Raw genomic sequence first — 288,358 nt, 5'->3', positions numbered from 1 at the left:
ATGAGAGAGGTAGTGACATGTGTAAGGATTAACCCTCAGAGCTCAGAAAGCTCAGAGAATTAGAATTAGAAAGAACCATAGAGGTCACAGTAGAACTTCCCCAGGCATCACATTTAAAAAGGACAATGATAAGCTACAGCATGTCCAAAGGAGAAGACCAGAATTGGGACTTAAAACTATGTCATATAAGAATAAGTTGAAGGAAACAGATGTATTAATTGCCAGGAAAGAGGCCATCCTCTGATCTTCTAATATTTGAAGGGAATGATATGAAAGAGATATTAGATTTATTCTGCTTGGGAAGACTAGAACCATTAGGGAGGAGCCACAAAGAAAAGGATTTGAAATCGATAAAAAGAAAACCATCCAAATAACACTGAAATGGGCTGCCTGAGGAAGTAGTGAGTTCCCCAAAACCAGGAATTTTTAAGTAAAGGCTTAAAGATAATTTGTCAGGGATACTAAAGAGACAGCAAAGAAGTAGAGGATAATGTCTTAGACTTAGGGTCATTGGTTCAAATCTTTCCTCTAACTTTTGATGGCTATGTGACCATGGGCAAGTTATTTAACCTCTCTGAAGCTGTTTCCTTATTTGTAAAATAGGGATAGTAATCACCATAGTTTTTGCCTTTCTTTGTATCCCCAAAACTTAGCAATATTCCCTGGTAAAAAGTGCCTAATGAATGCTGGTTGACTGAATGATTAACTATTACCCTGGAACCCCAGTCACCAACCTTGTAACTTTCAGAACCCAAAGTCTCTTCCATGTGTATTGGTGGAGTTGTCTTTACCATGTGTCAAAGGCAACAAGAACCAACATTTCTTGGGGCCATCTCATGCTGCTCATGATAAATGTTTATAGAAAAGACTACCATGAAAATAATCATATCTTTTGTGCCAATATCTTTGCAGAGAATAAAGTACAGAATTCTATGAAGAACTCAATAAGATACTCCAAATTAAATTAAGATACAATTTGCTCTTCAATGACTTCAATACAAAGATGAGACTAGGCAAGGTCAACCAAAATATTTTGAAAAAATATTCAGGTATAATATAAAAGAAGCCAGTGACTTTAAACTACTCAGAAGCTTTGCATGTAGTAAATGTTTTCTTTGAGGAAAGAATCTGAAGGCCCCAGACATGATAGCCACCAATTTCACAGAAAATGAAATGATTATACTTTATATATATGTTACTGATGGGAAAGTCATTCCCGAATGAACTGAGGAATCAAACCACTGACTTCTTAGAGTAAAGAGCAGAATTATAACAAATCTGAGGAGAAAGGAATAAAAATTTTAAAAAGGATATGACATAAAATTGAAACGACTCAATCACAACCTATTCAAACAAATTATTGATAGGGAAAATGGGCAATGAATTGAAAAATCGCCATCAGCATAGACGATAATACAGAATGTAGAAGTTTAATCAATGTAAATTAATTGTTCTAACAAAGAGATCAAAAGAACTTTAAAAAAAAACACTTTCATGTAACCCTTGACTTACTTCCCAAGTAAAGAGAAATGACTACCAAAAGCAACAGTAGTGTATGATATAAATGGATTTGTAAAGTCTCACAGAGGTAGACTAAGGACAATTATATACAGTATCACCACATTAAGTAGAGAGAAGCACTGGAAGACAAAGGCACTTCAAGGAAAGTTCAGTGAGACACCCATCTGAGCAAAGTCATTCCAAGGATATGTAAGGAAGAAGTTGAAAAGAAGACAAGTAGAAGAAAATGAAATAGATCGGCAAATATTTTTATAACAAACTCTTTTCAGCATCAAATTGATGTTTGTCCTTCATTTTTTTAAACTGACCAATGACATCACAGGATGATCCATACATGCTGGATCTAAGTGAGGCAGAGTTGCACAAAGTCATCAGCCTCACTCTCTCTTCCTGAGTCATCGAAGTTCAGTGGCAAGACAAAAGTCAAAACTAACAGTGATGGCCTGGGACATTGGTGTCTTTGATTTCTGACCAAGCTCTAAGTACTCCACAGCACCTGCTTCAGTCACCTTCATAGCCAAATGAAACAAATTGTTCTCATCCACCCATTAATCCAGGCATAGTATTTACCTGCTTGGGGTAGACACTCCCCAACTCATAAATGGGTTTGAAGTCAACCTGATCTTAGATATATATATATTTTTTTCTTTGGAATTCTGTATATTTTCTTTTTAAATTTTTTATATTTTATTATTTAATATTTTTAGTTTTCAACATTGATTTCCACAAGATTTTGAGTTACAAATTTTCTCCACATTTCTACCCTCCCCCCACTCCAAGATGGCATATATTCTTATTGCCCTGTTCCCCATTCAGCCCTCCCTTCTGTCACCCCACTCCCCCCCCATCTCCTTTCCCCTTACTTTCTTGTAGGGCAAGATAGATTTCTATACCCCATTGCCTGTATATCTTATTTCCCATTTGCATGCAAAAACAACTTTTTTTGAGCATCTGATTTTAGAACTTTCAGTTCCAAATTCTCTCCCTGCTTCCCTCCCCACCCACTCTCCCTAAGAAGTTAAGCAATTCAACCTAGGCCACACATGTGTCATCATGCAAAACACTTCCCCAATAATCATGTGTGAAAGGCTAACTATATTTCCCTCCATCCTATCCTGTCCCCCTTTATTCAATTTTCTCCTTTGACCCTGTCCCTTTTTAAAAGTGTTTGCTTTTGATTACCTCCTGCCCTGATCTGCCTTCCCTGCTATCATCCCCCCTTTTCTTATCCCCCTTCAACCTACTTTCCTGTGGGGTAAGATACTCAATTGAGTGTGTATGTTATTCCCTCCTCAAGTCAAATCCAATGAGAGCAAGATTCACTCATTCTCCCTCATCTGCCCCCTCTTCCCTTCCAACAGAGCTGCTTTTTCTTGCCACTTTTATGTGAGATAATTTACCCCATTCTGTCTCTCCTTTTCTCCCTCTCTCAATATTTTCCTCTCTCACCCCTTACTTTTATTTTTTGAGATATCATCCCTTCATATTCAACTCACCATGCCCTGTGTCTATCTATCTATCTATCTATCTATCTATCTATGTATATATATACATATACATATATGTATATTCCCTTCAACTACCCTAATACTGAGAAAGGTCTCATTAATTACAAACATCATCTTTCCATGAAGGAATGTAAACAAAACAGTTCAACTTTAGTAAGTCCCTTATGATTTCTCTTTCTTGTTTACCTTTTCATACTTCTCTTGATTCTTGTATTTGAAAGTCAAATTTTCTATTCAGCTCTCATCTTTTCACTGAGAAAGCTTGAAAGTCCTCTATTTTATTGAAAATCCATATTTTGCCTTGGAGCATTATACTCAGTTTTGCTGGATAGGTGATTCTTGGTTTTAATCCTAGCTCCTTTGACCTCCAGAATATCATATGCCAAGCCCTTCAATCCCTTAAGGTAGAAGCTGCTAGATCTTGTGTTATCCTAATTGTGTTTTTGCAATACTCAAATTGTTTCTTTCTGACTGCTTACAGTATTTTCTCCTTGATCTGGGAACTCTGGAACTTGGCAACAATATTCCTAGGAGTTTCCTTTTGGGGATCTTTCTCAAGAGGTGATCGATGGATTCTTTCAATTTCTATTTTACTCTCTGGTTCTAAAATATCAGGACAGTTTTCCCTGATAATTTCTTGAAAGATGATGTCTAGGCTCTCTTTTTGATCATGGCTTTCAGGTAGTCCAATAATTTTTAAATTCTCTCTCCTGGATCTATTCTCCAAATCAGTGGTTTTTCCAATGAGATATTTCACGTTGTCTTCCGTTTTTTCATTTCTTTGGTTCTATTTTATAATATCTAGATTTCTTATAAAGTCACTAGCTTCCACTTGCTCCAATGTAATTTTAAGGCAGTATTTTCTTCAGTGGTCTTTTGGACCTCCTTTTCCATTTGGCTAATTCTGCCTTTCAAGGCATTCTTCTCTTCATTGGCTTTTTGGAGCTTTTTTACCATTTGGGTTAGTCTATTTTTAAGGTGTTATTTTCTTCAGTATTTTTTGGGTCTCCTTTAGCAAGCCATTGACTTGTTTTTCATGGTTTTCTTGCATCACTCTCATTTCTCTTCCCAATTTTTCCTCTACTTCTCTTACTTGATTTTCCAAATCCTTTTCGAGCTCTTCCATGGCCTGAGCCCAATTCATACTTTTCTTGGAGGCTTTTGATGTAGGCTCTTTGACTTTGTTGACTTCTTCTGGCTGTATGTATTGATCTTCTTTGTCACCCAAAAACGATTCTATAGTCTGAGTCCATTTTTGCTTCCTGTTCATGTTCCCAGCCAACTACTTGACCCTTGAGCTTTTTTTCAGGGTATGACTGCTTGTAGAGTAGGAGTACTTTGCCCCAAGCTTTAGGGGCTGTGCTGCTGTTTTCAGAGCTACTTCTACTCCACCATCACTGCAAGCTGTGCCACAGCAGTGCTCCTCCACCTCCAAGAACTGCCAACCAGGACCATGACCCAGATCCAAGCAGGGCAAAGCAAGAGAACCCTGCCTCTGCAACAGCAAAGCTCTCCCTGCACTCCCACTCTGGTGCACCACTTGATTCCTCCCACGGGGTGGGCCTGGGGTAGGAAGCAACTGCAGCTGGAGCTCTGGAAGCAGCTGTAGGAGCTTCCTGGCGTAGCCACACCACCTCTGCCTCCCCCAGGGCTGGGGCCAGACTGCTCACTTCTGATCCAGCAGTTTTCCCACTAACCTGGTCTGTTATCTTTGGCTTTTGTGGGTTGAGAAGTCTGGTAACTGCCACAACTCAGTGATTCATGGCCCTATGGCCTGCTCCGCCGGCCCAGCTCCTGGTCTGGTTGGTCCTGGTATGGCCCACACTGGGCTGCACTCTGCTCTGGCACCATGTAATAGACCCTTCCCAGGGACTATCCAGGCTGTCCTGGACTGGAGCCCTGCTTCCTTCTGCTATTTCATGGGTTCCACAGCTCTAGAATTTGTTCAGTCATTTTTACAGGTGTTTGGAGGGATTTGGGGGACAGCTTAAGCGAGTCCCTGCTTTCCAGCCACCATCTTGGCTCCACTCCCCCCCCAGATATATTTTTAAAGTGAAAAAATAGTAAGATTGGACCAACCATACATAGAGAAGATCTGTCAGGAGACACAATTATGAGGGCATTGTATCAATTCATATAGTATTTGAAGGAAGTGAAGAGACTAAATAAATTGAAAAACATCTCAGACAATAAAAATTGGAAAAGCTAACTGAGAAAATATCAACAGCTACCAGCCTATATGCCTATTTCCCCATCTATATAAATTTTTTATGAGATTCATCGAAGACTTACATATCAAGAGCATCTTCAATGATGATATTAGTAGGGAACAGACTAGATAGGCTTTTGCAATCAATATTTCACAGTAGACTGAATATTTATCATCATACAGTTGACTAAAAGGTGCAGAAAAATATAAGATCCCACTGTGATTATTGTTGGCTTATTATCAGAAAGCATTTGATTTGGTAAAGCAAAATATTATCTTAAAAGCTGTCTTCCAATAAGATATCTCCCATATTAAATCAGAATTATTCAAGATTGTCTGGAAGATAGAAAAACAGAAATAACCTTACCTGGTTATAAATATCACATGAGGCATGAAACATGTTCTAATTTAAGTGTCCATGGGAGAAGTGAGAAGGACATGGCAGAAAACATCTAGGTGATACAGAGGACAGACTGCTGAACTGAGAATCAGGAAGACCTGAATTTAAAACCTACCTCAGAGACTTCCTAGCTGCCTGGCCCTGGGCAAGTCACATAATATCATAGCACGTTTCCTCATCTGTAAAATTGAGATAATAATAGCACCTACAGTACAGGGTTGTTGTGAAGATTAAATGAGATAATGCTTTTAAGGCACTTCATAAGCCTCAAAAGTTCTATAAATGCTAGCTATTATTGTGCTTTGTGATCTTATCAGCTCCCATGGATTCAATTATCATCTCTATGATGATGTTTCTAAGGTCTATTTAGCTAATCCTAACCTTTCTCCTGCCCTCTGGCCACATAGCTCTATTTCCAACTGCCTATTGGACATCTTGAACTTGATGCCCCAAATTCAACACACCCAAAATTGAACTCCTTATCTTTTCCCCCAAACTCCCCCCTCTTCCTAGCTTCTCTATTACCATCAAGAGCACTACCATCTTCCTGGTCCCTCAGACTCCCATCCTAGGTGTCACCCTTGGCTCTTCACTTTCTCTCATGCTCCATATATGATCTGTTGCCAAATCCTGTCAATTCTGCTTTTGTAACATCTCTTATGTATGTCTCTTCCTCCCCCACCACCCTGTTTGCATGCCCTCCTTAGCTCATGACTAGTCTATCACAATAGCTTGTTGGTTGGTCTTCCTACCTCAAGTCTCTCCCCATTCCAGTTCATACTGTACTCAACTATCAAAGTGATCTTCCTAAAGTGCAGATCTGGCCATGTCATGTTTCCCCACCCTCATTCTATAAACTCCAGTAGCTTCCTATCACTTCCAAAATTAAATATAAATCCTCTGGATTTTAAAGTCCTTCAATAATCTGACCCCTTCCTATCATTCCATTCTTACTCCTTTCCACGTATTCTGCAATCCAGTGACACTGGCCTCCTTCCTGTTCCTTATACAAGACACATTATCCCCTAACTCCATGAATTTTCATTGGATGTCTCCCAAGACTAGAATTCTCCTCATCATCATCTCCATCAGTTGGATTCCCTGGCTTCCTTAAGGTACATGTACTCTTATCTGCTACATTTGAATATAAACTCTTCCCAAACAGGAATTGTTTCATTCTTTGTACTTGTATCCCCCTCATGCTTTGCCGGTGCCAGGTACGTAGTGAGTACTTAATAAATAATAGTGATTGACTGAATGAATTATTTTCATGGTGGTCTTTTCTGCAAGTAGTTTTCGTGAACACTATAATATGAGATGATCACATGCCAAGTGAAATGTTTCCTGATGCCTTCAGACATATGATAAAACCAACTCCAACTTCTGTTTCTTTTGGGGAGGAGGTTGGAAGGGAGAAGGCAGGGCAATTGAGATTAAATGACTTGCCCAAGGTCACACAGCTAGTAAGTGTGTCAAGTGTCTGAGACCAGATTTGAACTTAGGTCCTCCTGACTCCAGAGCCGGTGCTCTACTCACTGCACCACCTAGCTGCCCCCCACCAGCTTCTCTTTCTTTGCTTCTCCAAGAGATACTAGCGAGCCATCCTTCCATTTAGCTGCAACTTCTTTTTGTCTTCATCTTGGTTTAAAATGAGAATGATAAGATTAATATGATTTAGTTCTTCCAGTAGCATGTACATTCCTTGGTCATTGGACAAGGATCTCACATTTAGAATACCAACAGCTAAGTTCATGTTTGTGGATGGTCTAAAAACCGAGTCTTAACACCTACTATTCCCTTTTCTGCCAGTCTTTGACCATCACTGCATAAGTAGAGGAGGGTCATGCAGGACTAAGGGTCATTCTGAATTTTTCTTTGTTTCATGGGTTCATTACCAAGTGATCAGTCAATATTGGTAATAAGTTTCTTCATACTTAATTTGGCTGGTCCTTAGAAAGCAGATATGGTCTATTGCTGAGATCATACAGGAAATGTTTCTAAAATGCTGGAACCTGCCAGATCTTATATTCTATTGACATAAGCTTCACGACTCCTGGGTACCTCCATCAGAGGCATCAGAGTTGAACTTTGTGGAGGCAAAGAATGATAAAGGTTCAGAATAGTCCTTGTAGAAGGGGCTGTAGAAAGACAGGCACAGTAAAACATGGTTATTGTACTTGTGGATTGTTTCTAATATTCAGGAAAATAATCTGGAATTTGGGGTTACTAAACAGTTTGTACCTTTTGGTCTAGTGATTCCATAATTTGATTTATAGTCAAAGGAGATGAATGACAAAAAGTTCCCATGTGTACCCAAATATTCACAGCAACACTATTTATTATAATAAAAAGCTGAAATCTAATTATATGTCCATTATTTGAGGGATTGCTAAAAAAATGAGCCATATAAATATAATAATTTACAATTGTACCACATGGACTGATTAATATGAAGAATTCAGAGAAATATGGGAAAACTAATACAAACTTATTCAAAGCCAGGAAAGCAGAACTAAAAGAAGACTATACGAACTAGTTCAATTATGTAAGTAACACTAAAAGACAAAATAAAAAAACAATGGCTATCCTTGATTTTAGGGAAGCAGCATAGTCCATTGGAAAGAAAACTAAGTCTGGAGTCAGTGGACCTAGGTTTAAATGTCTTCTGTCAGGAAGAATGTAAATGACCTTGGGCAGGTCACTTAACCTCCATAGGCCTATGTTTCCTCACCTATAAAATAAGGGGGTAGAATTGAATGGTTCTGAGGACCTTCCAGTTCTCAATCTATGATCATATGAATATGATTGTCTGATTGAGGTTAAAACACACTTCTTTTTCATTAAGAAATATTAATGTATAAGAGCAGAGAATTACAGGTGCAATTACTCATAATTATTTTATTAAACAGTTTTGCTTAAGGTCATTTTTAAGGGGAAGGTACCATTGCAAGTGGGCGAGGAGAACATTGAGAAATGATCACTGTGTCCAAATAAATGTATCTATCTTTTAAAAAGAAAAATAAAATGGCATAAGGAATATTTTCTCAACCTGGACATGTGTTTTCAAAATTTGATTCCACAAAAGTCTTCTGAATGAGTCTATTGGCAGCTTCAAAATATCAGGGAGGAATAAGCCCATATTAGAGCAAAATCCTTAGTGGAAAGAGGAAGAGAGGAGGCTGCTTACTCTAAGAATTTAACTGATGAAAACTCTCCTTTAACATACTATGTCCGTTTAGCAGGGGCAATGGATAGAATTCTGGGTCTGGCGTCAGGAAGACTCATCTTCATGAGTTCAAATCTGGCCTCAAACACTTAAGAGCCACCTGTCCCTTAACCCTATTTTCCTCAGTTTCCTATTCCGTAAAAATGAACTGGAGAAGGAAATTACAAACCACTCCAGTATCTTTGCCAAGAAAACCCCAAGTAGGGTCAGACACAATCAAACAAAACCCTTTAGCAGAATATATGTCACCCTCCAACTGCTTAGATAAGAACCAATCAAGCAACAAGTCTACATTAAGTCCCTCCTATATTCCTGGACACTGAAGGTACAAAGCTTCAAAAATTTTACATTCTCCTTATTCTTGTCAGTTTCTGTCAGAACAAAATGTAGGTATCCATCAAGTTATCCAACAACTAGAGTTAGTGAGTCAAAAGAGCACAAGAGAAGAATGGGAAGGATAAGGCAAGAAGGGGCAATGATAAGCATGAGAAATAGGGGACTCAAACGTGTAGGGGATTCTTAGCCAGTCAGTAAGTCAGTCAATAAACATTTATTATTTACCATGTGACAGGAACTATGCTAAGCACTGGGGATACAAAGAAAAGGAAAAATAGTGCTCTCCTCAGGAAGCTTGTGATTTAATGGGGATGACAACATGTAAATAACTAGATATATATGAGATATATTCAAAGAACGTGGAAATCAGAGAAGGGAAGGCATTAGCAGCTATGTGGGGCAGAGAGGGGGCGGGGATGGCTGGGAGAAGGAAAGACCTCATACAGAAGGTAGGATTTTAGGTGACTCTTGTAGGGAGCTAGGAAAACTAGTAGGCAGAGGTGAAAGGCAGAGCATTCCAGGTCCAGAGAAGAGCCAGTGCAAAAGCACAAGACAAAGCGTCATATTCAGGGAACTACGAGCAACCCAGCAATGCTGGATCTTAAATTGGATGGAGGGGAGTAAAGGGCATGGAAGGTGATGATTTACAAAGAACTTGAAAAGCCCTGAGGGGTTGGAATAGTCATCCTCTGGGAATCCAGCCTGCCAGTGCCAGTGGAGGGCTGGGAAAGTAACTCCAGCCCGTGTGCTACACTAAAGAGGAAGGAAGGAGCCAAGCTATGAAGAGCTTTAAATGCCAGACAGAGGACTCTATAGTTGATCCTGGAGATAATAGGGAGCCAGTGGAGTTCACTGAGCAAGGTGGTGATGTGGCCGGATCTCTGCTTTCTAAAAACCACTGCGGCAGCTGAATGGAGGCTGGATTGGGATTGGTAGGGACTGGAGGCATGGAGACCAATCAGAAGGCTACTGTAATAGTACAGGCATGAAGTAATGAGAGCCTGAACCAGAGCATTGCCCATGAAAATGGAGCTGTTTCATGTAGAAGTGATATTGTGAAAGTAGAATTGATAAAGATTATGAATGAAAAACTGAGGATGATACTAAGGCTGCAAGACCAGTTGATGGCGAAGATGATGATACCCTCAATAATAATAGAAAAGGTGGGAAAAGGTGGGATTTGGAAGAAAAGATTTGGGCTTTGGGGCATGTTGAGTTTGAGGTGCCTACAAGACATCTCTTACCCACCAAAGTGATCAGGAGAAAACAGACTGAAAAGTTTAAGAACTACAGATCAAAAGTGGGAGCAAGGAGCATGAAGAGACAAAAGAGGAGCAAGACCCATCTCCACTAATGACCAGGGTCTCTCACCTTGGAAGCAACAGGCTAAAGAAATTAGAACCATCCGTTGCAGTGAAGGTACCTGCTGCCTGCTTCTCCCTGAGGAAGAAGGAGAAGGAATCCCCTTTGAGCTCCACATCACTGTTGGTGATGTTCCTTTGTTTGCAATTGTAATCTCAGTTGGCGCTCTAGTCAATAAACAAACAAGTGAAAAGATTCAGCGAGGTGTAAAAATAGATTTGCACAGGGCAGACAACGGGTGCATTCCATTTATTTACCTCTTCTAACAAACCGATACCTGGGGTGACATTTATTAATAAACGGTATTATCAGGTGTCTGATATGTAGCGCACAGAAATTAATTACCCAGCCCCTGGTAAAACCATAACAAGCCTGCAGTGCAGTAACATTTGTGCTAATTGAAAATGAGATAAGTGCTGTGGGTGCAATTTGCATTCAATGCAGTGTATTAATTATCTTCAGTTCTCCTCATGATAAATATACCTGACTGAATCACTCTCCTCATTTACTCTGTAATAGAGCCGTAAGTGGATTCCCTTAGGTAACCAACTGAAGGCATTGGGCTCCACTCAGCAAGAGCAAGGTCTTCAGCTTTTCCGGGCACTTCACCGAGTGAGCAAATGTTTCATGGATCGTCTTCCCAGGTTCTGAAGATGACACCAGCATGGCTCCCTTACGTCCACCCCAGAAGCATCCCCATAATCACCTTCCTGAGCCACAAGGAGAGAATGTGGCTTGTGGGGCACAGAGATTGGTTGGAAAACTTGGCCATTTCATAAAGTTAAATGAGATACATTTCAATCCAGCTAATGACGCTGCTCTCTCAAAACTGGATGTTATCTCGGCAAGGAAGGGCCTTTTGCTATTCATTTCCCTGCTGTATTATCTCGGGATTTAATTACATTTCATGCAGAATATAAATTAATTGAATCTTGTAATACCCATAACAATCAGGAAAATACAGATTTAAAGATACCATGTGGTGGTAGAAAATTAATGCTCTGGGACTCTGACTTATGTAAAAGGATCAGGTGACCAAAAAAAGAAAAAAAACCAATATAAGCTAGGAGGCAAAGTATCTTACCACCAGCAAAGAAGGAAGGGATACATTTTAAAAGGAAAAGAGAGAGAGCTTTACTTATGCTGTATGCAATAGCTTGGTTTTATCCAACCATTTAGAGTTGCCACATCCTACTGGATTGTAGTTTATATTTTTCATGGATAAAATCCTTCTGTTCCCTCCATCTGACAGTCCTATCACCAAAAATGGCTCTATCATAGTGATAGTAGTAGTAGTAATAACAATATCAATAATGGCAATTGACCTATATATAATGACAAGTAGTTCTGTCTCACTACACATAAATGTATTTTATGTGTGTATACATGAGTGCATATATCTATATGTGTATATATACATATACATATGTGGTATTACAAAAGTCAATACAGTTTTAAGCTGCTAAAGATATACATACATATGTGTGTGTATAGATATATGTATATATATAATGTATACATATCTACACATATGTGTGCATGTATAGTTATATATGTATAAACCTGAACATACATCTAGGCATATATACATATAGAGTTTTCCACCCTCAACTTCTCTTGACGTCCCGTGAATACCAACAGCACACTAATGCCGTCTATCACTTTTACATTTAACAGGCTCATCATTCTTGTCCAGTCATTTATTTCTCAGATCACACCCTTTATACTGAATCTCCATGTAATTATTTTTTTGATAATGTATCACAGTCCATCCACGTCTACCACGTCCCTTTCTATTTCCCTTTTTGGTGATCAACTTCAATTCTTCAGAAACTGTTACTGAACGCTTACAGTGTTACTAGAAGAACATTAGTGTTACAAAGATGACCCTTTGTGATAGGGCCCCCACTCACTGGGTAAACCTCATTTGCCAGATTTAAGAAAGGCTATTAGCAAGAGTCACTCACACAGGATGGCAGGCTTAGCCATCAATGGGTTTACAATCTACAACCCTGGAGAGAGTGCCCAAAATTACGATATCACAAAGCCACTGCGAGTTTTGTTTGAGTATGTTTTTATGTTGGCATGGTTGTTGTTTTTGTGTTGCCATCACTGTTGTTTTTAGAGTATTGTTTTCCAAAGCCCTTTACAAGCATTCTCGTAACTTCTTATCATCATTCAAGTAGGCACTCCAGGTTTTAGTATCTCCATTTTACAGATGAGAAAACTTAGACTAAGACAGGTGAAGAGACTTGCTTAGAGACCCACAGCTTTTAAGTGTCAGAGAGAGCATTCAGAATTGGTTCTTTCTTCACTCCAACTCTAGCACTCAATCCATTTTATTACATTGATTCTGTTTTGTTATAGATGAAATTACAGCTTCATTTCGTTCATCTATAACGAAATAGGGATACCAGGGACCTATCTTGTAGTGTTCTTGTGAGACTTACATGAAATAAGGCATGTTTAGAGCTTCACAAATCTTAAAGTACAATATAAATTTCACTTATTATTGTTATCTCTATCATCATTATTCATACAAGTGAGGGGTTGATTGAGAAAATACAGATATACCTCAAACACTGACACTTCACAATAATATTGATATTGCGATATAAACAGATCCCATACCACACAACTTAAGAACCCCTAAATCCTTCACTCTCTCAGGTTCACTGTGGATTGCTCTTGATATGCATGCATGAGATGTGGGAAGAGCAAGAGAAGAGGTAACTTAAAAATGTGGAGGAGATTTATCTAGGAATTTTAATTAGCCATAGGCAAGAATCAAGGTTGAATGATCCACATGTGGATAATTGAGAGTTGATTGCATGTGAATCTTTGACTATGGAAAAGAGCAACTGCTTCCAAGATTCTACCCCTTGGAAAATGGGCAAGGCAAATGTTAGTCAATGAATCAATTAATAATATTAAAATGAGGAATGACAGCTCCTTAGATATATTACGGAAACTGGAGTCCCTTTATCACTGAAAATTCTTACCTCAGTCCTTCTTACTTGCATCAAAGTATAATATTTATTCATTGGACTCTCATTTTTCTTCATTCCTTCCTTTCCTCATGCCAGAGTGCCCCTTCCTCCTATATTACTAACACATTGTTCTACTTTCTTATGGAGATAAGGTAAATCATTGCTCTCTCTGGCCTTTTTTTAAAAAGGTATTTCAGAGTTTACTTACACAAAATACAATACACAGATTCATTAATAATATACCATAGAAAGTTCATCATAAATACATGTAGAAGAAAGCTAACATATAATTAGCATATAAAAGAAAAGAAACTTGCCCCGGGATGGACAAAGACTAAGATTTCTAAGCTAATTTTTCATTAATTTTTTTTCCAGGCTTAGCTTAACCCATGATTCTCTCCAAACCAGGAACCCCAGAACCCCCTCCCGCCTCCCTACCCCCACCAAAAGAGTTGTTTCCTGTCCATCTCCCTCTAATAATTCTCCCCTTCCTACTCATCTTAATATTCTCACCTAGATTCTCTGGATCATTTATCGATCTATTCCAAACTCTGAAGCATACTCTCAATCGGGAAGTGTTCTGATTAGATGGTATGGTTAGGGGTGTCCAGACTATATTCAAAATTGAATCACTAACTTCTCTTTCTCAGACCAATAGAAAAATAAAGAAATACAAATTAGTGGCATAATCTCCCCAAATCAAACAATGCAGCATATCAAAGATAATGCCAAGATATGCCTGATGGCTTTCTAGGAGCTCCTAGACCACTTAATGCATTTTTTTTTAATTTTTAAAGTTGCTTTTACAAGCATGTATTATTTCACACCCCATCCCCTCCATAGAATAATTTTTAAATCCTTCACATTAAACACATACTCCAGCAAAAAACAAATCCTAACATTGACCATGTAAAATATGTTTCATTACGGATTTTAAGTCCATGAATTCTCTGGGTGGTGGTGAGTGATACTTTTCAGTACAAAAGACTTGTGGATTATCATTTAATTAATCAGGGTTTTAAAGTTGTTCTTTTCCCTATAATGTTGTTGTTACTATATAAATTATTCTACTCACTTCACTCTACATCTGTCCATAGGGGTCTTCCCAGTTTTCTCTGAGATTGTCCATTTTGCCATTTCTCATGGATATAAAATACGTTCATATACCCCATTTGTTCATACCCCAATAGATGGATAGCACCTTGGTTTCAATTTTTTTATTTCTATGAAAAGAGCCACTATGAATTTTATTTTACATATGTATATGTGTATATATGCACTTATATGCATACATATATATGTATGTATATATGTATGTCTTTTTCATCCTTTAATCTCTTTTGAATTTAGGCCTAGTACTGATATAGTTGGAGGTGAAAGGGGCATACAAAGTTTAATAACTTTGGGTACATAGTTTCGAATTAATTTCTGGAATGATTGGACCAATTTATAGCTTTTCCAACAATACATTAGTGTGTCTGTTTCCCCATAATCCCTCCAACATTCTTCATTTTCCTCTTTTGTCATCTTTTCTTGTCTGATGGGTATGAGGTAGAATCTCAGAGCTATTTTAACTTTGACTTCTCTAATTATTACTGGTTTGAGCATTTTTTCATATGGTTATTGATTGCTTAAATTTCTTCTTGCCTGTCTGTATCCTTTGTCAGCTATCTGCTGAGGGTTCTCAGGCTTATAAATTTGGATCAATTCTTTATATATCTTGGATATGAGATCTTTATCATAAAAACTTACTGCTGATATTTTCCCCAGTTATCTGTTCCCCTCCTGATTCTAACTACATTAGTTTTTTTATGCAAAAATTTTTCAGCTTGGGGCAGCTAGGTGGTGCAGTGAGTAGAGCACCAGCCTTGGAATCAGGAGGACCTGAGTTCAAATCTGACCTCAGACACTTGACACACTTACTAGCTATGTGACCTTGGGCAAGTCACTTAACCCCAACTGCCCTACCTTCCTCCCTTAAAAAAAACTTTTTAGCTTGATATAATTGAAATTGCCTATTTTGTGTGATCCTTTCTATAACTTGTTTAGTCATGAATTCTTCCTTTACCCATATATCAGAAAGGTAATTTTTTTCCTTGCTCATCTAATTTGTTTACAATGTTACATTTTATATCTGTCATGTATCCACTTGGAATTTGTCTTGGTATATGGTGGAAGATGTTTGTCTATACCCAATTTCTGCCAAATTGCTTTCTGGTTTTCTCAGAAGTTTTTGCCAAACAATGAGTCCTTACTCCAATAACTAGTGTCTTGGGATTTACTGAATACTAGCCACTCTGCTTTCTTGCTTCTATATGTGGTATACACAATCTGTTCTATTGATTAACTTTTATAGCTTTTAATCAGTAGCAAACTATCTTAATTCCTGTTTTGTAGTATAGCTTAATCTCTGGATTTTCCATATGGTCCTAACTCAACTCTCATTTCTAGGTCATTTTCCTTGTCACATGCCTCCCTCTGTATAGTATTTGGGCTAAACCCTGCAAGAAGGCAGTCTTAGAAATATGAGTAATCCTTTTCTGGAACATATAAAGAGGGTAATGACTCCAGAGATATTAAATTTCCTGGATTAAAGATTTCATGTTTCTTCATCCAAGTAGGACAACAACAACAAAAATAAATAAATAACCTACCTGGTGTTAGAAGTGTTGAAGACAGGAGATTTTCTATTTGAAAATCATCACCATTTTCCCTTAAACATAAGCAGAAAAATTAAGTTTTCCCCTGGATAGCTCACCATTCTATCACTCTATTCTAAATCATTATGATTGAAAGCAGAGAATAGAGCGTGTACTTACTGAATTCGCTCATTTTCCTGGTTGAATTACTGGGCTCTAACAGTAATTATACTTTGCCTGTTTTGAAGATATACCATTGTCCCCTTTCTCAATGGAAACATATACAGGCAGAGGTCAAGTGAGTCATCCCAGGGCAGAGGGGGGGGAATAGCCCCTCAGTTTCCTGTCCAGAGATGCAATTTTATCAGCAACTATATTCTCTTGTAAAAGGAGAGTGCCATTTAGAATGGAGTCTTTTGGAATCCTACCTATTCTATAGTGCCCACTCAGAGGCTATACATAGAAAATGAATAAGCCTCCATTCCATGCTATCCCACTTCTCTTAACTCAGAGCATTTCACAGGTCAGGAAATATCACTCATAAACCCAATACTTCCATTGCTCCTTCAATTGCCTCCTCAGAATCTGTTGTTCCCTTGAGGCTTTGTAGGGTGATATTAGGGTTCAATGCACTTAACACAATATTATGCACAAAGAAGAGCAACCAAAGAACTTCACCATTTAAGATACTGCAGAGCTTCTGGGAAGATCTATAATTTCTCAAGGGAGTTTGATCTGCCCATCCACCCCAGAAAAGAACAAATAGAAGAAGAGAGTCTGTTGCCCGAGTTCCATAATGAATCCTAACCAACACCCCATAAAGTTTGTCCAACATTACATATATCTGAGACAGACTATCTACAGGTAGACAATGTACTAAGTACAGGCAGTCAGTTGGACCCAGAGTTGAAAAGAAGGAGGAAAGAAGACTGGACTGCATGGGTCATAGGCAAGACTTGAACCCAGGTTTTCCTGACTTCAAGGTCAGCTCTCTATCCATTATGCTACAGTGCCTTAAATTAGAAAATGCACATAAAGTGCTTTGCAAATCCAAAAGTTTTACATTAGCATCATTTATTATTATTAATAGGGAGGATGAACCAGGCAGAGCTTAGCTAACTGAAACCTTCACTTTATCATCATTTGACACAGTAGTTTCCCTCTCTCCCACGTCCCTACCAAAATTTTTATCAGAGCAACCAATTAGAAAAATAGATTTCCTTCTATGACAACCAGGGCCAGACTGTGATTTGAGAGAAATAAAATTCTCTTTTATTCCAAAATATCTTCCATCATGTCATGATTCCTGAATTACCTCTTAGAAAGATTTCATCTTTTATATCTCTATGAATCCTCATCTAAATATAAAAACTCCTGGGAGGAGAAATGCATTAAGCCATTACTGGACATTAATAATTTAGCATAAAGTAGTTTATTTGAGGTTAGCAAATCAGTCCCCCCAAAAGGATCAGAAAAAAGGAGAGACTCTCATTAAGAGAAAAAAAATGGGATGCTAAGCCAAAAGTCATTCCCCAGGAATATTCCAGGGAAGGATAGAAGTAAATCGTAGACAGCTGAGAGTACTGGACTCTAGGTACCCAGAGTCAATCAGCCAATGAGCATTTATTAAGCACTTACTATGTGCACCGTACTGAGCCAAGTGCTGGCAATGCAAAGAAAAAGTGAAAAAAAAATCCCTGTCCTCAAGGAGTTCACATTCTAATGGGGAAAACCACACAAGTAACCATGTATGAACTATCTATCTATCTACCTATCTGTATATATGTGTGTGTATTATATGTTATATACACTTACATAGATATACATATGTACACACATACATACATATATAGGAAAGTGTGTGTGTGTGTATATATATATATATATATATATATATATATATATATATATAAAAAATTAATCTCAGAAGATCTCAAAGTCTCAAAGGGAGGAAAGGGGCACAGACAGGAGGGTGAAAGAGACTGAAGACAGACTCTCTGCTATCATTTTTCCAAAAGAGCATTGTCCTGGAATCCTTTACTCAGAGAGATGTGGCCAATACTTAAAGTTGAACAAAACAAAATGAATAATATACAAAGGCAACAACACTTACCTTTGAGAGTAAAATGGAGCAGATGGAAGAATCATGCAATTTCATTATGTTTCTGAAAGAGACAACATACAGACATCCCACTTTCTCTCCCTCTCCTCAGATATGGAATACTAAGAGGCAGTGATATGTCTATGAAAGTGAACCTCAAGAAGGAGAAAAGGAGGCTTTGAAGAGGGTTCAGACACTGATCTGCCCCATGACTGTACCTGAAGGCCTCTCAAGGATACACAATAATAATTTAACAAGTTTACACATCTTTTCCCTTCCAAAGTGTTTGGGTATTTTCCATATCAGCTTTTAACCCATTTGAAAAAAAATCTAAAAAACAAGTAAGCAAAGAATAAATGAATGGAGAGTCTTAAAGATCAAGAGAACTTCAGGATACCCAAAGCTTTTGAGGCTTTAAAACTAAAAAATGAAAACACATCTGAATAGTCAGTCAATAAAGCATTAAGATCCTACAAGGTGCCAGGCTTTGTGCTAAGCACCCAGGATTCAGAGAAATGTAAAAGACGGTCCCTGCCCTCAAAGAACTCATAATCTAATGGGGGGAAGCGACATTCAAATTACTATGTACAAACAAGCTACCTACAAGAGAAATTGGAAATAATCAACAGAAGGAAAGTACTAGAATTCAGAGGGTTCAGGTAAGGCTTCCTATAGAAGGTTGGATTTAGCTGAAACTTGAACAAGCCAAAGAAGCCAGGAGGCAGAGATGAACAAAATAAGACGTTTAAGACTTTTTTTATTTAAGAAATGTTTTGAGCATATTTTTCTGTACAAATACATTAATTATCGAGAGAGGTCAAGTTGTCATACAATTCCACAGTTAAAACTATGTCTGGAAATACCATTTAATCATTCCTCTTTCTGGGCTTCCAGTTTTTTTTCTTATCCCTTTTTTTTATTATTATCTGAACTATTTGAAAGGTAGCAGAGTCACAGGATCACCATGCAGTTCAACCCTTTCAGTGGATAGATGAGAAAACTAAGACCTAAAGAAGGTGAGTAATTTGCCCAAGGTCACACAGGTAATAAGGGACAGAGCAGGTATTTGAACCCAGGTCCTTGGCCGCCAAATCCCGAACTTTTTTCTTTATCTGCTAAATTTGAGGCCTCATTTAAGCTTGAAGCCCAAGCCAAATGTTCATCTGCCCTACCACCATCCTTACTGATTTTGCTAAAAAGTAACCACTATGGATCAAAGCCTTCTTTCACCAAACTTATTGGTTCAAAGACAAGCCCTAGATTAAGAAAAACATCTTTGAATCTCTAGAGTAAAAAATCTCCATTGCATAAAACAGGATCCAAAGTAGATAGGGGAGGGGGGAAGGGAAAGGGAGGCCAATCTACGTTTGGAAACCTTAACTTTTAGCATGAAATACATCTGTTAAATAGACCTACTAATGGTGTTATTGTAGCTAAAAACAGCGACTTGAAAATGTTGTATACATTATTACCGTCATTATCCACCAACTACAAGAATGCCGTGCTAAAACTAACTCAAAACACCTCGGGAAAGGTAATTGCTACTAATGGATCTGAAGTGTGCAAAATTGGACATTATTACCCTGTCCTCACATTGTGGGATTGGAAAAGCTGTGGGAGATTGTAGTTAGTGGGCTCACTCGTCTTTCAATCAGGACTGAGATTGGGGGAAAAGGCCAAGCTCTCTTTCATTCTATACCACATGAGAAATTCAACACTGCCACAATATTGTAGGCCTATGTTTGGGGGGAGGGGGAGTAGGGGCAAAGTAGAGGGCATACTGTAGAGTCTCAGCGACTGCTTTCAGAATTTTCTGAAGTCTGCTGTGTGGTGGATTAAGAGAGGCAGGTAGAAGCTTAGGGAGGACTGCATTTCATACCCAAGAATCCTCTCTCTACCCAGCTACAAACTTCTTAAATGAAACCCTATTTAGCAAAAGTTTACAAGGTACCTATTAGGAGTTAGACACTGTGCACAGTTAGAGGAGGTACAAAGATAATTAAGACATGATCCTCTATAGGGGAGACAAGACATACACAAATAATAATAATATGAAGCCGAATGTGATAGATGCACAGGAATGAAAGTGTCAAAAAGTACTTCATGGCTTTTAAGGAGAATTTATTTCTGCCTGGCACAGAGTAGGTCCTTTATAAGTGAATGTTAACTGACTGTCTGACTAGAAGGATCAAGGAAGGCTTCGTAAACAAGGTAGCATTTGAGCCGGGTCTGGAAGGATTTTAAGAGGCAGAGACCTTGGAAGAATATATTCCCTCCAAAAGCCATGGAGTTTGCAAAGGCAGAGCCAAGCAAAATGCTGTCTAATATTGGGAAAGGTGGCATAGTCTGCTTTGGTTATTGTGTGGAGCAGCCATGCAGCCCACAACACTCCAGAGTGCCCCCCAACCAGATTAAAATGTTATTGGGAGATACCTAATAAAATAAATAGAAATACAGTAAAGCATGGATAACATTATATTTTTAAACTAAGTCAATATGTGATCACAGTATATATGTGTGTATATACATATATACACACATATATACATACACATACACATATATACATACATACATGTGCGTGTGTATGTATATATGGCTCCCATTTCTATTTGAGCTTAACACCACTGGTGTAGGTGGATAGGCAAGAGGGGAACAGCTAAAGAACGGTTTGCAAAGGTAGGTTGAAGTCAAATTGTCAAGGGACTTGAAACTTAGTACCTCATTTGGTAGTCAAATATTTTTGAGTAGGGAATGTGACTGGCCAAATTAAATTGAAAGGAGAATAGAAGGGAAGTAGGTAAGGAAGCAGGCAAGAAGTGATAGCAAGTTTGGGCCAGATTAGTTGTTCACATTTGCCTTGTGCTCTAAAGTTTTCAAAGTCTTTATCACCTGAAAGGCAACCTGGTGTGGTGGATAGAGTGCTAAACTTGGAATCAGGTAACCTAGGTTTGTGTATACCATCTCACTTATTAGCTGTGTGAATGTGAGCAAGTCCCTTGACCTTCTGAACCTGTAAAATAAAGAGGTTGGACATGATGACCTTGAAAGTCCAATCCAGTTCAAAATCTACAATTCTATGATTCTATGGGGTTTATTTTGTTTTTTTTTTATTTTATTTTAGACTCAAGAGCTAGAACACAAATACAGAATAGAGAAAAACAAAACATACCATCAACTTAAATGATGAAACTTAAATACAAAGTAAGAAAGAATAAAAGCATGTCATATACATAGCAGAATGTTAGAGAAGACTCAAAATATGTAAAAATAAATTTTCATTTCAAGAAATCCTGTATGATAAATAATACACATCATGTTGAGAATTGTCCATCTTTGCTTTGCTTCCTTGGGAGTGTTCTTTTGTTCTTTGCAGTGCACTTTTACTTTGTTCTTTTTTCCCCTCTCCCTCCTCCCCCCAGAAGGTATATATATCTATAGATATATAGATATATATACATATATATAGACACATACTTTCCCAAACATACTCTACTCCTGATCTTTGTTTTTATGTTTGTGCATATCTCTTATTTCCTATCCCTCCTGACTCCTCTACTTTACTTCTACCCACTACTCTGCCCTCCTATTACATGCACAGGAATGAAAGTGTCAAAAAGTACTTCATGGCTTTTAAGGAGAATTTATTTCTGCCTGGCACAGAGTAGGTCCTTTATAAGTGAATGTTAACTGACTGTCTGACTAGAAGGATCAAGGAAGGCTTCGTAAACAAGGTAGCATTTGAGCCGGGTCTGGAAGGATTTTAAGAGGCAGAGACCTTGGAAGAATATATTCCCTCCAAAAGCCATGGAGTTTGCAAAGGCAGAGCCAAGCAAAATGCTGTCTAATATTGGGAAAGGTGGCATAGTCTGCTTTGGTTATTGTGTGGAGCAGCCATGCAGCCCACAACACTCCAGAGTGCCCCCCAACCAGATTAAAATGTTATTGGGAGATACCTAATAAAATAAATAGAAATACAGTAAAGCATGGATAACATTATATTTTTAAACTAAGTCAATATGTGATCACAGTATATATGTGTGTATATACATATATACACACATATATACATACACATACACATATATACATACATACATGTGCGTGTGTATGTATATATGGCTCCCATTTCTATTTGAGCTTAACACCACTGGTGTAGGTGGATAGGCAAGAGGGGAACAGCTAAAGAACGGTTTGCAAAGGTAGGTTGAAGTCAAATTGTCAAGGGACTTGAAACTTAGTACCTCATTTGGTAGTCAAATATTTTTGAGTAGGGAATGTGACTGGCCAAATTAAATTGAAAGGAGAATAGAAGGGAAGTAGGTAAGGAAGCAGGCAAGAAGTGATAGCAAGTTTGGGCCAGATTAGTTGTTCACATTTGCCTTGTGCTCTAAAGTTTTCAAAGTCTTTATCACCTGAAAGGCAACCTGGTGTGGTGGATAGAGTGCTAAACTTGGAATCAGGTAACCTAGGTTTGTGTATACCATCTCACTTATTAGCTGTGTGAATGTGAGCAAGTCCCTTGACCTTCTGAACCTGTAAAATAAAGAGGTTGGACATGATGACCTTGAAAGTCCAATCCAGTTCAAAATCTACAATTCTATGATTCTATGGGGTTTATTTTGTTTTTTTTTTATTTTATTTTAGACTCAAGAGCTAGAACACAAATACAGAATAGAGAAAAACAAAACATACCATCAACTTAAATGATGAAACTTAAATACAAAGTAAGAAAGAATAAAAGCATGTCATATACATAGCAGAATGTTAGAGAAGACTCAAAATATGTAAAAATAAATTTTCATTTCAAGAAATCCTGTATGATAAATAATACACATCATGTTGAGAATTGTCCATCTTTGCTTTGCTTCCTTGGGAGTGTTCTTTTGTTCTTTGCAGTGCACTTTTACTTTGTTCTTTTTTCCCCTCTCCCTCCTCCCCCCAGAAGGTATATATATCTATAGATATATAGATATATATACATATATATAGACACATACTTTCCCAAACATACTCTACTCCTGATCTTTGTTTTTATGTTTGTGCATATCTCTTATTTCCTATCCCTCCTGACTCCTCTACTTTACTTCTACCCACTACTCTGCCCTCCTATTACATGCCTACCCTACTCCAAGGATCCCTCCCCTATCCTCCCATTCCCATAAATCTAAACACTCTTCTATACCCTCCTTTTACCTATTCCTTCACTCTCTCCTCTAAAAATCCCTCCCTTGTTCTCTGCCCCCTCCCTATGCCCCTACCATTTTATTTCTTTTAAATTTAGAAGACTTTTATACTCTTCTAAATATATATGTATTGTTCCCTCTTAAACCCAATCCCGATGAAAGTAGGTTATCAGAACTACCAGCTCTCCTCCCTCATCTAATTCCTCTGTATCCATTCTTCCTCTTGTACCTCATTTGTATAAAATAATTACTCTTTTTAGCTGTTCCTAAATGGTTTTTTTTAATTCATATCATAAGTTTACCTCAATCTTTCTTATGATCTCACCAATTATTACTAAGAATATTAGACATACATTTTACACTTTATGTATATAAAAGGTAAACAGTCTGTCCTTATGAATCTCTTATAATCAGTCTTTGGTATGTACCTTATGTTTCTCTTGGTTTTTGTATGTCGAATCTTCTATTAAGTTCAGGATTTTTTTTAACAAAGTCTTGAAAGTCTGAGAGTTTATCAAATATCCATTTTTTTCGTTCAGGATAATACTTAAATTTGCAGGGTGTGATATTTTCAGCCAGAGCCACAGTACTTTTGCTCTTTGATATATTGTGTTCCAAGACTTGCTGTCCTTTAATGTCTCTGCTGCTAGGTCTTGTGTAATTAATTGTGGCACCATCATAATTAAATTGTTTTAATCTTGATGCTTTTAATATTTTATCCTTGAGTCAGGGGTTTTGGAATTTGACCATGATATTCCTTCGAGTTTTCCTCATAGGATCTCTTTTAAGTGGTGATGGATGGATTTTTTCTATTTCTACTTCCCTGCCTTGTTCTAATGCTTCAGGACAATTTTCTTTAATTATTTCTTGTATTGTTGTATCACAATTCTTTTTTTGATCATAACTTTCAGTTACTCTATTTTTATATTTTCTCTTCTTGATCTATTCTCCAAATCTGTTGTTTTTCTTATAAGATGTTTGACTTTCTCTTCTATTTTTTCATTATTCATATTTTGTTTAATTATTTCTTGATCTCATAATTTCCCTGGCTTCACTTTGCCCAATTCTAATTTTCAAGGTGTCATTTTCCTCCTTAAGATTCTGGATCTCTTTTTCTAATTGGTTGACTTTCCTTTCATAACCTTATTTTTCTTGGATTATTCTTTTTTTTATTTTTTAGTTTTTAGTTTTTCCTCCATCTCTGTTATTTGATTTTTAAGGTCTTTTTTAAGATCTTCTATAAATTCTTTTTGGGCAGGTGACCATTTGACTTTACTCTTTGGGGGCAATATCCTCCTCTGAAGATGAACCCCAGCCACTCTATTCCTGTAATAGCTTTCTATGGTTGGATTCTTTCTCCTTTGCCTGTGCATTTTTTGTGGTAATAGCTTGATTTTTGTAATCACCTCTAACCCTGGGGTATGGGAAATGGTGCCTCTTGCTCCAGATCTTCAGTTCTCCCCTCTAGCCTGGAACCAAAGCAAAACCTCCAATCTCCTGTAAGTGCCCACAGCCAGGGGCTTTCTGCCCCACTGCTTCTGCACTTACCATCATGTGCTGGTCCCTTCTCGCCCTCACTGCTCTTCACAGCATGGCTGGATCTGGTGTTCCTGGTCAGTAGAGGTTCCCTCAATCTTCCTGGGCTCAAACACCCAGCTCCTCTCACTATCCTGGGGTGAAAAGTTCCTGTGACTGGGGCCAAGGCAGCCTCTCAAACCAATTAACCCCAGGACTTGCTGCTTGTAGTTGAAACAGAACCTAGTGTGGAGGTATTTACTCTTCCCAGGGACCATGCCTCATCTTGGGATTTTTCTTTGGATCTTCTCAAATTGTCCCAGGAAGACCCCAGTTGTGCCCCTATTCTTCTTTGTCCCCACTCACACTTTGTTTGCCCTAAGGTGCTATTTTAACTCTTTTGTGGAGGAAAATCTTGAGAGCATGGAATTTTCTGACCTACTCCGCCATCTTCCCAGAATCCTCTCTGATCCTATATTCTTCAAGTCAAGATAGAAAGAATATTTGAACCCTGCAAGAAGAGCAAATGGAGTTGGGCCTAGAATTTAAGAGGAAGGAAAGTAAGTTGCATTGCCTTTGGGAAATTGCAATGCTCTTTTCATTTAATGATCCCAATCTCCTCAAAGAATCAAGGCCCATCTTTTTAAGACCAGTTTTCTACAAGTGTTGTGTAATAGTTACGTGCAGTGAGTTATGAATACTATGGTAAAAATTGAAAGTGAGTAACACTCTGAAGACAATGGAAAAGAACAGTATAAGGAGTGTGTAGGCTGCAACACATAAGAAAAATAAGGAACTATACAGAAGAACTCAAATACTGATGTCACCAAAGAAATGTATGATAGAAAAAGATTTAACAACCACTCATTCAATCGACAAACATTTATTGAGTACTTGTGGGCTGGTCATATGACAAGAGCAAAGGCTAACTGTGGGATGACTCGTGCTTCTCAGGTATCCTTCTGATAGGAAGCAAGGAAGGCCACTCCACGTTTTAGGCAGATCACCAACTTATAGGAAGAAGTGAACATGGGTCATGTAGAATAAGCAGGCATAGATGCGGCATAATCTTCATCTTTTCAGGGAACATTCACATTGATGAGATCATTTCAGGAAGGCCCCAGCCATGCTTGACTTCCCTCTCTACATCCCCTCACCAACCACATTGCTGCTGTTATCATATTCTTTCCATTCCACTCCCTCACTCCAATTCTGGAACCATCATTACACAGGTTCCTAGAAAAGGTAGGACAATCTACTCCCCTATGACTCTCCTCACCATCCTTATGGTCTCTCCCTGGCCACCAGTCTTCTATGTGTGTTGTCTCCCCATTAGAATATAAATTCTCTGATAGAAAGGAGTATTTTTGCTTTTGTATTTGTATCCCCAGTGGTGAGCATACTACTAGGCACATAGTAAGCACTAAATAAATGTTTTTCAATTATTCATCACAGATCCATTGGAGTATTGGAGAATCTTCCCCAGCAGCTACAGAATCATAATATTCTACACATAGTTTACAAACGTGACCCAGGTTTCAAGCCTGAAACATTTGCCTAATATTCTCCTCTTTGGTGGAAACAATGACTAACACTGCATACCTACATGAGGAGCAGAGTTGGCACAAGAGCTTTGGAGAAGAGAGATTATTCTTCATTCTTGCTTCAAGAAAGGACATACACAGTTCTAGACTCTCTTCAGTGAGAAACACCTGGAAAGAGAGAGAGAGAGAGAGAAAGAGAGAGAGAGAGAGAGAGAGAAACTTTGGAAGTCAAACATGTAAGGGAAAATCAGCTCCTCAAAATGTCCTTGATTTCCAGTATGCCATCCTAAAGACTTCATGGAATGTAACCTTGCTTGACCTAAGCCATCTCATTCCCTGTAGGAATGCTTCTTCACTCTATGTGTTTTTTCTGATATATTATAATCTGTCTACCTTCTCTGGTTTCTATTTTCTATTTTACAGATGAAACTGGAGGTACAGAAATACAATGTTCACACAGCCCAGGATCACACAGCTAGTATGTGTCTGAGGCTAGCTTTGAATTCATGTCTTCTGGACTCCAAATCCAGCATTATATCCACTGTGCCACCTAACTGCTTCTAGGCAGCTGAACTGGATTGAATTCCTTTGTAGAATTCCCTCCCTTGGCCCTAGCCAACTTGTTTCTAACCTTAGAAACCAAACTCTTTTTTTGTTGTTGGGGTTTTTTTGGAGGGGAAGGCAGGGCAATTGAGGTTAAGTGACTTGCCCAAGGTCACACAGCTAGTAAATGTGTCAAGTGTCTGAGGCCACATTTGAACTCAGGTCCTCCTGACTCCAGGGCCAGTACTCTACTCACTGTGCCACCTAGCTGCCCCAGAAACCAAACTCTTAAATTATTTGGAATGTTGTCCAAGTTCTCCAGACCCTATTTAAGTCATTGGGCCCACAAAAAGACAAAGCAATCTAGCACCACCACCAATTCAACAAACATCTAGTTAGATAAAATAAAGTCCCTGCCTTCATGTGGTGAATTGTAAATAACTCCAATCTAACATGGGGCCGGGATTGCGATGGACAAGGGGAGGAAATGGAAAAGGAGATAGATAGGAAGAATTGATGTGATTGAATCCATAAATCCCAAAAGGAAGAAAGTAATTTTGATCAAAAACATGAACTCTTTCCCCACATCCAGAGGGATCAATTGGTGGGAATTTCCCTTCTTTTCTTGACCTTGAGAAAAATGGTGAAAATATAAGGCAAGAAACAGAAGTTACAGTAACACAAAAACTGCATGAGCAACTGATGGTTAATAGAGAAGTGATTGTATTCCTTACTGGTATCAAAATCCAGTATAACAGGTTTTTTATCTATGGAAAAATGTCCTTACATGTGCCATGATTGCTGGATTTTAAGGAAGCCCAGAGTCAAAGTCCTTTCTTCACAGCCATGAATCCTGAAGACCAGGACAAATTATTTGCCTGAGGTCTTACCGATAAGATGTAGGAAAACTGGGAACTGAAACTCAGACTTTTTTTTTAAAATTTTATTTAGTATTTTATTTTTCCCCAGTTACATGTAAAAGCAATTTTTAACATTCGTTTTTAAAACTTTGAGTTTCAAATTCTATCGCTTCCTCCCTCTCCAATCCACCCCACCTTGAGAAGGAAAGCAATTTGATATAGGTTATACATATGTAGTCTTGTAAAACATTTCCATATTAGTCATGTTGTGAAAGAAAACATAGACTGAAAAAAACCCTCAAGAAAAATAAAGTTTAAAAGTATGTTTCAATTTGTATTCAAACACCATCAGTTCTTTCTTTGGGGATGGATAGCTTTTTTTGTCATAAGTCCTTCAGAGTTGTCTTGGTCACTGTATTGCTGGGAATAGCTAAGTCATTCACAGCTGATTATACACAGTACACAGTACATTTCACTTTGCATCAACTCATGCCAAGTCTTTCCAGGTTTTTCTGAGAGCATCCTGCTCACCATTTCTTATAGCACAATAGTATTCCATCATAATCACATATCACAGTTTGTTCAGCCATTCCCCAATTGATGGGCATCCCCTCAATTTCCAATTCTTTGCTACCAGAAAAGAGCTGCTATAAATATTTTTGTACGTATAGGTCCTTTTCCTTTTTGTTTTTTATCTCTTTTGGGATACAGACCTAGTAGTGGTATTGCTAGGTCAAAGAGTATGCATGGTGAAACTCAGACTCTGAAGTCCTTTTCTGTAAGTTTCTTCACACCAAGAAACCAAGAAGAATTTTCAGAGGAAATTGAAGGGAAATTGATCTCTGGGTAAAAATATGATGGTACTAAGATTCATACAGGAGACGACCTATAAAGATTAAGGGATGAGATTCCAGAACACCATAATAAGCCAAAGGAACTTGGTTCTGCCAAGTTCCTGTGAGTGTTTTCAGTATGCTATGAGAGGTATTGGAGATTAGTAGTTAAATAGCAAGAATAACCTTCCTCACAGAGTACTTCAGCAACCCTGAGAATGCAAATATTGCTGTCCCTATTCTACAAATGAGAAAATTGAGACTTAGGTTAAGTGATTTACCCAGGGTCATACAGCTAATATTTGGCAGAAAATCTCAGGTCTTTTCATTCCAAATCTGAGTCTTTCCACTATACTGCCTTTTCCTAAAGTGAAAGTACAAAAACCTGAATTTGAGTCTAAACTCCAGTCAATACCAACTAGTTCTGTGACTTGGACAACTCAGCCATTGAGTCATTAAACCATTGCAAATCACCTAATCTCTGGGGCTCAATTTCCCTATTTAAAAAAAAATAACTCTCAAGTCTCCTTTACTTCTGACATTGTATTTATGTCTATAACACTGTTGTGTTTTACCTACACAATGTGGGTGTTTTTAGACCAAGAATAATACAAAGTACCATGCTATACATGCCCAGACCACATGCCCATTTACTGACAAGGCAGATGAGCCTTGCTCAAGTGCAAATAATCAGATTCATTTAAAAAACTAACTACAGAGTTAACGTGTTTTATTATCATTACTACCAATGATAATAATAACCGGCTTACAAAGCACTTACTTTGGAAGAGGGTAGATACTAATGCAAGCTGACTAGAGCTAAGCAGAATAATTAAAATTATGATCCCATTGACAGGTACCTATGAGACAATCATCTAGAAGAACTTTATTTGGATGACCTAAAATTCACTTTTGTGCAATGCTCTGAGTATGTGCATGGAAATATTTCTGGCTTGTAAATGTACTGTTTTTCACATTGGGCCCCAGCCTCCATATTTGTATTAATAATAATTAATTATAATATATAATAATTAATAACAATAATAAATTTGTATTAATAGTAATAGTTAACATTTATTTAGCACTTGCACATGTTATATTATTTGGTTCACTATAATCTCGTGAGATATATACTAATATTATCCCCATTTTATAGCTAAGGACAGTCAGAGAAGTTAAGTGACTTCCCCAGGGTCACACAGCTAATAAGTGTGAGAAGGGAGGCAGGATTCAAACTCGGGTGCACCTGATTCCAAGTCCAAATCTCCCTCCAATACCGCATCTCATCTGATCAATTAATTAAAAAGATAATTACAAAAACTATAGTTGTGAAATCTTGAATGGATCCCAATAGTGCAAAGGCTTGTGAATGGCTGTCCCAAAACAGAATCTGAGAATCTCATAGTTGGAAGAAACCCAAAATATCATCTAATACAAACAATATCTTCTATGATGGAATCCTTCTATAATGACCTATCTTGATAAATGATCATTAGAATTATAGCACACTTAATTATAGTCAGAGACAGTGAAGAAGAGGAGGAAGGAGATGGAACAGTATTTTCTTCCTTTAGAAATACATTTCTTTCTTTCCTCTCTTTTTCAATTTGGCAACAATCCAAATAAACATCTCCGGTAGTGCTGAAGGTTAGCACAATCTTTGACTCGAGGCATTTTGCAGTGAGAAGATCCACTGCAAAACCCAGCAACAGAAGGAATATTATTTTGTCTTTAGCATTGTAACCTGAACATACATTAAAACAAGCCATCACAAAAAAGGATCTGCCAAGCACAGTACAACAGAGTTAAAGAAAGTCAGATTCTTGGACTTCCTTTACACTAAGGAATGCAAAGAGCAAGCAAAAAAGAAAAACTGATGAAAGCTGGTTGGAAAGAGAAAGGCAAGAAGTCAATGAGGTGAGTGGCATAAAATTAGCAGAAACAAAGGAAATGGAAGCTCTATTCACGGGCTAAAATTTCAATTCAGCCTCTCAGCACACAGTTCTTACAGTCACAATGGCCATATTTCCAAACCCAATCAGGATGCATGATTTGATGAACATGTTCCTTTTGCAAAGCTTTGCTAAAAGCGTATTTCAAGTTTCTTGAGATCAAGACTGTCCTGGATAATATAAGCAGCATGGTCCCAATTCAAAAGGAATAGACAGATAGATAGATAGATAGATAGAGATACAGACAGATAGATAGATAGATAGATAGATAGATAGATAGATAGATAGATAGATAGAGATACAGATACAGACAGACAGACAGATAGATAGATACAGATATAGATAGATAGATAGATAGATAGATAGATAGATAGATAGATAGATAGATAGACACCAGCATTCCTAATAGATAAAGAGGGAAATGTTTTACAAAGACTGGGAAACTCTCAAAAGCATAAGTTATGGTGATGCAGTCACAGTTTATTTTGATGAAGAAGAAGCAGGGAGGCATCTAAAAAGAACAATGTGTCTTCATAGGTAACTCACTGAGAATCTCAGATTTTGAAAGAACATATACAGGAGATGAAAGTAAGAACTAATGTAAAGGAAGAGCAAAATCCCTAAGATTATCATAAGGTCTCAAGCTCAGCATGAAGTGAGGCTTATGACAAATACTAAAGATGACAAAAAGAGCTTTCTTCTTTGTTTTAAATATGGAACAGCAGTTTGCTGTAAAGGAAAAAAAGCCACCACTTCTTCAGTCTAGGAGGCTTTGGGCAGCAGGTTTCTGTAACATATGTAATATATCCATTGTAACATATAATTACAACATGTCCAACAAATAACCGTCCAGACTCTGTTTGAAGACGGCAATGAGGGAGAATCCAGACACTCTTGGGTCAGGTCATTCCACTTTTAGACAGCCCTAATTGTGATGAAGATGAGTTTGTTTGCTTTGTTTTAGGTTTGGGAGTCTTGTTTTGTCTTGTTTTGGGTTTTTTCTGACACCAAGCCTAGATTTTCTTTGCAGCTTCCCCATTGTTCCTGGTTCTGCCTTATAGGGCCAAGCAGAGCAACTCTTCCACTTGATAGACAAAAGAAAGATTGAAGACAGAAATACTAACCCCTCATGTCTTAAACCAAGGCTGTCAAACTCAAAAACTGGGGCCACTTAACCAACATAAAGATCCCTGAGGATTTCATATTGACTTAGAAAATAAAACATTGACATTATCTATGTTCCACTATACAGTATTTATATTTATTTTGTTCAACATGTCCCAGTTACATTTTAATCTGGTTCATGCAGCTTTCATGAATTTGTCTTAAACCATGGAGCCCAGAATGAACCCAATATTCCACCCAAAAGAGTTATGACAGTATCACCCCCCTTTTCGAGGAAGGTAGAAGCTCCTTAATACAGCGTGAGATCACACTAGCTTTTTCAGCTGTCACACACTGCTGACTCATATTGAGCTTACCAGATCTTTTCCAGAACAACTATTATCTATCCTCGACACCCTCATCTTATATTGGTGAAGCTGATTTTTTGGTTAAGTGTAAGACCTTTCATTTATCTTTATTAAATTTCATGTTATTATATTCAGCATAAATATTTCAGCTTGGCCAGATTTTTTTGAATCCTGACTCTGACATTGTGTTTAGCTATCCCTCCCAGATAGCACAGGGCCAAGCACAGATTTTTGGGGTACCCCACTGGACACCTCCTGCCATGTTAGTATGGAACAATTGAACATGCTTTTTTAATCGAGGCATCCAAAGAGCTCTGAATCTATATCAGACCACATTATTATATAATCCATATCTTTTTATCTTCTCCACTAGAAGAGAATGAGGCACTTTGCCAAAATCTAGGAAGACTATATCCAGAGTAGTCCTCTTACCTACAAGTGTAGCAATGCTGTAAAAAAAAAAAAGGAAATGAAGTTAATCTGGCATGACTTGCTCTTGAAGGAACTGTTCTTTGTAATCATTGCTTCCCTTTCAACATGTCTGCCAACCATCTCTTTAACAATTTTTCTAGAATTTTCCCTTGAATTGAACCAACCTCACCGGCCTATAGTTTGCAGACTCTCTTCTCTTTTCTGAAAACTGAGTCATTCACCTCATTGTTCTTCTAGTGAACATGTGTTCTTAACTAGTTTGCACAACTAGCAAGTCCAAAGTTTCAGATCTCCACGCACTTCCTTACTCACAAGTTGAAGGGAATCCCTTTAGAGTTTATAAACCAGCACTCACCAAATATCTATTTTAGATCAGAAGAGGGCTAGTCAAAAATATAGCATAGACTTTTTCTACACAGTGGCAGAAGAGATCTATTTTATAAGCTTTTGTAAAGCATCAGTTGTAAAGTCTCATAAAACTCTTAAAATTGGGCTGTACCTATATTGCCCTTCGACTTATCATCAAAATATAACAAATCTCTAAGTTAGGAAGATGCAAATCACTAATTTGAACAGAAATGCTGATATAAAACAATGCTGCTTTCACCTCACACCCAACAAATTGGCAAAGATAACAAAAGATGGGTATAGTAAATACAGATGGTATTATGGAAAGGCAGGAACACTAATACACTATCAGAGGAGCTATGAGTTAGTCTAACCATTCTGAAAAGCAATAAGTTGTTCAGTCATTTTGGTTGTATCTGACTCTTCATGACCCAATTGGGGTTTTCTTGGCAAAGATAATGGAATGGTTTGCCATTTCCTTCTCCAGTTCATTTTACAACTGAGGAAACTGAAGCAAACAGGCTTACATGACTTGCCCAGGGTCATACAGCTAGTGTCTGAAGTTGGATTTGAACCAGGAAGAGGAGTTTTCACAAACTCTAGGCCTGGCACTCTATCCATTGCACCACCTAAAAAGTAATTTAGAATTAAGCTAAGAAAATAACAAAGTCGTTTTGAGGAAGACACAATAGGCATTGATATCTCCATTTTACAGATGGGAATGTGAAGTTTCCTGTTGCTCCATGGACTTCAAAGGAAGAAAGAAATGGATCATTTATCCCAAAATATTTATTACAAAAATTTTTATAGTAGCAAAAAAGTAGCAACAAATTAGATGCCTATCAATTAGGGAATAGCTGGACATGGTGCGGTATATGAATGTAATATCCTAAGAAAATAATACCCTCCAAGAAAAGATGAATATGAATCCTGAGAAGTACAGGAAGAGTCATATGAATTGATGCTCAGTAAAGCAAGCAGAACAAGGAAAATAAAGTACATAATAACTACAAGAAATAAATGGAAAAATTATAAAAATATAAACAATGATGTGTAATTACAACGACCAAGCTTGGTACCAAATGAGAGATAAGAGAACATATCCCTTTTCCTTCTTCGTAGAGACAGAGGACTACAAATGAAGACTATTTTTGGATTTGATTAATCAATCCATTGGTTAGTTTTGCTAACCTGATTTGTTTCTTCTTTCTTTTTTATTTTGTCACAAGAGATTACTCTCCATTTGAGGGCAGAAGGAAGAACATTTTGGGAAATGAAAATAGTCTAAAACATTAAAAAAATAGCCAGAATTGCAGTTGCTGTATGAGTGTAATGTCCTCCAGGAATTCAGGTCTAGCCACATGCTGGACTATTCAGCATTTAGAAGAAAATGGCAGAGATGTTTACAGATAATCCATTTACAACTCTATGGAAAGTGCTAGATCCTCCAGGGTTATAGCATATCTCATGCTTCCTTTTGACAAAGTCTGGGATATGGTTGTGAGAATAAAAGGACTCAGACCAGTCCTCAGCTGCAAACCTCCAAATATAACCAAAGAATATAAATGAATGAGCCAGGCTAGTGGGCAGAGCTATCAGAGGCAGCCATCAGATAAATGCTGGTGAACTCAGATCCACGAAGAAGAAGTTCACCACAGAAGTGGACCAAGACTTTTAAGAACATCTGGTTGGTATTTCCCAGAGCTTGGGTCGGGATCAAGGCCACTCCTTCAACTCAATCATAGGAGAGGTCATGGAAGGATGAGGGTTCTCTTGAGGGCAATAAGACATGGGCCTGGTACGGGGAGGGCAGAACCTGAAGCTTGACAGATTGGAAAGGTTATTGGTCTGATAGTGACAAAACCTGGAATCTAGCACTAAAGAGATAACATGAGTTTGAGCGTGTTACCATCTCTCGAGGCCTCAATTTTCCCATCTGTATATGGATTTCAACTTCCTTTCCACCTACCTTACTGGACTGTTAGAATGAAATAGAATAATTAATGTCTGTGTGATCTGAAATATTATAAAAGCATAATGAAGGTAGACTTAGACTCAGGGTCAAGAGCCCTGAAAATATTTCCCATCTCTGACATTAATTGAGTGACCCTGAGTTAACCATTTATCATCTGTGTGTCTCAGTTGGATAGTGATACTTTACCTGCGAAGTATTCACAGGATTGTTAAGAGAAAAATGTTTTAAACTAAAGCAGTGTAAAAACTTGAACTATATCATTATGTAATATGCACATGTCATACTATACTCTGCTACATTATATTATTTAATTATTATACACATATTATAAGTGTCACGTTATATTATGTAGTCATGCTGCATACGCTTCATAATAATAATACTTCATGCTTATATAATATCCTACAAGAATGCTACAAATAATTACAATAAATTATAACAATAGTCATCATTATCATTTGATACAGTAAAGCAAAATGCTTCTAAAAGGCTCTTTCCCTATAAGGTGTCTCCCATATATGCTAAAATCATATGAGATTCCTTGAAAGATGTAGCACAGATAACTTTGTTTAATGACCTCTCACCATTACTACCAACAGAGACACAAAACAGAGAAACATACAAAAGTGTTTACTGCTCTCATGGAGAAACTGCTTAGAATTTAAGTGGAAGAAGTATTACTATAGATGGCAAGGTCCTTGAGATGCTCCTTTTTATGGATAACATTTTGCTTATTGAACCAAGTCTTGGGACACTGTAGATCCTCTTAAGTGACAGCTCCTTTCACTCCAAAACATTTGGTCTGACTATTCATAAAAGAATGGATGAAGAAGACCTGTTGTGTAGACCAGCAGTGTCAAACTTAAATAAAAATTGATCTTTCTAGGTTGCATGTTAACTTAGAAAACTACAAATTAACATAATCTATGTTGTATTATATTTTTATTTATTTTGTTAATTATTTCCCAATTACATTTTAATCTGGTTCTGGCTGTCCTCAAGAGAATGATTATCATGTGGTATGTGGGCTACATGTTGGACACCTCCAGAAGAGACAATTATATGCAGTTGAAAATACAACCTTTAGAGCTTATCCATCAGTATTTATATATGCGATTCAATTCAACTCAATTAACATTTATTAAGTACCTACTAAGTTCCAGGCATTGTACTAAGCATTAAGGATAAAAATATGTAAGAAAAAGAAAGACAGAACCTGCCCTGGAGGAGTCTACAATCTAGTGGGGCTAGAAAACACACAAAAGGAAGCTGGAGGGGTGGGATGGGCACCAGCCTGGGGGCATAATGTTCCAGTAATTCCGATCCAAGCACTCATGATGATGGAAAATGGAATTACCTGGAAAGTTCAGAAAGTTCAAAGCCCTCTATGAAGGAAGGCTTTGGGAGGAGTTTAGTGCTCTACCCTCCAGCCCTCCAATCAAAGGGGAGGCAACTGAGGAATGGAGAAGGTGTATCAAAAACTGAGTCAATCAGCATGAAGACGACATTATACAACGGACACTGTAAATGGATAACAAGCCGACCTAGAATTGAGGAGGGAAAAGAGAAAAGACTGGCTTATGTCTTGGGGTGGGGGGAGTAGAGGGAAGGGGAGAAAATTTGAAATTCAAAATCTTATGAAAGTGAATGCTGCAAACTAAAAATAAACAATTTTGTTTTAAAAGCCTGGCTTATCTTGGGGAAACTGCGTAGTTCTTTTACTGATCCCAAGCTTTTCCCTAAAACAAAGGACCATCTTTCTAACACTAATATCTGTGAACTGATAATGTGTAGCCACAAGTCATGGAATCCTACAGGGTTTGAAGGACTGAAGTTGAGGCTGGTCAGTCAATAAATATTTATTAAGCACCTACTGTGCCAGGCACAATGATAAGTGCTGGGGATACAAAGAAAGATGAAAGGCAACCCCCAATCTCAAGGGTTCTGGCAGGTTAGAAGCAGTACCAGCTATCCCTCATGTATGGAATGGCCTCCTTCCTCACCTCTGTCTCCTGATCTCCTTAAGGATTCAGCTATAATCTTGTCTTCCTCATGAGGCATTTCTTGTTCTGCACCCCCTGTCCTCACTGCTAGTGTTTTCTCTCTGACGTTACCTTCCATTTACTATGTTATTGTTATTGAGTTGTTTTTAGTAGTGTCTGACTCTTTTGGGGCTTTCTTGGCAAAGATACTGTAGTGGTTTGCTATTTCCTTCTCCAGCTCATTTTACAGATGAGGATACTGAGGCAAACAGGGTTAAATGACTTGCCCAGGGTCACACCGCTACTACGTGTGTGAGGCCAAATTCGAACTCAGGAAGATGAGTCTTTCTGACTCCAGGCCTAGCACTATCCACTGTGCCACCTAGCTGGCTACACACACACACACACACACACACACACACACACACACACACACACACACAGAGATACATATATATATACACACATAGATATGTACATATATACACATATATACATATACATGTATACACATACATACACATATGTGTGAGTGCATAATGTACATATATGTACACATGCGTGAAGCTATTTATTTGTGTGTACATGCATGTGTATGCCTACATATATGCATTATATGTATGTGTTTGCATGTATATGTATCTATATGTATGTTTATATATATAAATATACAATCTATGCAGTAAATGGAGAGCATATGTATGTGGCATATATGTAAATGATATATATGGTATAATGATATAAATGATATAATGGTATAAATATATAATTTTATACTATATGTAGTATTACTATATATATTTATGTATATTAAATGGAAAGTAATGGCAAAGGAAAGGCACTATTTTTATACTACATATAGTATTAAGTATAAATATTTTTATATATTTATATACAGTAAGTGGAAGGGAATAAGGCATATTTTATATTATATAGCACATAATATATACTGTCTATACATGCTAGTTTTTAATGTGGCAAATAGAAGGTAATATCAGAAGGAAGGCACTATTTTTACACTAGTTATGGTATAAACTGTAAATATTTTTATATATTTATATATAGTAAATAGAAGGGAATGCCAGGGGGAAGGCATATTTTTATACTATATAGTATATATAATATACACTGTCTATATTTATATATGCTATATTTTAATATAGTAAATATAAGATTATATATTATAAATATATATGACATACATTTATAATATATCATATGTATTTATAATATATTTTATATGATATATACTCATATACTCTGTGTGCGTGTTTGTGTATGCATGTGTTGTAAATAGAAGGTAATACCAAAGGGAAGCAGTCATGGGAAAGGCTTCATGAGGAAGGCAAGATTAGAACTGAATCTTTAAGGAAGTCAGGAAGCAGAGATGAGAAGGGGAACCTCCCCACACATGAGGGACAGCCAGCACTGCTTCCATCCCGCCCATGAAGCTATCACCCAGGGAACTAACCCTTATAAAGGTGCAGCCTTGCAATTTCCTCTTCTCTAGGTTGCCATCTCAGCAGCAACAGTTATTGAAGATTTGGAAAATAAAGTTCTTGGCACCAGTCTTGGTTCTGTCAAAGGATTCAACTTGAGAAACTTCTAAGATTTCCTCAATGAAAATGGCATTCAAGATACTGTATTACTATCTCTAGTCAGGTTCAATGTGCTCCCAACGCATTGTATCAGTAAGGCAAGATTCACAATATTGATGGTGACCATGAATATGCCTGTATAGTTCTGTATGGCAGAATATAAGAGACTCTCCATATAGAAGGCAGAAGAAGTAAAATATTTATTCAGACACCAAAGGATCAAATCCCAAAACCAATAACTCCAATTCAACATTGCAACGATTGTATCTCAAAACCAGCAAGTCTAGTTCATTATAACAGCAAGGAAATTAAAACACAATATCTCAGCAGGGGGCCAAGCCATCCTTCCCCTCTACTGGGGCGTTCCATAAAACACTCACTCACAAATCCTAACTGTCTGCTTGTCTGCATCCTCTCCTCTAGAAGTTCTGAGAGTCCTGGCAGTTCTTAGAGTTTAACCACTACCCTCAGGGTATATACCCTTTTAGGGCCTGAGGGCTTTCCACCTCTTGTGACCTAATTAGCAAAAGCATGTCAGCCTTCCTACAAACAAGCCTCCCCTTATAAAGCTTCCCTTAACTAGCTCCACCTGAGGGCTATTAATGGAATTAATGAGCAGGGAAAGATCTTTAATCACATTAACAATATATTCATCTATAACATTTCTTTAGGATACATCCACAAGAGAGGATAGTGTAGCAAAAAGAATGTTGGATTTGACATCAGGTACTTTAGTACTAATCCTAGCTCTGCTCCTTAATACCTACATGACCTTAGGCAAGTAAGTCCTTTGCCCTCTCTAAACCTCAGTTTCTTCACCTGTAAATTTAGTGTTGAACTAGGTGATCCACAAGGTTCCTTCCAGCTCTAAATCTTCTAAAATGTCTTTCATTATTTCCTGAAAATTTTCCTAAAAAATTTTTTTCCTAAAAATTTCCTAAAAAATTCAATGTGGGGGGGGGGGGGCGGAGCCAAGATGGCGGCTGGAAAGCAGGGACCAGCCTGAGCTCCCTGCCAAGCCCCTCCAAAAACCTATAAAAAATGGCTATGAACCAATTCTAGAACGGCAGAACCCACAGAACAGCAGAGGGAAGCAGGGCTCCAGCCCAGGACAGCCTGGATGGTCTCTGGGGGAGGTCTATCCCACATGGAGCTGGGAGCTGGGAAGGAAGTGGAGCTGAGCCCAGCCTGAGCGACTTGGACCATCCAGACCAGAAGCCGGGCGGAGGGGGCCCTAGCGCCCTGATTCAGTGAGCAGCAGCAGTTACGAGACTTCTCAACCCACAAACACCAAAGACTGCTGAGAAGGTTAGTGGGAAAAGCTGCGGGAGTAGAAGGAGTTCTCCGCTTCCAGCCCCGGGGGCAGCGGAGGTGGGGCAGCTACTGCTGCTGCTGCTTCCGGCTCCAGGCCCACCTGGTGGGAGGAATTAAGTGGCGGATCAGAGCAGGGGTGCACAGCCTGCCGAAGATCTGAGCCCAGTTCGGGTTGGGGGTCCTTGGGGAAGGAGCAGTGCTGGTGCGGCAGAGCTGGCACCTCCCCCCCAAACCTGGAACATAGAACTCTGTAGTCTACAAGCAGTCATACCCCACTGAAAAACTCAAAGGTCAAGTTAGTTGGCTGGGATTATGGCCAGGCAGCGAAAACGCACCGAGATTCAGTCTCAGACTCTGCATTCTTTCTTTGCTGACAAAGAAGACCAAAACATACAGACAGAAGAAGTTAACAAAGTCAAAGAGCCTACAACAGAAGCCTCCAAGAAAAACATGAACTGGTCCCAGGCCATGGAAGAGCTCAAAAAGGATTTGGAAAAGCAAGTTAGAGAAGTAGAGGAAAAACTGGGAAGAGAAATGAGAAGGATGCGAGAAAATCATGAAAAACAAGTCAATGACTTGCTAAAGGAGACCCAAAAAAATACTGAAAAATACACTGAAGAAAACAACACCTTAAAAAATAGACTAACTCAAATGGCAAAAGAGCTCCAAAAAGCCAATGAGGAGAAGAATGCCTTGAAAGGCAGAATTAGCCAAATGGAAAAGGAGGTCCAAAAGACCACTGAAGAAAATACTACTTTAAAAATTAGATTGGAGCAAGTGGAAGCTAGTGACTTTATGAGAAACCAGGATATTATAAAACAGAACCAAAGGAATGAAAAAATGGAAGACAATGTGAAATATCTCGTTGGAAAAACCACTGACCTGGAAAATAGATCCAGGAGAGATAATTTAAAAATAATTGGACTACCTGAAAGCCATGATCAAAAAAAGAGCCTAGATATCATCTTTCAAGAAATTCTGAAGGAGAACTGCCCTGATATTCTAGAGCCACAGGGCAAAATAGAAATTGAAAGAATCCATCGATCGCCTCCTCAAATAGATCCAAAAAAGAAATCTCCTAGAAATATTGTCGCCAAATTCCAGAGCTCCCAGATCAAGGAGAAAATACTGCTAGCAGCCACAAAGAAACAATTTGAGTACTGTGGAAACCCAATCAGAATAACCCAGGATCTGGCAGCTTCTACATTAAGAGATCGAAGGGCTTGGAATGCGATATTCCGGAGGTCAACGGAGCTAGGATTAAAACCTAGAATCACCTACCCAGCAAAACTGAGTATCATGCTCCAAGGCAAAATATGACTTTTCAATAAAATAGAGGACTTTCAAGCTTTCTCAGTGAAAAGACCAGAACTGAATAGAAAATTTGACTTTCAAACATAAGAATCAAGAGAAGCATGAAAAGGTAATCAAGAAACAGAAATTGCAAGGGACTTACTAAAGTTGAACTGTTTTGTTTACATTCCTACATGGAAAGAGGACATGGATGATTCATGAGACCTCAGTATTAGGGTAGCTGAAGGGAATATGCATATATATATATATGTATATATATATATATATGTTTATGTATATATATAAGTGAATGTGTATGTATGTATATATCTATGTGTATATAAATGTGTGACACAGGGTGAGTTGAAGATGAAGGGAAGATATCTAAAAGAAATAAAATGAAATTAAGGGATGAGAGAGCATCATACTGAGAGAGGGAGATAGGGAGAGATAGAATGGGATGGATTATCTCACATAAAGGTGGCAAGAGGAAGCAGTTCTGTGGGAGGAGGGGAGAGGGCAGGTGAGGGGGGAATGAGTGAACCTTGCGCTCATCAGATTTGGCTTGAGGAGGGAATACCATACATACTCAGTTGGGTATCTTACCCCACAGGAAAGAAGAGGGAGGAAGAAAAAAAAATAAAAGGGGGGGGATGATGGAGGGGAGGGCAGATGGGGGTGAAGGTAATCAAAAACAAACACTTTGGAAAGGGGACAGGGTCAAGGGAGAAAATTCAATAAAGCGGGATGGGTTGGGAAGGAGCAAAATGTAGTTAGTCTTTCACAACATGAGTATTATGGAAGGGTTATACATAATGATACACATGTGGCCTAGGTTGAATTGCTCGACTTCTTAGGGAGGGTGGGTGGGAAGGGAAGAGGGGAGAGAATTTGGAACTCAAAGTTTTAAAATCAGATGTTCAAAAACAAACAAAAAAAGTTTTTGCATGCAATTAAAAAATAAGATACACAGGCAATGGGGCGTAGAAATTTATCTTGCCCTACAAGAAAGGAAGGGAAAAGGAGATGAGAGGGGAGGGGGGTGATAGAGGGGAGGGCTGCCTGGGGAACAGGGCAACCAGAATATACGCCATCTTGGAGTGGGGGGGAGGGTAGAAATGGGGAGAAAATTTGTAATTCAAACTATTGTGAAAATCAATGCTGAAAACTAAAAAAAAAAAAATGTGAACTTAAAAAAATATGTTGATAACTGTAAAAAAAAAAAAAATTCAATGTCTGTGCTCTTTGCATTACACCAAAATCTAAAAGGACAAAACCCAATTAATGAGACCCATTTCATTCGTCCATCCCAGTAATCAAACTGGAAATCGATTTATTATTATTGTGTAAGTGCTTTGCTCTATACATGAACACATCTCTGGAACCCTCATTGTTAGTAAAAGTCTACGAGTTTCAAATTGTTTTTCTGGTGTGGAGGAAGCAGGAGAAGGGTGTCTTTACTGAGCTATCCACATGTTCTCATTCCATCACCTTTATGACCAAGGTCATACATTTATAAAATGGTGAAGCCAAGAAGTACAGGCTATGGCCATGGAAGAGAACAAAATTATTTGTCTTCCATGATTGGGTTGAACTTGTGACATCATTAGTGTGCTTCTCTAGCCATCTGAGCTAACCTTCCCAAACTGATAAAAAAAACTGCTTGTTTTGTCTATAGATTTACTTAAATAAATGAATGAAAAAGTAAAGGAGAGATTTTTTTCCCCTGGGTTAAAGCCAATATTAGGTGAATGAAATTCTTACAAATTTTATTTTCTGCTTAAAAATGCATTGCCTATGCTTCATAAAGGCACTTGAATATTCATCCTTTAGAGAAATGACCAGCATCTCAGGAAGTTTTGATTTTCTGCCACCTACTTTTTTTTCCCAAAAGCCAAATTGATGGCACCTGATTGCAACAAAACGAAGCTTTTATAGCTTAAAAAAAAAAAAACACTTTTCCACTGGGTAGAGTAATGGGGGCTGGGGGTAAGCAGGGGTATTTTTTCCCCAATATGTTTGTCATTATTATAGGTTATATATACAGAAAGAAAGTTAATTAAGCTTTAAAAAAAAACCATCACACATCAATGGCTGCATTTTAATGAGTACAAAAAGTTGAGGTGTTTACTACCAATTAAAGTGGTTTTTAAATAAGCATTAATTAACACAGAGATTCAGAAGAAAGTTATACCTTGTCAAAGAAAGGCCAGTGCAGGCTGTGCCCACTTCTGCTCCCATTCATATTCAGATAGTAATTACCACCAACCCTATATTTTCCATAATAATGAGGAGATGCTGTCATGTCTATCAAACAACACCACATACAAAAGTAGTAGGATTTGAAATTCTCAACCTGAAGTAAACTTTTCAAAACGTATCCCTTCTGGGTTTTTCCAGATCGGGGGAGTGCGTTGGTTTGGTTTGATGGAAATGTTTCTTCCTCTCCACCACTATCCTTCTTATCAGGGGCACAGTTGACAGGCCTACACAAATGAATATGAACAACTATCCGAACTGGATATGCGAGGTCTCCCTCTCTTTGCCCCACCGCCACAATTACCACGTTTATTTCAATAACTCCTCCTCCCAGCCTCCTCATTCCTTTTCCCTCCAAGTGCCCATCTGCCACACACACACACACACACACACACACACACACACAGAGTGAGGCAACTGTAGAGCAAAGGATAAAACACAAGGTTTAGAGGCAGAATTTTGACTTTCTGCTTTGGCATTTACTGGTCTTGTGACCTTGGGAAAGCAACTATCTGAGGCTCAGTTTCCTTATTTTTAAAACAGGGACAATAATATTTGTGCTTGCTGCCTCTCTTGCTTTTTATAAGAATCAGATGGGAAGTATATTCATAAAGAACTTTGAGAATTGTAAAGCACTTTGTTAGGCACAAAGCACTATAGATATGTGGGCCATTCATTTTGGAAGATATTCTAGTACTTAAAAGTAGGAATTTATGAAGAAGGGAGGGAAGGAGGAAAGGAGAGATGTAAACCTTTAAAAAAAAAAGCACTGGGCACCTAGACTATTGCCCAGTTACAGCTGTTCTCATATTTTCATGAAGAACTAGGTAAGATGTTTCGCTGATGGCAGCATCAAATGTGTTCGGTTTGAGGAGTCTACATCAGCCTTAAAAACAACCAACCAATAAAAGCATCTCAACAGGTCCCTGTGGAGTCAACTGATAGAAAAATTAACAGCGTCTCTGCTCCAGAGAAGCGAGCCTCTGAAATATTACACTAAGAAAAAAAAGAAAGGGGAATGTTAATGGCATTGAGTGAGAATCAAGGAAGTGAAATTTTCTCACAGGTATTATCCTTTAAAATAATATTAATGCCTAACGCTCATATTGTACTTTAAGGTTTATAAAGCGCTTTTACACGTATTATCTCACTTGACAACAAGCCAGCTTCAGAAAGGGGAAGATGTTTTCCCAGGGTCACATAATTACTAAATATCTAAGGCAGAATTCAAAGTCTTCCTGACTCCAGCTCTAGTGCTTTGTGAAAAAGTCAGTCAATTAATCACCCAACACCTATTTATTGACTTCCTTCTATGTGCCAGGCACCGTGGAAGTTTCTGGGGATACAAAGGGAAAATTGTATTTGGCCTCAAGGACCTTACATTTTATCAACCACTACCATTGGGCAGCAGAATGGTTTCAAACCCTCCCACAAAGAAGCAGAGTAGTTTCCAGACACTTCCATTCTCACTTCAAGACCAGTGTATTTGGCCATGTTTGAACATATTTGATAATAGTGGATGGAGCTATGATTTAATCACTGGAACTTTTCATGGTCATTGGGCATTTCTAGTCTGCAAACTGGTTAGCTTGGCTGATTAGAATACCATACTCATGACGGCAGGGTCATGAGTTTGCTCTACAGAAGCCCCACTTAGCCCGATTTGGTTTCAGGATGACAGGCTGTACCCTTACTTTTTGGCACACTGTCTTGACAGTGTCTGCTCTTAATCAGAATGGATCCCTGCAGGAGACTATGGAAGGATCAGGGTAATCCATCCTCTTCTTGGGGAGAAAACAACCCATAGCATATGCCCTAAATTACAAGGGCCAAAAGCATCAACTTCATATATACGGTCAGTATGATTATCCTTTTACTACTACCTTTCTGAAAGGACAATTACAGAGAATGGATCACTGATTCATTGGCGTATTGAAGTAATCTCTACAAGGAGAAAGGCTACATATGTCAGTATTCTTGACAGATCTGTAATTTCACTGATGCAGGGCCTCTCTCCAAAATGTAGATCAAAATGTATCCATGACGACTTATCCTACGTGACTCTCATTCATTTGCTGTCATAAATCCATCATAGGGGTCTACCAACATGCTGGGGAGCTTCCTTACATTCTCTTGATATTGTATGAATGCCAATGGAACACAAGAGATGTCCATCAGGAGGTCAAATATCAAAGACTTTAAATTTGACCTCCAGATGCCAAAAGAGGACACTGATACAGTTATTGGGTAGGATGGAAAACATCCTTACCACCATAGTTTCTGAAAAATCATTTGTATTAAAGTATAAAATTTTAAATTGGGTCCCACTAATTTGGAATGAAAGAGTGGCAATGTGTCATCCAAGGACAACCCCACTTAAGTTCAGAGAGGTTCTAAGGACTAAGTTGGTCCCAAGGTGATGGATTTTTCAGCTAAAGTAACTCTTGAAGATTATTTACAAAATTATAACAAGGTTACAATCTGCATGAGTAAAGGGAATCCTTTCAAAGTACTCTCAGGTAAATAATTTCATTTGACGCTCATAACAGCGCTTTGGGAGTAGATAAGAAATATTCCCATCTTATAGATGATGAAATAAGCTTGGAGACTTATTCAAGGTCATAACAAAGTTAGAACCTGAACCAGACCTCTTGTCTGAGCTTCAACGATGAACTTTCCACTATATTATACTGCACTTATTTGCATGAAAATAAATAAGATGCTAAGAAAAAAGAATTGTTCTCTTTTGTGAAAAGAAATCCAGCAGGATATTTTTTTACCTTTTGGTTGATCTTTATTTATTCAGTATGGTCATATTAAAACGATACTTCTTTTAAAACAATACTCTCTACAAAAGATAAGTTGGCAGAATAGTTGGGGTAGGTTTCAGTCCTATTTCTGACCCTAATTTGTTGATCATTGACAAGTCATTGAACATCTTTGAGCCTCCAGTAACTCTCTAAAACAACAAATTCTGACATAGGGAGTATGAGTAAGATGAAAAAAAGAAGAAAAGAACAAATTATGAATGGGTTGTTATCTGCTTCAGTGGAGGGAGACCCACGAAATCACGAGTCCTTGATGTACTCTCTATTCTCATATATTAAGGCCAATTTAAGTTTTACCGTATCTGTAATAAAATTTAAACCACATGTACTCTTGGTCCTGTCTCTTCCAGAAAAATTGTTTCAAGATCATTATTCCTCCCTGTCAACTTGATATAGTGGCTGAGGGTACTGGTCTGAGTCAGAAAGATTTGAGTTAGAATCCCAACTCAGATACTTACTTGCATTGTGGCTCTGGGCAAATGACTTAATTTCTCCAAACTTCCATTTCCTCATCAATAAAATAATGGTGCTAGTAATTCTAGTACCTACCTCCTAGAAGAGTTAATGTGAGAATTAAATGAGATAATGAATAGAAAGAGGAGTAGCATAAAGTGGTACGTAGAAAGTCAGCCTTGGGGTTAGGAAGACCTGATTTAAACCCCACCTCTGATTCATACTGACTGTATGGCTCTGGGCAAGTCACTTAACTTTTCAGTGTCCCCCAGGCAACTTTCCTTTAAGACTTTACCGTTTCTGCATTGGTGGATGGAGTTTCCCCACTCCCCACTGGGAGTTCTCTATGCTAGACTTTGCCTACATACCATAATAGACCTATGAAACTCCGAGTGAGATTAAAATATAATTGAAAAATGTTTAAAAATAAATAAAAACAGAATATAACAATGTTTATTTACAGGTTTCTAAATCAATGTGCAGCCCCCAAGGGATCTATTTCTATTTGTGTTTGACACCACTGCTCTACACCAATGAAATCATAGGTCCAGCCACAATGGATGTCAAGTGTTTTGGATACTTTAAAGAACTATATAAATATGTACTACCCCTACGATAATAATTATTTTACTATTATTATCCAATTTATAGAAAATCTCCTTCTGAAGATCATCAGTGACTTATGAATTGCCAGACTGATAGTCATTCTAAATCATTCTTCTTGAATTGTTGAGCATTCCCTATTTTTAATTATTCTCTCCTCCTAGAGCTTCTATAACACTTCTTACTCTTATTTCTCTCAGATATTTAAGGTTCTTTACAATCCAGTTGGAACCTACTTTCCAAATCTTACCTCATTCTTACTACTCCCAACATCCATCATTTCCTATTTCTGTCGAGGTCATTACCATTCCTCCAATCAGCCAGCTTTGCAACCTCAGAGTCCTCCTGACTCTTCATTTTCCTCTCCTATATTAATCGTCTGACAAATCTTTTTTTTTATTCTTCCACAGCATCTCTCATATTAATCCCCTTCTTCTGAATCCAGCAGCCACCATCCTAGTTTAGGCCCTTATCACTTCTAGCCAGGACTATTGCAAGAGCCTTCTCATTCTCCCTTCCTCTGGTTTCTCCCACTCTAACCCATCCTCCATACAAGTACCATATTGGTTTTCCCCAAAGCAGAAGCATGTCACTCTCTTGCTTAGGAGGCTTCATTGGCTCCCACTTGCCTCTAAAATAAACCACAACTGCCTTGGTTTGGTATGTATTCACTACCTATCTCAACCTATATTTCTATCAATTTCACATTACTCTCTTTCCTGTGCCCTACCTTCCCAATCAAACTAATGAGGAAATTGAGAGGATTAGGACAGTATGTCAGCAAGGCAATAATTATAACATTGACAATCATTGTGAATATGCCTGTGTGGTTCTGTATCACAAAAAAAACAGACTCTCCATATAGAAAGTAGAAGTAAAACATTTATTTAGACGCAAGAGAACCAAATCCCAAAACCGGTAAGTCCAATCCATCATAGCAGCAAAGACGTTAGCACACACTATCATAGCATGGAGCCGCGCCATCCCATTGGGCCTGAATGAGCCACAATGACTCTGTCAGTTTCCTTTCTATTCAATGATGGGTCTGGTCCAAATTCTGTCCTGTAAGAAAACTTTATTCAATTGTGGGAATTGGGAGAAAACCTTATTGCATTCTTTGAATGCTTGGGAAGCTGGACTACTTCTGCCTCCTGTTTAGAGACCCTTAACTAAGGACCTAGGTTATGCTGACCAGAAACTCAGTCAAGATCCAAAGACTGATGCAAGGAGTTTTTCCACAATTGTATATCTCAAGCAACCCATATGTCTTCTCTGAAAACTGTCCCCATACCGATCAAGCAGTTATTGTTTCCATGTTCCTTTGATTGTTTACAGACTCTTTGCGGAGTGGGATACCTCCTTTTCTGATTTCAGGGGATTATACCTGTTCATTCTCTCTCTCCCAACTTTTATCCAATTGGGAATCAGATCACCTAATGTTGTATTGTTTCCTTTTAATTGTCTTTATTTGATTAATTGTGTTTAATGTATAAAAAGTCTGTCTCCCCCTATATTGGGTCCAGGCCTAAGCTGAAAAGATCTGGTTCCACTTTGTTAGGCCTTTGACATACATTGCTCTTTATAAGATAAGAAAAGTCTCAACCATCAAAGATGTGAACTGGGTATGAACAGGGCCTGGACATTGGACCAATCAATCAATTACTCAATATACATTTATTAAGTGCTCCCCCTTCCATACTAGAAATTGTCACCTTTTGCATTTCCCCTTGTTGAAATTCTCATCCTTCAAACCCCATACTACACGTCACCTCTTCCCTTAAGCCCCTGGCAACAAGTGATCCCTGACTCAAGTTTTCCTGGAGCACTATGTCTAGCTCTCTCCTTTGCCTCTATCACTCTCTACTTTGTAGAATACTTATTTCTGTATATATCAAAACCCCTATACCATTAGGCTATAAGCTTCTTTTGGCCAGGGACTCTCTTTTTTTCCATTTCTGTAACCCCAGTACCTTGCACAAAGTGGAATCTCGAACACTTTAACTTGCTCTAGGAGGAGTAGGGATAGGTACTGGCCCTGTGACTTCATTAGTATAGGGAATTCCCAGGGGAGAAAACTCCTTCTGCCAATGCAGGCCAGTGCTTTCCCTGCAGCTTATAGGCTTAGAGTTGCCTAGAGCACAGAAAGGTTAAACAGCTTGCCCAGTGTCACACAGCCAATATGTATCAGAGGCAAGACTTAAATTCTGGTTCCAAGACTGGCTATCTATCCACTACACTGCCTCGCCATCTCACGTGAAAGTAGCACGGCCATATTACTGAGACCAAGAATGGTTTCTGAAACAATCAAAACATTCCATGCAGAGTTAAGAAATGGTAACGAGATTCCTGAGGGAGGGCAGACCTTCATTTCATGGACAAATTGAGGATGCCATGCCAAGGAAATTGATGCTATGGTAGAAAGTTCCCTTTGTGAAGTACATTCAAAACTTGGGACCAAAATAGGAAGAGAAAATCTTTGTGGCTGACCTATGACATCAGGCGACAAATTCAGCCTAGACGTCCATAATTTTGTAGTGGATACAGTTGTTCCACAAAATCAATTTCTAATCCTTTCACGTTCCTGCAAACACCACCTCTTAATGTCTGAGAAACCTTAGTCACATAGACTTCTAACATTACCAAATGAGCTCTGGCAACCAATGAACATTGAAGGTATGGGAATCAACAGACAAATCATAAATCTTCAAGAAAGGCCATTCAAGGTCCCAAAAGGGGTGAGGGAGGATATGTGTAAAGATAATTAAGACTATAAATAAGATTGGAAGATAATGTTTAACCTAGTAAGAACCAAGTCTTTATAAGAATATCTAGAAAATAAAAATACTTCATTTACATTGCACCTTAGTACTTTTCAAAGCATTTTCATATGTAATTCCATGATTGGTGGACTAGCTGTCACCCCCATTTCAAAGATGAGGAAAATCTGAGACTTAGTAGGGAAATCAGATAGATTAAATATAAAAGAGGAAGAGAGATTGGGTCAGAAGAGGACAAAGAAGCCATTGCTTCACTAAAGTACCACATGATACAAATATCCTATTGTTTGAAGTTTTTGGAATTGCCTATCATTCCTCCAAACCCAGAAGGAAATAGAACTATACCTCCTGAGCTCTTCCTCCCTAAATTAACAAGGTGTGAAATTCTGTTAAGTAGATTAACCTCCTGACAAGGTGAAAACTTGTCCTAGATGACACTACATTGATGGAAATGGATAATAGCAATATTATTCCCACTCTAATGACGTTCAGAGGCACTTGTGGCCCTTATTGGCCTCATACTGATGATGACTGATTGAATGATGATTTATGGATCATTCATTTACGGATCATATGGACCTAAAAATTCCCTGGGGATCTGTATATACTGGAGGACTATGTATGCTGGACTCAAGGTTAGAAGTTAGAGAGCTGAGGCTACAGAAATGCAACCAAGAGTGGTCTTGGCTCCCTAAAGTAGTAATCTCCAAATGTTTTTAATCATGTACCTCTAACAGAAAAAAAATTGAGTACAGATCCTTAATATATACAGATTAACTTTTTCTAAATTACATACAAGTACTACTCACTAATAATTGTGCTTTTTGCAAAACTTAAACAAAAATGGACATTTTATAAAATAATAATGAAATAATATTTGATTCTAGAAGTAATAGGAAGCCAATGGAGTTTGTTGAGTGAGGTGATGACATGGTAAGATCTGGTTTGTTTGTTTGTTTTTTTAGAAAAATCACTTTGGCAGCTATGAAGAGGATGGACTAAAGAGGATAGAGATTTAAATCAGTGAGACCAATTAGAAGGCTCATGTAGTGGTCTAAAATGAGAAGCGAAGGTCTGAACTAAGATGATGGCTCTGTGAGTGCTGAGGAGACAGATTTAAAATTGGCAATTGATTGGATAGGTGGGATGAGGGAAAGTGAGGAGATAGAATAATACTGAAAATGACAACCTGGGTGACAGGAAGGATGACGATTATGTCCTCAACAGAAATAAGGATATTCAGAAAAGGGGTAAGTTTGCAGGGAAATATGATAGGATAAAGTCTGTAAGGTATATGGTAACTCATCCATATCTGTTCATCCTATGTGACTTATTCTGTTCCATGAAGCAAGAAAAGAGAAAGGCAAGACTCAATCACGGGTCATTGACCCTGAACCCAAGCCTACTCACTAAGGTGACTGCCAAAATCACAAGGTGATCTGGGGAACATGGTTAAGTATGCTGGCAGAGGGGGTTGGGAATAATCTTCCCAGTGGCACCTGCATAGCTACTACTCTGAATGGCCACCTAGTAGTTCAAACAAAAATACTTCAAACAAAAAAAACCTTTCCTCCACTCCCCATAACAACCTTGAGGGAATGAGTCCAAGTACAAAAGGGGAAAGTTTGAGAACTTCTATAGTGGAGAGAAAATATAGAATGCAGAAGCACAGGAAGATTATGGTAGATATGGGTTGATTGGGGTTTTGTTGTTGTTGTTGTGCTGTTGTTTTTGATACAAGCCTTACATGGGAAGAATGTGACCCATTTTCCCATCTTTTGAGTAGCTCAGGGCTGTCTTTGAGTTGCCCTTTTGGGACAAACTTTGCTCCCACTTTGAAGATCACTGCCCTAGAGGCAGTTTGGGCAAGTGTGTACAGGAGAAACTTCATCTTCACCAGATGAAGAGAATCAAGCAGAAAACATACAAGACCATGTGGAAGCCAGAGCCAAAGAACAATAAGGAAGTGAGGCAGAATGTGGAAGAGCCTTGCCTTTCCCTGATAGTGTGGGTATGGAAACTGTGCAGGTAAGGTTTGGGGGTAGGAGGCAGACCCTGTCTTGGCATTGAATACTCTCCTCTTGTGGAGGTGGCCACAACCAGGATAGTATTACACATTTAGATGATTGTACAGGTCCTTAAGAAGATGAGACTTAAGAGAAGGACATTACCTAATTCTCTAGAAATACCAATTTTCTTCCCCTTTCAGAGGAACTCCAACTAAAGAAGTACTCTAAGTATGGAAAACTGTACTATAGGTCTCTGGAGAAGGTGGAAACCCACCAGAGAGGGGAAGAGAGTTCTTTTAGTGTTTACAGGTTCAGGTAGGGAGTCTTTTGCAATAATGCCTGTCCTATATTTGATATATTGTTAGCCTAAGTGCTTACATGGAAGCTTTTCTCTTTTCTATTTATTTACTTATTTATTTGGTAGGGACCTAAGCATGAGTCTAATGTTGACATTTCAAGGTTAAATCCTGGGTGGGAACATGAACAGAAAGAAAACTTTTGTGGGAACTGTGCTCCTTCCTTCATCCCTCCCCACTAAACTGAACCCAGTCAATGTAAACACAAAGCTTCAGCTCTAGGACACAAATTATGCCTATAACCACAGCAATGGGAAAGTTATAAGAAACGTAGTTCAGCAGTATGTAGCAATGCACTATCCAACAATGACTAGTAACTGGCTGGCATCTGCCCAAGTCAAAACTGTTTTAGAAGGGATTACCTAAGGCTGTTGACACCTTGGCACTGGCTCCTTAGTCCACTCCTTTCTCTACGCTACAGGTACTTCCGTTCCTTGTTACATTTGAAAAATGCTCTTTACTATAGCGTCTTTTTAAATCTGCAGTGTCCACTGCATTTCTCTACAAAAAAAAAAAACCCTGCTTTTTCCTCTGTTGTATAGATAAGGGCGCCATGTTTTTATGGTCAAGTCTAGCAATGAAAAGGACCTTTTTCTTGAAATATCATGCTTACGTTGCCTTATTAAAATGGAAAGATTCTTCCCTTACCTGTTTTCCATCCCACCATTTATCAGAATTGGGACAGATTGTGCTGTTTCACTCAGGTTGGACAATGAAATGAGTTTCATTTTTATTTATGGGCTTTATAAATCCGTTTCACTTGCTGTTCTTCATGCCCCAGTACCATGCTGTTGTGTTAGGATTTCCCACCCTGGCAGGCAATTAAAAAAAATCTTGAAAAACATCCGTTTGCAAAATCATTTTAAATTCAAAATATATACAATCACCTAAACTTTGAACTCTGAATATTTGAGAGGGGCCTCTTAAATTTCCTTCTTGAATGTGTCATTTGCCAGACTAATTCCCTTCCTGTCATCATCCACCTACCCTATTCTTCCCTCTGAGTTCCAAAAGGTTAGTTCAAAATTCCATAACGGAAAGAATTATTTAATTTTAGTTACTGCATTTCCAGAACTCGTGCCAGTCATGTGAGCAGATAATCCAGTGGCTGTGTGGTTGGTATGATTGTGGAACAGCAGGGAGTTCACAAAGCCATCACCTGAGCTCCAGGGCAGGATACAGCCCAGAAACTCTAAGCTGAAACAGTTTGAGATCTCTGTACCCTGCCAGACACACACACACACACACACACACACACACACACACACACATATACACACACACAACACAACACAAACGTTCATCCTAAATGAAGGAGGTGGGGCAGCTAACGGGGCAATGGAGTCCCAACCCTCCTGGTAACTTATCACTCACACAGACAGCAATGCCCGACTGCCAAAACCCCAAGGCCGAGCCAGGTCTCTATACTGACAAGCAGATTCTGTCATGGCTCTAATAAAAATGGAAAGTACATTTTAGGAGAAGCTTAGCCCATGCATCCAAAGAGCTAAAAAGAGAAGCCCAGCAAATCAAGTTCCATTAAGTAGAAATTTGTAGTAGTTTTGATAAAAGATGAGCTGAAATTTACTTTTAATGCTACTATGAAAAAATCCAGTTGTGCCCCAAACCAATTAGTAGTCTTAAGTTGGGGTGGAGGAGAAGCAAATTAATGCAAACTGCCTAAGAGCTCGAAGTGCTTTTCAAGAGGTTAGAAATATTACTGTATGTGTAATACACTAATTATAATTATCATGGTATAGCGGATAGAGAGCTTCATAGTCAGGAAGACCTAGATTCAAGTCTTACCTCTGACATATCTTCGTTGTGTTACCCTGGGGAAGTCATTTAACTATCCATTGCCCTCAGGCAACTATTTAAGACTACACATTACAGAGAAGTTTTAGTATTAAACTGTTGCTTGTGAGGGATTCCCTAGATCAGTGATATCATAGAGACAGAAAGAGAGGAAGAAAGGAAAGGAAAGGAAAGGAAAGGAAGGAAGGAAGGAAGGAAGGAAGGAAGAAAAGAAGGAAGGAAGGAAGAAAGGAAGGAAAGGGTTTTAAAAGCCAAACAGAAGAATTTGTATTTTAGCCTAGAGGCAAGAAGGAGCCACTGGCATATTTTGAGCAAGGCACAAAATAATAATTTGTCAGTTACCTGGAGGATGGGGAAAGAGCCTGGAGGCAATGAGTCTGATTAGAATGTTATTAAACTAGTCCAGGCCAGAAGTGACAAGGCCCTAACCTATGGTGGTGGTTGTGTGAGGTGTTGTTGTTGTTGCTATTAATCCTTCATTTCTGAGGGTGATGTCTTGACTTACCCGTGAATTGGATTTGAGTGAGGCAGAGCTATGCAAAGTTATCAGAAAGAGGGCACAGATGTAAGATATATCCTGGAGGGAGAGCCAACAAGACTTGGCAAAGGACTGGATAGAGTGAAGAGTCAAGGATGCCTGTGAGCTCTCCAACCTTGTGGGCCTCAAAGGTTCATGGTGCCCTCAACAGAACTTTTTTTTCTGAAGAAAAATGCAATGGACACTGCAGACTTGAACAGCCCCCACAGTAATGAGCATTTTTCCATTGTAACAAGCTATGGAAATACCTGCAGTGTAGAGAAAAGAATGGACTAAGGAGCTAACGCCCATGTACCAACAGCCTTCGGTAGTACCTTCTAAAATAGTTTTGACTCAGACAGATGCTGGAGAATTACCAGTCACAATTATCAACATGGTGCTGGATGGGGTTGGAGGGGTATGGCAGAGTGGGAAGGCTTTAGGGAGAAAAAATAATGAATCATTTCTGTTTTAAATGCATTGAGTTTGAAGTCATTTCTTAAAATTAATAAAACTATTACTTTTTAAATATTCTTTAGTTCACCATATTCAAATTGACTTCCTGAAGTGGTGCGATTTTACTATACACTTTCTAAGGCACCAAATCTTAGAAGGGCCTTCTTTTCCAACAGAATTTATTTTCCAAGAGAAAGAAAAACTCATATACCAAAGGGCTGAGAAATACAGCATTAGTCTACCAATAGCATGTTATACTTCTATAATGCTATTTATTATTACACATGCAAGCCTGATTTTCCATAAATACCTTTGACAGGAAAATGCTTAATTCAATCTCAAGATTGGTGCACATCTGCAACATACCTACTCTACGGTAGAATGTGCTAAACAGCTGGCTAGTGTACCGCACCCCCCTTGGAACACAGCAGGAACCCTCCATTCTCCTGCTTCTCTCAGAAAACTTGATTGGGGGTGGTAGGGTAGCAAGCATCGCCCTTGCTACCAATCATGGTCTTTGATAATGCCCAACAGCATACTCTTGGGAGACTAGGTGGAGGTGCTAAAAAGAACAGTAAGTGAAGCATCTCACAGGGAAAAGAGATTGCCAGCCTCCTCTACAGACTCTTTAAAATGAAGTTAAAGCAAGCTCAACCTTTCTCCCATTGCCGTCTTCCATTTTAATAGCACAGACTCAGCATTCAGTGTGCACAGTCTCATGGTGTGTATGTGTGCACATTTATCATACACACACATGCGCGTACACACACACACACACACACACACACACACACACACACACACACGCTAGGATGAAGATGATAAAAGATACAAAGGAAATGGAAGATACACGCTGTCCATAAGGATTTCACAATGACTTCAGCAGAGACATAGAGAACATGTGCCTTGCACAAAGTGGGTGCTCAAAAAAATTTTTGTTGCATTTGAATGTGTGAATATCTCATCTAGAGTGATTACAGAATGAAAAATGCACATTTATTCGTAGATTTAAAGCTAGGAATGACTTTGGAGGTCACTGATCCAAACCCTCAATTTTGTAGAAGAGGAAATTAAGACCCAGAGAGGTTTCTCAACTAGCCCAAGTTCACACAGGTAGTGAATGAAAGGTAGGGCTCTCTATTTTGGGGGTTTTTTCCATCTGAACAATGGGGATGATACCACCTGCCCTCCACTTCTTCCAAATGTTGCTGTGAGGATTAAATGAGATAATGGATATGAATGCGCTCTGAGGGGAAAAAAAGTCGTATTACAAATATAAGGGATTTGTAAAGAATTACACGCTTAAGAGATAAAACTGCCAATGCTTCAGTCTCATCAGTGTCAAAGAGGGTTAATAGGCCCACAGATCAAGGTGGGGGGATATGTGTGGGCTCAACAAAGGGGCCCCTCAAAATGCGGAAATGGCCTCCACTCTGCGCATCGACTATCAGAAGACACTGAAGAGCTGGGTTTTGAAAATGCATTTTTTATTATTCAGCCTTCAGCAGAAATGTCACCTTTCTAAAAGCAAGCTGTTATCATGCGTTCCCTATGCCAAACACGCTGCCTCTGAGGAGATGGATTTTATCTCAACATTTTTACTGATTTGTGTTCTCTTTCAAGGAGTTCCATGCCTTAAGGCACCTGCAACACTGACGGCACAAGAAGGTAAGGTTATGGTGGAGCCGTCGTGGACGACATGAAACGGTTATTTTTGAAAAACAGGTCCGGAACTGCCATCAAAGCAGCAGCGCACAGCCACCCTGCCCAATAATTCATGTCCTCTCAGTATGTTTCATTGTCTTCTGTTGGGCTCCCTGGTTGGGACCATATTCTCAAAGAAACTCAATTCTGTGACAGGGCACCCATCAGCAGGCTGGGCCGCATGACAGGCCCAGAAGCAGCCAGCACAACTGCCTTCGATGCTTGCCAATAAGCCAGATGCTGCCACATATTGGCATCTGGGTCCTGGAATAGCTACCATGCTCTCAGTCTGGCTATGGATTTTGACCCCAGCTAGTGGAGGAGACAAAAGGAGGAAAAAGAGACAGAGAACAAGGGGCGGGAGAGAAAGAGGGAGAGAGGACAGTCTTTTGGTAATTTCTCTGCTAAAGATCTAAGAGTTTAGGCAACAAAAGCCTCATCTGGAAGCTGCCGAGGATTTTGTAATGGGAGGGTGAGGTGGAGGCAGGGAATATTCTCCAGACCTAGGGAGTTAGCTGAGCACTAGGGGAGGGAAGGGGGGCTGATTTGAAAGGAGCCAGCTGCAGCAGGCAGCAACTGCCCAACAACACCCCCTACTACACACAACACACACACACACACACACACACACACACACACACACACACACACACCATGCCCACCCATGAAAACCCATAGTGAGGAAAAGATACAAAGATACTGAATCTGGCTTAAATTTACAGCAAAGGAGCAGAGGGTGGCAACAGAAGGAAGTCTGACTCTTTAAGCTATAACCTGACATGGAATTGGCCTGACTAGTGGGGAGGTGGTAGGGAGTGGAGGGAGTGAGTGCAGAGTCCAGATGGAGCAATGAAGTAATGAAAGATCCTTGGGAAGAGGAAGGTGGAACCCTGAGCTTTATGGTGGGTCTCCATTGGCTTTGTGCGCTGACGAACTGTTCCAACATGTCAAGTTTAGAAGGACCCTGAACTGGCCTGATTCAGTGGGGCAGGGTGGGCAACATTGACTGAGTAGAGGATTTGCTAGTACTGCAGGTAGGAGATGTAGGAAGTGGGAGGGGGAAGCACAGAGAATTCCTCTCCCCATCTTCCATGATGAGAGACAATGTAATGCTAGCAGATAAGATAGAGGACCCTGAGCCCTAAACCCTGTGTTCAGGTCCTAGCTCCAACACTTACTACCTGTGTAACTTCATCAAGTTGTTTATCTCTTTGGGTCTCAGTTTCCTCAACTTACACAAAATGCAGATAAAAATACATGCACTACCTGCCTATGATTCTACCTCATGCAGGGTTGGTGTGATGCTCAAATGAGATCATATATGTAAAGTGTGTGGTTTTATATATAGATAAAATGTCAATGTATATATCTATATCTATATATACACATATGTATTTATCAGTCAATAAACATTTATTAAGCACCAATGTGCCAGGCACTGTGCTAAGTGCTGGGGATACGCAGATAGATAGTCCTTGTCCTCAAGGAACTCACAGTCTAATGGGAGAGACAATACACAAACAGCTATGTTCGAACAAGCAATACACCAGAAATAATGAAAGATTCAAAAATAATGAAAATAAAAACCAGAAATAATGAAATAATCCACAAAAAGAAGGCACTCAAATTAAGAAAGATTGAGAAAAGGTTTTCTGAAGGTGGGATTTTAGCTGGGATCTGAGGATGCTGAGGAAATCAGGAGGTCGAGATGAGGAGGACAAGCATTCCAGGCATGGGGAAACAGCCAGTGAAAACATTCAGAGTTGGGAGATGGAGTGTCTCATTCGAGGAACAGCAAGGATATCAATGTCACTGGAATGAAGAAAACATGGGGTTTGTAAAAGGTAAGAAGGTTGAAAAGGTGGAGGGGCTTTGAATGCCAAACAAGATTTTTATACTTGATCCTAGAGGTGATAGGGAGCCACTGGAGTTCATTAAGTATGGTAGGGAAATGGTTGAGCCTGTGCTTTAGGAAAATCACTTTGGTAGCAGAAGGGAGGAAAGACTGGAGTGGGGAGAGACTTGAGGCAGCCAGATCAAACAGCAGGCTATTGCAATAGTCCAGCCATAAAAGATGAAGGCCAGTATCAGGGTGGTGCCAGTATCAGAAGAGATAAGGGAGTATATTAGAATGATGTTACAAAAGTGAAATCATAGAGAGTGACAGAGAGTGAAGAATTGAGGATGATACCTAAGTTGTATACCTATGTGCCTAATTAGATGGTGGCTCCTTTGATAGTAATATGGAAGTTCAGAAGTGGAGAGGGTTTGTGGGGAAAGACAAGTTCAGTTTGGGACATAATGAGTCTACAGGACACCCAATAGGAAATTGAAGATACTGGAGATCAGCAGACAGTTTAGGATTGGATAAGCATATTTAAGAATCATAAGCACAAAGATAAGAATTGGACTTATAGGAGCTAACAAAATCAGTAAGTGAAATAGTATAGAGAGGGAAAAGAGAAGAGGACCCAGGACAGGGCCCTGTGGCACAGTCACAGTTAGTGGAGCATGACCTTGATGAAAACTTAGCAGAAGGAGCAAGCAGATAGGTAGAAAGAGCATCAAGAGAGAGTAGCCAGTAGCATGTAGCCTTAGTATTTTAGGGCTCAAATTTATTTAGATTGGTTAGAGAACTTTGTTAATGTGATTGTGTATTCGATCCTTTTGTAGGGCCACTTAGCTTCTCTCTGCTCCCCAGACTATACCTCCAACCCAACCCATATGGCCCTCTATCTTACAAACATGTGTTACTGGTAACAAGGGGAAGTGGGAGAGAGTATTCATAAGGCTAAGTATAAATGTATCCACACTATGGAAAAAATAGCTTAAAACATCCTCCTAATAATAGTTTGGACAGAAACGTTGACTTTATAAATCAAAGCCAACATGTTTTTATTGAGACAGTTGGGTCATCGCGTGAGCAGAGAGGCAGATGGGAAAATTGCTGACAATGCAAATGACATGCTGAAATATATGAAGTTATCTAAACATATTGCAGAGGCTTGTTGGTAGGTCAATATATTTATCACTGGTCAAAATATACCTTATTAGCAATCCCATACAATAACTCAGTGCCTTACAAACCTCAGTCCCTCGGTTTAAGGCTAAAACGAGGCACTAAATTACTGCACTCATTATCCTTCAATACATGCTCACCCTTCCTGACCAATTTAAAATTATTGTCTCAGTGTTCATGTTATTAACCTCGAAGAGCTCAAAGATTTCCTCAAAAAGAGTTCTTCCCTCACTCACTATTCTTCAATAGCTACTCAAATTTCCTGACTAATTTAAGATCACTGTCTCAGTGTTAATGTTATTAATAATGTAATTCTACATTAATGTTATTAATGTATATATATAAAATAAAGTTTTAATAGATGTCTTCAAAGAGTTCTTCCCTCACTCCTAGAGTGATCTCATCAAACTGGAACCCCACAGTTTCTCAGGTCTCAACTGTTACCCTGGGGAGGGGCACCCCAGTGCCTTCTTCAAGACTACACCCAAGCACGTAGTATGTGGCTTTATTCCATAAGTTTAGCTAAGCTATAAAATCTCTGGGACACAAATCCTACCCCTCCATACCTCACAGGGATAGTGAAAGGACAAATAAGGTAAAAGAAGTAAAAGCGTTTGAAAGCTTCCAACAGATAAGAGGCCATGTAAATCCAGGGTACAGGTACTACAAGATTCACTCAAGCCTCATTTATAGAAAACCTACAAAATATGTGGCACATTTTTAAGGACATTAAGATAGGGCACAATGAATTCTCTATCCTCAGGACACTTGTTATCTAGTCTTTAAAATGCAGTTCCTCCTATGCAGAATGATGCCCATTTTCCAAATAGACAAACTGCAGTCTACCTGAAAGGACCTGATTAGGCCACCATCGCCCCATGAGTCAGGAGCAGGCGTATGCCCCTGAATCCCCCACCCCAGCTTGAAGCAGGCAACATAGCCCTGTTCCTTCCTAGCAACTTCAGCTTACCCATCTACATCCCCAGCAGCTCTTCACATCTATACCCAAAAAGGGCAGTTCTCTTTTCTTTCTTTAGCTCTGATTCTACAGATGATAGTGCATGCACACCACCTCTGCTTAGAAAACGACTGAACACCTGTCGAGTTTGGAAAGGCTAACCAAACCATAGGATCAAAGTATCACAGAACTGCGGAATCAGAAAGATTCCCAGGGGCAGGTCAACTTAGTCCAACATGTACCTAAGCAGGAATCTCCCATTCACCCGGACTAGTGGCAATAAGTCTCTACTTGAGGATCTCAGGTGTTCTTACTACCTCCCCAAGCAACATTCCACTTTAGACATGTCCCTCTAATTGTGAGGAGCTCTCTACTTTTCTCTTACTTCTCTGCTTAGATGTTAACATTCCTCAGTAGAATGTAAGTATCTGAAGGGAAAAAATGGGTTCTTTGGGTTGTTTCATATTTATTTCCCAAACATTTTGCACATAATGCAACAACTGCTTTTTGAATTGGAATTGAAGAGAGATAGTGGATCCCTGTCTCTTCTTGCCTCTCCTCCTCAATGTTGACATTTTATTGTGATACAGAAATGATTCTGGGCTCTCGAAGGCTATATTCCATGGGAGCAGAAACTCTGGCGGGTCCCTACATCATGCTGCAAAAGCTTCAAGTATGGGCCTAGCAATGGACTGTTATTCTCTGAGAACCAGTTTTGCTAAATGCAGAAAAACTCATCACCAGAAAATTGATCACTGGAAGATTTTTTTTTCTTTCAGCCATATTGACTCCTGGAATTCATTTATTAAGTTATGTAAGGGTTGCAATCTACATTGGTGGAAAAAGGCACCCATTCTGGAGCACTTACAACTTTTAAGTGATGTAAGATAGTTTTGATAAGATATGATAACATAGATTTGGTAGATATGTTGGTAAACATAGCTCTAAGGGATGACTAGAAGAAATAAAAGAAATGAGAAGCTATGGCTTTGGTTTTTGATTTGAATTGCTTGCTAGTACATGCAACTTTCTCCTACTCCTATTTCCTTCTAATTCCTTTATTTTTTCCTCTTTTAAAAGTCCTTCTCCTTCCATGTCTTAGGCCTATCATTAACCCCATGGACACTGCTTAGATCATTGGTAGCCCTGAAGTTACAGATGCTGATAACGAAAGATAAGCAATCATCTATTGTTTACAACTAAAAAGGAAGAAAAAAAAGGTTCCTGGGACACACTGCTTACAAATATCTCCACTCGTAATATATGTCAAAGGGGAAGATTGATTAATCTCCACTATAACATACCAGACAAGTAAGCAATCATCCACCTTTGCTTGAAGACCTTTATGGAGGTGACACTCAGCACCACCAAAGGCGGGTCATTCCACTTTGGGTAAGTGCTAATTGTTGGGAAGTTTTTCCAGACATCAAGCCAGAATAGTTTTAAGAGGAGATTTCGATTATATTAGCTGTCTGCTAGAAGGCCCTCTCTGCTTAAAACAGAGAAGCTAATAAAATGATGTTTTAACTAGATAATAATCTTATGTTCAGAAAGTGGAAGAAATAAATATTTTGTACCTGATTTTTACCAATAGTAAGAAGAAAAAAACCTCTACTACCTACTGCCCATGTGACTTTGGAGAAATTAATGTCTCTGGACCGCGATTTTCTCACCAGTAAAATGAGGTTGGATTTGGATGAATTCTAAGGTCTTCTCCAGCCCTAAATATTATGATCCCAAACTGAACTGTAGGAAGTGGTGACTATATCATTAGGATTTGTAATTGATAGAAAGGCATGTGCTGGACATGGTCTAATATATAACCTACTCTTTAATAGGACAAATTTCAAAAAGTTTAGAAAAAAGGATAGGTAGGATTCAATGGCCTAGGACTCTTAAAGGGAAGTAGTTTCAAGAGGGCTCAGAATGCTCTCAAGAATAAAATTCTAGTGACACAGTCACAGTTGGTTCCTTTGAAGAAGAAAAGGGATGGTATCTAGTAGGACTAATAATGTGGTTGACTGAGAAACCCATTAATTAACACAAATTTTAAGGGAGTATATACATGAAATGAAGGGTAATTGACAATGAATAGCAAATATTGATATTGTCTCATAAAAGCCATCAGAAAAACTAAAGAGCAGAATGAGAATATACTGATGATAAACACTGAAGATAACTTTTTTTTAAAATGTCTTTTTAGTTACATTGGGGAGGAAATTTGAAATTATTAACTCCTAAAAATCTACGTTTATCATGAATACAGCAAACTAAAAGATAGGGGCAATAACCTGAAACTGACAAAAATTAACTTAGGCCGGAAAAAGTCTTCAACAAGTGTGGAGTCCCCTTTAAAGAGTGGACTCCCCTTTAAAGCCAAGAGTGGGACACCCCATCAAAGGAGACTCTATTTTAAAAAAGCACCTAAACAAAACTTAAAGTAAAAGAATACAGTGGGGTGGTTTGTTACAAAATATAAGGGGAAAAGTGAGATTGGACTTATTTGTCTTTAACCCTAAGTCATGAGTTTCATTTTCAATAATTGGGGAAAACACAATTGTATGTTCTCTTCCAGTCTACTACTTGACACTTTGTGGCAGGGGAGAGGTTGTATATGTATACACACAAATATATGCATGCACATATACGTCCATACACACAAAACATAAGCTTACAGAATATTGATGGACATAAATGCATATCTACAAAACCATATGCATGTATATCACATTTATACATATGCACACACATATGTATATAGATATGATGTGCCCCATTGACATGGTACATACATGTTTACATAGATACATGTATACATGTACACACATTTGTGTGCACAGTATCGGTGTGCATACACGTATCTATTTACATATACATATGATTTAATATTGTATATATGCCTATGTGTATATCACATCAAATCAACACTTTTTTGGATTGAATTTGACTCCAAGAAGGAATCATTTAACCAATGAATGAAAAAGGGAGAAAGAAGAGATTTTTCTGAGTTCTTCAAATCTTTTTAGGGGTCCTTTTTTCCCCCTTTGGACAAAGTTAGGTCTCTCAAATACTTACCAAGGCCTTTTTCCTCTAAGTCAACCTTGAGGCTGGTGTGGCAACAAATAACTTTGATAAACAAATCTTCATAGATACCTTATGTTTTTAGTTGGCCCTAATCTATTTCTCAATAAAATTACTGAAATCCCTAGGGGATAAGAGACATAATCTGACAGTCTAAGGGAGATACCACATCAAATCAAATCTCTAGACAGCCAAAGAACTAAGTAAACTGAATTCCAAGAAAAGTGAAGACTGTATCTTATCTAAATTTTCTATCTCTTCTTGTGCCTAGCACATTGCTCTGTACTCACTAAAGTGCTTAGGAAATGTTTGTTGGATAAAGAGGTTAAATAACCTTCACTGTGTACTGACACTTGCCTCTTTAATTCTCATGCCTTCCTTCTGTTAACTATTTCCCATTTATCCTATATATAGTTGCTTTGTATATATTTGTTTGCATGTTGTCTCCCCCTTTTGTTCCTTGAGGGCAAGGACTGTCTTGCCTTTGTGTATGCCCAGCACTAAACACAGTACCTAGTACATAGTAGGCACTTAAATTTGTTTTAATTGAATTCCAGAGGGCCCTCGCATTTGATGACTCAACATCAGAAATAGCACTAAATTTGGAGTTGGAAGACCTGGGTTCTAGTTCTGACTTTTTAATTTAGTAGTTGTATGACTCTGAGTAAGCCACTTACTTTCCCTCTCTCTGAACCTCGGTTTCTTCATGTGTAAAATGAGACTGTGGGAACTAGAAAGTTTTAACCATTTCTTCAAGTTTTTATGATTCTCTGACCAACAAATGCCATTTTGGGAAGTGACTGTGCACTCTTGGTGACCAGTTTCTCCAGAACCTGAAATTTTCAAAACCAGATCCTGTACTTGATTGAAAGACACCTTGTTCTTCTTCTTCCCTTGTTGTCACACCCAATAAGGAGTGTTCCTGCCACAAAGGAAGCTAAAACAGTCCTTCAGAAGGATATTTTCTAAGCCTCTTCCTTTCCTCTCAGTTGTCTTCAGAAAGGAGATGTGGACTGAACTAGCTCTAGATGGCTGTGACGGCAAATCCTCTCCTAAAAGAGACTCAGATTCCAGGAACAAAGCAAAGGGCCATTCCTATTTCTGGGACAGTGACCTTTTCTTACTAACCATTATGGAGTTAAGGAGAAAGAATCTGCACCAGGATTCAGTTCAACAAAAAAAGTGATTGCCATGACAGAAACCTCAGCCTATCTGTTTAACCCTGTCGTGTTATGTGCCCTAACTTTCTTCCTAACTTCACTTCTCTCTTGTAGTTCCATGAATTTTACTCTACCTGTATTTCTCCCTGACGGGAGATACCTGTATCAAAGGCAAAAGTCATGAGAGAGAAACAGATTGAAATTCCAAAGAGCCCCGCAAATGCAAGCCTGCATCATTTGACTACTGGATGCCACTATCGTAAATCTCACGAAAGAGGAAGCTCATTCTCGAGTTTCCTATTTACTGTCCTTGGGAGAACAAGTGAATCCTGAGTCACAAAAAAACCTGTGGCACTTTGCTTCCTATTTCCCAATTGCTATTATGTTTAGTACTTTATTTAGAAAGAGCTGACTTCCTAGCCTTTGCCATTCAGGAGCCCTTCAACATAAAGGCTTAATATTAGATACTTAAAATGAGCTGAGTAGACATCAAATGCTCAAAAACCTAAATTAATTAGATGGTAGTTTCAAGTTCTGCAATGAGAAAAAAGCATCAGTTTTGAATCTTACTGTGCCTGCCATCAAAACACAAAGCTATACTGTAAGAGTTAAAAAAAATTAAGGTAGAATGTGGCACAAAGTTCTGAGCATGATAAATTTATTAGTAAAGTGAGATACCAATAAATGGGGTCTCAACTTCCCCAGCCAAACTAAGACCCAGTTATGGTGTTAACAGCACTTAAAGTTTTGGGGAATACTGAAAATAAGAAGGCTAGTATCATAAACACAAGAAAATAGGATTGGATGGAAATTGGGAATGAAGGCTAGCAACAACCCCCTCCTTCCCTCCTGTGACTAAGAAATGTTCATTGTTTGAGTCCTGCTGCATCTGCAAGAAGATAGCAAACCAGACTTCTCTGGATAATAAACCAGACATCCTTGAAGGACAGAGCATGGTGGTGTAAAGATACTAGATGAGACTCCCTGGTGTCCATCTGCATCCTTCTAGGGCAACAGATTTCCTTGACACAAGAATAGAACAACGATTAACAGAACTGGATTTCTAAACTGAATTTATTACGGGTCAGCTAAATTTCTGAATTAAGTTCAGAGACAAAGAATCACGACTTAGGCAGTTACAGGACAAAATCAATTAATTGTAAATAGGATTGATCAAAAAAGACACAGAATCAATCTGATTATTTTAGTATAAATATAGAATTTAAGGCAAGGTGAGGGGGGCGACAATATCAGCTTTGCATTTTTTGTCACTATCCTGGAAAGGTTAAGACTTTGAAGTAGAAAATTAGTAAGTATGGGTGGGTTCTCTAAACCTATTTTCATCTCAATGAACTTTAGTCCTGACTTTCATATTCTAATCTAGAGATAAATAGACCTAAACCCTGTATTATTCCATTCTATCAGCTATCCTTAGGGCAGAATAACCATAAAATTATGCAGCCTCCAGAAATGGGTAAAGATGTTGGGCAACAACACAAAGGTGGAAGGTAAAGGAGGAAAGCTATTTCTAAAAACCAGATTCTTTAGTGAACTCGGCACCTATCAACAAGTCCAGTATAGTGATGGGTTGAAGTTGAAAATTAGTTTTAATGTTAGAAAAAACTACCTCTATTACTGCAGGTCTTTGAGCAAAGGGTAGATCAAGTCTGCACAATCTGTGGGCCACATTTGTCATAGGCCACCTGTAATCCTTCGGCAGGCTGCAGTTTGCGCAGTTCTGGGCTAGATGGTCACTGGGATATATAACAGTGGGATGCCTTTGTATAGATTAGATTAAATGGTGTCTGAAGGCTTTTTAACTCTAAAATCACAAGATTCTGTGAACTGGGACAAGTGGGAAAGGCCATAACTTAATAACAAATTGACAAATTGACAAATAAGACTGTCATTAATATGGCCTTTTCCTTCAGAACTGGAAAGGGATAGGGACTCACCACTCCATCTTTGAATTTGTAAGGGAAGCTGGGATCTAGAATATTAAAACACACCCTAGATTTGGGGAGCATAGACTTCAATAGAGTCTGAGATAAATAGGCAGGATCCTGTAGTTTAAAATTCTACAAGCAAAGTCAGCTCAGGCAGGATGGGAAGTTCTCAAAACTTAAATTCAGAAGATGAGTAGAAAAAATAATTGCATTGAGAAAGAAAAAGATGTGTCATATATAAAGAAACTAATATGGATGCACAGGAAACCCATTAGCCAACTCATTTTAAAAAGATGAAAATAAGAACAGGTAACATAGAATGTATACAGGGTCATGTCCTATAAGAACAGTGACAGGGCAGGTAGGTGGAGCAGTGAGTAGAGCACCAGCCTTGGAGTCAGGAAGACCTGAAGCCTCAGACACTTGTCTCACTTACTAGCTGTGTGACCTTGGGCAAGTCACCTAACCCTCCCCCCCCAAAAAAAGTCCCATCTCAAAAAAAATTGTCAAGAATGCTAAAAGTTCAGAATGAATTAAACCTAGTGAGGAAAGCTAAGCACATAAAGACATTTTTAAAATCTATACTCCAAAAAAGAAGGAACAGGACTGCTGCTTGGGTGGGTAAGATGAAGATAACAGAAAATGGAGAGAAAGTAGAATCACTCAAATCTTATTTTGCTTCAGTTTCTCTGCCAAGAAGAACGCTCACTGGACTGGTAAAGACAGAAGAAAAATGGTTAGCAGAGAACTGAAAACCAAGCTAAAGGGGAAGACAGTAATAGAGAACCTAGGTAAGCTTGAGAAATTCAAGTCATCAGGCACAAATTATATTATACCTCAGGTTACTGAAAGAACTAGCTGAGGTGACTGGTCAGCCACTCCAGTCATCTTGGAAGGACTAAACGGCAGAGGCACCATGGAACTGGAGAAGGACTAATGTGCTGAATAACCACCAAGATCTCCCCAAAAGCTCAACAGGCTATTAAAAGGTCAAGTCTAATCTAAGAAGATGAAATGTACTAGGGACAACTGTGCTATCTTATATGTGGGTTCAGATGTTCATTTGCACCTTTACAAGTACAAGACGGGGGAAACAGAGATGAACAGCCATTCATCTGGAAATTCTGGCCAATTACAAAGCTTATCATCAGTCAATAGTATGCTCTGTCGCGTCCCTCCCCCCAAAAGAAAAAATGCAATCCAAGCTGCATTAACACAGGCAGAGTGTCTTGAACTAGAAAAGTGATAGTCCTGTGCCGTATCTGGATCAGGGCACATCTGGAGTACTACTACATATAGCTCTGGGGATCACAAACGAGAAAAGACAATGATAAGCAAGACTACATGGGGGAGGAAGAGGAGACCACTAGGAGGCCGAAGGATCTGGAGCTCATGCCATATAAAGCTCAGTTGAAGGAACTGGGGATGTTTAGCTTAGGGATGGGTGTAGAGAAGAGGGTACATAATATCACAACATCAAATGAGAACAACCTAGTTTCAAATTCTACCTCAGACACCTATTAGCCATGTGACCCTGGACAAAAGCATTTAACCTCTCTGAACCTCGGTTTTCTCATGTGTAAGTGGATGCAGTGATAGCACCCACCTCATGAGAGTTGTGAGGATCAAACAAGATTAAGCATGTAAAGTATTTTGCAAACTTTAAAATACTGTAACTGTGAATTATTATTTGAAGCAAGAATTCTGCTTGTCCCCACAGGGGACAATGAGTGGAAGTTGAAGACTAACTTAGGCTTAATATAAAGAAAAACCTTATAACTACCCAAGCTATTATAAAATGTAAGGTACTACTAGGGAAATGTTAGAGGTTCCCCCTGACTGGGGATCTTCACACAAAAGATGGAAGATATTTGCCCAACGGGTTAGAGAAGGGCTTGTGTTCAGGTGTGAGTTGGACTGGGTGCCCTCTGAGGTCTTTTGCAACTTAGATTCCATGAAGGGTACTTTGAAAAGTAAAGCAAGAACCCGAAATCTCCCAGCTGACGTGAGGAAGGTGGATACGCCAAGGGTTAGATGAGACATGTGTCCCATCCAAAGGCTTCAGACAGATCCAAAGTAATACCCTACACAAGAGATACAGTGAAGCCTGTGGAAGGCTTTGGAGGGGATACTTAGTGGTAAGTAGAAAAGCCTTTCCATGTGCTTAGCCTGTCACTGTTTGACTTTTTTATATTGAGTCCACCATGGCTCCTAAGCAAAAATCTCTCAGATTGTGCTTTTTACAAGTCTATACCATTTTCCTTAAAATTCCCAATATAGCAGAGTGAGGAATTTGTTTGGTTCACAGTGATCTAGCCATGTATCCAAGGAATAGAAACACATAGAACTTAAGCCAATGGACAAATAATTTCATAGTGTACATTCTTATGAACAAAAAAGGGAAAAATAAGAAAGCCCAGGGGGAATGAAACACAAATGAGGTTGTAGGTAAAAGAATGAAAAGAATACAATAGGAATGTGTGCTTTCAATATTTCAGTTATTCTGCCTGATTCATTTAACACTCTCTACCTCATATCATATTTGAAATAAGTAGTTAAAATGTTTGTTTTCTCATTTACGCTTTTAGATCCTCAGATGAATGGCATGACAAATGAACTTCATCATGGTAGATGATTATTGCCAATAGTAACTCTGGAAGTAGACCCTTTGCAAAGAAGCTAGTAAACTAATTTATTCAAGTAATATTTTAAAAAATAGAATAACAAATCCAAGTTATATTCATTTGGTGTAAAGATATGCTGCCAAGTGGCTGTTTTCTTTTATGATGACTGTACCTAATTCCTCCCTCTCTCCTTCCACAAAAATATAGTATTAGCACTTAGAATAAATATTTGCAAGGGGATAAATCAAAAATGTCAAGGATCTTCTTTTCCCTCTCAAAAAAATTTATTCTACTACTCACTACTATAGAAAATCAGGTCAACCAGGTTTATTAAAAGCATATAAAGAGATATGTCTACATTAAACCCAACCGGTTCAAACCAGGTAATTAGTGAACCATTTTTCCTAGTTTGATTCCTATCTGCCTTTCTCTGATCCATAGACACACACGCACACACTTGTGAATTTTTATACGTATATATGAAGCCAAAACAATACTGACAAGTTGTTAGAGTGGAATAATCCTAACAGACTAACGTTACTCATCAGTTGATGTTACTATGATCTGAGCCCAGGGGACACAAACCAAGTGGTACAGCACGGTGTTTCACTGTGGTTACATAAAGTCACAATCAGGGCACTTCTGGAAGGAAGTTCTGCAAGTCCTAGTTCTGAGCACAGGCAGATTTCCTACCAGTCTGACACAGGAAGTCATTCCTGTTGCTCACCTGTGGGAGTTCCTGTTTTGAGACAAGGGGGTGGTGAGTTGAAATCCAATTCCAGAGAGTGATATCATCTTGGCCAATATGCTAGAGGGGATGATCTTGGTGACCTGCTCCCCAACCTCCAGTGTTGTTACAACCCCTCAGATGGCATTCAGGTCACAAGAAGGAGGGGGTGGAGGAGAGGAAAAAAAAAGTAGTGGAATAACTGAAAAAGACAAAAAATGCTTCCACATTTCCTTTGTTTCACTAAAGCATTTTCCTTTTCCATTTCAAATTTGGTGAGTGGACCTGGTCACTGGCAGATGGAAGCTGTGCAGATGCACTTAAGATGGGGGCAGGCTGTCAATAGAACTCAAAAATACAAGCAATTTTAAAGCATGCATGTAGAATACTGTGAAAATTTCTGGTGGCTGAAGGTTCTGCCTGTCCTTTGTGCTTTGGACAAAGCTCTTTGAACTTTGAAAGTCTGTAAGTATAAGATTTAGAAAATAACGCCACTGTACTCCATTTATCTTCACAAGAGGAAAACAGGTTGGTATGCTGAAGAGCAATTACATCTACATACAAACATAAAATATTACAAATATTTGGGGTATGTTAGTATCCATATTCTTCAAACAGATCAGCAGGGCAAGTCTGTTGGTAATAAAATAGCAACATTATTCAGTTCAACTTTGATTATATTTCTCAGGTTCTAAGTATACTAAACTATAAACTAAGATGCAGTAGGGCAATGGTGTCAAACTCTAATAGAAACTGAGGCCATTGAACCTAAACTAAAACTAATCCACTAAACCAGATCCCTGCAGGCCGCATATTGACTTAGAAAACCACAAATTAACATTACTTCTGTTCTTTGTATTTTTATTTATTTTGTTAAATATTCCCCAATTACATTTTAACCTGGTTCAGCAGCTCTGGGGACTACCACAGGCCACAATGCCGATGGGCCACTTGACACTTCTGCAGTAAAGTATAAGGAGAATGTGGAGAAAAATTGTAGGCTGCCCCTAAAGTGTGAACTCTATGAAAAGGAAAAAAATCAGTATACACCGAAAAATAATTGCACAAAAAGCCATATAAAAATCTTTACCGTGAAAGTCCATTTTATCCTTCTTTCTATTCAAATAGTAGCATGGTATTCGTTTTTGTCGTCACTACTCTCTTCATTTCTGTCACTTTTGTTACTCTTCAATACAGATATGAATATGTATCTATCAAATATCAGGCAGTGTATACTAAGACTGCCACTGAAGGCTGCACTGAAATTTTATACAAACTGTATGTTTTTGGGCAGGGATGGGGAGAGGAGCAGGGGGGAAATGGCTCAGTCTATACTTAGAACAACAGAGTAATCGATTTCAGAAAAACAATCTTTTGGCCGAAATTGATGAGGGTTATTTTTTTTAAGTTGAGGATAATAACATTCTCCCAAGGAGAAAGGGGTGGAAGCCTTATTAACATGGGAAAATAACTGTTAACAGAAAAACAAGATTTACATTTTTATCAATACATTTATTTAGCATGATTTCTTGGTCCTTATTAAGGTGATACAATTTGCGGAAATAAATTACTCTATTCCCTTTTTCGTAATCATGTCTCTTAACACAAATCACTAATAGTGGCTTTGGTGGTGGGTGGAGATGGCTGGAGGAAGACAGGGTATATGAATGTAAGTTGCAAATGGTCAATGTCAAACAGACAAAGCACAAAGCAAAATTGAGAGCATCATGGACTGTTGTTTGTTCCCTTATCTGGGTTTCCCAAGGTGTGAAACAATATGTAACCACATTCAAAATACATTCAAGCAGTGCTCAAAAAGTTCACGAGAATATACATTTCCTTTTTGTTCTTGCTTTTTAAACTTTGTATATGACATTATGCATAAAGCACTTCTGGTATCTTATTCAGCACATAACATTAAGTCATTTAATCATTTCCACCAGTTGTAGCTGAAAGAAAATGGTGTTAACTGACACTTCAAGGCTTTCCTTACACATGGCACTAAGTTCTGTGCTTCCAATAATGTATCAGAAGTACATTTTTAAGTGCATTCCTTTTTCTATTGAGTATATAATTTCTCTGCAACATGCACACTCACAAGTGTGCATGCACACATACAAACACGCACAGATTTAATAGAGACCACACCTTGGTCAAGGGTTTACATACAATAGTCCCTTGGTCCCTTGCTGTATAAATCAACTAATGTCCTATTAAATAATAGGTAATTCAGATTAAATTGTTCTCTTTTGGCCTTTTTCTTCCCCCATTTCCTTTACATGTCTTTGTCCAAATGATCTGGTGCTCTATAAATTACTGCAAGTCAGCATTGCCAGAGACACTTGTCACCGAGAGGACCAGAGATTGTTCAGATGACCCTTGGATTGTTTTCATCTCATTAGTTCTGCCCAATCCACAGGGGTGAAAAATGGATGAGACTTGATGTCTTCAACACCAGCAACTCCAGCACCAAGACGCTCTACAGGGTTGAACTGCAAGAGCTAGAAAAACAGGATTCAATTAATAAGAGAGTATAACTTGCAAAAAAAAAACCCAAACCTTAAGAAAGGTAAGAGTGACTGAGCCTACCCTTAGGAGAATCACACTTTAAGAACCAACTGACTACATTTACTTGTAAAACAGCAATACAGTGTAAAAACGTTTTCTGCCAAGCAGAGGTTTGGGGTTTATCCTGCTATAGTATCACTCTGCTTCTCTCAATTGCATTTAGTACAACAAGGTAAGATTGTTCGGAGGATTGGTTATTGAGATGAATCCTATTGGGGTAAACCAGTTACTCTCTATATACATGCATTAGGAAATTCTAGAGGTTTTCAGATCCCTAAAGCACAATTTGTTTTACTATGGCAGAAATGTATATATAATGGTTCCCCTGGGGCTAAAAATAGTTAAAGCACTTCCTGGGAATAGCTGACCGACTGAACAGAATCTCTTCTAATGAATGAAAATTGTTTTTTACTTCTTTGGAAGTAAATCATGAACCCTAAGTCCCTGGGGCAATTTACTTAATTTTGGAACTTCTGCCTGGGGCTGTCATGATGGTGAATGAGTGCAAAACCCCCCCAGTCCACTATATGACCAGACTATAATTCACATCCCATCTAGCTGTCTCTCTGGTAATTTTACCATCTGCCTTGCTGGCCCTACGGCTTTCTACCTGGAACCTTCTAGATCAGATCTCCAGAAATCATGCTTCTAGTCCCTAAGGAAACTGACCCATTCAGCTTTGGAATTCCAGCCCCGGGGCTGAGATGTCTCCACTGGGGAGCAAATAAGAGTGGTAATCCGACCAATCTCAGACAATGTATTTCACTTCCTATACAGCCATCCGCATAGGCCAATTTGCCTGGCTGCCATACTTGTAACCTACCACCCTCCCCCACCATTATTGCTTTCCGACTCCTGCTTTGGAAACAGTAATCAGACCTGGAGTACTATTGCTTCTGGTAAGGAAATGTCAACTGTCCATGTTATCAATCAACTCCCTGGGATTCCTCAGACCAAAATTCCCTTATATGGTGACCATTCTCCTTTATGTGTCATCTTCCTTTTTACAATGTAAGCTACTTAAGGGGGGGGGGGGGGGGGCATGGCAGAGTGGCATCATTTTTTTATTTGTATTCCTAGTGCTTGACACAGTACCTAGCACATAGTGGGTACATTTTTATTAATCCACTCAGAGACAGGCATTATTTATGACAAATTAATAATAATCATCAGGTTGTTTTGTGCAACCTAAGAAAAGTAAAAAAATATAAATGCAACATTTCAAGTTGGTATGTTCCGGAGTTGCTAAGTATCACTGGAAGAAGTCATGAAATCTTTCGGTGTATATTCACAGGATGGAAATAGGTTTAGCGTGACTTCATATATATATTGGGGATAATATTTCTTGCCTTCTCAATGACTGGGGAAGGAGTGAAGAGGGGAAAAGAATTTAGAACTAAAAATAAATGTTTTAAAAAATATTTCTAGGGTGATGGTAGATAAGAGCTGATTATATCTCAACAGGTCTTCTATACTATCAGTTCTGTCCCTGAAAATTAAAATGTCCAACAACCTAACGTGAAAATTTAATGTTCTACTAGACACTAGCAAAGAATATCTCACCTCTCTCCCAGTATTCTGCTCCCAATCTGCCAAACTTCAACCCTGAGTAATCATAAGATCATAGATTTAAAAGATAAGGCACCTCTAGGAGTCATCTAGTCCAATCTGTTCATTTTATAGATGGAGAAACTGAGACCCAAGAGAGTAAATGACTTGTCCTAGGCCATGAAGGCAGTGTGTGAAAGAGGCAAGACTCAAAGCCAGTCCTTCTAACCCCAAAGCTAGCATTCTTTTCATTGTATCACACAGCTTCCCTAGAGAAATCTTATAATTTCTCCATTGTGACTTCTAAGCTTCAGTGTCAATGGACAAAGTTACAAAATAATTGATAATACTCACTAGAAATTTATGAAAGTTTCTCCCTGTGGCTTTATTACGGCCTCTCTATCTCTCTCCTAAAATAACTTTTCAAACTCTTCTTTCCTCAAACCCCCAACCAGAACACTATCCCCTACATTTACTATACAGCAGGTGATCTAGCCTTCAATCTCCTCCTAATAAACTGAGGTTACTCAAAGGGAGTTCCTTCAACTCCCTTCCATTAAATCCTAAACATTTCCCAGCAACATAAACCACTCTCTCTCTTCCTTCTCTATGGTCACATTGGAAAAGGAATTCATTCTTTATAAAGGCTAATCTCTCTACTGTGTGTTTGATCCCATCTCCTCTTGCCTTCTTCAGGACCTTGTTACAGCAATCATTCTCTTAGGCATCTTTCTGCCTTTGTCTGTCTACTTGCTTCTTCCTACCTGCCTACAAACATGCTCAGATAGCCCCCAAACTATCAAAAACAATCTCCTTTTGATCCTTTTACCGTAGTTTGATACCACCCCATCTCTCTCCATTAAACTGGAAGAAAGCTCCCTACAACAAGTGGTTCCACCTTCTCCAATTTTGCTTAAGCCCTTGCAAATTAACTTTAGTCTCATTACGCCATTAAAACAATTCTTTCAAAGGTCACCAATATTCTACTCATCTCCAAATCCAATGGCCTTTTTTCAGTCTTCATCCTGTGTAGCATCCTTACTGTAGCATTTGAAACTGCTGATCATCCACTCCCTTCTGGATAATGCTTTCTTTCTTGGCATGAAACTGGCACCTTCCCAGTTCTTTTCACCTTCTTTAATTATTTTTTTCTCTCTCCTTCACTGACCTCTTGTCTGCTTCTTGACCCCTTAAGGTATGTGTTCTTCAAGGTCTCATTTTTGTCCTCTTCTTCTCTTTCTATGCTCTATTCCTTTATAATCACTCATTTGTGGCTTCAATTACAACTTCTGCTCAAATGACTCCAAAAGCTATACCATCAGTCTTGAACACTCTTCTTTGTTCCAGGCCCACATTTCCAATTGACTAGAGAACAGAATCTAAATCTAGACATCACATCAGGACCTCAAAATCTCGCACATCCAAAATCACGTTTATTCTTTCTTATCCTAAACCTGCTCCTTAACCTAACTTCATTATTTCTCTCAGTGGTACCATCATTAACTGGTCCCACATGTTTGAAAACGTGGGGTTATTTTTGATTCCTCTCTCCTTCACTTCTTAAATCAAATCACTTTCCAAGTTCTATTAATTCTACCTCCACAATCTCTCACATACATTTTCTTCTCATTTCTCACTCCTTCACTTCTCTCCTGTCTTTGCTCCTGATTCCCCAGAAGTTTCCAAGCTCTAGCAGCCTTATCACCTTGGAAGATCCCTATGTCCTTACATTCATGACTTCCTGTTGGGGAGCTCCTCATAGAACTTCCATTTTGAGGAAATGCCCAGGTCAGTCCCATACTCATTCCTTCACTCTTCTCCCAGCTCTACTCCTGACTCTCCAGACTTGTCCTCCATTTCCCCATCCGAGTACCTTCCTCCACCCATTCCCTCACTTTTCATCTCCCTGTATATGTTATCCTCTCCCATGAGGATATAAGCTACTTGGTCAAATGAGATTATTTGTAAAAAGCACTTAGCACAGTGCCTGGAACACAGTAGGCAGCACCATATAAAATTCCTTCCCTTCTTCCCTCCTTCTTTGAAGGCAGGGACTATCTTTCTTTTTCCTTTTATTTGTATCCCCAGAACTTAGCCAAGTGCCTGGCACACAGGAAACCCTTCTTAATGTTGACATAACTATTCCTACTGCCACCAAACTAGTACATGTCCTAATTATTCTCCTTGTTTGACTACCTCATTAACCCCCTAATAGGTCTTCCCATCTCCACACTTTCCATCCTCTAATCTGTTCTTTATACCATTGCCAGACTAATATTCCTTACATATAGGGCTAGTCAGGGTACTCCTCTGCTCAGAAATATTGAAGGCCTCCCTACTGAGCAAAGTTTGATGTCCTTTGCTTGGCATTCAAGGCCTCACAACCTGCTGTCATCCTACCTGTCTCAGCTTACCTCACTCCTCTCTGTCTACGTCATGCCCCCTGCCTTCCTGTCCACGTGCCTTTGCTCAGGCTATTTCCTATGCTTGTCTGCTCTCCTTCCCGTCATTAGCTCTCCAACTGTAACCCACACTTAAGCACAATTCAAACACCACCTCTTCTGAAAAGCCTTCCCTTATCTCTGGAGTTAGTAAAGACCTGCCCCTGGTTAGGTTTCTTTTTGTACTTTGTTCTGCACGTCTCTAATGAGCTTAAGTGTTCTAGTTATCTATACATTCATCACAGCTCACTAGAAAGCTATGGGCTCCGTGAGGGCAGGAAACACATCTTATCTAAACACTCTCTCCCCTAGAACTGAGAATGGTGCTATAGACACAGTAGGCTTATAAGTATCTAATGAACTAAAGCAAATACTCCATAGTCACAATCAGCTAGAGTGAAGCTAATTTTTCTCCAAGAATTTCTATAAGAAAGGACAACAAAAATTGTTTCAACAAATTCTGAATTTCATCCAGATTTGGGAGAAAGCTGCTGAAGAAGTGCTAAAAACCTTTCAAAATTATACTTTTCATACTGTAAGAACATCCAAAATATATCTCACTTATTTTCCAAATCAGACTACTCATTCTTACCGATTTCAAAATTACAGAAGGCATCAGGCATCTTAACACAAAGCTAACACTGCAAACACATTGATAAGGACTTGTTATACTGTTAAATTACATTTCTGACTATGAAAAGTCAACTTTCAAACAACAGAAAACTGAAAAATATAAATAGTTTATTTTATGAAGTGTTTCTATCACCTCTCTACAGGACTGTGTCTCCAAATATCACAATACAAATTAAGACTCACATTTGACTCTCACTAAATGAAGTCACTTTGGGGAGTGGGATGATTCTGCTATTTGTTGGTATAAACTGATACCGTCAAAGTAGAGTTATTTATACAGCACATCCAGCTTCTTCCAAGAGAGATCTTCTCAAGAGAGATCGTGTTAAGTTGCAAGTTCTAGGCGGAGCCAAGATGGTGGCTGGTAAGCAGGGACTGGAATGAGCTCCCTACCGAGCCCTTCCAAAAACCTATAAAAAATGGCTCTGAACCAATTCTAGAACGGCAGAACCCACAGAACAGCAGAGGGAAGCAGGGCTCCAGCCCAGGACAGCCTGGATGGTCTCTGGGGAAGGTCTATCCCACACGGAGCTGGGAGCTGGGAACGGAGTGGAGCAGAGCCCAGCCTGAGCGGCGTGGAACATCCAGACCAGAAGCCGGGCGGAGGGGGCCCTAGCACCCTGGATCAGTGAGCTGCGGCAGTTACCAGACCCCTCGACCCACAAACACCAAAGACTGCGGAGAAGGTTAGTGGGAAAAGCTGCGGGAGTAGAAGGAGTTCTCCGCTTCCAGCCCCGGGGGCAGTGAAGGTGGGGCAGCTACAGCTGTTGTTACTTCCGGCTCCAGGCCCACCTGGTGGGAGGAATTAAGTGGCGGATCAGAGCAGGGGTGCACAGCCTGCTGAAGATCTAAGCCCAGTTCAGGTTGGGGGTTGGGGAAGGAGCAGTGCTGGTGTGGCAGAGCTGGCACCTCCCTCCCAAACGTGGAACATAGAACTCTGTAGTCTACAAGCAGTCATACCCCACTGAAAAACTCAAAGGTCAAGTTAGTTGGCTGGGAATATGGCCAGGCAGCGAAAACGCACCGAGATTCAGTCTCAGACTTTGCATTCTTTCTTTGCTGACAAAGAAGACCAAAACATACAGCCTAAAGAAGTCAATAAAGTGCAAGAGCCTACACCAAAAGCCTCCAAGAAAAACATGAACTGGTCCCAGGCCATGGAAGAGCTCAAAAAGGATTTGGAAAAGCAAGTTAGAGAAGTAGAGGAAAAATTGGGAAGAGAAATGAGAAGGATGCGAGAAAACCATGAAAAACAAGTCAATGATTTGCTAAAGGAGACCCAAAAAATACTGAAAAATACACTGGAGAAAACAACACCTTAAAAAACAGACTAACTCAAATGGTAAAAGACCTCCAAAAAGCCAATGAGGAGAAGAATGCCTTGAAAGGCAGAATTAGCCAAATGGAAAAGGAGGTCCAAAAGACCACTGAAGAAAATACTACTTTAAAAATTAGATTGGAGCAAGTGGAAGCTAGTGACTTGATGAGAAATCAGGATATTATAAAGCAGACCCAAAGGAATGAAAAAATGGAAGACAATGTGAAATATCTCGTTGGAAAAACCACTGACCTGGAAAATAGATCCAGGAGAGATAATTTAAAAATTATTGGACTACCTGAAAGCCATGATCAAAAAAAGAGCCTAGATACCATCTTTCAGGAAATTATCAAGGCGAATTGCCCTGATATTCTAGAGCCACAGGGCAAAATAGAAATTGAAAGAATCCATCGATCGCCTCCTCAAATAGATCCCAAAAAGAAATCTCCTAGGAATATTGTCACCAAATTCCAGAGCTCCCAGATCAAGGAGAAAATACTTTAAGCAGCCAGAAAGAAACAATTTGAGTACTGTGGAAACCCAATCAGAATAACCCAAGATCTGGCAGCTTCTACATTAAGAGATCGAAGGGCTTGGAATGCGATATTCCGGAGGTCAATGGAGCTAGGATTAAAACCAAGAATCACCTACCCAGCAAAACTGAGTATCATGTTCCAAGGCAAAATATGGACTTTCAATAAAATAGAGGACTTTCAAGCTTTCTCAGTGAAAAGACCAGAACTGAATAGAAAATTTGACTTTCAAACACAAGAATCAAGAGAAGCATGAAAAGGTAATCAAGAAACAGAAATTGCAAGGGACTTACTAAAGTTGAACTGTTTTGTTTACATTCCTACATGGAAAGATGATGTGTATGATTCATGAGACCTCAGTATTAGGGTAGATGAAGGGAATATGCATATATATGTGTGTGTGTGTATACATATATATATATATATGTTTATGTATATATATATATAAGTGAATGTGTATGTATGTATATATCTATGTGTATATGTATGTGTGTGTGTATGTATATATACATATGTGTATATATATATATATATATATGTAAAAGAGAGAGAGTAGACACAGGGTGAGTTGAAGATGAAGAGAAGATATCTAAAAGAAATAAAATGAAATTAAGGGATGAGAGAGCAACATACTGAGAGAGGGAGATAGGGAAAGATAGAATGGGGTGGATTATCTCGCATAAAGGTGGCAAGAGGAAGCAGCTCTGTGGGAGGAGGGGAGAGGGCAGGTGAGGGGGGAATGAGTGAACCTTGCTCTCATCAGATTTGGCCTGAAGAGGGAATACCATACACACTCAGTTGGGTATCTTACCCCACAGGAAAGAAGAGGGAGGAGGATAAAAAAAAAATAAAAGGGGGGGGATGATGGAGGGGAGGGCAGATGGGGGTGGGGGTAATCAAAACAAACACTTTGGAAAGGGGACAGGGTCAAGGGAGAAAATTCAATAAAGCGGGATGGGTTGGGAAGGAGCAAAATGTAGTTAGCCTTTCACAACATGAGTATTGTGGAAGGGTTATACATAATGATACACGTGTGGTCTAGGTCGAATTGCTCGACTTCTTAAGGAGGGTGGGTGGGAAGGGAAGAGGGGAGAGAATTTGGAACTCAAAGTTTTAAAAACAGATGTTCAAAAAAAAGTTTTTGCATGCAACTAAAAAATAAGATACACAGGCAATGGGGCGTAGAAATTTATCTTGCCCTACAAGAAAGGAAGGGAAAAGGGGATGAGAGGGGAGGGGGGTGATAGAGGGGAGGGCTGACTGGGGAACAGGGCAACCAGAATATATGCCATCTTGGAGTGGGGGGGAGGGTAGAAATGGGGAGAAAATTTGTAATCCAAACTGTTGTGAAAATCAGTGTTGAAAACCAAATATGTTAAATAAATAAATTTAAATTAGAAAAAAAAAGTTGCAAGTTCTATATCTCAAGAATATTTTTCAGTTAGTGGCTGATGTGAGGCAGACTAAGCTGCCTTCTTTTGAAGTTTAGAGACAACAGCCAGTAAGGAATGAGGTATCCTTTACATACATCTTTTATCATCATCGCCATCACTAGCATTTGTATAGCATCTTACACATATCTTCTCATTTGAGCCTCATAAGAATCCTAGAAGGTGGGTGCCGTTATTATCCCCACTTTACAGATGAGGAAACTGAGGCAGAGAGAAGTGAAGTGACTTGCCCAGAAATCACACAGCTGAAAAGTTTTATGAGGCAGAATCTGAACCAAGGTCCTCCTAATGGCAAGTCCAATGTTGTATCCACTGGGTCACCTACTTGCCTCAAAAGTATAGCATAATTTAAATGAAATACAAACTTAAGCACACAATCCTAAATAATGGGATGAATATAAAAGGAGAATTCTGGGGTTTTTCTTAATTGGATGGAAAATGTGTTAACTATGCTCATATTAATGACATTTACTTTATTGACCAAACTTGATTGGTTATGGCACACCAGATATTCTCCAAGAAAACAAGCTCCAAGAAAATTATTGTTGCTGGAAGCTGGGTACCACAAGAATCAAATGGGTGCAATTTTCCTTAAAGCAGAATAATCATATCCCTATGAACTATTCTATGATGTTTTTTGTGAACTCTGCAGCCTATGAGAAAGCAGAAGAGGAAAATGACAAATTACCAATCATGCCAAGATACTCCTTTTCCTTTTACCAATAACGTTTCCTTGGGTAGGAAAATTAAAGAACTCTGGTTTACTAACTTAAAGATCTGATCTTCCAACCTTTTTGTTATGTGTATCTATATGTAGCAATATAATTACAAGCCCAATTACTGTTAAGGCAATCAGACTTTTCCCTGTTCTTCCCTTTTGGGATGCTAAGATTAACCTTTTGCTGTCTTTGTCTTGGAGTATTTCTTGGCTATTTCTCAGCACTAAGGCAATTAGGAGTCACTGACTTGTATATGGTGTGATACAGGGGATGGGGAACTTTCACACACCCAGACTGGGTAAGGTCAGAGCCCTCAGGGTTCTGAACAGGATATAATTGAGGGAAGCTTGGTGTTTGACTTTTCAGGGTACACTCACTTCAAGAATGTGGGTGACAGACTCTGGGCAAGCTGTTGAACCTACCCCCCGCCCCAGCTTTGCTAACCCAGACCCATTGGTTCTTCTCTGTGGTAACTATGTATTGTGATTTGATCAGACAAGGTCTGTGTGTTGATATTTGTAATTTCTGTTTGCATTTGCCTTGAAGTTCAGGGGGCTGATCTTTTCCTCCTGAACTAAGTGATTGATATATGACTGAGATTGTTAACCCCTTAAAGTTGCTTTCCTCAGAAAAGCAGATCAAAGAACCTGTGTTGGCAGCCCTCCATGTGCTGGTTGTTGTTGGTCTTACACAGCCACAGTAGCTGCTAGCAAGATTGTTGTTACAATCACCAATCCCTGCAGCACTCCACTGAAGCCTCCTTCCAAGCTGACATTAATCTATCAAAGATTATATTGTGGGTCCAGACATCCAACTAGCTCTGAATATGCCTCATGATACTATTGTCTAGAATATCTCTCTCATATCTTCCAAGATAGGAAGTAGCACAACAGATTCTGTCAAAGACTTCACTAAAAGATATCTTATTCTTTCACTATAGGGAATGTTTCAACTATTTTTTTAACTTACCACACAAGGAACTCGTGAAGAACTGTGGATAGTTTCATCTTAAATTTTCTAACCAGACTGTTTTTGTTTATTTCTCTCAAAGCTTGGGAGGGAATCCTCTTCCTTAAGCATTTCCTCCCAAAAAAAGTTTTTTTTTCTTTTTCAAGTGACCTCTCCTTTTCTATTTTTCATGTTAGCATAAGTCCCCAAGAATCGATAGAGTCTTCTGATTTGGTGGAACCACAGTACATGGGTTGTAGTGCAGAAAGTCCAACATAAAACACTACTAGCAACCCTCAATACTCCTCAGCAAGGACCACTAGTCAACTGAAGACAAGAGTATATATTGCAATTTAATTTTTTGCTCACTTCATGAAATCATTGAGAATTCCACAGTTACTAAGGTTCAGACAGTGATATCCAAATCTGCCTGTGAGGTACTGAACAGTAATGATCTACTTCATGCCATATGATACCAATTTCCAGGTGCAAACAGTGAGGGAGATCTAAAGGAGTTCTCTAACTAGGTGAAAGTCTCCATTTGTACTGAGAAGTTAGTATGGCACAGGGGAAATTATTCTGGACCAAATACCAAGAGGTGTAGGTTCAGCTCTTAGCTCTCCCAATCTCTGTAGGACCTGGGGCAAGTCACATGAGCTCTCTGAGCCTCAGTGGCTTCTTATGTAAAGGGGCTAGAAAAGAGGATCTCTAAGATCCCCTTCTAACTCTAATCCTACAGGTCATCTATGATCCCACAAATTGCCATTGTGCCCTAGAAAAGAATTAAAAGTCAAAAGCCAGTCACTGATAATACTTCTGCAAAATGTAATAGCTATAAGAAAGCAACCCCTGACATGCTGTGAACTAATAAACAATACCAAAAATATGTTCCCAAATGTTTATTAAATACCTCCAATGTACAAAAGACCATGCTAGATGCTGGGAATACAAAAATACAAAAGGGCTTAACCTCAAAGAACTTTTATTAACTTGAGGAATACTAGAATTAAAGACCTTTTAGGAAACATAACTCTAAGTTTTTGTATATATGCATAGGTATATGAAATATTTATTAACATAGTCACATATGTATGTATATATACACATGCATATAGTGTGTACACATACATGATGCATATGTGCATACACATGTGTACATATATGCATATATGCAATAAACATACACATCTGTCGTGCAGACATAAAAGAACATGCATGTGTATGCATATGCATGTATACACATATGAAAGGTGTCTCAAAATTGTACCAAAACTTTCACAACACTGTGTGCAGTGAGTGTTTGTGTGATGACAAGCAATTCTCAAGTTTTTACTGACTTTCTCCACTTTTACCAGCATCATGGTAACAGCAGGAACTTAAAGCAGAAGAGTACAAATGTGAGAGTTTGCATTTGAAGTTACTAATTTATTTTAGGTTCCAGGAGACTATGGTATTGTGCTAATTTGCATACTTGATATACGTGGTCATATAAGTCAATTAAATTACCTGTTGAATGAGTGAGCGAGCCTCTTCAGAGATACACTCTGGCAAGTTCAAAGCAGTGTGAGTATTTATCCCTGCAGGATGGCACTCAGCCAGAGTCTGAAACAACCAATCAGGGACATTTATCACACATCACATCATCGTCTACCATACCCTGGCACTCATGGACAGACAAGCACAGAAGGCATGGCAGGCACACTAAGTGAATGCACTATAATCTATATGGCATCACCTAAATAGTTCAGACATAGGAATATAGGTTAAGAGAATTTCTAACTTCGAAATTTGCTAAATGGAAAGGGAAGCACTCCTTTAGAATACGCAAACCCAGTGCTACTTTAACACATTCCTATTTAAAATTCTCCTAGAAATATTTTCTTGCCACTATATTAATTTATATTAGGTTTCCAAATCTCTCATGTTTTCTCTAACCATATCATCATGGATTAATAATAATAATAATGACATTAGCAATGATAATAGCTAACATTTATATAGCACTTACTATGTGCCAGGCATTGTGCCAAGAACTCTACGATTATTATCTAATTTGATCCTCGCAATGACCCTGGGAGGTACGTGCTATTATTATTCCCATTTTACAGATGAAGAAACTGAGGCAAATATAGGTTAAGTGACTTGCCCAGCGTCAAACAGCTAGGAAGTGTCTGAGGCTAGATTTGAACTCAGGTCTTCTTGGCTCCAAACCTGGTACACTATCCATGGCACCACCTTGTTGCCTATGTTCTGTCTTCTACACAAAAACTATATGGAACCTGCTTAAGAATGTATAATTTTTTATTTATAGCAGCTCTTTTTGTGGTGGCCAAAAACTGGAAGTTGAGGGGATGCCCCCCAATTGGGGAATGGCTGAACAAGTTGTGGTATATGAATGTAATGGAATACTATTGTGCTATAAGAAATGATGAGCAGGCAGGCTTCAGAAAAACCTGGAAAGACTTCCATGAACTGCCTCTGAGTGAAGTGAGTAAAAGCAGGAGAATACAGTACATTATGCAATGACTAATTTTGATAGACTTAGCTCCTGTCAGCAATGCAACAATCTAAGACGACCCCCAAAGACTCATGATGGAAATCGCTTCCACATCCACAGAAAGAACAATGAAGTCTGAATGAAGATGGAAGCGTATTATTTGCTCTTTTTTTGTTGTTGTTGCTTCTTCTTTCTCAAGGTTTCTCCCACTGGTTCTAATTCTTCTTTACAACATAACTAACATGAAAACATTTTTAATATGAACGGATATTTATAGCCTATATCAGATTAGAAATTTTAGAACTCAAAATCTTAAGGAAGTGAATGTTGAAAACTAAAAATAAATATATCATTGGGGGGAAAGAAAAATTTTTAAAATTTGATTTAATTGAATATCATAATCCTTTTTGCTTAGCAAGATGCACTAGTATTTGACAAAGGTAAGGTTGTTCATTTCCTCTGTCTTCTTTCCAGAAGGCATGTTTATATAGCATCTTTTAAAAATCTATTTATCTTAAGCATCATGCTTAAGTTATTGAGCTGAGAGAGTATAGACACCTACCTTAAACTAAAGGAGATGAAAAAATTTAAGAAAAATTAATCTTTACTTATAAAACATAAAAAATAAATCTTTACTTATAAATGTGATTATATAATAATTTCTTAAAGATGGGTATTTCCTGATTTTTAGGTCACAATATTTAAAATTCTAAAACACTATCATAATGTACTATATTAAGACTTACAAGTGAATTAGCAACTAAATAGTATAATTATATGCAATGGAAAATTCAGGGAATTTTGTTTTAATGTTTGTTAATAATTTTTAACACACATCACAGTATTTCATATCAGTTATTGTTATGACCAGGAGTTTACTATTACTGTATTACACATGATACAATTTTTTTTCAAATTTTGGATCTACAATACACTTGGGTGCCAAGAAAAATGTAATATTTCTCTATTTGCTCCTAATACAAAGTCTTTTTTAAGTGTACTCCAAATCTAAAAATTACTACCAAGGGCTAGAATTCTAGATCTTTTGAAATTAGGATTTTACCTGGGTAAAATATGTTAGATAGCCTGAGTCACTCATAGCTTACCTTGCCAGTGAGAAGTTCAAAGAGGACAGCACCCAAGCTCCACCAATCACAGGCTTCGGTTTCTTCCGTAATTGCTCCAACCTCTAAACACAAAAAAAGTTGGTATTAAAATTCCAAAGGTCAATTACACCTTCAAAATTAACATATATTTACAAGGTGACCTTCTAATGCTGAGAGAGCACATACTAAATACTACTAGGTTTTCAAAATTTCTGAAAGTTATTTATCCCTTTAGTCACCTACTGTGGCTGCATTATTTTTTGACGAGACATTTGTTCTTCAGTTGATGGAGGGACACCTTCAAGATGTTAGATTTAATGTAGTCACATAGACATATTAGACCAGAATTCTAGTTTATTTTCCAATTTGGGAAAACTATAGACAACTCTTAATCAGGGGCTATTATTCAGCAAGGTATTACTCATTAGCATTCTATCAGAGGCTAATGAAATCCAATGAGAAAATTCAAGGAACATTTGTTAAGCACCTACTGTGTATAGGCAGCTGTACTAGACACTGAGGTTAGATAAGACACAGGTTCTGTTCTCATGGAGCTTATAATATATTAGGGAACTGGGACACATACATAACTGATTACAGTAGAAAATAATACAGGAAAAGCACATGAGAAGGATGCAAGCAAAATGTTAAATGAAGTCTGAAGGATAAAAGGGTATTCGGTAAGGCTTTATAAAGAATGCTGAATTGGAGGTGGACTTCAAAAAGATGCGTAAGAATTCAACAGGTCAAGGAAAGTATGGAGAAGGGATATTCTAGGCATAGCAAATAACAGACGCAAGGAGATGGAGGAAGGAAAATAAAGGACATGTGTGACTGATAGGATACAGCCCGGTATAGTTGGAACATAAAGGGCTTACAAGGTAACAGTTTAAGGTAAGGATGGGAAGGTAAGGTAACGCCTAATTGTCGAAGCCTTTGAACGCCAGGCAAAAGCAGTGGGAAACCACAGAACAGTCTTGAACAGAAAAATTATAAAGAAGATAACTAGCAGGAGTAGGAAAGATAGTTTTAGAGTGAGAAGAGAGCAGAGACAGGAAGACCTGTTAGGATGCTACTGCCAATCAGTCAGAGCAGTAAAAAGGGCCTAGACTAGAGTGGCAAAAATGGGAATAAGAAGAAGGGATAAGAGAGATAACTATAGTGATAGAATGAAAAAGGACTTAGTAACTGGATTCAACAGACAGGAAGAATCAAAAACAAGTTTCAAAATTGAGGGAATGGGTAAAACGGTAGCGATATTGACAGGAACAGTGAAATGAGGAGAAAAGTTCTGAAGGAAAGATAATCTCAATTATTTATCACCATCATATGCACTACATATAGATTCATTATATGCATTATGTATAACAAGACTATTAGATGCATTACATATAAGATGATGATAAGGATGATGATGGACATAAAGAGTTTAAATTCCATCCATGCAGGTAGCAATGTCCTGTTGACAGCCTGAGATAACAGTTTGGAACTAGGAAGTCTAGTCAAGACCAAAGACTTAGACTCACTAGTCATCTGCATCAGAGCAATACCTGAAGCTTGGGGAGTAAATGAGACTCCAAGGAAGAAGGAGAAAAGAAAAACAGGACTCATGGCAGAATTTGGGTGAAAACATACTGTAAAGGTGCTGGAAAGAAGACTATGAGCCAATCAAAGACACAGAGAAGGAATTGTTAGAGAGGTAGGAAAACAACAAGGAGGGTGTGATATCTCTAGAGAAAACATGTGAGAATATCAACAAAGAGAGAATAGTGAGCAATGTCAAATACTATCAAGGTCTCCTTTGTGCTTAAACTTAGTTATGCTACATTAGGGACTTTCATAGACTCAATGAACTCACACACAATGATGGCTGCCTCTCCTTAATAATCAGACATTTCACGAAAATCCCTGGAAACTATGATCCAATCACCAGAGGCCTACGATTTTGTCAGAATCAAGAAAAGGGAGACTAGGATATTCTCTAATCCTACAGTACTTGAGATATCCCTCTTATTCTACATGACTTTTCAAAGATCACTGAAAGTTATGGAAGCTTATAATTTATGCTCATTTCCACAAATACTTCCACCAGTTATTTCCTACGGGACACCTGGACCTAATGACATGGACTTATCAAGGACAGCTAAATATTCTCTTAGCATCTTCCTACTTATTATAGGATCTTGATTCCCTATCAGCCACTTTTATTCATTTGTAGTCTAAAGTTCATTTTTGTTGGTAAAGAAAAGCAAAAGAGAAGAACTAAATAGCTCTCATTCCATTATCATCAACTCATTCTCCCCCAAAAAGTAATTTTTAATCCTACTCTTTTCTCCAATATAACAAAAAGAAAAAAATAAAGATTTTTATTGTTCTCAATTTTCGTCATCAGTCCCACCCATTCTTGGCTTTAGACTTTTGATACCATTCTTACAGGACCACACCACATATAAAAAATTCATCTTCTATAACTTGCCATTGCTTCAATCTTATCTGTTTTTAAACCTAAGTTGCTTAATTAATTCTCTATGCAGCCTTTAAAATCATTTTAAACAATACACCTAAGTTCCTCCTCAATGAAACCGTGTCTGTGTCTTTAGAATTTCATTCCTGAGAATTTCCTGTGCCTCCTTTGGCTGACTTCTCCAAGAAAACACTAGTCCATTGGATCTTCACATTTATCTGAATGCTTTTAAATCTTTTCTTCCCACATCAAGGATATACTAGACTATGCCCAGCTTTCCTCTCCTTCTCTAGCGCAAATCTAAGATGGAAAAGTCATTTGCCTTTGTGGTTCCCATTATTTCCACCCCAGCAACCAGTTCCTCCTTGTTGGTTAGAATGAAATCCAAAATAGCAGTTCCTCTCATTGCTTTCCTCCACTTTTTTAAAGGATGAAATCATCATTAAAGCAAGCCAAAAAACTATTAGCTGGCCTGCATTGGGCAGAGAGCTCTAATGGGTGTCTGGATAATGGAAGTACCCAATCATTACTCTATCGTGCCTTCAGTCCAGGTTTATGATTTATTTTCCACACTCCTCACCTAATTCCTCTTTCTGTCCAGGTGGTGTGTAGTATGCTCCAATAACAATGTCACTTCTGTTTCCCAAATATATTTCTGTCTGTTCTCTTCCTCTTACTCAATTCTGGACCCAGTTTACTATCCATCTGCCATGTCTCTCTGAGTTATATTATTGATAGACAAGCTCTTTAGTTTGTTCATCCAACTGCATATAATAGTCTGGACAAGAGATATTCTCCATAACAGTTGATTTTTCCAGTGTTTAGAGTTAGGCTGAATGAATTAATTGATCAAGAAGCATTTATTAAGTGTCAAGTGTTCTAAATGAGTGGGATAAAAAAAATGAAATAATCCTTGCCCCAAAAAAGCTTATATTCTATTGGAGGAGACATGTACATCTATAAGTATAAACAAAATAATACAAAATAATTTGTGAGGGAAGTCATTAGCAGCTTGGAGAATCAGAAAGGGCCTTGTATAGAAGATGATACTTGAACTGAACTATCCTGAGTAATTATAGATCTTGCTTAGGAGACTTTGAGATGTTCCAGGGCATCATGTAACTGTAATCCTTGTAAAGGCATCTGTAGGTGCCTTTATCTATAGGGAATCCTTATTCCGCTTGGATTCTCTGATAGACTTCATGACAGTGGCAAACAGCTTTGGCAAATGTACTTCTTTCTATTATGCTGAATAACATCACAAAAAAATTTTTTTAATGAAACTGCCTACATTTTAACAGAAGTCAAGTGGTTATCAATAAGGGAGCCATTTCGGAATCTACTGTCAGCATGTAATTCAACTACCAGTTAGAACAAAAGGTAAACAAGAAGAATGGGAAGATGGCATGTAGATAATTACCATACCTTCAACATGATCTAGTCAAATAAGTTTTTAGTGCTAGAAAATGGGGGAAGTGGGAAACAGATAAAGGAAAAGGCAGTGACACTCATTACTACCACTTCTTACAGAAGCTAAACTGATATAAGGTGTCACACCAAAGAGGACAAAAGAACCTTGACACTTTCTCGGACAGTAAACATATGATTTCTTTGCTATGAAACAGCCAAGTGCAAAACCAGTTTATAATACAAACTCATTTGCGAAATAGTATAGAGGACAGGAAAATAGCAGAGAAGAAAACTGGTTGTAAGAAGGCTTGATGTGAGACATAAGCCAGATTGTCTCAAAAACATTTATAATAAAATTTATAGAACAACACGTAGACTTTAAATAAAACAACTATGCCACCCATTTTCATCTATCACAGAGGAACCATAAATAGAGACTAACTCCATAAGCTTTGATACGGTCAAGAAAAAGTGCAAATAGTAACTAAGGAAAATGGAATTGGAAAAAGTAGTTAGATTGGACTAAGAACATGTAAAGAAGACTTTTATTGAAAAATAAATGCTTTTGAAAGCAATTAAGGATTTTCAGAATATTTGAAAGAGGGAAAGATATTAAATAGAGAAAATTACAGACATATTATCAAAAGGGCAATCAAGAAAACATCAATAACCACCAATCATATGCCAATTTTCTCAAGTAATATGCCTATCTTCAAAAACCCCTATGACAATGATAAACATGTACATTGAGGGTTTCCTTAAACAAACATGATAATGGAAAAGACAGGCTCTGCAAACAATTTTCTCCTGAAGACCACATCTTCAGTCATACAACTGATTAACAGGCATAAGGAATACAAGTTTCACTGTTGTTTAGTTTATTATTAAAATTATTTTATTCTATAGAATAAAAATTTAAAGGCTCTCCACCAATAGTTTTTCCCACACATATGTTAAGATCAAAAAGACAACTTGACATGGGTAGAGATAATTTTGTTCAGTGATCCCCTATCAATATTAAGGAAGGCATAAAACAAGAAGACGAATGCTTGCCAAAGGTGTTTTCCTTTGTCTCATGTAAGGTATGTCTTAAACAAAATCTGAATGAAAGGGAAATTCTCTATAGATGATGAAACCTTGCAGATCTTTTTGGGGGGGATTATATTGTGCTAACTGCATCAAGTCCCAGAATATTATAAGACTTCCTCAATGGAAGTCATGAGGTTAATTTAAACATAAACACAGAGATATCCAAATGGAGGAAGAATGTATAGTGCCCTGAATAGGACATGCAGTTCAATGAACATTTTGTTGAGTTAGATCAGTAAACCTATCTTGTACAGGCACTTCAGAAAGACAATGGGTAGAGCCCATTGTAGACAAAAAGGGCTGGATTGAATTTGGAAAGACATACAACACTGTCAATAAACCAGAGCTATCCCCCAACATGAATCCATCTTCTTAAAAACAATATTCTTCCAATGATGATAGATGGATAGCTATGGATCATGAAATGACAGTCTCCAAAAAATCAAAACTATTGGCGACCAAAAAAGAGAAACATGTCTTATGGGCATAAGGCTAAAACATATTACTAACAATGATTACAACACAAGAAGAGGAGTAAAAGCTATGATTGAAAAGGAGCTAGATCCATCATGTAGTAATTAGTTAGAGATTACAGATGAACAGTTCATGTTTTGCATTGGTAATCATTCCAGAACACTGAAAAGAGGCTTTCTGGAGGGTTTCTGGGAAGACTGGCAAGAAACACACAGCACAAGAAAGTGTAGAGGAGTTGACACCTCCATTACTTTAGGGAAAATACACATTAATAAGAGAGATCATAGATCTATTTAAGTACTATTGAAACCACTGGCTAAAATAAAGGCTTCAGGATTATCTATAAGATTAAAATTAACCATGACACTCCTATTCCTTGTCAACAAAGATAATTGGTAACTATCTGCTTATAACACTTCTCTTAAGTGTTTGAAAGACTATAAGATTATTTTGTTTGGCCGATTTTTGCCTATACATTATTTTGTAGCTATAAGATGAGCCTAACTCATCATTCTTCCCTCCTTCCTACTCTCCAAATCCCAAACCTCATGCTTTTTCTATATTGGTCATTGGCCTTAGTCACCTAGACTTAAAAGTAAAGTCATTTTTACACCAATATCCAATCAGTCAGTAACATGTTTCCTAGATAATGACTCTCTCATTATGCCCTTCCCTTACATTTCCATTACCACAATATTATTTCAGGCCTTCAACCTAGAAGTGACTTGCATTCTAGATGTTCATTTGTTGGGAACTTGAGTTGCATCTTTCCATAGAAACAAAATGATTAATGGTAGTTAAGATCCTAATCTATAACACAACCATCTGTCTAATCTATAACATCACTTAACTATAAAACTAATAGTATTAGCCTACAGTCAGAGTCCTGAGACAGGTCATTTGGTACAGGAAGGAAAATTAATAAGAACTTCTTCTCCCCTTTCTGGGCTCAGGGTAATTCTTAGACAAAATACTGAAATAGGTAAAGTTGGCTTTTAGTATCCTCTCACCTCACGTTCTGCAACCCTTTCTGCCTGCTTCCCTGTGTCTCCCACTACAATATGCCTCTCAGGCTTGTCTTACTCCTAAGTAATAGATATTCCAAAATTACTCCCCTCACTTCCTTTTTCTTTAATCAAATTCCCCTTACTTCAGTACAGATGATTTCAGCATGGTATTATAAGAAAAGAAATTTGAGAACAAGTACAAAATGGTGAAGTATGGCTAGATAGCAATTTGGCTAAGAAAAAAAGTTTTAGTGGCCTATAACTTTAATATGGGGGAGGGGTTAGGAGAAGGCAAAGGATAAGAAAGGAGAAAAAGGATTAGGGAGGAGGAGGAGAAAGAAGAAAAAAGAAGGAAGGAAGAGGAAGAGAGGAAGAGGAGGCAATCTAAGTCTATATTAAGAGAAACAATATCCAAAAGTGAGGAGATGCAGTACCTTTGTACTCTACCTTGGAATATCTGGAACACTGTGATGTTCCGAGCACCACATTTTAGGAAGTACACTGAAAAGTTGGAAAGTGTTCAAAGGAAGGCAACCATGATTGGGATGGGTCTAGAAGTTATGTCATATGAAGGTTATGTGAAAGAACTGAGAGTATTTAAACTGGATAAAAAGACTTAGAAAGGACAAATGCCCTTCAGGTATCTGAAAGACTGTCATGTGAAAGAGATGTTTCTGGTCCAACAGGGAGAACTAGGATCAATGAAGGTAAGCTATAAAAAGGTCAATTTAAACCTGTTATTAGAAAGGAAAAATGCCTCCCATACAGTTAAAGCTATCCACAAGAGGAATAGACCACCTGGAGAGGTAGTTTCGTTTCGTTTCACTGGTATTCTTGAAGAAAAGGACAGATGACCACCAGTCAGGCATAGTGTAGAAAAGATTCTTGTTAAAGGTCAGTTTGGACTAAATGGCCTCTGAGGTTCCTTCCAAGAGATTCTACGATGGAATAAATTCACACAAAGACAGCTTCATGATCCATCTAAAAATTCCTGTGTTTTTACAGAGATTTTGACAACCTCCTAATCCTTCACCTATATAATTGGGGTAGGAAGAATTGCAAGTGACCTGAAGGACAATGAAAAGTTATATGGTGGATACAAGAAGGTTATAGCATATTACCAATGTTGTCATAGCCAAAGACCTCATTGTCAAGGACAAGCATTAATAGAAAGTCCAAGTGTTGAACTAGTGAAACACTAAAGGAATTACACAGAGGGATCCAGCATATTGGATCAATCCTTTATGGAGGGATTTACATGAAGGTCTGGGCAAGACACACACTGGAGGCAAAGACATGAATGATTTGCAATCTGTACTAGCAGAAGGCATACCCACATTTATAAGATCACAGATCTAGCTCAGAAGTAAGTTGCACTGTCTACCACTAAACAATGCAATTTTTCTAATCAAAGTATTTTGTAAATCTTAAAGTATCATATAAACATAGTTATTAATATTACTGCTTTTAATCCAAATCAATTTCTAATTGATATAACAATGTACTATGAAAAAATCAGCAGTATGGAAAGTTTTGGGGAGCAAGACAGACAAGGAAGGCAGGCTAGTCTTACCTTAAGGGTCTGCTCCTGTACTAAACTACCATAAACTGTTCCTTATTCTTAATTATCTTTTCTGCATCTTAATGATCTCTTTTAGTTTTTCATTAAAGGCATCCCTAGACAGAACTCCCCACCCATCCCTACCTACTCCTAATGAGACCTCTTGTAACAAAGAAAACCAGCTAAGCAAAATCAACTCACAATGACCAGGTATTGCACTATACAACGTACCTCCCCTCACCTCAATACCAAAAAGACAGGAGTTTATGCTCTTCTCTCCTCTGGTGTCAAAAATGATCATTACAATTATTCAACATTCAGCTTCATTTTAGCATTCTTTTCAATTACACTATTATAGTCATGGTGAATACTGTTCTCCTGGTTTTGCTTAATTCACACTGTGTCAGTACATATAAATCTTTCTTTGTTTCTTAGAGCATAATAATATTCCATCACATTTATATGCTATTTTTTAAAATAATTTCCCAATCATGAGTATCCACTTTGTTCCCAGTGTTCAGCTCATAAAAAAGTGCTGCAATAAATACTTTTGAATAGAGTTGCCATTTCTCCACAAAAACACAAGTTTTTTTTAAGGTCAGCAGGAGCTCACACGGTCAGATATAGGGATGAGGACAGAGAAGGCAGAAGCAGTCATTTATTTGGATGGACTGTTTATACAGAAGGCTTTTGTAGGTCAGGCCCCATCCATACTGCAAAAACCTCATAACTATTCTCCCTGATTTCAAGTTCTCGGTGCTCCCAATCTATCCTATATTCTACTCCCTGAATAATCCTACAGAGCCCAGGTCCCTTCCAAGTCTGCCTTTTCCCAGGCGGAACATTCCCAGTTCCTTCAACTTCTCTTCATGCAACATGCCTTTAAGTCCTGACAGTCTTAGTTGCCTTCCTTTGCTTCAGGTAGTCCAAGTACTATAAAACTGAATTTGACAGACGTGAACTGAACAGGCCAAGAGTACAGGGTATCAACTCCATCGTTCTGGACACCATGTTTTTCTATTAACGCTGCCTAAGACCACATTATTAGCCTAATGTGCCTAATTTTGTTGTTGTTCAGTTGTTTTCAGTCATGTCCCACTCTTCATGACCCCATTTGGGATTTTCTTGGCAAAGACACTGCAGTGGTTTTGCAATTTGCTTCTCCAGTTTATTTTACAGATGAGGAAATTGAGGCAAACAGGGTTAAGTGACTTGTCCAGGGTCATGCAGCTAGTAAGTGTCTGAGACCACATTTGAACTCGGGTCTTCCTGACGCCAGGCCACCTACATGCTCTATGTGTCTAATTAGACTAGTTGAATTTGACTAATTCACTGAATGAAAAAACAAAAGAGGTAAACTAAGTGTGGAACAACAGCAGTAAGAATTTTAAAGAAAAGAGTTAAGCATAAAAGTAGGAGTACATTTTTAGTTTCATTTTTTATTTTCCCTGTCCACCCTCTGGTGAACTGAATAACAGTATTGGGAAATGGCAAACATGAAGTTTGTACTTCTAAGTTTCTACTCTATCTTTGGAGTAAATTGTCTCCCACAAAACTTTTAAAAAGAAAAAAAGCACCCAGCAGCCCCATCAATGGACCCTAGAATACGTCTGGCTATATGCTACGGTCTCAATTTCCACATTCTTAGAGGCAGCACCGTCCTACACATGTTATCTTGAAGTTGTCGTCTTTGTTCTGTGGATTTTGTGACCTTGATTTCTAAACGACGAATCTAAGACTCAGATGCCTCGGCAGTGTTCTACTATGGTCTTTACTGAGTAGGGCAATGACCATATGTAATGCTTCCAAGGTATGACCCAATACAATGCCTTGATGAGCTCCAATATGAAGAAAAGCTACAGACTGAAATGTTAACAGTTTCTTCAAGATCACAAAAGGAAGTCTGGGAGTTTCAATGGGAGATCTGGGACTAAGACTCATTCAATTCTTCATTTCTTATTTTGACCTTTACAATTTCATGTAATGAATGGCGCCACTGATGTGACCGTTATGGGAATTCTACCACCATACATCATGTAAAATTTCTCTTTCCTCGCTTCTACTTGTTTTTCCCTACTTCCCAGCTCTCTTCTCCTATCAGGTACTCTTAGCTTTTCCATTCTTTCCTTACTCTTTATTAGACCTTAAAGCAACAAACTCAGCTATTAATTAGTCCTCTTGTTACACCTAAAGTCTAGAACAGATGGTGAATAATACTAACAATAACATTAGTTATATAGCTTGTTAAGGTTTATAAAATATTTTCCAGAATCTAAGTCAAGCTGACTCAACAATAAGGAGGTTGGCTTTCTACATGATCTTTTAAATTCATCTTTAATTGTGCATCACTTATTATGAAAAGATTAATTTTAACAATATACCATAGATCCTGAAAAACAGGAATTGAATGAGCTTTAATGTCTCTTTTCCTAGGAGTACAGCTTAAAACTCTTGAAACACTTCTGAAAAATAAGAGATTTACTCTCACCAAGATGATTTTATAACAAACTGAAATCATTCACCGATGCCAATTAGAGATTGAAATGTAGTATAATAAAACTACAGATACAAGAAGGGCTATTCTACAAAGGATAGTAACCAGCTGTTCAACATCTTCAATGAAGAGAACAAGAACCCAAGTTGTAGCAGAAAGGACTTAGGTGAGATACACAGAAAAACGTTCCAACAGGGATGGTTATTAAATAGAATACGCGGGGGGTGGGGTGGAAAATGACTTGCCAAATCTCTTCTTCTCTGGCTTTTTTTTTATAACTTTGGAGACTCTGATATGTGTGTGGCCCTATATGAAAGTAAGGGGACAGACAAGATGGTCTTTAAACATCTCGTCAAGTCCTATAATTCTGATTTTTAAAAAAATCACAGAGACATACTCTAAGACTGCACATGAACACTGGTGGTAGGAAAGACATAAGGTTCTTGTGACTGTCAAAACTGCAATGGCTGCACTAAAAATGCTTCACTGGCAAAACACGTACAAAAGATTTCAGGCACAAGCCAAGAACACTGATTAATACATACCCACGTGGCAGTTGCTATGAAACAGACTATAACACCAGGTGAACAGTTGGGCATCCTTCTCTGGGATCAAAAGTGAGGAATGATAAAGAAATACCAAACAAGTAGTCAGGACTAAATTCTTTAAAAAAATGTTTTTTAAACCTTGAAAAAATAGCAATAATTTCAAATGAATTATTATTGAATTAATAACTAGAAATAGCAAATTCTGTCACTGCTCTTGTCCATTCCTAACAAAATCCATTTTATTGAACCTAGATTTCTGTTCACATCCCCAAACTCTAGGGTTTATATCTGAAGTTTTCTAAAAAGAAACATCTCTAAGAGTTAGCAGTAATGGTAAACAAAGTGATTTCTAAATAAATAACTCACAAAGAAAAGGAAATCATTCTCTCAAAACAGAAAAAAAAATTGTAATGTCAAAAAAGTTTGGGGGTTTTTAATCACCTTTAATTCAAAAAGTCTCACTTTCAACCAACTAGCTGACCAAAAAAGACATTGCTGTCTCACATCCCCTGCTGCTGCCCTAATGAAGAGTGCTTGAATGGTGTGATTATATAACCAACACCATTAGTTGTCATTCCTTTACCTTTTATTCCTCCTTCACTTTTCTATACCCTACCAGTTTCTTCCCACTTCCCTTGAGAGACTCATCACCTGATGACAATGAATCAATGTCACAAATTCTAACTGGTATCATCATTTAATATACTGCAAAGAAAGAACCAGTCAGCTCCAGCACCAGATTTTGAGTCATCCAAATTCTTTTAAGGACACCAACTGTGCAGTAACATATGAGTCAAATTCTAGAACTTTCATTTTTAACATTGCCCAAAAAGAATTTCCAATGGGGTAAATTGTACCTACATAGTAGAATTTTATTAATTCACACTAATGATTCAGACACCAACAGCAAGCTTCAAGATTTAACATGTGAGTGAATTTTAAAATAAAACACAAGGTACTTTGTACTTTGTAAAGTAAAATGTACTTTGCATTTATTTTACTCATTTTTGCATGTGACAGAACTATTAAATGAATTGGAAGAGTTTCAGCAAATTAATCTACTCCAGGAGCCCATAAATTTCGGGATTAATAAAAACATAGAATGAAACAAGTAGATTTACTCTACAAGAATTTGATTCACAATATCCATGACTGAGTGCTAACACCACTTTAAGACTAAAACAAAAGTTTTCAGAAAGTTGCAAATCCATGATTTATTTTATCTTAATACAACCTAATTTGACAGAGGAACAGTTGCCACCTATAATTAGAGAGAGTGTGAGGAACAAAAATCCAAGATAAAGGAGTAACTCAAAATGACAATGACTGTGCCATCTCTCTTCCTGACTCGCACTGACCTGAAAGCCACATAGACATGTGGTAAGGGGTAAGGCAACTACTATATTCCTACAACTTCAAGAAACTGTTCAGACCCTGGAGTGGCCATATCATTTCCCAGAATGCTCAGATTGGAATAAGATCTTAGAGGTCAATGAGTCTAACCTGGCCTGATGCATGAATTCTGTTTTTATCTTCTACTGTTACTCCACCCATCCAAACAGTCCTCCAAACATTCCTCCATGTCAGTGACATGGTCAATGGTAGGGGGATAGAGTAGGAAGGACATGGCCCTCTGCTGCCTTCTGAGACAGACAAGATGGTCTTTAAAGGGACAAGTAAAGTTGACAGCCCAGGCCCTATAATCTTCTCAGATTAAAGGTACCTCTTCACACCTTGTTTATGAGTTTGTAGAAAAACTCCTTGATGTCTGCTTTATACCACATGATTAAATTTTGGACTTTCTGAGGCTACACTACCTGAATGGGATCACATATCCCCTCCCTTATACATATGTGCACAAAGACAAAAATGAAATCACACTAGAAACTGTAAAGCAAACTGAAAAGACATAATAGAAGCACAGGAATCAAGACCAAGATTTGAACATTTTGTGCAATGTGCAAAGCTGACTATCCTTGCCTTCTCTGCTTATCTTGCCATCAAAACCTAATTTGGGACTTCCTTTTTTCTATCAGGAAACAATGTAACTGGCCAAAATCATTGTATTTTCAAAACAAGGGGGATCCAAGGCTCCAAGATCCAAGATCTGTGATGGATTCAATGAGATACATGAATATTTCACTTAAATCTGTTACCTGATTTTTGTTTATTGAATAGTGATAGGCAGTGGAGCGAAAAGGAGCCTATAGAAGTCATCTTACTCCAAAGGTGTCGAAGACATTCAACACTCCTGAGTGACAGCTAGATTAAAATGTAACCAGGGAATATTCACCGAGATAAATAAAAATACAATAGAATAGAATAGACATGTCAATATGCGGCTTTCTACATCAATGTGCTGATGCCAGTATGCTATGTATGGTTTATTGAACCATTTCTATTTAAGTTTGACGCCACTTATCTAAACCAATCTCCTGCCTCCAGATATCTAGCTTCCACTGTCACTACTGCTGTTCATCACACTCCTAAAAAATCTGCAGAGGAAGTTCCACAATCTTCTTTGGCATTACATTCTGTTGTTTTTACCTTCCTCCCAGGAGATAGTGAGGAACAGAATAACATCTGAAAATTGCTTGGAATTTCTTCGAAGAAAGGTGTTACAGAGAAGTTATGTTTTTAATTTAGAAAACAATATGTTTATTTCTCCCATACAAGTTTCCTCAACCATCCCCTCTTTTTCTGGTATGTAAGCCCTTGATCCTTTTCAACCTTCGAATATAGTAATGAAAAACGGCTCTTAAAAGGTCATACAAAAAATCAATACTAAGCCAACATTTGTTGTTGATACCCCTTAAATTTAAGGGAGTAATTTATTTAATATAATATATAGACATTGATAGAGTTTATAATGTCACATCAGTAATTCAGCACTTTATCTGAATATCAATGTTATGTTAAAGTTTAGAAGCCACAGTTTATTATATGCTTTGAAACGATGGGTGTTTCTCCAGTAAAGAATGGACGCTTCTCTAATGCCACAGGATACATGTGCTTTTTTTTCTTATCATCAGAATAAATCTGATCCTAAATATCTGTCCTCAGAAATTCACAGTTGTCTCTGACAAAAGAAATTTAAGCAACAAATAGGGACTGAGCCATAAGAACTAAGAAAGGACAAAGGGGTTGTAACTGTGCCAATTTCTTTGAGTCCCTAAAATTTGGCACCACACTCACTTTCATAGTCAGATCGAAAAGGAACAGCATGACTGAGTTTTTCATGACTACTATGAGTGTTCAATAAATATTAAATCACCACCATAAATGGTAGAGAATTTTGGCAACATTCTTGTAAGGGACTCAGCCTGTATATTATCTCAGGTAAGGAGAGATGGGGCAAGGAAAAGCACACATTAGATCCATTTATTAATGACATACCTGGACCATGGAAAAGCCCACAACCCTTTTTCTGCATTGAAAATTTCTGTTTCACCTAGGGCACGAGAACATTAGTACTGTGTTCCTCCATAGACAGCCTTTCCCTGCAGCATCTGTTGCTAATTGAAAGGGACTCGAATTACAAAATTCTAGTCAATTTCTCTCCCTAGCCCTTGCTGTGTATAAAGATTTTCTATGCAGGAGCAAAGCATTAGTCTTCTACTACAGCTGATGACTGAAGAGCAAAAAAGAAAAGAAACACAGAAGAAAGCGGGTTTTGTGTGCGTGTATGTGTCCAGCAATATATCAAACTAAATTTGGGGGATAAGAGTGAAAAAAGGCTTTCGTTAGCCTAGTGACTGACCGTTCTACAAACACAACTATTCAGCAACAGATTCCTATCAAGGTTTCAGCTAACCAAGTTCTCTGTGCTCTAATTTGGTATTTTCCACCTTTATGTCAATCTAAAATGTCTGGCTGTTAACAGTTCCCCATCTTCTATTTCTATAGCACCTTCCACTTAAGGATTGCTAGAGTCAACACGCCTTATCTCACGAATACTCCTGCTGTCCCAGTGACATCCCAAGAAAATGTATCCAAAGTCAGCATAAATTATATGTATACTTACAATTTTAATAATGTAGATTTTAGGTAGGATAGAAATTATACAAGTGACACATCAAAACAAAATGGCAAAACAGCTTGCATTTATGCAGTCCTTCACAGTCTGCTGAGCAGCTTCCCTACTACAAGACAGTACAAGTATTCTCCCAGTTTAACAGAAGAAGGGGCACAGGCTCAAGAAAGAGATTAAGTGACTTGCCCAGGACCATATGGCTAGGGTGTATTATATATAGTATAGCCTAGGGACTTAACCCAGACCTCCTGGGTTTCCACAAAATTCATTAAATTTTGGGAAAAGATGTTGTAGCACAGCACTCACTGTGTTCTTCCTATGACAGAAAAAAGTGGTCATCATAGCCAGGGATAGGCTCTTATTTTTATGCATCCTTAAATAGCAATTAGGATAGCAAATAGAAATGAGAAGAAAACTTGATTTGTCTTTAACTGTCATTTATAAAATTTTCTATAGCTTTTACAATCTAAGTTACTAAAGTTGAAAGGTAAAAACTGTGTAAGTTTTTTAAATGAAATATAGTTTTGTGAAGATCCTATGCTACAAATGAGGCAAATGGCAGAGAGGACTCATTTCAGGTCTCCCAGTATCCTCCAGGCAGAGTCTTAATTCCCTCACTATTATTTCAACTAGAGCATAAAGCTTCTTTATCTTATCTTCCCTATTCACACCCCTCTGTAAAGGTTACATATAACCTAGTTTGGGGCTCTTATCATTCTTGGAGTGGAAAGAATTTGTTTTTTCTCCTTCCTGATTACAGAAAATGATGACATCTGTTCAATAGTATACAATGGTCTTGAAATGCTTTCTTTATGAATGCTTGATTCAAACACTTCCCTGACTACTTAAATAATATGCAACATGGTAGGGGACATATGAAGCATTTAAAGTTCACACCATATCTTCACAACAGTTAGCTCAGGCTAGCAGCACAAATTATAACATTACAGAGAAAGAAGTCACGAACATCAAAATGTTCTGCCTACTAATAATGTTCAACAGATATGCACGATTTTCAAAAGAAGAACTTCAAACTAGAAATGACTAAATGAAAATATACTACAAATCACTAACAGCAATGTAAATTAAAACAAATTAAACAAATTAAAACTCTCAGGTGCTACCTCAAACCCTGCAAACTAACAAAGATAAAAAAAAATTAGGAATGGTCAATGTTTGTAAGGATGCGAGAAGACAAGTACATGAATACAGCACTACTGGTAGGGCAAAGAATTAGTTAAACCATTCCAGATATCGATTTAGAACTATGAAAGAAAAGTAACCAAACTATCCATACCAACCCCTTTCCTAGGTATATGTCTCAAGGAGGTCAAAGACAGAAATGAAGGGTCAATGTGTGTCACATGTTCAACAGCACTGTAGTAGCAAAGCCCTGGGGGAAAAAGTGTGTTGACTGACCAGGAAATAGCTCCAAAAATTTGCTGTATGAGAATGTAATGAAATATACAATAATAGCTTATGTTTATATTAGCACTTCAAGGTTTTCTAAAGTGCTTTATGTATACTATCTCGTTTGTTCCTCACTATAACCCAACAAAGAAGGTGCTATTATTAGTCACCCCATTTTATGGATGATGACACCAAAGCTGAGAGGTATCGGGTAATTTGCCCAAAGTCACACAGCTAGTGAGTGTCTGAGAAAGGATTCAAACTCAGGTCTTCCTAACTTAAAGTAAACCACTCTATTGACCACACTTCCTTTCTTAAGTGGTAAAAAAAAAAATTAAATTACATATACAAGAAATTCAAACAAACATGGGAAGATTTGTATGACTGGATATAGAATAATGTAAGCGAAACCAAAAAGAAAATACACATATTACTAAAACAATGTAAATGAAATGCTCAAAATGTAAGCCAAATTCCAAGTAATTGGAAAACCAATAATGATCTCAGAGAACAGATTAACATGTGTCTGTTTAACATATACCTCTGATCATAGCAGAGAGGCAGGGGACTAGTAGGGCAGAGTGTTTTCAGAGGTGGTTACTATAATGGGTGTTCCTGTTCATTACCAAGAAATGTTTAAAAAGGAGGGAAAGGAAGAGGGAGATTTCCAGAAATGACTGTAATATGAAAACAAAAGGCATCAGCTAAACTTTTTTTTTGAAGGGGGAAGAAAGGTATGGTCATCAGTAACTACCAGCTATCCTTTCTCAAAGGAATTAGGGAGGAGCTACTATGCTCTTAGCAGATTTATTTCCTTCATTCATCTTGGATTCCAGCCCAACGGCTTCCCCACCATACTAGCTCATTTGGCACTTTCATCTTATGATTAGAGAACTTAGGGGTGAAATTTTTGTTCTCTGCATGTGTAAGAGAGTTCCTGAACTTGAGCTCCCTGAAATTTGGGAATTAAAACCCAGGGTATGTGCCAGCCTGGTTCAGGTTGGTTATGTTTGACAAAGTACCTGGTTTTGATTTCTTTTCACTGGCCAGCTTTAAGTTTCTAGTTGTCAGTATGAACCTAGCATCCTGGTTTTGAGCTCTCTTGAAATGAACTACATGGTTTGAGTCAAAACCCTTTTATTTAGTTTGATCTAGTATCTCAAAAAAATAAGAATCACTTCTTCATAGAATTCTGTAGGCACCGTTATGATATAGGTTTCTTGCGAGATGAAATAAAAAATAAGATAACTACCGTATGACTTCTGGTCGACTGGTTATAATGATAATTCTGAGTTCTGTACTGTCTCTCTCCTCCTCGGCCTAAATTTTCAGTGAAAAAAATTTAATATCATGCCCCATTTTCCACTGATATATCACAACTCCATTCTGAAGAGCCATCAGGTGTCAGAGTGTTAGCCAACTAAAACCATTAAAGATGATTGATGAAAAAAATGCTAAGAGAAAATGGTGAAAACAAGAAGCACATCCTTTTACTCTCTCTCTCTCCCTCCCCCAACAAGGTCACACAGATAGTTCTACATATACACAACTATTATGTCAGTTTTAGGAATTCTATTTGCCTTACAGTCATCATTTAATTTTTTAAACCTTAGCACTTTTATCTTATGTTAATATTTAAAAGCATTTGTAAAGAAGTAGATAAAAGGAGTCAACACCAATTATTCCACAAAGATTATGACGGACAAGATCTCACAAGGTACACATAGCAAGTACTACATCTTGTCAATGATTTTAACCAAGTGTTTAAGACTCAGCACTTTGCATTTTTCTTGTTAAATATCAGAAGTAGGAGACACTTCACCGGTTTTTGTTTTTTTTTTAAACAACAAAGCTGTGAAGCAAGTTCACTGACTATCTTCCAAGATCAGCTTAGGTATGAAAAGAAGGAAGCTTCACACTGAAGCAATTATTTAAAGCTACAAGTATCTATTCCTCTGTTCCTCTTTTGAATGAAGGAATTCTTCTTAGCTCTTAAAGAAAAAGGTTTACAGTAAATAGGAAGGATTAAATCTTTCTTCCCCTAACAATCTAGTGCTGCAGCAAACTTCCCCTAAAAGCATCAGGTGATAATATGAAAATGAACAAAGGTGCTTTACTTCAGTCTCCCTTAAAGGAAAGCATTCAGATTTCACACATTCAGTTAACCCTGAAGATACCAACACAAGGAAATATTAAAAGTAATTCATATATGAAAGATGTCCTGGAGTAAATTTTCTCCTACCTAAAATCAAAGAGATGCTATTCTTGGGAATTCTAGAGGTATGCTGCTATGACACATAAACAAATGCTATGGAACAAATTCCCCATTTCATTCCTTCCATTTGAAACCAATCAGACCCTGGGCCTGCCTGGAAAGTATAAAACAAAATGGGAAAGGACAAGAACTGAGAGGTATGTTTGTTTTATTACAGAATGAATAGAGATAGAGAGATGACAAGCTTTGTGAAAGGTTAATGCCAGACTAGAGAACTTCCCTCTGAAGGCAGATGGCTACAAGACAAATCCTGGAATTCAGACCCTGGGGTCCTATATCCTCATTGTCCAACTAGAGAGAACACAAACTCCTGGATCTGATTTTCACATCAGATAGGAAATAGGAAAGACTTCTTTAGGAACTGACCATTCCTAAATATGACTTGGAATTGAAATGGATCACCCTCTTCTTCTACCACATATGCCCTAATACTGAGATGCATCTAGTTCCAAAACGATACTGGCCTTGACGGACTGAGTGATGAAGGGTATTCATTTCATTGTAGAATTTTCAAGTTGTCAAAAATGTAAACCTCATAGATTCTTTTATGATAAGTGACTTACTTGAAAACCATTTGTTTTCCTACAGTGAAATAACCAAATTTGTCTAAGTGGCAATCAAAAAAACTGCAAGGTCAGTGAATAAAATAGGAGAGAGCAATGGGAAGGGGAGACAAGAGTTAAGGGCAGAACAAACTAAGTTGCTAATCACTTAAAAAGACACTACAGCATCCAAGCAGGTATAGCAGAGATATTCTTGAGTTTTGCTTAAGCTTATGCTGAAAAAGAGAGTTTTTGCATGAAAGATAATATTTCAACATTAACCACAAATATTTCCTTCTTTCAAATGTTTTCTGTAGCTCTTGCTCACCATTTTTCTTCTTCTTTTTTTTGCTCTTAAAACTTCACTATGCCTACACTAAAACATGCCAGCCACGTGAGTATCATTCCAAAATATCCTTTTTGCTTTCTCCTAATTTTCCTGATACCTGAGGTTAGTTGCCTCATGTTTGGTCAAATTACCTTTTACTTCTAAATTCTCATACTCTACTGTCTTAGAGATTGTCTTTGTATTTAATTTTCTTTCAACTTAGTAATAGATTTTTAGCTTCTTCCCTACAAACAAAAATCTTTGGAATTATAGAATTACAGAAATTTAGATCTGAAAGGGACTTTAAAAATAATTTTACTTAATCCCCTTTCTGCTACTTAAATCTTTCATTTCTACAGACTAATGCTCTGTGTATAAATATAATGTACATATAGTTAAAACATCCCTTCTACCAATTTAGTTGATCTCTTTTAACCCCAGTAATAACAGGAATCGTTATTTGTACTCTTGCGGAAAGTATCCTAGGAGAATGATAAGGCAACCTTGGATTTTGATTAGACTTTGAGAAAAAAGGTGCTAAATTATCTAACCATTTATTACACCATTTATCTGCACAGCACCCATTTTATAGACAGAAAAACTGAGATCCAAATATTTAATGACTTGCCCCATGGTCATTCAATGAGTCTGTGGCAAAGAGAGGACCAGAATCCAATTTTTCTAACTTCCAGAACTTTAAATAAGGTAACTCCACTCCAATTCAATGAAACTTTAAGTGATTCATGATCTGTGTCTTAATTACCAAATGAACAGCTATCACACAAAGTATCATTCTTAAAATAAAATAAAATAAATGTATCTAATATTATACATGTTGGGGCGGGAGAAAGGAAGGAACCAAGGGAAATTATCTAAAAGAAATATGCTCACAAATTATTTGGTAAAAACAGGACTGGTAGAGGAAAAGCTGTCAGCAAAATAAATGTCATGCTCTAAAACCCAATTTTGCGGACAGTTTTCAGCATTTTTCATGTTGTGCTTTCCACAGTCAGCTGTGAGCTGCCTCCTAGTGTGAAATCGCCTAAGAAAGGGGGCGAAGCTGCCATATGACATCTGGGAGCGTGGAGATCAGGTTGTGGTATGAAGCATTTTGGACTTCTTCAATTTAAACAGACATTTACCTGCAAATTCTTAATTCTACAAAGCTTTCAATGGGAAATATCCATTTAAATTTCAAGCAGGAGATATGCAGGGTGCATTTACAAAGATTCATAATGGGGTGGAAAACGAAGGTGAAGGACACACACTGATGGGGGTGCAGGGGATCATATCAACTTGTTTAAGACTAGAAAGAGAAGTTTAAGTGCTTTATAATAGCATGAAAACTGTGAGAGATGTACAACCTTACTCATTTTTCCCAGACTGTATTTTACATAGCTAGCATAGACTCTAACTATAAAAGGTTTAACATCATATGCCCTTCTCATGCTATTTTTTATGGTACAACATTCAGATTGTTTAGAGTTGGGGGGAAAACAGTGGTAAGGGGGAAAAAAAGACTTCCCCTCCTTCTTCTCTCTTAGTTTTGCTCTTAGGGAAGAACCTTTAGAAAGCTATAGCAAAGAATGCCTCTCTATTCTGAGAACTGAACTTGCTGTCGGTTAAGCACCTAAAATTTCCCAGCTATGGTAAGATAAATAAAAAAAGAAATAAAATCATAAAGTTCCAAGGAGTCCATTTGAAGATGGTGGTATCTCAGAAATAGCCAATTTATCTCAATTTCTATTCAGTCATTCACCTGGATGAATACTGGGAAAGGGTTCTAGGATCCTTAATCCTGGAACCATGTGTTACCATATCCACAGGGTCACTTCTACAAGGAGTGTCTTTCCTTTGCTCTCCCTGCCAGGCCAGGGTTTTGTGTTGCCCCAGTGTGAGAGCGACCCATATACCCGCACACGATGACACAGAAATGAAACCTTTTCTAGAGAACTGTAATAGATAATCTAAAGACACAAAGAAAACCTAAAAGGAGTGGTTTCCACTTTGAAAACAGGGCTGGGTTTGATCAGTGAATTCGTATGCTCCAGACCCTCTTGATAAGGCTGCAGCTGCAGCCATTTATGTGCTGGCTTTTTCACAGATGTAAACTGATAAAGCTTGGTGGTTTTTTGTCTTTTTGTTGTTTGGTGGAATATTTTTTAAGTATAGAAAAAGTGGCAATAGTTTTTAAAAAAAGTTCTTTGTTTAGTTTTTAGAAACTTGTGAATATCCAACCTCCTGGACAGTGTAAAAGTGATTGCTGTATTGTTCAAAAGGCAATGACTTTTCTAAATCTAAGATCACAAAGTTGGCAAAAATTATACTTAAATAACAGAAGGTGATCATTTGCATTTCAAAATTTATCTATCTTGCTTTTCCCTCCAATTAGACCAAAACATGTTGATTCACAGGTTTCTGTGTGTGTTTGTTTCTTTTTTAAACTTATTTATAGAGCAGAATAATGGCCCCCCTGCTAGTTTGGCATTTGCTCAAGTTTCTGTCCATGTAAATCGAATCTGTTACTGGAAAATTTTCTCAAAATACCAAGGCACATTAACCAGAAGATAAAAAGATACATTGCTGATATTATAAAGTACAGGGCAGGTGGATAATGTTTTTAGGACAAATATGTGATAAGGATTCCCAGAAGGGAGGAGGGATAGGGGTAGGGGGTGGGGGGGCGGGTAGTAGGGGCAAAGGGCTGTTTAAACATAAGTGAATCATTCTCATCATAATCTTGTGACAACTTTACTTTCTAACCAAACATCAGCTGCTTAACATGCTTTAGAAATACTCAGAAAATAACAATGAGGTTTAAGGGTTAGGGGAGACTTTCAAATCCTTTGGCATTTACCAAAGGTATATAAAAAGACAATAAAACATTATATTGATTTATAATTTGCTAATAGTTTAAATGTTAATACATTATTTGGAGGAGGGGAGCACTTTGTCATCAGTACTTTAGCCCTTTATAAAAAAAAACAGTAATAGCCATTTTCTTTTTTCCTTGTAATATAAAAAATAAAATTGGATTTTATGATTGGAATTCTTCAACAATATGGTTTCAGCAAATTAAAATGTTAGCACTAATTTTTGAGTCAGATTGACTTTTTTATTTGTTTCACTCTTAACTTAAAAGATGTTAATCCATTCAAGGAGTAGAGAGAGACTTTCCACATTAGTCAATGCATACAATGATACTAGAACAATTTTGAAACTCACAAAGCTTGAAAGTACAATTCTTGTTATGCAAATAATTACAACAAAGCCGTTCTTCAGTCTACAGCTTTTATCTAATGCTGGGGAAAGGAAAGCAGCCAAAGAATTGGATAGCAAAAATCCATTAATGTAGAATGCCACCTGCTGGTGAATTATGAGAAACCTAATTTCTTGGGAGAGTTGTCTTAAAACGGGCATTTTAGAAAATGCCCAGGCTCAAATGAAATATAGAATTACACAGAACTGAAGGCATTTTGTGACATCCAGCGCAGTTTTGCTTGAAATAGTTTCCATAATTGCAATACACTGTAAATATGAAAAGGGAAAGGAAAATAATCTCCTACAATGGCAAACTGCATCATTGAACAGCTTCTGATGTCTCACTGAATGCATAAAATAAGGAGGTAGTATGAAAAACATCAACCAAAGTTAAGAACTTTGCTGTATCCATTAAAAAAGGAAACTATGGCAAATCAACAAAACTTCACCTTATACATTGTTCTAGTAGCATGCTATCTGCTTCAGGAAATTTCATTCAGATAATTCCTCAGTTTTCACTCAACAGCAACACTTCAAACTGAACTTCCCTGCCACTTCCTTGCAAATGATTGCAGAGTTATTATGTAATATTAATGTACATTTTTACCTATAAAATTATTCCTTACCAAAATAAGAAAGGGAGGTAGCATACATATTTTGAAAAGGGAAAAAGAAGGCAAGAGAAGAGAGAGGGGGGTAGGAGGGAAAGAGAGAGGGAGAGAGGAAGAGAGGGCGGGAGGGAGAGAGGGAGAGGGAGAGGGAGAGGGAGAGGGAGAGAGAGAGAGAGAGAGAGAGAGAGAGAGAGAGAGAGAGAGAGAGAGAGAGAGGGAGGGCGGGAGAGAGAGAGAAAAAGACAACAAGCTTAATAAAGTAATTTGATCAAGGTGTCCTTTTCATTACGAAATGATTTTGTTCTCCCATTAACTGAATCACACTAATAACATTTCAAACGATGGCACCACAATCTACTGGAGGAAGGCAAAAAATGTACTCTATGGCACTCAGAAAGAACAGCTACCCAACTGTACTAATTTGGGGTAGGATGAGAAATCAGGAAGGAGAGAAAAAAAGAACCTCAAACTCATCACGTACAATGAAACTACCTAACATTTGCTTAGAAGACTGAAAATTTTTGCTTGCTCTCAAATAAAGAACTTGATCTTTAAAAATTTACACTTAAAGACATCTACTTTTTAGTTGTATTTATATCACAATATTTTCCAGTTACTGCAACATTGCTATATAGTGAAAGATCAATAATGGTGCTAATCATTCCAGTATTATCAGTTTAAGTCTCCTTTCAAGGCTACAGCTGATGACAGGCAAAGCAGCTTTAGCAATCCAAAGAGGTTCAATGCTGAGTAAAAGGTAGAGGACCTCTGGATTCCAAGTGGCCCATTTATACTAATGACAGGTAGAATGGATCATGAACTCAAGGCCAACTTGTGTGCTTAAGCTTCTGCATATGTTTACAAAGGATTTAACATACACCAGAAACAAATCTCTAATTTTTCAAAATGAGGACAGTACAGGAGAAACTTATCATGGCAAATATTTGACTAACCAAGCTGATTTGAAACATCAACAACAATACCTGTGTTTCCTCATATTTCAAACAAAAAACTATAATAACTTTAAAGCGACCATTTTGAAAGATCAGGTTGGTACATCATTAATGTCACATATTACAGCTTCTAAAAAATGCCCAGCATCTTGTTGATTTTTACTCTCATTAAATAGCATTTACTATTCGTAATGAAACCAACATGTTAAAAGGAGCATGAGGCATTTCCCAATGGCCCTTATGAAGAACAAAAAGTTGAGGTATTTTGTAAAAGGAATTCGGTCATGTCAACCCTTTATTTTGTAGATTAACGGATAAGTTTTATGGGGAAAATAAATAATCTTATATACTTTTGAGCTCAACAGTAGCTCAGCTTTAGCTTTTTTCCAAAAATTTTGATTTTCATACAAATTCAAAACAGAAGAGAGTTGGTAAATACACAAGCTCTATCAGAGGAAATGAGAGAAATTTTAGAACTATAGCCGGAAGGGTCTTTAAATATTATCCATATCAACCCCCCACATTCTTATAGATGAAAAAACTATGCCTGTATTTTCTAACTTGTGAAAAATATATACTAAGGTTATACAAATAATAAGGATTTGCTTTTTGATGTAAAAATGATTAAAACAACTCTTCTGGCTGACTTAAATCAAAATCCAATCCCATTCTGGTAAAACTGGAGGGAGGTAAGAAAAAGAGACCACCGAGGACAGCTACCAGGAAAAGAGGACAAGGTATGGTATAACCAAAGACACAGTCAGTCTTCAAGGACAGCTGGCAATAGTACCAAGAAAAGAAACACAGGGATAAATGGCCCCAGGAAAGACTTCAACCCGCTACTGGATTAATAGCAATTCTGCCCTCCATGCTGAGCCAATGCCCTTTGCTCCAGCCTGGAGGTCCCACCCCAGTCCTCTCACTCTTCTCCCTTCCCCTGATATACTTTTCAAGTGAAACATTTTAGGTGATTGCTCTAACCTGGGGCACAGTACATTCTCTCTATGGCATCGCTGTCACAGGAATCTTCAACCTCACTCCACCTGCTAAAATACGTTAGCTGAATGTGTCCTAAAAACAAAACGACAGGAGAAATCAAAACATTTTTCCCTTCCATTTTCTGCAGAAGTGAACTGTAATTACTCCTTTTGTAGCTAAAAACAGTATCATTAAGAATAATGGCATCATTAAGTACTAGAAGCTATTACTGGGGGTGAATTTGCTGCACTGATAATGAAGCTCTAGACAGGAAATGAAGATACTAATTACAAGATAAAACGCCTACTCAGTTAATTGGAAGCAACAGCGAATAAAAAGAAATGCATTTGCAAAAGTTCCTGACCTCTATCATTCAATAAGATGTTGTTTGGGTTCAGATCGCGGCACACAATTCCCTCTCTATGTAAAGCATCGAGGGCTACCACCATTTCAGCTGCCCATCTCTGAATGCAGCCTTCTGGGATATAAAACCTGGAGGTTAGTGCTAATTTTTTATCGAGGTCCTCAAAAATCTGATGTATTTCCTTCTCTCCTTCTAGTGTTAATCCACTGTCACCCTTAGCCTTGGTGTCTTTTGGGTCTAGCTGGAATAAAGAAGGTGTTGGCTCTTCTTTACCAGGGTCTTCAGCTCGATCTGCAAACAGCAATACTTCTTCTCTTTTTAAAGTGTCTGAGTTTACATTGTACTCATTAGCACCTGAGACTGGATTAGAAATAAGGAATAGGCTTTCTTCTGTGCTATTTGCAGTCAGTGTGGGAGCAACCATTCCAAATGCTTTAAACTCAGCATCTGAACTAAGTAACAAAGACTTGTCTCCTGAACTGGTTTGATCAACAGCAGCTATAAGTAATGCCCTAGTACCCTCCTGTGCATAGTGTTTTTCTTCTATACTGTGGAATTGGTGACTACAGGGATCATTCGATGCCTCTGTGTCCTTTTCTTGAAGCCCTTGGCATGGCTCTGTGCTAAGACTGAGGCATAAAACATCAGGAGCTTCTAAAAGTTTACTTTCTAAGATGCCTATATTAGTCTGTGTCAACTGAGCAGGCCCCTCAGTCGCGGCTTCTTTTGTCGGCTCCAACACACCAGGCAGATTGACAAGAAGATCGGGCCTTCCTTCGTCAGTACTACTTACATCATCAAAAGCAGCATCTTTAAAAGAAATAACAGGGACAGAGTCATTTGAACCCCTGCTGATGGTGTCCTGAGCTCTTAACCCCAATCTAGTTTCACTAGCATCAAGACTCCCAGAACTGCTGTCCTGATCTTGAAGGGCAAAAAATGGCTTCAAGGGTTCTGACTTCAAACTATATAACTTTTCACCAAAATCAAGTCCAAGTAGTTCGTTAGTGCTATCTTTACTGTCTATCCTAAAGAATGCCATAGGGCTATTCTTTGATCTACTAAGAGAATCTGATATTCTTGGTGGACTAGCTACTTCACGGTTGGCATCTTCGATGAAAAATTTTAGTTCCTGAGAAGTGAGCTGAGAGCTGAGGCTATCACTGCTGGGAGCAACATGAGCTGGGAAGCTTCCTGTAGCTTTGGTTCTGACACCATTTCCCTTAATCTTCATCAAGGGCTCCTCATTCAAGGACCCAGGTTCAATTTTTTCTTGCCCATATTCATTGCATAATGTTAAATAACTAGTAGTGCACTCTTCTTCTGAACTGGAGCCAGAATCTGGCCATTTGGGAGAGCCATCTTGGCCATCTTCTTCCTGGTTGCTGCTGTCCTCTTGGGAACTTGGGGTGAGACTAGTCTTCAGATGCAGAACTTTGAGCATGCTGCCACCATCACTTCCTCTGGACTCCAAGCTGCTGCTGTCCTTAGGACTAGGAGTTGGCTGCTGCAAGTGAACTTCAGCCAGGGTAGACTTTTTGACTTCCTGAATATCAAGGCTTTCTTCTGAGCTCCTATTTAAGAATCTACTAATGTAGGACCACAATTTTCCACCTTCAAAAAAGAACAAAAAGAAATTAAATCTCAGACAACAACAATCAAGATAGTCTTATCAGACTGGAAATTTACCGTACTCTAAGTATTAAAAAAAAAAGGTCATTGTTTAAATAGAGCAATAACTTCTTCAGTAATAACTCACTTTCTAAAGCACCACACTCAAGAAAGAACATTAGCTGCTGATTACTAGTAACTGTGGTTTTAAATAAATTTTCTGAAGGTATTGTGAATTAAGGATTATGAAAAATAAAATCCAATTTCTTCATTTAAAGGGGCACTAGTTACAACAAACACTAGTATGCAAGCTTACAGTTAGTTTGCTTTACAGTTTAATATAACTAGATGATAGAAACATCTGATTATGTTTTGATTTGTTTATGTATGAATTTTTTCAAGCCTGACCCCTTGGGTCAAGTGGAATACATAAATAAATGCTATTCAAAATTGTATTCCACGGTGAAAAAAATCAACAATGGTATTCCATTTTTTAAATGCCCAATCTGAGGTTAGAGGCTAGATTTGGTATCTGGTATATAATTATGCCTTTACAAATGACATACTAATAATTCTCCCCCTCCCAAACATGTGCTGTGTAAGATCAAGTAAAGCCCATTAGTGAGGCAAGCTAATATAGTATCAGGGATCTATAAAAACTAAAATTAGAGAAATCAATCCATGCCAGTGAACCAAGTATTTTAGCAGCAATATCTTTTATATAGTTGTTTCCCAGTAACTTGCTTTAGCTTTGAAATCTCACCTCATCTACTTACTAGTAGGTAAAATATAATATAGATGCATATATCTATATTTTTATCAGATAAGAACATAACTATAAACAAAGTTTAGAAAACTAAAATTAAAAATTTAAATAACCTTAAATTCAGCAACAGGGGGAGCATATTTTGAGCAAAAATAATTGCAGTTTTCAAAACAGGGACTGAAGAAAAGTGCATCAAAAACAAATCCTTCCATTAATATGGAAAAGCAGTTCAGTCAATACATTTGTGTTATCATTATTAAGCATTATGCACCTAGAATTGACTAAGTCACATACAGAACAATGTTTGGCCATTCCTCATACTGTGATTTTATTGACTAAATCAATGAAGCATTAAAAGAAAAAAAGTCCACTTCCCATGGATTCAGAGTATTTGCTTAAATATTTTAATCCTCCAGAGATTTAGGCAGAGGATGGATGGATAAATGAACAGATAGATAGAAGGGAGGGAGAAAGGGAGGGAAGGAGGGAGGGAGGGAAGGAGGGAAGGAAGGAAGGAAGGAAGGAAGGAAGAAAGGAAGGAAGGAAGGAAGGAAGGAAGGAAGGAAGGAAGGAAGGAAGGAAGGAAGGAAGGAAGGAAGGAAGGAAGGAAGGAAGATTTATGTGAAGTCTATGCATATCTTATTTTTCCCTAGAAAGATACTATTCTACAGATTTTACTTTTCCTTTTGTCAATAACTAAAAGAGAATACTAATGGATTTTCACCTGTTTTCCTCTGATATTTCCAAAAATTCCAATCCATGTACTTCCTTTTCTCCCTAAACTATTCTTAGTGTCTGCCATTTGCCCATACTAACATAAAGCTTTAAACTCACCTTCATAAAGTATAAACTAAGTCTCACTTCACCTCCTTCCTAGTCCTAACTACCTAACTCTTATGCAACTCCTCCCACTATAACACTACTACTGAGAAATACCCATATTCCAAATGGTTTTACCTCATCTATACTATGCTAACATAAATTACCTACTCTGGCCCTAGTGCCTTGCATTCATTCTAGTCAAACTATATAATCAAAAATAAAATCATAATTTTATAATACAGATAGGCTAAAGAATAGACTTAAAACATTTGTGATCTTTTAAAATGTGACTACTTTAGTTCTACTTATCTTAAGGACATATCATTTGTTTATGAAGTAAAATGAATAAAAGATAAGCATAATTTTTTTAAAAAAGAAAATGATTATGTGGACTCCAGTCACATATGGATGTAAGGGATTCATTTCTACAAGTAGAAACAAAAGTCCTCTACATAATTATGGCTCGCATCCTAGTGCTTAGAACAATGTCTGGCACATAATACACTCTTAATAAATGTTCATATACACACATATGTATGTATATCTGTGTATGTATGTGTATTATAATATATACTATTATATATTACATGTGTTAATTATATGATAGAATCTATATTAAGTAAAATATAGTATATATAAATAAATATCTACAAAATTATGGAATGTATTTCTAATAAAGTTAATGAGAGTTTTCCTAGATATAGTATGATAATCTGGCCTTAATTTTTAAAGTATCTTTAAATAATGTAAACATTACAAAGTGAAGCTGGGGGGGCGAAGCTCAACCTTATAAAATTGTAAAATAGTGTAATACAAGCTAGATGTTTCATCAGAAACATTCAAACCTTATATTTGGCAAATGTGTCTTGGTTCTATCTACAAAACTCTGCTAAATGTTAATACCTTTATTAGTTAAAGTCTACCAAGGGAAAAAAACTAATGTCAAAGTTCAATCTAAATTCATTTATCTACTCTTCTGGCTTCTCCTGTTCTTATATATTTCTGTTCCTAGAAAGATGTTTTGAGATTGAGCCATGCTCTCTCTTTTGAAGATGCATTGCTTTTAGAAATTACAAAACCCAGACTTCATTTCAATCTAGCAAGAAAGAAATATTAATATTCCCTTTAGAATAATCATTGGTACCTAAAGCCATAGCAATCTCTGTTTTGCATGGAATGATAACCCATTAGTGAGATGTAGTGCCTTTCAGTGTGTCCAACAACTGAACTATGGGATTACAGTTATCAGCATGAAACAATAGCTAAAAAGACATATACAGTCTTTAAATCATCACTAACAGTGATTTACAAACAGTTTAAGCCCTAAAAAACTTCAAATCTAACAGGCTCCTCCACATCTCTTGTTTGGAAGTATTTTTCACATGTTTTCTAAAACACTTTACCTAAATGTGAATCGTGAATACTTTTAATTTTTGTATATCGTTTATATTTTTCACTCTGAAAATCCTAAAAAAATTAATAACATATAATTCTCATTACGATTTCTCATTCACAAAATTTCTGTCTCTACTAAAGAGAACTAGACTAGGGCCCAAAAGTTTTGCGTTCAAGTACTGGCTCCAATGCTTCATAGCCTGAGTCTATGACACTTAGTCTCTCTGAGTCACACTTTTCCACAAAATGGGGATATATTTGGCTTTCCCTCCACATAGGACTAGTGTGACATTTGTTTGTTTGTTTGTTTTAATCATTTCTAAAAACACCACTCAATGTGATATCTTTCACTGAACCCTTTTTACAATCACAAAACTACAGCTCTGAGTCAGGTCCTCATAACCTCTCCCACGGAACACTACAACAGCTTCCTATTGATTCCCAGCTTCCTGTCCCTTCTCAGGAAAAGAGAACAAGTTATATTATGGTTTGAGTATTTTAAATTATGTCTTAGACAGTATACTTTGATACATGGTACATTCAAATTATGAAATAAGTATCTATGATGTAGATTCTCAATCACCCAATCAATAATCAATTGTTAAGCACTAGGTGCCAGTTATTAACTTATTAACTAGGTGCTAGTTAATGCACTAGGCACTGGGGATACAAAGACAATACTTGCCACTGAGGAATTTACATTATACTATGATATACAACATATTCATAGGTAAATACATACTACATAGAAGTTAAGTCCATAATGACCTGGGAAGAAAGAACACTAAGATTGGAGGGAAATAGCAAAGGCCTCCTGAAGGAAGAGGCACCTAGGAATTCTGAGAAGTTGAGGAGAGGGAGGTTAGCATGAAGTACTAAGAGGGAGTTATATGTTATAAAGGCCCTTAAATGACAGATAAAATAGTCTGTATATTATCCTAGAGGCAATAAGATAAGAAAGCACTAAAGCTTCATAAGAAGGATGTGGTATAGTCAGACCTGGGCTTTACAAATATCAACTTGGTGGCTGTGGAAAACAGACTTGGGAGAGGAGAGAGGCTATAGAAGAAGGGAAAGACTATATAAGAGAGACTATGTAAGATTATATAAGACTATACAAGAGAGACTACATAAGAAGGAACTGTATAAAAGAGACTATATAAGAGTGAAACTATTTAAGTATGGAAACCAATTAGTCAAGAGGTGATGAGGGATTAGATTGGGTGGTACAAAATGCAGAACACAGAGAAAGGGGATGATGCAAGAGATTTGAGAAGATGGAATATACAAGACTAGAAGGCTAGGGGATAAGGAAAAGCAAAGTTTCAAGGATAACTCCAAGGCTGCAAAGTGCGTGAATGGAACAATGGTGGCACCCTTTACAGACATGGGGCAATTAGGAAAAGCAGTGAGTTTAAGGGGAAAAAGAATGAGTTCTGTTTGGGGCCTGTTGATATTGAGTTACCTATAAAACATCCATTTGGAGAAGTGTAAGGTGCAGTTAGAGATACACACTCTCTCTCTGAATATAATATATATAATAATATATATTCACATATGTGTATATAGTATCTACCATATTAATACAGATATTATCTATCATATATTAATTATATAATATAATTAAGACATTATGCAATATAGAATAGTATGTATACTGTATATACTATAATATACATATATACTATAATATACATACATATACAGATATGCATACATATATGTGTACATGAACATTTATCAGGAGCATACTATGTGCCAAGCATTATTCTAAGCACTAGATTGCGAGCCTGAGGAACAGTCAGATAGGTAGGAGGAGAAAGAACTAAGAGGGAGTGATGTCCCAAAACCCTCATGAGGAAAGATTTTCAAGAAGCAGAATGGTATCAACTGTGTAAAAGGCTGCAGAGAGGTCAAGGAGAATGAGGACTGAGAACAGGATTTGGTAACTAAGAGATCATTGGTAAATTTGGAAATAAGGTTGGAAGCTGAATTGTAAGGGGTTAAGAAGAGAGAGATATACATGTATATATATATATATATACATGTATATATATATATACAGATATACATGTATCTGTATGTATGTAGAATATCTATATAGAATATCGTGTGTGCGTGCATGTGTGTGTGTGTGTGTGTGTATTCTGAGTAATTTGCATACAAATGATAGTTGAATCCATGGGAGCTAACGAGAACAAAAGAAAGAATGGAACAACACCCTGAGGTACACTCATATATAGGGGGATAGAGATGGATGAAAAAACTGCAAAGGAGACTAAGACAGACAGGAAGAGAACTAAAAACCCAGGGAGAAGAAAGTAACCAGAAGGAGAGGATAGCTGAGTCAAACACTATACAAAAGTCAAAAAGGATGAGTACTGGAAAAAAGATCACTAGATTTGTAGAGAGCAGTTTAAGTTGAATGGTGGGGATGGAGGCCAGATTGCAATGGGCTGAGAGATGAGTGGGTGGTGATAAACTGGAGGGAATAAGTGCAGAAAGCTTTTTCTAAGAATCTGGCTATGAAAGAGAGAAAGATATAAAATGATCACAGGATCACAGGATCATAGATCTAGAATTATCTAGAATGGTTTTCAAAGGCCATCTAATCCAACATCTTGATTTTACATCATGACTCAGGGAAGTGAATTAATTTGCCCCACGTCACACAGGAAGTAAAGCATCAGAGGCAGAATGTGAACCAAGATCCTCTGACTGCAGGACTTCTATTGACTGTACCATCCTACAGGAAATGGGAGGGTAAGTGAAAGTTTTTAGATGGGGGAGATTTATGCATGTTTGAAGACAACAGGGAAGGAGCCAGTGGAAAAGGGAAGGTCAAAAATTAGGAAGGACCTTTGTCTAAACTTCCATTTAAGATGGTGATGTGGTGATTTGTAGGGAAGCCCAGTTCTCCTACATACACTCCAGCAAATACCTAAAGGGGCATGAGATGATACAGATTATAAGCAAATGAACCAAGTCACTAGTTTTTACAAACCCAAAGGTTTCAGCTGATCTTTGGGAAGGACTAACTTATTTGACAAAAACTTTTGGGAAAAACTAGGCAGTAGTCTGTCAGAAATTAGGTTGAAATGAAGACTTCACGCCATATACCAAGATGATGGATATATGACCTAACCTCAAAAATCCCCCACTTGATCTATCCATCCTTACTAGCTATCAAACCCTTTCTCACCACCCTTTTGTGGCTAAACTTGAAAAGGTCATTTATTATTAGGTGCCTTTCCTCACACCCCTCTTCTTAAATTATTGCAGTATGGCTTTCTATATCATCATTCAACCAAAAGTACTCTTTCTGAAGTTACTTATAATCTCTTAATTGCCAAATATAATCGCCTTCTCTCAATTCTCATAATTCTTGCCCTGTCTGATGCCCATGACACTGTCAATCTACCAATTTTCCTTGATGCTCTTCTTTCTAGGTTTTCATGACACTATTCTCTCCCGGCTCCTTCTTAATTGACTGTGGCTTCTCACTCTCCTTTATTGGATCTTCAACCACGTCATACTTGCTAACCAAAGGTGTCCTATGGGGCTTTGTCCTGGATTCTCTTCTCTTCTCCCTCTATATTATTTCACTTAGTGATTGATCACCAAGTCTATGATGAAGATTCTCATATCTATTTATGAAGCCCAACCTCTCTGTTGACCTCCCTCCAGTCTTGCATTTCCAACTGCCTATAATACATTACAAATTGTATATCCCAAAGACAGCTTAAACTCAACATGTCCAAAACTAAACCTATTAACCTCTAAACCCCAACCCTTTTTTAAACTTTTACTGGGTTAGCCAGGTGGCACAGTGGGTAGAGCACCGGCCCTGGAGTCAGAAGGACCTGAGTTCAAATCCGGCCTCAGACACTTGACACATGTACTAGCTCTGTGACCTTGGGCAAGTTACTTAACCCCAATTGCCCTGCCAAAAAACAAAACAAAACAACAAACAAACAAACAAATAAAACTACTTTTTACTGCTGAGGGCACTCCCATCCTCCCAGTCACTCAGGCTCCCAACCTAAATATTTTCTTCAAATCCACACTGTTCTCCCACACAATCTACTGCCAAGTCCTTTTAATCCTACAATCTCTTGTACGCACTCCCTTCTCTCTGCCATTAGTGCAGGCCTTCATAACCGAATGCCTAGAGTACTGCAATAGTCTGCTAGTTAGTCTCTCTGCCTCAAGTCTCTCCCCACTCCAGTCCATTCTCCTCTCAGCTATCAAAACGATCTTCTTAAAGCAAAGGTCTGACTGTGTCACCCCGACTCTCCCATTTAATAAACTCCAGGGGCTTCCTATCATTGCTAAGATCAAATGTATAATTCTCTATTTGGCTTTTAAAGCCCTGGCCCCTTCCTCTACCTTTCCAGCTTCTTACATCTTACTCCCCTTCATGTATTCTGTGATCTGGTGATACTGGCTGGCCTCCTTGCTGTTTCCCCCACAAGACCAACGGCTATCCTTTATGCCTGCAATGTTCTCCCTCTCCGCCTCTATGTCCTGACTTCCCTGTCTTCGCTCTTGAATTTCCTTCATCCCCTTAACTCTAGTGACTTCTCTTTAGTTGATTATTTCCATTTTAATCTGCATATAACTTGTTTATACATAGCTACTTCAGAGGCAGTTAGATGGTGTAATGGATAGAGGGCTGGGCCTAAAAGTCAGAGAGATCCAAATTCAAATCTGGTTTCAGAAACAGTTAAGTGGTAGGAAAAAAAAATGCAGCAAGTTTTTTCTAATAAAGTCTTATTTCCAAGATATATAAAGAACTGATTCAAATTTCTAAGAATCATTCCTCAATTGCTAAATGGTCAAAGGATATGAATAAGTGATTCTCTCAAGGACAGAAATCCAAGCTATCTATAGCCATATGAAAAAAAGTTCCAAATCACTAGTAATTAGAAAAATACACATTAAAGCAACTCTGAGGTTCTACCTCACATCCATCAGATTGGCAAAGTTGAAAAAAGGAAAATGACAGATGTTGGTAGGGCTGCAGGAAAATATACTGATGTACTGTGAATTATTAGTAAAGCCATTTTGGAAAATAATTCAGAACTATGTCCCCAAAATTACTATCCTACACATATACCCTTTGACCAAGCAATATCACTCCTAGGCCTATAACCCAAGAAGCCAAGAAGATTAAAGAGGAAAATGATCTATACAATTGATATATCCACATACACACACACACACACACACACACACACACACACACACACCAGCCCTTTTTGTGGGGATAAAGAATTAGAAAATAAGGAGGTGCCCATCAATTAGGGAATGACTGAACAAATCATGGCTTATGAATGGTAAGGGAATTTTTGTTGTTGTTCAGTTATTTCAATCATGTTGAACTCTCCATGACTCTATTTGGGGTCTTCTTGGCAAAGATACTAGAGTCCTTTGCCATTTCCGCTCTAGCTCATTTTACAGATGAGGAAAGTGAAGCAAATAGGGTTAAGTTACTTGCCTGAGGTCCCACAGCTAGTAAGTGTCTGAGGCCAGATTTGAACTCATCCTCCTAACTCTAGGCCCAGTGAAATGAAATAAGAGATGGTTTCAAGAAAAGCCTTGAAAAACATATAAACCGACACAAAGTAAAATAAGCAGAACCAGGGGGATAATTTATACTTTAACATCAACATCATGAAAATTAACAATTTTGAAAGGCTTAAGAATTCCGTTCAACAAAATGATGAAGATTAGAGAAGACTCATGATGAAGAACGCTATCCAGCTCTTGACAGAGAGGTGATGGAATAATATACAGAATGAACCACAAGTGGTTAGCTGGACATGGCCAACATGGGAATTTGTTTTTCTTGACTATGATTATTCCAAAGTTCCCCTCCTCCACTACAATTATCCTTGATAATCAAAAATTTAATATTTCAAATAACTGAAAAATTAAAATGTAATTTTAAAAAAACCTATATCTCTGATAAAGAAAGATAAAGGCATATAGGAAATATAGTCTTGGATACCAAAACAAAAGTTGGTTCCCATCAACTGGGGAATGGCAGAATAAGTTGTGTTATAATCATGTAACACAATATTATTGCACTCAAAGCTACATACAGGGAATTTTGAAAGAGATGAGAGAAGACCTATATGAACAGATATAGAATAAAGTAAATAGAAGCAAGAAAACATACAAAATGAATAAGATAATGTAAATGAAAACAATACAAGAAATAAATTAATGAATGAATGCATACATATATGCATACATAAACAGGTACCAAAAAGATCAAAGATTAAGAAGACGGAAAGAAAAATTAGCAATAAACTCTTGCCACCAGTCTAGAAATGCACAAAAAGACAGTGAGAACCCTACAGGTACTCATAGGGGAGTCACAACAAGGGGAGCAGAAGCCAGTTTGCACTCCAAAAAATGGCCTTGTGTCTGAGAATACTGAAGGGGGATGTGCCAAGGGACCTGAACCCATTCTGAGCTCACAGGGCCAAAAGCCTGTGGCCTAACTGGCTTGCTTCAGAGGGCCTAAATCTGACACAGTTTCATAAAACCTGAAACGTGTAGGTACTGTGAGCAGCACTGTGCCAGGGGAGGTTGAAGTTAAGATAAAATCCCGTATTTGGGGCTGGAACAGCTCTGGCCTAACAGAATAGCAGAAAGGAACAGAGATAGCCCCTGAGAGACAGGACAGGTTAGTGCATGCTTCAGAACACTCAGAGCCACAGCAAGAACACAAAGCCTCGATCATTTCCGACCCAGCCGACCTCTTGGACTTCATGATCTCCAGAAACTCAACATTCTGCAAGATAAGATCAACTCTGAAACTCATACTTTCTCAGATAATTTCCTACCCCACTGCAGGATGTCATCATCCCTCTCCCCCAACCCCAGGTCCAAACTCTGATCTTTTCCACTTTTTTTAATGTGTTGTTTTCTTCAATTAGATTGTGCAGCCCCTGAGGGAAGGCATTTTTATACCTTTCTTTGTATCCCTAGTAAGTAGCATGGTGCCCAGCACGTAGTAGGCACTTACTAAATGTTTACTGGCTACTGCTTATTGACAACTCAAAACAAGGACATAAGTTCTGGGGGAACTTGCAGGAGGCTGAGATCATTGTTCCTCTGTAAGAGAATGGGGATTATCAGAGCCACAGCAAGAGAGAGAACCAACTCCTGGCTAGGGGTTTGGTAACGAGAAAAGCCAATTCCAATACCCATACTGGACAACCAGGAGAGTTGGAAGAAACTGGCTACTGTAGCAAAGCATGAAGACTGGTTCCACACTCCCAATCAGAATAGCAGCAGCATCCCAACTAAAGAGGAACAGGAACAAAGTCTGCCCACATCATCCAATCGTATGGGAGGAAGTAGATAGAGGCTGGTATTCGCATGAAGTCCCAATCCAGAAACAGAGGCTGGAGATAGGAGCAAAGAAAAAAACCACTAAATATAAGCAATAAATACTACGGATTAAAAGAAACCCAAGGGGTTAACCCATAAAAAGGTTAACTTCACAAGTCAAAGTAGAATCTCAGAGAAAAGAATGGCTTTGCCACAAGAACTACAATAGTGGCTAGGAGAAATGAAGCAAAAGATTTTTAAAATCAAATTAGAGCTCTTTGGGGAAAAAAAATTTAGGAGAATAAATATCTTTGAACAGAGGTAGGAAACCCTACTAAAAATTTAAACTTTGAAAAACAGATTGAAGCAAATAGAATTCAGTGATTCCACAAGCCACCAATATTAAAACAAATACAAAAGGCTGAAAAAAATGTAAAAAATCTACTATTTAAAAAACTGAACTGGAAAACAAAACAAGGAGACATAATTTAAGAAGCATAAGACCCTTAAAATCATGATTTTAAAAAAAAAACTTTGGATGCTATTCTTTTAAGAAATGAAAAAATTGCTGGGATCAACCACTAGACCAGAAGACAAAAGTCTAGATAGAAAGAATCCCTTGGCGACCTCCTAAAGAGAAACTTCAAATTGAAAAACACTCAGGAACATCATAGCCAAAGTAAGAGTTTCAAAGCTAAAGAAAAAATTCTGCAAGCAGCCAGAAAGACACTAAAAGACCAAGATCAGGATCAGGCAAGACTATGCTACAACTTTTATAAAGAAAAAAAAATTTCAAATATAAAGAGAAAACATAAACAAAACTGTTTTATGTGCTAAATACTACTGAAGGGTGGAGGAAAAGGGATGGAACAGATCTTTAATAGAATAAAGGACTTTTCAAGCATTCCCAATGAAAAGACCAGAGCCTGGTAATATCTTGGAAATAAAACCCAAAGAACAAGAGAAATTTAGCAATATAAATACACTTGAGCAATTAGAAAGACTTAAATAATAAAGTGTTTATATTTTAATAGGGGGAGAAGAGATAAGTATTCCTTCAAAATCCCACTATCTTCAAAGGTCACAGAGAAAAACAAACACAGGGTTTGAATGTAGTTTTGTTATGTTTTGTTGGCATATGGGGAAAAAAGAGAGAAAAAAGGAATATACAAGGACAAGCATTCTTAACTTGAAGTTTCTGAACTTTCTAACATATATATATTTTAAAATAAATATTTTGATAACTATTTCAATATAATTGTTTTCCTTCGTAATCCTAGGTATTTCATTTCGTGCATTTTAAAACATCATTCTGACTAGTCCATAGCTTCTCCAGACTGTCAAAGTGGTTCCATGACACCACAAAAGGTAAGGAACCCTTGCATCAGGAAAAATTAAGGGATGATCAAAGGGACAAGTTGCAGATAGGAATGGGATCAAGGACATAAGGCAAGAGGTTGGTGTTGGCAAGGAGAAAGGCAATAACCACAGCTTCTGACAGTGGAGCAAAGAAGATGGAGAATTATCCTGATTAGACTTAAAGTATAAAATTGGGGAGAGGGCACTCATAACAGGCTTATTTTTTTCAGTGAAATATTAGGTGAATTAGTGAAGGATTCCCTTACTGAGAGAGAACAGAAAGTGGGGGTACTAGTGTCTTGATAAGGCTAGAAGTAGACTTTGGGGAGAGAAGAGAACCTACCCAGGTACAGTACAAAGAATGGCATGCAGCAGTGAGCTCCCAGTTGAGAATGGATAAGTAGACCAATCAGCATGGTTGTAAAAGAATTCTTCTAGTAGTGCTCAAGTATAAATAAACAGGAGAGAAGAAGAAAGATGTCAAGAGTAATCCAGGATTAAGGACTGCAAAGGGATAAACTGCAGCAGGGCAATAAAATGCTCAAGTACAGTGAATAGTTGAATTTTTTAACTAAAGCATCAAAATTTTGAACAGAGGAAAGTAAGGCCATATTAGGGGAAATGCCCTAGGAAAGCATGAAGTGGTACAGTGACTAGTGGCTGCAGTAGAGATTAAGAATAGGTTTAAGAGAGGTGAGGGTCAAAAGGGCTTATGGTCAGATAAAGGAATGTCAGTATTATGGACTGTGGATATGGACCACTTATGAGTGACAAGTAGACCAAAGATAACTAACTGTTTGTGGTTGATGTGGAGTAAAGGTGCAGAATGAATGAGTTGAATAGCTTGAAGACCAAGAAAGAAAGAGTACTTAGGGAGTATCAACATGTAAGCTTTAGTCCCTTAAGTATAAGGATAGGAAGTAGAGTGGAGAGGATTGTGAGCCAGGTTGTGAACTCCTTGGAAAAAGGAGAAGAATGACCTGAGGGATAGGACATAATTGCCACCAGGATCTGGATAAGATGATTATATAAATCTCAAAGAGGGGAGGCAGTTGAATGAAAACAAGGGAGAGGACCTGAAAGCGACAGTGAGGAGCAAGAAGTTTGCCTGGTCCGCTGTCTAGCCCAGTGGGTCAAAGAGCATGAGATTCTATTCTGCTTACAATTAATATTAATTAATTTATTATGTGCATTGTCAATTAGATATTATTATTAATATAGGCAGCTGGGTGGTATAATTGATAAGAGTGTTGAACTTGGAGTCAGAAAGACCTGAGCTCAAATCCTGCCTCAGATGCTCACTAGCTGTGTGACCCTTAGAAAGTCACTTAACCTCTCCCAAACTCAGTTTCCTCACCTGTAAAATGGGGATAACATTACCTATTTCTGAGTGATGCTGTGAGAATCAAAAGAGAATATTCATAAAGCACTATGTAAACCTTAAGGCACTAAATAAATGTTGGTTGTTATGATCATTATTAATATTAGAAACCTAAGGCAAAAATCTTACATATCAAATCTGATACCTTCTTCCAGATTTGTAAACCTCATTACAAAAATATATTATTTGATGTCTTTTAAATAAGTCCATGATTACCTTTATCAGCATTAACAAATCCTTCTGATTCAAATCCTGCTGTACCCAAACATGAAGACCAGGACAGTACCAGCTTTCCTTCAGTAATTTGCTACAAATGCAAAATCTGTAATTTGATGTAAGATTTATTGAGTTCTATGAAAATTCAATAAAAATACTACTTTAGATAATTTATGGTCAATTATTTCTCAGGAAGATAGCTATTACTGCTCAAACTTTGATGTTCCAGGAAAACCTCCAATTTATTTCATAAAGCATTTATTTCTGAAATTTCCAGCCTGGATAATATCACAAAGAAAAACCATATATTAGAGCTTACCAATCATCTTCCTAAAAATAAAAACAAAAACATTACCACTCTGAAGATTTTGTTTGTTTCATGGACAGTTTCTTGGAAGAACCTTCTCAAATTTTCAATGATACCTCCAAGAGAGGCAGAGTAGCTGGAGAGAGTGGGCCTTGAAGACAGGAAGCCCGACACTCAAGTCCTACCTGATATATCTGGGCTATATGGCCCAGAAAAAGTCGCAACTTCTCAGTGCTCAAGGCCACAGCAAAGATGCTGATCTGCTTTATGAGTGTGAGTTTCTTCACCTTGAATTTCCCTCTACCAGTACAATGAAAGGTCCAGTCCTTTTCCCCTATTAGCCATAGTAAAATCAACATTCTTCAAGAAAGGGAACAAATCTGAAGTCTCTGGGAGAAGCTGTATTGAAGATGTCTTTTCTTTAGAGTCATAATTTCTGAAAGCTATGGAAAGCTGTGGAAAACTAAGGAATTCCCAGTGTGTCCAAGGACTAAATATGGGCTCTTCCATAGGCACAGGAACTAGAGTTTGATTTCATTGCTATGGGGAACTCCCAGAAAAGGAAATACTCTCTAGCAATGCAGGTTTGGCACCTTCATACTTTTCAGTATGAACTGAAACTTCTTTATCTAGAGAGAAAAGTCATTTGGTTCAGCTTCTTCTAAGATAGCCTAACAAATTAATATTCTGGACTTAATTTTTCTGTTAACTAAAGCTGATTTCATTAACAAAAACTGGGGCAAGCAAGTATAAAACTTCTATAAGGTTAGTTTGGCTTTCAAAAAAAACCACAGGAATTATATAAATCAAAAGTGAAAAAAAAAAACAAAAAATCCTTTGTCTACTAAAATACAGTTTTAACTTATTGGTAGTAATCTTTTATTTTTATGTTCTTTAGACCCAAATATTTTTATATTCTTTAAAACTAAACATAAAACAACTAAGTTTACAATTATAATATTAACACTAAAGTAAAATACAAACTCCCACAAACATCAACATTACCTTGCTAATTGTATACAATAGCCTGAATGGTTTAATGTTGAATCTTGAAAATAAAAACAGAAAATCTAAGTGGCTTATCACTAAATTAACATCAGTGATTTTTTGATACTTCAGAGAATAGTATAATGAAAAGAGCATTAGGTTGAAAATTAAAAGGCACATAGATTTAATGCTAGAAGGAACTTTAGAGGCAATCTAGTCCAACCCTTTCACCTTATAGACGAGGAAAGTTAGACTAGGAGGTATTAAGTGACTTGCCGAGTCACACAGCTAATAAATGTCAGAAGCAAGATTCAAACCCAGGTCTTCCGGGTTCTTAGTTCAGCACTTGATCTACCATACCACAGTGAGTCCTTCAAATCTGTTTTTGAAATGCTGGCTGTGCTTATTGCTACCTGTGAAATTTTGGGCCCTGGTTTCCTCATTCTTAAAATGAAGATACTGAACTACACATATGATTTCTAATGTTCCTGCCAGCTCTTTATTCTGTGGCCTTCTTTATGAAATTGTACATGACCAAATGGTTAAGAAGTAGTATCTCTCTAAGTCACAGGATACAATTCTTTCTTTTGGTTATACGATAATAAATGAATAGATACTTGATTTTGATTATACAGCATTGGGCCTTTAGTCATAATATGTACATTACGATACTTCTGTTGGGACAATGATCACCTCTCCACTGACAAAGGTGAATAATCTGAAAGTCCAAAATTCTTTTCCATCGCTTGTGCCTATTCCTGCATTCATGTTCATATGTGTGTGTATGAATCCTCATAACGCTTTTCCCTTGAAACAAACTCCTGTTTTTCTTCTGATTCTATTTCTCATTCTGATTCTGATTCTATTTCCTTGAAGGGGCCCGTTTTGCTCTCCAAATTCAGAGTGCTGAGGTATATAAAATTATTTTTACTCTTTGAATATTCTATAAAACACTCCCATTTATAAACTACTTTATGGTCTACAAAGTACTTGTCTCACAGCTAGCCTGTAAGAAGATAAAATTAATGTTACCTTGAGTTTCTACTATATTGATTTCTACTGTATTTATTCTATATTGTATTGATCCCATATTGTAATTGATTCTGTATCTGTTTAAGTCCCCTTTCAATGTCCTTGAGTTGAGCTCAGGAATTTAGCTGTCCCTCTGAGTTAGCTTAAAGTTATAATTTTTTCTAAAAAAGTTATTTCTCATACCGGTAGCCCCTGGGATACTTCCAGGACATCTGTTTGTTATCTTTAAGCCTCACAAGTTAAGTTGGTAACATCCCCAAAAGATATGCAGTCTGTCCTTGCCTGTCCTTGTGAAATTAAGGTGGTTTTTTTATCTCTTCCAAGGATACAGCAAGTCTGTTAGCTTTGATCCTCCAGCAAAGATTACAAGTAGCAGATGGGTCCCATAAAACAATTAACATTCTTTAATTGTCAGAGTGGGGCATGATTAGCCTCACCTGAATGCCAGCCCACCTTTCTTAGTACAGCCAATTGTAATGTTCCATGCCTCCCCAAACCCCTTCTTTGTTGCATGTCAATAAAATGGGTTCCCTCCTTCTCATCTGAGTCACTGGCTTTACTGAGATTGCCAGGCTAACCTGCTTTGTTAACAGTTTGTGTCACTGATAACAAATTGATTTTTCTCAGAGCCATGTACTTCAGTTTACCTTTATTAATTTTATTTTGCCACACCTGTAAGGTAGGTAGTACAGATATTATTATCGACATTTTACAAATGATGAATCTGAGGTTCCTAGAGGATAACTAACTTGTCCATGGTCACACAAAAAAGAATCAAAGTTAGGATTCAAAGCAAGGGAGAATTCCTGACTCTAAGATTCAATTATTTCAAACTACATTACCTATATAAAAGGAGAGATTTTTCACTGGGAACAATATCACTTCATACAGTCCTAAGATGAAAAGACCATAATTTGAGGTGGATAGAGATAACAAAATATAGTAAAAAGATGAAACCTCCAAACTCTTATTTTGCTTCTGAGAGACTGGAGGCCAAACAACATTGATTAACAGGAAGTAAAAATTCAAGAGATGTAAAGGGCACAGACTAGCAGCACCTACCTTCCCTCAGTGAATGTGAAGTCACCAGACCTGGACAAACTACATCAGAGAGTACTAAACAAACTGGCAGAAGTGATTTCTGAGCTGCTGTTCATGATGTGGATGACTAGAGAACAGGAGAAGTACTCCAGACTGAAAGGGGAAAAATATTGTCCCAATTTTTCCAAAATAGGTGTGGAATCTACAAACCATAGAAAAGTGATTTCGACTTGGCAAAATTCTACAGTACATTATTAAGGAAATGACAAATGAGCACTTAGAAAGAAAACAATGATCACCGAAAGGCAGCACAGCTTCATCAAAAACAAGTCTTGTCAGACTATCCTCATCGCCTTTTCTTGAAAAGGTAACTAGACTAGTAGGCCAAGAGAAGATAAAAATTATACTTATATATCAGCAAAACACTTGACAAAATTTTTCACACTGTTCTTATGAATGCGAGAGCTATAAAATCAATAATAATACAATTAGGTGGATTTGGAACTGGTTGAATGACAGAACCAAGAGAATAGCTATTGATGAGACAGTTTAGAGAGTGGCCTCCAAAGGAGTGGCCCAGAGATCCTTTCTGGGCCTTGGGACATTTTGATATTTTGTCCAGTGACTGGAATAAGTCGGTCAATAAGCATTTATTAGGCACTTACTATGTATCAGGCACTGTACTAAGCATCAGGGATAAAAGACAAAAACAGTCCCTACCTCAAAGAGATCACATAATCATGTGGAGAAAATATGAAACAACTATGTAAAAACAACATATATACAAGGTAAAATGGTGGTAATCTCAAAGGGAAGGTACTAGCACTGAGGAGGTTTAGAACTTGCAGGATTTGCGTTGAGACTTGAAGGAAGCCAGGAGGCCAGAGATGAAAAGAGGGAATTCTGGAATGCTCTCCCTCATCATGGAAGATAGACAATGAAAAGTCATGAAGGAGGGTTGTGGAATGTCCTATGTATTAGCAAACAGGTTAGTATCCCTGGATAGTAGAATTCATGGAGGATAGTAAAATGAAAAAGGAATGGAGAAGTAGAAAGGAACCAGGTTGTGATGGGCTTTAAAAGCCAAACAGAGGCGTTTAGATTTGAATCTGAAGGAAATAGAAAGACACTAGAGTTTGAGAAGGGGAAGGACATGATCAAACTTGCACATTGGGAAGGTCACTTTAGCAGCTGGGGTGAGGACGGATTGGCGTGTGAAGAGATCTGAAACAAAGAGAACAAACAACAGGTTGTTGCAATAGTCCAGATGTGAAGTAAGAGGGCCTGAGCCAGGTGGTAACTATGCCAGAGGAGAGAAGGGAATCCATGGTGGTTGATGAGAACACCAAGTAAAATGGTACAGAAGAGGACAGAGTCTTTGGGGACACCCATGGTTAGCTGTTACAACCTGGATGAAGATATGGCAAAGGAGACTGAGAAGCTGTCAGATAGGTAGAAGGAGAACCAGGAGAGGGAGGGTAGTGTCATAAAAACCTAGAGAGAAGAGATTATCAAAGAAAAGAGAGTGACTAACAGTGTCAAAAGCTGCACAGAAGGCAAGAAGGTTAGAGATTGGGGGATGGGGGTAGAGAGGAAGAACCATTACATCTGGCAAGTAAGAGATCATTGGCAACTTTGAAGAAACCAGTTTCATTTGAATGATAAAGTCAAAAGCCAGTCTGCAGAGACTTTAGAAGAGAGAGAGGAGAGGAAGTGGAGGTATGAGTGGAGATGGCCTTCTCAAGGAGGTTAGCAACAAAAGAGAGGAGAGATATAAGACAGCAGCTAGTGGGGATGGCCAAATCAAGTGAGGGTTTAGGGTTTCTTAAGGATGAGAGAGACATGGCCATGTTTATAAGCAGCAGGCAAGCAGCCAGTAGACAGGAAGAGAATGATGATCAGTGAAAGAGTGGGAATGATGATGGGACAATGTGCTGGAGAAGACAGGCTGAAATTGGATCAAAGGTGCATATAAAGGGGTTTTCTCAGCAAAGAGAAGGGCCACTCCTTCATGAGAAAGAAAGAGGTGAAAGAGGACCCAGTGGGAACAAATATCTGAGTGGCATTAGATGAGCAAGAGAAGAGAAAAGGGAGCTCTGGTGAATAGCTTCAATTTTTCCAGTGAAGTATATAAATCAAAGTTCTCAACTGAAAGGGTGGAATGAGGAGGTGCTATGTGACGTTTGAGGAACAATAAAAACATCTGCAAAAGCCATTGTGGTAAATGGAATAGTGACTCAATTAGGAAAGGTCCAGCTGAGATTACACCACAAATCTGTAGTGGACCCAGGCAGCACAGTTTCATGATTTTCTCCAGCAGCCCTTGAACAGGAGCAAAGGCAGCTGATGATGAAGGGATTTCAAGCGGCACTTGGCAAAGCATGGTCAACAAAAGGATAAGGAGGTGAGGAACGAGAGTGTAAAAGACAGCGTAGAGCTGAACAGGTTCACCAAGGAGCTGAGATAGGGAAGAGAAGAGAGAATAGCTACTGAAGAAGTGATAGCTTGGAAAAGAACTAAGGGTGGGGGGAATGGATGGCAAAGAGCACGATTAGGAGTTATAAGGCAAAAGAAAGAGTAGAAAAAGGAAAGATTGTGATAAGGGAACTTGGGAATTTATGAACAGAGAAGTGGAACATATGTAGACGATAGCAACTGAAACATGCCCCAAAATTCACAGAAGGGAACAAAAAAAGAAAGTCCAAAGCAGAGCACAGACAAGAAGAACAATTTTGAAAGTGATAGAGAAAATACACAGACATACATACATATATAGCAAGTGTTTTCAAAATAGAGATTCATAATTTCGTATAAAATCTTTTTGTGTCCTGTTGTTCATATGGAAGTGTCTTTTTGTGGTGTTTAAGTTCAGAATAAAATATTAAAACATGAGTACATAATGTGAATAAAATAGTACTGACTGAATATTATAATTTTTAAAATATAAATTTAAACTATAAATTCTACAAATAGGCAATTAGGTTATCAAATAGATGGAGCAACGGACTTGGAATCAAAAGATCTGAGTTCAAATACGGCCTCAGAAACTTACTAGCTGTGTGACCCCGGGCAAGTCACTTAACATGTTTCTTCATTTGAAATACGGGGATAATAATAGCACCTCTCAGAGCTGTTGTGAGGATAAAATGAGAAAATATTTATAAAGTGTTTTACACATCTTTGAGGTGCTATATAAATGCTAGCTATTGCTATCATATTGATCTTTTTATCCACAAATATACAAACACAATACTATTACTTTATGGTGCCATATTTGAATATGAAAGATACAAGGTACCTCTGAGATTTACATTCCAAATACTGACACTACCTAGATCACAGAAGTATTGTGAGAAACTGGTTTTGTAAACCTTGGAGCACTATTTAAAGGTGAGTTATTATTATCAAATTAATAAGTATGAAGAGCCTTGTATGAGGCATTAAGGAACACACAAAATTTAGCTAGTTTTCCCTAACAGAATTTACAATCTAATGAGAAGATAAGACACAAATGTAGTAAAGATAATATAAAATATTACATGACACAATAATAGGCAGGGTGATGAGAAATAAAGTACTTAAGGGGCAGGTAGGTGGCACGAGTAGAGAACTGGACCTGGAGTCAGGAGGACCTAAGTTCAAATCCAGCCTCAGACACTTGACACACTTCCCAGATGTGTGACCTTGAGCAAGTCACTTAACCCCAACTGCCCTGCCTTCCCCCCTCAAAAAAAAAAAAATAAAGTACTTACTTGGTTGGATCCAAAATGAAGGTCATTAACAATTAGTAGGATCAGAGGAAGTTTCGTGGAGGAAGTAGAGCCATGTGACTTAATATGAAGCTCTCTTTTTTAAAATAAGGAGTGTTTGTTATTTGTCAACTTCATAATAATTAAAAGGAGATTTTAAAAGATACAGTAATTCAAAAGGTGAAGCAATATCAGAAGACATGGCAGGGGAAACAGGGTGAGCAATGAGCCCACAGGTGAGAGAGTGCAGGGAATGTTGGGAGAGACAAAGGGTAGTCCAGTTTCCAAACTTGGGCACAATCAAATTAAACTTTTATTAATTTACATGAATGGAAAAGATGAATGGAAAGATAATCCAAAATAATGACTCATTTCAAAGTCACTTCTATTTGGCTTATAGATACGCTATATGTTTTTCTAATTGTGTTTCTATAAATAAATTATTAAAAATCAACTTATATTTCTCGAAATAAATAAGCTTTTTTTCCCCTGGAGGTAGATATATTTGAAAGAAGAGATGGAAGAAGGAAGGAAAGAAAGAGAGGAAGAGAGGAAGGGAGGGAAGGAGGGAGGAGAAGAAGGAGGGAGGAGGAAGGGAGGAAGGAAGGGAGGAAGGAAGGGAGGGAGGAAGGGAGGAAGGAAAGAAGGAAGGAGGGAAGGAAAGAAGGAGCGAAGGAGGGAAGGAAGGAACAGAGGGAGGACCATCCCCCCAAGTGCCAAGGATAAAAACACAAGCCAAAAGAAAGACAGTCCCTGCCTTCAAGAAATTTCCATTCTAATGAGGAAAGATAACATGGATTTTTGGGTTTAGAGAAAATCAGGACCAGAACCAGGAGGGAATGAAGGCAGGCCAGCCTAGGCCCTTCTGCAAAATGGAAGTTCAAGAAGCATGTCACTAATGGGAGAAAGAATAGGATGGTGGCAGGGACAGGCCTTGAAGAAGGATATGCCCAGGTTAGGTTTAAGCTATGGGGGTGGCCACTTGGAGATGGCCAAAAGATACCAGGAGTAGATATTTTCCATGGATAGCAAAAACCTGCAAACTACATAGAAGCCCATCAATTGAAGACCAAACTGTGAATATGTATATATTCTGTATATGAATGTAATGTTGTATTATTGCATCATATGAAATACTGGATATGGGGAATTCAGAGAAACTTAGAAAGATTTGTATGAACTGAAGCATGGCAAAGAAAGTAGAGCCCAGAGAACAATGTACACAGTTACTACAATAATGTAAATTAAAATAGCAATAAAAGGGCAACCAAACTCAGATTAATCTCAGTGACCAATCTTTGTCCAGGGGACAAGATGATAAAATACATTTCCCTGGTGGAGGAATACAGGTCCACAATGTTGCATGTGCAGTCAGATAGAGTGTCAGTCAGGTTTTGCCTACTTTACTTTGTCACAAAGAAGAGGGCCAATGGGATAGGGGAATATATTGTAAATGAACAAATATAAAAAACAAATGTATTAGTAAAACACATATGTATGCATACATACATATATACACACACATAGATATATGTATGTATGTATCTGCCACAGATAATCCACAATAATCCACAAATAGGTAATGGAAGATTGACCATAATTACATTCATCTTGGTGACCTTGTTCTAAATTATTATGGATTACCATTATGCAAGTTATTTTGTTCCACACCAGAGGTGGCTGTATTTTGCTATCAGATGACATGACCTCTAATTCAATAATGACTGTAATGCACTGGTATTCGCAGATAAAAGCTGTCTATAATGTCTGAACAAAGGTGAATTAGTTATCCAATTCACACACGCAATTAACTCTCTTAATACCTAAGAGACCATGGAGCCCCTTCTGAATTTACTATTAATACTGCATATGGAGGTCTTCCCTCCATCTGTAGTTATCCTGTGTTACACTTCATAATAAACAATATTAATAGTTTATTACCCCTATCAAAAATCTTGCATTGGTTATCATAAGAGATCTCATTGCAGAATGAATCCTTCATTGAAAAAAATGTTATCTTATTTAAAATGTTATACCTATTAGAAAAGCACAAAAGCTTTTTATTCCCAGTAAGGTAAATAAGAAAAAAACCATCACATGAGATTAGAAACTATGAGGTTATGCTTTGGCTATTTTAAGAAGACTGCTCGAGAATAAATATTTATTAGATGTATTTAAATTTGTATTCTGCATTCATTTACAAAAAAAAGAATAATTACTTATACTATGGTGTTAAAGGGCAAAAAAAAAATCAAAACATAATTTTTTTTTATTTGCCACCTGTTCCCTCTACTAAAAGCTGAAATTTCATAAATAGTTAGAAGGCAAAACAATGTGCTTCTGCTTTGAACCCATATGTGACGCCACTGGCTGTATTAATAAAAATCTAGATCAGAATAACTAGGTAATGTCAAGTGTTAGGCAAATATCCTTGCCTTTTAAAACATAGAGGTAATTAATTAATTCTTTGGGGGATGCTTTTCATTTTAGCCACCTAACATTAATATATCTTCTTGGCAAAGATGAGAGAACAAAATAAAATGCCAAAAAATCAAACCTGACTCTCTTAGTATTAGAATAATATTTCTCTTTGGCTCTATCTGTTCCTGTAGAAAGCAAATGGTAAAGTATTTTTAAGACCGTTACTATAGTTTGAACAAGATCTGGGTTTTTCATCCCTCTTAAACAACTCCCATCGGAGGAAGGCAAGATCTCTTCTATATTTGTGCTATACGAAAAATTAAAATACAACTGGTAGGTAAGGTCAACATAAGGGGGACATTTATATTAGCATGAATGGAAAGCTAAGTAGTTGATATTCTTTACTGTGCAAACAATTTAAACCAGAGACCAACCTTCTGCATGCTGCAGAACAAGAAACACAGACTCCTCAGAGATGATGTACTTGTGCAGACACACCATGTTGGGCACACAGCGGGGGATGATGGTCTTTCTGTTCCTGCTGTACTCACTGCTTTTCCTTAGACCCTGACAGAGAACAAAAAGGTCAGTTGTACCCTCAGCTGCCTTTCGAGCCTGCTGTGCTCTGTGTTTATCAACCAAACTAATCTATCCGAGTTACTCTAGGCTTCAGAGAAACCACTCATCTGCTGCTCTATGCCCCTCAGTCCCTGGAGGCTCTGCTGATGGCATCTGGCATGAATCCAGAGAACAGAAGATGGCACAAAGCTGCCATTAAAATCAATTACGTGGGTCAGTGTTTTTATTAGAGTCTCTCTCAAACTAAGTCATCAGGATGACACTCTGAGTTATTTCCCTATGACCTTTTCTTAAATTTTATTTTATGTATACACTTATGTATGTATATTTAAAACAAAAGACATGGTTACATCAATCCAAATTCTAGAGACAAAAGAGGCACTCCCAGACCAGGCTGGTGAATTTCAAATTCTATTCTTAGCAGAATCAATGAGTATCCTCCAAGGGAACAATTAAGTATTTTCCAAAGAATAAGGTGTGTCCATTTTCTGAGGTCACACCCTGAATAAAAACTGCTTGAGAAACCTTCAGCAATAAGCAAAGCATGTTTTCTCAAATAAATGTTTCAGTGTTTGTCAGTATGACCTGCTGTACTGATAAGCCAAATAGAAAGTAGCTAGAAAAGGAAATAAAAAGTTAATCTATTCAATTTCTAGATGCAATGGAAATGCTTAAATGAAATACATTTTTAGAGATGTATTGTCACAATCCATTTCAAATATGACTTCTAAATTACAAATGGAAGGTTTTCTTAACCATGCCTTTGGTTATAAATTCAGGTAAAAATAGAATAAAAATTGAATTTACAGTGTAGGCATCAAAAAAATGAACTGAGGGTCAGAGCTATAGATAACATGCTCCCAAACAACTACAGGAAAGATTTTTAAAGTATAAATTTTATTTTACCTTTCATTGGCAAAAAAATGTGTTCCTACTCTCTCTCTCTCTTTCTCTCTCTCTCTCTCACACACACACACACACACACACACACACACACACACACACACACACAAATACATAGAAGCAAAGAAAAAGAAGCACATGAGATTTTTTTAAATGATTCTAAATTACTGATAGTCTGTAAATTTCAATTCTTTACTTATTGTTAACCCCACCCCCAAAGGTTGCTTATAGTGACTGTAACACAGGCTTATCCACACTATCCTTATTCTCATGGAAGTTCTTTTACCTCCTTTTCTGAGTATATGGTATTAATTTATGATTATCTTTTAACAGATGGTTGTAGTCAATGTGTATATTGTTCTTTCTGTTCTGCTTTCTTCATTCTGAACCATTTCATATGTCTTCCTATATTCCTCATAATTTTTTATATCTGTCCTTTCTTACAGCCCCCAAATATTCCATTACGTTTCTATATATAATTTATTATAGGAATGATTTAAACTGCAGCATACTTGGGCCCTTAAGAATTATAATTATGATCACAGATTAAATTTTGTATGGTCCTCATAAATAGGAGAGGTGAACTCAAAGCCAAGAAAACCTAGGTTCAAGACAAGTCTATACTAGACAAGTCATTTAATTCCTTAGGGTACTAGAGAATTCAAAGAAACTAAATTTCAGAAAAGGGGCCGACCTGCATTGGTAAGGGGAGTTTTCTCATCTAGAAGATCCCTCCACCAATGCAGTTACAGATCCAGTCCCAATCCTAAGCCTTATCCTTTCACAAATCCTGTATAAATAACTGTTTCCATGGAAGGAAATAAGGAAAGGAAAATCTATGAGTTAAAACTACATAATATGTTCTGTTGACTGAATATAGTATTACACAAGTATCATTTAACTTTGATTTTACAGCTCAACCAATAGGATCAATCTACAGTAGAGGCTAAAATATTAGATCGAAGCTAATAAGATGAACTTCAGTAGAGCTAAATGTAATGTTTTATGTTTGGGTTCAAAAAATCAACTGGGCAAGTCACAGGGAGCAGAGATAAACAGTGATTTGCCTGAAAAAAATATCTAAGGTTTTACGTGAGCAACCTCAACATGACTGAAACAGCACGATATGGCAAGCCAAACACATTTAAGCAACTGTAAGCTGCATACTGTCCTGGACCAGGAGAAAAAGGACCTCTATACTCTTCCCATCTCACATCACATCAGGAATATTATACTTATTTCTGATTTTAATTGTTTATAAAAGACATTGGTAAGCTAGAGGGGAATCAAAATGGTGACATGCCAGATGAGAAATGTTAGAAGAATAGAGAAAATACATAAGGAAAAAGAACAGCAGAGACAAGATAGCTGCCTCCAAGCATTTAAAGGACTGTCACATAGTAGAAGAAAGAGATTTATTCTGTTTTCCTCCAGAGGAGTAATGCAAGTAAGTCTCAGGGAGGCAAATGGAGGCTTGATGTCTGGAGTCATTTCCCTACAATTAGGGTCATCCCAGAGTGGAAAGAACTACCTCAAGAGGTAGCAGATTCTCTATATCCCAAGTGGAGGTCTTTGAGAAACGTTAGGCTAGCTACTTGTTGGGAAAATTGTGGAGAGGATTCTTGTTCAGATACATGTTGGATCTAGTGGCCCTCTGGGGTCCCTTCCAAATGTGTGGCACTGTGCTTTACTCTCACATAAAATTAGGTAGACACAATATCTAGTTGTAGGAGCGAGAGTGTTAAAAATAAACTACAGAAAGGAAAACAAATACAGAAAGCAAATAAAAGTACACAAAATACTCAGTGTATAAAAAATAAAGCTTTTTCTTTCTGAAGTATTTCTTCCTTTCAATTTATTAATTCAGAAAAATGCATTAATTCTACTTACTTTTAAAATGAATGTCTGTTGCGTCCTTGTGTCCATTACAAGTAAAACCTACAAAAGGGTTTATTAAAAAAATTAGTATTTCCTCTGTTAAGATAAAGTATCACTGAACAGGATTTTCAAAAAACAACCAGAAGAGATATGGTTAAATTTTGAATAGCCATGCTATCCTAATAGCCCACATATCATAAGATAAGACTATGCAAAAAAGCATTTGTTTTGGTACCACCAAGGATGCATTACAATTTTTAATATATGTTAGGTACATTATTACTACATGGCCTAGGATTTTTTTAACTTTCATGACTAAATTTTTTAAAATCAGTTTTAAATAGGATTTTTCTTCTCTTCCATAGAACATATTATGAAGTGATTAAGCAATCACAGAAAATATTCAAGTTTTTTTGTTTTCTTTTTAAGTTTTATTTATGTTTTGTTTTTATATTACAAACATTTACAGATTATCCCTCAGTCTGTGAGAGATCCCTTGTATCAAAATAAAACAATTAAGCAAAACTAAAACAACAGTCACTGCATCTAAAAGTATATGCAATATTCCACATCTATAGCACCCTCCAATTTTATATGTTTATGCAAAAATGTCTACAGCACTGCACTATTTTTAATTGCTTTTCGATTAGCAGAAATGTATTTTCTAATTGGGAAAAGAGAGAGAAAGAGAAAAGAAAAAAAATCCTTGTAATACATATGCATTGTCAAGTAAAATAAACTACTTCATTAGCTCTGTGTACACAAACATACACACGTGTATGTGTATATATGTGTGTGTATGTGTGTATATAATATATATATATACATATATACACATATATGTCTCATTATGCACCCTATAATTCTGTCCGGAGGCGAATAATATTTTATTCAATACTTCATCAAATAATGACTTGCTAGAAATTTATAACCTAAGAGTTGGAAGTGTTCTTAAATGTAATGTAATCAAATCTCCTATCCTTTACATGAATCCCCTTTGCATTATGGTGTTGGTATTCTAACTTCTATTAAATTATTATAATCATGATCACAGATTAAATTTTGTATGGTCCTCATAAATAGGAGAGGTGAACTCAAAGCCAAGAAAACCTATTAAATGCTACTCTTTGGGTTGTATATTAGGTACAACCTAGGGTCTAATTTCTGGACTTAATTTTTAATTTCTAATTCCTCATCTATGAATGGGCATAATTCTAGAGATATATCTTCAATTTAGGATTTTACATGGTAATGACTATAAATTAAGAAGAATGATTCTGTGAATGACTAACTACTTTTTCAAATTTCTATAGCTCTCAATAATTCAAATGCAGAATATTCTAATATAATCAAACAAGTATCACCTGGACTGGAATGTGTGATGGGGAAATGGGGGGGGGGGGGAATGAGGACATGACAGAGAAAGGATGAGAATGGGGTAGCAGGAATGAGAAGTAGAGAAATATGCCATATTAATTTTTTTGGAGAAAAAATAACAGCCTTCTGAGTGAAGAACTCCTACATAAATATTAAGTTTTGAAGAAGACTAGTGCCAGCTACCCTCAGGCAACTAAGCTGTAATAATAATAACTTAGTCAACAAATATCTAATGACTATCTATGTGCATAACACTATGAACGATACAAAGAAATGTAAGACATGGTCCTTGCCCTTCAAGACCTTACAATCACCACACAAAGATAACATCATAGATCTAAAATATTTCGGGGGGGGGGGGGAAGGTAAAATAATGTTACCATAAAACATATTCTTAAGTGCCAAATGAGTGGTACAGACAAAAAGGGCTGAGTCCAATGAGAAGGGGTTATGAAGACATACCACAAGGAAAAACAAGATGAGCGAAGGCAAGGAGCAAAACTGAGCAAAAAGGTATGTACATATAAATGATAATAATAATAATTATGTGACTGGGTCACCAGGTTTGTTTTGGGACATAATGAGGCTGGAAAAATAGACTGGGCCCATATTATAGACAGCTATGAACATCGGGCTAAAGAATTTGGACTATCATAGGAGGTAACTGTAGAAGATTTTAGGAAAGAGTAAGTAATAAACTAAAACAGTATTTTAGGAAAATTAATTTGGCTATGGAAAACAAAATAGACTAGGAGCAGGGAGCACACTTAGAAAGCTATTACAATAATCTAGCAGCAAAGTCATGGTGCAGTATCAGTGGAAATGAAGAGAAAGGGATGAATGCAAAAGATTTCACAAAGGAAAAAAAGCAGGACTTAATCAATTGAAAGGGGGTAGGGCAAGGGAGAAGAAAAGTCAAATTTGACACCAAAGTTCTGAGTTTATATGGCTAGGAGAGTCGAAGAAGAATTATAATTGGAAGAAATAGGAAAATTGCAAAGAGGTCCAGGTTAGGGGAGGAGAGGCAGAGATAATGAGTTTGGTCTTAGACATCATAAATTTGAAGTAACAGTGGATCATGATAATATAATTGTCTAATAGGCAACTGGAGGTAAGTGAATGGAACTCAGGAAGAGGTCAGAACTAGAAAAACTGACAGTCGTCTGCTAAGGAGAAAGTTGAGGTCACAGAGACGAGCTCACTGAGGGAGAAAGCAGAAACTGCTAACTACAAAGGCAACTAAGTTAAAGGAAGAAATGAGAATTTATAGCAAGCGGAGGAAGAAACAGGTCAAGCAACAAAAATTTAAGGTAGCTGAGAATCACATCTGTGATTCCCCAACAGCTACCCTCATCACTGGTTGTGATCTTCCAAAGCACACTAGAGACAAAACCCACAAAATGAGACTATCCGTTCACAAATCTTGGGTCACAAAACATCAGGATCCAAAGAGACCTTAGAAATTATATAGTCTAACACCTTCATTTTATAGGGGAGGACAAAGACCTAGAGAGTTTAAATGACTTCCCCAAGGTCACACAGTAAATGGCCGAGTTTGGATTTGAGGCCAGGTCTCCTTACTCCAAGTCCGCGGTTCTTTCAACCATACACCTTCCTCTGAGCTAGAAAGATACCGAGAATCTTAAATAAAATACTAAATAAGTTTCAACTGGGGATGATATCAGGTAATGTCTCTTAAATACTACTTGTTTCATTTTTTAAATCATTCCACCCCTCTAAGTCACTCACCAAAATAGTGTAGCCACCTTAGATAAAATAAATTTCAGTCCCACTATACATTATTTCATTTGACTCAAATGAAAATTTACTTGACATGCTACTTATGCAACTTAGAAAAAAAATGCATTTTCTACCAGGAATCTGTTAATTAGTTGAAGAGAAGATGGCTGTATAAACCAGGAATGAGATCATTTTGCTGGCCTCATTTAGCCACGCAGGATAAAAACTCACAAAATGTCTAAGAAAGGCTCATTTGTTTGCATTCACTTTCTTCTCCTACCAAGTTTGTTTGTAACTAGACTGTTCACATTGAGGCAATAAACACAAGAACATATGTGATTTTTTTTTAAATGTGCCCTTTGACTGTCAATTTCCCCCAAACAGGTGTTGGCTAAATGATTATAAATTGGCCTCTGGATACACCTCTTCAACTGAGCCATACAGGGTTGGTGATAATATAATTAGACCTAAAAACATCAGGCTGGTGAATGCTTTCCATCTGTTTGGCAATAATGTTTAGTTAACAATAGTCTTTAAAAGAAGCACCTTCAACTTCCGTTCTTAAAGTTATTGATAGGGCCATTCTTAACACACCAGCACTCTTGCTAACAAGAGCTTTAGGCACTTGAAAATTATTGGCCACACAGCTGTATACAGAGAGGAACGACTGCATTTAACATCTGTATCTTTGCAAATTTACATGCATCAACCTCGTTTAAAGTCATTTCTTAATGAACGGTGTTATGGATCTATATTAATATTAGAGTTGCATGCACAAAGATCATAAGGAGCCAAACATTTTTTTAATGCCAACAGTAGGCCAATCTGTAATGAAGCTGTCAGCATAAAGGACGAAATAATAGCTTCTTTAACCCTCAAACAGAATTTGTTCATTTGAGGACTAGAACACACCAATTTAAAAACTGCTCATGGGTTTGCTCACCTTTATAAAGACAAAAATCTAATCTGGTACTAATTTGATACAATTGTCTTTCCAATAAAAGGCTCCTAAAGCCATCTTTTATTTCATGATAAAACAAGTGCTATAACTAAAACTGTCATGAAATAATTACCTTTGATAGCTTACCTTATTGCAAGAACACAATTAATGTATTTCTCGCTTTCATTTTTCACACTTCCTTATCAGCACTACATTAGCATACGCTCTAATAGACAAGATTACTGCATCTTCGCCCTATGGTAACATATAGAATGACTGCTAACTAGAAAAAAAAGCAGACAACCTATCCCTCCAGGGCTAGCTTCATCTGTTCTTTAATTGCAACACCACAATGAGACTAGAAGCTGCTCTTTTATAAAAGAGGGGAAGCTTCAAATGATAATGGAACTGGGTCTTTCAGTTAACTATCTAGAGGACCCAAGATGGCCTACTCTCTACTTAGATACTACCATTGCAAGGATTTGTGGAAGGGGAAAGAGAAAAGGATAAGGACTAATGCCGGGGGAGAGGGGGTGGGGCTGAGATGGTGGTGGTCTTTTTTTTGCTTCTTTCAAAGCAGATTTAGAAATTAAACAATAAATAAGTTTCAGCTGGGGATGATATAAGGTAATATGTGAGACCCAGCATCACAGAGAAACCTTGGATACAAACTCAACACAAGGTAAGAGAGGATGAGCCACTTTCTTCAGTGATGCTATCTCTTGTATGATCTTAAAAATTTAGCTTAAATTACTGATACAAGGAATACATGTGGTTTCAAAAATAACTGGAACACTAAATCTTAAATAGAGAAAGATTACTTCAGCAATTTGATGTAATATTTACCTGTACTATTGAGTGGGTTGCTTTATAAATTTCCCCAAAAGCTCAATAAAAATCAGAGAAAGCTTTAAGAAAAAACCCACAAGGTCACATGTCAGGTAATATAGCAGACAATGGAGCTACAGCACTACCTGTTCATTTTTATGTTATTGCTGGAAGAAGCCTAGAAGAGGCCTCAACTGAGCACATTCCACTATGGACAAATCACACATGTCTATGCATAACAGAAAGGAACAAGTCAGTACACAAAAGGAGAGAGAGAGAGAGAGAGCAACAGAGACAGAGAGAGAGACAGAGACAGAGAGAGAAAGAGAGACAGAGACAGACACAGACAGAAAGAAGGGACAAGCTGCATTTGGCAAAAAGATAGCTTTTCTCAACTCAGGTACAAACGAGTAAGACTACACCCATACAATTGTGTCTTTCAAATATACTCAGAACTTGGTTGATAAGAATAACCTCTTCTTGGCAATGTTACAGAGGCTGGTAATGTTATCCTGCTGCAGAAGTGAAATGGTTTTGAACAAATTCCTCATACGAAGCACTTGTTTCTGTTTATCAAGGACAGCAATTTTCTTCATCTAAAACCACATGTTCAGGATCAAATGTTACTTGTGTTTAATGTGAGAAACTTAGTCCTCCTTAAATACTTCTATATCTATTGGTCTATACTTCCTCTGCCCCAATAAGATTATAGGTCTGTTTAACAGGGGTTTCCTTTTCAAAAGTTTTAGTTCCATAAAATAAGAAACCTATTGGGTCACCTTTGACATTATTAGTTCTCCCTTCTGGGAACTGATTTTCTCCTTTGGCAAAGGAAGACCAACAGCATTTCATTTCCTATTGCCCAGTAGGTCCAACAGCAAAGGAGATTGAGAGGTAGTGGTTAGTCCATTAGAAAGAGCAGCATCAGGAGCATCAGCATGAGCAGACTGTGTAGAGGCACTTGTCTCATGTTATGCCATGAAACCAATCTGTTCTTGGCTATCATATGCTCATAAAAGCTATTTCAGGGATGAGGAATGAGGCATGAAGTGGAATGACTGTACATGGTCATTTTATAACACTTATGTACTATTATCCAATACCCTCAGCATCCATTTTCAGAAGGGACACAAAGTGCAACAGCAGGGATGTTTAGAATTTGCAGTGAAATGACTAAACTCCCTTTTAAGATCCTACTGATGCTATGTCTATGCTGGAAGAGCCTTTAACATGTTACACCATAAGGAGTCACAAGGGTGCATTGCTTCAGGGGCTGACTGGCCGGGAGGATTCATAAAATTAACTGAAACTGTGGCCCACTTCATCCTCCTCCCTACAACCTTCTCACCCCGCTCCCCAACAAAGCAAATAATGTCTCTGAGGAAGATTTAGCTCTTCAAATTCCTAGTACTACATCCTAAAATAGAAAATAACTAGGGGGCCAAGATTATCAGGGGTGTATATATGTGTGTATGTGTATGTGTGTGTGTGTGTGTGTGTGTGTGTGTGTAGATCCTAATTTAAAGCTCACTTGAAACATGTATCTTAATATTTAAAATGTATTCATATTATATATATACATGTATATCTGTACATATATTTGGACACGTATATGTATACATGTATGCATACACATATAAATAGATAGATATACACAGATATATGCACATATCCTCCTCTTCAACATATCTAAACTATCTAGCTTTAAGTATTGTAAACCAATCAGCTTAGTCACCCAGGGAGGTAAGTGAAAGACTGGAAGGGGTAGGAAACATATAAAGCAAGTTGATAAATAACTGCAGCTTAGCTCTAAGAAAATAATTTTAAATTTCCTTAAAAGCGGACATTAATAAATGTTTCAGTATGCTAATTTTTTTAATTAAAAGATATTTCTGCAGTAAAAGCTCTTTCATATGCACTACTGATTCTTCATCAAACGTTAAGTTCTCAACTTAACACCAGTATAGCCGGTGGCAGCCTGAAGGTTTACCATCTGCTGCCACCCAAAGTCACTGTGGCCACCTTCAGAACATATGCATCAAAGCCCTGAGATAAGAGACTGAAGGAATACTGCCGAAGTCAGCATAAGGGGAATCACAAACCCAGAGGCAGGCAACAGGCAAAGTACCAGAAAAAAGAACATGGTGAACCATCAGTCACCCTACCACATACACAACCCAAGGTCACAGGAGACACCAATGGCTGAACAGAGAGACAAGCAAAATAACTAACATAAATCTAACCACTTTACTAGCTTCAATTGTATATTGAAATTTTTTTCTTAGAAGAAGTCTAACAACATTTAAATTTCTTGCATTTTCATTCGGAATAGGTATGATGATCACTGGGAGGGAAATAAAATTATCTTAATTCAATTGTCTTGATCATCAATCAAGGAGATATATTGTATACACATATACACACACACAAATACATATGTATATATGGGGGGAGAGAGGGAGAGAAGAGAGAGAGAGAAAGAAAGAGAGAGAGAGAGAGAGAGAGAGCGGGAGAGAGAGGGAGAGGGGGAGAGAGGGAGAGAGGAGGAGAGAGATGGAAAGGGAGAGGGGGAGGGAGAGGAAGAGGGGGGGGGGAAAGAGAGAGAGAGAGAGAGAGAGAGAGAGAGAGAGATTTTTTTAAGTAATCACTTTAATTCCTTAGAATTTTGTTTTAGATATGTCTAGGTTTTTCTAAAATATACTTAGACCCACAATCAAACATTGCATGAATAAGTTTTTATTTGAGAGTTAGAAGATATGAAATCTACTAAATGCAAATCCTTAAATCCTGACTTCCAGCTACTGAAAAAAATCCAACATTTATTCTCATTTAAAGATTACGCTGAAATAATTTTTAAGTCCAAAATAAAAATAAGTTTTTAAAGGTTTAAAAGATATTTATCTTAACCCCCACAAACAGAAGTTAAATTGTGATTCTAAATATTAAATACCCAAGAAACATTAAGAACCTGCTTGCTTTCCATATGACTAATTTGCAATACTGTCCCATATTTTGCTCAAATTGAATTCATTTATATGATGACTTATTGAGGTCATCTTTGCTTTTCACTTTTTTGTGTGTAGTAAGCTCAGGAAGGAAAAGCAAAAATCTTTTGTTTTTTGTACAAATGTTATGAGGTATAAGAAAATGTCAATTCTGAGTATTTAAATGGCAAGTCTATTGAATTTATAGTAATTTTAAGTGGAAAATAAGATTTTAAAACTTCTTCAAGGCTTCCACAGGGAATTAGTAGAACCATTCATGTACAATAAGAGCTATTATAACAAAACCCATTTGTCCTGTCCTCTATCTAAATTCTTTTAATCGAACCATAACCTGTTGGATACAGTTAGATGTTTTCTGTACCCTGCTATGAAGCACTATATGGCTAAATACCACATGGAATCATCAATGTGTCTTTATTCATAAAATTTGTGGGCCTGTTTTTAAGTCAAGTCGATCAGAATTTATCAAGCATCTACCATGTACCAAGTATTATATTAAATAAATACCGAGGATATAAAGAAGGGCAAATAACAATACTCACTCTCAGGAAGCTCACAGTCTAATGAATAAGACAACATGAAAACAACCATTTACAAACAAGACAGATACAGGATAAACTGGGGATCATCTCAGAGGGAAGGTACCAAGATTAAGGAGAACTAAGAAAGTCTGAGATATGCAATAGACAGTGGAGTTGTAAAAAATAGAGATGACAGAGAGGTTATGGCTGCATAAGTAAGATTTGAGAATCATTAGCATAAAGATGATCACTGAAACCATGGGAGCTGAGAGATCACCAAGTGAAACAGGATATAGGAAGAGAAGATAAGAACACCCAGGACAGCGCTTTCAGAGAACCCCCCCATCATTATAGTCATGACATAAAGATCCAGCAAAAGAGACTAAGGAGTGGCCAAACAGGTAGAAGAATTGGGAGACAGCAATGTCACAAAAATCCAAAAAGAAGAAAGTATCAAAGGAAAGAGGGTAATCATCAGTGTTAAAAGATAAAAAAAAAAGATCAGAACTGAGAAAAAGCCATTAGATTTAGCAATTAAGAGACGATTAGTATCTTTGGGGAGAGTAGTTTTGGTTGAAGGACAAGGTCAGAAGCCAGACTGCAAAGAGTTAAGAGAGTGAAAGGAATGAAAGTAAAGATATCTATTGTAGATAGCCTTCTCAAGGAGTTTGGCCACAAAAAGGAAGAGAAATATAGGACAATAGCTAGGAGGGATGGAAGGATCAAATGAGGTTTTGTTTTTTTTTAAGGGAGGTAAAACTCCACATTTTGGTATTACGGTAAAAAGCACATAAGAAAAATGTCTTCATTCTGGCTTTTTAAATGGCAGAAGCAATGTATTTATAGTGATCTTCCTGAAGGGCAAGTCTGACCATTCCCTCCCCAACTCCACAAACTCCAATGGCTGCCATTGTATCTAGGATCAAATATAAGCTACTTTATTTGGATTTTAAAATGCTTTCCAACAGGGTCCCAACCTACTTTTCCAACCTCATTAGATACCACTTCCCTTTCTGCACTCTAGCATCCAGCCAAACTGGCCTTCACACACAACACTAAGTTGTCTATCTCTAAGCCTCCATACTGGTTGTCCTCTATACCTGAAATATACCCTCATCTGACTTCCGTGTTTCCTTCAGAATGATGCTCAAGTGACACCTTCTAAGCGAAGCCATTCCAAGTGGCTACTATTTCACCAAAACTGCTTTGCATTTTTTGTATATACTTATTTCTGCACATCTCATCCAATTGAATAAAAGTACAATGAGGGCAAGAACTGTTTCATTATCGTCCTTGTATCCCCTCACAGTAAGCACAGTGCTTGGCACACAGTGGATGCTTAATAAATACTTGCTGACTGACTGATATCTTTAATCTCTAACAAAAAACAACAAATAATAATGACAGGATGATGTAGTTTTTCAAAGTACTGGGAGTCCTACCTCTAGGAAAGAAATCATATTCTAGGAGGACTAGGGCAAACTGGTCAATAATCTAGAAATCAATCCCATTCATACTCAATAGCCAATCACTCCTACTTGGGTCTACAAGTCTCAATGAGTCATTTTTTTTCTTTCTCATACTAACTTATTGGATCTTTCAGAGTTAATAGGAAAAAGAAAGAAAGAAAGAGGGAAATGGCTATCTTCCCTGATCCAATCAATCAATAAACGCTTATTAAGCACCCACTGTATGCCAGGCACTGTGCTAAGCACTCATTCGACAGACCACAGGATGACAGACTTCAAACCAGAAGAGATCTTAGATATCATCTGGTGCACCTTCTCCATCTTACAAGTGACAAAGCTACAACCCAGAAAACCGACATGACCCACCTAGGTCCCCCACGTGGTAGGTGTCAGTGCTGATACTTGAACTCAGGTATTCTAGTTCCACATTCAGTGTCTTTCGACTACAACATAATGTTCTTATGTATATGATACTTTTACACATAAGAATGCAGAAATAATGTTTATGTTCTTTTTCATTATCTCCTTTCCACCTGAATAATACAGACAGGTGAACATGATGTCAATCCCCAACAAAAATCTAAACTTGGAAGATGAAACTAAAATCAACTGTGCACACTCAGGGAATTGGTGATTACTAGAAAATTACATGGGTTCTCCAAGAACAAGCCATCAAACTAGCCTCATTTCCTTTTGTGAGGCCCTCATCGTCTCAAACCTGGACTACTGTAACAAGAGTTCTAGTCAGTCTCCTTGCCTCAAGTCTCTCTCCACTTTAGACTTTCATCCATTCAACTATCAAAGTGATCTTACTAAAATGCAAATCGGGCCATGTCACTCCACCAATAAATGCCTATTGCCTCCAGGACCAAATGTAAAACCTTCTGTTTTGCTTTTTAAGCCCTTTAGAACCTGGCCCCTTCCTACCTTTCTAGTCTTCTTAAACCTTATTCCCCTCCACAAACTCTATGATCCAATGACACCAATGTTCCTACATGATGTTTCTCAAACTTTGAGCTTTTTCACCAGCTATGTCCCACACAATGAATTGTCTACCTCTTCATCCCAGCCTCCTGGATTCTATGGTTTTCTTCAAGTCGCAGCTAAAATCTCACCTTTTACAAGGTCTTTCAAGGTCCTCCTTTATAATTAATGCCCGCCTCCAAGATTATCTCTAACGCATCCTGTATATATAGTGTGTGTACAAAGTTGTTTGCATGTTGTCTACCACATGAGATTGTGAGTTCTTTAAGGGCAGGGGCTGCTTTTTCCTCCAGTCCTTAACATAGAGCCTGGCATGTAACAGGCACTTAATAAATGCTTGTTGACTTAACTTGAATGCTGTAATACATCTGGAGTTCAGCAACGCATTCAGCAAAGCATCCAACAGCAATACTGTGCTTGTGGAAAAAATGTAGAAATGCAAGCTAGATGACAATAGTTTGGTGGGTTTACAAATTAGCTTACTGAAAGGCCTTAGCCAAAAGTATAGCTTAATGTTAACCTGGAGGGAGACTTGTTTTGGCTTGTCTAAGGGTCCTATCTCTTCAAAAATCTATGGATGAAGATGTAATACCCATGGGTTAAAGACATAGGATCACAGAGTTGAAAAGGACCTCAGAAATCATATAGTCCTACTCCCTCATCTTATACATAAGTGAGGCCCAAATAAGTTAGTGCTAAGTAGCACAGACAAGCTTACAAGGTATATGCAGACAAAAAGGTAAAAAGGGGGGAAAGATCACTTGAACTTTATATGTGCAGCTTCTACCCTATCTACAGACTGTTCTAGGTACTAGGGATATAAAGACAAAAACAGCCCATGTTCTCAAGGATCTTATGCTCTACCAGGAGAAAAGATAGCATGTAATGTAAATGTGGTACACGGAAAACTGAGGGGAGAGAAAGAACACCAACAAATGTGAGTGGGGAATACGGTACAGTGAAGGCTTGACAGAGGAGCTTGAGTTGAGGCTGGATGGAAACAAGGATTCTGAGTGAGAGATAAGAAAAGAATATGCATTGTAGATATGGAAAATTGTTTGCAGAACTATATGGAGACAAGAGGTGAATTGTTGAGTTCAGGGAACAGCAGAAGTCTAGTTTGACTAAAACATAGACTGCAAAGTACGAAATAATGCTGAAGAGGTGAGAGTCAGACTGAGGAGGATCTTGAATGTTAAGCTAAGGAGTTTATATTTTTAATCAATTTTTGAAAAGGGGCATGACATTGTCACAACCATGCCTGAGGAAAGCTATTTTGACAGCTCTGTGGACAACAGACTGGAAAGGGGAGAGAATGGAAGCAGAGACAACACGAAGGAGGCTATCATGATGGTACAGGTTAGAAATTATAAGGGATCAAACTGGAATAGTAGTTATGGAAGCCTTCTTCTTCCTCCATCTTTGTCAAACTTAGTATCTGGGCATGAGACAGAAATGCTATCTACCCACTCCCTCTCATGCCCAGTGTCTTCAAAGCTATCTGGCCATACCCCTACTAGAGTGGCCACTAATAAAGAGGTACTTCTGAATTAAAGCAATGTAAATGTATATTATTCTCCATTTCCCCACCCCTGAAAAAATAATAAAGGGGTTACTTTTTCTATTATAAACACGAGTTTAAAATCTCTTGTATTCATTTCAGCTGAAGGTTGATGCTCATGATCCATTCTTCAATCATGTTTTATATTAAGATAGGAGGTTAATGACTTAGTGAGCAATAAACATATGCACATGCACACGTGCGTGTGTATGTGTGCGTATGTGTGTGTATGAAAGAAGACTTTCAGCTTTGTATATTTTTTAAATCCTAGGCCTACACATTTATTACTTCATGAAACCTGCTTCCAAAGGGCATAGTGTGCCTTTGTAAGGAGACTGGATATAAATATAGCAGAAAGCAGAATATAAAAGACTGAGAAATTGGGTTGGAAATAGAATTACTGAAGTGCCAGGGAAAACAACCACTTACACAGCTCTTCTTATGTCCAAATGCTTTAGAAGCAGGATCTCTATGCCTTAACTATTCTCCATTTTGTTCAACTGTCTTTGTGAAGCAACTTGTGCAAGGCCACAAAGAAATTATGTTAAAGCAAGGTTAGAATTCTGAAGTTCTGGGCTTATGGGCCCAAGTTCAGTTCATGCCATTCAATCATATAATGAATACATTTATTCTATTTCTTTAAACTGTATTCTGAAGTTAACTTTGGGTGTTAATGTAACACCATGCTAAATTTAGACGAAAAAATTCAATTAAATATCGTCTCGTAGTTCGTTTTAGATAATCTCATCTCCATTTGAAGGTAATCACCTAGCATTTATTAGGTACCTTCTATGTGCCTGTGACTGTGCTAAACACTGGGTAAAAAAGATTATCCCAATACTCTTAAATTTTCATTGACTTGAAATACTTCACTGTTCATTAATGTTTTTATTGTTCCTGATAATTCCTTAGCTCACTGAAAGGCTTTTTAAGCAGAAATACAGATTAATGTTAACCTGGAGGGAGATTTCTCTTGGCTTGCCTAAGGGTCCTCTCTCTTCAAAAATCTACGGATGAAGATATAATACCCATGGGTTAAAGCCACAGGATCACAGTATATAGTTAAAAAGGACCTCAGAAATCATACAGTCCTACTCCCTCATCTTATACATAAGTGAGGCCCAGACAAGTTAGTGCTAAGTAGCACAGACAAGCTTAGTAGTTGAATGAAGTTCACTGTTCATTAATGTTTGCATTCTTCCCGATAATTCTTTCCACGCGTTTGTCTATATACTTTGTTTCAGATTGAAAGTTCCTAGAGAATAGCAACCGTGTCTATGTAACCTTTCTTATTCAGTGGTGCATTATATACAAATAGGCACTGAAGTAATGCCTTCTCACGAGGATGCTGGGGGACAACTATGTGGCACAATGGTTAGGACACCAGGGCCTGGAGACCTGAGTTCAAATATGACCTCATACATTTACCAGCTGTGTGACACTGGGCAAGTAATTTCATCCTCTTTGCCTCAGTTTCCTCATCTGTAAAATGAGCTGGAGAAGGAAATGGCAAAACCACTCCAGTATCTTTCCCAAGAAAACCACCAATGGGGTCACAAAGAGTCAGACACAACTGAAAAGACCGAACAGCAACAACATGATGATGCTAAAAGGACTTGTAGTTGCATGTTCAAGTTAGCATATTCATTGAAGAAAGAATTAATCTGGTTTCTGGGTAAAAGAGAGCCTTGAATCCCAATTAAAGGGACAGCAAAAAGATAATAGAGGAGATTTAATATGTTTTATTTCAAAATATGATTTACAAGGTTCCTTTGTATGTATAAATTGTTATAAATATTGAAATTGTTTACATTTTGAAACTTCTATTAATATGGACTAGCAGAGTCTTCCAGTATGAATCCTATTAATAATGTTAAGGAAAAGCACAAAGTATGATCAAATGAAAGAAATACAAAGATAATATCCTTACTTTAAAAATAGCAGTTTCACCCATGGCAGCAAAATATCCTGCCAACAATTAATTCACAATTGTCCACTGTATGAGGAGGTGAAAATATGATGAATACAAGTGTGTGATAGTTCAATGTCCATAATGTTCTCATGTGAAGGTGAACTTATACCCTGCAAGCATTGAGTTCATTTAGGGACTTTGGATAGATATGATATTCAAAAGGCTTAAAACGAATACAGTGTTTCCACCCTTTCTAAAAGTCAATCAACAAGTACTTACAGAAGACCTACTATATGTTTAACATTATATTTAGACATTATGGAAGAAAGAAATCTAAAACATGGTCCCTGATTTCAAGGAGGTAAGAATTTAGCTAAGGAGAAAAAATTAGGAAAACAGGAAGAAATACAGACTAATTAAATGATACTAGGCATACATGTCGAATTATGCCCTCTTATTTCAAAAATTCTAAAATAAAACCTCGCAAGATGCCCATCCTTTCCACTTCAGCCACCAGGTTCTCCTGATTGATAACAATCAGGTTCAGAAAATAAGTTGCCTCATTGCTTCCTCTATCTTTTGAAACAGAATTTATCATTAAAAATAAGTCAACTTGGGGGGCAGCTAGGTGGCACAGTGAGTAGAGCACCAGTCCTGGAGTCAGAAGGACCTGAGTTCAAATTCGGGCTCAGACACTTGACACACTTACTAGCCGTGTGACCTTGGGCGAGTCACTTAACCCCAACTGCCCTGCCTTCCCCCTCCAAAAAAAAATTAGTCAACTAATCATTAGCTGCTCTCCTTTGTCATAGCAAGAGAATGGTAGCAAACATCTGGATAAGAGAAATCCTCTGTCACTTCCGCATCACGAGTCTTCCAGACCTGCCATGTTTTGAAACCTCATCTCGCTTCTTCTTTCTATCCAGATGGTCTGTGGCATATTCCAATAACAGTATCACTTATTTGTGCTTACAATGATCTTCACACAGGTGCTTTCTATTGTGCTTCCTTTATTCTGGTTCCTGGATTTCCTGATGACTATATCTCCATAATGTGCAATGCTGTCAGGGCCTCCACCTTCCCTTTTTCTTATCCTTCTAGAGTCAATTCAATCCTAGATCTCCTGCCATCAAGTCTAAATTATAGCACTTGCTTCTTTAAATTAGGATCTCTCATTCATCTTTCCTGTTGCCTATAATTGGTACATTTGTGTACAGTCATTTGAAGTAATGTGAAATAATGTAGTGAATGCTAAACTTGGAATCATGAGAGTTTTTTAATCCCACCTCTAATAATTGTTAGATGTGTGAACATAGCCAAACTGCTTAACTCTCACTACCTGAGTTTCTTCATTAGTTAAATGTGGACGATACTTGTAATACCAACTGTATAGGGCTGTTGTGATGAAAGTGTTCTGTAAACCTTGAAGTACTAAACAACTATTATTACTGCCTATTTTCTGGAATTTTATCTCCAGTAATTTTGTGAATATTCCTATTGCTATTCTTCCTAATGATTACTTACCATCTGTGTTATCCACCTCGGTAAATATACATAGAGAGTATTCTTCCTTTCCCTCCACACATTAGGCCAAAACCCTTTTGTTTGCATTTGCAAGACACCAGGAAAATACATTTTTACCACCTCTTATGTACATTCCATCCTTCGTCTAGAACCCATCATTCCCAAATTTTAAGGCATAAGCAAGACATCCAGAATCCATTTGTAGACAGCACCTTCTTAATCAGCTTTCATTTCCCAAAGCAGCCTCTCTCTTCTGAAGCCCTTGTTTTCAATCAGCAGCAATGCTGAAAATGCCACCTAAAATCTTCAGTTTGTGGCCAAAGACATCACAATCTTAATTTGTGGCACTGATTATAACTTATAATGAGAAAGGGGAAAGCAGGACAGGTTAATAAATTCAGACAAGGCTTCATGGAGAAAGCAGACTTCGAGCCAAGCCTTAAAGAACAGGGAAGGGGTGGATATGTGGGAGGTAGGAAAAATGGCACTTAGGGGGTGGGAAGTGGTGGGAGGAAATAGCATTTGCAAATGTACTGGTAGGAATGATGTGTGCAGAGATGGTGAAGAAAGAGGCATGACTAAAGCACAGGTTGTGTGTTAGGAAACAGGCGGAAATAAAGTCAAATAAGTAAGATGGGACCAAACGAAACAGGGCCTTGAAAGAAAAAGTGACTACAAGGATAGAGAAAATGGTGGGTTTGGGTAAGGAGGGAGGCATATTGGTAAGCTTTGGCTTACATCAGAAGAGTTAATTCAGTATATCAAAATTCTAATGCAATCCTTGCTAGCTGACTTTAAGTGACTCAACTGGCTCAGGTTAAAATAGGGATAACTACCATCTAACCACCAAAAGTGTTGCTGGTGTCAAACTCCAGTAACTATGAAACTCCCAACGAAGGCCCAAACCAGATGAAAATGTTTAACAAAATAAATAAAAATACAATACAACATAATGTTAATTTGTCATTTTCTAAGTCGATATGCAGCCCAGGGATCTGTTTCTATTTGAGTTTGATACTACTATTGCAAAGAATAATGATTTAAATTTTTTTAAAAAACAATGAGCTATTATTTAAAACAAAGATCCTACATAAATGCTAAGTATTATTATTGCCATGATAAAGTATTCTGGGAGAGTAAAATACATTATACATCTATGTATGTACATATACACACATCATATATGCATACACAGATGTATACACACATATAGGTATATATACATAAGGGAAGTGGAATAAAGTGTCAAGACAGTGAAGTTTATAAACTTGTTCCTTACCTTAATGTAGGGTTCATGAAACATTACTTAAAACTGTAAATGTGTCTATAGAATACAAACACATGTCCTTCATTTTCAAAAGGGATTATATATCCCTTCAAAATGGCACTACTGGGTTTTATGTGCTAATATGTTCATTAAAAACTAAAAATGAGGGGGGCGGAGCCAAGATGGCGGCTGGTAAGCACGGACTAGAGTGAGCTCCGTACCCGAGTCCCTCCAAAAACCTATAAAAAATGGCTCTGAACCAATTCTAGAACGGCAGAACCCACAGAACAGCAGAGGGAAGCAGGGCTCCAGCCCAGGACAGCCTGGATGGTCTCTGGGTGAGGTCTATTCCACACGGAGCTGAGAGCTGGGAACGGAGTGGAGCAGAGCCCAGCCTGAGCGGCGTGGACGATCCAGACCAGAAGCCGGGCGGAGGGGGCCCTAGCGCCCTGAATATGTGAGCTGCGGCAGTTACCAGACCCCCTCGACCCACAAACACCAAGGACTGCGGAGAAGGTTAGTGGGAAAAGCTGCGGGAGTGGAAGGAGTTCGCGGTTCGGCTTCCAGCCCCAGGGGCAGCGGAGGTGGGGCAGCTACGGCTGCTGCTGCTTCTGGCTCCAGGCCCACCTGGTGGGAGGAATTAAGTGGCGGATCAGAGCAGGAGTGCAACAGCCTGCTGAAGATCTAAGTCCAGCCTGGACTGGGGGTTCTTGGGGAAGGAGGAGTGCGGCTCGGACAGAGCTGGCACCTCCCCCCCAAACGTAGAACATAGAACTCATTAGTCTACAAGCAGTCATACCCCACTGAAAAACTCAAGGGTCAAGTTAGTTGGTTGGGAATATGGCCAGGACGCGAAAACGCGCCCAGATTCAGTCTCAGACTTTGGATTCTTTCTTTGGTGACAAAGAAGACCAAAACATACAGCCTAAAGAAGACAACAAAGTCATAGAGCCTACAACCAAAGCCTCCAAGAAAAACATGAACTGGCCCCAGGCCATAGAAGAACTCAAAAAGGATTTGGAAAAGCAAGTTAGAGAAGTAGAGGAGAAATTGGGAAGAGAAATGAGAAGGATGCGAGAAAACCACGAAAAACAAGTCAATGATTTGCTAAAGGAGACCCAAAAAAATACTGAAAAATACACTGAAGAAAACAACACCTTAAAAAACAGACTAACTCAAATGGCAAAAGAGCTCCAAAAAGCCAATGAGGAGAAGAATGCCTTGAAAGGCAGAATTAGCCAAATGGAAAAGGAGGTCCAAAAGACCACTGAAGAAAATACTACTTTAAAAATTAGATTGGAGCAAGTGGAAGCTAGTGCCTTTATGAGAAACCAGGATATTATAAAACAGAACCAGAGGAATGAAAAAATGGAAGACAATGTGAAATATCTCCTTGCAAAAACCACTGACCTGGAAAATAGATCCAGGAGAGATAATTTAAAAATTATTGGACTACCTGAAAGCCATGATCAAAAAAAGAACCTAGATACCATCTTTCAGGAAATTATCAAGGAGAACTGCCCTGATATTCTAGAGCCACAGGGCAAAATAGAAATTGAAAGAATCCATCGATCGCCTCCTCAAATGGATCCCAAAAAGAAATCTCCTAGGAATATTGTTGCCAAATTCCAGAGCTCCCAGATCAAGGAGAAAATACTGCAAGCAGCCAGAAAGAAACAATTTGAGTATTGTGGAAACCCAATCAGAATAACCCAGGATCTGGCAGCTTCTACATTAAGAGATCGAAGGGCTTGGAATGCGATATTCCGGAGGTCAATGGAGCTAGGATTAAAACCTAGAATCACCTACCCAGCAAAACTGAGTATCATGTTCCAAAGCAAAATATGGAGTTTCAATAAAATAGAGGACTTTCAAGCTTTCTCAGTGAAAAGACCAGAACTGAATAGAAAATTTGACTTTCAAACACAAGAATCAAGAGAAGCATGAAAAGGTAATCAAGAAACAGAAATTGCAAGGGACTTACTAAAGTTGAACTGTTTTGTTTACATTCCTACATGGAAAGATGATGAGTATGATTCATGAGACCTCAGTATTAGGGTAGTTGAAGGGAATATCCATATGTATGTATATATATGTTTATGTATATATATATAAGTGAATGTGTATGTATGTAGGTATTTATGTGTATATGTATGTATGTGTATGTATGTGTATATATATGTGTTTATATATATATATGTAAAAGAGAGAGAGCAGACACAGGGTGAGTTGAAGATGAAGGGAAGATATCTAAAAGAAATAAAATGAAATTAAGGGATGAGAGAGTAACATACTGAGAGAGGGAGATAGGGAGAGATAGAATGGGGTGGATTATCTCGCATAAAGGTGGCAAGAGGAAGCAGTTCTATGGGAGGAGGGGAGAGGGCAGGTGAGGGGGGAATGAGTGAACCTTGCTCTCATCAGATTTGGCCTGAGGGGGAATACCATACATACTCAGTTGGGTATCTTACCCCACAGGAAAGAAGAGGGAGGAAGATAAAAAAAAAAATAAAAGGCGGGGGGATGATGGAGGGGAGGGCAGATGGGGGTGGAGGTAATCAAAACAAACACTTTGGAAAGGGGACAGGGTCAAGGGAGAAAATTCAATAAAGCGGGATGGGTTGGGAAGGAGCAAAATGTAGTTAGCCTTTCACAACATGAGTATTGTGGAAGGGTTATACATAATAATACATGTGTGGCCTAGGTTGAATTGCTCAACTTCTTAGGGAGGGTGGGTGGGAAGGGAAGAGGGAAGAGAATTTGGAACTCAAAGTTTTAAAATCAGATGTTCAAAAACAAAAAAAGTTTTTGCATGCAACTAAAAAATAAGATACACAGGCAATGGGGCGTAGAAATTTATCTTGCCCTACAAGAAAGGAAGGGAAAAGGGGATGAGAGGGAAGGGGGTTGATAGAGGGGAGGGCTGACTGGGAAACAGGGCAACCAGAATATAAGCCATCTTGGAGTGGGGGGGAGGGTAGAAATGGGGAGAAAATTTGTAATTCAAAATGTTGTGAAAATCAATGCTGAAAACCAAATATGTTAAATAAATAAATTGCATTTAAAAAAATAAAAAAAAAAAACTAAAAATGAATAAATATGTTTTCAGTAACACGCCTAACAAATCAAGTCTGTCTTTTGGTTTATGTTTGCAGAAACTATGTGTAAAGTGTAAGCTCTACCACTAGACTTCCTGTGTGACTCTGGGGCAAATCTCTGGGTCTCAGTTTCCTTACTGAAAATTTAGAGCATTGGATGAAATAATCTCCATGGTCATTTCCAGCTCACATTTTGTAATGTTGTTTCTTAGCCTCCTAAACAGATCCAAGTCACCTCCCTTCTCCATCTTTCAAATGGCCACATGCCAAGCAAGTATGCTGCTACTGTGGTTGGTTGCTGCTAGTCATTCAAAATTATGATACAGGATGTATTTTGATGCATGCTTAAACTATATCTACTGCCCATCCTACTTATACTCAGCCTACTTCCATTCAAAATACAACTCTATTTCATCATCTCTTGAAGTCTTGGTTTATTAGCTCCCATTCAGGTTTCTGAAATCAATGGTAATAAGTAAACTCAGATTTGAATTCCACAAATCATCTAATGGAGACTCACAAAGATACGTGGGTATGAGTAAATGAGTACATATACTTACGCACTCATATACTAATGTTGTTCATTTGATATTGGGACACTGCCCCAGTGTCAATGAATAACCATAAACCAAGACTTCAGCTCTAGCACAATGGTCAACTTTATATCTCAAGGCCAGGCACCACACAAATGGTGACTTCTGCCTAAACAGTTTCACCAAGGTATCATAAAGTTAAATCCTTCCTTTTAGTATTTTTAGAGGCCCTAGCAACAAATGACTGGTCCTTTCAAATATTAGGCTTTACCCATTTATTAATACAGTTAATGGAAAATCCTTAGCAGGGCAACCCTGGTAAGTCAGCTGAGTGAATTCCTTGTTCTAGGCCTAGTCAATCAAAGGGTTTAAGAATTAATGGGATTTCTCCACTGTACAAATTGAATATTTGAATGCTATAATTATGAGAGCCAGAAAGGCATACTGGATAAAGAACATGGCTATGACACCTGCTTGTGTATCCATGGTCCAGGTCTCCTTTTGTGTATGTAGGTAATAAAAATGTCTTGGTTAACCAGAAAAAAATGCAAAATACTAAACTGGTACATCCTTAAACTCAGCTGTAAAAGTAAAAGCAATTAAAACTGGATCTCTTAATACAGCTTTAACTCTACTGGTGATGGAAAATGATTCAGAAAATGACTATCTTTCTAATACATGACCTTGCACAAGCCACTTAATTCCTGAGTTTCCTCATCTGTAAAACAGGGAAAATAATAACTGTGCAAACTACCACACCAAGTTGTTGGGAGGAAAGCCCCTGATAATCCTTAAAAATGCTATACGTAAATTATTATTATTGCAGAATCACTCTCTTCTTGTATGGTATCAATTAACCCAACAATCACAATATATAAAGGGTTGTTGTGAGGATCAAATGAGAACATATATATTCAGGAGCTCTGAAAAATATAAAACACTATACAAATGTTAGATAGCATTACTTTGTCTAGCAGAAGCTGAAATGTCAAATTTCATGAAGAATCATCACACCTGCTGTATTCCAACTAGATTTTTTTTTTTAAATGTGGTCTTCAGGTTTTATAAAACTGAATAGTTCACTACTAATCCTAAGTCTCTCAGTTTAATATTCTACTAAATGAAATAATCTGAAACAAATTACTTGGTAAGTAATTATGTCCAGTAATGTTTTCCTATTACAGACAACTCCTTTTTCTGAAGGCCTTCTACTGTTAGCCATTATGTAATTACCTTCAATGTTATACAAAATCTTCAGTTTCAATATGGCATTATAAACCTGTTCTACCATAACAGGAGCACTCAACAAGTGCTGCTGACTGAGTTTCAGGGTACTTCATAATTTCTAGCTCATAGTAAAAAATAAGCGTTCATGAAACTAAAAGACTATATCTTGAGTATTAAATATTTTCTTTAGTGTGGCTAAATTGCAGTTTAATCAACTACATAAAAACAATGCATTATTTGCTAAGGATACTGTTTGTTTCTTTAATTACACTCAGAAAGTATCCTATGTGCCAACAGTATATGCGTTATTCGTATAAAAGCATGTTAACAGAAAAACCAAACTTGGATTTACTATCAGATTTCTGGGGAATTTTCCATTCTAATCCCCAAATAAATAAGAGAAAGCTATTTATTTCTCTTTGACCAAGCTGAGTATGCTGTTAATGCAGAACAGCACTGAATCACTGTTCCCCTATTAGTCACCCCTAAGCACAAAATGCACTGGTTTGTCTTTTCTTTGCTATAACACCCAATACTTTTTAAAAGGTCCTACTCTTCTGAGTGCCACCAAACATGTACCTTCTCCTTTAGCTCAAATATATTTTGCATGACCTTACATGAATTGCTTAGATAAAAGCCTTTTTTCTTCTGCTTTTGTTATTTTAAAGTGCAGATGCATTTGAGTCATTTTCTCCTTTTGTTTCATATCCTTAAGATCCAAAGCTTCAAAGACAGAATGTCAGCATGCAGTCGATTTATGACTGAACTCTTGAAGAGACACTGAAGAATTACCTTGTCAATCACCCCAAGGACTCTGAAGGCCTTCAGTTCCTCGGCAGGGCTCCTTAGGTTCCAAGAGGGCCTTGAACTTAGTGATCCTGGAGGCTAATGGAAGATATCAAAGATTATACATCAATCAGGGTGGTACTTGAAGGAAGACTGCCTGCTGAAGCAAATGCCAGACTGAAGGAAACTAAATTTATCATAAATCAGAGAGAGGGAAGATGAAAGGAGAAGTTTCTGTTTGTCCTTAATGCAAAAAAAAAAAAGTTGCAAGTAAATAAATCAGGTAACATGGAAAACAAAATTTTAAAAAAGAAAAATTAATGAGTTGATATAGTTTCTAAAGCTATAATTCAATTCTGGGGTATGTAGCTATAATGAAACTTTCTAACAAATGGATCAGGGGCCCAATATTCTATCATAGTCTTACATTTACCCCAAACATCACAACAGTAATTTAGAGGTAAAATCTAGACAACAATTTACTAATATTAATATAACTATATGGGGAGGAAATTGAACATATGCCCTACTCCCTCTATCATACAGGTGGAATACTGTAATGAAGCTTAGCCTAAATACCCTCCTTAATAAAGCACAGTCTTTGGAGTCCCCTCTTAGAAAGAGGGGGCAGCCAGGTGGTACAGTAGGTAGAGTGCTGAGCCTGAAGACTCATCTTCCTGAGTTCAAATCTGGTCTCAGACACTTACTAGCCGTGTGACCCTAGACAAGTCACTTTAACCCTATTTGCCTCAGTTTCCTCATTTGTAAAATGAGCTGGAAAAGGAAATGACAAACTACTCCATTATCTTTGCCAAGAAAATCCCAAATGGGATCACAAAAAGTCGGTCACAAATGAAAAGTGAGTAAACAACAAAAATTTAGGAAGAGTGTGCTTCATTATTAATCCTAAAATTAAAATAATGAAGCTGCAAAGGATAATTGAGTGTACAAAACCCTCTTAATAAGAAACTGTTGTGGCAATTCATCAAGAATATGCACAAACTGTTAACTTAAGAAGTCAGAAAATGAAATGTACTAATTAACCAAACCTAAGATTGCCAAACTACCAGAAGGAATGTTCCACTTTAATGGAACTGCAGATTCAGTGAAATACCGTCAACATGGAAGCATTCAACTTCAAACACTTCAACTGGCATCTGCACCAAAGGGCAAACCCATCACAGTATCAATCAAATACATACTGAAGCATTTTATCTTCTCAAATAGATACCCTCCTTGAAGGCAATTATTATGTCTTCTCTGGCTTTGTATTGAACATAAGCATTTGAAGTGTTTGAAGTTGAATTTTAAAATGCAAACTACAAATAACTATTATAGGCAATAAATGCTAAGGGGTCAGAAGATATAAAATTTCTGTGGAATGAAGTGATCTAGAAAAGCCTCAGGCAGGAGATGGGCAAGTTCAGTAGGAGAACGGGAGCCATAGAGTAATTAATCTTTATTGACGAATACACTGTCTCCTTTCTCTTTCCTTTCTTAATGTTCCTTGGAATGAAGTTAGAACTGGTAGAACTCAGAGCTATTTCTTTTTTCCATCCTATTCTGTAACAAGACTGAAATAAGAGGAAATCAGATAAAGGTACAGCTGTGAGTAGTATTCCTCATTAGATCCTTAAAGAGTACTCAGGTTTTTGATGATGACGATGATGATGAGAGTATTTATATAGTGCTTTAAGGTTTGCAAAGCGCCTCACAAAACTTTCATTTTTCTCTTGTAACAACCCTGAGAGGTAGGTATTACTATTATCCCCATTTCATAGATGATGAAACTAAAGTAATTAAATAATAGCTAACATACATATGTATGTATATGTATATATTTATTTATAAACATATATGCACATGCACATATACATACATACACACCGCACTTACTATGTGCCAAGAACTGTGTTAAGCACTTTACCAATATTACCCCATTTAATCCTCACAATTGGGACATAGGTATTATTATACTGTCCCTGTTTTACTGATGAGAAATGGATGTGTACAGAGGTTAGTGACCTGCCCAGGGTCACACAGCTACTAAGTGCCTGAGGCTGGATTTAAACTCAGGCCTTCCTAGTTCCAGCACTCTATCCACCGTGCTACCTAGCTGCCTCTAGACAGGTAGAGAAGGAGTGAGAGGAGAGGAGACATATTTCAGACAGAGGAAATATGCAAAGTCAAAAAAGCAGTGTCCAAGCTGAGTTAGATGAGCAAGGAGCACGAGCACAGTGTTTTGGAGACCTGCTTGGCTTGAGGAGGTTCAGACTGGGAAACATTGGGAAACAAGGCTAGGGAAGCCCATATGATGGTCCAGGCCAGAAAATAAAGACTTTATACTATAGGCAATGGAAAACCACTGACAATTTTTGAGCAAAGGATGGAATGACATGATGAAAAATTACTTAGAAAAATGAATCTGAAGCCAGGGGTAGTAATGTATATTTTTAATCAGTACTGCTGGGGAGGCTAAGGCCGATGGATCACTTAAGCTCTTCACCTGAAATCAAATCATCATAATGAGTGATTCTGCTTTGAGACTCAAGATCTCCTCAGCAGCCTGTTTCCTCACCTCGCTGACTAGAAGGCTGGAGGGAGAAGCAATAAATGCCTCCCAAAGTCTCCCTTTAGAGAGGGTTCAGAATTTTACAGCTAACTTCATTTCCTACTGACAGCTCTCCACAAACATCATGCCCCCAACTCTGGGTACCCTCCAACTACCATTTTAGCTTCTTTTTGTATATTGTCTTGCCACGTTAGATTGTCCTGGAGGGCAGAAACCTTTTCTTTTCTTATTTGTATGCCCATTCTTAGCACAGTGCTAGGCACATAGTGGACATTTAATAAATGCTTGTTGATTATTGACTTAAGCTTGAGAGTTGACTTTGACTCTATTGACATTGACTTGAGAGTTCTGAGCTAGAGTAAAGCTGACATCTATTAGGTGTTCACACCAAGTCTGTCACCAATATGGTTAGCAGGCAGCTACTGGCCTGCAAAATGAAGGGAGAACTGACCCACAATGGATATGGAAAAGGCCAAAACTTCCATGCCAATCGGCAGTCAGATTGGACCTGTGAATGGCCACTGTACGTCAGCATGAGCAAGATGAGGAGACCCAGTCTCCAAAAAAAAGAAAAATGAATATGGAAGTAGTATGGAGAATAGACTGGAGTCAGTCAGTCAAGAAACATTTATTAAATTCCTATTTTGTTCACTTTATTCTTCTTGCTTTTTGGCAATATAGAAATATGTTCTGCATGACTTCACATGTACAATAGGTATCACATTGCTTACTTTCCCAATGGGTGGGGGAGGGAGAGAATTTAGAACTAAAAAAAAAAAGAATGTTAAAAATAAACAAACCAATGCATGAATGAATGAATAGGGGCCAGGAAAGAAGGGGAAGTGGTTCCTACTATGTGCCAGGCACTTGTGAGAAAACAAAGCAGTGGCAGTTTATGGTATCTTCTGATCACAAGGGATTTTTGTTGTACTTTCAGAGCTCCAAGTCAGAAAAATGAACAACAACAAAAAGAACACAAGAAACATCATCATAAAGAACCTTATGCTTGTTTGTTTTTTATACACAGGACTTATAATGAACATAATTTATTTTTCAATTGGAATAAAAAATCATAGATTTGTAGAGATTTTAGAGATTTTTTTAGGGAATAGATCTCAAGTTGAACTGTCTCATTTTTAAAGTTGAGGAACCTGAGTCCTAAAGAAGTTAAGTAATGTACCCAAAGTCAGAGTCTGATAGCCAAGTCAGCACTAGAATCCAGGTCTTCTGGCTGCCAGTTCCCAACTCTCACTGTACCACAAAAGAGCTTGCTTAGCAATGATAAAAATTTTAAAAATAAGACATCATTCACTCAGCAAATACAATGGAATTCTGTCATATTTTAACCTGTGTTACAGAAAGGGGTATATATAAAATAAATATATTTTGGCTTTCAATCCAGTCTATTCCTATTCTTAACCAAAATTTTTATTTTATTAATGAAAAAAGTGAAAGTGACTAACTTGAGATATAGGCAAGCAGACAGCACTGGGAGCCACAAAAAATGCTACAGCAGTAAAATAAGAAAGGAATACATATAACTATAGCAATATGCAAAGAAAGAATAAATAAGTGGGCATTTATTATAACATGAACAGAAAAAATAAATTAATAAGCATTTATTAAGAGGTTATTGTGTGCGAAGCACTGTGCTAAGAGCTGGGGATACAAAATGAAAAGCAAGACCAGGCAAGTGCCTGGTCTCAAGGAGCTCACATTCTAATACAGAGAGAGACAGAGACATATAGAGACATACAAACAGACGAGAGAGACAGACAGACGGACAGAGATAGAGACACAGACACAGACACACACACAGAGACAGAGAGACAGAGAGCGAGAGGGAGAGAGACAGAAAGACAGAGAGAGAGAGAGAGAAACAGAGAGAGAGAGAGAGAGAGAGACAGAGAGAGAGAGAGACAGAGAGAGACAGAGAGAGAGAGAGAGACAGAGAGAGAGTGTGTGTGTGTGTGTGTGTGTGTGTGTGTGTGTGTGTGTGTCTTTAGTTGTAAACACTATGTGACTATAATGACCAAGCCTGGCCCCAGAGAAAAATTGATAACATGTTCCTCACATAACATACACTGTCAGACACAGATGATGATTGGTTGGTTAAACTGTTCTTTTTTCATTTTCTTTTTTAATCTGTTACAAGAAGACTCACTGGTTAAAAGATGAAGGGAGGGCCATAATCAGAAATTAAGTGATATAAAAACAAAAGGCATTGATGAAAATATTACTGCAGTATTTATTCACAAACAAGAGAAGTATGTAAGGAATTCACAAATTCCATATATAAATTGTGTTTTTCATTCAGACTTCACAACTGCATGAGAGAAGCTTATTTATATCTCAGACAACTATCCTATTTTTATCCCCAAAATTTAACTCTTTTACTGTCATTCTTTATGTATTTTGAATGTTTGTGCCAAAATAGCATGAAAAACTATTTCTGGCTTTTTCTAGAATGTTGCCTTTTTAATACAATTTCTCGGGCCATTCAATATCAACCTCAGATGAAACAAACCAACTGTCTCTTTCAATATGACTTTTCAATTTCACTTCAAACAACTTCTTTACTTTTAGCTAAAACCTGCTCCTTCCTCTGTTCTCAGGGCCATTTAATATAGAAAAAGGGGAAGGACTCTTCTAGCCCTTTCTGCTCCCTTTTTTGGAATTCTCTTAGTGGGGAGGAAATTTGGGACTATTTAGGGCTCCTGCAATTACAAAGTCTAAAAGTTTCTGCAATGATTGATGCCAATGTATCAGTGCTGTAAAAATTGAAACTGAGAAAAAATTAATAAACTAAAAAATATAAGGAATTTGGTTTGGGTTGTTTTTCCTCTAATGGGGTAGGAGGGCAAGAAAATAGACTTCTGTCAATTAAAAAAAAAGTCTACTTTAAAAGAATACAAATAGAGGCTACAATATCACCTATAAAATGCAGAGTTTGCACCAAATGTTCTCTAAGTGCTGAGTGCTCTAAGGTTTCTTCTTGCCCCCAAACTTAAGATTCTGTGAAACCTGTGCATACCAACATGAGTTGGAAACAACACCTCCTTTGAAAATAAAAAAACACACCATTTTGTCACTAAAAAGAACATTAGAAATCAAGGAATGTATAAACTCATTTTACAAATGAGAGACCTCAGATACAACCTTGTTCACCTATGAAAACAACTGTGGCCATTAAGACCTGAAGAAAAAAGAATAAGTTCAAAAGAAAATTAGACAGGAGGGTCTAAAGAAATAGGGCAGCTGGATGGTACAGTGGATAAAGTTCTAGGCCTGGAGTAAGGAAGACTCATCTTCTTGAGTTCAAATCTGGCCTCACCTACTAGCTGTGTGACCCTGGGCAAGTCACTTAACCCTGTTTGTCCCAGTTACTTCATTTGTAAAATGAGCTGGAGAAGGAAATGGCAAAGCACTCCAGTATCTTTGCCAAGAAAATGCCAAATGGGGCCACAAAGAGTAGAATATGACTGAAAAATATCTGAACAAGTAACGAAAACTAAGTGATGACTATAAAGGAAATTCATCTTATCGCTTTTCTCCTAAAAAAAAAAATCCTACTATAGGTCCCCAATTCCTAGCATAGCAAACCCTCTCATCCTACTGCTGCCCCTCTTCTACCATCTTCCAAACTCATCTCTCATTGACCCCAACATGCCCTTTTCACCCTAAGTCAACCTTCATTTCATTTGTTGTTGCTGCAGTGCCACTCTCCTTATTGGGAAAGCTCTCCCTTCTCTTCTCCATCAACCTATGCTCTTCACCCTTTCCAGAGCTGACTCACAGCTTACCTCTTCTGGGAAGCTTTCCTGAAATAACCATCCTGTACTCTACTCTGATCGTTCCTTTATTACAGACCTCTTCAATATTTATGTCATTATTTCAGTTTTGCTTGTGTATTTTCTGTAATTATGGCACTGCTCCTTTGTGAAATCTTACTTGACTTTCTGCATGCACAAAACTACTAACTCTCCCTTCTCTAAAGAGGACCTCCCCAATTTTCAGATCATTAAGACACCCTACTTGTAAAAGACAATTGAGTCAAAATTCCCAGAAATAAAATTTTTTGTCCTAATCTCCTAGTGCTAGCTTGATCAAGTATAACTCTGCCAGTCTATTTGGTTTCCATTAGAACCTATGTTTGAGAGGAAATGTGAAGTACTTGCTCTAAGTTAGACTTTGTACTATCTCTAATAACAGGTGGAATCTAACGTAAACCTTGGAATTCGTCAATAAATATTGAGTTAAATTAACAAAAGGGAAATGTAGCGTAGGCAGCATAACTGGAGATTAGTAATAAATGTGTGCAGAGACAGGTAGAAAAATAATTTTAGCAACCTGATGATTTTATAAAATTATATGCAAAGTGTCTTTTGCCTTATATGTGTTTTCAGCTTAGGATCCATACTCACTATTATTATTAATGATTTGGATAAAGGAATTGAAAGCACATACATCAATTTTGCTTTTCAACTTTGCAAATGACACAAAATTAGATAGAATGGCAAAGCCATGGGGCAGCTAGGTGGTACAGTGAGTAGAGCACTGGCCCTGGAGTCAGGAGGACCTGAGTTCAAATCCAGCCTCAGACACTTAACATACTTACTAGCTGTGTGACCTTGGGCAAGTCACTTAACCCCAATTGCCCTGCCTTCCTCCCTCAAAAAAAAAAGAAAAAAAATGGCAAAGCCAGAAGACAAAAAAGTTAAATTAAAATTAAATTAAATGGGTCCCCCTTAGAAAGAGGAATAAAAAGATGAAAGAGTTATTTTCATCATGTAGTCAAAGAAAATGAGAGACATCATTTCATAGGATACTTGGTAAAGTCCCTTACACATATATAAAACAAGACTGATCAAAAGCACCTAAGAAAATCCAAGAAAAGTAAACATAGTACAAAACAAATTAAACTTCCACTTCACCCGATTTTAGAGAAAGAAATAAAAACTATACCTGGGATGATGCTCCATCACCAAGATGTGGTTTTAAATAAAAACTAGAGAGCTGCTCAGCACGCATTAGATACTCTGCTGTCCGTTTCTTCACTGCTTCTCGACGAGTGGGGCTTGACTCACCTAAGATATAATAAAGAAAATGGGTACAACTTGTGCTATGATATAGTAAATTCTAGATTAACTAGTTTTAAGATGAACCTAATTTCCACTTACTTGACTAATAATTTTACCCATTTCTACCAGAAAGAAAAATCAACTCAAAATTAATGAGCAGACTGAAATTAAGGAACGAAATGAGATGAGTTTCAAGTATTTTTATTTAGATTATGCCTCCCTCCCATTACTAAATATATGTAGTGTTGGCAATATTATACAGAGTAACTCAAATTTCCCTAGGTACCTATCATACATAAATTATTTTCAACATAGATACTTGAAGTCTTTCTGTAGATAGAAATAAACAAATTTTTTCCAACTTTATTTCTCCCTCAAAAACAAATCCCAAAATAAACTTCTTTCTATTATGAAGAGCAAACTTTTTTTAAACCACTTAATCTTCAAAGAAATATTGTCAGAGGATCACATTAAGAGCAGGAAGAGACCTTGTGTGAATGCCTCATTTTACAGATGAGGTAAACTGAGGCCTAGAGAGGTTAGGTTAAGTCAAGTCAAAAAGATTTATTAAGTGCTTCTATGTGCAGGCATTATGTTAAGTGCTAAAAATACAAAGAAAATCAAAAAAAAAACTCGTTGACTTCAAGAACTCACAATCTAATGGATGATTTGCTCAAGCTCATACATTTAGAAAGAGGCTCTTGAATTTCAATGTTATTCGCCACACATATTTGGGTCATTTCTCCTTTTTGTAAGTAATCTCTTTTTGATGTTTCCTTTTCTTTGCCACATACCCAATTTTTTCCATAATACTGGTACTGCTCTTTTACTCTAGACCCAACGATTTTTATCATTATCTTCTAATTAATGATAATTCATAGAATTAGAGACTTTTGGAACTGAAATAGATGGATTTTGGACATTGTGTATCCAACCCTCTCCTCAAATAACCATTGAAGTGTCTATTTGTTTCTTGCTTTAACTTGGGAACTGAATTTGCAAAACTCAAAATATATGGTTTCATTTCTGTACGAAAAATGGACACAATCATTCTAACTTGTCTGTGAAAATTAAATTATTATAGAGTGCTTCAAAAACAAATCAGATTATATAAATAACAAATATTAAATATTACCACCTGCTGCTAACACTTTACAGATAATAAATAATTTTCAACAGAATCAAAGAACTAAGAACCCACCAACTGTACTGAAATAGTTATCAAAAAACATTTTGTAAACAAGTTCACAGAACTCTGTGCAGAACCCTGCTACAGAGTGTGGGGTCTTCCAAATACTTCTGTTTGCAGATGGCGTTATGCTGGTAAACATCATGGCTTGGAAGACAAGGTAAAATCCATTACCTCACAGAAGTTTGGTGTAACCATCTACAGAGGAAAAACAAAATGGAGGAAGAATCCAGATCTTGTGATTCAAAACCCAGTGATCTTTTCATTTTACCATATTTTTCCATGCAGAAAATGATGTAAAATTAATTTATTTTTAAGTTATTTTACTATTTCTCAAATATGTGCATAAATGTAAATATATAATGAGATTGGATAATTATAATATTTTAGCATTATCATACTTAATGTTTGTTGATCTGAATATTGGCATTTAAAAAGTGTCCGTGTATGTGTGTGTGTGTCTCTATGTGTTTGTGTCTGTGTGGGTCTATGTGTCCATGTTTATTACACAGACATCAAGAATAGACAAGTAGGGAGGCAAACCAAAATGACAAAGTAAAGGCAGCGATTCACCTAAGCTCTCCCAAATGCCCCTCCAAACAACATTAAAATAATACCTCAACACAAATTTTAGAGCCACAGAAACAAAAAAAGGTCAGGGTGAAACAATTTTCCAACCCAAGACAACAAGGTCTCATTGGGGTCAGGATGCAGAGCAGTCCAACACAGGCCTCACCCTGACAAAGCAGCAGCAGGCCTTGGGGGTGATTGAATTGGCAGCAATGACTTCCAGAACTCTTAGCCCACAGACAGTAAGGGGGTTAGACAACTGGTATGAAGGAGATTAAGGATATCCTTTGCTAACACTGGGCACAGGATTGTGTCACACTGCCCATACACAGTTCCAGGTCATAGTCGCAGGGTAAGAAAGAGCATTAGCACACTACAACATGTTGCCAGGGACCCTGGTCACAGTGTCAGGGCAGAAAAGAATGCTTGTGGTTGCTTATAAACCAGAGCAAAGGCCAGAAGGGCAGTGACCACACCTCTCCTTAGATCATATCACCTTATAGTAGCTAAAAATTTATAGACCTCCAGAACCAGTGGTCTAAAAACAGCAGCATAAAAAACCTGAAGCTTGGAGCAGTGCCCCCTCAACCCCCAGGAGCAGAGTTCAACTTTCACATAAGATTAAAAGTCAAGAGATAGACTGGGAAAATGAGCAAACCACCAAAAAAAAAAAAAAAAGAAGAACAGAATCTGACCATAAAAGGTTACCATGGTGACAGGGAAGATCAAAACACAAACTCAGGAGAAAACAACAAAGTCAAAACCACTACATCCAATGACTTAAAAAAATGTAAATTGGTCTCGGACCCAAAAAAAGACTTCCTAGAAGAGCTCAAAAAGCATTTTGAAAATCAAATACAAGAGGTAGAGGAAAAACTGGAAAAAGAAATGAGAATGATGGAAGAAAATCATGAAAAAGAGTCAACAGCCTGGTAAGTGGAGCACATAAAAATATTGAAGAAAATAACAAAATAGGCCAACAGTAAAATAGGTACAAAAATCCACTGGAGAAAAGAACTCTTTAAAAATAGAGTAGGCCAAATTGGAAAAAAAAAAGCCACAAAAACCCACTAAAGAGAAGTACTCTTTAAAAAGCAGAACTGGCCAAATGAGAAAAGATGTATAAAAATTCACTGAAGGAAAGAACTCCTTAAAAAGCAGAATTGGCCAAATGTGAAAAGATATACAAAAATTCACCGAAGAAAATAACTCATTAAAAAGTAAAATCGGTCAAATGGAAAAGAAGGTCCAAAAGGTCACCGAAGAAAATAATTCCTTAAAAATGAGAAGTGGAAAGTAGAACCTAATAATTCCATGAGACATCAACAATAAAACAAAATCAAAAGAAAGAAAAAATAGATGACAATGTAAAATATCTCACTGAAAAAGCTACTGACCTGGAAAATAAATCAAGGAGAGATAATTTAGGAATTATTGGACTACCTGAAAGCCAAGATAAAAACAAAAGAGCCCAGACATCATATTTCAAGAATTATTATGGAAAACTGTCCTGATATCCTAGAACCAGAAGGAAAAATAGAAACTGAAAGAATCCATCAATCACTTCCTGAAAGAGATCCCAAAATGAAATCTTTCAGTAATATCATAGCCAAATTCCAGAGCTCTCAGGTAAAGGATAAAATACTACAAGCAGCCAGAAAGAATTGAAATATTGTGGTGCCATAGCCAGGATCATACAAGATTTAGCAGTTTCTATAGCAAAGGATCAAAGAGCTTGGAATACGATATTCTGGGAGCAAAGAAACTAGGATTACCACCAAGAATCGCCTACCCAGAAAAACTGAGTTAACCCTTCAGGGGAGGACATTTAATGAAACAGAGGACTTTCAAGCATTCCTGATGAAAAGACCGGAGCTGAATAGAAAAATCAGACTTTCAAATTTAAGACTCAAGAGAAGGATAAAAGGGTAAAGAGGAAAGAGAAATCATAAGAGATTCAATAAGGTTACACTGTTTACATTCCTACATGAGAAGATGACACTTGTAACTCCTAACAATGTTATCACTATTAGGGAAGTTAGAAGGAATCTATATAGACAGAGGGCACAAGTGTGAGCTGACTGTGATGGGACAGATAACAAAATAAAATTCAGGAGAAAGAGGGATACACTGGGAGAAGAGGGAAGAGGTAAAATGGTATAAATCATCTCACATAAAAGAGGTACAAAAGAACTTTTACAGTGGAGGGGGAAACTGGATGGGGGGGGGACTGGGAAAGACTGGGGGAGGGGGTGTTCTGGCAGCAAATAACACTTGAACCTTACTTTCATAGGAATTTCCTCAATGAGTTGGGTATAGAAATCTATCTTACCTTACAGGGAAGGGGATAAAAAAGGGTAAGATGTTGATAGAAGGGCAGATTGGGGGAGGCAGTGGCAGAAGCAAAACACTTTGGAGGAAGGACAAGGCAAAAGGAGAAAAAAGACAAATAGGGAAATATAGGATGGAGGGAAATACACAGTAACCATAAATGTGAAAAAATTTCAGCAAATTTCTCATTTCTCAAATATAAAGTATACCAAGTCAAATTTATAAGAATACAAGTCATTCCCCAATTGATAAATGATCAAAGGATATAAACAGGCAGTTTTCAGACAAAGAAATCAAAGCTATTTATTTTTTTCATAATTAAGATTTTTTATTTTTCGTTTACAACACTCAGGTCCACATAATTTTGAGTTCCAGATTTTCTTCCCCCCACCCCCAAGATGGCATGGAATCCGATATATCTTCTACATATAACTCCACATTGAACTTATTTATACAATAGTCAAGTTGTAAAGAAGAATTATGACCAATGGAATCAATAATGAGAAAGAATAAACAAAACCAAAAAAAAAAAAAAAAGGAAAAACCAAGGGAAAAAAACGGAGAGCATATAGTGTGCCTCAACCTGCATTCAGACTCCATAGTTCTTTCTTTGGATGTAGATAGCGCTCTCCATCATGAGTCCTTTGGAGTTGTCTTTGAACCTTGTATTGCTGAGAAGAGCAAAGTCTATCAGGGTTAGTCATCACAGAATCCATATATCTGTGGTTATGTATAATGTTCTTTTGGTTCCGCTCCTCTGACTCAGCATTATATCATGTAGGTTTTTCCAGGTTATTATGAAGTCTGTAATCTCCCCATTTCTTATAGCACAATAGTATTCCATTACCTTCATATACGACAACTTTTTCAGCCATTCCCCAATTGATGGGCATCCCCCTGATCTCCAATTCTTTGCTACTACAAAAAGAGCCACTATAAATATTTTTTAGATATGGGTTCTTTTCCCACTTGTGTGATCTCTTTGGGATACAACCCTAGAAGTGGTATTGCTGGGTCAAAGGGTATGAACATTTTTATAGCCCTTTGGGCATAGTTCCAAATTGCTCTCCAGAATGGCTGGATCAGTTCACAACTCCACCAGCAATGTAACAATGTTCCAATTTTCCCACATCCTCTCCAGCATTTATCATTTTCCTGTTTGGTCATTTTAACCAATCTGACAGGAGAAATGTGGTATCTAAAAGTTGTTTTGATTTGCATTTCTCTAATCAGTAGTGATTTTGAGCATTTTTTCATATGCCTATAGATATCTTTAATTTCTTCCTCTGAAAAATGCCTGTTCACATCCTTTGACCATTTCTCAATTGGGGAATGACTTGTATTCCTATACATTTGGCTCAGTTCCCTGTATATTTTAGAGATGAGGCCTTTATCAGAGACACTGGTTATAAAGATTTTCTCCCAATTTTCTGCTTCCCTCCTAATCTTTGTTGCATTGGCTTTTTTTATACAAAAACATTTCAATTTAATATAATCAAAATTATCCATTTTGCAGTTTGTAATGCTCTCTATCTCTTGTTGTGTCATGAATTCTTTTCTTTTCCATAGATCTGATAGGTAAACTATTCCTTGCTCTCCCAAATTGCTTATAGTATCAGCCTTTATTCCTAAATCATGAACCCACTTTGACTTTATTTTGGTATATGGTGTAAGATATTGGTCTATGTCCAGGTTCTGCCCTACCATTTTCCAATTTTCCCAGCAGTTTTTGTGAAATAGTGAATTCTTAGCCCAGAAGCTGGATTCTTTGGGTTTATCAAAGAGTAGACTGCTATAGTCATTGAGTACTGTGTCTTGTGTACCTATCCTATTCCACTGATCCACAGCTCTATTTCTTAGCCAGTACCAGGTAGTTTTGATGACTGCTGCTTTATAGTACAGTTTAATATCTGGTATGGCTAGGCCACCTTCCCTAGCATTTCTTTTCATTAGTACCCTAGATATTCTAGATCTCTTGGTCTTTCAGATGAATTTTGTTATTATTTTATCCAGCTCTGTAAAATAATTTTTTGGTAGTTCAATTGGTATGGCACTGAATAAATTAATTTAGGTAAAATTGTCACTCTCATTATATTAGCTCAGCCTAAACATGAGCAACTGATATTTTTCCATTTATTTAGATCTGACTTTATTCACGTGGAAAGTGTTTCATAATCATGTTCATATAGGCCCTGGGTTTGTCTTGGCAGATAGACTCCCAAATATTTCATAGTGTCTACAGTAACTCTGAATTGAATTTGTCTTTCTATCTCTTGCTGTTGGGCTTTGCTAGTAATGTATAGGAATGCTGAGGATTTATGTGGGTTTATTTTATATCCTGCAGCTTTGCTAAAGTTGTTTACTATTTCGAGTAGTTTTTTACTTGATTCTCTAGGATTCTCTAAGTAAATCATCATATCATCTGTAAAAAGTGATAATTTAGTTTCTTCTTTGCCTATTCTAATTCCTTCAATTTCTTATTCTTCTCTTATTGCTACAGCTAACGTTTCTAGTACCAAATTGAATAGTAGGGGTGATAATGGACATCCTTGTTTCACCCCTGATCTTACTGAGAATGCATCTAGCTTATCTCCATTACAAATAATGCTTGTTGATGGTTTTAGGTAGATGCTATTTATAATTTTAAGGAAGGCTCCATTTATTCCTACGCTTTCTAGTGTTTTTAATAGGAATGGGTGTTGTATTTTGTCAAAGGCTTTTTCTGCATCTATTGAGATGATCATATGGTTTCTGATAGTTTTGTTGTTCATATGATCAATTATGCTGATAGTTTTCATAATATTGAACCAGCCTTGCATTCCTGGAATAAATCCTACCTGGTCATAGTGTATTACTCTCATGATAAGTTGCTGCAATCTTCTTACTAATATTTTATTTAAAATTTTTGCATCAATATTCATTAGGGAAATTGGTCTATAATTTTCTCTTTCTGTTTTGACTCTTCCTGCTTTGGGTATTAGTACCATATTTGTGTCATAAAAAGAATTTGGTTCACTTAACCGCAATTGCCCGCCAAAAAGCAAAAAAAAAAAAAAAAAAAAAAAAAAAAAGAATTTTGTTGGAATCCTTCTTCACCTATTTTCCCAAATAGTCTATAAAGTATAGGAATTAATTGTTCTTTAAATGTATGATAAAATTCACATGTAAAACCATCTGGCCCTGGAGATTTTTTCCTAGGGAGTTCATTGATGGCATGTTCAATTTCTTTTTCTGAGATGGGGTTATTTAGGAATTTTACTTCCTCTTCTGTTAAGCTGGGCAATTTATATTTTTGTAGATATTCATCCATATACTTAAGGTTGTCAAATTTATGGGTATACAATTGGGCAAAATAACTCCTAATTATTGTTTTAATTTCCTCTTCATTGGAGGTGAATTCACCCTTTTCATTTTGGATAGTGGTAATTTGATTTTCTTTTTGCTTTTCTTAAATCAAATTGACCAAAGGTTTATCAATTTTATTGTTTTTTTCATAAAACCATCTCTTGGTTTTATTTATTAGTTCAATAGTTTTCTTGATTTCAATTTTATTAACCTCTCCTTTGATTTTCAGTATTTCTAATTTGGTATTTAATTGGGGATTTTCAATTTGTTCTTTTTTAGATTTTTCAGTTGCATGCCCAATTCATTGATCTCCTTTTTCTCTATTTTATTCATGTAAGCATTTAAAGATATAAAACTTCCCCTAAGAACTGCTTTTGCTGCATCCCATAAGTTTTGGTATGTGGTCTCATTGTTGTCATTCTCTTGAATGAAGTTATTAATTGTTTGTATGATTTGTTCTTTGGCCCACTCATTCTTCGGAACTAGATTATTTAGTTTCCAATTTATTTTTAGCTTATTTTTCCCTGTTTCTTTATTACAAATAATTTTTATTGCATCGTGATCTGAAAAGTATGCTTTGACTATTTCTGACTTTCTGCACTGGATTGCGAGGTTTTTTATGCCCTAGTACATGGTCAATTTTTGAGTATGTGCCATGTACCGATGAGAAAAAAGTATATTTCTGTTTATCCCCATCCAGTTTTCTCCAGAGGTCTATCATATCTACCTTTTCTAAAATTCTGTTCACCTCCTTAACTTCTTTCTTCTTTATTTTGAGGTTAGATTTATCAAGTTCAGAGAGGGGGACGTTGAGGTCTCCCATTATTATAGTTTTGCTGTCTATTTCTTCCTGTAACTCCCTTAACTTCTCCTCTAAGAATCTGCATGCCATACCACTTGGGGCATATATGTTAAACAACGATATTGCTTCATTGTTTATGGTGCCTTTTAGCAGGATGTAGTGTCCTTCCTTATTTCTTTTAATTAGATCTATCTTTGCTTTTCCTTTGTCTGAGATTAAGATTGCTACCCCTGCTTTTTTTTTACTTTAGCTGAAGCACAATATATTCTACTCTAACCTTTTACCTTTACCCTGTGTGTATACCCCTGTTTCAAACGTGTTTCTTGTAAACAGCATATCATAGGATTATGGTTTTTAATCCATTCTGCTATCCATTTCCGTTTAATGGGAGAATTCGTCCCATTCACATTCACAGTTATGATTACTATCTGTGCCTTTTCCTCCATCCTATTTCCCCCCATTCATGCTTTTATTTCTCCCTTTCCCCTTCCATTCCTCAACAAAGTTTTGCTTTTGACCGCTGCCTTCCTCAGTTTACCCTCCCTCTTGATTCCCCTCCCTTATCTTCCCATTTTCCACTTGCTACTTCTTCCCTCCCTTCTGACTGCCCCCTCCCTTTTTTTCCCCCTTTCCCCTCCTACTGCCTGTAGGACAAGTTAGATTTCTATACTTATCAGGGTATGTTATTCCCTTCTTGAGCCAAATCCGATGAGAGTAAAGCTCAGATATTGCTCTTGTCCCTCCCTTCTTTCCCTCTACTACAATATGTTTTTGTGTCTCTTCATGTGATGTAATTTCCCCTTTTTACCACCCCCTTACCTCTTCTCCCAGAACCATCCATTTATATCTCTATAATTATATTTTTATCATTACGTCGGTTATTTTATACTGACATCCATGGTCTATGAATATCCCTTTCAATTGTCATACTGTTCTCAAGATTTACATACACACACACACACACACACACACACACATATATCAAACATGTATAAAACAAAATAATCCTATATAAGGATGTAATTAATTAGCCTTATTGATTAACTAGGGTTTTTCCCCCCATTTACCTTTTTATGTATCTTTTGAGCTCTGTATTTGGAGACCAAATTTTCCATTGAGCTCTGGCCTTTTCATCAGGAAGTCTGGAATTCCCTTATTTCATTGAATGTCTATCTCCCTGCTTGGAAAATTATGTCCAATTTTGCTGGGTAGTTGATTCTTGGTTGTAGTCCAAGCTCCTTTGCCTTTTGGAATATCATATTCCAATTTCTCCTGTCATTTAATGTAGAAGCTGAAAGATCCCGTGTGATCCTGACTGTATTTCCATGATATCTGAATTGTTTCTTTCTAGCTGCTTACAATATTTTATCCTTGACCTGGTAGTCCTGGAATTTGGCTATAATATTTCTTGGAGTTTTCAATTTGGGATCTTTTTCTGGGGGTGATCGATGGATTCTTTCAATGACAGTTTTACCCTCTGGTTCTAGGACCTCCTTTTCTTTAAGGATTTCATGGAAGATACTGTCCAGGCTCTTTTTTTTCCATCATAGCCTTCAGGTAGAACAATAATTCTTGGATTGTCTCTCCTGCATCTATTTTCCAGGTTGGTGGTTTTTCCAATCAGATATTTCGCATTTTCTTCTATTTTGTCATTTTTTAGATTTTATCTGACTGATTCTTGATGTCTCATACAGTTATTAGCTTCTACTTGCCCAATTCTAATTTTTAATGTTTTGTTTTCTTCCTTTGTCTTCTCTATCTCCTTTTCCATTTGCTTGATTTTACTTTTCAATGAGACATTTTATCCATTTATATTCTGATTTTCCTTAACCAATTTCCCGATTTTACCTTTTAAAGATTTGTTTTCCTCAATGAATTTTTTTTTCAATTTCTTCCATTTTTTCTTTTACCTCCCTAATTTGGTTTTTAAAGTCCTCCTTGAGTTCTTCCAGGAATGCTTTTTGGTCTGGAGACCAGTTCACTTTCCCTTTTGAGATTTCAGATGTGAGTGTAGTATCCATGCTGTCCTCTTCTGAATTGGTATTCTGGTCTTCCCTATCTCCATAATATGAGTCAAAAGTCTTTGAAAGCTTCTTACAATTCTTTTTCATGGTGTTTTTTTTTTCCCCTCCTGGTTTCTAAAGTGGATCTCTGTTTCTGAGGCTCAAGGGGCTCTGTCCCAAGTTTCTTCTGTTGGTATCTAGCTTTATGTGCTATGGCCTCTGGTTTTGTGAGGTGCGGGGGAGTGGTGGTCTGCCTGCTGGGAGTCTCCTCCTTCCCCAGGACTGCTCTACAGCAGGGGTGGTCTCAGCTGGTGTCTGTGTTGTTGTCTGCCACTTCCCCTGGCTGTGCAAAGCCCAGTCTGGGATCCTGGTGTTGACGTTAGTTAGCTCCAGCCCCTGGGGCTCAGTTACTCTCCTTGTTCTGCTGAGGCTAGGGCTACTGGGACACCTCTCTTCCTGCACCAATCTCCTTCCGCCACCACACGAACAGCCCTCTCCCCGACCTCTCTCCCTACTGAAGCCCCCCTTCTGGCTCCTCTGTTTCTCCTGAGGTTTTATTCTCTGGGTTTATTCAAGGGAGGGGTATGAGCCATTTTACCTAGCCATTATGGCTCCTGGAAGTTCAGGAAGGTGAGTTTCAAACCTTTAAACTGTGAGTTGGAGGCCTCCAGGCTAGCTGCTCCCCAGACTGCAGGCTCTGTGCTCCGACAATCAAAGCTATTTATAATCATATGAAAAAAATTCTTTAAATCACTATTGATTAGACAAATGCAAATTAAAACAACTCTGAGGTACCACCCCAGACCAATCAGATTGGCTTACGTGACAGAAAAGGAAAATGACGAATGTTGAAGATGTGGGAAAACTGGGACAGTAAAACATTGTTGGTAAAGTTGTGAACTGATACAACCATTCTAGAGAACAATTTGGAACTATATCCAAAAGGCTATAAAACTGTACACGCTCTTTGACCCAGCAAGATCACTACTAGGTTTGTATCCAAAAAGATCCAGAAAAGGGGGGGAAAGAACCTACTTGTACAAAAAAAAATGTATATATATATATTTATATATATATTTATTTATATATATATTTATTTATTTATAGCTCTTTTTCTGGTGGTAAAGAATTGGAAATTAAGAGGATACCCATCAACTGGAGAATGACTAGACAAGCTGTGGTATATGATTGTGATGGAATACTATTGTGCTATAAGAAATGATGAGCATGATGCTTTCAGAAAAACCTGTGAAGACTTATATGAACTGATGCAAAGTGGAGTGAGCAGAACCAGGAGAACATTGTACACAGTAACAGCAATATTGTACAATGATCAAGTGTGAGTGACTTAGCTATTCTCAGCAATACAATGACCCATGACAATTCCACAGGACTTATGATGAAAAATGCTATCCACCTCCAGAGAAAGAATTGATAGAGTCTGAATACAGATCAAAGCAAACTTTTTTTTGCGTTATTTTTCTTGGGTTTTTTTTTTGGTGGGGGAGGTCTGAGTTTTCTTTCACAACATAACTAATATGTAAATGTTTTGCATGCCTGTACATGTATAACCTATATCAAACTACTTGCTTTCTCAGTGAAAGGGGAGGAGAAGAGGGAGGGAGAGAATTTAGAACTCAAAATTTCAAAAAGCAAATGGTAAAAATTATTTTTACATGTAATTAGAAAAAAAAATTTTTAATAGACAAGTGGCCTAGAATTAACAGGAAGAAAACAGGCTGTATTACCTTTGGGAAATTACAAAGCTCCTTTTATGACCCAAAACTCCTCCCTTAAACAAATGCTCATCTTTTTTTGTTGATTGCTATATGTTAATTTTGATTATATGGCTATGAAACACTATAGGCACTAGTCTAGACAATTAAAAATTAGCACCTCTCAGAGGACAATGAAGAGGTGCTTGGTAGATGTGAGTAGGCTAAAACACCTAAAAATAAGAAACAATGATGAAGAAATAGATGTCATCAAAGAAGTATATGATAAAAAAAAATATGGGATGGTCATATTTCAAGAGCAAGAGATATATCCCCAATACTTAAGGAGTCAAATGACACAAATGGGCAACTTTCAGAAGACCTGCCAACCATAAATAACTATGAAAACATGTTCAAAATTACTTGTAGTAAGAAATATAAAAATTAAAGCAACTGAGATTTCACTTCCCACCATGCAAATTAGCAAAAATGACAAAGGACAAGAAAAATCAACAGTAGAAGGGCTACCGAAAGGAAAGGAGATGTGCTGATGTACTGTTGGAAGAGCTACTTAGTAGTCCAACAATGCTGGATTTCTATTTGGAATTATGCAAGAAAAATGACTAACAAACCCATACCTTTGACTTCGCAAGCCTTTTGGGGTATATACCCAAGAAAAGTCAAAGACACAAAGGTTCAATATATATCAAAATATTAATAGAAGTGTTTCCAATAATAGCAAAGAACTAGCAAAAAAGTGAGTGCCCATTAATAGCAGAATGGCTGAAAAAAATCATATATGAATATGATGGTATATTATTGGCAGTAAGAAATGATAAACATGAGAAATTGAGAAGGGTATGAAATAAAACAGAACCAAGAGGACAATATACACAATGACAATAATCACAAGTTTAACTTTTGAACAGAAAAACCAATTAAGATCCTGAAGGAACAGGGAATGAAATAAACCTCTGCCTCTCAGCTTCCTTCACTTCTTTAAGTCTCCTCTGAAGACCCCCCTCTTCTACAAGAAGGCTTTCTCAGAAATCCTTAATTTGCCTTCTCTCTGAGATTACCTCCAATTTATCCTGGATATATATTATTTCTACAAATTGTTTACATGTTGTCTCCTCCATTAGACTCTGAGCTCCTAAGCAGTGAGTGTCTTCTGCACTTCTCTTATATCCCCATTGTTTAACACAATGCCTACCGCATAGCAGTAGGTGCTTAATAAATGCTAATTGACTTACATACTGACCTGCATCCCTCACCAGAGGGAAGAATACTACACACAGTGTCAGCTGTAGGCACTGTATGGAATAAATGAATGAATGAGCATTTATTAAGTGCTTACTATGTGTCAGGAACTCTGCTAAGTGCTAGGATAAAAAGACTACAAAAAAAACACAATCTCTGCCCTTAAAAAAACTGACGTTCTAGTAAAACAAGACAACACACCAAGAGGAGTAGGGGGAGGAGGGAAGAAATGGTGCAAGGCAACTGGGGGCAAGTGTGTGATATTTTATGAAAGCCAAGGGAGAGAAGTCTACTGAGCCCTAGCCCAAAGTATGGGTGTGAGTGTGAATGTGGATGTGGGTGTGGAGGGGAAAGGAAGGATGGAGGAGGACGGATGGTTCTCTGTGAGGACTGTAAGAAAAGAACTTCCTTCCCTTCAAACCCACTCAACAAGTGGATTTGACCTTAGATTCTTTTTTTCTTTTTTTTTTAGATTCAAACACCAAAACTCAAATACAGAATAGAAAAAAGAAAAAGAAACATATCCTAAACCTAAATATTAAAACTTAAATACAAAGTTAGAAAAGGAAAAAAAGCATGTCATGTGGACAGCAGAACATAAGAGAAGATTCAAAACATACAGCAATAAATTTTCATTTCAAGAAAGCCTGTATGATAAATATTACACATCATGTTGAGAACTATCTTTTTTTTGCTTCCTTGTAAGTTTTCTTTCATTCTCTACTACGCACTTTTTACTTTGTTCTTTTTTCTCTTCCTCTCCTTTTACCTCAGATTCTTACACTAAAGGGGAAAGTGAGGAATCTAATCCCCAAAAGCAAGAGCCTTCAGGAACAGGACAGCCCAGTAGAGTAGAAATAACACTAATTCTTATGACTTGGGCTAGAAACTCAGCTCCATTACTTATTAATTCTACAAACCTGGGCAATTAAAATCAACTCGATGAACATTTATTAAGCACAGACTATTTTGCAAAGGCACAATTAATAATGAGTAAAGGTACAAAATGTAATGAGGCCATCAAGAAAGACAACCTAAAAGGAAAAGAATAGGCCTAGGACAGAGTCCTGACAGGCAGAGTCTTAATGTGAAAGGGAAAGATGATAATGCAGCAAAGGAGATGAGTGACTTGGCAACTCAGCCTCAGTTTCCCCATCAGTAAAATGAAGAACTTGGGCTATAGTTTCTAAGGTCCCTTTTAGTTCCAGAGTGTGATCCTGTGTCAGAGGAATTCTAGGACAAAGGGCAAAAGAGAAAGAAGATATTATGAGACGGGTGATGTCAGGTACAAAAAGAGAGATCCAGGTGCAAAAAAAGGATAAATATACAAAGAAATGCACATAAAAAGAGTGACAAAGAAACACAAGAAAAACAATAGCAGCAGGCCCAGAGAATGTGACTAGATTGTGCAGGTCTTCAATTTCTCATAAAAGGAAGGGACTGAACTAGATGATCTCTAAGATCCCTTCCAGCTCTAAATCTATGGTTTCATATTACATGAGCTATCAAATATTGGTACTTATAACTGATCTGGAAATGACTTCTCATTCAAGGATTTCTTTGAAAGCTAAGGCTATTCTTTACAAAAAAGAAGAAAACAAAAAAGTGTTAAGTTGTTTATCCACTGAACTACTCAAAGTCAACTGTGCAATAAGAAGAAATAGAAAGTAAAACTATAATAAAGAAGGGCTCCAATATGCCCTTTACAGAGCTACACAAATATAATAAAAAATAAAGAATGAAGTTAAGGATTTCTTTTAATAGAATTTTAGAAAAATGAGATAGGATAGACTCCTAGTGTCTGTTGAATGGGGGAAAAGGACTATGCATATTCACAGCTGTTTATGGCACCTCTACAAAAACCTACCACATGTAAGGCATAAAAATCTTATAAACAAATTCAGAAAAGTAGTAATATTAAATACATCCTTTACAAACCACAACTCAATAAAAATTACATTCCCTAAATGGCCACTGAAGAAACAATTAAAAATCAAATGGAGACAAACAGCTTAATCCTAAAGAACCAGTGGATTAATGAACAAGTGTAATGTTAATTAAGGTGGGACTTTCTTTTATTGTTTTCTCTTTTAGCACTTATTTAATCAAGTGCCCTTGAAGAGTCTGGCCTTTGTTTCTTTGATTAAACCAGGACTTCTGACCTCCTTGCCTCAAGGGAAAGTCTAGGCCATGTGGGTTTAAGATGCATGTTTGTGATGCTTTAGGTCACGTGGGTGAGTGACATGGGTGACGCCCTTTGACCCTGAATAGAATAGATAAACTCCAAACATTGGCGTCTTCCCTTGGGGCTCTCAACCACGAGAAAATGGCGTGGAATTCTGGGCAGCGGCTCTAAGAGCCTCCTGGCTCATGAACCCAGATGTTGATGCTTTCTGGTAACTATGAATTGTGATTTGGTCGTATTATATTGTGCATATTTGTAATTTGTTTGTATTTACTAGAGAATATTGTTAACCTGTTAATGTTGCTTTACTTAGTAAAGCAGATCAAAAGAACCTGTGCTGGCAGCTCTCGTTGCTGGTCTTATTGGGTCTTACACCCCACAACAGCTGCTAGCCTAATTGTTGCTGCAAGTCATAGAAATGATACATCTTTTCACTAAAGATAATGACAACAATAAGACCACATAAAAAATTTTGGGGAAGCAATCCAAGCAGTTCATGGAGGAAAACTTACAACAAAGAGAAAAAATAATTGGTAATGGAACAAAAAACCCAACAAATTAAAAAACTCCAAATAAAAAGCAAAAAAGAAATCTTGAAAATCAAAGAAGAGATTAACAAATTGAAAATCAAAATGAATAAATAAAATTAGGCACTAGTGTTTCTTTTTAAGCCATGAATAAACTGGTAACTAACTTGATTAAAAAGGAAGAAAAAAAGAAAAAAGAATTCACAACAAATGAAGAAAGAATATCAGAAAATATTTTACCCAACTACAGGCCAACAAAACTGACAACTTAAATAAGAGATAAATATTTATTTAAAAATACAAAATACTCAAATTAAAAGAACAAGAGCAAAGAATTTAAACTTAATTTCAGAAAAATGAATTGAATATGCCATAAATTTACTCCCAAGGGAAAAAACCTATAAGACCAAATGGATTCAAAAGTTAATTCTATCGAACATTAGAAAAACAATTTCAATATTATGCAACTAATTGAAAAAAATTTTAAATAAGGACTCCTACCAAATTCCTTCAATGAAACAAATATCATTTTGGAGAGCCAGAACAGAGAAAGAAAACTATAAACCGATTTCGTTAATGAACAACAATGCAAAGATGTTAATGAAAATATTAGTAGAAAGGTTCTATTAACATCACTAAGATCATACACTAAAGCCAGGTTGAAATTATACCAAGAATGCAAGGTTGTTTCATTATTGGGAAAATTGTAAATATAACCAACTACATTAATGGCAAGAACAATCAAAATCATGTGATTATGTCAACACATGCAGAAAAGGCTTTTTTTTACAAAATTATATATATATATATATATATATATATATATGTGTGTGTGTGTGTATGTGTGTGTGTGTGTGTGTATAAAACACTAGAAAACAAAAATAAAATGGGCTTTTCCTTAACACGGCAAAGTAGTCAAGGCCAGAATTATATGAAATAAAAAACTTTCCAATTAGGTCAGGGGCAAAGTAAGAATGTCCACTGTCACCACTTCTATTTGAGACAATGCTAGAAATACTACCTATAGGAATAAGTAGGAGGGAAAAAATGGCAAATAAGTATAGACAACGAAGAAACAAAATAAATTTTTCAGATGATACGATGGTATATTTAAAGAACTCTAGAGAGTCAATCAAAAACTTAACTGAAAAAATAACCTCAGTAAAGTTGCGTAATATGAAATAGTCACAGAAATAATCAGTATTTCTAATGATATGCATATTGTAATATATAATACGATATATGATACATAATAAAAACTAGTAATGAGATACAAAGAGAAATTCCATTTAAAATAAGTACAGAATGCATAAAATATTAGAAAGTTCACTTACCAAAAATCACACAGAAATTATATGGATATAGCTATAAAACATTGTTTACAATAATAAAGAGACAACTAAATTGGAGAAATATTAATTGCACAAAGTTAGGCTAAACCAATGCAATAAAAATGACAATACTACCAAAATAATTTACTTGTTCAGTTTCACACCAAACTACCAATAAATTACTTTTTAAAAAAACTACAAAAAATAATAACAAAATTCATCTAGAGTAACAAAAGGTCAAAAATCTGAAAGGAAATAATGGGAAAAAAAGTGGAGAGAAAGAAAGCCTGGCAGTACTACATCTCAAACTATTCTACAAAGCAGTAATCATCAAAATAATTTGGTACCAGTTAAAAATTGAGGTCAATTAGCAGGAAATGAACCTAGTAGTCAATAAATCCAAAGACCTGAATTACAGGGTACAGGGGTATGGGCTCACTATTTGATTAAAAAAAACTGCTGAAAAAACAGGACAACAGTCTGGCAGGAATTAGATTTAGGTGAACATTTCACACCATATACCAAGATAAGTTCAAAGAGATATAGAATGATCTAGACCAAGGCTGTCCAACCTTAGGTTTTTATTGAAGCAATAGACAATATATTCTGATTTACCATTTTAGTGAGAGCTCTGCGTAGCTCAGCTTCATTTACTAAAGCATTCATGTAAATTTCTATGCTTGTAGGCAGGCTGCATGCTGCCCTTTGGAAAGCCCTGATCTAGACCAAGGGTGGGGAACCTGCAGCTTCGAGGTCATATGGGGCTTTGAGGCCACAGGTTCCTTACCCTTGACCTAGACATAACAGGTCAAACCATAAACAAATTAGAGGAACGAGAAGAAAACTGCCTTTCAGATCTGTGGAAAAGGAAAAGTTCATGACCAAACAAGAGATAGTGAGCATAACAGAACATAAAACAGACAATTTTGATTATATTTTTTGCACAAATCCAATGTAGCTAAGATTAAAAAGGAAACAACTGGAAAAGAAATCTCTGCAGCATTTCTCTATTAAAGGTATATTAAAGGAATTTATTCAAATGCAAATTAAAGTAAGCCTTCAGTTCTACCTCATAGCCATCAAATTGGTAAAGCTGACAAAAAAGAAATGATGAACTTTGGGGCGCCTCAAGAAAACAAGCATATTTGGTGGAGTTGTGAATTGATACAGCCATTCTGGAGAATAAACTAGAATTATGTCCAAAAAGTGACTGAAGTGTACATGCCCTTTAACCCAGCAATATTACTCCTAGACCTACACACCAAAGAGACAAAAGAAAGAATAAGAGGTTCTATATGTATGAAAATATTTAGAGCCACTCTTTTTGTCTTATCTACTCCAAGTCCACACTGGCTGCCTGGCCCATCCAGCACCATGTCATTATCCAATGTCTCGGTCACACTGTTTGCTTTCCTCCTAGCACACTCCAGTCTGCTCCAGCTCCACGTTGGCTGCCTTACCCCCATATAGGCACATAGTGATCATTTTCCACCTGCACACTGACTGCCTTCTTTTATGTGCTGTCTCCCTCCCCATTAGACCATAAGCTCCTTGAGGGCAGGGACTGTTTTTTTATTGTGTCCCCAGGACTTTGCAGAGTGCCTGGCACATAGCAGTGCTTAATAAACATTTATTGCACTGGATTGTCCGGCACCCTGAGAAGACTTTACCCTAACATCAAATCAGTGATTGGTGAGACTCTCCAAACTGTGAGAAGTCACAGACACACTGTACACTCCCCACTATTAGCCCACCCTCTGGAATCTCTCACCTCCACACCAAATGAGCTGCCTCCCTGGGGAATGATAATCTGCCTGAACTCACTGTTTTATGGTTAGCATACTCCCACCCAACCACTCTCCATAGCCCACTTACTTGGAACCCACCTTGTATCCCTGTACAAACTCCCTTCCACATCCCCATTGCCTACTCTCTTCTTTTCATTGCCCATCAACAATCCTTCCCACAGCCCATACCAGATTTGCCCTATCCACCCTTCCACTATGCTCTCTAGGATGCTGTTCCATAGGTAACAAACTTGCTTTTTTATTAAACCTTTTCCTTCTTCACTTTTCCTATATCTTTTCACTCACTGGCTCTTTCCTGATGACATGGCATCACTGGCCACCTTTTTCAGCCCTGGTGGTACTTTCACTCATACCTCCTGAAACATTGGTCATAGTGGGGGATTTGGAATACTCCTTGCTCCCTATTGCCAGTCCCAGACTCTCTAACACTATCACTCAGTAACTTCTCCTTTAAGGTTCATTCAATACATATTTATCACTCAGTCAAGGTTATTGTAGCTATTATTTACCAATCCATAGGATACTTTCCTTCCATCTCAGTATATTCAGTGGGTGGATCACAGTCTTTTTCTTTTTGCTAACTCCAGCCCCCATACTAGGCATCTTTGACAATATACATACATACATGCATACATACATACATACCAATATACCTACATGTATATGTATTTCTTCAAACATGCTATCATTCCAGTTTCTCAATTTACTCTTTTCCTATGACTTTCTCCTCCACTGCACCCCAAGTACAAAGAGATAGTCATCCTACTGATCTTGCCATCAAGCATAAGGGTTCTATTTCTATATTCACAAGCTCTGAAAATTCTTTTATCTGACCATAATTTTTGGAATTTCATCTTCCCCTCTGACTTCCAACTCCTAAAATCATTCTTTGTCTTCACGGTGACAACCAATGCTTCTACCCCTTAGTTCTTTCACAGGCCATCACTTCTATATTAGCTATACTCTCTTGCGTTTTTCATTTTGATACTTTGATGAACCCACTCTGCACTATCCCCTACACTGTAGTCTCTTGCCCTTTTATGCTATTATCAACTTTGCCCTGATAAACACCAGTCTTGGATAACAACCACTATCCACTGCCTTCATTACTATACAAGTGATACCAAAAGTAGCTAGGAAAAAAGCATGAAGCTATGTTGAATGAGTCTACTACTCATGCTCAACCAGGCCCTGACCAGCAAGACAATCACTTTATACCTCCCTAACCAATTTGCTACCACACTCCTTCAGAGTGAACAAACCTTAAACCCAGTTCACTCTGTAGGTCATAGGTTGGATCACAATAGGTCCCTGCCCAAGCTTCCCTTAATGGCTGCATTTTGGGCCCTCCAGGCTTAGAGTGAATGTCAATGGTAACTTTCTCTTAGAAACAGCAACCCTGAGGATCTTCCTCTCCCAGCTTCATTTTTTTCTTTCTCTTTTATTCTATTTAAAGGGGCCATCCCTAGACTCACTTCTTTAAGAGGTCTATTCAGTGAATGGGCATTACCTCACTCTAAGTGAATACATGAAAAGGCCTAAGCCTAAAAGGGCCAGGTTTTCCCATTGCATCCTGGGTCATCTCCAGTAATCCTGATGAATTTCTGGTCACTGGATCCAGATGGCTCTGGAGGAGAAAGTGAGGCTAGTGACCTTGCACAGCCCTCCCTCACTCAAAGTCAACTGCAAGTCAAGTCATCATTTCCCTGATGTCATGGTCGTTTTGAAAATGAAGAACAACAACTACCACACTCACCACTATGGCTTTTCTGAAACCCATAGGATGGACCCCTTCCCCTACTCTCAGCTGAGAATCTTGCCTCATATTTCCCTGAAAAATCTGAGGCCATTCCTGGAGAGTTCCCTCTTCTCCACTCCTCATCTTACATCTTACCCCTAACACACAGAAAAAAGTAGCCCTTCTCCTGTCAAGGAAAACCCTTCGTCTTGTACCTTTTACCCGAATCCTTTCCATTCTCTCTAGCTGACTGGCCCTCTATTATCCTCATTCTCTCACTAATCTTTAGTGTGTGTGTGTGTGTGTGTGTGTGTGTGTGTACACGTACACACACATATACACACTGCTTCCATGCTGCCTACAAGCATGCCCATCTCTTTCTCTCTCTCTCTCTCTCTCTCATCCTCAAAAAACTCTCACTTCATCCCAGTTCCTTATTGTCTTGTATAGTCTCTCATCTCTCTGGAAGAAAAACTCCTTGAGAAGGCCATCTAAAATCAATACCTCCACTTCCTTTCCTCTCACTCTCTTTTTAAATTTGAACAGTCTAGCTTCAGATCAAAGATGAAACTGATCTCTTCAAAGTTACCAATGGATGATTTCTTAATTGTCAAACCTAATGACCTTTTCTCAAGCCTCATCTTTCTTGATCTTTTGCCAGCCTTTGATATTATCAAGCATGTGTGGTTATCACTAGTATCCACCACATAAGAAAGAATATCCAAACCAACCTATTTTTTTCTTTGTTGTTTTGTCTAGTTTTACAATTTCAGTCTCATAAAGGCATGTAGTATTATGAAATGGCCTTGGTGGTTGCAGATTTCTTAATTTTTAAGTTACCGCCTTCTTCATATTCCCTTCTCCAGGTTTTTGTGACCCTGCTTTCTCCTGGTTCTCCTCCTACCTGTCAAACCATTCCCTCTCAGTGTCCTTTCCTTGGTCTTCATCCAGATCACACTGACAGAGCCTCCCAAGGCTCCGTCCTGGACCTTCTTTTCACCTCCCTCTATACTCTCTCACTTGGAGACCCCATCAGTTTCTTAATCATCCATATGAAGAAGATTCTCAGAACTCTCTCTTGACCCCTAGTTTTACATCCCCAACTGCCTATTGGGCATCTCAAACTGGATGTTCCATAGAAATCTTAAATTCAACAGGTCCAAAACTGAACCTATTTATTATCTTTCCCTCAAAAGTCTCACCTCTCCCTTTCTTTTTACTGTTGAAGGTACCACCACCTTTTTAGTCATGCAGGCTCTTAACCTAGATGCCATCCTCAACTCCTCACTCTCTCTCACTTTCCATATATAATCTATTGCCAAGAACTTTTGATTCTACTTTCTAACATCTCTTGTATGCTCTCCCTTCTCTCCTCTGACACTGTCCCCGCCATGGTGCAGGCAGGCTCTCATAACTTCATGCCTGGACTACGGCAATAGTCTACTACTTGGTCTCCCTACCTCAAGTCTCTCCCTGCTCTAGTCCATCCTTCACTCAGCTATCAAAATGACCTTCCTAAAGCTCAGGTCTGACCATGTCGCCCTCCCTCCCATTCAATAAACTCCAGAGGCTTCCTATTACCTCCAAGATCTTGGATTTTAGGCCCTTGATAATCTGGCCCCTTCCTACTTTTCCAGTCTCCTACACTTTAATCCCCAACATGCATACTATAATCCAGTGACAATGGCCTCCTTGCTCTTCCTCCCAGAAGATACTCCACCTACCTCCACTATGCATTTTCAATGGCTGACCCTCATGCTTGGAATTCTTTTCCTTCTAATCTCTGCCTCTTGACTTCTCTGGTTTCTTTCAAGTCTCAGCTAAAATCCCTCCTTCTGCAAGAAGCCCCTCCTGGGCCCCCCAAAAACTAGTGCTTTAATTCTAAGATTATCTCCAAGTTATCTTCTATATAACTTGCATGGACCTGGTTGTTTACATGGCATCTCCTTAGAATGTGAGCTCCTTGAAGGCAGTGACTGTTTTTCCCTTTCTTCATAATCCTCAGTATTTAGCATAGTGCCTGTCACTTAAGTAGGCACTTAATGCTTTTTGATTTAACTTTATTGTGGCAAAGAAGTGAAAACTAAAGACATGGCTATCAACTTAAGAATGTTAACCAATTATAGTATATGAATACAAGAGAAAAAAATAAGTTTCAGAGAAACCTAGAAAGACCTGTTAAGAGTAAACTGAGCAGAACCAAGAAAATAATTTATAATACAGCATCAATAATGTGAAAACATAAAGTTCTGAAAGACTTAAGACCTAGGAATAACACAATGATAAATCATGATTCCAAAGGACTAATGATGAAGAATGTCATGTCAAAGAGGAGAAAGACTAATATGTAGAATGAGACACATTTTTGGACATGGTCAGTAACAGAATTTGTTTTGCTTGATTGTACTTATTTTTTCATAAGGGTTTTGTATTTTTTTCCTCATTGGGGTTTGGGAAGGTGAGGCTGGTAGGAAGAGAAAATAAATGTTTAATAATTGAACCCAAAAGAGAATGTAAGCTCCTTAAGGACAGAGATTATTGTTTTTTGTGTTTGTGTTCTCATCACTTAGCATAGTGCCTGGCACATGGTTCATATTTAATAAATACTTATTTAATGGGGAAAAAGTCAGTTCTAGAGTCTAAAATAAAAATCAGGTCTCCTAATTTTGTTACTCTTTGTCACTATATCATATTTTATCTTTTCTTCAATCTCTATTCTGACTTTACCACACATACATTCTACAATATCTCTACTCTATCTTTGTCAAGTATGCATGGTTATCACTAAGATCCATCACATAAGAAAGAAATATCCAAAACAACCTGCTTTGTTTTGTTTTGTTTTGTTTAGTTTTACAACTTCAGTCTCATAAAGGCATATAGTTTTCTGAAATGGCCTTGGTGGTTGTAGATTTTTTAAGTGCTAGTCTATTATATTTAATAACATTTTATTTTTTCAGGTCTGTTCCACCATCTCTGTATCATCCTAAGTGTTCTGACAACAAAAGACAACCTTGAAAAGAAAAGTGATTTATGGTTCTGCACATCTGCCATGACTCGGGAGCCGTCAGCCTTTCAGTGTACAGCATGAACTGGTCAGCCAGGGAATTATCTTTCCATTAGCATTTAACCAATCCACAGCTAACAATTTCTTAAACCAAGCATTCTATGGCACCTAGAAGTTCTCAGAATTTCCTAAACATAGAAGAAAAAAAAGCTGTTGAAATTCACGTCCAAACACTCCTTCAATTGTGTTTGTTTTCAATGCTACTTAAAAACTTTTGTGTTTTCTATAAGAGTGAAGGATACTGGCTCACTATTAGATGATATGAATATTGAATGTACACAAAGACAGTCTTCTCTTTTATCTTACAATTCCCTTCTCTTCTATACATCTCTATTACTTGGGACTAAAAAAGAAATTGCCCCCCAAAATAATCATATACTAACTGCTCCCTTAGAAAAACTCTTGGTCAATTCCTTAACGAGGATAACCTTTTCCAAGAAAAATCATTACCCCCAAAAAGTTACCCTTATGTTCCAAAATTAAATATTTTTAAAGATTAACATGCAGCCAAGGGGTGATAAGAGGAAAAGAGGGAGGTAAGTATGAAATGCACATACAAAAGACAAAAAGAAAATCTACTTAATGAGTTCAAGAAAGAAGAAGCCAGTAAGAGCTGGAAATTATCTGTTTAGGGAATACTACATCAATGACAATTTTATGACTGTCAGACTGATAGACTTGTAACTATTTCTACCCATTGGATTTAAGTTAGGTCTTCTTAATAAAACTTTTCAGAACCTGAAGCCAAATACAATCACTTTGTAAAATTTCTTGGACACAGATGCATACAATGCTTTTTCTAGAAGAGGCCAAGAATCAATAGACTTGCTGATTGTAAATTATTTCTTTCATTCAAAAGCTTCTGATACTTTTAAGGTTATAAGTTACTAAAATAAAGAATGGAAACTTTGAGTCTATTTTTAAATGCTTCAAATTGTTTAAAAGGATTTACCATGCTGCACCCAAAATACAGGAGCCCATTTCAGGATTCAACTCTATTCATAACATGAGAAACATTCCTAGGCTCCCTATTCCTTTCTAAATTAGCTTCCAGGATCAGGGACACATCTTTCACCAACATAGTCTCTAAAAATCATGTCTCCTTTCTCATATATGTCGTGATCTCTAATCCCATCTGTTCAAGGACATGTTATCTCTCCAACTATTATGACCAGGGGCAATGACACATATTACCTAAATCCTTTATTACCAGGTATCACAATTAGGGACCGTCGCATATACAGAAAAACTCTAGCTATGTGCGTCAGGGACTCCAATTTGACAGGAAGTACAGCTTATTTCACCCTTTCTATTCAATTCATCACTACCATCTTCCTCTTATCCTATGCTAACAAAAAAGAAAAAAGAGGGATGGTCAATACAGCACAAGGCTACCTGCTCATACATTTCATAAACATAAATTTTCAGGTAACAGATGTCAAACTATTATCATTCAACAAATACTGATTCACATCTATACTATACACATGGTATTTATGGGGGATAGAAAGGTGTCTAAAAACATCTCTGTTTCATAAATCTGGTAACGACAGAAAGTGACAGAGTTCAATAACTTAAATGAGAAATAAACATTTAACTTTTTCTCAAAGCCCTTGGTAACTCCTTACTACTATTCTTTCAACTTGTTATTCAACATAAACTAGCCACATTTTTTCCATTTAGATGTTTTGTTTGATTTGTTGGGGGGAGGAGGGTTGGGGGGAGGGGGTGTTAGAGATCTGACAGATACTTACATTTCTTCTGATCAGGATCAAAGCTTTTTCTTTGATCACTGGGATTAAATCAACCCTGTCATTTTAATGTTTAAAAACTATGCTGCTAAAGATATAAAAATGTGGTAATGCTGATGACAGAGACCTTCTAATAAAAACCCTTCGAGAATCCTCATCTATCTCTCTGCATTTGGTACAGAGCAGCTGTGCCTCACACAGATTCACATGAATGAAAATATTTAGGCGAGAAACCACCCACTTAGTTTATTTTCCATATGACTTTCCTGTAATTATTTTGTAAACTGTTCACACAACAATACATAAAAACATCTGCAAAAACAGGTAATTAATGTGTCAAGCCAAACTAATGCATTTTTTATGGTGTCCATGCTTCGTCAACTGTAATTATAACTCTTTTTAAGCAAATGATGATGTGTTTGTTGCAATGTGCAAGTGGTTATTTTAGATGCTCTGTTTACTGTTCATACAAACTGAATATAAAACTCCATAGCTACTTTACTGCACATCAAAGCTTTACCTAGAATTTTGCAGAAGGAGAACAAATGACTCACTTCTTTCCTTTATGCAATTTCCAATAAATATTTTCATCATAAATGAAAGCTGAGATTCAGGTAAGCACCATTCAAAGAACATAAGGTAGTATGAGGACAGAGAAGTACCTTCTAGTAGTTGAGACTTTCTTCTTTTAATTGTATTCTGCTTGGAAGATAGCACAGTGCACTGTCTGCTTAGAATGCCTAGATATTATTGAGTAGAAGGCTGATTTTTTTTTTGTAAAGGTACAGTATTCATCTTCAGTCTCAGATAATTTTGTAAAATTCTACCTTAAAAAAGCAGCATTTTATATTCAGGTTAATAGTAGACTTTAATAACATATAAAACCCTACTGTGCATAGGGTCTATTACTTGAGCAATTAATCCTTTGGGAATAGAGGAGATTATTTGTGATGTGGATGTGTGTGTGCGCGCGCGCACATCCAGATGAACACACCTCAAACAGATGTACACATATATCATTGTAATAATCACACTATTGATATAATCCCCTAGAAGATATCCTTGAAGTATATGGAGATGTAGTTTGTAATCTTTAAAATTCTTTCTTCTGCACATCTGACAGAAACTAAGTTGTTTTGTTTTTTACCTAAATATAAGGCATACTTTGTGTTTCCTCTATGAATCTCTTTCTTGAATAGAGAAGAAAAATAAAGCCACCGCAACAAATTATACCTAGTTTATCCAGAGCCATGAGAGAAGGAATTATTCTGAATAAACAAGCTCTCCTAAGGTGGAAGCAGGGCTTGTGGGTTGTGGAAGACCTCGGTTCAAATCCTGCCCCTAGCACTGAACAACTGTACGCAAGTTGATCAACCTCTAGAAACCTGAGTTTTCTCATCTACCTGTACTACCTGGCTCAAAGGGTTGTTGTCAGGCCAAAACGAAAGCTAAGGTATGTAAAGTGTCTTGCAAACAATAAAGTCCTATCAAAATTTCAATTATTATTATTCCCACAGAAAAGTCTGCTGGGTTAATCCCATTAGGTGTCAAAACTTCACTGTTTTGATTTTTGATGAAAAAAATTTTAAACAAAAATAATAATAGTAAGCATTTACAGGGAGCTTTGAGGTCTACAAAGAGCTTCGCAAATGCTATTTCATTTAATATAACACCTCTGTGAGGTAGGTGCTATTATCCCCAAGGCTGAGAGAGGTGAAATGACTTGCCCACAATCATACTGCTAGTAAGGATCTGAAGTGGCAGGATTCAAACTCTTCCTAACTACAAGTCCAGTACTCTATCCACTGTACAAGCTAGCTGCCTCCGAAACCGTACTAAACATTGTAGCTCCTTATAAAGGTAGCCTTAATTTCAATGAAAAGAAATGTTTTAAATTATTTTTTTAAAAAAAGCAACAACACTCTACAATCTTGTGAGGTAGGAGAGCTATTACCACATCCATTTTATAGGTAAGGAAACTGAGATTAAGAGGTTAAGTGATATATTCAAGATCACAGAGCTAACAAATATCTGAAGTAGGATTCAAACTCAGGTCTTCCTAACTCCAAATCTAGTGCTCCATATCCCATACCATCTAACTGCCTATTATAAATAAATACTTGTAGATCTATCAAATTAAAGTTTAACAAATATCATGTGGCTATAAGGCCACTAGATGGCTCAGAGGGTAGTGCACAGCCAGGAAGACCTGAGTTTAGCAGCTGTGTAACACTGAGCACGCCACTTAACAACAATCTGCCTCAGTTTCCTCGTCTATAAAATGAGTATAATAAAAGCATCTACTTCCCAGGGTTGTTGGGAAGATAAAATGAGATATTTATAAAGCACTTAGTGAACCTTAAAGTGCTATAGAAAAACTATTATTTTGTTGCTGTTCTGTTATTATCATTACTATTATTATAATTATTATCTTACACTAATAATTAAGAAGTTTGTATCTGTATTTCCAATGCCTGGCACATAGTAATCACTTAATAAATGCTTTATCTATCTTTAGATAAGATTAGATAGCTTCTGAAGGATTTAGAGCCAGAAGGCAGATGAGAAACTGAGTCCCAGGATCATCTATATAGTAGGTAGTGATAGAACAGACAAAACAATAGATTAAGAGTTAGAAGACCTGAATTTGAGTTCCAGATCTTCAACTAAGAAGGCATCGGGGGAGATCTGAGTCACTATTTTAAAAAAAATTCATTTTAAAATACTTTTTTCTAGTGCTTCCAGATAGCAAATTTTAAGAAGCTCCATTAACAAAAAGAACATTACAAAAGACTGCCAAAAAAAAAAAAAGTAACTGAATTTATAGTAAACAAAAGCTCCAGCCTCAGAAGAAAAAAGCTAAAGAAGGTAGGGGCCATGGAACATTATTTCATGTACAGTATATTTTTGTGATTTAAAACATTTCTTCTCTTTGAAAAGTAAGCTACCTTTACATCCAGGGTAATTCCCTAAATAAAAGTGTCATTCTATTTCCAGCTGGTTGGAGGAAAATGTGGAAGGTAATTTGAATGATACAGAGAATCACAGTACTTACTAGATGCTGATAAAACTTTAGACAAAGTTGGGGAGACAGGACAGCTGTAGTACCCAAACACAGTCCCAGTAAATTAAATCTTAAGAGATAATTTAGTCCATCTCTCAGCCTTAATACACTTTTCCCACCCAAAGACTCAATTATTTATCTTCAAATAATTCATCATACTAGCCTTTCAAGCATCCACTCATCTGTTTCTTATTGGGGAGAAAAAAAAATTTTAAATGCCAATTATTTCCTTTCTTATATATGTGTAGTACTTTATGGGGAGAGGGTGCTAAGTAGATTTTAGTGAGTTATCTCCAGGAAATCAACAAGACATAATGCTTGAAATGTTAGCTTTATAAATTTTAATTTCTGAAACATACTTCAATATATCAATGATCCATGATTTCACTAATATAGGGTATTTCCTAAGCTGGTGCACAATACAAAAACCTATCATCTTTTAATCTATGATCCTAATAGATGGTTCTCACAAGTAGCTATTACTGAGAAAGTGAATTTCCCAGTGGTCAACCCTCTACTGATGAACCTCTCTGACCTAAGCTATGACAGTCCTCAAATAAGAGAGATCAAATCTATTGCTGAACCCATACTGAAAATTAATCCAGTTAGTAAGACTTATCAGAGTTTGTACTACAGTGGAATAAACTTTGAGAACTGAGGGTCACCTCTACATCAGGATGAAGAAGAATCCAAGTGTAAATCACTTCCTCTTTTATATGTGAACACTTCAGGTGGCTAAAAAAAGAATATTTGCGTAAGAAAAAAAAATCATAAAATCCACTTATGAATAAATGGCCTCTGAGATGAAGTATGGAAAAGACACAGACTGCTGTGAGGAATAGGAAGACACAGTGTCCCTAGGTAGAACATAACTTAGAGGACCTGTTTGAAGACAGAGCAACAAGTGAGGTAACTATGCCTATAGGGCATTGTGGTCCATCAGCTCATCTGCATGTGCCTTTTTTAAGGATTTTGAAGTTTTTAATAGACATAATAATAGAACTATTTGGGCATTATGGGAAGATTATATAAGGAACATATTATGTAAGGATGATATAAGGATCACATCTGACAAAAAAATGGATTTCTTGAGTTTTTACTTTAGAAGATAAAAATGAGTCATTGACCCAAAGGAGGTATTAGGAGCAGTTAAGACCAGAGAAGTTTTGTGAAGAGACAAGAGAAGTCTGGAGTCAAAGGAAGCAAAAGATAGAAGATACAGAATGCTTCAAAGCTGAAATAGCAGGTTCTCTATCTGTTTTTCTAGAAGCTTCCTGATTAGAAGAGGCACTGCTTTCTTAGTTAGCTGGGAAAAGACTGGAACAATTGCAGAAAGCTCATTGGCTAAGAGCTAAATCCTGCTGCTTCACAAAGGGTACTGAGTTTTTTGCTCTTGGGTACCATATAATGTCTAAGAGAGGGAAAACCTCTCAGGGTACCTGTTTCTCTTTCTATTGTCCTCTATGGTTTGAAATTATATGATTAAAGAGGAAAGAGAGGTTTTGAACATGTTTTGCTATAAGAAGATACTTGGAGTTGATTGGGCAAAACAGAATCCTTGCTAATTTGCAGATCTGAGAAACTTGGCAGTTTTCTGACTTAAGGAAACTGCTTTTCACTGAAAGAGCATAACACCTCCCTCAATACCCTACTGAGGGTGGCTGTGAGCAAAAAGAACTCGTCACTGCTTCCTTGGCTCCAGAGCAGAAGAGATGCTTTGCCTAGCAGGAGGGCAGTGAGGACCAGAAACGGAAAAGCTACCAGAAGTAACTTCATATAAAGCATATTGTTCTTAAAAGGACCAAGGGCATCAAGGCCTGTGATCATAGCTATGAAATACACATGACACACTGGTTTTGCCACTTGGATGCCTCCTTTTTAGCTTTTTTTAAGTCAATTCACATCAGTTTATTGAGTAGGGTAGGTCATGTGGTCAGCCACATGAAGAATACTTTGATAGCTCAGAGGAGAATGGACTGGAGTGGGGAGAGGCTTGAGGCAGGAAAACCAACTAGCCAGCTACTGCAGTTAGTTGAGGCTATGAGGTCCTATATCAGCACAGTGGCAGCAGCAGAGGAAAGAATAAAAATTGTGAAAATGAGAGAATATAAGAGATTTGTGAAAGTAGAAACAATAGGACTTGGCAAATAATTCTAAAAGGAGAGTGAAAGAGTGTGAGGAGTCAGTCTAGGATGACACCTAGATTGCAAGCCTGGGGTGACTGGGAGAATGGTAGTACCTTTAAGAGTAACAGGATATGGAAAAACTTATATGAACTGATGCTGAGTGAAGTGAGCAGAACCAGGAGAACATGGTACATAGTAACAGCCACAGTGTGCGAGGACTGATTTTGATAGACTTGGCCCTTCTCAGCAATGCAAGGACCTAAAACAATTCCAAAGGATTCATGATGGAAAATGCCATCCACATCCAGAGAAAGAACTATGGAGTCAGAATGCAGAGCGAAGCAGACTATTTTCTTCTTTGTTCTGTTTTGTTTTTCTTTCTCATGGTTTCTCCCATTTGTTATAATTCTTCTATGCAACATGACTAATGTGAAAATGTGTTTAATAGGAAAGTATATGTAGAGCCCATAGCAGATTGCATGCCATCTTGGGGAGGGAAGGGGAGAAAATTTAAAACTTATGGAAGTCAATGTTGAAAACTAAAAATAAATATTAAAAAAAAAAAAGAGTAACAGAGGCAACACAGTGAGTAGAGCACCGGCCCCAGAGGCAGGAGGACCTGGGTTCAAATCTGACCTCAAAACTTGACACTAGCTGTGTGACCTTGGGCAAATCACTTAACCCCAACTGCCTTCCCTTCTCCCCTCCAAAAAAAAGAGTAACAGGGTAGTTAGGAAGAAATGAGGGTTTTGGAGGGAAAGATCGTGAGATCAATTTTGAACATGTGGAATGTAAGACATTTATAGAACTTCTACTTTGAGATATCCAACAGGCATCTGGAGATGCAAGACTAAGGTCAGGAGAGATGAGAGTCATCAGCATAAAGATGATCATTGGATCCATGAGAGCTGATGAGAAAGAAAAAGAAAATATTATGGAGGGGAGGGGGGGGAAGGGAAAATATCCATGGAGAGTGGGTATGACTTGCATGAAGATTCAGCAAAAGAGACTGAAAAGGAACAGTCATACAAGCAGCAGAACTAGGGGAGAGCAGTGTCACAAAAACCTAGAGAGAAGAGGTTTATGAACAGTGTCAAAGCCTGCCAAGGAGTAAAAAAGGATGAAAACTGAGAAAAGGCCATAATATTTGGCAATTCAGAAATCAACAATAACTTTAGAAAGGTCAGTTTCAGTTGAATGATGAGGTCAGGAGTCAGACTGCAGAGAGCTAAAAAGAGAGTGAGAAAAAAATAAGCAGAAGCAACAATTATAGACAGACTCCTCAAGGAGTTTAGTCATGAAAGGAAGGAAAGACTCTATAAGATGATAGCTAGATGACATGGACAGCAAAACTGTGGGGTTTTTGAGAATGGGGGAGATAGATTTTTTTAGGCAATAGGGAAATAGACAGCAGACATGGAAAGATTGAAAACAAGTGAGAGAATGGAAATAAAAGAGGGGACAATCTGGAGGAGATAGAATTGAATGGGATATAAGCGTGTGCCCACTCTCCCCTACGGACACCATGAACTTTGGGCATTGGTGGGAGAACAGGACCCAGGTTTCTATTCTCTATGATGTTTAACTGTCCCTGCTTTTGTCTTCTACTAGTAACCAATGTTTCATTATTCCTGATTTTGCCTTCCGATGAGTAATGTTATATAGTGCTTTATATAGTCATCGTGACTGATTTTGTATAAATGAGAAGCATACTGGTTGGAGCACAAAAGCTACTGTAGCAAATAGCAGTATTTTATCCGCTCTACACTAGGGTTATCCTTAATACTTCAGGAGAGAGTTAAGAGTTGTAGCAGCCTGGAGGTGGCTCCTAGGACTTTGGGAATATCATAGCTGCCAGTATGAGAGCAGGTTGAGGTGAACAAGCCAACCCAGGAGTGAAAAGGAGGGGTATCATACCACAGCCCAGGTTACAAAAATAAGATTTTGTTTGAGATTCTAAAGCACAGCAATTGGAAATTTCTATTCCATAATCTGCTTCTGCTCTTCATGTTTTCTAGCATTCTAAAATTCAGAGATAAATTCCATTAGACTCTCTAATAATGCCAATATTTTAGTAACTGTCACATAAAGAGGTTAAAAAATATGCTAGGATATTTGGGTACTTTGAGTGCTTCTAACTAAATTCAAAGAGCCTGAGCTATATGCAGAGGCACCTTAAAAGAAGCTCAGTTCTCAACCCTTTTGGATGATTCACCAGGTCCATAGGAGGCACAGTTAGTTCAACATAACTTTGTTAACAAGAGTTAAGTAGACACATCATGTGTCTATCTATTTCATGTGTTCTTCCCCAGCATCCATTTGCCACAATTCTTTATCACCAAATATAATCTTATGATCCATAATCCTCTCCCACAAGCTTCAGTCTATCAAACGACTGCTTCCTGTAGAACACAAATGAAAAGGGAGGAAAAAATAAGGGATAGGCTTCAACACTGAAAGTCCAGGTTACTCAAAAACTCTTCGCCTGGCTTAACTGGAGAGTTAGCTCACTTCCACAAGAAAGACCTCGGCACTCAGGAATGGGCATTTCAATCTAATATGTTAACCTCAGACTGAGATGGGAGCAGAGCATCAGTTTCAGACTGAGTCAATGTTTCCACTACCAGGCTGTGCTTTGTTCTTTCCTGGGTATAAGTAAGAGGCATGGCTGCTATCGTCTGACGCTGCATCTAGCCTCCAGCTGTGCAGATGGTATGGTGCCAGTTAGGGAAGAAAGACATGGGCAATCTTCATCAGATCTACTAACAACTCAGATGGGCCTCTTTACAACAAGTACTACCTTCATTCAAAACATGGGGCAGAAGCAATGAAATGAGGAAGTATGCCAACCAGCTAGAGCTCCAACATAATCTACTACTACTTTTCTCAGGAAGGAAGGATGTTTTTCTATAGCTAATCATTAAGACAAAACCATAAATTCTCTTTATCATACAAAATATGCCAAGATAACCAAAGTCATAAGATACAACATTGTAGCAAGAGATAAAATTTAAATGCTATAGGGTAATTCTTGAAATAGGGATGTTGTAATAACAATTCTGCTACATTAGGATCACCTTTCCCCCAAGGAAATATCTCTTCTGTTCATAAATGTCGAATCAAGCTCACAAGCTTGAGCCCCCAATTTGCCCACAAATGAAGGGATAATGTCCATCTGCCTGTTAGTTGTTGACTGGTGTACTGTTTCATGGAATCAATGGGCCAGAAGCATTGTACTGACCTCAGAATGCCTGAGGCACAAACAAAAGAGAGAAGGACAGCCAGATTCACAAGCAGGCAAGTTAAAATTAAGGTCACTTTATGCTATTATTTTAAACAATAAAAATTCTAGATCCTGTGGTTTCTAAAGATTTCTGAGTGAGAAAAAGCTGCCTATCCTAACCAACACGTAACAAAGGACTGAAAACAATTAGTCAATCACTTTTGAATCTGATAGGGATTTGAAGGCATACAACATCACTACACAGAAGAGTTGAGACACACTGGAGAAAATCAAATATATAGGATGTCCCAAAAGTCTTAGTGCAATTTTAAGCTATTTTAGCTTAAACAAGCTTTAATAAGAAATGGGAACTCATTTAAAGTAGCATAACTCCAAAACACTTGGTGGCAAAAGTACTATAAGAATCAATTCACAAAGTTAATTCAACAAAGTTACCAACTACATGGGGTCTGTTCTAGTACTTGCTTAGAAATTATATAGTCCTTGCTTCACATTTAGGAACAGAAACTTTTATTTTCTGGTGCCACCAAGTGGTAACATTATGTACTGCTCTTTATGACAATAAGCAATAATTTTATCTAATAAATTTCAGCTCAAACACTGGTCTGTTTAATCAACTATCATTTAAAATACAGGTTGATTTTAGAAAGCTAAACATCATGGAGGGATAAGGGGAAGAATGTCTCAGAGCAGGCTGCTTGCTATGATTAATTAGAAATAAGACAGAGACAGAAGGGGGGGTGCCACACAAATCATTGTGTGAATAAAATTAAGTATTTTAAGAAAACACTGCTCTGCTAACAAGTCAACATTCCCAAAAGCCTGAGTAATATAAACCCATTCAAAAACAAGGACTCATTTAATAAATACTGATAAAATCCCTCCTAAGCACAAAGCACTATTTCATGTGGAATAAGGTTTACATAAGACCCAGAAATTCCTTCCTGAAGCTTATACCTAGTAGACACATTAAGACAAGACAGAATATTATACAGTAAGTACATATGAGACATGCAAAGTGTCCTGTGAGGACTGAGCAGGAAAGGGCATTAAAAAAGTTACTCTTCAAATCTAAATTAACTGAATAATTAAAATGTACTTTGAATGTGAGTCTTAAAAGTATCAACTGAAATTATATGTTATGCTAAATAAAATTGTCCATATGAACTATATTTGTTCCACAAAATATATGCAACTTTTCACCAAACTTTGATAGCATGGAACAAACCATGGGTTCTCAAGACTATGGCAGAGGAGCAAAAACATGGAGGGTCCTTTAGGGAGAAAGGTTTCAGGTATGGGACTGGTGAGAGAGTCATCACTATAAACCTGGCCACCTGGTGATGTTTTTTTGGTCATAGAAACCTATAAAAACCATCTAATAAGCTGCAGAAGGACTTTGTGCCAGTGAAGAAAGCACTTAACCAAGGAAATCATGAATACTCCTTCAGCCACTTAATATGAAAAATGGAGTAAATGCTACAAGTAATTAAAATGATAAACTGATTATAAAACAAAGTCATTCATTTGCCCTATGCACATCTCTAGTTTACCCATACCAGAGATTTCCCAATTATGAGTTTTGTCTCCACTGAGAAGAGGTAGCTAAGTAATAGCCAAAATTAATGGGTATTTTTAAGTACAATTCTTGCACAAATACAATCACTTTTTCAATACAACCAAAGCTAAAATCAATGTCATCAATAGTAAGAATAAATTTAGCTTCAATTAATACTGAATATAGCACATTAAATATAGTATATACATGTAAGACCAAATTCTGTGCATGTTGAATACGGACACAGGTACGATATGCAAAGCCACTGTCAAGGACTCATAATATAAATGAGTTGCACGTTACTGATCCTTGCTGTATCTGAATTCAAAGATAAAAAATCTCTGTAAGGAAGTTAAAAGCATAGTATCCGCCATATTTCTCAACATTATCAATTTTGGTAAGTTTAATGAAACAAACTAGTTTCCAAAAACAACAAGTTTTCCAAAACTGAAATACTTCAAAAAGTAATCCAAAAAAATTGTTGAATTTTCAACAATTAAATTTCTGTGGTTTTTTTAGTAAATTGTTACTGTCATATAATAAAAAACACAGCCAGTTTGAAGAGAAAATTCACCGAAACATCTACAACTAGTTCAAGACAAGAGACAGTTTAAATAGTGGAAATACAGAAACACAAAAGAAAAACTCTAAATCCAGAAAATATAGCTCACTATATTGATCTCTGAAATTCCCAGGGTAGAGAGACCATAGTGTTTGCTTTGTACAATTGCCTTTGCTGCTTCAAACATAATAAAAACGGAAAAATCTTGAAAGAGTGCATGAAGATGACTTTGGTAAGACAAGAGAATATCTCCAGAAAAAAATTAGTTATTTAAGAAAGCATTTTTTTTCCAAAAACCACATCTTTGACATCAAAAGGATTGCCTGTATCATATAAAGTTATATATATAGTTGAAACAATTCTTTAAGTCATGTGCAAAACAACTTCAAATAGTTCTACCTACATATAACATAACAGTAGGAAGAATAACTGTCCATCAGGTTGAAGATCCTCATGAGCATTAATTAATAAAATAAAATCTTTATTCCAAATGAATGAGGCAACAAATATAATTAATGAGGCTCATCTGATTACATATAAATGATATATTGTGGAAATTAACATAAGGAAAGATTTGTTACCTACTGATAAAAATGTTGTTTTAAAGAGAAACTTCCAATATGATAGGTGGATTCCTTAATGAAAATGACATAATGTGGAAGAACTGCATTGGATTCTACAGTGACAGAGCTAAACAGATATAAAGGTGAAGGGGTCTACAGGCACTTAAAAAAAATGTGGCCCTTCCTGCAATGTAGACACAATACATGCTTCACAGATGATCACTTATATGGAGAAATATGATTGAGAATTTACTTACAGCTTTTCAAGTTATTACAAGAGTAACCAATTTAACAACCACCAAAAAACTCCATTACAAAGAGGGCTCTTTGCAAAACTGAGATGATATGACAACAGAGCAAAGAGCACTTCTATATTATTACAAAATACATGGCCTTTCTTATGCTAAAGTACTTCTGAGGATGTCTGAATTTGAGCTAAAAAATTCTTAATATTTTTAAGTGAAAAAAAATTATTTTATAACAAAAATTCCCTCCTGAATATGTATTTGGTGATGATTTTTTTTAAAAAATGAGTACTATAAATCAAAGCAAGGTCCTTAAATTCATACTCTGATCTAGAAAAGATAAAGTGACTACAAACTGACCTCATTATCTTTCCCCCAAGTCCCACATTTCTTCTGAACTTCTCTATTTCCATAATGGGTGCTATGATCCTTCCAGTCACCCAGAATCACAATCTCAGTGTCATTCACATCTACTCACTCCACATATCCACTCAACGACAAACCTTGTCATTTCTACCTCTACAACATAGGTCACACTTGATCTCATCTCTCTATTCATATGCTAGTTCATGATCTCATCACCTATCACCTGGACTAGTAGAATAGCCTCCTAATTGGTTTCCCTGAATTTAGATTATACCCCATCCAATCTATCCACCACATTCCAGCCATACTGATTTTCCTAAAACATAAATATATTAGTATCACTCCTCTAATCAACAAAATTCAGTGGCTCCCTATTGTTTCTAGTATAAAATACATGCTCCTCCCTTTAGCATTAAAACCATTCACAACCTGGTCCCAACCTCACTAGAATTTGAAATCTTCGAGAGCAGGAACCATGTTTATGTCTTTCTTTGTATCCACCGAGCTTAACGCAGCGCCTAGCACACAGCAGGTGCTTAAAAAATGCTTGGTGATTTGGCTTAATACTTGTTAAATGACTGATCCCCTACCTTTTTAACTTTATTACATACACATTACTACACTCCACATCAACTACAGTCCTGCTAAACTGACCCTCTTACTGTTCCTCACACATAATACTCTGTATAGAAAACCACACATAACACTCCATATAGAAAACGGGAAGTTTTTGTACAGCAACAGGAAATTCAGAATCCCTAGTTTCCTTCAAGGATTGGCTCAATAACTAATCTATATAAAAACTTTTCTAAGCCTCCCAAATGACAGCATACTTCCCCCATCACCTTGTATTTTGAAAATATTTTGCATATATGTACCTGTTCTCCCCCAGCAAAACTGTCAAATCCTTCCTCTCCCTCAATGCTGCCTATGGCCTTCCCTGGCAGCTCAGATAAAGTCTCATCTTTTATAGGAATCCTTTCCCAACCTCTTTTCATTCTACTGCCTTCTCTGTTAAGTATTTCCTATTTTGAGAGAGAGAGAGAGAGAGAGAGAGAGAGAGTGTGTGTACACAGCTTGTTTTGTATATATCTGTTTGCATGTTATCTCATCCATTAGATTATAAATTCCTTGGAGGGCAGCAACTGTTTTTTGTCCCTTTTTTTATCTGCAGCACAGTGTCTAGCACAAAATGGACACTGTAAAAGGTTTATTGATTGATTGATCAAGGGCAAGAGTCTGGTCACTTTGTTTCTTTTTACTTCTAGCTCTTAGCACAATGCTTGGCACATAATAGGTACTTAATAAACACTTGTTGATTGTTTCTTAAACATTTTATATAAACATTTTATAACAGGACCATCACTAAGTACATAAAATTACCATACTGTAATATAATGATATCCTCAAAACACGCTAACATATTTATGATCTCTACACTTAAAAGCCCCAGATTTCCGAGCTTTTTTAAATTCTGTGTGATTTTATAGGTTTTCTGTATCTTCCCTCAATGTTACACTAACAGATGCCACTTCTCACCGTTGCTAGTGTACCTTCATAGAGCAGCTCCTCTCCACTTCCAATTTATTGTGCATCTGGAAACAAGATAAGAAAGTCTATTCTTTTTTTTAATAAAATAAGAATTACAAGGAAGTGCACAAATTACATAGTTCATGTAATTTATGGCATCATTTTTGGCAGCTCAGAAACCTTCTATGTTTCTTACCAGATTCTTGGATAGGTGAGAAGGCAAAAAAAAAAAAATTGATTACAGATAGCTGAGTTATCACTGTATTGGGTTAATACCTGTCCTAAATGTCCAAATGGTAGATTGGACTACATTAACTAACCTTGTATACAATGAAAAAAATTCAGATGTTTTAACATTTTATTCAGATGTTTTAACATTTTTCAGTCAAAAAACTTTGACCCTAACATCAGATTCTTGAGAATATGGTAACTGACTGTTATCTCATTCAATATTATTTATTTTAATTATTTTATATTAATAGTATCAAATGTAAAGTGAGCATAAAGTAAGTTTTAGTGTGCAATAATTTATATATGGAAAGATTTTCTACTCTGGAAATTCTAATAAAATCACAAGTATGGATAAAAACCAGTATTATAAAACAAGATAGCATACTGAAATCAAAGAAGTTTTAATTTTTGTTAAATTACAGTTTGGTAGTTAATCAAACATGATTAGTCTGTTACTTTTCAAAGACTGGAACTGCTTATGTGTAATAATAATAGCTCATATTTATAAACCACTTTACAACTTAATATATTAGCATTTGTATAACACTTTAAGGTTTGCAAAAAACTTTATATATGTTATCTCATTTGATTTCAATATTAACAAGGTATCAAATGAAAGTTGAAGACAAAAGGGAAACAGATACTGAACAAAATAGATAGTAACGAAACTCAAAGCCAATGAATGAACTGGCTCATGATACAGTAAAGAAGAAAGGAGAAGGGTGAGAAAGATATTAACTAATTTTTTCCTCCCATTTTTCTCTTGTCATCTATTTCAGACTTCTGCATCTTTTAAAAAATTTTGTAAAAGACTGGAAATAAATTTCCTAATTATAACATTGCTAATTTAAGAGGCCCACATCACCTCGCAAGTAGATTACTGCAATATCCTGGTAGTGGCTCTCCCTTTCTCCAGTCTCTCCCCACTCCAATCCATACTCCTCTCAGCTGTCCGAGGAATCTTCCTGACCCCACAAATCTGACCATTTCCCTTCCTATTCAATAAATTCAAGTGGCTCCCTATTACCTCCAGGATGAAATATAAAATTCTCCACTTGGCTTCTTAAAACCTTCACAACCTCACCTTGTCCTGCTTCTCCAGTCTTCTTACTCTTTACCCCTCTCCACGTAGGCCACGATCCATCAACACCGGCCTTCTTGCTGATTCTCACACCCATGCCTGTCATGCTCTCCCTCCTCAGGTTGGCCTTCAAGACTCATCTCAAAAGCCGCCATCTGCAAAGACTTTCCTGGTTCCCTTGACTTCACTCTCAGATTACTTAGCATTTATGCCGTATCCTTCTAGTATGTATGTTGTGGTTAGTTGATGGCAGGGACTGTGTTCTTTCCTTTCTTTCTATTTCCAGCACTTAGCATAGTATGTGGCACCTAGTAAGCACTGAATACATGCCGGTGATAAGAGTGTCTTACTAATCTTAACTGTGATTCCATGACATAGCTAAAAACAAGGCTCTCAATTATCATACCAAACACTGCATGGACTTAAACCGCAGCGCCATTTTTTTCTTAAAGAAAATTTGAAACAAGGAAAATGATTCTCACCAAAAGGATTATCTTTCATAAAGGCAAAAAAGTAGTGGGAAATTAATCACAGGATTGTTGCCTGTCACAAGATTCCTAACACATTTAAAATGAAGTATAAAAAACATAAAGGACAACATGAATGTGAGGATACTATTAAAAAGATCAGTGGAAAGATACACCTTTCTGTTTCTGGGACATCCATTTGAAATGTCCAATACAAAACTGGTAATATGGAACTGAAGCTTACAGAAGGCGGGGGGGGGGGGGGTAGTGGAGTGCCGGAGAGTACGGATGGATTATAGATATAGACGTAGATACAGATATAGAGGTAGATATAGATACAGATATAGATACACAGTATGTGTGTACAGAAGCAGATGAGGTTACCAAGAGAAAAGGAAGGGGGTCTAGCACAGAACCTTGGGGAAATACCCACAGTTGTGGAGCATAAAATTAATGAGACAAAAAAGAGATGGACCAGGAGTTCCAAATTTCACTTTTTGTATAAGCCTCAGGGTAAGGGGAGGGTTGGGACAAGATCGCTCCTGAATCCATATGGTTTTGGCTCAAAAGAAATAACCATGATAAGACATTGGCCAAGCTGGAAGAAATACTAACATTTCAAAGAGAGAATTCTGGTTAAGGAAGACTAACCTATGTTAAGCACAACTATCAAAATTAGGAACAAATGTTTCTGATGCCAATGAATATGGAAATGTATAACTTCAAAGGTTGTTATATATAACATTGAACTGAAAATAAAAAGCATCATTTTTAAGTTTTAACAACCTATATATGTAGAAAAGTGATACATGGAGATTACTTACATATAAAGATATATATATATATATATATATTTTAAATCATGTATATTTACACAGATATATACATATATAAACACATAGACACACACACACACAAATTGCACCAATTAGATGAAACCATACCTTGAACACCTTCCAAGAGTAGGTCAACTCCTCTCTTATAAAAACTAGAAGCAGCTTCATAGTCTTCCTCTTCCTCCTTCTTTAAAGCCTGCTTTATTAATTCACCTGCCTTCTCCAAATAATCTTTTTTGCCAAGCCTGGATTTTAGGCTTCCAGCAAAGAGACCACGATTTTCCCTCTCTTCCTCTGTTTTACTTCTTTCTTTATCAGAAGCAACAGCAGCTAGTGCTGAAGGTTCTGGAGAAAGACTGAGACCAAAAGTCCTACTGGGAGAATTTTGATTGGATGCCATTCCATCATCTAATTCAGCAAGGGAGTCCACATCAACAGTCAGGGAGATCAGATCACTGTCACTGGAGAAACCTAAGCACATGAACAAAAATGGCAGAGAAATATCAATGCTAAGTATTAGCCAAAAGTGTAGAACTCTCACTGCCTGGCTATTTCTATATGCTATCTCATACTAATTAGAAGACTTGCAACTTTGTTTACCAAAGCCCACCACTAGAAATTAGTTCTAAGACTTCCTAAGTTTCTACCTGTAATTGGCACTCCTTTCTACTGCTGTGGCCAGTCATTAAACTTGCTTTGATATCAAACTAAAGACAGTTTTAGCAGTAAGATCTATTTTACCCCGAAGCCCTTAAGATTTTATTAAAAAAGAAGAATCATAGTTCAGTACATTGGGCTACAATAAATAATGCCAGCCCTCAATAAATATATGTAATATGCACTACACGGGTATGTTTTTAGATAACATTATACATTCCATCTTTGCTGAGGAAATACGATCCAGTGAAGTAAATAAAGGATCAAAAATTGGGAGTTTTAATTCTTTGCCTGTCTTTCCACAACTCTGTCATAAAAATTATGTGCCTAAATAGCCTAAAACACAAGAAATGCTGCCTGAATATTAAAATAATAAACCCATTTCTCACAATTGCATAACTGGCTTTGTAGTTTGGAAGGCTTTGTCTCAAATTATAATTCTCATTTTGACAATCAGATTTTAGAGAGGTTCAGTTTAGCCATCTATATCAGAAATTAAGAAATGGGGAAGAGAAATTAAGCATGGGACCTCCCTCCTTTGTATACAAAATCAGAGGAACCACAGGTATGGAACATTGAATATACTGTCAGACTTCATTAGTGTGTTAGTTTTTTTCCCCTCTTTTTAATCCTTTGGGGCAAGGAATGGCTCACTGGATAGAGATATATTTGGAAATGAAGGTGATGAGGAAAAAAAATGTAAGTAAAAATTGTTTCCAAAAGAAAAAATCACCAGGACAAATTGTCTACATCAATATTGAACTTTGCCAATTTTCTCTTATGAAAATAGAAGTCCAGTGACTCCAGAAATAACTAAACAAAACTACATTCCGGATTACTTTCACTAAGATAAATATGCTAAAATCCAATTAATTTTTATTTAGAAATAAGAAATGTAGTAAATAAAACAGGATGCAAATCTGAGCTGTTGATATAAAACACTAGGCTAATCAAAGTGATTGTATTTTATATCTTGTGTTCAAAAATAAAAATTAAATTTGAAACTTATTTAGAATTATAAATTTAGTATCAATACATCTATGCAAAGATAAAGTAATCTAGCTATAGATGATTTCCCAAGCTATTGCTGGAGGTGGGGGAAAGAGGGATACATTGGGAACTATAGGTGATATAAAAACTAAAGATATAAATTAAAATTGTTTTTAAAAAAAAGACTTCCAAAACCTGTTTTTAAAAATTTCTAGGTACAGTAGACAGAATACTGAACTTCAGAGTTAGAAAGACCTGAGTTCAAATCCTATCTTGTACATTAAGTCATGTGACTCTGGCTAAATTAACCTTCTTCAGCCTCAGTTTCCTCATCTGTAAAACAGGCTCAATAACAGCACATACCTCAAAGAGTTGTTGTGAGGATCAAATGAGACAACATACTTAAAGCACTATTCAAGCCTTAAAGTGCTAAATAAATGCTAGCTAATAGTAGTAGTAGTAGTAGTAGTAGTAGTAGTAGTAGTAGTAGTAGTAGTAGTAGTAGTAATTCCCATTTCTTAGATGAGAAAACATTCCAGCAAAAGAAATTACTCATCGAGTAATCTAAAAAAAACCAAGTCAAGACAAACACCAGACAGAATTCTGGATGCATGTCATAAGACAGGCGACAATGCCAGCCTCTAGCCTCAAAGGTCTTGCCATGAAATAATTATTCAATAGTTTTCTGTAAAATCCTGACTGAATTGTAAGCAGAAATTTTTACCCAATTTTACATACAAGCTGAACTTAATTTAGTAATATAGAATGTATGCAAAGAAAATGGTTGTGGTATTTAGATTTTAAAGTGGATGTCACTGAAAAAGTCAAATAAAATGTGTTTGTTACAAAAGAAGATCTCACCTCCACCTTCTGATTGGCTGGTAAGTGTCACATCATCAAGACTACTCAAATCTTTTCGAACTAAAAGGCCAGAAGAGGAAAAAATATGTTACTGGCATATCTGTGGACTAAAATTACTAACTTCATATCAAGCTGTTTAAAAAGGCATATTTTTCAATGACTATAATATGTTGCTTGCATCTTAATTGAAATTTCAATTTGCCAAGTCAAAATCATGTCCTTAGTTTCAGTTCTTTCTCTTACAAGACCCTTAAAATGTCTATAAAATACCTATACATAACCTTTTCTCCAAAAGAAATAGTAAAGTAAAAGCGAAAAATAAATAAAAGTAACAGAATTCCACTGCTCCAACTTATTTCATTATAGTATAAGATCCTGGAAGGACAAAAAGAAATCTAGTTCTACTCAATGTTTTTGGACTCTAGAACAGTACATAACTATTAATGATCAAAATTTTATGCGAAGTCCAAGGAGTCTCTCATCAAAATTGCCCACCTACTATACTAAGGAACAGAAACAACTCTGAGACAGAGGACTTATTTTTTAAAGCATTTGTACAGATCAATTTTCATTTGATTTCCTGATGCCAGTGCCATTTTAAAACCTGTGGACACAATTATTGAAAGCAAATGAATACACAATGTTGGGTGGGAAAAAGCAACAATATTCTGGTTTGCAAAGCAAACCACAAAAGAAAGGAAATGTTGAGTTAAAGGTCTTCTGTCCACTCTCCGGTGTCTTGTCACTGTTACTATACGACCATCCATCACATAGTCCTGTTTCATGCCCTGGGTGATTTTTCTTTTTAACATGTACAACAACGCCAAAGTGCAATAGGACAAAGGTATGTGTACTCAGTTTCTTGGCTTTTGACCACAAAAATCTAGTGATACAGTCACACTTCCTCTCAATTCTCTAAACTTACTAATTTCATCACTAGCATAGTAGATTATTAAAATGCCTGGGAATAAGACTCCTTAGGTAAACCACTCCAATAAACTTATCAGAAACACCTTTCACAAACTGGGGGAGTTGGGGAGGGAACGAACACTATGAATGCTAAAAGCACTAGGCAAGTAAGAAAAAGGAACATTTTGTGTGGTCAGACTTGGATAGTTAGAAGTAAATATCAAAAAATTAGGCCTGTGCCTATTTCAACACGACACATCAAGCTACACTAGCCAAAATTAATCATAAAACCCTACTACTTTATACCTGGGGCTGAGCAAACCTAACTGCTGAGAGAGTCCAAACTTCACCTCACTTCCACCTTGTCATTTCCCTGACATCCTCAAAGTCTACCTTCTGCAGAAGGCCTTTCCAGCTCTTAAGGCCTTCTCTTCTGAGATTTCCTCCCATCTATTCTGGACATGCATGCATCTTTTATGTTATCTCCCCTCTTATTTATATTTTATCTCCCCTATTAGGATGGGAACTCCATGAGGACAAGAACTGTTTTTACATTTCTTTGTATCCCCAGAGTTTAGCACAATGTCAGGCACATAGTAAATGCTTAACAAATGCTTTTTGATAGCTTTCTTCACGTCTCCTCCTTCCAGCCATGCCTGGGTATCTTGCCATCTGACTTGCTGAACACAAGAAGTCAATGTCCCAGTATCTGTCTACTTCTCATACAAACACACACATATATTTTCCACTTAACACTCTGGGAAGAGGAATCAAAGCAATACTACCCCTGCTTCTGAAAGGAACATGGTGGTCACCTTTTATGGCTACGTTCATGGTCCCTTTAACTTCCTACACCAAAATTCCCTTCCCTGGGTACCACGCCTTGATATGTCTCCCCTTTTGGAATATGAGCCCCTTAGGGGCAGGTACTGTCTCACTTTTACCTTTGTATCCCCAGTGCTTAGCACAGGGCCTAGCACATAGGTAGTGCTTAATAAACTTTTTTCATTTATTCATTCATTCATTTATACAGAAGGATAAACTAGCATCCACAGGAGGAAAATCTAAAAGTACAGGAAAATATTTATGAAATAGGAAGAAAGGGAGACAGTGAGGTAGTGCAGTAGATAGAGCACTGGCCCTGAAGTCAGGAGGACCTGAGTTCAAATCCAGCCTCAGACAGTGCCTAGCTGTTTGACCCCGGGCAAGTCACGCAACCCCAACTGCCTCTCAAAACACAAAAAAAAAAGGAAGAAAGGGAATAATATTTTGAGGGTCTAGTGTTGGAAGGACATGGAGAATGAGTGATTACAGTAAGAACTTGCTTGGGCACAAGGACATGTTATGCAGTGAGACCATAAAATACAGTTCAAGAAAGAATTGTCCATAGCCAGTAGCTATACAGAGTAGTTCCTAACAAAGAAGATTACTAGTAGCAGTAAAAATTATACCAAGAGTAGAAAAATAGGCATTCACCTTCGATTTTTCTACTCACCTGCTAAATGTCTGCAATTCATCAGAATTGGTTCCTAGAGAACATACTCTTACTATTCAATGTGATTTGTACACAAAGAGTATATGGAAGGAGTGATTAGAACCTTTTAAGCAGAACAGTTACCAAATAAGATACAGAGCAGGTAAATAATGCACTGATCTAAGCAAAGCCTTACAGGATATAACAGGGGAGAAATAACAGGTGCTCAAGGCAGGCAACTGAAATTCAAAGATACAGGTAAGCATCTGAGAGCACATACTAAATTGACCGTATTAGAACGACATATACACAATTTACACGAAGGTAAAAACCAATCAGAGGTCAAACCATACTTAAAAAGGAGTCCTCAGCCTTCACCATGAAGAGTAAAGGTACATCTTTCACCATCACCAGAAAGTTTAAAAAAAAAAAACAACTAAGGCTTTTTGGAACTGAAACATGGGAAAATGTCAAAGGCCTCTACGAAAATGTTCCGCCTCCAGGTTCAAATCACAGAGATTCAAGTCTCAGGACCATTAGAGGGCCCCAGGTGACTTATGAAAAAAGCCACTGCAGAGATGAGGGATTTTATTTAGCATCCCAGTTCACCTATCTGCCCTCACCTTCAGTGCTTTGAACTCCTCAGAGTAAGGTAGTACTGTGAAATCCATCTAGGAGATCACCTCTAAAGGAAAGGCACCAGCCTAAAAAGGTGAATTGTCATAGTGCAGATTTCATACTATAAACTATCAGGAATCTGTATTTGAAGGCCACCTGTCAAAAAGACCAGTTTTCTTTGGAACAACAGGTGGTCTCCTATGATTGACTGTACATAAAATACATGGTAGTATTAGTATTAGCTGATAACCTTCAGGAACTTACCACCTGCTGGGCTCCAACTATTGCCAGAGTCTGCCAAGGGGAGTTTCTACTTTTCCCTGTAGTAATGGCTCATGATTCATATACAAAGCAAGAAACCTAGGCAGTAGTTGGATTGTCAATAGGATAGAACAATCTTTATAACACATTATTTTTTGCTGCATTAAATTCTACATACTATGTATGAGCTGTATCAACTGTAGAGTAAATCTAAAAAAACAGCTCTCAAAAATTTTTTAAGTGGATGTCTAAGCCTAAAAAATTAAGTAGTTAATTTTCTTTCAGTTGATTGCCAACACAATATATGTAATCAAGAAACAGATCTGATTAAGTTGAAATCTGAAAAGAGAAAAAGAATACATTTCCTCATGCCTTAAAAACATACTTAAGCTAGTTAGTGGTCTATGCTGCCACCTAGGCTATTCAGAGGTAGAATATAACATTTATATAGTGTTTTGAGGTTTACAAAGTGCTTTATATACATTATCTCAATCTTCACAAAAGTCCTGTGAAGTATTAGACATATTATCTCCATTTCATAGAAGAGTAAATGAAACCCAGAGAAGTTAAGAAACCCACCCTTGGTCTTATTGCTAACAAGCACCAAAAAGGGGATCCAAAACCATATTTCTCTGGACTTTAAGAGCAGCACTATCTCCCTACCATCATATTGGTATAGGTAATGTATGCTAGAGACAAATGTGAACACAAAAAAACCACATGTCTAATCCACTATATCCAAAAGTACTAGTAATATTCAAATTTCTCACCAAGAATCGTAGGGATCTTTAACAACCTGCCCACTTTTATGTACTTGGCATCATACTCTGCTATTCTCCACTTTAAATTTTTCCTCCCGCTAAACAACCCTGCTCCTTGTACACAACTTAGTCACTACCATTCTGTGGTTCTCTTTCAAAAACAAACCTCTCCTTCCCTTCAGTGAACTATATTCCTTTACTTCAAAACAATGCTTAAAAGGTTCCATCAATAACTAACTGTGACTTTAGAAAACTTGTTTAACATCTCTGAAGCTAGGTTATCTCACAGGCAAAAATAAGAATTGGGCCAGATAATCTCTAAAATTCCACCACGCTCTAAGTTATATATGATATGATCAAATTCCACGAAGCTTCCTTTAACTTACTCTAACGACAGACTTTATATATCCATTACTCCAACATTTACAACACCAATACAAAAGTATAGTTGTGGCAGCCAGAAAAACTAATGAAATCTTGGGTCTGCATAAAAAAAGGCATAGCTTCCAGGAATAGGGAGGTCATGGTCCCATTAGGTGTGCCTTCGACACACCTAATCTAGAACACTGTTTTCAGTTCTGAATATCACAATTTAAAGAGGACAATAATAAGCCTGAGAGTGCCCATTAGGATAATCAGAATAGTGAAAGGCCTTAAGTCTACATAAGGTGAGCCCTGGAAGAAGGAACTAGTCATGTTTAGCTTGGATTAAAAAAAAAGTATATCTCAGTGAAGGAGAGGAGAACATAATAGTTGTCTTCAAATATCTAAATGGCTGGGATGTAGGGAAAAAGACTAAACGTGTTCCACTTGGCCCCAGAGGGCAAAATACCAGGAATAATGGGTGGAAGTTACAAAGGAACAAATGTTTTACTGAATGTCAAGAAAAACCTGTTAATAATCAGAGGCAGTCAAAATCAGAATAGTGTGCCTCTATAGGCTTTAGGGTCTCCCTCCTCAAAGGTCTTCAAGGAGAGCCTAAAGATCACTCAGCAGGGATCTTCTGACGGGGATTCCTTCTATGTGTGAACTGGAACAGATGGCCACTGAAGAACCAAATCTCAAATTCCATGACTCTGTTATTTCATTACAGAAAACTCTCAATGAGGAAACTGCTTCTTCTAATACAGATTGGTTTCTGTTCTGCAATATATAGTCTTAAGAGAGCTGCCAATAACTAAGAGATAAATGATGTGCCCACAGTTACATCAATATGCATCAGAAGCAAGACTTGAATCCAGGTCTTTGTGCTTCCAGTCCCTTAACCACTACATCCCCCTATACCATCAGCAACATTTATATAACTATAAATATACAGATAGATATATTGATATATAATATCATATATCTGTGATATGTATGAAATTTTTTATATACATATAAGCTATATGTAGAGATACATATATATAATCAGTCAACATTTATATTACTTAGTTTGCAAAGGGCTTTATAAATAACATTCTCCAACCTAACCCACCCCATTCCTGTTGTTTGATATCCTACCCAAATATCAAGGCCCAATTTCAATACTACATCCACTACAAATCCTTCTCTGAACTTTAATCAGAAATTGTTACTTTTTTCCTCTGAATTCTTAAAACTCTGTCAATATTTCACTTAAGTACTCATCACTTTCTACCTTTTTTTATTAACTAAATACAATAATGTCCTTGATGAGGCAAAAACCAGTTCATTTCTTATCCATCTTTGTACTTCTTTCAGCACCATCCCAGTCTCCAAAGAATTAAAGTTGAGAATCCCCCCAAAGTCAACAAAAAGCAAAGAAAACCTACACCAGAAGAATAATGTATAAATAATGTGTGTATGTAACATGTGTATGTATATCATCAGAGAGAAATTACAACCAGAATAGAAGACAGATTGGTCATGTAAGAGTGAGAGATAACAGATAGAAAGCCTGTGTGCTTAGTAGGTGTCAGTGCACTGTCATGAGATCAAGAGGAAAGTATACAGTATGTTGAGTAGAACTCTGGTGTTTGAGTTGTGTGATCAAAAGTCACTCAAGATGAGAAGGCATGGATGGGTTGCAATATATGGCATTAGATGGAGCTCTCATATTGAGATTCATCTAAACAGAGATTCACCTAAAAAGAGATTCATCTAAATATTTCCTTTAGCATTTAGGTCTTATACATAGCATGAGACAATGAACAACAGAAATCAAAACTAAGAGAAGAAGAATTCCACGTTCAGCAAGTAATTTACCATTGGAAACAGATAAATCCAAAGACACTAGAAAAATCCGACTTGTCAGTTTAAAGTTCTAATAGTGCCATCTAGTGGATATAACAACTAACTTCTAATATTTATAAAAAGCTTATTAAAATATGTTGCTATTTGAGTAGGTCTTGGATTTAAAATTTCTTTTAACATAGAAATAAATAATTCACATTTTAATCCTACTAAACAATACTTCTTTGTAAACTAACCAACCAAAGTTTCTTACTACCACTTGAAAGCAAGAAAAATAAAGTGGCACTGAAATAATTTAAAAAATAAATAGTTTAATACTAATGTGATTAATTTTCAAACCAAAATAAGAATAAAATTTTGTTATTCGTGTCCCTAGAGAGATTTCTAAAAATGAGAAGTATCCATCATGATAGGATGATTTAACTACAATCCAGCTTGGAGGCAGGAAAATATACTACCTGATCTCTTCAAGTCCCATCCAGACCCATAGTTCCATAATTATTTAATGACATGAAAGCTAAAAGATACTATCCTTGAAATAAATAGCTTCATTTTCAAGGTTAATTCATATGACAGACTAATAGCTCCTTCCCAGGCATTGCAATGTGTCAATAGGTACTTTAGGAGTTCTTAATCCACAATTTATGGGCCAAAAGACTGGCAGGCTTCGCTGTGCCAATAGCTATAGAAGTGCATTCACACTTAAGGTATGCTTATTACAATGCTACAAAGGAAAACTGAGTTAAGTCCCATTTGTGTAGCAGTTGTGATCATCTGTTTTCCCTAGTCTTTGTTTTGATGTATGCACCTGGAAAATGTCCTTTCCAAAAATGCAAAGGAAGTCAAGTAATGTATTGGAGAGAGGAAATGACACAAGTGAACAGATGAGATTATACAGACATCAAAGGCTCTGATAACAAGGCCAGCATGACAACCTATAACCTTAAAGCAACCAAACAGATGAGGGAAAATGTGTCAAGAAGCACCATTCCCATGTTTCGTTCTTATCACAGCTGCCTAATTTCCACAAGTCACGCAGGTAACTTTGTAGTTAAGTGCAATTCTACAGAAAGGAAAAGGCTGGTAATGAAAATAAGATGACATAACAAATTTATCTCTAAATTTTACCTTTAAAATATAACAAATTATGCATTCTTGTACTCTCCAAGTGGTGGGGGTTTTGTTCCACTGTGAAAATGGGGTGAACAGCAACTCTGTATTTTTTATATGTAAGATTGTTTCTAAAAGTTGATGATTATGAAACTATAAATTGGTGTCCCTTAGTACAAGGATTTCCTATTAAATTGTAAAAAGCAACATTTGTCCTATTGTCTACCTTTATGTCCTAGAAACTGAGTTGTGCAGGTTGGGGAGGCCAAGAATAATCCAAAAGCAGCCCTGTCTTCAAGGAATTTACACTCCATCAAGAGGAAACAACATGAACAAAAATAACTAAGGATAAAATACATACAGAGTAAATACAAAGTAATTTGGGGGGTGGCACACTAAAACTCTGAGTATCAATTCATCTAACAGCTTTTGCTTTCAAAATGCACTTTTGGCTAAGTTAAAGAGAAGCTCAGATGTTCAATAAATACTTTTTGATGAAGGAAACTATCAAATATGAGAACCTATTGAAGAAGGGGAAAAGTCCTTTTGTGGTCCTTAATTCCTTCCAAATTAATACCAAAAATATACTCTGTTATATATACAAAATTATTACTTTGTGTATATACATAAACATACACATGTACATGCACACACATACACACAACTTCAATCTGTACTAGTTTGACAAAAACAGAATACACTAACAAGATAATAAATAATAAGGATACAACAAAGGTCTAAGATATAAGAGAATTAAATCAGTTAAATAATAAAGTATAGGACCATAAGAAACCTTACAAGATCCTCTCCACTGCTGATTTTTAAAATAATTTTTAAATGACAAGCATGAACCTCTCAATTTCACTAATTTGTATGCTTTCTTCAGAGAACTTTCAGTTTAAAATAAAATAGTACCTATTGGTTTCATCTGTTTTAAAACATGACCACAAATAATGCTCCATTAGCCTCAAGCATCTGTTCTCTGAGCATGACAAAAAGGTAGTCTGCTTTCCTTGTATTCGAACAAGGCACTGAGAGTCCTTGAAACAGAAGAATGCATGTTAAAGTTAGCCAGGCATGACTTATCCCCTCTTGTTCAATCCATCTGTACACTCAATCAAAAATATGAAAAATCATAACCTCCCTTCAAAACACCATTTATGATACTTCACCCAGTAGGCACCACTCTGGAGAGAATTACAGCTTAGTCTCTAAACCCCAATCACCTCCCTTTGGTACACTCACTCCTGTACCATTCTCTTCCGCAACCCTACATACCTGTGGGGCTTGGCTAACTGATGGCTTTTCTGTTCTTCTGTTGTTAGATGCCCTTTCCTTCTGATTTCTCTGGAATTTTCTAGACCTTTGAGTCTGCGAATAAGTCTTCCACTTGCTCACTATGCCAGATAATCTCAGAATATCTAAAAGCTATTTCACACTCTCATGTAACACAGAACTTGCAGGCCATCTGACACCTCTATTTGTATTTGTCAACTAAGAATCTTTCAGGAGGATTAATTAGTGAAAACCCATAGAGCCTCTGAATGCTGCAAAGCATTACAGAAGACTGTTTAACATCATTTCCAGAAGTATTTTTTCATACCTCATGAATCCCAATGTTATTTGAGGGAAGAGTTAGAAAGATTTAAACCAAACTATATGTACTAATGGGGGGAAAATGTCACTATGAGAATTAATAAACCCTGTTCTTTTCTTCTTCAATATTTTGACCCAATTTTCTCCTTTTCATAACTTATTCCTACATATACATTTCAGTCTTAGAGACACATCCTTAATTCAGGAAAATACTTTTCATCAATCTCAAGGACAAACACACATCATCTGCCTTGCAGTCTGCTCCCTAACACCTTTTCCAGATAGCCTCTCCATCAAAGGGAGCTCCTGCTACACTTTAAAACACCATGTCCATGGCTTTAGAGAAATCTGAAAGACTTTATGAAACAATGCAAAGTAAAATAAGAAGAACAATTTATATAATGACAATATAGTATAAAGACAAATGGCTTTGAAAGATTTAACAACTGTGATCCACACAAGGACCAATCACAATTCCAAAGGACTCCTAATGAAACATGTTGCCCAACTCCTGATACAGAGGTGGTGAAGGGATCAGAATGCAGAAGATTATTTCCAATTTATCCTGACTATATCTTACTTATACATGTGCATGTTGTTTCCCCTATTAGACTGTGAGCACCTTGAGGGCAGGGACTTTGTTTGCCTTTCTTTTTATCACCAGGACTTAGCATGATGCCTGACACACAGTAGGTGCTTAATAAATGCTTGGTGACTTGACATAGCTACTAAAATTATCTCCCCAGGCCAGGTGTGATCATGTTACTCCAATGTTCAATAATCTACAGTGGCTCCCTATTACCTTTAGAAGTTAAAATACAAATGTGTGAGCCTGGCATTTAAAGCCTTCCAAAATCTGACTCCAACTTGTATGTCCAGACTTATTTCTTCTAATGCCCCTTCACACACTCTACATTCCTGCTAAACTGGCAAACTATAGGATATTTCCCAAACTCAGCACTCCCTCTCTACTTTCAATGTCTCCACATAGGCTATCCCAATATGTGGAAAGCACTTCCCTACCTCCACACATCTCAAGCTTCACTTCTATTCAAGGCTAGCTTACATGCCACATACTTGAAAACCTTTGCTGATCTGCTCAGTTGCTAGTATTCTCTCCCTACTCAAATGGCCTTATATTTACTTAGCTATGTACATGTCATATCTTCCCCAGTATCATGGAAGTTCCTTGAGGGCTTTGTCTTGGTATGCCCAGCCCCTTAACAATGTCTTGCACAGAGTAGGCAAATAACAACGCTTACTGAATTGTGCCTGAAAAGCAAATTTTAAAAAGGCTCACCATCAAATTGACTGTAGTATGATAATTTTTTTTGGCAACAGTAACTTTTGAACACTTCCTTTTTTTTAATTTTTTTTTTTTGGAGAAGGCAGGGCAATTGGGGTTAAGTGACTTGCCCAAGGTCACACAGCTAGTACATGTGTGATGTGTCTGAGGCTGGACTCGAACTCAGGTCCTCCTGACTCCAGGGCTGGTACTCTACTCACGGTGCCACCTAGCTGCCCCTTTTGAACACTTTCTACTGAGTAACAGAAAAGTTATGAAATATTTCATTGAACAACTACCTACAGCGATCCTACTTCTGATGCATAATGGCTATTTAACTTTTCACTACCCAACAAAAGTCTCTAAGATTGTAAGTTTCAGAGCAGTTGACCATATGCACTGGTAGGCCCCTCTCCCTCCAAAAAAACTTAAAAATATAAAATTATTGCAAGAAGTTTATCTGAAATGATAGTCTACAAACCTAAGATAAACATTCAAAATGCCATTTTATATTAGCTTACAGTTATATAGGGCTCTAAGGTTTACAAAGAAATTTCCTCAAAAATATCTTTTTAGGAAGGATATTAACCCTATTTTACAATAAGGTATCAACTTTATTTTACAACTGAGGGAATTGAGGCTCAGAAAAGTTAAGAGAATTTTCCAAGGTTACACTGACTAAGAGTCGGAATCAGGTCTCAAATCCAGTTCTTCTAACTTTGGTCCAGTTACCGAAAGCTTCTCACGTTTATGATCCTAAGGCATACAAAGAAGGAACTCAGGAAGACCTGAGTTCTAATCCAGCCTAAGACGTACCAACTATGCAACCCTGGGCAAGTCATTTAATCTCTGTTTGCCTCAGTTTCCTCATCTGTAAAATGGGAATAATAATAGCACCTACCTCCCAGGGTTGTTGCGAGGACCAAATAAGACAATAATCATAAAGCTCACAGCACAGTGCCTGGCACACCACGAGCTCTATGTAAATGTTATCTATCACTATTATTACAGAGAAAATTTTCTTTTAGACCAGTTATAAATTTATGATTTTCTAAAGGCTAAAAGAGAAATGCTACACATCACTTGAGGAAAATGTTTATGAAAATTAGAAACAGTGAGGCATTTATGACATCAAATACTCTCAAATACCTGGATGCAGCTTCTCTATAAAGTCAGACACTAGATTTATGCTTATGATTTACAATTTTCTCAAATTAAAACCTCAATATTTCTGAAAAGGCATCTACTAACCTTCAGTACTACAGTCAGAAAAACTGTCAATGAGGGAATCTGTGTAAGGTTCAGCAGGGCCAATTAATTCAGAACCATCATGAACTTCTCCACCCTGAAAAGAACACATGGTCATTTGATATTCTAGGTCAATCAGTTAAATGTAAAAAGAGAAAATTAGTAACAAATAAATGATGGCTGCCACAGCTGTGTTACAAAAGAAAAAATACTAAAAGGCTACTGAATAATACAGTTCAGTAAATTTCTTTTTAAAATTCAAAATATAACATATTTCATAACTATATATATGTATATATATATGTATATATATATGTGTGTGTATATATATATATACAGAGAGAGAGAGAGAGAGAGAGAGAGAGAGAGAGAGAGCTCACTTTATGGGAATTATTACTTTAGGATTAACAAGTATGTACAAGCCAGCTAGGGTCCCAATGGATAGAATGCCAGGCCTGAAGTCTTCCTGAGTTCAAATCTGGCCTCAGACACTTACTAGGTGTGTGACCCTGGGCAAGTCACTTAATCATGTTTGCCTTAGTTCCTCATTTGTAAAATAAGCAGGAGAAGGAAATGACAAATCTATCTTTCCCAAGGAAATCCCAGATGGGGTCATGAAGACTCAGACACAACTGAAATAACTAAACAAGAACCATAAACAAGCATGTGGGTAGAAATGGGAAAGGAAAACCTACGATGACATGTATTTATCCAGGAAACCAAGCTTGTTGAAAATAATTTCATCATAACAAATCATCTGTGAATTCTAATTCTAATCAGTTAAGAACAAACTAATATATTGGTGGTGGTGGTATGAATTGTTTAAACAACTGTATAAAGCAATTTGGGATAATTCTAAAAAATATATATGTAACAAAAATGTCCACATCTTTTGACCCAGGGATCCTACTATTAGGCATATACCCTAAGTAAATGAAAGATAGAAAGGTCCCCTATATAACAAAATATTTATAGCAGCATTTTTTGTTGTAGGAACTAGAAACTAAGTAGATGCCCATCAAATGGGGCATGGCTAAACAAAGTGCTATAAAATAGAATATTATAGCACCTTATGAAATGATGAATATGAATATAGAAAAAGATGCAATTATACAGAATATCCCAAAAAGTCTTAAGCTATAAGAACTATTTAAGTTATTGAAAGCATAAAACCGTGCCCAGACTTTGTAAATTGGAAAAAAAAAAAAAAAAGAACACTGTACTTATGATGGCCAAGCTTGGCCTGAAAAATAGATGAGGAAATGCACCTCCCCCTCCTTTGTTTATACAGTTAGGGAAATATGGGTGTAGGACAATGAACATACAGTCAGATTCAGTTTTTATGTTGGTTCTGCTGAAAGGATTTTTTTCCCCTCTTTTAACTCTTTGTTATAGGAGGAGATGGATCACTGGGTAGGAGAGAGGGAAGAAATATTTTTGGAAATCATGGTGAAATAAACAAAAGATGTCAATAAAAATTTTTTAATAATAAATTCATGTTATTCAAATTTTTAAAACTTCATCAACTTAGAAGAATTCTTTCCCTTTAGTCAATAAACATTTATTAAGCACCTATTATGTGGCAGGTATAGTGCTAAATGCTAGGGATGCAAAAGAGGCAAGACTCTCAAGGAGCTCAAAGTTTAACGAGACAACAAGCAAACGAATACGTAAAAATAAGCTATATACAAGATAAGTAGGAAAAAAATTAACCGAGAGAGGGCACTAGAATTAAGAAGGATTGAGAAAGGTAAAAGATTAGAATCTAGCTGGGGCCTGAAGGAAGCCAGGGAATAGGGAAAATGGAAATGAGGAAGGAGAGCATTCCAGGAATCTTCCAGCCAAAGACAATGCCCAGAGTCAAAGACACAGAATTTCTTATTCATGAACAGTGAAAAGGCCAGTGTCACCAGATCAAAGAGTAGGTGGCAAAGTGTAAGAAAACTAGAAAGGTAAAGGGGAATGAGGCTATTAAACAGCTTTGAACACCAAACAGAAGATGTTTTATTCTCTATTGACTGAATGATTGAAATAAACAAAAATTACAATACTACCTGATTTAATTTACTAATTCAGTATCATGCCAACCAAAGTACCAAAAAATATTTTTTCATTCAAAGGATTACTTTATGGAGCTAGAAAAAATGATAACAAAATAAGTCTAGAAGAACAACAGGTCACGAATCTTGGGGGGAGTGGAAATGGGGGAAAAACTTGGAAATAAGGGGACTAGCGGTAACAGATATCAAATGATACTACAAAGAAGTAATCATCAAAACTATTTAGTAGTGGTTAAGAAAAACAGAAAAATTGAGCAGTGCAACAGATTGTATATAGAAAACAGAGAAATAAACAGAGTAACAGGATTCAACAAAACCACAAAGCCCCCAACTAAAGGAGTAAGGATTTACTCAGTGTTGTGGGCCAGGACACTAGTAGAACTGGGGAAACATAAATTAATCTTCCACATTCCCACGAGACCAAATGGGACTGTTGTAAGGAAGAAAGCAGTGGTACAGATCTGAGCTATTTGGAGGTTAACTTTGCCCTCAGGTAAAATGCTGTGGGAGCCAGCTGTAGGTCCTTTGGAAAAGTTTTAGAACTGTAAAGGGAAGCTTGAGAGGCCAGGAGACTTCCTTGTAAGCTCTTTTTAAACTCACTGCCAGATTTTTTATCATCCTGAAATGCTTTTAACAGAGTTAAGAACTGCTTCTATCATGGGGCATTGTTATATGTTTTTAGCAAAAGATCTTTATTTAAACAAATAAGAAATCATGTTTAACAAAAATGGGATGGGAAAACTAGAAAGCAAGTTGGTAGAAATTAGGTTAAGATTGGACAATTAATTCCAAACAGATAGGTGGTCTCAGTCACATGATCAACAAGTTGAAAGATCAGAAAAGCAGGTACTTTTTACAACTATGGGTAAGGAAAGAGTTCTTGATGAGACAAGGGATGGAGAAGATCACAGAAGATGAAGTGGACAATTTTGATTATATAAAATTAGCTCCTGCACAGAACTGATGCGAGTAAAATAGAAAGCGCAAATTTCTTGATAGAGAAGTGATAAATTCAAGATAAATTCAAGAATAAGATATACATTTTCAGACACAGCCAATATGGGAATTTGTTTTACTTAATCATGGGGGGGGAAACAGGAACCACAATTATTTTGCAACATCTTGATGTGGAAATACCAAAACCACCTGGTGACCTAATAGTGGAAAGCAAAAAGAAATAACATAACAAACTATGTAAAGCAGATAGTCTCATCCACTGTTGTAACAATTACTTGTTGTCCTGTAATAAAAGATTCTTGAAACCTTGTCTAAACGGTTACCTCAACCCTGAAGTTTTGTTTAAAGAGACTTCATTCATAATTTTAAAAGTATCTGGTCACTTCCCCTTGTCTCCTGCCTTGAATAGGGAGTGTCTTCTCATTTCAGTAATAAATCCTGTCAACTGCTTGGCAAATATTCCTCCAAAAGTTCCTTTTTCTACCTAGAATTATTACCCCTTTCTCTTACCCTTCCCCCCATCGAAAGCTGTTGTTTATCTATCCCAAATTGCTAGAGAATGTTGCTGGTTGGCTGTGTACTCTAAGAGGGTCTGATTCTAAAAACTACATGTATTTGTCAGAAACAGAAGCTACTATTGGTAGTCTTCCTTAGGATGTTAGTACATTTCTTTCCTTTCAATTTGGCCTCCAATCTTAGACCCACTGTCATTGGACCCCCTGCTAAGGGATATGTCTCTCCCAAGAGGCACCATTCCAATTATGTATATTTGTGACAAAAGCTTTGGGGGGGGAGAGGATTTGTGGTCTGTTTCTCCAGAGGGCAAAGGAATAGAGATAGAACTTTTTTTAAAAAAGTCATTGAGGCATCTTTTTTTATTTTTAAGAGAGAGAAAAATAACAAAAAGAAGGCCAGAAAAGAAAGACAGCTTTGAAAATTACTGGCTGATCTTATTACAAACTTAAAAAGAAAAGCAAATGGTGCATAATAGTGACTACCAGTTTTATGGATAATCTTTTTTCTGTTCTACTATATACATGCAAATGTCCATTCTATTTGGTATTTCTTAAGAATAAAAGCAAACATAAAATTAGAAGGGAAGCTGTACTAGAAGAAACCTATTTCATAAAGATCAGCTACGTAGAGAACTAATTTAAATATACAAGAGCCATTCACCAACAAATAAATGGTCAACAGATATAACTAGGCTTTTCTCAGAAGAAAAAATGAAAGCTTTAAGATCTTTGAAAAATAAGCAATGAAATTCAAAAGGAATCAATAGGCTTAGGACTTCACTGTTATAGAGACCTTCTGGTAAGAAGCTCCTTCTAACAAGTCAAGTTGGTACCTTCTCTGAAACTTATAGTCTTAGAGAGTTGCCTAGAGCATTGAGAATGTGAGTGACTTGCCTAGGGTCACACAGCTTGAAAAAAAAAAAGAAAAATTAAAAACTGCAAAGTGTTAGCTTTCAAGTTTTAAAATGTTTTGGATACATTTAAAAATAATAAAAAGTATTTAATAAATGCACAAGTTAGAACAGACCTTAAAAAAATCTTCAAGATGTTTACTAGAATAAAGAGCTGGGATATTGGCAGAGAACTGTAAGAGATCTTCAGCACACTGTCTTCTCTCTTCAATCACTGTTTCATCAAATCGCCCTGAAATAGCAATAAAAATCACAAGTTTAGGAAGAATGATCAATACTGGTTCACAATACAAGTTCAGGATAAACATCTCTGTTCAGCAGTAGACATAGCAGCAAATCTGATGCCCCCTGATGGCTGTGGCTTCCAGTCCTCTGTACGTGACTCCAGAACTTAATTGTGGCAGTCACAATAAGAATGAGTGGTGTTCTCAACAACAGAGGACATGAGGGGTTGTTCTAGACAAGGCAACAGATAGACATATGCCTGTATGGCCTTGGACATATCACTTCACTCTTGTGAGTCTCAGTTTCCTAATTTGCAAAATAAGGAGGACAATATCTGTTCACCTCACCTCACAGAGCTGTTGTAAGGACCAAAGGACATAAACGATTAAAGGTAAAAGGTGCTAAAAATAAATGTCAGCCTCATAATTATCATCATAATCATCATCCTCAAAATAAGCAATATATACATAATAAGACCTGCTGACGACATGCTTCTTATGGTAAGGGAAACAATCAGTCCACAAGTACTAAACATCTACCAAGGGCTGGGCACTGTGCTGAGCCCTAGAGACGCAAATACGAAGAATGAAACAATCCCTGCTACAATGAGCTTACATTCTAATGGAAAGACCATGAACGAGCCATTTAACCTGTTTTCCTCAGTTTCCTCATCTGTAAAGTGGGGATAATAACACCACCTACCCCATAGGGTAAGAGTAGTATTACTATGACTATTTATCATGAGAGTTTTGGATAAATTCATTTATAAAAAAAGAGAAACTACACTAAAAGAGAAACTACACTAACTGCTGGGTTTTAAAAGATCAAATAAAATAAACCTCTGTAAGATTCTTGGTTCTAATGCTAGTTCTTAAACTCTAAAACTTGCCAACCAGGGAAGGAAACACCATTCCAACCCACTCCCTTTACCACTCCCACATCAGGACTTGCCCAGCCTGCCTGGGGAGAAGAAAAATGTCATTCCAGGGCACTCCTTCCATAGCTCTCTAGGCCTGGCCTGATAGCCTGCCTGGATAAGAAGCCTCATTCCATTGAGTTCCCTCCACTAGTAACCTGCCTGAGCCTGCTCCCACATGAGTACCACCTCCACCTTCCAGCTATATACTGCTGCCTAATGCCCTGAGGTTTCCCGTCCATCCCCCAGATCAAACTTTGAGGAATATTGATAACCTACCTGAACTCATTCCTCAATGATTAACATGTTCCTACCCTGTAAGACCCTCTCCACTAAGTGATTCTGAACTCCAGAGAACATTATTCAAACCCAGCTCTCTGTCCCTAACTGCCCACAACCTTATTTCCGTTCCCCTCAATACAACCCCCACATTTTTTTAAGGTAGCAAGACACAGTCAAATCATTCTAGTGGTAGATAAGGAATAACAGTGGTCATTTAAAATGCTGGTCCTTAAATATAATCAAAACTCCACTTAAACAGCAGCAACAACATGAGAAATCACAGGACTATTAATAGTTGCTTCTCTTATCACTGTTTTAAATTCCCATGTTTAATACCAATGTGTTTTTTCCTGTGAAGAGATGGAAAAGTACAGGTAAAGGTACCAAAAAAGCAAAACAACATTTGTCCCAAGAGAATATATTGTGTGCTGTTAAGAACATTCTAGTGAATATTCTGTGTTTGTTTTTAAAGTCTTGCAACCTTTTGTTTTCAAAAGGTTGTAGGAAAAGAAAAATAAATGCAAACACTAACCCAGAAGATGTCTCAACTTTTTGTTACAATGAGTCTAGAAATATGTCATCTCTATTTTACTTGGAAGCAATCATTTGGGCATTCCTTATGTTTTTCTTCAATGAGTATAGATAGAAACACTTTAGTGATCATAGTTTACCATACCTTGATGTGTAAAACTGTAGTAACAACTAGTTATCAGTGAAAAAACATGATCACCAAGAAAAAGTGGCATTATTTTTATTTTAAATCAATCAATCAAAGCCTAAAAAGCTGATAGTAGCAAAACATCTTTTTGTCCTTCAAATTCCAATAGGACAGTGCTATTTATGTTAATTTCCTGAGTGTTTCTGTGTGGCTAACAAGATCAATGAATGACCAACAACTCTCTCCACACTGCTTACAAGTCTGACTACTGTAGTTATTGGCCTGCAGAGTTAACCGCAGTAATAAAATATTACAAATGGAATTGCACAAGATAATAAAAGAGATAAACTGCTCATTTATTTAGACTAATACCATATTTTCATTATATAGCATGTGACCATATGGACAAAGTTGAAGATATCCCATAATATTGGGTTAATAATCTGATATACTTATTGTTTCAAGATTCATAATGACTTCAAGCCAGCCAGTATTCAAGGTAAGCAAGATCCAAGTGGATCATTAACAAATTAGAATACTTCCTAAACTTTGAAGAAAAAATGTTCCTGGATGTTAAGGCCAACCACAATTGAAGAGAATTTTAAGTTGTTATGCTAATAACCTTTCAATAAATATGATTTCTCCAACTACTCACAAAAATCTTTTTTAAAAAACTACAAAGCAATTTAAATAAAAAAATTCAATCTTTCAATCTATCATTGTGTTATTTTTCCCCTAAGATCTAAATTTAATAAATATTATTTTAATTTGTAATAAAAAAAAGACCTGTGAACCCAATGGTTCACCTCCCTTATTTAGTCAGTAAATCAGTCATGAAGCACTTATGAACCTACTATGTGCCAGGCAATGGCATGACTACCCCACCACTACGAAAAGCAATAGTAAAAAATTTTTACTTTCTAAGTACCTGCCCTTTCGATTTATAGTCTCTTGCTCTGAATAAAACAACGAAATCGGATCTTTCAGGAAATTACATACACGCCAATTTGCCTGTTTAGGACATTCAAAACTGCCTAACTGAAAACTAGCATTGAAAATTAACCTATAACATCTTCTCACTAAATTACTTTTTACAATGATTTCATTATACAGAGATATAGATATATAGATATCATTCCTAATGTTTTCTTGTATCTTTACTGTCCTTCCCTCAACCCTAAAAACAGCTTCCAAGTCTCTCTATATAATTTTAAATCTAGGCATCATTATTCCTGGTTTGAACACAAGTTGGTTTATAGAAATACGGATGGGGGGAGGGCAGCTAGGTGGCGCGAAAGAGTAGAGCACCGCCCCTGGAGTCAGGAGGACCTGAGTTCAAATTTGGACTCAGACACTTGATACACTAGCTGTGCGACCTTGGGCAAGTCACTTAAACCCAACTGCCCTGCCTTCCCCCTCCAAAAAAAAAAAAGAAAGAAAGAAATAGGGATGGGGAAAGGACTGGATCTGTGATTTCATTTGTACAGGGAACTCCCAGATGAGAAAACTCCCTCTATCAATGTGCCTTCTCTGCAACTTACCATCTTAGAAAGCTATGAGGCTAAATGGCCTGCACACAGAGTACATGCCAGACACATTGCTTGAATGCACGTGTCCCAGCTCCAGGGCTGACTCTACTCATTGTACTGCATTGCCTCTCTGGCATAAAAATTGGCTTACGCTCTACTGAAATTAAGCACAGATATGGCAAAACTTCAGTTAAGTAGAATGCTTAGAGATCTGAGTGTTTTAATTAAAAGAGTTAACAAGAAAATCATTTTGTTTCAAATTTTATTGTTGAAAAACATTCCAAAATATAGAAGCACAGTTTCTTGTTCTGGTTACAACAGTATGGTGAACACAATTTAGTACTCCTTTGATAAATGGTGAGAATGCAATGTTCCTAGGTTATCATGCTAAATGATAAGGAACAGTTAAGGACAGATACTGAATACATAAAAGTTAAAGGAAATTAGTTCTGTCATATACTGTCCACAGGATACCCTGGAAAGTTTTTTTTTTCCCACTTTAAGTAAATTCCTGCCTATCAATTTTTTTTCTTAACATTTTCGCTTCTTTCTAATAAAAGTGAAGTACCAAAAAATCCAAAATAATTGAGGGTAAGTTCCAATCAAAATATACTGATGAGCATCCATAATAAATCTCTGTAAGCACAGCCTGAACTAGGCATAAATATTCAAACTTCATACAATATCACTGATAGAGGAAAAAAGGAAAGATGGGAAAAGTGGATAGAAAAATCATAAAAAGGTGAATCTTCCTCAAAATTTGGGATGGAGATCAAATTTGAAAAATTATTTTTGTAGTCTTTAGAAGTATTTTGAACAGAAAATAAGTCTCATTTTTCCTAACATCTGCATGTTACCTGTGACATTACCACAATCTTTATGACCGTTATTTTAAAGGGAAAGGAGTAGAAAAGTGGTCTTTTTACAAGAAGCTGTGGAATATACAGACTGTGTGCCTAGGAGGTGTGAACTTTAACCAGGCTCCTCCTGGGCGAATACTCTTCTTTTGGGAAATACAAAAAACTCACATTTTGATATTTCGCATTAATAATTAGTGTTAATACTTTCTTTTAGAAAAAGAGAAAGAAAATTGGATAATAAGGTATCACCTTAAAAATTCTAAACATTACAAATAATACAAAATATATTTAAAGAAATTTAAAGGTTTTCCTTTTAAAATTATAAACATAAGACATATCTCAATTAGCAAGGATTCAAGTTCAAAAAACTGTTATCTTTAAAAAATAAGAAACAAAAACAAAATGAACGTGTAGTACCACGCTATTATGTGTGTGACAACACTTTGCACACAGTAAGCATGTGTCCCTCATGGTCTAGAATGAATGCTTTCCATTGTGCTATACAATACATTAGATTAGATCCTATCTCCTCTCTCTAGACCTTATTCTCCATAGTCTCCAAAACTGTCTTAAGTAGGTTTGGATCCAAATAAGTTCTGGAAAACCCAGTTGACTGGGAGCATACCCTTCCCCACATGGTCTGGGAACCACCATTAAAAAAAGACATTTCCTGAGTAAAAATTCTTTAGTAAATGTAAATATAAACAGAGATCCTAAAATCAACTATTCACCTAAGCATTCTTCCAGGCCTACTCTGGGTTCACTTTTCTCCCTTCCCAATCTTGATCTTGCTATCAACCTGTTCAACATTACATAGTCCTCTGTTCTTGAATCTCTTACCACTTTGTTCTATCAATTCTCCTGCTTTGCAAAAACCCGACCTTGCATTTCCCACCATATGCTTACTCTTCTCCTATGCACGTGCTGTAAAACAGAGCAAGACAAAGTCACATGACCATGCTGACTAACTACTCTACATATGTATGATACCTAATGTCAACTGGGCCCTCACTGCAGCAAGGAAACATTTTTACTCCCTGACTCCATATCATACTCCACACAGAAGCTGCTTCAAACCTTTTCAATTTTCTTCAAGCCTTCCATACCAACTTTCTCACCCCATCTTCTAGGCTAGGGACCTCGCCTTATATTTTACTTAAAAAAGAAGCCAACTGCCCCCCTGAGATCCTGTTTCTCCCCTTCTCTACATCTTTAAATCCAACATCATCTCCTACTCTGCTTCTGTACTCATCTCCTATGAAGAGTTGGCCCTTCTCAGCAAGGCCAATACATGTATTCTCAATCCCCTCTTCTCTTCTCTGGCAGACTGGATCCCCTCTCTGTTTCTGCTCTTCAATCTCTCCCTATCTACTGGTTCTTCCCTATTACCTTTTTGACAGTAGTGATCACTACCTTCTCCTCTCTGGGCTTTCATGAATTATTTCTCCCTTCTTTGTCAGTATGCTTTACTGGATTGGGAATACCATGTCCCCTAACTTTGAGTACCCCCATGGCTTTGTGCTGGCTCCTCTTCTCGTCTTCCTCTCTAAAATCTCTTAGTGACCTCATTAGCTCCTGTGGGTTTAGTTATCATCTCTATACAGAAAAAAACCCAGATCTATATACCAATGTCCAGCCCTTCTTCTGAGTTCCACCATTATACCAACTACTGTATTTCCTACTGGATTTCCTACCTTAACCTCAACAGATCCAAAAGAGGCTTCATTAGCATTCCCCTCAAATCCAGTCTTCTTCATACATTCCTTTTTTCTACTGAGAATACTACATCCTTCCATTAACTCTAGTAAACAACCTGAGCCATCTTCAGGTCACCATACATATCCAATACTTCTACAACATACCTCATATTTGTTGCTTCCTCTCTACTCAAAGAGCCTACTTAAGATACTTGTCAACTCTGTGTTTATTTCAATAGTCTCCTAACCAGTGTTCCTGTCTCCTCCCCAGTCCATCTTTCACACAGCGGCCAAACAGACTTTGCTAAAGCATGGGCCTCACCCTGTCACCGCCTTAATAAATTCTAATGGCTGCCTATCATTTCTCTCTGGCACTCAAAGCTCTTTACAACTTGTGGAGCTTTAAAGAGCATTTAAAGATCTTCCTACCTTTACAACCTTAGTACACATTCCTCTTTTCCATGCATCTACTTTGGTTAGGAGGCTCTTAGCCATGGCATGTCACAACAATCTATATATGCAACTTGTCACACTATATCTGAGACATGCTGAAGTACTATAATAATCCTGAAAGTAAAAAAAAAAAAATCCTGAAAGTAAACTAAAAAAAATCTCAAAGGGGAAAAAAATAAGATAAAAACAAATCAAAATAACAGGAGAAATGTTAATTGCTCATGGGTAGGCTGAGCTGATATAATAAAAATGACAATTCCACCTAAATTAATTTACTTATTCAGTGCCATACCAATCAAACTAACAAAGAATTATTTTATACGCCTAGAAAAAAATAACAAAATTCATCTGGAAGAACAAAAGGTCAAGAATATCAGGGAAATCAATGAAAAAATATAAAGGAAGGTGACCTAGCAATACTAGATTTCAAACTATATTACAAATTGATAATCATCAAAACAATCTGGTACTGGCTAGGAAACAGAGTGGTGGATCAATGGAATAGATTAGGTAACTAGGTCTCAGATTAGGTACCAGGGGTGGGGAACCTGTCACCTCAAGGCACTCAATATATAGTAAATATATAGTAATATGTAGTAAATATATGGTAGTAAAGGGCTATAGCAATCTAGTTTTTGATAAATCCAAAGACACAAACTTTTGAGGCAAGAATTTACAAAGAGACAGAAACTGCTGGGAAAACTGGGAAGTGGTCTGGCAGAAACTAGGCAAAGACCAACATATCACACTGTATGTCAAGATAAAGTAAAAATAGGTTCATAATTTAGACATAAAGGGTGAATGTCATAAGAAAATTAGAGCAGGAAAAATATACCTACCAGATCTATGGATAAGGGAAGACTTTATGACCAAATAAATAATAGAGAGAATCATGGGAGGTAAAATGGATAATTTTGATTACATTAAATTTAAAAGGTTTTGCACAAACAAAACCAATACTGCCAAAATTAGAAGGAAAACAGGAAAGTGGAAAAAATTAACAGCAAGTTTTTCTGACAAAGGCCTCATTTCTCAAATGTGTAGAGAACTGAGTGAAATTTATAAAAATAAAAGCCATTCCCCAACTGATAGTCAAAGGATATGAACAGGCAGTTTTCAGAAGAAATCCAAGTCACATGAAAATATGCTCCAAATCACTACTGATTAGAGAAATGCAAATTGAAATTATTCTGAGGTACTACCTCATACGTATTAGATTGGCTAACATGACAGAAAAGGAAAATGATAGATGCTGGAGGGGATGTGAAAAAACAGATACACTAATGTGCTGTTGGTGGAGCTGTGAACTGGTCTAACTATTCTAAAGAATAATTTGGAACTATGTACAAAGGGCTACAAAACTCTGACCTAGCAAAACCCCTACTAGGTCTGCCTTCCAAAGAGATCAAAGAAAAAGGAAAAAGATGTATATATACAAACATATTTCTAACAGCTCTTTCTGTGGTGGCAAAGAATTGGAAACTGAGAAGATGCCTATCAATTGGGGAATGGCTGAACAAGTTGTGGCAGGTGATTTGTGATAGAATGCTACTATTGAATCATTTCAGTCGTGCCTGACTCTTTGTGACCCCACTTGGAGTTTTCTTTGCAAAGATACTAGAATGGTTTGCTATTTCTTTCTCCAGGTTATTCTACAGATGAGGAACTAAGGCAAACAGAGTCACACAGCCAGTAAACGTCTGAGGCCATATGTGAACTCAGGAAGATGGGTCTTCCTGACTTCAGGTCTGGCACACTATCCACTGTGCCACCTACCTGCCCCTGTGATAGAATACTATTGTGCTATAAAAAATAACAAGGGAGAAGGTTTCAGAAAAGCGGGGAAGAATTATATGAACTCAAACAAAATGAAGTGGAAAAAAACAAGAACATTGTACACAATAGCAACAATAACGCAATCATGATCAGCTCTAAAAGACTTAGCTACTCTGATCAATACAATGACACAAGACAACTCCAAAAGTCTCATGATGAAAAACGTTATCCACCTTAAGAGGGAGAACTGGTGATGAAGCATGATATTTTTCACTGTCTTTATTTTTCTTGGGTTTTTTTTGCAACACAGCTAATAGAAATGTTTTGTATGACTTCATATGTATAATGGGTATCCTATTCCTTGCCTTCTCAATGGGTGGAGGAGAGACTGGATGGAGGGAGAAATTTTGGAATTCAAAATTTAAAATGAATGATAAAAAATGTAAAAAACTAAAAAAAAATGAGAAATTGTAGTCTAATTTTTAACAAATTTAGAAGAAATAACATACTGAATAAAATTAAAATCAAAAAAGTAACTAATTTTGCTAGATGATATTCAAATGGTTGCCAATCATTTTAATGTTATACATGGTACAGGATGAAATATGACAAATATTGCTTCGACTTTCAAAAGTTCCACCCAAAAGCATAAATCCTAGACAAAAGTAAAAACCATTTAGCACCTGCATCTTAGTTCCTTAGAAAAGAATTATTCTGAAAATAAGGAATATTACCTATAAAACCTAATATAATTTTACTCAACAGATGTTAACTAAGTAAGTGCCCAGAACTGTGTCTGGCACTGTGAAGGACAGAGAAGACACATGGTTTCTGCCCTCTAGAGGCTTATAATCTTGCCAGGGAGACAAGGCATAAATGGAAACTGGGATGGGTTAGTAAGTGGCAGTGTCTCTTGATCTAAATCCATAAAAAGGAAATGGCAAGAGTACAAATTATACAGAGTGATTAATAGGTCAGTCCTCTTTTGAAGAAAAATATAATGGTCAAAGATTTCAAGTTTTAAAATTATTAATGTTCATGATGTTCTTCTAAGAAACAAGTGTAAAACATTTAAGCATCTTTAAAGAAAACTAAATAAGTGGGTTTTTACAAACCATCTAATACATAAAATACACTACCAAAGTAGAGCTAGGGAAGCCATTTCTATCTATCATGCATATATCACCTAGGTGGAAGAATGTTTGGTTACCTAATTACCCAAGAGATCATAACTGTTCCATTTTGGCCCATTAGGAACATAGCACTTGTTTGCACAAGCTCATTACACTACATGTACACAACAGACCAGAGTAATTTTGGTCTCTCAGGTATAAATGTAAGAAAGAAAAATAAAAGAAAACAATCTTGCATATGCTTTATGCGGGAAATTAAGTACAAGAAATAGCAGTTTTAAAGGCATTAAAACAGAAGTCTAGTTCTTAAATAGATAAATGGAATGAAACAAGAATCTATTAAGAGCCTACCATGTGCCAAGCACTGTGCTAAGAGCTTTACAAATATCATCTCATTTGATCTTTACAATAACCCTGTGAGGTAGGTACTACTGTCCCCACAGTTGAGGAAACTGAGGCAAACAAAGGTTAAGTGACTGGCCCTGAGTCATAAAGCCATTAAATGTCTGAGGTCCCATTTGAACTCAGGTCTTCTAGGCTCCAGGTTCAGTGCTTTATGTAATTTACCACCACGCTGCCTCTAAATGGCCAACTTAAACAGAACAGGTGTAATACTGGAAAAATCAGGAGACCCCTGAGAAACCCCAGTTTGCATGACAAGGAATGGACTTAGACTTTCTGGCATTTAGCAGACATCCCTGAGGCTCCGTGACTCCACCAAGGAATGTCAATAAGATTATCCCACTTAACGATAACCTGTCAGAATCTTTTGATCAGTCAGGACCTTTTCTTCCTGTTCCCCCCACCCTGTGACCTGGCCTGTAGGTTCCAGGAGATAATTAACCACTGTACCCCCATATGTCTTATATAAGCCACACCTTCACCCCAACATGGGGCCATTTGATCTGGGTAGCATACCCCTAATGGCCACCAGCTAATAAATTCTCCATTTAAAACTTATACTCTGTGGCGTGTCTCACTCACTTCTGGGTACAACACAGGCACAAGAAGTAATCCTATACACAATGGTTTTTATTCAACTTATTAATTACCAGGCAAGTGAAAAATTCAGACTTACAAAGATGAATGGTAGTAATCATATCTATCCATACCACATCCTCCTCTTAGGGCAATTATTTTACTACTACACAAACAGAATAGGAATTATGCTTTGTTATACTGCTCTGAATACCTTGTCAAGTGCTAGTATAATGTTCAGTCATTTCAGTTTCTGTCTGACTCTTCATGTCCCCATTTGGGTTTTTCTTGGCAAAGACACTGGACTGTTTGCCATTTCCTTCTCCTGCTCATCATACAGATGAGGAAACTGAGGCAAACAGGGTGATGTGACTTGCCCAGGGTCACACAACTAGTAATTGTCTGAGGTCAGATTGAAACTCAGAAAGAAGAGTCTTCCTGACTCCAGGTATCTTGTTCTAGCCACAGATAACCTAGTTATCCTTGCAGAACCTCCAAGCTGAAACACTTTTCCTAGATGGACAATACCCTTAAGAACAGAGTAGCGCAAGAGAGGTTAGAGAACAATGGTTATTATTTGCTTTCAGCAAACATGATTTAAACACAGCCCAATACCAAGCTTCCAATTATCCATGAGAATCAAGACTACCAAATAAAACCCGTCAAGTGGACTGAGGTAATTGCTCAAGCTGTGGCTGCCATTGGCGTTGTTTTGAGAACACAGTTTCTTTCAGGATTGACAATGCCGCAAATTCTATCCACACATTTTTTTGAGGAAATACCTGTAGTTTTGCAGTTGGCTCCTAGTGAGAAAAGAGCATATATGGTAGGAAAATAAACTCTGTGTTTGAAGACCTTTCGGTTACTCTCCAACAGCAGCACAATCACCTATGCCAGGATAACTCCATTTTCTTGGCACCCTGACCCTCAACTTTCTAAGCAAGAACAATGAAGTAGATTTGCTATTTCTTTCTGACCTACAAGTCCTACATGATAATGCAACTTTGTTCTACCAACACAAGCATCTTGCCAAAGATAATTCTCTTGATCTGTATTCCCTGGAGCTGGCAGGCTTTGGATGAAATTGGGAAATGCTATGGACAAGATTCTCAGCAATCCCAACATGCTTCACAGATCCCTGCTGACTTTCTACAGAAGTCTGCAGATGAGATGTATAATCTTTATGATAGGAATACAGTAGTAGAAGTAATAACAGCAAAGACATTCCTTGTGAGAAAGAATTCTTCAGGTAAAACAGAATAATAGTCCAGGAAATCCATATAATCTTGCATATATGTATAACATAAGTTACACAGTAGTCTTCAACAAAATTTTTAGATAATATTGGGCCTAGTGTTAGCTGTGATCATCATCTCCTACCTATCTCATGGATCCCAGATATAATAGCATTACTTATAGGATAACAAGTCAGAAGATTCAAATGGATTGATCTTTTTCTGCACCATCCTATAAAAAGAATCACCCATATTTTATTAAGATAAGTCTACTAGCATGGTTTAAAGTGGTTAGTATATTTAAAGTATATTAAAAGACTAGATTTGTTTTCTATTTTTTGTGTACTTGTAATCATTTTTCAAAGTGAGTAGTATTTATGCAAGTGAAATTGTAACACAAAGCCTCCATCCTGCTATGTTACTAGAGTGACATCAAAATAATTTCATTCCATTTTAAATTTAGAAATAGGCACTTAAAATACTTTAAACATTTATAAATGCTAGCCTGTGTTGCTTACTTACATAGAACAAATGCACTGAAAACATAATAGAAATTTTCTCTAATTTTTTAACGCTTTACACTGTATGGATAGAACTCCTCTCTAGACCATTGTGTATTATGAACTACTTGTAAAGTCTTAAGATGATGTATCTTAAATAGTTATTAGATGAAGTTTTTTATGATCTACAGAAGCACTAAAATAGGAGAAATGCTTACACACGGTTTTGAAAACTATTCCCATTGACAAAGGAAAACTGTTTTTCAATTTCTTCTGAAAGTTGATAACTTAAATTATATATGAAGTCGTTAAGACCTTGAAAAATAAATGTCAAATATTTGACTGGACTGGACCCAGGAGATCAGGGTTCTAATTTCACCTCATGCCACATCTAGTTCTGTGACACAGGCCAAGTCATTAATCTCTTTGGGCCTGTTTCCCCTTCTTTAAAGAGAGGGGGTTGAACCAAAGTGTCAGTTCTTGCCAACTCTGAAATATTCTCATCTGCCAGCCTATTATGGCACTGTGGATTGTTACAGTTATGCACACTGACACATATCTTTCTAAATGGTGTACTTTGGGGAATAGCTTGAGTTGAAAATCTATTCTTTATTTTGATCTCTGTTTTTCAACTCATATATTAGTTTGTTAGGTTAATGTTAGAATTTCATTCTACAGAATGCTAAATGAATGATTCCTACTTTTTGATATGGACCAATGTATCAAGCTTATAACTGACTGAAATAAATAAAAATTGTTAAGGATTACAAAAAAAGAAAGAAAACCTGTCAAGTGGGGTATTTATTTAGGAGGAAATAACTTTCCATAAAGTTTCAAGAGATGAGGAATGATAACTCTTTCAAGTATCAAGTTCCCATTGTGAGTTTAGTGTATGATTCTTCTTCACTGTTAAGGATGTGACTTCATCAGTAATGGGTACTTACTCTTTCCACCTACAACTTACACTTCCAATCAAAATGCCTCCTAAATATTTAATAATTGACATTTCAGAGTTAATAGCACCAAAGTATCAATTACTTTGCAATCAACTTAGTGACAAGTCTCTGAATTTAGTTAAGTCATTTAGTCTGATGGCTAGCCAATGGAATTCATCATAGCTTAACAGAACATGATAGAGCTTGTGCTCAATTGGCCAAGCCTTCAAAAATCACAGTCACTTTCATGTCACAACACATCATCATAATAGAACTTTAGTGAAGAAATATACCACATTGAAGGCCTGAGACCACGGCCATTAAGGATAAAAGGTTGACTGACAGGTACAGCAAAGGAGGAAGGTGGGGAAAAAAAAACAATTTAAATATCTGAAAAAGGCAAAGAAATTATAGATAAAAGGCTGCACTTAAGAACTAGGTCTTCCCATTTCTAAGGAGTGATAGAAGTAATGAAACCAGGAAAGAAGTGAGAGAAACAGAAATGCCCATCCCTAATGTAAAGGGGCTTGCCTGTGCACAGCCAGATCTCCCAATCTGAAGGAACCCTAAGTTTCCATACCACAAGGGTGGGAGTAGACTCCTTCAAATGGCTGCACAGCCAGAATAGGCTTCATCTTTAAAACTAGTCAGTCTCTCTCTTTCCTGTGCAGTTTTTCCTACTGTTTCCAGAGAGTGAAAATCACACAGAGTTCAACCGCAGCAATGAGTGCCATGAACTAAACTAAAAGGAACAATATATTTCCCTGCCTCTCTTTTGTCCAGGCTCAGAAGTTTTGGACCTAGAACATTTGTATCTGTTCTGTTTCATTTGTCCTCAGTTTAAGGAGCATGGGTCCCTCACCAGACCTTCAAGCCATGAAGACCAAGAAGCCAAGATTGCAGGCAGGATGTTGCAGCCAGTTAGTCCGGTTGGGAAGCCTGAGAAGCCATGGTACCTGAGACTCAATTCCAAAGGAATTTTTGGGCTTGATACTTAGGACCATGTTCTATAGGAACTGAACTAAGCTATGATCCTATGTCTTTCTCCTCTCCAGAGACTGAGGAGGTGCAAGATGAGAGAAGGATTAAGGCTCACTTTGGGGCAAAGTAGGTTTATATGTTTGGCCACTTTTCCTGCTGTGGTTTTGGCAACAGATGCCTAGGTATTGGGCTGGCTCTGTCACCTATGGGTCAGGGATGGGTGGGCTGAATGGGGCATTGCCTGGGTGCTGATCTGGCCCCATATTACATCGTGACTCAAGCACAGGCTGCCTGGCCCCTGCACACTACATGGGCCCTGGTCTGGTGCTGTCACATGCTGAGTGGTGCACTGCTTGGTCATGGTCCATAGCTGTTGCTTGGACAGCGTCTGTGCTGCCTAATTACTGATCTGGCCCTTTTTCCTTCTATGGACTACTTGGGCACTGCACTGCCTGGGAGCTAATCTAGCCATGTCTTCTGCCATGGCCCAAGGATGGGTTACCTGGGTCCTAGTCTATTTCTGTCTCCTGCTGTAGCTCAGGCATGCTGCCTGGCCCCCAATACAGATCAGTCTCCTCCTGTGATCCTAGGTGCAAGCCTGGATCTCAGCCACAATAGGAACAGGGTCTTCTACCTCTCCCCCAGCTTGTCTCCACTCAGAGCCTCTGCAGATTTCTGAAAGCCATGGGGGACTAGACAGAGAAACTTGTAGTCATTTCTCTTTAGTTTTATTTATCATTGATTTTTGAACATTAAAGCATTATTATCATCATGGAAACTGAGGCCTAGAGAGAAGTGAAATATATTTGTATATACATACATATGTGTGTGATATTATGTTTTATATATAGAAAGGTAATCTCAGAATGAAAGATGCAGCATGGTATTATGGAAAGAACACTGGTTCTGAAGTCACAGGACCTGGATTCAGATCCCACCAAATATGTTTACTACCTGTATGGACTTGGACAAATAACTTAACCTCCCAGGGCCTCAGTTTCCTCATCTGTAAAATGAAGAAGTTGGAGCAGATGGCCTCTGAGGTTCCTTCTAGCTCTAAATCTACGATCCTGATATAATTAATAAGCTACAGGAAACATTATGAAACGACAGTTATGCTCTTTATTCCTGAGCATCCCCAAAAGACTAAGCAATGTCTTTAAGACTGCCAAGAGCAGTTTTAAAAGAGAGGCAGAAGAAAAACCAAATTTGGAAAAGAAAATGAAAGGTCTTGCTAAGAGAGCGGAATGAGAAGTGAGAGGGAGGTATAAACATAGTATCACCTATTTCGAGCTGGAAAGGACCTCAGAGGTGACCTACTGGAACCCCCTCAGTTTACAGATGAGAAAAGGAAAGCCCAGAGAGACTGGCTTGCCCAAAGACACAGGCAAGTATCGGAGGCAGGATTCCACCCCAGGCCTGATCATGCTTCATCCTGTGTTCTTCAACACAAGCTTTTCTCCAAAGGAATGAGAGAGAAAAAAAGAAAGACAGAGAGATGGACAATGACATGTATAGGGAAGAATGGCACAGTTACATTAACAGTGGCTATAGGAGTCAGTCATACACAGTTCATAGACTGACTGTCCTTGTTCTAATTTAAGGACTCCCAAAAAAAACACTATGGTATCCTTGGAATAAGGGATATTTTCAGGGGATTTCTTTGTATCCTTCCTATCTGGAGAGAAGACATGCTCCCTCCCATATACAAAAGCTCATATAGAAATACCAGGTCAGTACTGCATGTGGCTAAGTGATTTTAGGGTTACTATTCACTGGGGCTGGCAAGGCTCTAGTGTCCTAAATCAAACATAATGAACAGCAGCTTAAAGTGTAAGGAGAGCGAAGAAGACCCTGTACAAACTGGTCTCTCTGATGTTCCCAAAACTGGGCATTTCCTAGAAGTTCTAGACTACCTACAGCCTCTGCCAATAGAAGTATATTAGCGTGTAGAGTTGGGGTCATTTACCTGGACCACTTTAGTACCAACCCAAATAGAGAAAGTTCTTGTACAACTGGACTAGCCTGAAAATTGCCATGAGGTCAAAGAGTAAGAATATCTCTAGCAATACATTCAGAGAAATTCAGCATGTCTTTTTCTGAGTTATGTGGCTGGAATAAACCATTCATAATGTCAGAAGACCAAAAAAATGTTAAAAATATATTTACAGTGCTTTCTATAAATATAACTCTGAGGGTGTATATATTTTGAGTTGGGAAAATACTGCCTCAGTCACATGAAAATAAAATTCAGGACATCCGATTACAATTAAAAGTCTTAATATAGCAAATATAACAAAAAAGCATGACTTCTATTTTCAACACTTCAGTAGTTTCAGAGTCTGCCAACTAAATATTATTAGTAATTAACATTTACTAAGCAATTTCAAAGTTTTCAAAAGTATGCTTACCAAAGACTATTGCCTTAGCAAAAGGTGGAAATAATTCTGTATGCCTGAATAAGTTTTTGTGAATTTGCCAGAGGTCTTTGTGCAGTTTCTTAAAATCACTGTATCTCTTCCAAACGACTATCTAAAGCAGAGAGAAAAAAAGTCACAAATTAATGGAATTATTCATAGTAACGCAATTTGGGCTACATATGGTAAACATAAAAAGCCATGACATGCTTTAATTATAAACTATCCTTTAAAAAAAAAGTTTCCAAAAGTTGTTTTCATGCAAAGGAAAACAAAGCAATAGTATAAGTCCTAACCAGTATAGTTAACTGTTTTATGGTTAATTAATATTTGCATTTAAAATAAAAATACAAATAAAATTGCATTTCTGGCTCTCACATTGTTCCATGTAGATTTTTGAAAATGTGTTACACAAATATATTTCATATGGTAAATTAAAATGGAGATAACCAATGGCATTACATAATTTAATTTCTTTAAAAGCCAATTCCTATTTCCATGGGTACAAACTAGGTGGTCAAATACATATGTTCTCTCATTCTAGCCCCTTATGACTCTGAAGAGAAAATTACCTATTTAGGTAACTGGCATCACTGATGCCCTCCTGGACACTTTCTTCTTTCTGGGTTCTCCTCCTATGTCTCTACTGCTCCTTCTCAGTACATCTCACTGAGTATATCACCCAAGGCTTGATCCTGGGCACTTTTCTTTTCTCTCAGCATTCTCTTATCAGCTACCAAGAGTTCAATTACCCCCTCTATGCAGAAGACTCCCAGATCTATATAACCCTAGACTCTCTCCCAAGTTTAGGCCCCACATTACCAGCTCCCTTTTGGATGTTTCCAGCCAAATATCTCTTGCCCTACATCTAACTAGAGTTGCCAGGTCTTGCAGATTCTCCCTCCACAACACCTCTTGTACCCATCTTTCTCTACTCACAAAGCCGCCATCCTGGCTCAATCACTAATCGCCACTTGCTTGGACTATTTCAGTAGCCTCCTACACAGTCACCCTATCTCACTGCTCACCCCTCTCCCATCCATCCTCTTCACACCTGCTCAAGTGACACGTCTAAGGCACAGATCTGACTAGATCATTCCTCTTCTCCAGAAGCTTTGGACGCTCTACACTACCTTGAAGTACAAAGCTATGTGCTTAGGGGTAGCTATACAGTGCCGTGGATGAAGCCTTGGGCTTGGAGTCAGGCAGACAAGTGTGAATCCTGCTTCAGACAGTCACTAGCTGCATGACCTTCTCAACCTCTGCCTGTGTCAGCTTCCTCGTTCGTAAAATGGAGACTATAATAGCACCTACCTCCCAGGGTTGTGAAGATCAAATGAGAGAATCATTGAAAAGCACCAGCACAGTGCCTGGCATATAGTAAGCACTATATAAATGGTTACCATTATTATCATGATTATGTGACTCTGAGCAAGTCATTTATTGCCTCCCATCCTCAGTTTCTTCAACTATATAATGGGCATGTTAACAGCACCTACATCAAAAGATTGTTGTAAGGATCAAATGAGATAACATATGTAAAGCACTTTACAAACCTTAAAGTGCTATATAAATGCTACCTATTCTATCATTATTATTATTAATTATTATTGCCATTTAAAGCATTTCACAACCTAAAGCAGAGAGAAAAAAAGTCACAAATTAATGGAACTATTCATAGTAATGCAATTCTGGCCTACCTTTCTAGTCCACATTAGCATACATTACTTCCCTTACCATACTCTGTAATCCAGCTAAAATGGCCTCTTGCTATTCCTCAGATACAACAGTTCATCTCCTACATTCACATCCTTGCACAGGCTGCCCACTTCCCTCCTGTAATCAACTCTGTCCTCACCTGTTAGAATCCTTGGTTTCCCTCAAAGGTCATCCGTAATGCCAGCTCCTACTTGACTGCTACCAAATGCTGGAATCTCCCCCTCCCCCCAATTACCTTGTATTTACTTCACACATTTATTGTAGTTCTGTGGGTACATGTCATTTCTTCAGTTAGAATGTAGGCTCTTTGAGGTCAGAGAGTTTTACTTTCTTTGCATCCTCAGCACCCAAAAGAATGCCTAAAACATACTAGGTAGCTAATAAATGCTTGTTTATAGAAAATTAATAATTTTTAAATGCCCAAAACATGTCAGCAATTGACTAAGTGGATAATTTTAACCACATCACACAAAAAGAGAAATGAGCATGAGGATGAACTTGTCTACTTAATTTCCTAAATCTGAATTATCACTAAGATAAGGACTTAGCATGATACAATAGAAAGAACACTGGCTCTGGAGTCAGAAGACCTAGATTCAAATCCCACTTCTGATATTTACTACTTGTGTTACTTGGGCAAGTCACCTAATCTCCCCTACTCTCAGTGTCCTTTATCTATCTACATGAAAGGGTCAAACTAAATGTCCCCTGAGGTGCTTTCCAACTCTAAGTCAATGATCCTATAATTCTTAGGAGAAGATGGATTCTAGGCAAGGTAGCTTTAAATATGTAATACTTCAAGAAAGGTGCCAAAAAGTAAATAATCTCCCAGACTAGGGATATTCTGAAATGCATGACTCTGGGCCATCCTCTGACTTCTCCATTAAGGCCTTATGACAGTACCTTCCTAGGCCACTGTTTTTCAGTTTCCTTTTGGGTGCTGGCTTCCCCTATTAGATTATAAACTCTCTGAGGGCAGACATAGTCTTTTTCTTTTTTTCTTTCTTTCTTTTTTCCTTTTTTTTTTTTTTTTTGCCTAGCACTTAGCACAGTTCCCAGCATTAGCAGGCTGACTGATTGGCTTATTGAAACATCCTCTGTTTCTGAAAAAAAAAAAAACAAAAAACTAACTTTGTCAGCACTTTCTAACAAATTCAAAATTTACTTCACTTAACCATTTATTCACTTAACCATTTAACTCCTTTAAACTTCAGTGTCCTCATTTCTAAAATGAAGGGATTGTACCAGACCAGAAGTTTTGGTCAAACTCAAGGATTCCAGGTCCTCCCCCTCCCCCAAGCAACTGCAAAACTGGAGAGTTCCAGCCACAACCAGATGAAAACGTAATACAACACAAATAATGTTAATTTGTGGTTTTCTAAGTCAACATGGCCTGCAGGGATCCACTTCTATCTGAGATTGACACCATGAAACCTCTGAAGTCCTTCTCAGCCCTATCTTATGATCAGAAGAATGTGGGAGGAGGATGAGGTAAAGCAAAGCTTTAGCCAGAAGACAGGCAGTCAGGTCTGGAGATCAGAGGAAGATGGATAGAAGGAGGCTGACAAAGAGCTGTAGATAATAACAAGTGCTGCCTCTAAACTGACAATTCACAAGAGGAATCAAAGGGGAGATGTATCAAAAAGCCTGACCAGTTTATTCATGAATGAAAGTAAAAATGAATAAAGCATTTATTAAGTATTTAATGTGTGTAAAACACTGGCTACCCCTAGAATACAAATGGAAAAGACAGTCCCTGCTCTCAAAGAGCTCACATTCTTTCAGTGGTTTTGATGATCTAGGACACTGGTTCTTAACTTTTTTGCATCACAGATCACTTTGGCAGTCTAGTGAAGCCCATGGACTTCTTCTGAGAATAACGCTTTTTAAAAGCACAAAATAAAATACGTAAGATTTCAAAGGAAACCAATTATATTGAAAAAGTTACCAAAATATTTTTTTTTAAATTCATGGACCACAAGTTAAGAATCCCTGATCTACAAGAAAAAGACAATGTTTCTAAATTCAAATGACATTTGGCAAAGAGAAAGGGGGAAAGAAAAGAAAAAATTATGATTTATAATAAATAGCGCTAAATTATCAAAAATCCAACTTTTTAATAGTTATGCTTTATTAAATTAACCTCATAGAATCTCAAGAGTTGGAAGGGGCAGCATATCCAAAAGGGAATCCCTACTCCAACAAAGTGTTGACATAAAAAAAAAGTCCAAAGACTCACTGATAGATACTGCTGCCAATCAAAATTATCAACATGCAAAGAATAGGAAAGAAATCCTGTCTGTTATACACAGAGCATGTTGTTGTTGTTTAGTCATTCAGTTCCATACAATTCTTTGTGATGCCATGGACCACTGTGTCTGTGGGGTTTTCCTGGCAAAAATACTGGAGGGGTTTGTCATTTCCTTCTCTCATGGATTAAGGCAAAGGTTGAGTGACTTGCCCAGGTCACACAAAAAGTAAGTCTGAGGCCAGATTTGAACTCAGGTCTTCCTGACTCCAGGCCTAGCACTCTATCCACTGCGTTACCTTGATGCCTTGGCTATGCTGAGAGCATAGACCCATAGCATGTAAAAGTCAATGAGTCCCAGCATCGGTTTCAGCAATCTTCATAGGTCTTAGTTACATCAATCAGGATAGATGTAATGGTATTTTAGGGAGGATAGAAGAGGAAAGTAAACATTTATACATCAAGAATAGATGGCAGAAAGGGAAAGATCATAACAGATAAGATAAAAACAGACAAAGCTGTAACTTGCAGACTAACCAGAGCCATTTAACACCAGAGCTAGTTATTTGACAAGCTCATCTTAAATAACTAGAGCTAAAAAGTCTCTTCTCACTAACCAGTTAATCACCAGAGCTAAAATCTGACATCTCAGCTAAATTCTGCAAGCTCCAATTATGTAGCCAGTCATCTTTTTTTAAATTTATTTGTTTATTTTTAGTTTTCAACACTCACTTCCATAAGATTTTGAGTACTAAATTTTCTTTCCCTTTCTCCCCTCCCCAAGACAGACTGCAATCTGATATAGGCTCTACAAATACATTCATATTAAACATATTTCACATTAGTCACGTTGTAAAGAAGAATCAGAATTAATGGAAGAAACTACAAGAAAGAAAAAACAAAAAAAAAAGAGAGAGCAAATAATATGCTTCGATCTGCATTCAGACTCCAAAGTCCTTTCTCTGGATGTGGATAGCATTTTCCATCCTGAGTCTTTTAGAGTTGTCTTAGATTGCTGAGAAGAGCTAAGTCTATCAAAATTAGTCATCACATAATGTTGCTGTTACTGTGTACAATGTTCTCCTGGATCTACTCACTTCACTTAGCATCAGTTCATGTAAGTCTTTACAGGTTTTTCTGAAATCAGCCTGGTCATCATTTCTTATAGAACAATAGTATTCCATTACATTCATATACCACAACTTGTTTTGCCATTCCCCAATTAATGAGCATCCCCTCAATTTCCAATTTTTTGTCGCTACAAAAAGAGCTGCTATAAATATTTTTGTACATGTGGGTCCTTTTCCCATTTTTATGATCTCTTTGGGATAAAGACCTAGTAGTGGTATCATTGGATCAAAAGGTATGCACAGTTTGACTGCCCTTTGGACATAGTTTCAAATTGCTTTCCAGAATCATTGGATCAGTTCACTACTCCACCAATACTGCATTAGTGTTCCAATTTTCCCACATGTTCTCCAACATTTATCATTTTCCTTTTCTGTCATATCAGCTAATCTGATAGATGTGATGTGGTACCTCAGAGTTGTTTTAATTTGCATTTCTCTAATCAATAGTGATTTAGACATTTTTTCATGTGACTACAGATAGCTTTAATTTCTTCCTCTGGAAACTGCCTATTCGTATCCTTTGACCATTTCTCAATTTGGGAACGACTTGTATTCTTATAAATTTGACTCAGTTCTCTATATATTTTAGAAATGAGGCCTTTATCAGAAACATTGGCTGCACAAATTGTTTCCCCAGCTGCTTCCCTTCTAATCTTGGTTGTGTTGGCTTTGTTTGTGCAAAAACTTTTCAATTTAATGTAATCAAAATTATCCATTTTGCATTTCATAGTGTTCTCTAGCTCTTGTTTGGTCATAAATTCTTCCGTTTTCCATAAATCTGAGAGCTAAACTATTCTTTGCTTTTCTAATTTGCTTAAAATATCAGCCTTTATATCTAAATCATGTACTCATTTTGACTTTATCTTGGTATACAGAGTAAGATGTTGGTCTATGTCGATTTCCTGCTAAACCATTTTCAAGTTTTCCCAGACATTTTTGTTAAATAGTGAGTTCTTATTCCAGGAGCTGGGTTTATCAAACAGTAGATTAATATAGTCATTGACCACAGTGTCTTGCATACTTAACCTATTCCACTGATCCACCACTCTGTTTCTTAGCTAGTACCAAGTAGTTTTGATGATTGGTACAGTTAGCCTATCTTTCCTTGCATTTATTTTCATTAATTTCCTTTGTTGTATGGGACCTTTTGTTCTGCCCTATGAATTTTGTTATTTTTTCGGGCTCTACAAAATATTTTTTGGTAGTTTGATTGGTATAGCACTGAATAAGTAAATTTAGATAGAATTGTCATTTTTATTACATTAGCTCGGCCTACCCATGAGCAACTGATATTTTTCCAGTTACTTAGATCTGACTTTATTTGTGTGAAAGGTGTTTTGTAATTGCGTTCATATAGTTCCTGGGTTTGTCTTGGCAGGTAGATTCCCAAATATATTGTACTGTCTACAGTAACTTTAAATGGAATTTCTCTATCTCTTGCTGTTGGACTTTGTTAGCAATATATAGAAATACCCAATGATTTATGTGGGTTTATTTTATATCCTGCAACTTTGCTAAAGTTTCTTATTATTTCAAGTAGTTTTTTTAGTTGACTCTCTAGGATTCTCTAAGTATGCCATCATTTCACTGCAGCTAATCATCTTACTGAAATGGCTGTAATAAAGCCAACAGAGAAAAACTCTCTTACCACATCATTTAGCTTCTGTTTGAAGATCTTTATAATGGAAACCCATCACTTCCTTCCTCTTGTGGAGTTCTCATCGTCAGGAACATTTAAGTGGTGTGGAACTTAAATTTGCCTCTTTGCAACTTTTACTCTTTCTTCCATATAAAAGACCTTTAAAACCCTAAAGACATTAGTCATGTTCCCTCCCCAAACACACACACACACACACAGAGTCAATTCTTTTCAAGCTGAAACACCACCAGTTCCTTTAACCAATATTCCTATTACATAAACTTGAGACCTTTCTCATCCTGGTTGTTCTCCCTTAGATGCTGGCCAGTTTATCAATGTCCTTCTTAAATTGTGTTGCCCAGAACTAAACGTAATAATGCTCCATACTAGTCTAACTAGCGCAGAGTACAAAGGAATAATCATTCCTCATTTCTGGAAGCAATGCCTGTGCTAACTCAACCCAAGATCACAGTTGCTTCTCTGGTTATCATATCAATTCCTAACTCATATTCAGTTTGCAGTTCACTAAAATTCCCAGATCTTTTCCAAATTGCTATGTAGCCATGGCTCCCCTATCTTGTACTTGTACAGTTGAATCTTTGAACACAGGTGAAAGGCTTTACGTATTGGGTTTTGTTCAATGCAGGATAATGGCAGTTCATTCATCGACTATTTATACCCTGAAAAATGTATGTAAAAACTGGAGTCCCCTAAGTCTACATTATAGAAAGAATATCTGCCATGTAAATAGTGAATGCTTATAAAAAGATAATATTCAACAAAATAATTAAAAAATCCAGGTATCCATGGATCTTGTATCATGCCTCATTCTTTCTCACTGTTAACGCTTTGTACCCGCCTGTATGTACACATGCTTGTGCTTCCCTCCTCCAGGACCCATTTATCTGGGAGTGGGGCTCCCTCCCACCATCTTGGATTCAGCAAGTTTGATGGAGAGGATAAGACTTGACTCCCTCTGTCCCCCTCCTCATCTTTCCCTGTGAGTTCCTTCTTATTACCATGTAGAATAACCACCATTGTATGTTTCTGCCCACTACTTCATTGGACACAATAACCCTGGAAAAGTTGGGTATCAGGTAGTGTTGTCCCCATCCTACAGAGGAAGAAACTGAGACTTATCATTGGTGCCCAGGGTCACTTGGCTAGTAAGTGTTGATGGGGGAGCCAGGGTTCATATTTGGGTCTCTCCACTTCATGCACTGGGCATTTCTTCTGCTCATCATGTTTCTGAAAGTATTTCCCTACTCTTCCCACTCAGAATCTCCCAAGGAAAGTCATCCTTCACTAAGAGACCTAAATAAGCTTCTTAAGACAGTGACTTGATTTACAGCCTTGTTTTTACTTTTTCCTCTTGTGTTTGGGTGGGGCTTTTTCTGTATGTAACCATGTTTTCAATGGTGCTGACTTAATAAAATTTGGCTCTCAAAAACAGAAATTTTTTAAATCCAGGTATCTATGATAGTGCCTTTAAAACTCAAGACCCGTTTTTTGGTTTTATTGATTTTTTAAATGACTGGAAGAGTAGCAGTATTATCAAGTAACTGTTCAATGATATTTAATATATTACAGAAAAATTTACAATTCTGATGAACTTAGAAAGGCAACTCATGCTTAGTTTTTAGAAAATAAATTCCTTCTGTTCTTAATAGAAACATATTAGATCCATCAGAATTAATTGCATGCCTAGAATTCCAAAGAGAGACCAAATAAGGCTGGTGAAGAGAAGGAAAAAAGTGATATTTTGTAGCAAGATATAAAAATTGTATGGAGCGTAATTTTATATTTGTTGAGATATTAAATTGAAAAATGACAGCATTACAGCCTCCAAAGGGAAAAAAATTATTTTTTCATCAGAAAATACTGTTTTTCACTGTTTGAAATGATCTTCCTCACCTAAGTCAAGAGAAGAAAATGGTAGTATAGTATAACAGAAAGAGCATTGGTCTTAGAATCAGAAGATCCTGTGTTTAAAAGTGCTTCTATAATTAACTAGTTTGTGAACTTAGGCAGATCACAAATGGGCATTTCATGTCTGGTTTGAGTTTATAAATACTCCTCTTTTTGTATTACTACCTGATTGCATCTTACTCTTTAAAGATTGGTTAATTCATAGGAGATCTCAAATGCATATGGTTTTGAAGGTCCATTCTTGCTCTACAATTACAAGTGATACATTTTACCTGCCTGTAACCTCTCAAAATTCATAACACATATGAAAATGAATACTTTTTCCTTCAAGCTTGATTTATCCCTCTAGACTTCCTCTGACTAGCTTAACCTTAAGATGATTTAAGTTCACTAAAATATTTTTCAGTGACACATTTATAATTAAGAACTAATAGAACCATGGCTGCTTTAAACTCATCAGCATACTAATTTTGGGCTCTTGCTGACTACCACTTGGATATTTTTAAACCATCAGAAGTCACTTTGAAACAATGGAGCTATAAGAAGCATGTATATCTGTAGTGGTAATCAGGGCAGGGCTTTTTGTTGTTCTTCTCTTAAGTGCCTTTAATGATTCTGGCCTTTGAATGGGGCTGGTAAAGTGGGATCTGGTCTTGGAGTGTTTCTCAGCACTAAGACAATTGGGAGTCATGGACTAGAAACCCTGTACATGGTGGTACTAGGGATTAACTAATTTTCCCACACCCTAAATGGGACTTTTCACTGTTCTTTGTTTGAGTGCTTCTCAGCACTGAGGTAATCAAGCGCCCCAGGGCCCTGAGACAGGTATGTAAGATCTGAGGTTGGTATTTGACTTTTGGGGCTCACTCATGGAAGGAGTATTGAGACTCTGGGGAAGCTGTTGTAACTGCCGCCTGGCTTTGATATCTCAGACAGATATTGGTGCTTCTCTGGTAAATATGAATTTTGATTTGGATCAGACAAGGTCTGTCTGTTGATGTTTGTAATTTCTGTTTGTATTTGCCCTGAAGTTCAGGGGGCTGATCTTTTCTCCCTGAACTAAGTGAATGATATGTGTATGTTTGATTAAACTGAGATTGTTAACCCCTTAAAGTTGCTTTCCTTAGAAAAGCAGATCAATGAACCTGTTAGTAGCCCTTCTGTGTGCTGACTGCTGTTGGTCTTACACAGCCACGGTAGCTGCTAGCAAGAGTGTTGTTACAATATCTTGACCTAAATTTAAATTCTGAACTCTACAAAAACAGGGCCTAGCTAAAACATCATTCGATTTTACATGGTAGATGGTCACTCATATTATTCTTCAATATCTAATTATATTTTAAATATGAAAACTAAGCATCTAGGTTTTTTTTGGCTCATGGTGAGAAGAGAATAGAACCAAAGATATGATCTTCATATTTAAGGATTATGCTGTTGACAATGCTATAGCCAAATGAGTACATATGGCTGAAAAGACTGACTCATGATCAGCAGCAACTCTAATGTTATATACAACTATTGATCATCTTGGGATAAATATGCTTCTAGATAGATAGACAAACAGATACATAGATATACAGACAGATAGACAGACAGACAGATAAATGGGTATACTTCCAGGAAATTGATACTTTCAAGTTTTGGAGGTAACTGGAACCCTGTTCATTACCTGTTTTGTATATTTATTATATGTTCAGTGATTAGGTGAGAAACATCCAAAAAGGCAATCATGCAATCAAGAAGACTGACTGAAGCCTAGGACCACAAAATGGACCAATGACCAGCATGTCCAAGTAAATCAATCCAAAGTTGGCAATGGTGTTCTGGGACTTATTCATTTCTTGGGCTAAGGGTTTTCCCAACCTAGTGAGAAATATTATAAAAGCCAAACTGAGCCTTGGAAACTGGAAGCTTAGGTTATAAAGCTTAGACTGCATCCACCTAAGACTGAGTAATTCTCTTTTATATTTACTTCTAATTACCTTACTCTGGCATGTTACATCTGATTTTATCATCTTTCCTCTTTTAAATAAGCCCCAGAAATGCAATATTGTTATTTGAAAGAAATGGAAAGGAACAAATTACAAAATCTTTGGTCACATAGCAAAAGAAAAAAGGTAAGTGACTGGGTATAGCAGATCTCTGCAACTAATAAGTAAGTACAAGACCCAGTAAGATTCACACAGTATGATGCTTCAAGGTGGTGTTCAGTGATCAATAATGTTTTAGAAAGCAGTTGAAAGTGAAATCTCTATGGCTGAAAGCAAAAGTCCCTTAGAACACTATATTTTTCACACATACACTATGTGAAGATTTTCTTTTCCGTACAGCTGTGGTATCTGCATTTTACAAGACCATACCCAGTGTTGTTCTGTTCTGACTTATAAGTAAGTGAGTTATCCCTTCTGAACAAAGAAACCTTTCACACTTGACTACTGCACACTGGGTGACTTTAGGTCTGCATCCAATTACTTCACAACGTTAAGCAGCTATACAGAAACCTGTGTTCAGCAAGACTAACACAACACCTAAAACAAACATCTCCTCCATCTATCGCAACATAGCTAAAAATCTTCAATGGCCCCAATGGAGAATGACTTGATCCCTAAAATAGCAACTATCTGAACTGAATTTAGTCAAATGGAAAACTAAAATCCTGATTGGTTAACTCATTTTTGACAATTACCAATAACTATTATGAAAGAAACATGTGCAATGAGATTGAGAAAACCAAAACAGTTTTATTGTAATTTAGAGAATACATGTAAGGAGAAGTCAGCTATACTGGAAGACTTTTTAATACCTTTATATTATCATTTCTAATAAAACACCATGCAGTAGTCTAACTGAAAGACACTTACAATAGTTTTTTGATGAATGGTTCACCAACTGTTGTTATTAAAAAGGGTTTTCCCAAAAAAATGATGATTAAGGAAATGGCAGAGATTGTATTCATGGATAGATTCAAGTCAGGATTCTCCCTGGAAAAGGGGAATATCAAGGCTACAAAACTATAATACAACAGTCCCAATGAGATTTCTCAGAAAGGAACTACAATCTACTTTCCCTAATACAGTAGCAAAATTTTCAAAAGCTTATAATTCACAAATTAGTAGTTGCCAGGAAATTTTTTTAAATTAGTAAAATTCTACTGAAATGGGTTAGGTCAATTTAGTCAAACTCCCAGGATATACAACATGAAATCTGGAATAATGACACTTAATTTGAACTCTTTATAGTCATATGAAATAAAATAAAATGTAAGACTGATGTCAAAGCAGCTGAGTCAATATTCCATATAACCTCAAATACATTCTAAATAATTTTGTAGAAGAGAAGAAAAACTTTTATCCCATATCCCTTTAGACATCAGTGAACTGGCAGGGACAGAAATGAAAATCAATCAGCAGACAGTAAGATGCAGCAAAGCTCTCAATGAATTATTTTAATGAACATATTTAAGCAGAGGGTAACTTCAAATGAGTTCCATAACAAAATTTTAAGTTAGAATCAATAGGCTGGCATCTTTTCAGGGAGAAAATGACACTGAAATGTTCAAAAGAATACCATTAACAGTGAAAGATAGAAATGAAAAACATAATCACAAATGATTCACACAACTCAAACTTGTCAACTAAACCCTATGCCCAAAAATTAAATAGCTAGAGTCCTTCATGTGTAATTGTAGTCTTAAAGTAAGCTATGGGTATCAAAGAAATTTTCACTTCTAAAAGGACATACAGTTATCCCTTTCACATAGCCAGGGTTAGGGGCCCAGTAGCGCCCCCAATGATCTGGAAAATTTGCATTGAAATTTTTTGGCTCTGCCTTCCCACCAGAGAAGTCTGAGTTTTTTCTTTTTCTTTTATGGGGTATTTACAGTACCTTATTGTAAAATCTGGGTTAAGTATTTGGTCATAGGTTCTGTGTGGTCTGCTGGCCTTTGTGTGTTGTGTGCAGCTTCTGCAAAATTCCCAAAAAATTCCCATTTAACTTCTTATGCCAACCCACAATATATTGAAGTTACAATGGGGAAATTTGTGATGTGGGAGGAATAACTGCATTTCCACAAAACTTTATTTTTAGCAATGTGATATCATACTACTAGATGGATCTGAAATAGGAAAAAAATTGCTAATTTGTTCTGATATAACTAAGAACTGTTCAGCAAAGCAAGTTACAAGGGAGACAACTATACCTATAATTTTTACTATGGAAAGAGAACAGCCAATGAAGAAACAACCTCTACTAACATAGGTCAGTACTTGCTCTGCAACTCTTAGAGAACTGCTTAGAGCATTGAGAGATTAAATGACTTGTGCCCAATCACAACCATTATGTTTCAGAGGCAGGACTTCAACCCTGCACTTGCTGACTCTGAAGTCAGTTCTTGATCCATGACTTTACAAAGTCTCACAGAAGTAGTCTTGACACATGCAAAAACATACACTGGGACTGACATACAGAAAAATATTCTGTTCAATTTTTTTTTATTTTTTTAGGGGAGAAGGCAGGGCAATTGGGGTTAAATGACTTCCCCGAGGTCACACAGCTAATAAGTGTGTCAAGTGTATGAGGCCGCATTTGAACTCAGGTCCTCCTGACTCCAGGGCCAGTACTCTACTCACTGTGCCACCTAGCTGCCCCATTCAGTTTCTATTATGGTATTTGGCTAAAAATCCATCCAATACATAAAATTTTCACAAGTGTAAATATGTTACCTCCTGGACATCCTCTGGATTTCTTCTTGAAACAATCTATAATAAAAGAAACATAAGAGTACCTGATCAGTCTCAGAATTTCAACTTTCATATGAGATTTCTGTAACATTACGTTAACAAAATGTTCAATAAAACTTATTAAAAGAAATAATGTATAGTAATAGCTTAATTACACAGAAATCTGCTCCCAGGCAACTTCACCTATTTAGAACACAACCAAGAACCAAGAAATAAACCCAAAAGCATGGTGAGGTAGAACCACTGAGTCACCAAAAATTAATATCAAAATTAACAAATCCTGAGCTCCTACATTTATTCACAGACCTAATTCTTAACTTAATGAGCTCTGATTTTGCACATGGGCCTAATAAGTTTGGTTATGTGGCTTTTAAGTCTATAGTTGATTTTAAGGAGCAAATCAGAAAGGAAAAATAGGGAAGGAAAACTGAAAGTGACAGGAAGGATTCCCCTACAAAATTCTTTTTTAAAAAATTGAGATTTTTAAAGGTTGTAAGCCCATTATTAACTGAAAAAGTCAAGAATGTAAAATGACCCTTTCAGTGACCTCTGCCAAAGGTTCTGAATGGCCAGTTTTGTCATATAATCTTTGTAGGTCTATTTCTACTTTTCTGACTTTTAATACATACAAACATAAAAATTCTCTTATAGTTAAATAACTGTCAGTTAGGAGGGAACTGAGATACAACAGATAATTAATTAGATATAATTCATGCAATCCAAATATCTAAATTTTGCCGGTAATTCCAAATTCCTTCCCCAAAACAAACATTTTAACAATTTTGATAACATCTTACATATAACTAACTTGATTTTTACCTTCTTTACCTTTACTTTCTTCTTACAAAAGTCCTAAAGAGTAGTAGGAACATGGATAATCCATAAACCTGGTAATATCCCAGGAGAATCCAAAATTGCCTAATACCACTATAAGTCACTTTACAAGATAAATATTTTCTTGAAAAAATATATGTAAAATAATTTTATTAGTTTATAAATCAAATCATTTTCCAAAAAAAAAAATTTTAAAGCTTTAAATTCAGTCTAAAGCTGACAATGCTCCTCCTTCAGAAGTATAAATAACAATGACTATAACTATAAAATGTTGTTTTAGAAACTGCTGAATATCTGGTTTCTGTGTTGCTATTGTTATTCTTCCTTCTAAGTAAGGAAGTCATTATCTATTATTAAGTAGCACTAATAACTATTGTTCAAAATAAAAGAGCAGTGACCATACCTCTCCCCAGGTCATACCACCTGGGAAGCACCAAAAACTTCCAAACATCCAGAACCAGTTCTGAAAGCAGCACTGAAAAAAGAGCCAGAAGCTTGAGACAGAGCCCCTCCAACCCACTACACCAGGAACAGAGCCCAACATTAACATAAAGTTCCAAATCAAAAAATAGGGTGGAAAAAAATGAGCAAATTGTAAAAAAAGAACCTGACCATAAAAAGCTACTAAAATGGTGACAGGGAAAACCAAGACACAAACTCAGAAGACAATGAAGTCAAAACAACTCGAAGGAAAGCCTCAAAGAAAAATGTGAACTGGACACAAGCCCAACAAGAAATCCTGGAAAAGCTAAAAATTTTTTTTTTCAAAATTGAATAAGAGTAGTAGAGGAAAAATTAGAAATAAAAGCAAAGAAGAAAATTGAGAAAAGACAATTAACAGCTTGGTAAAAGAGGCACAAAAAAAAATAATGAAGAAAATAACACCTTAAAAAAACAGAATTGGCCTAATAGAAAAAAGGTATGAAAATTCAGTGATGAAAATAAGTACTTAAAAAGCAGAACTGGACAAATGGAAAAGGTGGTACAAAAGTTCACTGAAGAAAATAATTCCTTAAAAATTAGAACTGAGCAAGTGAAAGCTAATGACTCTATGAGAAATCAAGAAACAATAAAACAAGTCAAAAGAATAGGGAAAATAGAAGAAAATGTGAAATCTTTCATTGGAAAAACAACTGACCTGGAAAATAGATCAAAGAGAGATCATTTAAGATTTACTGGATTACCTGAAAGCCATGATCAAAAAAAGGAACCCACACATCATATTTCAAGAAATTGTTAAGGAAAACTGCGCCTGGATATCCTGGAACTAGAGGGTAAAACAGAAATAGAAAGAATCCACAGATCAAATATTAATATCAAAAGAGAAACCCAAATGAAAGAGAACCCCAAATGAAAACTCCCAGTAATATTACAGCCAAATTCCAGAGCTCCAAGTCAAAGAAAAAAATACTTCAAGCAGCAAAAAAAAAAACCACTCAAATACCATGGAGCCACAGTCAGGATCACACAAAAGTTTAGCAGCTACCACCTTAAAGGAGCAGATAGCTTGGAATATGATATTCTAGAAGGCAAATAAATTGGGATTACAACCAAGAAAAACCTACCCAGAAAAACTGAGTATAATCCTTCAAGGGAAAAAAAACTGACATTTAACAAAATAAAGGACTTTCAGGCATGCCTGCTGAAAAGACCAGAGCGAAATAGAAAATTTGGCTTTCAGATACAAGACTCAAGAAAAACATAAAAAGGTAAATATACAAAAAAGAAAAGGTTAAATTGTTTACCTTTCTATATGGGAAGATGATAGATCTATCTTCTAAGATCTTTTTTAGTATTAGAGCAGTTAGAAGAATTCTATACAGAAAGAGGGTGTGAGCCGTAAATTGATTATGTTGGGATTATGTAAAAAAATGTACAGGCAAGAAAGAGGGATGCCCTGAGAGAAGCAGGAAAAGAGGAAGAATGGGGGAAATTAACTCATACAAGAGAGGCACACAGGGAAGAACTTCTACAATGGAGGGAGAATAATAGAGAATGACCAATGATTGAACATCACTCCCATATAAATTGGTTCAAAAAAGGAAAAATATATATGTATGTGTGTATATATACATATGTATATACACACACACATACACTATACCACACACACACACAAATATACACACACATACTCAATTGGTAATAGAAATCTATCTTAACCAACAGGAAGTAGGGAAAGAGGATAAGAGAAAGAGATGGGGGAAGGGGTTACAAAAGGAAGGGCAGATAAAAAAAGGTAGTGGTCAGAAGCAAAATGGACTTTAGAGGAGGGACAAGATTTTTCAAAAAGAAGTAGAAGGATAACAGAAGAAAATCGGATGGAAGGAAACGCATATTTAATAATCATAACTGTGAATGTGAATGGGATGAATTCATCCATAAAACAGAAGTAGATAGCAGAATGAATTAGAAACTAGAATCCAACAATATGTTTTCAAGAGACACATATAGATTTAAATAAGGGGCTGGAGCAGAACTTCAACTGAAGTTTAAAAAAAAAAAAGCTGTGACAATCATGATCTCAAATAAAACAAAAGTAGAAGCAATTTAAAAGGATAAGCAGGGAAATCTTGCTAAAGGAACCATAGAGGATGAAGTAACGTCGGTAACATCATAAGTAACATAACATATATGCACCAAAAGGCTAGCATCCAAATTCTTAAAGGAAAAGTTAAATGAATTGTAGGAGGAAATAGACAGTAAAACTGTACTAGGGAGGATGCCTCAACTTTCACCTCTCAGAGCTAGATAAATCCAACAATAAAATAAGAATTAAGGGGACGAACAGAATCTTAGAAAACTTAGATCTCTGAAGAAAATTGAATGGGAATAGAAAGGAGTATAAATTTTTCTCATCTGTACATGGTACCTTCATAAAAACTGACCATGTATTAGGGCATAAAAACCTCACAACCAAATGCAGAAAAGCAGAAATAGTAAATATACCCTTTTCAGATCACAATGTTGTAAAAAATTACATTTAATAAATGACTTTGAAAGCATGGATTAAAAGCTAATTGGAAACTAAATAATCTAATCCTAAAGAATGAGTGGGTCAAAAAACAATTCATAGAAATCAACAATTTCATTAAAGATAATGACAACAATGAGAAAACACTGCAAAATTTGTGGGATTCAGCCAAAGCAATATTTAGAGGGAAATTTATATCTCTAAATACATAATCAATATAAAACAGATTCAGCATAGAACTAAAAGAAAAACTAGAAAAAGGAGAAATTAAAAATCCCCAATTACAAAACAAAATGTACATCCTGAAAATCAAAAAAAATATTAATAAAATTAAAAGTGAAAAAAAAAACTATTCAACTAATAAATAAAACTAGGAGCTGGTATTATGGGCAGGGGGGAGAACAACAAAATAAATAAACCCTTGGATAATTTTATTTTTAAAAAAGGAAGAAAACCAACTTATTAATACCCAAAATGAAAAGGGTGAACATACCATCAATGAAGATGAAACTAAAGCAATTATTATAAGTTATTTTGCCCAATTATATGCCAGTAAAACCAACAATCTGAATGGAATGGATAAATATTTACAAAAATATAAATTGCCCAGATTAACAAAAGAGGAAATAAAATACTTAAATAATCTCATTTCAGAAAAAGAAATTGAACAAGTTATCAATGAACTCCCTAAGAAAAAATCTCCAGGGTCAGATGGATTTGCAAGTTAATTCTACCAAACATTTAAAGAACAATTAATTCCAATACTATATAAACTATTTGAAAAAGTAAGTAAAGGAGTCCTACCAAATTCTTTTTATGATACAAACATGGTGATGATACCTAAACCAGGAAGAGCCAAAACAGAAAGTTGTAGACCAATTTCCCTAATGAATATTGATGCAAAAATTTTAAATAAAATATTACCAAAGAGATTACAGCAACTTATCACAAGAATACACTAGGACCACATGGGATTTATATCAGGAATGCAGGGCTGGTTCAATATTAGGGAAACTATCAGCATAATCGACCATATCAATAACAAAACTAACAGAAATCATATGATATCTAAATAGATGCAGAAAAAGCTTTGATAAAATACATCACCCATTCCTATTAAAAACACTAGAGAGCTCTTTCCACCATCTTGCAGGGCTGCCACCACGGTGCGCATGAATGTCCTGGCAGATCCTCTCAAAAGCATCAACAAAGCAGAAAAGCGAGGAAAACACCAGGTTCTCATTAGGCCGTGCTCTGAAGTAATTGTCCGGTTCTTAACTGTGATGATGAAGCATGGCTACTTTGGCGAATTTGGGATCATTGATGATCACGGAGCGGGAAAAATTGTTGTGAACCTCATGGACAGATTAAACATGTGCGGTGTAATCAGGCCCAGATTTGATGTTCAACTGAAAGATCTGGAAAAGTGGCAGAATAATCTCCTACCAACCTGTCAGTTTGGGTTTATTGTGCTTACAACCTCAGGGGGCATCATGGACCATGAGGAAGCAAGACTAAAACACACAGGAGGGATTCTTTTTCTAAAGGTGTAAAACATACATACAAATAAAATGCTCCAATGGAAAATAAAAAACACTAGAGAGCATAGGAATAAATGGAGTTTTTCTTAAGATAAGTAGCATATACCTAAAACCATCAGAAAGAATTATACATAATGGGGATAAGCTAGAACCTTCCCAATAAGATCAGAGGTGGAACAAGAATGTCCATTATTACCACTGCTATTCAATATAATACTAGAAATGTTAGCTTCAGCAATAAGAAGAAAAAGAAATTGAAGGAATTAGAACAGGCAGTGAGGAAACAAAGCTATCACTCTTTGCAGATGATATGATGGTACACTTGGAGAATCCTAGAGTCAACTAAAAAAAGTACTTGAAATAATTAACAAGATTCAGGATATAAAATAAACCCACATTAATCACTGGGCATTTCTATATATTACAAAGAAAGCCCAACAGCAAGAGATAGAAAGAAATTCCATTCAAAGTTTACTGTAGACAATATAAAATATTTGGGAATCTACCTGTCAAGACAAACCCAGGAGCTACATGAACACAATTACAAAACACTTCTTACACAAATAAAGTCAGATCTAAATAACTGCAAAAAATATCAGTTGCTCATGGGTAGGCCGAGCCAACATAGTAAAAATGACAATTCTACCTAAATTAATTTATTTATTCTGTGCCATACCAATCAAACTACCAAAAAGTATTTTATAAAGCTAGAAAAAAATGTTAAAAATTCACCTGGAAAAACAAAAGGTCCACAATTTCAAGGGAATTAATGAAAAGAAATTCAAAGGAAGGTGGGCTGGCTGTACCAGATCTAAAACTGTATAATAAAGTAGCAATCATCAAAACTACTTGGTACTGGCTAAGAAATAAAGTGGCGGATCTGTGGAATAGGTTAGATACACAAGACACGGTAGTCAATAACTATAGTAATCTACTGTTTGATAAACCAAAAGATTCCAGCTTCTGGGATAAGAACTCACCATTTGACAAAAACTGCTGGGAAAACTAGACAATACTATGGCAGAAATAAGGCATAGACCAACACCTTATATCATATACCAAGATAAGGTCAAAATGGGTATATGATTTAGACATAAAGGGTGATACCATAACCTATTAGGAGAGCAAGGAAGTCAGATCCTTTGTCAGTAAGTAACAAAGTAATCTTTATTAGTAAGATCCTGTCAGATCTATGAAGAACATAAGGAATTAGGAGAAAATAAGAGATAGAAAATATTATGAAATGCAAAATGGATAAATTTGGTTCCATTAAATTACAAAGTGTTTACAGAAAGCCAATGCAAACAAAATTAGAAGGGAAGCAGAAGGCTAGGAAATAATTTTTATAGACAGTGTCTCTGATAAAGACCTCATTTCTAAAATATATAGAGAACTGAGTCAAATTTATAAGAATACTTCTGTAAAGAAGATGGCGGCTGGAAAGCAGTGACTTGTATGAGCTCACCCCTACCCTCCAGGTCCCTCTAAACACCTATAGAAGAAAATGGCTCTGAACAAATTCTACAGCTGCAGAACCCACGGAATAGCAGAGGGAAGCAGGGCTCCAGCCCAGAACAGCCTGGGTGGTCGCTGGGTAAGGTCTATCCCACCAAGCTGGGAGTGGAGGGGAGCAGAGATCAGCATGGGCTGTGCCCAGACCAACAAGACCAGGAGCTGGGCAGAACAGGCCCTAGCACCCTGAATCAGTGAGCTATGGCAGTTACCAGACTTCTCAACCCACAAACACCAAAGGTTAGTGGGAAAGGCTGTGGGGAGTAAAAGGAGTTCGCAGTTCGGCCACTGCCCCAGGGCAGCAGAGGTGGCACAGCTCCGAAGACAGAACTACAGCTGCAGATGCTTCCTGCCCCAGTCCAACCTGGTGGGAGGAATTAAGTGGCAGATCAGAGCAGGAGTGCAGAGCCTGCTTAAGATCTGATTACAGTCCGGGTTGGTGGTTCTTGGGGGAGGAGAAGCGCTGGTGTGGCAGAGCTTGCTGTTTAAAAATAGCTCTGAAAAACAACAGCACAACCTCTCAATCTTGGGACAAAGTACTCTCTACTCTACAAGCAGTCATACCCTGACGAAAAACTCAAGGGTCAAGTGGTTGGCTGGGAACATGGCCAGGCAGCGAAAACGCACTCGGATTCAGACTCAGACTCTGGAATCTTTCTTTTGTGACAAAGAAGACCAAAACATAAAGCAAGAAGAAGTCAACAAAGTCAAAGAGCCTACATCAAAAGCCTCCAAGAAAAACATGAACTGGTCTCAGGCCATGGAAGAGCTCAAAAAGGATTTGGAAAAGCAAATTAGAGAAGTAGAGGAAAAATTGGGAAGAGAAATGAGAGTGATGCAAGAAAACCATGAAAAACAAGTCAATGACTTGCTAAAAGAGACCCAAAAAAATACTGAAGAAAATAACACATTAAAAAATAGACTAACTCAAATGGCAAAAGAGCTCCAAAAAGTCAATGAAAAGAAGAATGCCTTGAAAGGTAGAACTAGCCAAATGGAAAAGGAGGTCCAAAAGACCACTGAAGAAAATACTACCTTAAAAATTAGATTGGAGCAAGTGGAAGCTAGTGACTTGATGAGAAATCAAGATAGTATAAAACAGAACCAAAGGAATGAAAAAGTGGAAGACAATGTGAAATATCTCATTGGAAAAACCACTGACCTGGAAAATAGATCCAGGAGAGATAATTTAAAAATTATTGGACTACCTGAAAGCCATGATCAAAAAAAGAGTCTAGATATCATCTTTCAAGAAATTATTAAGGAGAACTGCCCTGATATTCTAGAGCCAAAGGGTAAAATAGAAATTGAAAGAATCCACAGATCGCCTCCTCAAAAAGATCCCAAAAAGAAAACTCCTAGGAATATTGTTGACAAATTTCGGAGCTCCCAGATCAAGGAGAAAATACTGCAAGCAGCCAGAAAGAAACAATTTGAGTATTGTGGAAACACAATCAGAATAATACAAGATCTAGCAACTTCTACATTAAGGGCTTGGAATATGATATTCTGGAGGTCAATGGAGCTAGGATTAAAACCAAGAATCACCTACCCAGCAAAACTGAGTATCATGCTCCAAGGCAAAATATGGATTTTCAATAAAATAGAGGACTTTTCAAGCTGAATAGAAAATCTGACTTTCAAACACAAGACTCAAGAGAAGCATGAAAAGGTAAACAAGAAAGAGAAATCACAAGGGACTTACTAAAGTTGAACTGTTTTGTTTACATTCCTACATGGAAAGAGGCTGTGTATAATTCATGAGACCTCAGTATTAGGGTAGCTGAAGAGAATATACATATGTATGTATATATGTATATATGTACATACATATATATATATAATATATATATGTAGACAGAGGGCACAGGGTGAGTTGAATCTGAAGGGATGATATCTAAAAAAAATAAAATAAAATTAAGGGATGAGAGAGGAATATATTGAGAGAGGGAGAAAGGGAGAAATAGAATGGGGTGAATTATCTCACATAAAAGTGGCAAGAAAAAGCAGTTCTGTTGGGAGGGAAGAGGGGGCAGGTGAGGGAGAATGAATGAATCTTGCTCTCATTGGATTTGACCTGAGGAGGGAATAACATACACACTCAATTGGGTATCTGACCCCACAGGAAAAAAGGAGGAAGGGGATAAAAAAGGGGGGGGGCGATAGAAGGGAGGGCAGATGGGGGAGAAGGTAATCAAAAGCAAACACTTTCAAAAAGGCACAGGGTCAAGGGAGAAAATTGGATAAAGGGGGATAGGATAGGAAGGAGCAAAATATAGTTAGTCTTTCACAACATGAGTATTGTGGAAGGGTTTTGCATAATGATACCCATGTGGCCTATGTTGAATTGCTTGCCTTCTTAGGGAGGGTGGGTGGGGAGAAGAGGGGAGAGAATTTAGAACTCAAAGTTTTAAAAGCGGATATTCAAAAAAAAAAAAGGTTTTGCATGCAACTAGGAAGTAAGATATACAGGCAGTGGGGCATAAAAATCTATCTTGCCCTACAAGAAAGTAAGGGAAAAGGGGATGGGGGGAGTGGGGTGACAGAAGGAAGGGTTGACTGGGGAATGGGGCAATCAGAATATATGCCATCTTGGAGTGGGGGGAGGGTAGAAATGGGGAGAAAATTTGTAATTCAAACTCCTGTGAAAATTAATGCTGAAAACTAAAAATACTAAATAAATAACAAAAAGAGAAAAAAATAAAGTGGGGAGTGTAAGTATAAGGAAAGAAGAGAAGGGAAGAAAATTTTGAAAAACTATTTGTACGTGTTTCATATGTTGTGTAACAGAGTTAAAGTCATAGTGATTACATCATTTTCCAAATAAACACTCAAAATGCAAGTTATAAAAAAAATTTATAAGAATATAAGTCATTCTAAAACTGAGAAATGGTTAAAGGATATGAACAGGCACTTTTCAGAGGAAGAAATTAAAGATACCCACAGTCACATGAAAAAATGCTCTAAATCACTACTGATTAGAGAAATGCAAATTAAAACAACTCTGAGGTACTACATCACATCTATCAGATTGGCTAATACGATAAAAAAGGAAAATGATAAATGTTGGAGAAGATGTTGGAAAACTGGAATACTAATGCATTGTTGGTAGAGTAGCAAACTGATCCAACGATTCTAGAAAGCAATTTGGAACTATACCCAAAGGGCTATAAAATTGCACACACCCTTTGATCCAGCAATAACACTACTAGGTCTTTATCCCAAAGAGGGAAAAGGGGTAAGGATCCACATATATAAATATTTATAACAGCTCTTTTTGTAGTGGTAAAGAATTGGAAATTGAGGGGATGCCCATCATTTAGGAAATGGCTGAACATGCTGGGGTATATGAATGTAATGGAATACTATTGTTCTATAAGAAATGATGAACAAGCTGATTTCAGAAAAACCTGTAAAGACTTACATGAACTGATGCTGAGTGAAGTGAGCAGAACCAGGAGAACATCATACACAGTAACAGCAACCATGTGCAATGACCAACTTTGATAGACTTAGCTCTTCTGAGCAATACAATGATCTAAGACAATTCCAAAAGACTCATGATGGAAAATGTTATCCACATCCAGAAAAAGAACTATGGAGTGTGAATGCAGATTGAAGCACACTATTTTCTCTTTTTTGTGTGTTTTTTTTTCTTTCTCATGGTTTTTCCCTTTTATTCTGATCCTTCTTTCGCAATATGACTAATATGGAAATGTTTAATGCGACTGTACCTGTACAGCCTATATGAGATTGCTTGCCGTCTTGAGGGCAGGGGAGAGAGGGAGAAAAAAATTTGGAACTTAAAATTTTATAAAAGTGAACACTAAAAATTACCTTTACATGTAAATGGAAAAAAATAAAATATTAAGGGGGGTGGGGCAAGGTGGGGAGAAAGAAAGAAAAAGAAATTGAACAAGCCATCAATGAGCTAAGGAAAAAAAAACTTTAGGGGAATTCACAAGTGAATTCTATAAAATTTTTAAGGAACAATTAATCCCAATACTGTAGAAAATATCTGAAAAAATAAGTAAGGAAAAAGTCCTACCAAATGCCTTTTATGACACAAATATGGATTTGATACCTAAACCAGAGAAAGCAAAAAAAGAGAGAGAAAACTATGGACCAACTTCCTTAATGAATATTAAGGAAAAAATTTAAATAAAATGCTAGCAAGGAAATTACAGCAATATGTCATACTCTATAAGCAGGTGAATTTATATCCAGAATGCAAAGCTGGTTCAATATTAGGAAAATTATCCACATAATTGACTATATCAAAAACAGTAACAACAAAAATCATATGATTATATCAATATTTGCAGAAAAAGCCTTTGACAAAATACAACACCCACTTCTATTAAAAACACTAGAAAGCATAGGAATCAATGGAGCCTTTCTTTAAACTAGCTATAGCAATAAGAAAAAGAAATCAAAGAAATAAAAATAGGCCATGAAGAAGCAAAACTATTAATCTTTGTAGATGATACAATGTATACTTAGAGAAACCTACAGAATCAACTAAAAAACTAGTTGAAACAATTAACAACTTCAGCAAAGTTTCAGGATATAAAATAAACCCACATAAATCATCAGCATTTCCATATACCACCAACAAAAACCCAGCTGGAAAAGAAAGAGAAATCTCATTAAAAATAACTGCAGACAATATAAAATATTTGGGAGTCTACCTGCTAAGACAAACCCAGGAACTACATGGACACAATTACAATACAGTTTTCACACAAATAAAAACAGATCTAAACAATTAGAGAAATATTAATTGCTCATGTGCAGGCCAAGCCAATATAATAAAAATGACAATTCTACCTAAGTTAATTTAATTATTCAGTCCCATAACAAACAAACAACCAAAGAATTATTTTACAGAGCTAGAAAAAAAAAATAATAACAAAATTCATCTGGAAGAACAAAAGTCAAGAATATCAAGGGAATCAATAAAAAAAATGTGAAGGTGGCCTAGCAGCACCAGATTTTAAATTATATTACAAAGTGCTAATCATCAAAACAATCAGGTACTAGCTAAGAAATAGAATGATGAATCAGTGGAATAGATGGGTACATAACACACAGTAGTAAATAACCAAGTAACCCAGTATTTGATAAACCCAATGATCTTGGCTTTCAGGGTAAGAAGTCAACATTTGACAAAAATTGCTGGGAAAACTGGAATGCAATTTGGCAGAAACTAAGCATAGACCAACATATCACACAATAAGAAGATCAAAACGGACAAATGATATAGACATTAATGGTGATATCATAAGTAAATTGGGAGGGGGGGAAGGGGTATGGAAAAATACACCTGTCATGTCTATGGATAAGGGAAGACTTTGTGACCAAACAAGAGGTAAAGGGGATTACAAGAAGTAAAATAGATAATTTTGATTTCATAAAATTAAAAAGCTTAATGCAACTAAACTTAAAAAGAAAACAGGAAACTGGAGGGGGAGGGGAATTACAGCAAGTTTCTCTGATAAAGGTCTTATTTCTCAAATATATAAGAAATGGCCAATTTTATAAAAATAAGAGCCATTCCCCGCTGATAAATGATCAAAGGATACGAACAGGCAGCTTTCAGAAGAAGAAATCAAAGCTATCAATAGTCACATGAAAGAATGCTCTAAATCACTACTGATTAGAGAAATGCAAATTAAAACAACTTTGAGGTACCACCTCACACCTATAAGATTGGCTAACAGGACAGAAAAGGAAAATGACAAATACTAGAGGGGATGTAGAAAAATTGGGGCATTAATGCACTGTTAGTGAGTTGTGAACTAGTCTAACCATTCTAGTGAACAATTTGTAACTATACCCAAAGGGCTATAAAATTGTGCATACCCTTTGACCCACAAATACCACTATTAGGTCTGTATCCCAAAGAGATCAAGGAAAAAAGATAAGGACCTATATTACAAAAATATTTATTGCAGGTCTTTTTGTGGCAGCAAAGGATTGGAAATTGAGGGGATGCCCATCAGTTGGGGAATGGCTTAACAAGTTGTGGTATATGACTGTGATGGAATACTACTGGGCTATAAAAAATGATGAGCAGGGTGATTTCAGAAAAACCTGAGAAGACTTTTATGAACTAGGAAAACAATGTACACAGTAACAGCAATATCGTAAGGATGATCAACCATGAAAGACTTAGCTACTATTATCAAGATAATGATCCTAGGTAATCCCAAAGGACCCATGAAGAAAAATGCTATTTCCCTCCAGAGAGAGAACTGATGAACCCTGAACGCAGACTGAAGCATACACTTTATTTATTTTACTTATTTTTATTGTTTTGCTTGTTTTCTTTAGCAACATGGCTAATATGGAAATATGTTTTGCATGACTGCACCTGTATAATCAAAATCAAATTGCTTACCTTAATAAAAGTGGGGAAGGAGAAAATTTGGAACTCAAAATTTTTAAAAATGAATGTTTAAAAAAACTTTACATGTAATTGGAAAATACTTAATGAAATAAAATAATTTTTTAAAGGGGAGGCATGAAAAAGTTATAGTGATTTTTTAAAAGAGCAGTAATAAAACTTTTGTTTTAAAAGACATTCTGCGACAGAACAGCTGTTTCCCAGCAACATGGATTTATTTTTCCTAAAAGGTAACAAACTGGCCCTAGGACTTCATTTGTTCCTGTCTCCCTCCATTCAGGTTTCTAATCATCTAAGGACATAAAAAGCCCCACTCATGCAGAACTGAGTCTCTCTGAAATGATAAATGTATGAAGACAACTTAGGTCAGCATACCCTCCCCTGTAAACTAACCTGTGTTTCCATATGGAGCTAAGATAGGCCTCATTTATAGATGTTAGGTGCCACTGTATCCTTACTGTATATACTTGCTATGTTAGAGCTAAGTAAATCTCCTTTTATTAACTGTTCAATATCTTGTGAATGTCATTTCATCCCAAAATCAAATTTGAACCAACAGGGTGCCAGTATCAGGCCCAACCCTAACACATACAACGCAATCTAGATGCAAGGAAACAGAATCAGGACAACAACATACCTTGGTTTTTTGAGTCTTTTTGTTTAAAGGACCAGCAAGAAAATCTTACAACTATGAATGCTCAAAAGAAATCAGAGGGGTCACAAAACAAAGAAGATATAACTCTTAGTGTTTGGTTAAAGTTTCTATTATTTTTTCTCTTTTATCAAAGTGCTAATATTTTGCAGTTATATTCCCTATTTTTGTTATTTCAGTTTATTGACATTGTTAAATTTATCATAGCTACTGGGTAATTAGCTGAGATGCTTGAAGAGAGATTTACGATTTTGGCTGAGAAACCTAAAGAGAGATTCATAGCTATCTTCTGAGAAGCCTGAGGAGAGTTTCATATCCATTGGCTGAGAAGAGCTATAGTATTCCCTGCCAAAGAGATTTAGTATTAATCCACTCCAATAATTAAAGGACTGAGTTACATATGGCCTTGAACATAGCACCTCAGCTGAAGCATAAAGGAGTTTGAAAAACTGGAGCCTCTTCTCCGCAGGAGAAAGGTTTATTAACCACAGTATTCCTCAGTGGATGGTGGAGGTGTGCAGAATTCATAGTAAATGTGGTTTGGGATAATGACTATGGCCAACGTTAATGATCATCTTGAGTATGGCGCAAGGAAGCACAGAGCCTAAAGGAAAGCAACACCTGGCAGGGGGTAAATATGGCTGGGAAAAGAGGGGTAGGAGTATAATGACATCAGTAGAAGACAAGTGAAGTCAACAAGCATTTATTAAGCACTATGTGCCAGGCATTGTGTTGAGCACTGGGAATACAAAGAAAGGCAATATGGAATGACAGAAGATAAAGGAGAAGCCATAAGATAGAATAGATATCATAAATAGCAATATAATGTGTACTATAAGAAACAATGTATTAATAATTAAAATATTATCAAAAAAAGAGCCTAGATACCATCTTTCAGGAAATTATCAAGGAGAACTGCCCTGATATTCTAGAGCCACAGGGCAAAATAGAAATTGAAAGAATCCATCGATCGCCTCCTCAAATAGATCCAAAAAAGAAATCTCCTAGGAATATTGTTGCCAAATTCCAGAGCTCCCAGATCAAGGAGAAAATACTGCAAGCAGCCAGAAAGAAACAATTTGAGTATTGTGGAAACCCAATCAGAATAACCCAAGATCTGGCAGCTTCTACATTAAGAGATCGAAGGGCTTGGAATGCGATATTCCAGAGGTCAATGGAGCTAGGATTAAAACCTAGAATCACCTACCCAGCAAAACTGAGTATCATGTTCCAAGGCAAAAGATGGAGTTTCAATAAAATAGAGGACTTTCAAGCTTTCTCAGTGAAAAGACCAGAACTGAATAGAAAATTTGACTTTCAAACACAAGAATCAAGAGAAGCATGAAAAGGTAATCAAGAAACGGAAATTGCAAGGGACTTACTAAAGTTGAACTGTTTTGTTTACATTCCTACATGGAAAGATGATGAGTATGATTCATGAGACCTCAGTATTAGGGTAGTTGAAGGGAATATGCATATATATATATATATATATATATATATATATATATATGTGTGTGTGTGTGTGTGTGTGTGTGTGTGTGTGTGTGTGTATATGTTTATGTATATATATAAGTGAATGTGTATGTATGTATATATCTATGTGTATATGTATGTATGTGTATGTATGTGTGTATATATATGTGTTTATGTATATGTGTATATATATATATGTAAAAGAGAGAGAGCAGACACAGGGTGAGTTGAAGATGAAGGGAAGATATCTAAAAGAAATAAAATGAAATTAAGGGATGAGAGAGTAACATACTAAGAGAGGGAGATAGGGAGAGATAGAATGGGGTGGATTATCTCGCAAAAAGGTGGCAAGAGGAAGCAGTTCTATGGGAGGAGGGGAGAGGGCAGGTGAGGGGGGAATGAGTGAACCTTGCTCTCATCAGATTTGGCCTGAGGGGGAATACCATACATACTCAGTTGGGTATCTTACCCCACAGGAAAGAAGAGGGAGGAAGATAAAAAAAAAAAATAAAAGGCAGGGGGATGATGGAGGGGAGGGCAGATGGGGGTGGAGGTAATCAAAACAAACACTTTGGAAAGGGGACAGGGTCAAGGGAGAAAATTCAATAAAGCGGGATGGGTTGGGAAGGAGCAAAATGTAGTTATCCTTTCACAACATGAGTATTGTGGAAGGGTTATACATAATAATACATGTGTGGCCTAGGTTGAATTGCTCAACTTCTTAGGGAGGGTGGGTGGGAAGGGAAGAGGGAAGAGAATTTGGAACTCAAAGTTTTAAAATCAGATGTTCAAAAACAAAAAAAGTTTTTGTATGCAACTAAAAAATAAGATACACAGGCAATGGGGCGTAGAAATTTATCTTGCCCTACAAGAAAGGAAGGGAAAAGGGGATGAGAGGGGATGGGGGTGATAGAGGGGAGGGCTGACTGGGGAACAGGGCAACCAGAATATAAGCCATCTTGGAGTGGGGGGGAGGGTAGAAATGGGGAGAAAATTTGTAATTCAAAATGTTGTGAAAATCAATGCTGAAAACCAAATATGTTAAATAAATAAATTGCATTTAAAAAATAATAATAATAATAATTAAAATATTAAATTTAATAATATTGTATAATAATAGATATAGGTAAATTAGATATGATAAATAAAATGCATAGAAAGGAATAAAAGAATATATAATGCTTTGCCATCAAAGGCATCAATTACCTATACCATGCATGGGCCCTAGTCACAGATTATTTCCTTCACACAGGCTCCTTGGCCATTTGTGTTCTCTATATACCTATGTATTACATATCTAATTGAAACACTAGGAATTCAACGAGACGTCCACTCTTCCCACTGAATGTGCTCATGTGAGACCGCATTCAAGGATTCCAGAATTACTTTATTTACACTGCTATTTAATTTTAAATGGTTTTTAATGACTGTGTCTCATGGCTAACTGGTAAAAGTAGTATATGTCATTTGAGGCTCATAATATATGACTTGGAGAAGAATCTGACCTATAAAATACCTAGACTGTGGGAGAGCCCAGAGAGTTTAGAGGAAGGTCATTGTGGGCTATAATTATATATTTCTAAATAAAAGTTAATAAATAAAAACTAGTTCAATAAGCATTCAAACTTATACAACAGAATAATATAAGGAAATCATTCTCTCTCACTCCAGTTCATCCTCTACTCAGCTGTCAAAAAGTACATATCTGACCATGCTGACCACCCCCATGCAATAAGTTCCAGTGGCTCCCCATTAGCTCCAAGAGCAAATATAAAATCTGTCTTTGGCATGTAATGTCCTTTATAATCTGCAGGGCTCAGGTTTCCTTCCAACAAAGAAAGCTGATTTCTTTTATCTTTGCTTTTCTTCTTTTGCCGATGTATTAAAATGAGTTGTTCAAACACCAAAGTAGGGCTTTGATAAGTTCAAAACAAGTAGTGATCTTTGGTAACATTTCATAAAATGTTCCTTTTTTTTTTAATCTGAACAACTTTATATTAAGGGACAGTTGTGATTTTTATCTGTAAATGCAAGAATGTAAAAGATTGTGCCACACTGATTGTTTTATTCTTTCCTATATGACACTGGGGATTCTAGATCGTGGACATGTACAATGTGTTCAAAACACATCGCCTATTTGTTAATCACAGCAAATTTTTCAAACAGAGAGAATGTAACCAGGGCACCTGGCTTAACTGATGCAACTTTCACACAGAAAAAGCTGGAAGCCTGCTTCCTGTAGAGCAAGAAAAGTAACAATAAAAGACTATAAAGCATGCATAGACGTCTCTAACTGGTTCCAAGAGGTAACCACATGAAGAATGGGAGGCTTTTTTGATTATCTGTGAAGGCCTTCAAAAAGTCTGGCAAGCTTCTGCCATCTCTGCCTTCCCTCAGTCTTTTCATCTGTTCTGTTCATTGTTAGGAAGCATTCAGTGAGAGAGCATGCTTGAAAAGGTGAGAGACTGTGGGGCCTTCTCCCCTTCGAGGCCACATGACTCCAAGGAATGGACCTCAGTCCCTGGACTCTACAGTTGTTCTTTTCTGTTCTAGGTGAAGGGAGTGGAACCTTCTTGACCTTGTGTCCTTGTTTCAAAAGGTATCAGCATCAGAGTCTAGAGGGTACAGTTTTGCAGTCAGTCCAGAATCAAATGACTCAAGGAGCAGAGTGACCTTCTAGACCCAGGCCAGTGAAAGCTAAGGCAGGGACTCATCTGCCAAAGATCCCAGGTGAATTTGGTAGGACCAATGCTATGTAGGAACCAAGTCTTGGAAAACACCCACAGTTAGAAGGAGAAACATGGTTAATAAACCAGGAAAGGAGACTAAGAAAGAATAGTTAGTCAAGCAAGAGGAAATCATGAGAACAGCATCACAAAAACCCAGAGGAAAGAGTATCCTGGAGGAAAGACTGATAGATTAACAATGTCAAAAGCTGCTAAGAGGCCAAGAAGGACGAGGACTGAGAAAAAGCCATCAGGTCTGGCAATTAAGAGATGAATGGTAACTTTGAAGAGAGAAGTTTCAGTTGAGTGATTAGGCAAAGGGGTAAAAAATGAGTAAGAGAGAAAGTAGAAGCAAAGAGTGTAAACATTTTTTCTAGGAATTTAGTTGTGAAAGAGAAGAGAGATGATATGATAGCTTTGGGATATTTCTAGTCTAGTGAGGTTTGGGAATTTTTAATGATTTACAAGGTTTCCTTTAAGTTCTCCTAGTGCTTTTAAAAGTATGCTTCAAGGGGCAGCTAGGTGGCACAATGGATAGAGCACCAACCCTGGAGTGAAGAGGACCTGAGTTCAAATTCAACCTCAGACACTAGATATTTCCTAGTTTTGTGACCCTGGGCAAACCACTTAAATCTTGACTGCCTCAAACCCACCCCACCCCACCCCACCCCCCAAAAATATGCTTCAATTTTCAAAAACATCTGACACAGAACATGAGCTAAAGCATTACATTACAGAGAAAGTTAAATTCTGTATTTGCATCAGCAAGCCATGGGAAACAACTGATACAATTTGTGTTTTTAAATGAGAAAAAAATCATTTCTGCTAAGTCTCAAAAGAATGAAAGATTACTTCTATTGCTTCTAGAAATAAATATAAATTCTCCTTTTAAAAGTAAATAATTTTAAATATAAAAGACTAACTCATAACACAATTTAATATCAAGTTTCTTTTGGAGGGAGAAGGGAAGGGGAAAGAGGAGTGAATCTGTTCTTGAAACATACTTGAAATCTGAAACCATATAACTTTGGTTATATGGGAAAACTCATAAGGAGGCTCCTTTAACCCATTTCACCCATTAGATTAACTTCCTTTAACAACATCTGAGAAGAGGTTACCAGAACATCAAATGGTCTAGTATTTAATGAAACTGCACTGATTGTTTAGGAGCTGGCAGAAGAGAAGGGTAATCTTTCACTGTAGCACCTCCTGATAAACTACAACCAAAGATACGTCTGTGTCCTGAGCTGACTCCTCCATTCTCCCCTTATTCAACTCATCCCCTCATCCCCCTCCTTTAATATAGTGCTACCACCCTAATTCCTCTTGGATTTCTATCCTCCCGAGATCCTATATGGAAAAGGACTACAGACTCCATACTTCCCTCTTTCTTGTGGACCTCCCAAAAAGCCCATAATCCTTTTTCACATTTCCTAAGAAGAGAGTAGCTAACATGAAGCAAGGAATAAAGGGGGACAGTTAAAAAAATTACAAGGAATCCTATATCTGGCATATATTGGCTTTATTGTCTGAGTTTAAGGATATTTAGGTTTATTCAGAAAAAAGAAACTACTCATTTAAAGAGTATGGTATATATGACAGAGTCGATGCTAGTGTGACATGCCTAGAAATCATTCTTTTGACTTCCAATATTCAGCATTTAGCCCTTTGCTCACAATGTTCTCTTGAGACTTGTTTCAGGACACCTAAATTTGTTTGATCCCCTTACCTCAAAGGCAGCTAAAGCTAAGTAAAAATCTGGATGTTCAATCTTTATTGGGATCCTATGGAGAATATGTTCTAAAACAACACTAATGCAACCAACCCAGTTTTCCTTTTTTCGTGCTTTTATATTGTTTTAACTATTATAAAATATATGTAAATAGTAACTTGTCTTCTCCCAAATTATAATTTTAGAAGGTGTATGTTTTATAGGATATAAGGATCCTTCACAGGATATAAGATCCCCATGCACTTTTTGTAAAATTCGGGAGCCAATGATGGGATGATGGGACCTGGACCCTGAATTTTCCCACACAACCATGTCCCTGGCCTCTTTTCCCAGGTATCTGGCCTGGCCTGGCTTGGCCCGGCCCACCTAGATACTCAATAGTACTTGCAAATGTCCTTTCACTGTGGCTCTCCATCCCAGCCTAGACCACTCCTTTCACTGTCTATACCTGCCCCCCCCCCACCCCAGGCTATTTACCAGTCCTTAATCCCAACCAAATCTTCTCTGTCTTTTTTTTTTTTTTTGTATAAAAGTATCAGTCTCACCCCCATTAAGCTTCAGGTTTACTAGGAATCTTGCCTATTCTATTGGCTGTTACAATACAGCAGCTTATTCCTATTGGCGTTACAATAAAGCTTGCCACCCTGACTGAAAGAACGATTGAGTGATTGAATTCACCCCTGTACCCTTACACTTAGGGGCTCCCAGCACCCCAAACCACAACACCTCTACAAAAATGGTTCAAAGGAAAAACAGCATTGTACTGCCATGAATTTCAGCAGTTGATGAGAAGACTAGGAGTCATCACCTTTCTTCCTGGTTTATAGAACCCACAAACTCTTCCCTCAATCCTATAACCTTTGGAGATCAGGGTAAGAATTTGGAACTGTCTCTTCTCTAGAAGATACGCTGAAGAAGGCTTTGGGAAATGGTCACACAGAAAACTCCATAAGGAGAGTGCTTACCATTCTTCTTCCAATTTTGCTTTGTGTAATAAAGAGGAAAGAAGACCAGGCAGGGGAGGTGAGGGAAGGTGAAGGCAAGGAAACAAACACTGTATTTGAAGTCAGAGGGGTGCGAATTCCAGCTCTGATATTTACTACTTGTTTAGCCTTGGACAAGTCACTTAACTCTTCTGGGCCTCAATTTCCTCATCTACAAAATGAAAGGTTTAGCCTAGATGACCTCCTAAGGTCCCTTCCACCTAGAAAGCCATAAGATCCTCCGATCTTAGGTAAATATCCCACACTAGCTGTGCACAGTCCACTCCCTTTACCCATACCCACACTCTTCTCTACCTCCAAGTTTCACTTCACTTTTTTCTGACCCCCCAGCTATGAAGAAACAAGGATATTTGAACTCAGCGCATGTGCTTACTATACATATACAGTAATAACTGTATGACTTCGATGGACAGTTAAGAAAAGAGTTATCCCTTCTCAAGCACTGGCTGCAAAGGTAAATGTAGTGACTCAATAAGAAAGCAGGGACAGGGCAGGAGTGATAAAAGGAAGGCAGGGAGAGTCCAATGGTTTTGCAATTTGCAAAGCACCCTAGTGGTAGCTCCAAAAAATCCTGATGCCAACTCTGGCACTTGGCAACTGTAAGCTGACAATGTCTGGCATAAAGTAAAGTACAAACTAAATGTATACACATTGGTCAGCATACACTAACATACACACTGATCAGCATAACGCTAACGTACACAGCAAAGAATTCCTTAAGTTCCTTCTTTTTTAAGTATTTCTAAGTAGTCATATGGACCTATTTGAACTTTCTCCCTACAAGCAGAAAAAGTGCTTCTTCACTAGGCATGATATAAGACACCTCTTTGCTTTGCTTTCAATAGAGTATATTAACTTGACTGATCTACCATTTGCATTTGTAGTATCACATTATCCTGAAGCAACATATATGTATTTGAGGAAGCCTTATCTTAGTCATAAAAGATAATAAATCATAGAGCCAGAAATATTAGGGAAGTTGTTGACCAATGCCCTCAATTTAAGAATGAGAAAACTAAACCACTAAGTGACTTACCCAAATCAATGGCAAATCAGTGCCACAGCAAGAACCAGAGCTGTTTAAGTCTCTTGATTTCCAAGCCCAGTGTTTTTTCCACTATACCACAAAGTCTTTTTTCTATTACTTTCTATTATAAATCACATAATAATATACAGAAAGTGAACATAACACTAATCACTTAACGGTGCTGAAAGGACTATAGTATTTTCTAAGTATTTTGTAAATTTATAAACTTTGTAAATTTTTATAAAAAAATGTTTTGTAAAATTTTGTAAGACTAAAAAAGATATAACTCAGAATCCATTTAGATTCATAAAATTCAAAGTTGTAAGGGACCTTAGATATCATCTAATCCAACCACTTCATTTTGCAGATAAGGAAACTGAGGAACAGAGAATTTAAGTTTAGGCAAGTGCCTAAGGTCATACATATAGCAAGGAGCCAATGTAGGATTCAAACACAGGTCATCTTACTCCAAATCCATTGTCCTTTCCACTACCTCCTACCAATGACAGCCAAAAAAAAAAAAAAAAAGCACACAGCTGTCTCAATTTTGATCATCTATATAACCAAAGTAAGAAAATACTAAGAGTTAAATTGGAGAATTTGTTGGTAAGTAGTTGGAAAATAGTTCAGCAAGTGAGCCTGTCGGCCTCAAGGAAATGGCAGAAATATAAAAAAAGATAAAATGAGAAAAGTAATGCTATTACCTAAAATAGAAGAATACTGCTACTTTGGTTAATCATTGAGACCCATTCCACAGAAACATATGAGAACTGAGAATCTGGAGAATATCACCTGAAGTTATTTGTCTAGGTGTGAGAGCAATACATACACAGATGTGCAAGCATCAACTTGCTTTATTCATTTCATGAGATAGTCTCAAGTGGGGGCACTTCTTTACTTAATTTTCCTGAGGAAAAATGTTTTTCTCACCACTCAAAGATAACCTGTTTTAAAGCATTAATAATTATTTTTCTTTTATTTTTATAAGCATTTATTATCATTCCCTCCCACTAGTTCCCTAATTGAACATTTTTTTTTAAAGAGAGAGAAAAAACTCTCATAACAAATACACAGAGCTACCCAAAACAAATGTCTCTTTCAGCATTTGAAGTTCATCATCTCCCTGGAAGTTTCATTCTGCATTTGAAGTTCTTCACCTCTCTGGCAGGAGGTAGAATGTTTCACATTTAGTCCCCTGGACTCATAATTTATCATTGCATTGATCAGCATTCAAAAGTCATTCAAAATTGTTTTTCTTCATAATGTTGTCATTGTATAAATTGTTCTCCTAGTTCTGCTTACTTCAGTGGAACTAGTTCAGTTCAGAACAGCATCAATTCATAAAGGTCTTCCCAGGCTACTTTGAAACTGCCTATTTCATCATTTCTTATGGAACAACAATACTCCATTATACTCATATGCCAAAATTTGTTTAGACATTCTCCAATAGGTGGGTATTCTATCAGTTTCTGATATTTGGCTACTACAAAAAGAATTGTTATAGTTTTGTATATTTAAGTCCTTTTCCTCTTTAATTGATCTTGTTGAGTTGTGGCCTTCGAATTAGTATAGCTGAGTCAAAAGGTATAGTTTAGTAACTTTGGGATCATAGTTCCAAATAAGCAAATTTATTTTTAAATTTAAATTAAATTAAATTTAAAATTAAAAGTTAATTTTATCTTGACTGAATATTTTAATAACTTTATCAATGAAAAAATCGAAAGCTTAAGAGGGGAGGGAAGCTAGTATAAAGGTATTTTCCAGTTCAAATCATTGTAGCAACATTGAGAGGATAGGACTTTATGATCTCTAAAGTCCCTTTCAGTTTAATGTTCTGTGGTTCAAATATGAACAGAATATAGATTCAGGGAATACTAAGGTAACTTGTTACCATGTCTTAAATTTATGATGTTAAAAAATGGTGTAATAAAGAGTTCTTTATTAGATACAAATATTTAAGTTCTGGATTGTAACCCTATCCTATCTTATATAAGGAAAGAATAAACTTCAATCATTCAGGGAGCTATGATTTCATCAGTGAGTATGCTTCCTCCACTAATGCAAATTCTAACATCTTAATAAAGGAGCTCTTGAGATGCTGTGGTAGAAAAATATTTGCCACTGTAATGAGTTTCTCCAAACTTAGCTAGGTTGGTACCTGGACAAAAGCCAATAGTATATAGCCAGGCCCATACTCGAAGCCTTTGCAGCTTAGGAAGACTTGCAAGAGCTTTTTCACTGCTAGCATGACCTCCTACAAGGTCACTTCCATACCACAATGAGGCAATGTAATAGGACTTTGATGGAGGGAATGAAGAATATAAGTAACTAAACTATGTTTAATTGGTAATGTTACCAGATGTAACATATAAAGAACTGACAACTAATACATCTCTGAATATTCTAGAAACTAAAGTTTCTTTAGCAGTGATTTAAGGATCCCTTTATCTTACAAAATTTCTTGCACAATCATGAAATAGCACCAAAAAATGAATAAATATGTTTCCATACCTCACAATGCTTTTTGACAAGGCCCCAAGTATGGGAAATCTCTCATTACTCAACATAAACCCCCTTCTCCATCTAGGCTGATTCACTCATTATGTCCCCCAAAACCTTCTCTTTCCATTTTACTCATCCTGTATCTCTCTGCTCTGTACCCACTCTTCCATTCTCCATATATCCATATACTATTCCATCCTCCATACACTCAGCGGGACCTGGGCTTGATTTTCACCTTCGAGTCTTCCTTGACCACTCTAACTATCAGTGATTTCTCTCTCCTTTAAGTTAGCATAGTTAGTATGTAGTATAATTAGTAATTTGCATAAATTAGTATATCTCTGCTATAAGACTTTAACACTCAGATGGGCACTTAAATAGTATATATACTATCTTAAATTATCTAACTTTTTTATAGGTATACATATATCACAGGTGTGAATGCACATACATACATCCACACACACACGCCAGTATTGTATATGTATGTGTATATACACACAAACTTGAAAAAATCCAGAAATTACTACTTTATCCATCTCTAGAGAAGAAGGAAATATGTAATTGCCCTCAATTACCTAGCACAATTCCATTATGCACAGACATTCCATAAATATCTGATCCTAAGAACCTTCTTCTAGACTTGGCTTTACATAAGAGGTTATCTGATTCCCTCATATCTATCAGAAAAATCAACTAGTATATTAAGATTTCAAACACTACCAATATGGGCCGGTTAGAGTAAGAAGAACCGTTTCAGTCCTATGGAGGAAAGTACAATGTTCTTCTTGGAGAACACATGGACCAGCATTCTATTGTACTTCCCATGTACTATTGCATATTAAGAGTTATTTGTGTTTGTGTCTCATCACTCAGACCGTAAGCATCTTAAGGGCAGAAGCAACTAAAGTTTGTATCACCCTAGAACCTAGGGCAGTGAGTGCCTTGCTAAAAAGCATTTGTTGAAGAAGGGTCTAATTTAGGATCAGATTCCCCAGTCCAACAAATTAAGCGCACCTGCACTCGGGGGCAGGGCAGCACCTGGACAGCACCACAATCTTCTCCTCGGGGGCATGCAGCACTCCAGGATTCCCTCTCTGAGAATGCTGATTTCTTATCTGAAGCTGGGGTTGCGAGTCCCATGTAGGGTCACTGGTCCCCACCCTCATGTCCCTGGCTCACTTCTACACATTCTGCCCCAGCTGAATCTCCGGAAAACCCATTCACTCATTCAACAAACGAACAACGGACCTGCCCAATTCAAGGCACCTGGTGGGGAGAGACACAAAGTAAGGCAGTCCCTGCCTGCTCTTCCGCGGGGCTCACAGGGACAAGGTGCTCACACACAAAGACCCACGCAGGACGCCGGGTGGAAGGGGGACACGCAGTAAGCGAGGTGCCAAGTGTCACCACCAGGGTTCCATCGGGCCCCACGCCCGGCACCCGTCGGCTGCAGCCTCAGCCCCACCCCTCGGACATCTCCCAGCCCGTCTCCCGCACTCCCGGGATCTCGGTCATCGGCCCCGCACGCCCGCGCCCGCGCCCGGGCCCTCACTCACCCGGGCGGTCACTTTATACACCGTGTACCCCCTCGGATGCCGCTGGGGCTCGGTGACCGTGTAGAAACGCGCCAGCTCCGCAGCCCGCTCCCGAGGAGAGGTCATCCTCCCGCCGCCTCCGCTGCCGCCCGCCCGGGACCATCAGAGCATCTCTGCCCAGCTTCCTGCCCACCCTCCCGGCACAGCCCCGAGGAGACCGCGGAGGAGGAGGAGGAGCCCCGGGAGGCGGAGCCTGGGCATCCCTCGGCCGGGCAGCTTCTGGGCAGCTCCGCTTCCGGGTTGGGGAAACCACTTCCGGGGCGGGCCAGCTTTACACAGAGTTGGACGCTGTTTGCTGTGGGACCTGGTCTTGGAGGCGCCTGCCTCTGACCCCGAGCAGCACGCCCGCCTGGGTAGCATTAAGAATGTGTCCGTGCTTCCGTCCTCGTGGGGACCTTCTGTCGCTGTGAAAGCCTCAACACCCCCTCGCGCTTGTCACTGGGAAACTCAAATACCCCCTCTGCCTTTGTCACCAAGGGATCCCCCCCTTGTCACTCTGAGAGCCTCTCCATGGCGACACAGACCTTCCCCCTCCTGGTCACTATGAGAGTGCCAGCACCCCCCCCCCAAAACCTTTCTGCCTTTGTCACCATGGGAGCCCAAATCCTTCCTCTGCCTTTGTTACCATGGAAAATCCACCCCATCCCATGTCTTTATGGGAGGAACTGGGTACTCCTTGTCACTGTGGGGTCCCTCCTCTGTTTAACATAAAAGCCCAAATATCCCCTCAGCCCTTGCCAACCTGGAATTGCCAAACCCTGCTCCACCCCAAGAAATCCCAGGTGCCCTTTTTGTGCGGAATTCTCCCATGCACACTCCCCAGGCTTGCCTTCTTGGAAGATCACAGATTATGGGGTGCCTCCTTCCCTCACCTCTCACATCATACTGAGAGAACTACTGCCTCGGGTTTCATCACCATGTCGCCTGTTCCCCAGGGGACAACTCACAACTCCCATTTTACCACCTGATCCTTTGTTATTGAGAGCTCAGAGCCACCCTGACCTCCCCTTGCCTACCCAGTCCCACACTTCTCCTTTTTACCATTATCATAATCATTACAATTACCTGGGAGAAAGTAAATGAAATATGTTTGTGAAATATCTTGAAACCATAGAGCAGTATACAAATGTAAGCTGTGCCTTGTCCCCTAACTATGCTGTCAGCCAATCAATAAGCATTTAAGTGTCTACTGTAGGCAGTCATTGTGAAAGACACTGGAAATACAAGTACAGAGAATGAAACAATTCCTACTGGCAAGGAGCTTATTATGTTATAATGGTGAAGATAACAAATACATATATAAATAAACAGCATAAACAAGAAGTCAGATACTATAGCATTTGATGGATTACCATGGAATGAATATTACGGCAAATACACTGGGCAATAACATGAGAATTCGTTAGAAGCAGATGTGATGAAGAGCACTGGAAAATTAAAAATTACATCAAAATTTCATTAAATAAATTCATGGTTAACTTCCATGATCAGTAATTAAGGAGAAAGTAGGGCTATTTTGAATGCATTCTTAATCTTTGGAAAACAGTGCCATAAAGAATTACCACAGTCTCCCATGAAACATCCCAAAGTGAATCCATCAGAAATGATACTGAACTGGAGGAACCATTGAACAGACTCAGAATGATAGTGCCTATATTGTTTTGGGAAAGGATACTACCACTCTTTCTATTCTTTCTTACCCATGTCCTGCTCCCATTATCAGCCTGAATCACCAAGACAGAACTTAGATAAATCCTCTCTCTGTAAGACAATCATAGTGAGCTAAGAATCTTAACTCCATGTGCATATAAAAAATAATTTTAATTTAGAAACAGAATAGGAAGCAGTATCCTACCCTTATACAGATACTAGACTACACCTCAGGTATTGTTTAGTTGTAGTTACTTCCCCCTCATTTAATATGTAACAGAGTTGAAGGTACTACTCAATTGGTTTGTTAATTGAGTATTTATTAAGCATCTGCTATATGATAAGCACTATTCTAGGTACTGGGGATATAAAAACAAAACTGAACAGACCCTGCCATCAAGAAGTTTACATTCTATCAGGGAAGTTACAAAGAAGAACAACTAGAATAATTAAGGCATTGGAAGGGCTACTATATAAGGATAAACTTACTATATATGAAAATTAAGGTAAACTGAGACAAGATTCCAAGCATGAGCAATTTATTAGGTAGGCTAGCAGTAATCAATAAACTGGATCTATGGCATCTCAATAACCAAGGTAGGGCTT

General features: G+C 37.3%; 1 protein-coding gene and 1 pseudogene across 2 annotated transcripts; one reads left to right on the top strand and one right to left on the bottom strand.

The window, feature by feature from the left end:
- Positions 1-71,922: 71,922 nt before the first annotated feature.
- On the bottom strand, positions 71,923-286,355 carry RPS6KC1 (ribosomal protein S6 kinase C1). 2 transcript variants are annotated; one of them, XM_036756298.1, is made up of 16 exons: positions 286,064-286,355; positions 260,098-260,133; positions 246,706-246,826; positions 230,253-230,368; positions 225,697-225,790; positions 214,218-214,277; positions 211,818-212,180; positions 170,099-170,220; positions 162,568-162,660; positions 139,802-139,849; positions 136,864-136,996; positions 111,996-113,609; positions 111,635-111,724; positions 86,194-86,276; positions 84,097-84,192; positions 71,923-72,932 (listed from the first exon to the last, which is right to left on the bottom strand). In XM_036756298.1, exons 1-16 carry the CDS (start codon positions 286,166-286,168, stop codon positions 72,822-72,824), a joined length of 3,285 nt encoding a protein of 1,094 aa, XP_036612193.1. In that variant the 5' UTR covers positions 286,169-286,355; the 3' UTR covers positions 71,923-72,821. The 2 variants fall into 2 exon arrangements, with proteins under 2 accessions (XP_036612193.1, XP_036612194.1); XM_036756299.1 differs by lacking the exons at positions 211,818-212,180; positions 214,218-214,277; positions 225,697-225,790; ... (2 more) ...; positions 260,098-260,133; positions 286,064-286,355 and adding an exon at positions 210,410-210,538.
- Positions 230,850-242,093, top strand: LOC118845918 (annotated as a pseudogene).
- Positions 286,356-288,358: the final 2,003 nt, after the last annotated feature.

The sequence above is a fragment of the Trichosurus vulpecula genome, chromosome 4 (assembly GCF_011100635.1).
Source record: "Trichosurus vulpecula isolate mTriVul1 chromosome 4, mTriVul1.pri, whole genome shotgun sequence".
Taxonomy (NCBI): Eukaryota; Metazoa; Chordata; class Mammalia; order Diprotodontia; family Phalangeridae; genus Trichosurus; species Trichosurus vulpecula.
This window is presented reverse-complemented; position numbering and strand designations above follow the sequence as displayed.

Excerpts from the sequence above, each read along its gene's own strand:
- RPS6KC1 (XM_036756298.1), bottom strand. The coding sequence starts at position 286,168 with ATGACCTCTCCTCGGGAGCGGGCTGCGGAGCTGGCGCGTTTCTACACG. Across the intron at positions 230,369-246,705 it reads TGCTAAGGCAATAGTCTTTG|GGCGATTTGATGAAACAGTG; the intron begins GTAAGCATACTT and ends TTGCTATTTCAG. Across the intron at positions 212,181-214,217 it reads CAGCCAATCAGAAGGTGGAG|GTTTCTCCAGTGACAGTGAT; the intron begins GTGAGATCTTCT and ends TCATGTGCTTAG.